The sequence below is a fragment of the Balearica regulorum genome, chromosome Z (genome assembly GCF_011004875.1).
Source record: "Balearica regulorum gibbericeps isolate bBalReg1 chromosome Z, bBalReg1.pri, whole genome shotgun sequence".
Taxonomy (NCBI): domain Eukaryota; kingdom Metazoa; phylum Chordata; class Aves; order Gruiformes; family Gruidae; genus Balearica; species Balearica regulorum.
In genome coordinates this window covers 6,922,506-7,210,863 of record NC_046220.1, presented here as the reverse complement: position 1 = coordinate 7,210,863, position 288,358 = coordinate 6,922,506, and the positions used below count along the sequence as shown (strand labels likewise).

The 288,358-nt window shown below is 38.6% G+C and overlaps 2 protein-coding genes across 6 annotated transcripts; one reads left to right on the top strand and one right to left on the bottom strand.

Moving 5' to 3' along the window:
• Nucleotides 1-67,624: 67,624 nt before the first annotated feature.
• Nucleotides 67,625-90,457, bottom strand: TMEM167A (transmembrane protein 167A). The gene is made up of 4 exons (XM_075741130.1): nucleotides 90,313-90,457; nucleotides 77,836-77,945; nucleotides 72,230-72,264; nucleotides 67,625-68,851 (listed from the first exon to the last, which is right to left on the bottom strand). The coding sequence occupies exons 1-4, from the start codon at nucleotides 90,313-90,315 to the stop codon at nucleotides 68,781-68,783; spliced, it is 219 nt and encodes a 72-aa protein (XP_075597245.1). The 5' UTR covers nucleotides 90,316-90,457; the 3' UTR covers nucleotides 67,625-68,780.
• XRCC4 (X-ray repair cross complementing 4) lies at nucleotides 89,874-278,544 on the top strand. Of its 5 annotated transcripts, none has more exons than XM_075741127.1 (8): nucleotides 89,874-89,894; nucleotides 108,601-108,750; nucleotides 116,208-116,395; nucleotides 172,458-172,624; nucleotides 178,575-178,727; nucleotides 179,362-179,465; nucleotides 212,478-212,622; nucleotides 277,731-278,544. In XM_075741127.1, the coding sequence occupies exons 2-8, from the start codon at nucleotides 108,612-108,614 to the stop codon at nucleotides 277,837-277,839; spliced, it is 1,005 nt and encodes a 334-aa protein (XP_075597242.1). In that variant the 5' UTR covers nucleotides 89,874-89,894; nucleotides 108,601-108,611; the 3' UTR covers nucleotides 277,840-278,544. The 5 variants fall into 5 exon arrangements, with proteins under 5 accessions (XP_075597242.1, XP_075597241.1, XP_075597243.1 ...); XM_075741126.1 differs by lacking the exon at nucleotides 89,874-89,894 and adding an exon at nucleotides 90,545-90,577; XM_075741128.1 differs by lacking the exon at nucleotides 89,874-89,894 and adding an exon at nucleotides 90,879-90,888.
• Nucleotides 278,545-288,358: the final 9,814 nt, after the last annotated feature.

Genomic DNA, 288,358 nt, shown 5'->3' with positions numbered 1-288,358 from the left:
AAAGACCCATTACATCAGTGAAATATAAACTATAATTTATAGCTTTATTGATGAGAAATGTATTAATTGGGGATTGGCTAGATGGGTTAAACAAAACAGCAAATATAACCAAGCTTTATTTTAGTTGGATTTAAGAAGAAAGATAATCTGGTATGTGAAGCTTATCAAAAAGTTTCTGTTTTGGAGTTATCTGAGGGGGAACATGTCCATTTAGATGTCTGCTGCTTTCTTGTTGAAATTGCTGTGCCAGACCTCCCAGCCTTCAGATGCAAGCACAATCCTCCCACTACACTGTTTGATTTTGGTCCCTTGGACCAAATGCCACCTTGGGTGGCAGTTCTGCAGTTCAAATCATCATGGTGTTATACGATGTAATAAATCTTCAGAATTCAGTGGAAGGCAGCTTTTTCATTTCCCCCTTTTGATTTACTTTTGTTGATGATTAAGCTTTTGTAAAGCTTTTTAAAATAGTCCATAAAATACTGAGACAGCACAATTCTTAGATGCATACCATGACTTATATTAAGAAATTAATAACTGGCAATAATTGCCATTTCACAGCATGACTTGAGACAGCATATTTTCCCCTGTATGTGATATAGGAAATAACTGTTGTACGGTCAGCATTACTGTGTAGTAATGTTGGATTTATTATGGAAACCATGGTTCATTAGGGAGCCTGATCACTTCTTTAACAGAAACACTTTGCCTTTGTACTGAGCTGATTTAAACTTACAAATGTGAGAAGCTCCACAGTGAAAGGAGAAACCTTGAGAGCAGAGCACAGACTACAAGAGAGCACTTGGGTTTATGAGTGGGACATAGGTCAGGAATAGTATAGTATTGTGTATGATACACACAGTTTTCCCTTAAGGCACGGTGGCAGCACAAACTGAAACCCTCCTAGAGAGAATACAGAAGAGTCTTTGAAAAGCTTGAATTGTTAAACATTTGTTACTAATAACCCAAATGACTTTACCAATTTTCATAAACATGACTTGTGATTATCCTCTTCTAGTCAGAATAGGACTTCATGATTTAATGCAAATTGGTAATGTCCCACAGGCACAGTTGGATTTTAAAGTGTGAGGATTGAGTTGCTTCTCAAAATGTCAATAGGTAAAATAAATCTGTCCAGGAAATTTATTAACAATTGCCACTTTCTCCCTCCTGCTATTTGTGAAAGGCAGTTCTGATGCTGAGTGTGGTAAGCACAGTGTGAGTATGTATGGTTCATGTGAATAGTTCCTTATTACCCTATCAGCATTATGTCAATAGAGAAGCTAGGAAAATCGATTTTCCTTTGGAACATTAGAACACAAGTGGAGGGAGTGTAGCAGGAGGAGATTTGCCACCAATTTCAGAGAGGTCAGTATTTCACCCTGGGTTTTTTTCAAGACTGAGTTCTGTTCTCAAACTCTGAAATAGATTCCTCTCCTCTTTAGTGTTTTCTTTTAGCACATTTTTATGTTCTGCTTTGATTGTTAAAGAAAGTCCACAAGGTGATATCTAAACTGGCTGGAAAGTATTCGCCAGTCTTATCTCAAAGGTGAATTTGTCTCAGCAGTATTAACATATCAAACAAGGCAAATGATAAAATTTCTGTTTGCTGAAGTGCGAATCATTGTGTATCAACCCTCTGTTCACTAAAAAGGTAGTGGGAAGATCCTGTTTCAGAATGTCATTACTACAGCCCCTATGATGCAAAATAACAGACACTGCTTAACTGGCAATTAATAGCTCATGAAATGATCTCGAAGATCTCCTTTAGACTAGGTAAGCCCTGCTGGCCAAACTGGACCTGTAGATTTACGAGGGCACTGGGAAATCAGAAGACTCGAGGCCACACTGAAAGAGTGGTGGAACCCATCAGTAAGGTGCCATTAGTCTACAGATGTAACCACTGCTTCGTGCTTCATCCCAACTTCTTTTCCTACCTGAAAGGTGCCTCTTGCTCCTTCTGAACATGTTTTTGGAGTTTAGTTCCTGATGTCCACCAATTCAAAACAAATTACCCACAGCTCTCCCCTTGTAGGAACCTCAGGAGCATCTTGCCTGAAGAGGTTGGGTTGTCTTTCAGTGTGCACATAAAATATCCCTTCAAGTGTCTGTTCAGACTATCCATCTATGTACAAAAACAATCCTAGTGGAGGAACACACATGAAATACATACACAAGAGTACATCTTCAGGATTCATTCTGACCAATTTAAACTGCGAGTTCTGGGCTTGCCTAGATCAGTGATGCATTTAATTGCAACTCACATCACATATCCAGTTGCCAGAGAATCCTGACAAAGATCAAGAGGACACCTCACAAACTGGCTGGTAAACGAAGGTCCTAGGATGATGAAGGATTTTTCAGACAGTACTAAGGTACCAGTGGCTAGGTTAGTTGTTCCAAATCTCTAAGGAAGGATTTGGTAGGGAAAGCTCAGAGTGGCAGACATAAGGAAAAAAAAACAACATCCATCTATCATTCACATTTCCTTAATGTCATCTGGCAACACTGATGTCAGTTAGAAGTGTATTAAGTAAAATATCATGCTTAGAATTCAGCAAAATAACGCTTACTCAAAGGTGTTTCAAATTAGACAATTATTTTTGTCTTTGTTGTATCCAATTAATTTTTTCCTAAAATATCTGCTGAAAGTGAGAAAAAATGAAGAAAATCTTGTACAGATAACCAGAAACTAGCACAAATATCTTGAAAAGCCATGATATGAACTGGGAATACTTTTTAATAAAATTACCTATTGAAAAATACAAAAGAAATGCATTAAAATTTATCTCCTGATGTAGCTGTATTTCAAGTCAGGATTTCTGATCTGAAGGAAAATAATCAGAAGGTATTTACATTTGTTTTTGTTATTCATATATTTATTTTTTCAGAAGAGGAATATATTACAAAATAAAACACATTCTCAATGCATTAATATCTTAGTTGTCCAAGATTTCTGAATACTCCCAGGGTTGGTTCAGATTACCAGTAGAGCAGCTTTCCCACCAGCTGGGTCACTTTGCAGGAGTCAATGCTGTATTTGTTGTTCATGAACTCTAAGGCCAGGCTTGCTGCAGAATTCACTTCTGGTTTTAAACCCCAGCAAAACATGCAGGTGGCTTTCTTTAGAGCCAAGCAAAACCAAGCAAGCACAGTGTGCCTTTCTGCTAAGTGGCAAGAGATGTTGCTTTCTTAATGACCGTGAGAGAGCTAAAGTATTTATTTAACTGGATGCCAACATTACATTACTGCTCAGGAGCTGGTTTTGCTTGCAGCTTGCTATCACAGGTAGGTGCTACATCTTGACACCCCTGGTGTCATGGTGGGCAGGGCTAGCTACAAGGAGCTGGAAGGAGAACACCAAAGGATTTGACTACAGCCTGGTGGTGCTGGCATTAGGCAGGAAGAAAAGGAAATACATCAGGTGCTAGTCCTTGCTTTCACACCTATTCTTTTGTTGGTAATAAAATTCATGCATTGGTATGGGCATTGAAGTTCGTAGAAATGGATGCAAGACTGTTGATCTGGACCAAATGATGTGCTAAGGGTCATAGAGAAAATCTGGGATGGACCAGGAATCTAAGCCTTGATTTTCAAAAGCCTAAGACAAAGTTTAATTGCCAGACACTTTTCTCCCCAAAGTTTCATTTCTATCCTAATATTAAAGTCATGTACTTTCCTCTGTTTGGCTATGATGGTTTCCTTGTCCATCAGACCACGTCTTGCTAAAGGGCAGGAAAAAGATTTCAACTTCATTTTATGCCCAGAAGTAATTCAGTCACAAAGGAATTCTTACTGGTATTCCCCTTGGCCCCAGAAACACTGCCCCGAGCATGCTGTACCATTCATGCCATGGGATGCAAAAGATACATGCTAATTTAAGCTACAGTCATGCATTTCCACTTTTGCTCATCAAATGGTAGCTCACTTCTTGCTTGTCTGTGAAATCTTACATGACTGGACCACCAATCGGATATTCATGTAACAGCACATCTTAATACAGAGTGTTGGAGGGAAGCCTGAACAGGGTCTTCAGGCTGGAAAGCAGATACCCGTATAAATGAGAGGAAAATAAATGAGTCACTGAGGCAAGCAGGTCCTGTGCTGGCACGATTCATGGCAGAGTGTTCTAGCATGGTGCACAGGGGGGGTTTCCCAAACCAAGGGAACCTCAGAGGAAGCCAAGAGAGCTGTCAGGAACCCACAGCTTGCACAACAGCAGCTGACGAGACTTTGGCGGGGCCAGGAGCAATTGCAGCCAGGACGCATGATACGGAGGATTCTCTATCCTCTCTCCGCCTGGCTGAACACAGTGACTTAAGGGATAGGGGACAAAGGTCCCCTTGCATAGTAGGTACGATGCTCTGCAAGTGGAACTGAACATTGTCAAGGACAATGGTTCATCTAGCTTGGAGGTGTCACCAAGATCAAACTGGCCTATGCCCTGCGTCAAAACTGTTTCCACAAAGAAAAAAAGACAGGTCATTGTCATAGGAAACTCCCTTCTGAAGGAAACAGAAGGCCCAACACACGGACCAGACCCACTTCTTAGGGAATTCTTCTGCCTCCTGGGGGCCCACGTTAAAGATGTGGAGACAAAGCTTCCTACCCTGGTATGGCCCTCAGATTACTATCCATTATTGATTTTTCAGGTAGGTAGCAATGAAGTTGCTCCAAAGGAGGGCCACAAAGATGATCAGAGGGCTAGAGCACCTCTCCTATGAGGACAGGCTGAGAGAGTTGGGATTGTTCAGTCTGGAGAAGAGAAGTCTCCAGGGACACCTAATTGTAGCCTTCCAGTACCTAAAGGGGCTACAGGAAAGATGGTGACGGACTGTTTATCAGGGGGTGTAGTGACAGGACAAGGGGTAATGGGTTTAAACTGAAAGAGGGTAGATTTAGATTAGATGTTAGGAAGAAATTCTTCCTTGTGAGAGTGGTGAGGCACTGGAACAGGTTGTCCGGAGAGGTTGTGGCAGCCCTATCCCTGGAATTTTTTAAGGCCAGGCTGGACGGGGCATTGGCCAGCCTGGTCTAATGGAGGGTGTCCCTGTCCATGGCAGGGGAGTTGGAACTAGATGGTCTTTGAGGTCCTTTTCAAGAAAAAACATTCTATGATTCTATGAAGTTGCAACAGGAAGTCCGATGGCAATCAAGAGAGACTTCAGGGCCTTTGGGACAACTGGTCAAGAGATCAGGAGCACAAGCAGTGTTGTCCTCTATCCCTCCCATTCCAGTGAATGATGAGAGGAGAAACAGGAAGAGCCAGCAGATCAATGACTGGCTCCAAGCCTGGTGTAAATGGCAGAATTTGGGGTTTTTTGATCATGGATCAGTCTACACAACACCAGATAGACAGGGTACACCTGTCTCAAAGGGAGAAAAGGATCTTTGTACAGGAGTTAGCAGGACTCATTGAAAGAGCTTTAAACTAGATTTGAAGGGGGAAAAAGATAAAACCAGGCTTGCTAGAGATAAGCCCAGGCGGTGAAACACCAATGTTTGAGGGACGATGTGCTAGTAAGGTCCTTCAGTCTGCCGTCTCAGTGAGGGTAGAGGATGGAGATCCATGTGGCAGCAAAGGCAAAGGGTTATTGATGTGTTAGAAACCACGGAAGCACCTGAGAATGGTCATGTAGGAATTAGGGCTTCTCCCCCCAAAAGGTAGTGGGATCAATAGCCCAACTGAAGTGCATCCACACCAATAAACACAGCATGGGCAACAAACAGGAGGAGCTGGAAGCCATTGTGCAGCAGGAAAACTATGATATAGTTGCCATCAAGGAAACATGATGGGATGACTCACACAACTGAAGTGCTGCAACAGATGACTGTAAACTCTTCAGAAGGGATAGGCAAGGAAAAAGAGGCAGTGGGGTAGTTCTGTATGTTAGGGGGTGTTTTGATTGTCTAGAGCTTAATGATGATGATAGGGTTGAGTGTTTATGGGTAGGAATCAGGTGGAAGGCCAACAAGGCAGATGTCATGGTGGGATGCTGTTATAGAGTACCCAACGATCGCTAGTCCTTTTTCTCAAGGAGAACTTCATCTTATCAGACATCTACTGGAAATACAGTACAGCAGAGAGAAAACAGTCCAGAAGGTTCCTGGAGTGTGTGGAAGATGACTTCCTGACACAGCTGGTGAGTGAGCCAATGAGGGAAGGTGTCCACTGGACCTATTGTTTCTGAACAGAGAAGGACTTGTGGGTGATGTGATGGTTGGAGGCCGCCTTGGGCATAGTGATTAGGAAATGATAGAGTTTTTGATTCTTGGAGAGGTTAGGCAGGAGGGCAGCAGAACTGCCACCTTGGACTTCGGGAGGGCAGACTTTGACCTATTTAGGAGGCTGGTTGGCAGAGTCCTTGGGAGGCAGCCCCTGAAGGGCAAAGGAGTCCAGGGAGGCTGGACATTCTTCAAGAAGCAAATCTTAAAGGAGCAGGGGCAGGCCATCCCCATGTGCCAAAAGACAAGCCAGCAAGGAAGAAGACCAGTCTGGCTGAACAGAGAGCTTCGGCTGGAACTCAGGAAAGAAAAGGGAGTTATGACCTTTGGAAGAAGGGGCAGGCTACTCATGTCGTGAGAATATGCAGGGAGAAAATTAGAAGAGTCAAAGCCCAGCTAGCACTTAATCTGGCTACTGCCATAAAAGACAATTAAAAAATGTTTCTATAAATGCATTAGCAACAAAAGGTGAAGGAGAATCTCCATCCCTTATTAAATGCGGGGGGAAAAAATAGTGACAAAGGCTGAGGAAAAGGCTGAGGTACTTAATGCCTTTTTTGCCTCAGTCTTTACTAGTAAGACTAGTTGTTTGGGTACGCAGCCCTCTGAGCTAGAAGACAGGGACAGGGAGCAGAATGAAGACTCCATAACACAAGAGGAAATGGTTAGTGACCTGCTACACCACTTAGACATGCACAAGTCTATGGGCCAGATGGCATGCAACCCCAAGGTACTGAGGGAACTGGCGGAAGTGCTCACCAAGCCACTTTCCATCATTTATCAGCAGTCCTGGCTACGTGGGGAGGTCTCAGTTGACTGGAGGTTAGCAAATGTGATGCCCATCTACAAGAAGGGCTGGAAGGAGGATCTGGGGAACTACAGGCCTGTCAGTCTGACCTCAGTGCTGGGGAAGGTTATGGAGCAGATCATCTTGAGTACCATCATGTGGCATGTGATCAGCATGGGTTTATGAAAGGCAGGTCCTGCTTAACTAACCTGATCTATGACAAGGTGACCCACTTAGTGCATGAGGGAAAGGCTGTGGATATTGTCTACGTGGACTTTAGGAAAGCCTGTGACACCATTTCCCACAGCATTGTCCTGGAGAAACTGACTACTCATGGCTTGGACAGGTGTACGCTCCACTGGGTGAAAAACTGGCTGGCTGGCTGGGCCCAGGAAGTTGTGGTGAATGGAGTTACATCCAGTTGGCAGCCGGTCACAAGTGGTGTTCCCCAGGGCTCCATACTGGGGCCAGTTCTCTTTGTTATCTTTATCAATGATCTGGATGACGGGATCGAATGCACCCTCTGTAAATTTGCAGATGACACCAAGTTGGGTGAGAGTGTTGATCTGCTTAAGGGCAGAAAGACTCTATAGATAGATCTGGACAGGCTCTATCCATGGCCAAAGGCCAACTGTATGAGGTTCAACAAGACTCAGTCCTGCACTTGGATCACAACAATCTCAGGCAATGCTATGAGCTTGGGAAAGAGTGGCTGGGAAGCTGCCTGGTGGAAAAGGATCTGGGGATGTTGGTCAACAGTTGGCTGAATATCAGCCAGCAGTGTGTCCAGGTGCAACAGCAATAAGCCAGTAGGCTCGTATCAGAAACAGTGTGGTCAGCAGGACCAGGGCAGTGATTGTCCCTCTGTGCTCGGCACTGGTGAGGCCGCATCTTGAGCGCTGTGTTCAGTTTTGGGCCCCTCACTGCAAGAAAGACGTTGAGGTGGTGGAGCATGTCCAGAGGAGGACAATGAAGCTCATGAAGGGTCTGGAGCACAAGTCTGATGAGGAGCAGCTGAAGGAACTGGGGTTGTTTAGCCTGGAGAAAAGGAGGCTGAGGGGAGACCTGATCGCTCTCTGCAACTACCTGAAAGGAGGTTGTAGCCACGTGGGGGTTGGTCTCCTCTCTCAAGAAACAGGTGATAGGACAGGAGGAAATGGCCTCAAGTTGCACCAGGGAAGGTTTAGATTGGGTATTAGGAAAAATTTCTTCACCAAAGGGGTTGTCAAGTGCTGTACGAGGCTGCCCAGGGAAGTGGTTGAGTCACCATCCCTGGAGGTATTCGAAAGGCCTGTAGATGTGGTGCTTAGGGACATGGTTTAGTGGTGGACTTAGCAGTGTAAGGTTAAGAGTTGGACTCAGTGATCTTAAAGGTCTTTCCAACCACAGTGATTCAAAGGAGCAGAATTATCTCCTTTACCTTGAGATGCAGGTGGAACAATGCATAGGCCTGAAGGGTGAATGGGAACATCTGGTTTTAATAGGTTAAAATGTTTTCTCCCAGTCTGTATATTTTCATTGTTGTTTGGCAGATGTGACCTCTCATACACAGTCTCTAATCCCAGTTCTGCTGCAGGGTTTCTTTAGGATGATGCAAGACTGTGAGAGACCTGAAAACTGGCCAGTTCCAGGCTCTCAGCCTTTGTCTGTTTCTTGGAAGCACAGCTCACTCATCAGGCATCACTGAATTTTGCCGGCAACTGTGGCTGTCTGGACCATATGTAAGATAAGCAGATTCACCTTTCAGTGGACTGGACTCTAGAGAAAAAGAACAGACAAATTTCTGGCAAATTGCCCTGTGCGGTTGTAAGCAAATGTAGTATTTCCTGTTCATGTTACAGTTCCAGGAGCTGGAACAGAATAAAATGACTGTTTTGCCATGGAGAGCACGTTTGAGCAAGGCAACCCAATAAAACACTGGCCGAAACCCATATTTTTTAAATCATAAAGCTATGGTTAAAGTACAGTTAATGCAGTATAACTCTAGCAGCTATACAGATGTTATCATACCCATCTAGTTTATTATGTGAAAACTGTAGTAAATCTGTCATGATTGCAAGAACACTAGATTCAAATTCTAGGTCTCATAGTAATAATGTGGTAAAACATGCTGAAGTGTAGTTTTATTTTGGCATCTACCAAATTTATTAGACTGACTATAGCTTGAGAACACTGCAATCCCTAGAAGAGTGTTATGATGATTGGGCACAATTTTTAATTAGGTATCCTAATTTTCAGAAAGTGTTCCAGTACCACTAGAGATGACGCTTACTGAATTAAAGGTAAAGTGTGAAAGAGCTGGACTCTGAGTTTGCTCTGACATGTCATGGTGTACACATAAATTTTATGTCTGTTGCATCTGCAGATTGACAGTGCATTGCAGAGGTTATAAAAAGTAAAGCAGTAACAAGAAATTAGGAAGGAATTATTTCTTCAGTAACACTGCCTCCAAGCATGCCTATCAGAAGGTGTGAAGTCTTTCTCTTGTGTAACTTGGACATGCTGTAATACCAAATCAGAAAAAAAGTTTCAAGTGAAAAAAATTGAGACAAATGAACTGACATATGTTTTCATTCATTGCTACTTTAATACCTTGGGTTCATTTGGGTTTTGTCCCCTATTGTCTTTTATGCAGGGAAGTAATCACAAAAATCTTGAATTGCTCTCCTTAAAATCTTGGCTATGACCCACTTTCTCCTGTGGGCCAGATGACACAGCATCTGTGACAAGTCCAAGAAATTAGCTGAGAAGTCACTGTGATGGAAGGAATAATGAATGAGTGGTGATAACTAAGGCAAAATGGTATGTAAGCGTACAGACATTACTACATGTCTTATTCTTTTAACCTCTGCTTCATAGGTTACTGGCAATATTTAATGCAGCAAGGAAAGTGTCTAAAACTGTATATGAAGATGTACATTTAAACTAATATGAATGATAATACGTACATAAGCACTCACAATCATCACCTGGTGTCTGCTCAAGGGTCCATGAGCACATTTGTAGGTACTGTTCAAGTGCTCACATTTGAAACTGGCAGTAAAGTCAATAAATGTGTGTCTGCAACAGAGGCTAAATAAAATAACCAAAACCATTTTAACCTAAATCTTTGGTAGATTGTAGTAATAGCCTGCAGTCATGGGACAGCAACTAAAGTGAGTAGTGGATTTCTTATTGAACTCTGTGTCATAATATTCACTTTATACCTTGCAATTATCCTTTGGAGATTACAAAGACAGAAAGGGGCTGTAGGGATTAACTACTGAGGCTTTCTAAGCCTGTGAGAAAATCAGCTTGTTGGGAATGTCACAAGGTGTCTTTTGTGAGAGGTCCTGGAGATGAGCTAATTAGTGGTGGAGAGGGGGAGAGAGCCTGGCTCAGTGCAGCTCGGATCTTCCCTGCTCATGCCTCCTCTCCTCCGAGGCTGCTGCTTACATCTTTGCTCCTCAAGAAGACGGTGAATCTTTTGTCTGGTTCCTACCATTCCTTGGAGGTTGCTCTTTGGCATTATCTTGGCAGCGTCAGTGCTTCCTCACTGCAGCTTATTTTTAGCGGTGGAATATCTATGTACAATTTACATTCAGGGTGACTTCAGACTCTACCTTTGTCTTTCTGTACATCAGAATATGTTGTGCACTGATGAATGAGGGCTCTTTTCTACTTCTTAGAAAGGAACACCCAGGGAAAATCTCCTTCAGTGCTCCTTCCTCCCATATGCCTCTCTATCACTTTCCCTTTGCCAGATGCACAAGGTTGACAGGAACAGGTTTGCATTGCTGATTGCATCCCTCCCATAGCAAAGAATGGACTGTAAAGCCCAGACAGGGTCTTTATTCCCTGGCTGCAAATATTCTGATGCATTCTCTCAGTAATATGTTGTAGCAAACTCTTTTTGCCTACTAAATTAAGATTGAGATGGAAGGCTGAGGTGTTGGCTGCAGATGTTTTGACTGCAGCCTGTAAAAACAAGGCTATTGCCTGTAAGACAGTAAACTGTATTCTTTCAAATGTGTGTTCTAGTATTTATCATAAGAAAAGGGCCTTTCTTTCCATAAAATTGTGTTTTCTTTTTCTCTAACATAGTTCAGGGCCAACAGCAAAGTGAAATGATAACTTTCAGAAAGTGAAATTAGCAGCAAATTGAGTGGGGAAAAATGCTTTTTTGATGCTTCAGGGATTTAAGGAGAAGATAACAGCATGCATTAAGGTCCTGTGTCTGTTTGTCTGTCTGGTTCATGGTGATGCATATGTGCTGATCTCTGTTAGTGACTCAGATTTGTTCTACTGTCTCTTGTGAAATATGTCCATGTAAAAAAAGTAGGTGGTCTCTCATGCAAATGTAGTACGTTTGCAGTCTAAAATTGACACGTTCTTCCTTAAGGAATAAGGAATTATCAAGGATAATCTGCATCTGGAATTATTTTTCCTTCTGTGGCTTTTAATAGACTTGTGTAAATGCACACTGACTTGAAAAAAAATTGTAGATTCCTGTGTCAACTTAACTTTCCAGAAGAGGATGAATCTAGGTATGGGTCTGGGGAGAAGTTAGGGAGCATAACTTTCAGGCCTCAAAAGGAGCAGTGGTACAGCTGAACGTCACCAAGTGTTTGAACAACTTAAAAGAAATAAGAAACATAATAAAGATTCCTTCTTTAAATACATCAGGATCAGTATGACCAAGACAGCTAGGGAGTTAGTAGGACCAATATTTTATAGAGCCAATAGAAGTTCAAGAGGTGTGGTGAGATGCAAAAGAAAGAGAGGGGACTTCCATACAAAACCCCTCTTTATAGAGGATTAATTAAAAGATCTATTTCAGATACAAAGTACTGGTAGAAAGGATGCAGTATGAATAGGTAAAAAGATGTTCATGCAAGATGTCTGAGTTTTAACGTAGCTCAAGGATTGAACTGTTTGAGCTGTTAGAGCCAAAGAACTGAGTTCAGGGAACTGAAAGGTGGCTAATGTAACCCTAGTTTTTAAAAGGATTTTAGGGGATGTCCAAACCAGGAAGCCTGATGTCTTTATTTGCTCAGTAAAGAATGGAATTAATGAGCATGGGATAAATCTGGCATTGAGGAAGATTTGACATGTTTTTTCGTAATAGGAAAGAATGGAGCACAAATCCACTAGAGTTCACAAACATTTCAACAAAGGAGATCAATCTGCTTGGCCAGCAACATTTGGTAACCTCACATGACAGGCTTTTAAAGAAAGAATAGCAGAAAACATATAGTATCCTACTCCAGAACACTCTTCCAGCAACCTGTGGTTCAGAGACTTCCTGAAGCAGCTGTGGTGTCTATATTCTATAGCTTTTGCTATTTTTTTCTTCCAGGAATATATTGCTTTCTTGTCTCCATGTAAACCTTCAGCCCATGCTGTCTTGTGGTTAGGAGTTCCTAGCTTGTCTGCACTTTTTGTAAGGACCCATCTCCTTTTGATTTGTTGAACCTGAGAGCCACCTAGTTTCATTTGATGCCCTCTCACGTCGTACTCAAAAAGACAACTATTTCACTTCAGGCATGATAAAATGGATGTCAGTCACTTTCCTGTTGCCTTATGTTGTTTTCTTCCAGTTTCAAGAATTGTCATGTTTAGTTATTTCTCATGCCAACATTTAACTGACCTTGTTGTTCTCTGTAATTCTTCCCGTTCTGCTATTAGTGAAGACAGACGACAAGAAGTACTTGAAGGTTTAAACTTGAAATTACCATGGATTTATACAGTGTCAGAATAAGGTTTTATTTTTTGTCCAGTATTCTTTCCATCTAATTTTGAATGCTCTGCTTTTTGTTTGCTGCTGGGTGTAGAACTGATATTTTCAGAGGTATCTCACCCAAAGATGCCTTTCCAGGACAATAGCAATCAACTCAAAGATTATCACTGTACAAATGAAAATAATGTGTATCACATTTATCTGCAATGATATTCGCCTGCCATTTATCACTTAGTATTTCAATATTGAGGTCTTCCTGGGTGTCATCACAACTGGATGTGATCTCCACTATTCTCAATAGAACTGTCAACAATTCTGCAGGCTGGGCTCTAAAACAGTGATTAGATGGATCTGATTGTCAGAAGCCAGGTGGTATTATTTTGGTTCTTAGCTGTTTGTGCATCTAAGCATTGCTGACTTGATGACTGTAAAAATGCGTGTTGTTAGAGGTCCACAGATGTGATTTTGAAATGTGAACAAGTGCGTACTGTCCACATGCAGCTTCATCACTCCTCTTGTGTTAAATACTGAAGAGGGCTGGAGTATCGCTGAAGAGACTGCATAAAAAAATATGCAGATCCATTTGTTATAGCACTTCTACAGAAGATTTGGTATAATTAGTTCTAAGATTTGCTTTTCTAATGGTCATGGACGACATATCTTTCAACAATGAAGTAAAAAATAGTAAATTTCTAGAAGTTACAGCTTAGCTAATAAAGGATGCAGGCAACGGGTCAGTGCAAAGATCTAACACATAATTCCAAGTTCTTTCTTTCAGGTCTCCGGCACTGATGCACTGCATTAAATTATCTAGATTAAAATGAGTTTCAAAGAGGCAAACCTTGAGCATACTGTGGCATATCTAATTAAGTTTTTGCTGACATTTTCTAGAGGAAAAACTAAAATCAGCCATACAATTAGATTATCTCTGGGCCAAGTTCATGATTCTATTAGTAAGACGGTGATGACATTTTCATCACAGGACTCTAGCAGCTCAGTCATAGTTTTAAAGATGAGATGAAATCTAGCATTTGGGGTCTTATTGCAGTAAAAGAGATTAAGTTCTTTGTAACCACTTAAAAAGATATTAGAGAGGTCACTACTCTGAACTACTCTGCTTCCACATTCCCCCAGTTGACATTAACTTTCATACTATGAATTTCAGACTGATCAAAAACCTCTGAATTTTTAAATGTTCAATGACTTTAAATACATCTGCCTAGAATCAGCTCTTGGTTGCTGAAATAAAAACTGTATAACTTACTGGATTTATTATTAAAGTAGCCTGTGTAAATGCTTATCAAAAGGACACCCCTTGGTGGTCTCAGTACAACTATAAGAGCCAAGAAATGCTCAAAGTGAAACTAATTATCTGTTGGCCAAGTTCTTTTTCTGAGGGAAGAGGGAAAAAGCTGAATGCTGTGATCTAAAAACTTGTTTTGGGCACAGCAATTTATATTGCTGACATATTTTTAACATGGATATTTCAGTCCTTGATGTGCATGTTTCCATTAATGGGAATTGTATAGATGGATCCAAGGTAATATTTTAATAGCTAGGTGAAACAGTAACAGAATTAACCACACAACTGTATAGTTATTTGTTTTGTTTCCAAGGATCTGGGCACTGAGAAAGTTTAATTTCAGACTTAAGTAAGTTGTAGCTCCAGATTCCCTGTGTGAGATTCCACTATGAAAAAGCTACCCTATATAGGTTTTTATACATAAATAATTTTTTAGCATAAATTTAGGGTTTTTTAAAATAGTTGTAGTACTCCATGATGAGAAAAGGACAGCACGGACATGCTGTGTTAAAGGTGAGCTGTGAATCTTACTACTATGCTATCATGTTAGAGCAGGAGACTTGAGGAAGAAGATGGTACCTCTGATGAGATGCCAACTGACAGTACAAGCAAGTTCAGTACTGTATCATTCATATTCCATAATATTCGTATATAAGATGGAGGATGCTTTCAGCACTTTACCCCATCAGTTTGTCATTATGAAGCATACACCAAGGCCAGCATTTATACCATGTACCTTTGGATACTAGACAGATAGTATCAAGTCTTCCTGAATTCTGATTTCTTCATGGAAGATTTGAAGCAGAAAAAACTTAAGCAACAGTGTGGTCTTTGAACAGAGTCAAATTTTGCTTTAATCACTCTTAAGCAAAGAATAAAGACCAACATTCCAAGATGTAGCTGGTCTCCAACACACCATTAAAATTGCCAAATAAGTTTGGCTGTTTCTGGAATTGGTGTTTTTAAATAATTTCCTAACATTTTTTTTTCCTAATGTCAGTGTGACTTTTAATTTGAAGGATTTAGCTTCTTGTTGCCTGTTGCCTTCCAGTCCCAAGCTGGAGAACCTGTCTTCAACTGCTAAGTGAAAGCCAGTACTGAGACCTCCAAGCTATCTTTAACAGCATACTTCTGCATGTCTGATGTATTCTGTCAAGAACTCATTTACATGGGTGGAACAATACCTTTGTTAAACCACATTTGGCAAAACGTGTTTCCAAGCTAATGTTTTTTCTGTAGGCATGCCAAGGTACCTCAGGCTAGTTTGAAGACTGTTGCATTGTGCTTCACATGTGCTGCGTTGTGCTTCATATGTACTACTACATTTTGTTCTATAGACATAGCCAGCGTCTGTTTAAAACTAACATATGCAACTCCTCTCTTCAAATACAAAGAGCTTTCTCCAAGGAAAACTGAACTTCTTGCGGGGGGGTTGTTTGTTTGTTTCTGATTCATTGGCAACTGGAACATAGATGTGAGGAGCAGTTCAAACTTTGCAGCTCCTCCTGTTCAACAGTCTCTTTCAGCAGTTTAGACAAAAAAGGAGCAAGAGAAAGTTTCAAGGTACTGCCCTATATGTTCATTAACTGAAAGTTGTACCATCAAATGTTTTTAATAGTGGCTTGTATCGTCACTTTAAATTAAAATCAAGCCACATTAAAGTATAAAAGTTGTCCTTTGAAAACTAATGCAGATACAAATTTTGTATTCCACTTCTGCATGCAGTTTACCCAGAGTGCCTTTCAGGTATGTCTGATGTATTGTCATTCAGTGAAAAATTCTAGCTCGTAGGTAGCATATTAGAGAACAAAACAAGTTAGTGTGACATTATCAGTAAATATATAATTATTTTTCAAATTTCTTCCTCTTTCTTTAACTTCTGACCTTTGGGCGGAAAATTTCTCAATTTTAGCACTACAAATATGTTAATTATGAACATGAATCCTATGAAAGAGAGAAAAGAGCATGAATCTTTAGATGTTTTACTCTAAACTTGGCAAAAGAAAGTTGTATATTCATTCAGTATAGATTTTTTTTTTCTTTAATAAAAGAAGAGCCTTGTTGCTTATTTACATTTGCTTGGTTTAATTTCCATAATCCCTAGCTAGATTCTGACCTTTTTGGTGTGGTAGCTCAGTTTCATCACTGAGCACAGCATATAATGGGTCATATTCCTTCTCAGTTACACCCATGCAATGCCAAGCACATGAGGTCAGTAGGATTGTAGGGGTGTAACTGAGAACTTGTTTTGACCCATCATCACATTCTCTTCGGACAACAGATAGAGGCATAAATGGGTGATATATAGATGGCATACCAGCAAGTCAAAGAAATGTTTGATCACATTATAACTATGCTGGCCTCTATGTGCTTTACAGCTTCAGATCATTTGATGACTTTTGACAGATGGCTTGCTAAGAAATATTTCTGCTTTTCATGCATTTCCAAACTGGCTCTTTTATTTTTATTAATAATTAGTAGTTTATCTTTCTATTGTAATTCCTTGGAGCTGTAGATTGCAGATGGTTACTACAGAAGCAATTAGGACATGACCAATTAAACAGATTCATCAGGTTCTAGAGTCCCTTGTGTGTACACAGCAGAGCTTCCCTTTCCTTTAAGATGCTGGTGTGATAGCAACGTCTTTAGACATAGTTCTCTTAAGATGTGATTTATTTGGTAGTCATCTTCTTTAAGTAGAAATACAGAGTAAGAATACCTGGATTCTTCTTTATTTTCTTTGAGCTATAGAATATGTTACCCCAGAAGGCACTAATGCAGCACAGGCACAGTACAGGTGTAAACAGGATGTATATGATGCCTTTGGTCTTTTTATCTAAATATGGCATTCAGATTTGCTTTATCTTTCCTGGAAGTAGATGTTTTTATGATGTAGCTGAAAGCAAATGAGATTCATGAGGATTAGCTTATCATACAGCAGCAACTTTCCAGCACAAGAAGTCTGTGTGGGAACTACATTGTTTATGGCCACTATGCTTTACAGTCATCCTGCTATCTGTAACACAGTCAGAGGCTCTCACTGTTTCTACATGCATGTACGTCCTTCATCTCACAGATTTGTAGTGCTGTGAGCAGAGCAAAGGAGTTCAAACGCACTAAACCCAGCTTGTTGTAAGGAAGTTCAGCACTCCCATCTGTTTTCTTCCACCATGAGTCATCAGATACAGGAATCGACCTTTGGCTTATTCCTAACATAGAGGGCATAGCTTCACTCCTGGCCTTGTCCAGCCATCTCCTCTTCCAGGCAGAGGTCAGCACTTTCCCAGACTGCTCCCCAGGATGTGAGCTAAGTCTGAGAAAGTCAGGATCACCAGCATGCTAGAATGCCCTGAGGCCGTAGTAGACTTCTAGGGAACAGGCAACTCACTGTAGTGACGTAGTCCGTGTTTCGCCAGAAAAAATGAAGCCTGAAAACTCCCTTTGCACCATTTTGCACTTTCATTGTCACCCCAGACCACTGTGCTCTGCTGATGACTTGTCAGTCCAAGTGTGAAGACATGAGATATAAAAATGATTTTGAGACTACTCAACTTGAAATGAAATCATGAAATTAGTATGATTGCCTTCCAAGTCTCTTTCCTTTGTTTTATGCTTCAGATATTGTTTTATGTGAATGAAGAGAAAAAAATAATAGACTGGGGGAGAGGAGGAGACATATTTGATTTTGTTCTGAGCAAATTTATGTTCAAAATCAGTGACACTTCCTCCAAGCAAACTCCTCCACTGTCAAATCTGGCATACATAAGTTTTTCTATGCTGCCAGGGTCCTGACATTTTATCCTGCAAGTAGCCCAGCTACTGGGTTCCTCTCTCCCCCCATCACCAAAAGAGCTCACAGATTTGTTTTGGGATGTTTACATCTGAAAATTTCTCCAGGAAGTTAAGCTACTAATTCAGTTTTTCCTCAGCCAGAGGGGTCCCTCTTTTTGGCATCTGTTGGCTGTGCTAGTGCGTCATCACTCCATGACAGAAAATCATGCAGGACCCTACACTTGCCCTTGTTGAATCTCATTATGTTCCTCTCCATCCTGTCCAGGTCTCGCTGAATGGCAGTACAGCCTTCTAGTGTATCGACCTCTCCTCCCAGTTCTGAATTGTCAGCAAACTTGCTGAGGGTACACTCTGTACCCTCATCCAGGTCATTGATGAATATATTGAACAAGACTGGATCCAGTACTGACCCTTGGGGCACACCACTAGATACAGGCCTCCTACTTGACTCTGTGCTGCTTATCACAACTCTCTGGGCTCTGCCATTCAGCCAGTTCTCAACCCACCTCACTGTCCACTCATCATAAGCCACACTTCTTAAACTTACCTATTAGGATGCTATGGGACACAGTGTCAAAAGCCTTGCTGAAGTTGAGGTAGACAACATCAACTGCTCTCCCTTCATCCACCCAGTCAGTCATGCCACCATAGAAGGCTATCAGATTGGTCAGGCATGATTTCCCCTGGTTGAATCCATGTTGACCACTCCTGAGAATCTTCTTTTCCTCCACATGCTTAGAGATACCTCGAGAATGAGCTGAGCAAGACCGGTGTTTCCCCTGGCATTCTCTGGATATGTGGCTATGCAACCTGATGGTTGGCACGCTCTTGGAAGAACGTTCTTGGTTCTTATCCTACTCCATCTGTGTTCTCTGTAATCTAAAGATTAAAGGTCTTTTTAAGAAGCTGAGGAATGAAGGACTAAAGGCTGTCAGTCTCAAATAAGGCGTTGAGCCCCAGTCTACTTGCTGTCTAAGCTTTCTCACGTGAAGTTTAGATGCTAGTTTCTGTTGTGCTTTATAAAATAAATGAAAGGTTATGAATGTCCTAATCCGTTGGGTAAGTCTTATTTAGGTCCCTTCAAAGCCTTCAGATTGTGGTCTTTTTCTGCATAGCCTTTACAGGTATGAACTAGACTCAGGGTCGCTCGGAGAGCTGCATGCAAGAATTCTCTTGCCTAGGAAGACAATGGCGAGAGATCAGGTAACATGACCACAGCCAGGGTTAGGCAGCAGGCAAGAAGGAATGGATTGCTATTTTTTATTTGCATGCTTTATTTTCAGCTAGGATATGCCAAATTAGGATTTAAATTCATAAGTATGTTGAAATGCATGGGAAGAGATCCTGTACTTTCCACCTGTGACTCTGGGGTTTTTTACCATATAGTGTGCATGTAGTATTGTTAGTAGAAGTTATTTAGTGGAAACAGCAAGGATTCTAAAGACAGTTTTGGGCTTTGGTGAAGGATGAAATGCACTAGTGTTGCAAATTCTACAAACAGTTTCTTTGACCAAAGTTTTGGTTAATGTCCTCTTGTGTACTCATGTTCATTACTTCAATGGGAGTCATAGATTACATAATGAAGAGTGGAATTTACTCTGAGTCACTAAAACAGTTTAAAAGATAATATTTTTACAATTAGTCTTTTAAAACTTCTCTGTGAGTTTGTTTGTACTGTGGATCATTCCATCCCAGAAACCCTTCACCTGAAGTGATTAGTTCAATAGAACAAGGGAGTTAGCTTGCAATCTGGGAAGATATTTCACATTGAATCAGGATGAAAAGTTGACCTAAAAGCTTTACCAGGATTCCTCCTAAAAGATATTTTTACATGTAGGTTGTTGTAAAGTGATAGTATTTTAAAAAAAAAAAAAAAGGTGGGAGGAAGGAAGTATATTGTTGATTACACTTACCCAAGGAATTTAATGTTGAAATCAAGACAGACTGAACCAGGGTGATGCAACGTGATGCTTTGTTATGATGTGATTGTAATTAATTTCTTAGACCAAGTTTAAAATAAGTTTTTAATCTTGTTGTTATGGGAAAACAAAACAAAACACCCCAAACAAAACCAAGCAAACCAACAAAGAAGGACTTAGCTGGTGGGAGATGCCTCCTTGCAGTCTTGAACTAGTTGCTCTTGTTAAACTAGTGAGTCTTAAATGCCAGGAAGTGCTTTTGCTGCTTTACTGCATCTGTTTTGATCCCCCTCCATGACTACAGTCATTTGGATAAATCTGTGTTTATAGAAAGAGATTTCTGAGCATCCAATATATACCACAGTCTCTCTCATGAAGGGACTCAACACAAGGATAATTTTAAAAGAGCAAAGGAAAAGAACTCTATTCTGGTAATTTTATTTCAGAATATAAAGCAAATAGAGTGAAATCTGTGTAGAAGACTGCCAGCTTAATAAGTTCCTGCAACTCTGATCTGTGAGGTTGGAAGTGAAAATTAAATTGTGGTTTTTTGTCTTTATAATATTTCAGTGCTGTTTATAAATTATTGGTGAATTTGCAAGTAAATGGGGGAAAAGAAGGTGAAGAATTCCTATTTGTGCAACTTGGAAACTTAGCTTGATTCCCGAACATCAAGCTGTTTTGCTCAACTTCATTTATTATTTCTAAACAGTACGGGAAGTTCTGTAAGCAAATCAATCTTATGGTTAAACATAACTTTAAAAGAATGCTTCTAATTTCAGTGGATTTGTGCACCGGTAGTCAATAGAGACGAGTGCATGAATCCTAGCATGGTAAAAGCATTTTCAGCAGCCTATTGATAATACAAAAGAAACAGTACAATTTGCCTTGCTTTGTCTCCTGCTATCCTTGAGGATCAGAAAATGAGAGAAAATGTATATTTTGGCACATTCCTAAGATACCTCATTTTATAGTACCTAGACAATCTACAACAGTGTTTGATAACTATTGAGTTTGCTGAAATAATACCTCATGACAGAGATGTAAGCCTGACCTCATACCAGGCTCAGGTTTGTTTCATGAGACGTTCATTCACCTGTATTTACCCACAAGAATCATTTTCTATAAAAATGTAAACTGTATCTGGACTTTTTTCTTTAATTCTATCTGGTTAAAAAAAGTTACCTCAGATGAAAAAAATAGTAATGACAATTTTGGCTGGTTCCATATTTAAGACTTTTGCAAACAGGATTGATGGAAAATAGAATGAATTTCGTCTCAAATTGGGCAGCTTATGCAGATTTTTTTTGTTATTGTAGATTATTGTAGTTGTAAGGGATGAAAATCCTTGGGAAGGAAAAGAGAGAAAGAAAGAAAATAAACTTACCCAAACACTGTACTGTCATAAGGGATCTCTCTGATCACATTTGTTTCAGAGCCATACATGTATACAATACTTTCTGAGCTTAACCTTTTGCTTTCTTTTGTCCAGATGCAGCTGGGCTAGAGTAGGCATAGTGACTTAAAAGACATTAAAAACTGTTGATTAAGTTGACAGTGCATTTAGAAAGTAATTCTTCCCCATGAAGCAACTTGAGGCACCTTTTGGAATAAATCTACTATATTTTTTCTAGTATTTTCTTGATTTTATAGTAGATTTAAATATTTTTGTATTGGTGGCTCAAAAATTCATAGGATATACATTTTCTATAAAACTGTAGGTGTTCAGAACAGAGTATAGAACCTTTTGTGTTTCCTCTCTGCTAAATTGTCCAGCATTATCTCAGAGATTCAACATCTCTAGTGTTGTTAGTAGCGCAGAGCCTGACTTCTAAATTGTATGCAATTGCCACATCACCTGCAGTGAGTCAGTAGTTCCTTGAGATTTATGGTGCTCAGTAATCCAAGACATTTAAGACCATGGGAGTTTTGTATTTTAATTAATCTTTGATCACTGTTCCTTCCAATGAGAATAAATTGAGATGGAATAAGTGACTTGTATTTTGCTTGCTTCTAAAAATTTGTTTCTGTTCAGAGAACTGTTCTGATGGGTTCTCATTGAGACTACACAGAAGAACAGAATCTAAAGCAGTAACTCAGAAGTAATTCTTTTATATGATTCTGGGAAACTTCTTGAAACAATTACAAATAAACATATTTGTAATCTGTGGAATACTCCAGACATCAATAGAATTTCACTGATCCAGAAGTTACTTCTTGGAAAGCAATGGCTTGTCTTTAATTTATTATGTGTAGCTCTTACATTATCTAATTGTCTAGCCTTGATTTCTTTTGCTTGCTCTTATTTCCATGTTACCAAAGGAGCTCAACTTTTATGTGAACTACTGTTTGATCCTTTCTGAAAATTGGGCTGTTGTGTTATTCACAGTACATTACTTATAATCTCAGGGGAAAACTGTCATTTGGACTTTGATTTTTGCCTAAAACTGAGAGCTCTGATTTTACACATAGCTTGAACATGTGTTTACATTTGGAGTTAATGGGAAAGTTATTTCCTTGGTTGGGATCAAAGCATGTAGTACCTTCTTAGATCGAGTCCTTATAAAGGTAGGGAGTCAGATGCTGCAAAATGCAAAAGATTAAAATGGCTAGTAGTGTTTTTCCACTTCTTATGGCTCTGTCTGTTGTAAGTCTTTATGTCAGGGATACTTGGGTAATATGGTATATTTACCATAGCATATAGGAAGGTAGCAGTAAGGGCCTTTTGCTTGACAAGCCTTTCTCATAGCAAATCGCCACGATGTATTAGACTTGCCAAGAGGCAGGCATGATTGCAGGGATTTTAAGTTGAGCCTACAGACCTTGATAATACAAAGGACACGTGATAACATCTCTTCCATTAGCAGCTATTATGATAGCTTTTTTCTGCTCTCTGTGGTATAAATAGAGTCTTAATACAATAATCCCATTCCATTTCTCCGCTACTGTGGTGCATCCCGTTGCACATGTTGTCAGAGATAAGAAGGAAAGAGACTGGGGAGGTGGGGCTATTTTTTTCCCCTTATACTGTTTTTTAAAAATTATGCTATTGTCTTTCTTATATTTTTGTAAGAGAATGACAGAGCTTCAGTTAATCTAAGAAAGGCACCATTTGGCCTTGAGAGTTCACTGACAGCTTTCATTCAAGTGAACAGCAGAGGATGTAGCATAAAAGGCAGAGGACACCAGCCTTACATGCTGTCTAAGAAAATTATTTTCAGAAAATCAACATGTTTTCTGGAAAACTGAGCTGCAGCACATTGAGGAGAGTGCAGATGGCATTTCTGCTTGGCTTTTACAACGGGCTCAGATCTTGGTAATTCTGTGACTTGTGTTTTATTTCCAACATACAGAATCTTGCTCTAAAAGTAAAAAGCAAAATACACAGTTAGCATTGAAGGTGAGACTAGCTGCATCACCTATAAGGGTGTCTGTATTTTCACTGTTTTCAGTTCGCTGTTGCTTTAAACTCTGCTCAACATTAATCATTTGAACTTCAATTTTCCAGGTGAGATGTATGCCTCAGGCTAACTGTAATTATGAGGAAAATACCTGTTTTTTTCAGAAAACAAGAATGAACAAAAGCACGTTATTTTGTTCCTGTTAGAAGGAATTCTGGCAACTTTTCTCTGAGTAGTTTCAGCAACTTGAGTGCTGGCAGCAAAAGCTCCTTTTATGATGGATGTTCTTTTGAAAAACTTCGTTAATTATAAGCATTTTAAAGAGATTATTACTAGAACTCTGGAAATGGTGAAGATATTTGTCCATGATGAGCGTGTCAAAGCCCAGAATTTGGTAGGACTTCCATTACAGTTTCACCTGTAATCTTCTACATGGTCAGATTTGGTTGAACACTAGGCGCAGTAAAGGAGACTATCTATCTCCTGTGCTTCCTTGATGTAGTCCAACTGTATGCTTGACATGGATATGGATGTGAAAGTGCAAAAGAGTGTTGATAAGGACCCCAGGGAGGAGGGGACAGAGATGGAAATCGGGCAGAGGATGAAATGGTGAATGGGAAGTAGAAGTTGGAAGTTAGTGGGTGAGAATGGATTAGATGATGAGGAGTGGAAAAGGTGACAGAACCTTGAACTGCACGAGAAGAAGACTGCGACCCACTGTGATATGGAAGAAGAGGAACATAGGTGATAAGGATCAGCATATGGAAAGAGCAGGGCATCGCTGAATAAGAAGTCAAACCACTGAGCACAGAGATGTAGAAGATGACAGTAAATGAGGGTCACTTGTGATGAGTTCAGGTCAGGAAGAGAAAAAGGAAAGAGACTTGTGCTAAATTGAGAGTTGCCAGACAAAATGGAAATAAGGAACAGCTACATTGGGAAAGAGAGCATCGAAAGTGTGCAGGGACACTGCCAACGGTGAAAAATGGCCATGAGGAAGAGAGTGGAGAGGCAGAGGACGAACTGGAGGGAAGAGAGCAGAAGAGACCATGGGCGGGTAGGAAGCTGTGTGCTGCATGGAGTGCGCTCTCCTCCGGAACTGGGAGCAGACCTGGGGTGCACCTCTCCTCTCCCTTAGCAAGCCTTTGTAAAATCTCCTGTTTCTGTCTGCATGGCTGCTGACAACACACTGGTGGTTTGCCTGCTTCTGCCAGTTCTGTTCTTCCCTTAAGTGGCAAGGCAGAATGTTAAGTGATTCAAAAGTTCTTAATGTGATGACTTACACCACATGGAGATATGATGTCATATTTTAAGCTTGCTTTTTTCCCCCAGATCTGAACCATATCAGAAGTGCTTCTTGAGAAGTGGAGAAAGACTGCTGTTATTAATTATGATACTATCTTTAATCAGAGGCACAGACTACTTTAAACTTTACCTTTCCTGATTTTTAGCACATGATTTGCTAATCTTATTTTACTGCAGGTCTGTGCAATGTGTTTGTGCAATATGCAGGTGATTTGATACTACCCAGGCTCTGGTTGTGAAATACCCTTTAACAAATTTTATGTAATAATACTAGAATGCCTTCCTAATCATTTTAGGAAGGAAAACATTGGAAAGTCTCTAATACAACAGGCAAAAGGGTGGGGAGCTGGTGATTTCAGTGAGGTCCTAGCAGAAGCTGGCATGGTGGCAATATGCAATCACATACTGGTTATGGATGAAATCTAATCCACTTAAACTAGAATTTAAAATAAATAATAGGGGAGAAGAGAGGAAAGGAATAATGGTGGAAAGAGGCTTGTATAAACAACTTCCTTTATAACCAATTTGTATTATTACATTTCTGCCGAACAACAGATATAGTCCAGGTTTTTCTGAATACAGAAACCAGACGGTTTTTAAAGCAAAACATTAATCGCACTTATTTACTTCTACAGTGACAGTGCACATTTAAACAATGCATCTTTGTTTTCTTTTTTCAAAGATTTATTGAAGTAGACAACTGTTAGTGACTCTCAGGAGCCATTCAGGGAGTCAGATTCAGAGTCCAAACTTGGTGAGGAAACCAGAGGTCTGTTCTTATAGTCCCCTGAAAACAGGGAATGATCCCACAGGGGCATCGCTGGTGAGGTAAGGAAAGGTAGGGGCAATTCAAGACATAAGTAGATAAGTGGGTGTTGTTTTGGGAGTTCTTTCTGAAATTAAACATGCTTATTTGGTTTGTGACCCACCACAAGATTATTTCATAGTATCTTTAAATGGTTTTGAAATCTTTTATATCTGGTTAATTATCTATTAGGTAGCACAGATGCCCATTATATGCATTGTACTACTGCTAAGACTTTCTTAGTTGTTTGCTTTGTTTTTTTCTTGGTTTTGGGGTGGTTTTTTGTTTGTTTTTTGTTTTTAATTTTGGAGAAAAAGGTTATTACACTCATTCTTGCCATCAAGAACATTTAATAGTTTGATTTAATCCTTTATGTCTAGACCAGAAATCCTGTCATCTGACAGTCTATCATCTCAAATTCTTGCCTGTGCTTTGAGGACCCAACACTGGCAACAGCTGTGAAGGAATGAGAGGACTGAGAGTGAGGTAGGAGGAAGCATAAATAATCTTTTCAAGTTGGGAAATTACAAGCAAAGTTTACCCAGGCACATGGGACTAGTCATTCAACAATTCAGCTGTTGCTGAGAATTACCCATCTTTTTCTGACATCTGTCTTTAGGGATAGACAATTTCCTCTGCCCTTTCTCCCTGCCTTTCCCCTGCTGTTTTGGATGTGGAAGGAATGGGTGTTGTGCTTCCTTTATGTACCTTGGTTTGCTGAGCACCACATGAAGGATCTAGGTATGATTAATTTTTCAGGCCAGATAGATATGGACAGCTTTGGTGACATGGGTCCTATTAAATTCCCAGAGATACTGCTGCAGTTCTATCATCAGCTTGAGAAATATGCAGGGGGAGGAGTAGGTAAAGTGGCAGGACTAGATTCATCTCCATGGCAAAACGCTGATATTTTCTGCTTGTGCATGTGCGGTTTTGTCAATTTGTATTTGAATAGCCTACAAAGGCTACTTCATATTTATGAAGAAAAAAAGTCACAATACGAATTAAACTGGGAAGAGTTTTGCTGAGTGATTGAGTGATTGTGCTGTTTTCTTTGTTATTCTGCTTGAAAATCTTGTTCCTAGGTTGTGGAACCTGCAGTAAGGCAAATAATGTTACTGAAAATTTACTATTTAAAATAAGCATGGTGGGTGGCAAAAGCTAGATGTTAAAACCTGACCGGGAAACTGTAAGCATTTGTTGTGCAAATGGATTTGGCTTTAATTGAGCAAGCATAAGTTTGGCTCTACCAAGTAATTTGCAGAATGAGATGTCTTTACGGAACAGTAAATTCCACTTTTCTTTCAGCGTTACTTTTCTAGGAAAGATGCTTTTATTCTATAGCACGAGTTCTGCCGAGCACCTCCCATGAAGCTAAGAACTGACTAAAGTAAAATGCATAATGACTATGTGTCAGATAAGACAGTGATGAACTGTGTTTCTTCAAAGAGTGAGAAGGAAACTTGCTTTCCTTCCGTTGACATCAGAAGCAAATCCATAGCCCACAGGGCATTTAAAAGTACATTTTCTATTTTCAAAGGAGGATATTACTGCTAATACAATAATTGCCTCTGGCTAGTTTCCTTTGAATTCCTTTCTAATTTTTTTGTTAGACAAGTTAATTATTTCATCATTTAAATCATAAAGTGGTAGCAATCTGCTCCATAACACGTGAAGCTTTTACTGTAACATATTAATGTATAAATGTGCAAAACGTTTATATCTTTCTTGTCTGGTAAAAATAGTCCACTCTGTTGGCTAAAGTTCTGCATCAGATAAATGGCTTGTTTAGAAATCGCACAGGTCTGATTGTCTGATGCAAGATTATGGTTTTACATATTCTTTAAAAACAAACAAACAAACAAACAAACAAACCAAACTTAAGTTGTATTTTGGATGCCCATTTACATTAGTACAAAGTACACACAAAATGCTAATAAGAACACCAGTGTCCCTAAGCCAACTTTGCATCATCAAAATACTGCAAAAAATCACAGCAATGTATTGTAAAAGAGACCTTATTCAGGGTAACTTTGGTACTCAACATGGGTCCTAATGTACATTACCTGAAAATCATAAAGAAAAATGCTTAGCCTTCAGACAATTTTCTGTAAAAAACAAAAACAAAACCAAAAAAACCCAAAACACTGAAAGCAAAGTGAAGAACGAAGTATTTAAAATATGTTAAATGTTAATTTTCTCCTTTTTTTAAAAAAAAATGGAAATACAATAAAATAATTGTATTTGAAGCATTATTCAGCATAATTGCTGTTGCCTAAAGAAAGGACTTCAGCTACATTCTCTTTTCATACAGAAGAGTATTTGAAGTCTAGTGTTGATGATGAATTTTATAGCTTTGATATTCTTGCAAGCCATGGTGAAATGAGTGATAGAGCCTAGTGCTAAAACTGTAACCCTAGAAATATTTGGCTTTATTTTTCCTTTAATCACATGCAGGGAGGGCTTACTTTCAATCCCTTCCATGTTAGTCCTAGTAAACTTTTAGAGTTTCCTGTTCTGATACTGTGAATTGTTTGGACTTAGGCCTGGGTAATATTTATCTGGTTTAGAGATTTTTTTTGGTGGTTATTAAATGTTACGGCATGGGTCCTATTGCACGTATTTAATTTGAAGAGGTTTCCTTTGTCTCAGGAGCCTGCTAGTGGAAAGTTTAGTCACTCTGACAGTAATCAGGAATTGTATCATCAAATTACATTGTTAATGTTTATGGTCCCTATTTTTCATTCATGAGAATGCTGGCTTAATCACAATCGAGTGGTACCAAATAACTTTCCAGGTTTTATTTTGGTTTGATGGCTTGGCATGCAGTACACTTAAAGTCAAAAGATCCGGAGAGGGTTTTCAATGGTTTACTATCAGAACAAAGTTTCAGTATTTTACCTGGAAAGGAAGAGGGTTGTATTCTGACCCTCTTCTAGGGACTATGCAATTATGCATTGTGCTTTGCTGTATTTCAATTAAACAGACATAGTTCTGTGTGTAACAGCCCAGGTGCCAAACTTACATCTGTGTTGCTCGCATAACACTGCATCCTGCTAGCTCTTTATTTTTCAGGTATTTTTCATCTGATTATATAGATTGATATAGATGTATAGAAGAATGGTGTGAAATACTGCTGCTTTCACTATATTAGCTGATATATACCTCTTGTGAGGTAGGAGTTTGAACCTCGATCGCTGATACCCTGGGAAAAATGCCCAACTGGAAACAGCACACCAGTGATCTTTGGGGAAAACTGATCTTTTTGGTGTTAGGTGAGCTCAGGGGCAACTGCCAGAGAGCACCCAGTCTGAAGCTGCTCATTAGGTTAGACATAAAAGATTCTCTGAATGCTCAGCCCTCAAAAGCTTGGGGTACTCCTGCTGCAGCACAAGACATTTTAGGTGACTGGGAAGGTTTACTAAGCAAAAAGTAATTGTCTGTGGGGTTGGTCATGGATTCTGAGGATTCAGTTTGGATCCTAAAATCCTCCTAACAAAGGCTCTTAGTAGGTTTGGCCATAAATATTTGCACAGTGTTGTAGGTGTCTGGCCATGGACGTGCTGAGTTTGCCAGCTCTTTGACTGAAATGCCAAAGTAGAAAGCCCACAGAATTGTTCCTCTAAGACACTGAGGTTTGTTCTCTTTGTAGGTTGAATGAGGTTAGGAGAGCTGAAATACGCTGCTTGTGTCAGGGTTAGTTAGAAGGCAAGGAGTTACGACTCAGATGCTGTCTGAGCAATGGTCTCCTGGGGCTGTATCTTGTACAGTGACAATAGCCACAGTTGTGAGCTGTGCTTCATGTGATGGTTTAGCCTGTTCATCTTTCCTGTTCTGTTTCCCTGAGTGTACATATTCATGCCAAATGTTGGGCAACACACCCATAGCAGTTCATGCAGGTAAAATGGATAAAGAGTGTGTAATCTGTTGGTGCACAATCTTGATTCAGGTACAGTCATGGGATCAGCAGTGCAGATTTATTAATTCACTCAACCTAATTTATTCTGCTGGATATTTTTACAGTTGCTTGTGGGATTTAGTCTTGATTGTTTCTTAATCTCTGAACAGCAAGTTTTACAACTAATTGTTCTGTGGTTATTCATATAACCAGTGTGTGTGGAGAATTAAAATGATCTCAAATCCATATCCAATTCTTTCCCTTGATATGTATGAATGTCTTTCTTAAGTCAATAGGAGTGATCCATGCCTAATACAGTTGTGGAAGTCATTGTCAAAGATTAAGATAGACGCCAAAAGTATAAATGGTTTTAAAAGGATTAGATAAATTTGTAAAGGCTAAGTCTTTTGGTGACTGTTACTACATGGCATGCTCCAAGTGTTGCTTCCAGTTCAGTGAGACTCAGAAGTGCTGGTGGGTAGGAGCTGTGGAGATGGGCTGTGTGATGCTCCTCCAGGTTCAAATCTCCACCCTGGCCATGGCCATGTGTTGAGTTTGGTCTCCTTTGATCTTTGACCAGGCTCAGCATGGCTGCTCTTACATTTTGATCCTATCTATGTTGTTTTGTCTCAGGATTTGGATTTTTTTCCCCCTCTGTTACATTAGTTAAGTCTATTGTCAGATAGCTAGCTTGGGGGGAGGAGGGGGAATAGATTCTGGCAGTCCTATTGACTAGAAGAACGTTACTTTCCAGATGGCTCTACGCACTGCTTATTGATTTATACCTTACTTCCCATTATATCAATTTTGTAAGCCTTATTTGCATTTATTATTTTATAGACACATGTTTAAGAGGAAGAATCCGTTTTTTCATATGTATCCTTTTGATTCTTTATACGGTCACAATTATTCCCTTCTTCAGTCAGTAATGAACACACAGTAAATCAGAAATTTATTTAAAGATTTTATAATCCCTCTGATTAGTTTGGCACAATCTTGCAATTGAAGATTGTGCCTGTGCTGGATGGAATGGTGTAAATGATAATTTCATAGTGCAATTATTTTTGTCATGGTCCTAAAGGTAGCACAATCATCTAAGTGCCTGATGCCAAAATGAATTATTTGCATGAGAGACTTCAGGATGACTATTTGCAGAGGGATGAAAGGCAATGGTGAATGAAGGCACCTCCTATTACACAAATATCGACAGAATTACCCAATGTCTTGTAGGACTGAACTACATTTTGTTGATCAGTCTGACTTGCAAGATTCCTGTCTTAGGGATTTAAACTTGTTTTGAGTTTGCCAAGGGGAACATATCACAGGAGAACATGTGAGTCAGCATCTCAGCTGCTAAGGCCAGAGTGCTAATGGACCCAACAGTGAAATTCCTGCAAAACATTTTCATTTTAAAATGTGTGAAAAGAACAGAACATTTATTCGTGTATGTTAAAAAAGGAAAAGAAGAAGGGTGAGAGGTTTCTTGGTTTGTTGTTTTGTTCTGGGGTTTGTGTTTGGTTTTTTTTTTTGTTTTGTTCTGGTTTTTTTCCCAAAAATTGCATGACAGTACAATTAGTTTAGGAAATGGTAATAATGCTTATTCAAAAAAGCCTCTGTGGAGATTTAGTGCAGACAGGGCATGCAGGAAACCTGTAGGCTGAAGAGGACTGCTCCGTATATGTCTTTACAGTGTGTTTTATACATGGAAGTGACACAGTGCAATGCTGCTTTTTCATGCTTCATGTGAAAAGAAAAATGGAACAAAATAGTAGAAAATGCTGTTGCTGATCTAATGAGTTTCAAAATGCAGAATAATTCTGCTAAGCTTAGAACATCCTCTGGCAAGTCAGAGCTCTCATGCTGTCATCAGTAGGAGGGCTGCTAAAAATTAAAAGGATTAGGCAAAGCTAGCTGGTCCTCACCAGTGGGGCATGTGATACCTTCTCCTGCTCTATTGTTCAGGGTGAGGAGGCATAGCTGGGGCTGGGGGAAGAGATGTGCAGCAGAAGACTGTGATAAAAATTGAGGAGATTGCTGGTGGTCTCTAGGACTTTCTTTGAACTGTGCTTAACCCTGGGGTCAGTGGGTCAATTATTACGCCCTGGTGCTGAATGGCAGATGAGCGGAATCGTGAGCGGGTGGTGGGGAAGGATAGACGTGGCACATTTGGGAAAATTTTTTCCAAGGCTTGTTTAGAGTGCATAAGGCAGTGCGAAGTGAAGAGCCGGTTTACCAGAAGCCACCTCGTCAAGCAGCGCAGCAGGACCTTTCCTTAAGCAGGGTAAATTGGCTCACGTGGAGATCGATGTCATTCAGCTGGATCGCTTCCAGTTCTAGTTGGGGCAGAGCTCGAGCGCTGCCTTATCTTGTAAATGCATGTCAATAGGGACCCACAAAGTAATTGGGAAACTGGAGACAGGTTTTTGGTCTGTGCCAAAAAAATGATGAGGAATCAGTTTACTAAGCTTTAGGATACATACATGCTGGCGGCTTAGGCTTCTCCAACCTCCCTTCTGACTTGCAGCAATTTGGGAGCCTGATCAGCTGAAGTGCATGTGCAGTTACAGACAGCCGTGCCTATCCCTGTCAGACGTCAGGCGTCCCGGCACAGTGTATTGATTCGTTGGAGCACACTGATTACTAACTTACACGGCTTTTCACTGGCCGCTTACAGTGAAGGAAGCCTCCTGGTAGCCACCCCCAGAGAGGGATTAGGAACACAGTGTCCTTAGTTTACCTTTATTTTTGCTAACGTACAAAGGCACAGTAAGAAGTGATGGAATGCTGCGGTGCTGTGTAGTGATGTCATACCGCTTGAGAGCAGCTGGAGCGCAACCAGCAAGCTCAGGTTCCTGCCCAGGTCACCCGCTCTGCTGGAGCTGTCTGGAGGTCAGCATTCCCATCCGCATGATATCCATCTGCTGATAAAAGGCTACTGCAGACGAGATATGGATTTACAGTGTATCCGTGACTACAAGCAGACACCCTAACAGCTACTGATGGGCTTACCCCCATGAATCTCTCTAATCCCTTTTAAAACTGCTCATGCTCTTGGTCTCCATGACACCCTGTGGCAGTCAGTACCACAAATAAAACGCACTGTATAACAAAACCAGAACAAACAAAAAATCACAAAAAAATCTTGCCTTTAGTTTGTTGTGGGGGTTTTGTTTGTTTGTTTTGGTTGGTTGTTTTTTTTGTTTTGTTTTTCTGGAAAGCTTTGTGTCCTGACAAATTTACTACGTGCCCTCTATTTCTTATGACTTCATAGATTTATGACATGCCCCTCATCAACCACTTATTTCCCAGGAAATGTATAGCAAAAATTTATAGCAATTTGATATAACTTAATCATCATTAAATTAGTATCAATTGCTGGATTAGCAATTCACATTGATAATTTTTAGTTTCAAAGAAAGCTTTTTGCATTGTAATTGTTTCTGCAAGCTCTCCATGTAGTTGTCAAGTTAAGTAATTTCTTAAGGACTGACACTTTTAAAGAATCAGTTTTGAGTTCTTCTAGAATTCATTCTGTACCTTATAAATATTTTATCTTAATTCCAGTTTCTGCTTCCCCTGGAAGTTTAACAAAAAAAGAGTAAGACATGCCAAGTAACATTACAAAGTTAGTACTAAAAATGCTGGATGTTCATTGTAGTAAATGATGAAAGGAAAACACCTTTTTGGTTTTATTTCACTTTGCAATACTTTGAAGATACTGCTTTTCTGAAAATAAATGAGACTCGATTAATTAGTATAATTCTAGGTCATGGAAAGGTGAGAATATCTACCTTGTGATCGCATTTCATTTCAAAAGTGGAGAGGATTCAAAGGCCGAGGAGAGGCAGAGGCTGGCCAGAAGTCCCAGCCAGGTGTTCTTGTTCATGCTGGTTCTTAGCTGCAGAGGCTCTTTCTTATACAATAGCCTGTGCTTAGGTAAAGCAAAGCAGGGTGGCAGCTGAGAAACTTGGAGTTTTACGTCATGGCACCTTAGTTTCAGACTTACAGGCATATGTGCCACAGGGGCAGATGTCTGAAAAACAAGTGTAATTCTTGTTTAGCAAAAAGGAGGAGATAAGAGATTCACTTTTTTCCCATGCACGAGGAGGGGGGGGAAGTGAAAAATATTCTACTATTTTTCCCATAATCTTAATTAAAAAAATAAAAATTGCACACAAACTTGGAAAACCAGTGTTTGCTGTCTTTGTTTAAAAGTGCCCGATGAAAACCATTTTGGCATGCTCAAAGAGTAAAATTCCTCAACTCTACGTAGGTAGATACAAGGAGAACCTGAGGTCAGTACACCAGCAGCAAAACTGCTGTAAAAGGGGCTTCATCACTGCCTGAATCAGTTCAGCCACTTAATGAGTGACTCTATACTAATAGATACAGAAGATAATTCTTTTATAATTCAAGGGGAAACGGGCTTTGTCTAATGAAGAAAACAAGAAATGCCATCATTTGGCATTGAAACTTTATGCATTTTCCTTGGGTTCCAAAGAATATTTCTTCCTGTCATTCCCTTTGACAATTTTTCCTTGGGCTGATGTTTCATAATTACATCACCTGGAGAGAAAAACAGACTCATAAGCCTTTTTTCTTCCTGGTTTTTTTTTGTTTGGTTGGTTTGTTTTGTTTTTTAGAAAGGACATCCTTTAAGGGATCATCTAATGAATATAGATTATATTTTTAAGAAAAAGTGGCATAAAGTGTTTTAAAAGTAAAGTAAACACAAGAAACCATAGATTGTTATCTTCCTAATATATACATTTGAACACTTACTGTGCTGTTTAGGAGAAGAAAAATTTAAATTTTCTGTAATTAGTAAGGCAGGTGGTGAATTGGGAGCTCAAGAAAGCTGCCCTCTGTTTGCCCTGTTCAGGTTTGTTCTGGTTTCAGTTTGGTTAAATATACTGTCATTCCTGCTGTGCATGAAAACAACCCACTTCAGTAGCTTGGGACCTCTCCCATGCCATTCCCTGAGCTGTTCCAGAAGATTTAAGAGCAGACCCAGAGTGGTTGTGTTGTACACTCATGGGTCTTCCATGTTAGCGGGGTGGGGTTGGACCCTTTAACTTCACAGTGTTGCGGATGAAGGTGTTTGACATAGTTATGATTTAGTCAATTCAGAATTTATTAATGGTATGAGGTAGGTCAGAGGTTAAATTTTAGCAGCGCTTAATGATTGACCAATTTACAGTAATTCAGTAAAATATATTATGATCTAAACAGTGACAATTACAGATTTGAAGATGACAAGATTCACATTAACTTACTATAAGGTGTCTTAAATCAAAGCATATACATACATATATATATATACACATAAACATAAAACATAAGACAAACAGATACAAACAGACAAACAGAAATCTTTGGGTCAGTGATATATGCCACCTACACTCGTAAAGGCAAATGTATGTATTTGAAGACGTATATAAGTGGAGAGGTGGATGAAGGAAGCTAGCTTATAGCTAAAGTTTCCCTCTTTGAGTTCAGAGTCAATTCTCCCAACGCATCGGCATTACTCAGCGGGCGATAGTTCAGCCTGGAGAAGGCTGATGATTCTCACGAAGTTTGTGTCTGAGAGGTGTCTCAGCTCAGGGGAGGTGGTGGTGGTACTGGTCCCAGGCCGCTGCGGTCCAGGAGAGCTCCAAAAGGTCTCACGTAGAATCGCTGTTCATAGGGTCTGAGATAATTGGCTTTTGTCAGGTACTTTTCCACTTCGTCCCAGTTCAGCTGATGAAATATTCTGGTACTTTGCACCGGCTGTGCAGAGTCAGAACCTTTCCGGTACCCCCCCGTTTTGGGCCGTGGCTCAGGCACAGGTGCAGCAGGTTGTCAGGAGGTGATCGATTATCACTGTTGTTCCCAAGTAATGAGGGAACAAGAACGTTAAGGTTCAAGCACAGATGTGCCAGGCCGTTACCCTTCCCGTTATGAGGAAGCCAGAACAGGCACATCAAAGGGGTGCCTCAATGCTCTGGTCTGCTGCTCAGGTATGCGGCCCGGAAAAGGGGGGGAGAGATTGCGCCAAGAGTGGCTCAAGAGAAGGGGGAGTAGCACCACCACACCTAGTGACTGCCACGCTGTGCAGTGTGTAGCAAACAGGTACCATGCTCTTTGGATTTTTGTGGCCTGCTCTATTCTCTCTATTTCCATGAAACAACGTGACTAGTGATGCTAATGTTCAAATGTAGGGGCACTTTTGGATTTTCTTTTTGGAGCATCTCAGGGGGAAAGCGTTGAACTGGAAGTCTGAGAAAGACCTGGATATGCATATCTGACCTGAAAAGGTGGTGTTTGAATTAACATTAAGGACATCAGCAAAAGAGTGATAGAAAACACACATGAGACTTCATGCCTGGATCTCACCACTACCTCCAAGAAATGAGCTCAAGCTGTGAATTTGATATGGATCCATATTTCAACCCCTTAATAGTCTAGAGGTCTTTAGCTCTAGGGATTTGATTTGGGCTGTGTGAAAGACAGAAGTCAACTGAAAAATTTTAAGTCTGGGATAAAGTTTAAATCTAAACAGTCCCAGAGCTGAATAGAGTTTGAATTTGTAGTTATGGTTGGAGCCATTGTTCACCTATAAATATAAATTCACTCATAATACGACACAAGAAAGTAAGATATAGATGAGAAAGAAGCTGCTGTTAAATGAGAAACAGATTTGTTGCTCTAATGAAATTAAAAGAATAGGGGTGCAAGCCAGCAAATGTATTGTATTGTATTGTGAGAAAAAAATGTTTAATTTCCCATTTGTGATAACACTGAGAAACTAAATAGGGCCACGGTATGAATGTTCCTTCATGCAGCACTTATTGCTGAGAGCTGGCAACATATGAAACCTTCCTACTCTAGGCTGCTTGCCTAAAACCTCCTACCCCTGCCTTCCCTCTGACTTGACACCGCAATAGACCTTTTGAAGACTGTTAGATATGCCTTAAAAAAAGAAAGTCTTCAAGAAAATTGCCAGGATTTTTGTACTTATATGTATTTAAGATGCCAGCCACGTATGTGGACATTTTGCAATAAAAAGCATGTATCCATTTTGGCAGTGGGTGCCTTGTAGTATTAGGTCCTGAAAGCCAGATGTAGAAATCTTTGTTCTAAATATAAATATTGTTGGACTTGTAAATCAGTAATATTTAAGTAGTAGAGAGATACTTAGCCTACATGGAGAAGATAATGTATTTTCAAGCCATAAAAGAGAATGAAGGGTGATCTTTACCCCATTTTCTTTCTTCTATTCTCCTCGTCCCTCCCTCCACATAATTTATCCCCCCCCCCCCCTTTTTTTTCTTTCTTCTTTTTTACCACTGATTATGAACTACTGGATTTGGTGCTTAAACTGTGCAGGGTTAAAAGTATAGCTTTCCTCATATTTCTGAACTTTCTTCCATAAAAAGCTTAGGAAGATGATCTCTAATTTCACTTCCTCAGCATGAAAAGTAAAACATCTGGTTGTCTTAGTTTCCCACCCCAGCAGCTGACTTTCAAGAGAGCAAATAAGCAATGACATGCTTAAGATTAAAAAACAAAAATCTGCTATGTACATGTTGGCATGGGAGAACAGCAGTGTGATGGAGAAAAGCATACAAGTTTCTATAGCACTCATAATTACAGAGCATAGATAACAGCCTGCAGTTAACACTTTAATATGTCCTGGCCCCTGCTCTATTTTTTCTGGCCATTGTCAATGGAAAGTTGATGGTAACAGCTGGTTGGGGATTCCCCTGAAATGAATATAACCAGCTGCTGCGTGCTGGTTCTTGCTTCCCCCTTCCTCACATACATGTACTTTGAACACGTGTCTGGGGCAAGAGCAGGTTCTGCAGCGGGGATGGTTATGACAAGCAGAGGAATCAGGAGGGGCTTTCAGCAGGACCTAGGTTAGAGCACTCTGGAAATAACTCTTTCAGTGTCAGCTTGCTTCGATACTGTCCATAGTGGCCTCAAGAATAGCAAAGCTGGGGAAGGAGACTCTGTGTGCTTCCATTCCTAATCATCAGGTAATGCCTGGACCCAGTAGAGGATATGACTTTGAATTCAGCCCCTTCATCTGTTCCACTTACTTGCACCTTGAAATTGAGCATTTTCCTTTTTATATTAATTTTCCAGGTTCCCTTCAATGGCCAATATTATTATGATGACAGCTATATGGGGATATTCTGCTTACTTCAACTTTATTTATTCCTAATAGTGGTCAGGCAGGACAACCCGTTCTTCATCTGTGTGCAATACCTTGAAGACAGAAGTTAAGGGCAGTGGTGGAAGAGACGTACAACTGTCTTCCAGATTTTGTGCAATGGCTGTAATTTTAAAAACAATGAACTGGGATCCTCTCAGTAATCTCTTGCAATATATTCCTCATCGACAAATGTCTTCAAATATACTTATGGTGAGATTCTACCATAGCTGGTTCTCCACAGAAAGCCTGGCTGCTTCAGGACCTCACATTGTGCTTCTGTATGGAAGTCAATTTCCTGGAGAGGGCCAAAGAATTCATAGGATCAAAGGCTGATCATTCAGGCTGGAAGGGACCTCTGGGCCAACCTCCTGCCCAAAGCAGGGCCAGCTCTGAGGTCAGACCAGCTTGCTCAGGGGTTTTTTCCAGACAGGTTTTGAAAACTCCCAAGGCTGGAGATGGCATGGATGTTTCAGGCAGCCTGTTCCAATGCTTGACTGCCTTCACAGGGAAGATTTTTCTTCCTATTTCAGGCTGAACCTCTCCTGTTTGAATCTGAGTCTGTTGTCTCTCATGCAGCTAGCACTGTGAAGAAGCCAGATGACTCTTCTGGATAACTTCCTTATAGGTGTTGAGGAGTTGCTTTTTAGTTCCATGGAAGTTGTCCCTTCCCCAGGCTGAACAACCCCAGCTCCTTCAGTCTCAGCAAGTGCTGCAGCCACTGACCATCTTGGTGGCCATTCACTGGATTTATTCCAGCTGATCAGTGTCTTGTGCTGGGGGAGCCAAAACTACGTGGAGTATTCTAAGTAAAAGACATCCAACTGCTCTCTCCTTGTCCACAAAGCCAGTAATTTTGCTGCAGGCAGCCAGTCAATCAGGCTGGTCTGGCATGATTTGCTCACGGTAAGTCCATGCTGGCTGCTCCAAATGTCCACCTTCTCCTTCCTGTGACCAGAAATGTGCTCTGAGAAGACTTGCACTGTGGTTTACCCATGGACCAAAGGCTGACCATCTTATAGCTTCCCAGATAGTCCTTCTGGTCTCCTTTGAAGAAGGGTGCAAGTGTTCCCATTCTCCACTCAAGAGGATCCTCTCTCAATTTCCACGAGCATTCAAATAAGATAGAGAGTGGCCTTACAAGGGCATTCATGTACATGAACATGACTGTTATTACCCACCCTTTCTCTAGTTTTCCCCTTCATTGCTAATGTGGTAACACAGGAATTAATAAAGGGGAGGGGTTGGTCTTTCTGTTCCACAATACAGTCAGAACAGCACGCATTTATCCTTCATGAAACTCTTTATTTCAAGAGTGTCGAGTGACACTAGGAATAAATTTGTCTACCCTGCTCTGGCTTATTTCCTTATCTTCCTTATATGTGTGATAATTCAGTCGCTCTGGCATTCTACAGGCTCTATGAAATGCCAAGCAAATAATTTATTCATTGTTTTGCTCTTCCTCCTTTCCTACAAGATTGGATTCTTAATTATTAAAATGTAACTTCAAGGTCTGTCTGCTTTTGCATGGATTTCTGCAGGTTCTTACTACTATGGCTGACAGTGTTAGCAGTGACAATAAGATTATCGCTAACGATCTGGTAGCCTTATCATTGCACATCTTCCTGGATTTGCTGATACATATCAGATACCACCTTTGTTCTGCATAATTAACCTAGAATGTAGCCAAAATCTGCTTTAATATTGGATCTTTTCTGTTTATCTGTGTATATTTCCTTGGTTTTGATCAAAACCACAAGTTACCATCTGTCTGAAAGGGAAACAGCAATTAGCTATGCTAATTACTAGTTGAACTAGAAAGTTTTGTTTTTCTTATCATCCCACCATTTGCAATGTACAGAGCGGGTATGGTGACATAAATATTGTCTCTCTTCAGTAAAATACAAATGCTTGATTTATGCAGTCATGCAACGGAATCAATACAATGCTGATACTATAATAAATTTGCAGACTAATTCATGTTTAATGAAAAAGGGATGAGCATATGAAGAATTTTGGGTGACTTGAAGCGAGGACTTACAACATGTTTGATACACTCCAGTACCCGCTGTTAAGCGTGTTCTTACCTTGAAATAGCATATACTTCATATGAAGTACTTTACTCTGCACTAAAAGTTGGTTTACTGTAGGATGGGAAGATATATTCAGCCCTTAGCTGGCATGCTGAAAAATGGACTAACCGTCTTCTTTGTCCATATTCCCACGTGTGCCATGCAAGGAATGTCCAGGTATAACAGAGGAACCTCTGCTACACCATCTCTCATCTGTGCTACATTTGTCGTTACGTGAAAAGCAACTACATACTTTCTCAATGACCTGTACCTTCTATTAGCAGAATGAGAAATAACAGCTTAGATCCTATGAGAGAGCACTGAGAGAGCACACTGACAGCTCTGACAGTTTGTGCTGCCATGGAAATAAAATGGATGCACGTTTCTGAAGGCAGCAAATTCCTAAGGTAAACAAAGTAGCTGTTGACCGAACACAAAGGACATACTAGTTACAGCTGAGTACGTGAGATGAAGTGTGACTCTTCTCACATCACAGACCATAATGTAAGCTTACCCAGAGTGGCAAATGTTTGATTCAGATTTTAATTAATTTTTTTTGTCGTTGCTGTGTACCTCTAGCTTTCTGATTCAGAGTGCAAACTCAGGCTAAGCACCGAAACATGTAAAAAAGGCTGCTTTCTGAATATTTTTTGCAAAACCAGAAGTTAAAAACTCTGGGTTTATTATATTCTGACAGGCTAAAAACCTTTAAATATGTGAATGTTTTTGCTAAGTTTACCTAGGCAACAAAACTTTCAGTACCGAAGACCTAGGCCAGCCTTTCACTCTTCTTGTGATTTGCCCTTCTCTAATGATAATGTGAGCAGACAGACTAGGATAAAACAGGTTTAAATCCTCTTAAGCTGTAAAAGTAAAGGAACACAAGGATGTCTGGGCTGGTTTCTTCGTCAGAGGCAGAAGGTACACACCCAACATACAGCAAACATCTGGACTGCATCAAACTATCCGGGTGGAGAGGGCAAATGTCTTTGCTGAAGTCTTTCATGAAAGATTAAATGTCTGCCTGCTTTTTCAAATATAGTCATACTAAGGTGGCTTAATTTCGTATTTGCAATTAGTCTGAAAACTTAAGTTACTCATTTTTAGGCATGGCTATAAACCACAGGTTTCATTTGGCAACAACAGACAGGTTTCAATATTTTATATTTATTTTGAAGCAGAATAAATTCTAAACTTGTTGAAAATCCTGTTGCAGAAAAGCAAGTCTCTGCAACAGTCACAAACGTGCAACCATCATGAATGTTTTACAGGTGGAAAAAATGCAGGTAGAAAGAAATTGAGTGCTTTGATTTCCATAAATAAGCGGGGTTTGACCATCTCTCTCCTGCCCTCAAAATTACACTTTTTCACATTTCTGCTCAATGCTGGTCTCTGCTGTGATGTGCTTTCACCTGGTGTGGTCTTAGTTGGAGCCATTTGGGTCAGGAGGTAGTTGTGCAGGAGAAGAGTACAGCAACCCCTGAGGGTGCAAGGTGTGCAAGGGGGGGAGCAATGTCCTGAGACGTATCCTTGGCTGCTCACTTCCCATCTGCGCCAAGGACATTTCAAGGGCACAGCCTGGCCGTCCCTACAGATGAAACATCTAACACAGTACGGCTTTCTACTGATGGTGAACAGCATCACCAAAGTGAGCCGAGACAAAAGAAATGATCCTCCCAAGGTTAGTCTCATGAGATCTGATTTTTATTTTTTCTGACCTAAAGATGCCTGTTTCTGTTCCCTGTGTACTGGAGGATGGTCTCCCTAATTTTCTCAAATAAATTTAATGCTTACTTTAATATCTCTACAGGACTGCCTGCCGCTGCATGGACATAAATACTGACTATCAAACAAAACGAGTTTTTCCCAGCTGCGAGGAGGCATTGCTGGCTCCTTCAGGAGTACCTAGAAACAAGAGAGTAAGAGACCAGCCTGGCCATGCTTCCTGCGTGACCTTGGGTTGAGATGCTTAATCTCGAAGAGTTTCCGTTCCCGCCCCTGCTCCCCCAGTGAAACAGGGATAATAATAGCTGCCCGTATCATTGGGGTGGTGTGAGGATTAATAAGCTAATGCCTGCTAGGCTGTCTGGCACCCTGCTGACAGGGGCTGCCTGAGTGCCGTGACAGAGCGCAGGAGTGCGGGAGCTCGCAGAGCAAGAGTTGTTCACTCTCTGGTGTTGATTAGGGGGAAAAAACCAACCCTGAGTGTAGGGGAGGGAAGGCAACAGCCGTAAAAGCTGAAGCAACTGCAGAAGCCCACCTGCAGGACTGCGTCCAGCTTGGGGTCCCCAGCACAAGACAGACATGGAGCTGTTGGAGAGAGTCCAGAGGAGGCCACGAAGCTGATCAGAGGGCTGGAGCACCTCTCCTATGAGGACAGGCTGAGAGAGTTGGGGTTGTTCAGCCTGGAGAAGAGAAGGCTCCAGGGAGAACTTAGAGCAGCCTTCCAGTACCTGAAGGGGCCTACAGGAAAGCTGGAGAGGGACTGTTTACAAGGGTAGGGAGTGACAGGACAAGAGGGAATGGGTTTAAACGAGGATAGATTTTGATTAGATCTTAGGAAGAAATCCTTCCCTGTGAGGGTGCTGAGGCCCTGGCACAGGTTGCCCAGAGAAGCTGTGGCTGCCCCTGGCTCCCTGGCAGTGTTCAAGGCCAGGTTGGATGGGGCTTTGGGCAACCTGGGCTAGTGGAGGGTGTCCCTGCCCATGGCAGGGGGGGTTGGAACTAGATGATCTTTAAGGTTCTGTCCAACCAAAATAATTCTATGATTCTACAAAATAACTTGTTTGCCTATGGTGTTAGTTTCACCAACTGCATGTGTGCATATGCTGTACAAGTTTGTGTTATAAATTTCATCCTATACCCATGAGGAGACCTAGGTGTCTTCTGCATGCCAGCATGACATCTCACATGAGACTTGAGCAATTCAAGGCAGTTCATCCATGGCAGTGCAGGAAGAGAGATGGACCAGCAGCAGACAAGGAAACCAGAACCATGTGCTTAAAAAAGTTTTGCTTGTGTGTGCCCACCTAGTAATAAAGGATGGCATAGATGGGTTTTGTGGATGCTGAGAAGGTATCAGCATAAGCTTAGGTCAGGCCAGACTTGAATTAGAGGTTGTGATTCCTAGAGGCACACTCATGTGCTTCTCTTTAATTCTTTTGATTATTAAATTGTTTTGATTTGAGGGGTTTTTTCCTTCTTCTTTCCTCCCTGGTAACTGATCCTAAAGGGAAAACAACCTTTCCACCAAGAACTTAATCTATTAGCTATCAGTGACACAGAATAACAGTTTATGTTTTATAAGAAACTATTTATATTAAAAATCTCATACGTCAGAGTATTTGTGGGAATTTCTGCTTTTGCAGAAGATTTGCATAGCGCAATTCACAGAGTTACTGAAATGTTATTGTATCTGTGTGAGCATGGTCAGGACCTGATGTGAAATTTCTTGTGATCTAAATCAGGACCACTCAAATGTCAATCTAATGAGGATCCAGATGTGAGTAATTTATTTTTTTTCCTTATGCCTCACCATAGCCTAAGGATGAGACACTTCCCGCACTTCTGCGATTGCTGCTATTTGGAGGAGCAGCTGCAATGTGTGATTGCAGTGCCCAGCTGGAAAGGCACAGTGCCAGGCTGGCCTGGCAGAGCTGGTACACTGCTTGCAGCTGAGCAGAAGGCTTGTACAGGTGACACAAAGAGCAGAGTAGTCCAGTGATGTGCCTTACTTCATGCTTGATGGACCTCTTATTCATGGCTCTGATCAGTGGATGAAGCATCATTTGAATGTGGAAGGAGACACCTGTTATCATATAGGAACGCTGGTGATGTGTTACATCAGGGAGACTTTTGCAGGTACTACACTTATTCTGGAGGGAAATAAACACCTCTCTCCTTTGCTACAGTTCAGATTAAAGTAGAAATGATGGTAGAATAACAGTAGCACTTAGCAGATGGACTAGTGTCAGACATGAGGGTTTTGCAAATCCTTATGCTATTAGTTTCTCATTAATAGCTCTTTAAAGTGCTATTTTTCTGCTCCTTTAAAATGTTTTCTGTAAGCTGTTCAGTAGGATGGTGTCCTACTGCTTTTACTGGGCTTAGTAAAACACAGCCTGACTCAGCTGGGACTTAAGGTTTTTTACTGCAGTGCAATAAAAAAAAGAAAGGAGAGACAAGTCTAAGCACTTAGCTTTAATGACAAATCACAATTAGTACATTTAATCTCTTTCTAGCACCTATAAAGCCTTCGGTCAGAGGCTGACAAATTTCATGGGAGCACTCGATTTCACTATTCACATGCTTTTGAACAGCAATATCTTTATAAGTATGTCTTATAGCAAGGCAGGAGTGGGCTATGTCCATCCTGTTGCTACAAAACCCCTTTGTGACTGTATATGATAAGAGTATCTATAGTTCAGCTACAAATTCTATTTAGCAAACAAACTCATTTTGTTTTGGAAAGAAGGCAGAACGAGCCTGTGCCTACCTGATTTCATGTAGCCCTACTGAATCTCAGGTAAGTCCCCCATTTTTCATGCCTGAGACATTATAACACAGCAGAGATCTTTCAAGATAACAGGTATTTGTGCACATATTTGACCAACAGGATACATGTCTTCGTGGCATGTACCAACATCAAGTATATGTGTTCATTTTTTGCAACTTTCTTCATCTGCTTTACAGACCTGTGATCCAGACTTTGGGGGATATTGGTAAAGTGTTTCTATCACTAAGAAAGGAGCCATATGCATTTCAGCATTGCTCTATTTTTTTTCTAGAGACTTCATAGTCCAAACTCATCAACATTTGGGTTCCTTCCTGTGTAAGATGTGATGAGAAGTGATTAATTTTTATACCTGATTCTTGATTTACTCAAATCAAGATTTTATAAGAATTATTTCTGAAAATCTTTTGTTTTGCTGAAGCAGTGCGGGAATTTAAATATATTGTACAGGCTAAAGAGCAGCATTTTCCCTGTTGTGGGGGAAGGTGTGACTAAGCTATAATTTATTCACTGGGAACCACTACACCATCCTTTCAGATGAAAATATGCTGAGGAAGGTCAATCCTAATTCATGATACACACTACAGGTGTATGTGAAACAAGAGTAGCAAAAAAAGTCTTCTGCCTATTCACAGAATCACAAATTCACAGATTGGTAGGGGTTGGAAGGGACCTCTGAAGATCACCTAGTCCAACCCCCCTGCTAGAGCAGGATCACCCAGAGCAGGTTGCACAGGATTGCATCCAGGCAGGTTTTGAATATCTCTAGAGGAGACTCCACAACTTGCTGGGGCAGCCTGTTCCAGTGCTTGGTCACCCTCACAGTGAATAAGTTTTTCCTCATACACAGATGGAACTTGCTGTGTTCCAGCTTGTGTGATTTCCCCTTGTTCTGTTGCTGGGTGCCATTGAAAAGAGTCTGGTCCCTTTCTCTGGACATCCACCCTTTAGATAGTTGTAAGTGTTGATCAGGTCCCGTCTCAGTCTTCTCTTCTCCAGGCTAAACAGACCCAGCTCTCTCAGCCTTTCCTCATACCAGAGATGTTCCAGTCCCCTCGTCATCTTTGTGGCCACCGCTGAACTCTTTCCAGTAGTTCCCTGTCTGTCTTGAACGGAGGAGCCCAGAACTGGACACAGAACTCCAGATGTGGCCTCACCAGGGCAAAGTAGAGGGGGAGGATAACATCCCTCGACCTGCTGGCCATGCTCTTCTGAATGCACCCCAGGGTAGATACCATTGGCCTTCTTGGCCACGAAGGCCTATTGCTGGCTCATGGAGAGCTTGTTGTCCACCAGGAGTCCCAGGTCCTTCTCTGCAGCGCTGCTTCCCAGCAGGTCAGCCCCTAACCTGTACTGGTGCCTGGGGCTGTTCTTCTCTAGGTGCAGGACCCTACACTTGTCCTTACTGAGTTTCATTTGGTTCCTCTTTGCTCAACTCTCTGGTCTGTCAAGATGTTGCTGAGTGGCAGCACAGCCTTCTGGTGTGAGAAGGCTACTGATAAAACCTTATCTGTATGTTTATTTAGGGTCTTGACATGATCACCATCACAACATGCAAAAGACACTGGTTTTCTGGCAGGAAAAATCCTGCACTCTCATCCATTTCTATGGGAGGTGAGGTGACACATTCTTCGGGGGGACACAGCCCAAAATGCACAAGGGGGTGCTGGAAGCCCAGGCTAGCAGTAAGGCTGATCTTTGCAAGAGTAAGAAAGAAAGGAGGAGAGTCATGGCTGGAGAGGAGAGATGGCACCTCTGGTGTGACATGAGGGGAGCTTGCAACAACCTTTTTTTTTAATAAAGGAGCTCTGAATGCATGCTCCTTGCTGCTCACACAGGGCTCATGCATAACAGTGAGACCAGTCATCCCTGGTTTGCTGCTCTTGTAAGCCATGCTAGACATGGGGAGGCAGAAGAGAGGAAAACACAATTTATTCAGCCAGAAGCAGGGACTGGAGGTCTTCTGGGGCTTGTGGCTTCCCCCCCACCACAGCTGCCAGCTGCCCAGGGGCACCTGTTGGGACACTGTGGGGAAAGGAGTCACGAAGCCAACTGTCAAGAGCTTTTGGGGATGAGGGGCTGATCCACAGCACAGTGGCTTGCTTGTAATGCTCACATCTTTTGCCCCATTGGTAAGTCCAGCTCCTCCAAATTACTGGGGCTTGGCTGGAGGCATGAGTCTCCCACAACCTGATCCGTGTGAGAGTGGCCGGGTGTTGCAGACCGCTGGCTGGAGGGGTGCCAGATCCTGCTATGCCTTCACGGGGTGCTCTGGGAGAGGGACCCGCTGACCCTGGGTCAGGCACAGCTGCCCCAACCCCACTGAGGGCTGAGTTTGCAGCCGCAACTTCAACCCTCCTGTAAATCCTCCCTTGGCCACTGTAGCCGCCTTTGGCAGCATTACAGCTCTCAAATCCCTCTCACCATTCTCTAACAACCATGATGAGGTGCCGAAACATGGAAGCTGAAATCCCTGCATTATTGTTCTCCAGCGAAGCAGACTTGCAAGGGAACATGTCTTGAAAACATCTGGCGCTGGGTTGGGAATTAGGACCAGATATGGCTTTACAATGACCAGATTATTGCATATTACACCACTGCCAGCAACAGGGAAGTCCTTGTTTTAATTTCTCTAAAAACAAAACAAAAAGAATTTTTTTTCTTAGCAAATGTATGCCTTTGTCTGAAGACTGTATCTTATCTTGGATAAATTGAGGAAAGAATCAATTTTCTGTGATAAGTCTGAAGTAAAAATAAATAATTATTTCTTATGTCCTGCAGAAATTACATGGTTATGAATGTCAGTGTAACAGCTAACATTTCCAGTTCACTCTCCTCCCAGTGCCATGCCTGTTTGCATATCAACAGCTGAGAATGGGAGAGATGACACATACTGGTTTTCTGTATTCTGCTTAGTAAGAGAGTGTCTAATGAGAATAAATACTCTAATGAATATCAGTATCAATGCTTCCTGTAAGAAGAAAAAATACTGATCCATCTTCACTGTATTACAACTTTTCAAAATAGATAAATAAAAAATCCATGGAATACTGGTGTCTTTTCCCTAAAGAAAGGTGGACATTACTTTTTTTTTTCAATAAAGTCAGTGACACAGTGACACACTCTTGAGTGTTGGGGAATTTGTGAGGGGGATCAATTTTATTTTGCAGACAATATCAGTCTTGCTCTGTAGGAAAACAGTATTGTCTTTACTGTTCAGAATTGATGTCCTTTAGGTGCTGGGAACTTCTTCATGCCAAGATCTCATCTGGTCTTGGTAAAGATTCACTTTCTTCTGACTCTGAACAAGAAGTTTGCCTTGGAATAGAGGATCTGGCTCTTATCCTGGAAGATATTCTATCTCTGCCTTGTGATTAGCTCATTTACCTCAAACTTTCCCATTTCTTCCATCTCCTTCCTTGACAGCCTCACTTGTCCAGTGAACCTTTCCCACTAACAGCTCTTCCCAGAATCACAGTGCTAAGGGAGGTATGGTATTGGGAAACAGAGGCAAGTTGCCAAGGTAGCCTCTTGTCATGCAAACACGTGTGTTGGGTGTTACCAGAACTGGAAAGTACTTGGTATTGAGGAGTCCAAGAGTGACATGAAGATCTGGAAAGAATTGTCTCCCATTTTAGTAGCCATTTGGACTTGTAAGAAATTAAAGATCATATTCTCTGTGAATTAAAGTAGCAAACACTACTAGATTTGTCCAGAAGCCTGTAGAAGATACCAGTGTGTGGCTAATGATCTGTAGAGGTAATGCCTGTTCATGCCATGAAGGTTAATGGAGACAGTGGAGTGCTATATAGCCATGTTGAGCCCAGTTATATGCATAAATAGGAAAAGCTTAGCCCTTATAGTAGAAGAGCCAGTCCATTGCTGCACATTTTTGCTCAATTTTAGTGAATTTGCTCCAATTATGCTACTGTCCCATGTATTCTCGGATTACCTAGTCCAAAATTCACCAACAGAATTCACAGAAAATAAAATTCCCATTTCTCACTCACAGTAATGTTTGTGCCAGAAAACGTTTGCATGCTGACTGAATCAGAACAAAATACCTTTTGTATTATCTCATTGATCATAATTAACTCACAGCAGGCATATCCGTACCAAAGATAGTCAGCTGTTGGAAATCCATGTGGGCAGTTGAAAGGGAGGAAGAAATGTCATAGAAAATTCCAAATAATACATACCTTTGAAAAACTGAAACATTGGCAGATATGACACATATTCGGTGAAACTCTGACTCTTTCCATGAAAATGCCTATCCTTCTCTCATCCAGTATTTTACATTTTAGAAGTAAAGTGAACTTCAGGTTCACTTTAGGTAGGTGGTGTGAACTTCCTACCAGCTTAAAAGGGACTGTTAATGTTTGAACGTTCAAAATAGTTTCTGATCAGGCTCAGGTAAGATGGTAGAAGAAAAGGGGTGTCGTGGAGGATGAACTGTGGATGAGAAAGAAGTTTGATTTGTTTGTCTTGACTAATGTTGACCATCTACAAATAAGGGCACCTCCCACTGGAGATGCCACAGAGCAGAATCTGGGTTTTGGATTGTGATGCTGGAATGATTCTTCACAATCCATGAATGTAACTTCAAAATCATGGGAGTTTTACTGAGGAACCAAAAAAAGCAATTTGTCTTCTCACACAACTAGGATCAGAGCTGCTCTAGCAAATCAGCAAGAGTAGTCCCGCTAGCTCACCCATTTGTGAGTCTACTGTATTATAGTAGTATACAGTATACTTGTATACAGTAGTATACAAGAAATTGTACAGTATATTTTGATATGGAGTCAGGGATTTTCCAAACCCACAACATAAATGTGACTGGGCCTACTTTCTATAAAATTTCTGTTGGAGTCTTCTAATTCCATTACAATCCTTTGAAAAATCCCACTGAAGACAAAAAGTTTATTTTTAACTTTCTAAAACATAATTTGAAGACATTTTCTAGTACTATACTGTATTCCAATATATCACACAATCAAGATAAAGAAGCAATAATGCAATTTCAGCCTTATCTCTATATTTCTTGTCCAGCATTAACATACTAAGGAAGAAAAAGAAGACAAAGGAAGAATGACAAACAAAAAACCAAACAACTCAAGAAGCTGTTGTTATATATTATCTAAAACAGCAAGAAAAGATGAAATAAAGTTTCTGTTTAGGGACTGATTTTTAGAAATTACCATTTAGATATTACATATTGTACAAAATATTAAGAACCTCCCAGTTTAAATATTTCACGCATATTTTGGCTCACATGACAGAACTTTTTTGGCAAAGTTTCCAATGGTTGAAATGGGCAAAATGGTCATCTTTGCTCTGGTTCTTTACGCCAAGAAAGCATTTGAAGACCCAAGAGAACATGAGGGACTTGTTTTTGGGAAATAATTTTCCTAAACACAGGAGGCTTTGACCTCTGATGTGTGGTATAAAGTATAGCCCAGCTTGAAGAGAAGTTGATAAACTTTTCTAGTTTTTAATCCTTTTTCTTTCTGTGGGAAGTATTTAAAAGACCAGAAGATTTCTAGGTCTCTTAGATGCTATCTATTGGATGTCTCTTGTTTTAGGCTTAAATTTCCTCAGGCTACTTTGAGATAAAGTAGATGTAGATCTGTTAACATTTTGCAGTGTCTTTTGTCAGAAGTGCCTAGAAATGAAATCCTGAAGCCACAGGAGCTTTTGTTATCCAAACTTCAATGCACATGTTGTTTAGATGAAAAACTGTCATGCTGCAAGTTTCCCATTTAATTTATGTAGAGTCTTCATTCAACCAGCTGGATTTCTTTTGCTGAATGTTATAATACTCACTAAGGGGAGAGCTGGAGCCAAGAACAGGAAAAATAGCTGGCCCAAAAGAGCAAGTTATCTAGACTGACAAAAGGAAAACATAAATACCTTCTATTGCTGGGTGAGAATCCAGTTAGAGCTGCTTGGGATAGCCTAAATATGCCATGAAAATCACTGCCAAAATGTATCCTTTTTTACTCTTGTGCGTCCCGTGCATGGTAATGTTCACTATAAGTGAAGGTTTGGTATCTTTTAGGAGCTCAGGAGTAAGGCAAGGACTGGTGGTGTGGATGTACTTCCTATGTGGAGCACGGAAGATCTGGAGAGAATTGATCTCTGACCTGTATCTTGAAACTTGCAGGTGAGGTTTATGAGTAGTTCATGTAATGCCTCCCAGCACGCCTTTTATTGCAGATGCATTTGGACCTTCTGAAATCTTTTGCAGGCATCACTAGCCTTAACTGAGGTAAATCATTGTATTTTATCTTCTACCTGGCTCTTCCAGCACAAGGCTCCTAGGAACTGCGCTGTTAATCTCATCACTTGTGGCTGCGGATGCTCGTGTTACTCCATCTCGCAGGCAGGTCCTGACCTACGGCTGTACTATGCCTTTTGCCTTGTGCCCACGGGGGTTTTATCAGTAGCCTCTTATGACAGGTCCTGTGAGAGAGTTTTTGACAGTCCAAATAAAATCTCAGCTAAATCTCCTTTAGGACTTTTTCTGGAAACTAGAAAAGCAATTTCCCCTTTAAAGAAGGCATTATGGTTTGCTGTTATGTTATGTTTGGAATATTGGAATGTTATGTTTTAAATTCTTTTTAAATTTGTTCATAGTAATAAGGTAAATCATGGCAGTATGATTTAATTTTAGCTATTTTAAGAAATCTAAATTTGATTCACATTTTTAAGTGAAAAAGTCATGCAATTACCTATGCTAGTATGAGTTCATGGGTGTCTGAATTAATGGAGCAAATCATCATATGATACCAATTTTTACCCTTGACAGTTTTACTTAAAAGTATATATTAGATACAGCCCAGGGAAAGGCTAGATCTTGACTCATATCTAATATGAGCTCTTCTCAACCCCATCTCATGATAGCAGCCCAGTTGACAAAATGGGCATAATAATAATGCATATTGCTGAGATGCCCTTCTCTGATGAGATGGTAAAAAAATGTTATCTATAACGTGGAAAACATTCAACAAGGAGTTCGGTGCTAACTGTTTCCACTAACACCTTATCATTAATTAATAACTGCTTAATACATGACTGAGAAAGCTGTGTCCTTGCTGAGAAAGCCAAGAACTTCTGTCTTAGCTCATGCCATTAACATTTGACATTAGACTGTAGTAATTTAGGCCAACCAATTTAAAAAGTATATGCATAAATTTTTCAAAATATTTTTTTCCAGCTCACATCATCTACAAATGTATTAAAAATTAATTTCTTCACTGACTCACAGGATTATTGTGCACATACTAAATGCCTGTATTGAAAGAAAACTGTGGAAATGGTGATTAAAGTTTAGTACCTGGCTCTGCTTCCAAATTGTCTTTTAGATAGAGGGGTCATCTGTTTTCTTCAGCAGGCAAATAATATGCTTCATAATAAATAGCCTAAGAAATTCATAAGGCAGCTTCAGACTATAGATACCTTTGTTTACATTTGATTCATTACCCTGTACAGTTTTACCGCTTTATTTTTGAAGCACCTTGGGGAATAGCCTAACAAGATGGATAGGTAGAGGCAGCAAGAAAGTAAAGATAGCTTGCAATTTTAGTAAGTGCATGGCAAAAAGCACAATCCATCTTCTGTGATTTTAAAGCTGAAGGGGCTGACGAATGAGACATGTTGAATAAATACGAGTGAGTTCGTGTAACTATCCTACCAGTTAAGAACAACAGTGAAGTTGAGCATATGAATAAAGGTTCATCCACACCATAAATGGATTTGCAGTGTTGGTACGTGAGACTGATACCTTTGTCATCTGGCATTATCATTGGCATGAACTTACATTCTTTTGGGAAAACTCCTCCCCAAAATAAATCTGAAAGGTATCTCTGGATATACCTCTGGGCATACATTGTAATGACAGCATTACACAATGTTCCACTTTGACTTGGATGGTTCTAAAAACAACCCCTCAGATTCTCCCCAGCCAGCAGTTCATTGATGGACCCACCCAGAAGCTTCATATCCTGAAGGCTGTTGTAGTGATTTACTCTACAGAATGTTCTTCCCTGCATATCATGTGAGATAGGATTTACAGTAGGAAAAGAATCAACAAAATAACCTACTATTATAAAAAATGGCCAGGGAAATACTGGTAATAGAACAGTCTTAAATTCTAGGGTTGGGGATTATCTGCAGGTTTGTTATGCCAGGGTTTTCTTTCCAGTCTTTGCTGTGTGGATGTTCATAAGCCATTACAACATCAACCTTATCTTGTGCAAGTCCAGCTTTAAAAATAGGAAAAAAAAAAAAAAAAAAAAAAGGAATGCTGGAATTTTCTTGAAATACAGTGTGATCCCAATCTTACTGCACCTCCTTGCATCAGGAATGCCTCTGCTAGGTTTATGGTACAATAGATATGAAATCAGAATCAAACCTATGATTTCACACCAAAAATATTGATATGTTTAGATTTAACATAATGTGTCAGAAAACCAGGTATGAGCTTTGGTTGTCCTATGCCAAAATCCCATCAAGGTAAATCTGAAAGATTTTATGATGCACATATTGCTTAGATGTGAAACTTCAGTGCTGTTTCCTTGCACAACTTTTACTGAACGGTAGCTTTCATTTCAGGAGTTCAACTTCTAGGGTAGCTGGAATTTCCTGCCAGTTTTGTGTTGCAGGGAGGAAGGGGGCTGTTAGGCACTCTTAGGTGGGGAGTCTTTTATGTCAGCAGTACTTATGGGAGGGAGTCAGCACCATAAATCAGTGCAGCTTTATTTGTGCTCAAATACAGAATTGCTGTTCAAGAAAACCTGGCGTTTTAGCTGTCATTTTCATTCCTCTTGTTTTCCTTCTGAAACGCAGGTCTGTAGATTGTAGCTGGGGTGAAAAGTCTGACCTTGATTTTCCAGCAGTCCCCAGACTTCAGGTGCTAACATTTATGAAAAATTACTTTCAAATGTGTAACAGGTTTCTGGGAGTTCTTCATATAGTTATAGTTTTGAAAGACTTTTTAGGCTGTATTATGTACCAAGATACAGCACATGATGCTGTGCCTCCCTGCTGCTGCTGTCCTTCTGCTTGGGACTTGGACCTTGTTTCTCATCACGTGCTCGATGGTTATCAAGGCACTCTGCCTTGATTAATCAAAGTGAAAATAAGGTTTAATAGCAGTGGGCTTATTTTTCCTGACTGTCAGCTCACTGACACATAAGTGACCTTTCCACTGAAATTTTCTTTCCCATTTGTAACACTGAGTCTGTGAGGCTTCTCCATGCTTATCCACTCTCCATGCTAGCTTGTTGGGTATCTTGACTTCTCTTTCTCTTCGGCCGTTCAAAATGTTTTAGATTATTCTGTTATAAAGAAGTATTTTTTAATCTTTATTCTTCCCCCCCCCCCCCAACCTGGTGTGTTGCTCTACTTTGGAACAAAATCCGCTTCAGAAATTCAACTTTTTCCGTGGGGAAGAGGAAGAAGTCTAGCTCCTGTCACCTCTGGTCATAAACGGTGTTTCATCAGAACCCGTCCTGGCTTCAGACACTTTTTGTGGTTTCCATTGACTAAATGTCCATGTCTTGTCCTGGCCACAGTGACTCTATCTCTTCTGGCCTTTGCTCTGTGAAGGCACAGGTCCTGTGTCATACTCATCAGTCCAGTGCAGATAACTTTGATAGCCCAGGATTGTAAAGTGGCAGTAGTTGTCTCTGATTGGCAATTAATTGCTCTCCTTACATTTAATCCATGATGACCTCTACTGCTGAAGACCTTCATAATGTCTACTGCAGGTTATATTGATCTATCTTTTCTAGCTGGTCTTAGGTAGTTAGCAGTTTCTAAAATATCAAATCAAATGAATTTGCAAAAATGGCAGTAATCTTTAAACATTTTTTTTTCTTTTTTTAAGAAGAAGAAGAAGAAAGAAACCAAGCAGAAGGGATTAAAAACACCAAAGAAGCTCAGATTTTAAAACTAACTCAGGGTTTGCTTCATAAGGAGCAAACAAGTAAAAGTCTGCTGCATATGGGGCAACACATGCTACTGATGATAGCTCCTGTAGGACTACATCACTGGATCTGTATAGCTATAGTAAGTGTTTTGTAGCTGGTCCATACTCAACAGAAAAAAGCAAACATTTATCAGTACCACAGGGCTATGGTAGTGGTCAGAGAAAAGTTTGCAAGTGGTCGTCTTGGTCCAAAATTTTGGCTAACCAGCCACCGTAGTATCTACTAGATTCTTTTTTCAAATGATCCACAGTGTGCATACAGATTGGAATTTTCACAAGTGCTGTGGCACATGGAAATGTGACTGTGATGCTAATGACTCTCTTCACAAAATTATCATAATGCTGAGAAATAAACCCTGAATTTGTGTTGCTGAACACAATGCTGATGCAACTTAAACTACAAAAGCAATATGTTTCGCTATATCTTCCACAGCTGGAAAAAATTCCTTTCACGACCAGTCAGCGGGAGACATGCAGCATTAGTACACTTGTGAGAGGTATTTCCCTATACCATGGACTGATCACTGAGAAAGAGGGCAACAAGGCTTTAGAGTCCTCTCTTTGGAGCTTGTTCCCTGGATCCAGAAGAGAAGCCTGGAGCAGAAATCTAATTACATTCCTTCTGCAGCAAGAATTACGTGTTTGACCAGGTAGTCTATGTTTTTTTAGAGAACAAGCACTAATGATGAGGCTTCAAAGTCTTATCTCTACCTTCCTCAATGACAAGTGCAGTTGGCCTTATTCTAGTATCCTAGACAACCAGGTAGGTGACTAATCCATATAAGCAACATTATTCAAGTTTATTGGCAGCATTGACATTTCTGGTGGCAATGTGTCAAAATATTTCCTACATATATCACTTAAGAAAGAGTTATGCCAGTTTTATACTGCTGAGAAATCCTAATGACGGGTTGAGTCCTGCTCCTCATGGGGTCCATGGCAGTTTGGTGAAGAGTGCTGGTTTATATGGTTCGTAATCTACAATGACATTTAATTCAAAGAGCAATTTCTGTATAGTTTCAACCAATGAAGACCTAATGGTTTAACAACTCTGTAGTCTGGAAATCTGTATGCACTCTTATTACTGAAATTGTTTGTTTTAATGCCCAGATCACCAGATAGAAGTCCATTATAAGTAAATGTGATATGACAAAAGACATTCCTTGACATAATTTTTTCATTTTATCTTGCAACAGCGATTTGGCATAGCTACCATCCGGTCCTGACAAAATTAAAATCTAACCATGAGGCTGGGCATCATTCAAATAGCCTTATCACAGTCACATTGTTCTTTTGCCATATTGTTAACAGATGTTTTAATTTAAATATGTGAGTATTTAGGCGTCTCTACAGCATCTCTAAAACGATAATTCATATCCTTCTCTGCATGCATTTCTCTGGGAGACAGCTGGGGACTTGACTTTTGAGCTCTTCATGAGAATAGATCAGTAAGGTTACACTGTAGTTTGCGTGTCCTTCATTATTGCAGTGCAAGTGATGAAAGCTTCTAGTAACAAAAGGACATTTGGTAAACAAAGGCCGTCTGACTTTTGTATGAAGAGCAGATCTGCCTTTTTGTCCTGGTAGTTATGCACAATGTGGTAGCCAACTTGCTATTTGCAAAGAGCCTAGGGCTGGAGAACCAAAGAAAGTCATGCACTTTCTCAAGATGATGTTTAAAAGCACAGCGCAGCAGAAATGAGATTTTTTTTGGCCAGGACAGTGGCCTTTCCTTTTAAGTTTTGCTGTCTTACCTGATCATTGCTGCTGTACAGCAGCAGGGATTTCTTCTGTCCCATGTACGGGTGAAGAAGGGGTCACGGTTCACAAATTCACTCACAGTAAAGCTGGTCATTTTAGCCAGATGAGTGTTATTCTGTCATCTGCTAACTACCGCAGACCCTGATTAGAGACAAGCAGTCATGTATTTGTTCTCCTACTTGATTGAATTTTGACAATTAGCCATAACATTTGTGCAGGTTGGCAGGAAATTTTTCTGGTTTGATTTATTCCCTATCCTCTCCCCAATCACAATCAAGTCTCTTTTTTAGTGGAAAATTCCTCTTTCATCTCCATTTTCATGCTTGCCTAGAAAAATGTATTCTTTTTCAACCAGATGAAATAGGCAAGAGAAATATTCTCCCATTTCTAGTCTCTTTAATTTTCTTACAGTTAAGAAGGTGAAAAAACAAAGATCTACTTCTGCAGAATTCACTGGTGTTACATTTAATTAATCCCAGCATTTCAGTCACCTGAGCCTTTAGAAATGTAAAGAGCCTGAGGAAGGAAATATTTTAATTTACTGTTTGTGTCATTTGTAATTATGGCATTTTGTTTCCCTTGTGGCCTCACAGTTTTCCTTGACTGTCTCTTGCAGGTTGCTTGTGGAAAGGAGCCCACCAAGGAGGAAACAAAAGAGGAAGAAACAATGGTCAATGAAAATGAAGTCCTGAGGAAACAAAACCAGTATTCTTTCTTCAGTGTTACAGCTAGAAAGGCAACAACATTGAACATCTACCTTGTACACTTCAATAGCTGTTGGTTTTCCCTCAAAAAGAGAGGAAAATACTGGGCAAATAACCTGGCAGGTGTGACAATTTCAGGTGAGATGCTATTTCTATTAGCAGAAATAGTGTTATATGAGTTATCCAGCAGGAATAAATTGGTGATAATCTAACATTTGAGGACCATCAAGTGTTGCACATCATGACAACAAAACTGGGAGAGAAGAGAAGCTTTCAAGTATAAACATGATGGAGCATTACTATCACAAAATAGAGAATTTTTATCACTCAATAGCAGAAATGGGACTAAGTCAATTCAGGAGGTTATATTTGCACCTTTCACATGAATGATGTTGGAACAATTTCATATCAGTTGAATAGGGGACCCAAGATATGACTTAAAACCATTTGAGTCCTGTTTGGATCTGGATATTTCAGATACCAACAATTGTTAGATTAATTCTCAGCAGAAGTGAATCTAATTTATATACTCGCTAATGGAAAACCAGAAACACAGAGGAAAACCAAGGGACCAGGCTGTTTTAATTCTACATGTGTGTGTTTTATGATTACATGCTTCTTCCCCTCAGTAAATGTAAACTTTTTCTCTAGTGTAGGATGTTTATGCCTTCCCGTAGTACACATGCTCTCGCTTGCCAGAGCATGTTGCTGAACTACTTCCACTAGAACTGTTGTAAATCCCAAGGACAGCTAAGATTAGTTAGCACTTTTGGAAGAGGGATAGTATCCAGTTTGACATACTTTTATTGTCATTTTCTGTGAGTATCATCTGGTAACACCATACACATTTGTGAACTGTAAATTTTGTAGACATTAATGTTGTATGAGAAACATCATTCTTTATGTTTATATTGAATGGAAAAGTTTTCTTTTCCCTCCAAAACAAGCATATTTTATTTTGAAATAGGGAGTATTAATGCCTTTACCAAGATAAAAAGTGTCAATAAGGGTCTTGTTTCTAAGAAGAAAGCTTTCCAAGAGAATAAAACAACAGTCTGTTGGAAAAGAAGGTTTTGGAAGTAAAGCTGATTGAGGCATCTCCTTGTTCCAGGTGGGCATGCAATAGAGAAATAACGTCTTGGAAGGTGGAAATGGCCAACCTCTGCAGCAGCAGCATAACAGAATAGCATAGTACCTGACAATTATAAGATAAAGTGATAAAATGTCTTCCTAAAGGTATCCAACTTTGAGTTATTATTGTTTAAATGACTAAGGTATGGAGTACAATCTAAGTCAGCTAGTACTTGGCTAGAAGACCTCTGAGTAGATCCCGCTCCTTCAGCAAATCTACCTTTCTTTCTGTATAACTACAATTTTGTGAACATTCTTCACATCACTCAGTGCTAAGTAATGGTCTATCAATAACCTTGGCTCTCCTAGAATTGGAGCTGGATAAGGTGTTCCTTTCCTGTCCTGAGCTGCTAGCTCTTTTTTTTGTGTGTGTGCTTAATGCTGAATGTTACTCACTGTAAAACTAATGGATGTTCTGACATGGTGGAATGAGAAAAGGTCTATGCCCTCCTCTAAAAAAGGTCTAAAGCTCTATTAATGGGTAGCTGAATTGCTCCACATACCTGCAGGCATGAGAGTACATAGATGAAGAGGATGCTGGGGGCTTCTAGTACAATAACTTTCCAGGTTCCCTGGTTCCTGCTCCAGGGTGAGACTAGCAGGTGCTGACAATAAATTAGAGCAGCATAAGGGCTTCTGTCTGCTGGCTAAATAAGTGCACCTAGTGCTGGTTTGCATCAGGAGTGCTCTCTGTTTGGATCACATCCTTGTCACCCTCTCTGCTGGAGGTACTCCCTGACCCTATCGGGCAGATAACGGGAGAAAGGGATGACCCAGGAATTTGGGGGGACTTCTTTTTCTTTTTGGCACCACTCTGTCTCCTCTGTGCCATCAGATTGATGAAAAGACAATGCATCAAGTGTAGAGAAACTGAGGAGTTTGCAACAAAAGAGTAGGCCGGGTCTTGTGTTTAACTGTATGAATTCAGTGCTGGAAGAGATCTCAGGAGATCATTGCAAATGACCTCTTAAATTAAAGCAAGATAATGTATAATGTGGTGCACTGTTTTTTTGCTGACTCCTAAAAGCTTCATGTGAAGGTGCCTCAATATTTTCACCGTGGAATTGCTTAACAGGATACCCATCTGTTGAAAACTCAACTGATTTGCTTTGATGCTCTCTAATTGTCTCTGTGCCATTTTCCCCATCAACAGAATGGTATGCTATAACCAGGAGTACTTCTAGACTGAATTATTCTATCTTCAAAATGCTTGGGAGTGCATGTTAAAAAAATATAATCCAGAATCTGTTTAAATATCATATTAGGAGGAAAGACAATAGAAATCGTTCAGTCACTTCCAAGGACCGAATGCTGCAATGCAGCTTCTAGAACTGGATTTAGAGGGATAAAAAGAAAGTCCAAACATGATTGCCACTAAGCTTTGGAGCTTGCTATTGTATATCTTTGCCAGTTTAATACTGTCTAAGCAGATTCCATTTAACCTTGTCCAATTCCTGAGCCTCAGGTGGCCTCACCAGTACTGGCAGACCAAATGATGTTCTGCTACCTGGCTCAGGCATGCGGCGTTGACACAGGAATTTTCTCAGAGGTGCTGAGTCTCTTTCAGTGTTAGGGGTGAAACTGTTCCAGGAGTGAATTTGGATTAAATAGGGGTGGGACCTTGCTGCTTTCACTGAGGAGCCTGAAAGATGTATAGTGAATATGTTATGGGCTAAGAGAAGATAGATAGCTTGATGCTCACTGCAGCTATTTTCCTTCTGTGCTGGGTGGCATTACGTTACCCCATCCCATTTTTCCTCATGTGGTCACTAACGCTGCTTTCCACCATTGATTTTGGTTTTTTTAAAGTATTACTTAACTCCAGGTATAGCTATAAACAATGGGAGTTGTGCTTTAAACATATGAAATATTATGCAGTGCTGAAAGTATTCTGAAATGCTGTCTCCCAGGTCACACAAACTGGCTGTTAAAAAAAAGCGCCTGCTACGGATATAAAATCTCTCTGCTAGTAATCCAGAGTTTACTGTCCTGGGTATGGCAGGGCTTAGGTGAAAGGCATATGTCTAAACGTAAACAAGCAATTGGGAAGGCTTGGGATGTGGGGTTTGGGACATAACATCCCCTGACCGCTGAAGTCAGCCCAACGTGGCTCTTCTGTGGTTTGGAGAACGGGGTAGTGAGCTCTGGTTGGAGAAGTCTATCTGTGCTGATCACTTTTATTCAAAAATGTTGTTGGCGTGCTGACTGACTGCTTTGAGTGTTTACCCAGAAAAGAGACATGGGTTCTTCATTTTCCTCAGCCTTGGGTGCTCACCTCCTCTCCGGGGACTGCTCCCACCCTTTGGCCATGCAGAGCCTGTGTGGAGGCACCTTGCAGTGCTTCCCTGAAGCTGGGTAAGTCCAAGGTAAACCACGAAATGCTTTGGATGACTGAAGCAGCACAAAAGGGTGATCTAGTCCATGTCACTTGTTTTTTCCTGCTTGCTCTCATATCTTCTCCTCACATAGATTTTCACTGGGTATTTTGGTTTTCTCTATCGGGCTCCTTCTCTCTGCTCTGTGAATGCTACACATGGTTCGCACTGTTCATCTTGAATTGATAGGGTGGTTTTGAAATGAGTTTGTCGGTTCCTAATTGAGCACAGACTTTCTCCAGGGAAAAATGCTAAAGTTAGGGAGGTCTGGAGAATAACCAAAGAACTAGCTAGGTCAACGTTTGCAAGACATGGGCCATGGTAGACATGAGCACCGTATGGTCATATATTGCTTATGATGGTGCTAAAGTGGGTCTTAAAAGGCCCTTTGTTTTCCTACTTGCCCATCTGGAGTCTGAACCCTGAGACTGATAAAGGTGGTGTTTTTGGGCTTGTTAAGACACAATCTGCTGGGTCAGCAAGGAGTTGATAAAAGACTCCCCAAGAACAGTGAATTATTTGGTAATGGAAGTGAAGATGACCAAGATTCCATTCCTGTGCTCAGGTCATGGCACTGGAGCACTTGTCTGTGTATTATATTGTACTTTATTATGACAAGGAGTGATGAAGGCTGTTTGTGTATGCACAATTCAGAGCTCCTCACCAAGGCATACTAAATAAATATAATAAATTTGTCATAGGGAGTACTTTTGTGGTTTGTGACCTGTTTTACCTTTAAAACATATTTTCCAACTGTGAGATGAATAGTCTGAATGAGTTTAGGGAATAGCCTATAGTGATTCTTGTGGGCACATATTGAATCATTGCATCAAGTTTGCAAGCCAGCAAGATCATCACCTCAAATGTGCAAAAGGGGAAATCAGGGAAAAGCATGAAGTGCCTTGCTCTCCATGGTTGTAGTGTGTTGTGCTAGGAAGAGGCTGCACTAATGTGTCAGTCTCAAAATCTAACAGATAAAAACAGGAGTGGAAAAGAGATGATAAATGGGAAGAAACAAAGACGGGAGCTTAACCAGTTGAGTCTTCCTCCCTTTTTAATTAGACTCTGTACTGAGAGAGGAGGCACTCTTCCTTGGCAGAGCTGGACTGAGCAGCTCAGGTGTGGCTGGGTAACTATCTGTGTTAAGGTTCCCCCAAGGTTTTGGGGCTTACCAGCTGAGTTGTTCTTTTTTTGGGTGGGAAAAATTTAGACACAAGACTGGAGCTTCCAGTGCCAAAAAGACACAGAAGAAGACTTCAGCATGTGCCTTAAGTTTTCTTACAGATATTGTTGCACTGTAATCAACCCCATTCTGCACAGCCTGGTTAACAAAGCTTTTATGGGTCAGGTATGCACACTTTGGCGCAGCTACATAGTACCTTGTACCAAAAAAATGTGAAGTGTTCTGGTCTCATGTCTTCTGCAAACAAACTGTGACAGGTGCTGTCAAGTCGTGATGAGCTGGTGAAGTGGCTTTCTGTAGGTGTGATTTCAAAAGTAGTTATTTATGAATGGATTTGAAATGAAGAATAGGATGCTGTCTTATAGATCAAAGTTATCCACTTTACATGGATAAAGGCCGTGCAAACACAAGAGAAAAGAGTTGTTTAGGAGAAGTTTGCTTTCAAACCTGGTGTTACTGGGTTTGGTACTGGACAAAGTAAGGAGGAAAAGCCTGTGTGTCAGTGGGGAAGGAAAGAGCTTAAATGGCTGTAAAAGCAAAAGTGAAAATCTGGACAGGAGGGATATGAAGAAGTTGGTGGTGTCGTCAAACCAACAGATCAGGTTATGAATGACCTGAAGCAGCTAGATTTCAAAGGAATTGTTCTTCCTTGTGAGGAGAAGAGGAGGAGACAATTCTTATTATTTCCAGAAGTCACCATGAATCCAGAGATGAAAATCTTTTCAATGCCTCTGGTCTCTTAAGGAGGGGTATCATTAAACTATCAGACTGATGTCAAAACTTGTTTCTTGGCAGGCAGATGCACACTCTGTGCAGGGAAGCGGTATGGGGAAGAATACGCTATTGCATGCTCATAAACTCCTCTTGAATGAGGAACTCAGTTCAAGCCCTCTAGCCCCAGGCACGTTGCTAGTGATGATGATAATTTTAAGTGCCATCTTCGGTATCAGGTTTTTATGTCCGTAGTAAATAACAAACAATTCAAATGTCAAGAACGGTTAATTATTAGGAAGGGATTTTTTTTCTCTCTCCTGAAGTTTTACCAGTCTGTGAGAAACAGTCATGAGAATTTGGAGTTAACATTTGTTCCAAACAGACGAAGACCAGTGTGTTCCCTTGGCTTCCTTTATTAGCTGAAAAGGGTGGGGGAAGGAAAATAATCATGTAGCTTAATAGGAAATCAAAATTGGTTTGTGAATGTGTGTCTGGTCTGGCTTATTCATGACTGTGATACAGATGTAAAATATGCTGGTGGTGCTACATAGTCAAAAAAGCAGCTTGCCAACACTGTTAAATTACTATTTATTTCCTTTTAATTCCACTGGGTGTGACATTTATATCCAAATACATCTATCATTTTTTTGGACTTTTCATTAGCCCTACTACAGCCCTGAAAGGTTATTTAAGTTTTCACATGTGGGAATGACCAGCTGTGAAGACTTTAGAATTGAAAAGGGTACTTTTCTATTTTGACCTGACTTGACTTTGCTTTAAAACAAGAAGTCTTTTGTGTTTCAAAACAAATCTTTTTGCAGAATAAATGAAACCATATATAATTTTACCCTTTTAAAGCTTCTTGTCTTCCTTTAGGGGAAAATACAGCATTTTATTCACTGAGTTTGCCAACAGTAAATGCTGTCATGTGGTATAAGTGCTGTGATAGGCTCCTCTGACTAGTTTATGTATGATGTCAACAGATGATGCAGAGGATGTCAAGGAGTGTGGTGCAGCATGTTTGGATGACATGCACTTACATCATGTTGAAAAAAAAGATCAGTGGCATGCCATAGAGTTTGAATCAGGCCTAAGCAAATTGGTGAATTGGCCTACAACTAACCGGTCCACACAAATACGGCAATTTACTGAAATGATGTCACAGCTGGATACACTTATGGTTGTGCTGGAGATAAATGCTGACTACTTCCCACTCACTTTTAGCTGAGCTGGAGGGAAAACCTCTTTTCTGGCGGTACAGCTTCCAAAGAGCCCCTTCAAGTAACGGAAATGATGTGATGTGATGAGACGCGCTTGTAGAAAGTTTTGGATTTGACTGAGGAGCCCGTTAAGTAATTATCTTCTCTATTGACATACCAGGAGCTGGCAGGAGTGCCTGTGTCACTGGAAATGTTTATACCCAGATCTTTTGAGAAAATGTTGGCGTTTCACTCCCACGCCAGCAGCAATTGTGTGAGTTAGTAACATATTCCTTTTGGAAGGTCTTTCTGATTTAGATTAACGAAGCATTTGACAAACTTCCTATAGCTACTGGTTCTTGTGCAGTAGGAAGTGACGGGTGAGCTGCAGTGCCAAAGGCTATTTTATTTCTGAAGTCTCTGAAGCCTGAGCGAAGACTCAGCCCGACTGACATTTCATCAGAGAAGCTTGGGCTGCAGCTGTCAAAGAGCCAAACAGAAGGTTGCACCGTGAAGTGAGAGGTTACTTATTGAGAACTACCTGTGGTCTATTAGCCAGTGAACAGGTTGTAAAATTGGGCAAAAGTTGTCTGGAGACACATTATATCTTGTCAGAGGTTGATTGACTGAAAAAAGTAATGTGCCTTTGGGCACACAAGCCCTTCAGGTTTGAAACAGTTGACAAACTGAAAGGTGAGTATAGGTTAGTCCTTTGTGTGAGATTTGTCATATTGGACCTGAACAAGATCCTCCCTGTCCAAAAGCATGTGGTTTTTCCCAAGCGTCAGCAGGTCTTGCAGAATGACTATATTTCTCCATGCATTTTGCCTTGCTTATGACCACAGGGCATCATGAAAAAAGGTATTATTAATGAAATACAAGAACTGTAGTCAAGCAAACAATTCAGGTCACATGTTCAAAACCTTTTTTTTTCAATCTGTAGATGTACCTTCCATATCCATCATGCAGATTACATGAGCTAAAGAAAACTACTTTTCCAGCTAGCCAAGTGTCATCAAATACATGTGGAACCTATACGAGCCGTGTAATGTATGTTGAAAGCATTCATCAACTGTGCCTGGAATGACTAACAATGCTTAAGTAAAACAAGAGAAAAGGCAGGAAAAAAACCAGGCTGGAAAACCTTGCTTAACTGGGAACGTTTTGACTAGATAATGTAAAGTTGCTGCATGAGTATGAGATGCAGGTTTAGATCACACTTTCCTGGCTTCTGGTGGTTTTTACCAAAGTTAGCATTTCAAACTATTAGGAAGATGGTGGTTTTCTTTTCTTTTTGCTTTCTTTTCTCCAGAGAGTAGTTATGGCATGAAAGGGAGAAGGGGGGAAGGAATGAGTGGATCAGGGTGAGCCTTTCTAAGCATTAGATGGTGGGCTCTCCCATTCATGTCAATAGGGTAGAACTGGAGACATTGTGTCTCTGTCACCCTCACCAATTTACTGGGGAGACACTGGGGTGAAAAGGGTGGCTTTAACTGCAAGCAGTAATCAGAGATGCAGGAATGTTTTCAGCAGTGGAAAAAGACCAGCCGTAATACTGAAAGTGACAGTAATCCTCACTGTATTTCTAATTGTCCATTGCAAAATGGTACGTTTAATGCTTTGGCTTTGCTTTGCTTCTAGGGATTGTAGAGAATGGCTGCAGGTTGCTTTATCTGTGAATAATGTGTTGTCTTCATAGGCAACATGAATTGTTTCAGCTGGTGAACAAACTGAAAGAATAAAAGCCTCAGAGCACTAAGAGAATAATTGTTTCCTCTAACACATTGCAACTTCACCCCTTGCTGACAGTGTATTTGCACTGCTCACTGACTGCGGTTCATGAGCTAGAAAAGGCATTCATCAAACAATAACATTGCTTCAAGAACATGAAATCTTCAAGTCATCCTTGGACTCTACTTTTTGTTTCCTCCTCCACTAGCTATGTCTGCCCATTTGCTTATCAGTCTCTCCAGAACATCAGACCTTTACAGTGATCCCATCTCTTACTCATGCTTTACGCATTTCCCAACATGGCTCTTACTGCTGTTCAATTCAGTCTTCCTAAATCCCTGCTTTCAATCTGAGGTCATTTAGAATGCAGAAGTGGATGAAAGTTAAAATACCATTAATCCATAGCAAGTACATGCAAGGGTATAAAATATTCTGTGTAATCAAAGAACATCATCATGTTTCAGCTTTTATTGCATTCATTTATTATTAGTTGCATGGTTAAGCAGTAAATTATTTGGATTTGCATACAACAAACAGATTGCCACGTTTTTGTTCCAAGATTGCAAATTTGTGCCCATTTGAGCAAATTTTTGAAGTAACAGCAATACAGCTGTGGCAGCACACAGCTCAGTTTAGTCGGTGCCTGGGAAGGGAAGGGCTTGCAGTTGACTCCTGCTCTTGCCTGCAATTCTGTCCATCTGTGAGACGGCTCAGGTATGTCTCTCTGAATTGCAATCACAAACACAAAATGCTGCAAAGTGCGCGTCTTCGTCATGAGCCAAACACAAGGTGTAGAGTCCATACCTGTTCCTTCTGCACGTGCAGCTCTTAGAAGGAAGAACACCTGGTATTTTTCAAGTTGCATAATCTTGGCCCAAGGTAAGCTGTTACTGGAAAATGCGGTTCTATAATCCTGCATTCTCGTTGTTCTCTCATCAGTAGGGAAAAACAGATGGGATCCCTCCTCTGATCTGCAGTTAAAACCACAGCCTACGCCACCCTCACCTTTCATGCAATGTGTGCAACCAGTACACATGGGGGAAACTTACCAGATGTTAGTGCCACCATCCACGACACTGTTTAGTTAAAAGGATGATGTCCCAACATGGAAGTACTTTTCTCTAGCAGAAGGCACAACTATAGCGTAAGTCATATTAAATCTCTATTCCATGCACTCCCTGTGCACCTTCCAGCACCTTTACATAGGACAAGGTGTACAGACTTGCTGTGGTCATAAGCTCCTGTATTTTAGCCAGAAATTCCTGCTGCTGTCTCCTCAGCCACCTCTGATAGCCATTATCTACTCTGTCAACTTACACCAAATTGTACAACTGTGTATCTGCCATTTTAGGCTACTTTAGCACATAAATCCTTTGGTAGAAAGCATTTCACTTCCCTACTCAGTCTAGGACTCAGAGCAGACTGAGAGCAAGAAAAGACTCTTTTTGCTGACACGTCTTCTGATAGAGATCTACTGGTACTTATTTAAAATGACACAGTTCAGGCTGAGAGTTTATCAAGTGTGCCCAAAGTTATACTCTCCCCTTCCTTCTGACAGCATTGATACCTCACTCAAATGTCAAGATGCTCTTGATTTCTCATGTCTCTTTTGCATGACAAAACGAACATGGAAAACCAGTATTTTCTTCCTATCTTAGTAAAAGAGATGAGGTATCAATCTCTTCAAAGCCAAAATTTTGAAAAAAAAAAGAACTCGTCCTGAGGCAAACACCTGCCTAAAGCAGTCATTTCAAAACAACCGAAGTTTGTCACAATTTAAAGATCCTGTTTCCAGATATTTTTACTAGAGGCAAGTCTTGAGCAGCCCTACCATAGATGACACTTATCTCTGCCCATGATAATTTCTAACGCTTGCATACAACCTTGTGTTGCTGAACTCATGTATTTCCAGCAGCTGCTGAGAAATGTGTTACTTTGCAGCTAAAGTAACACTGCTGAGCAATCATGCAGCTACTAAGCCATGAATATTCTGTAAACAAAGTGGAAAATAAAAAGAAATCCCAAACTAGGATGTATCCATCAACAACCTGCATTTACGACAAAATGAAGAACTGCTGTATAAGAAATAATTTTAAAGTTTCAACAACAAATGACCAACAGGCAGAGGCCTGTTTGTCTGAACTTCTTCAATGATAAAATACTGTGAATAGGAAAAGCTTTTGCTCTACAATTCTTTCAAGTTGGTATTTTTGCATTCTGATAACCAAAAAATTTCTTTGGTTGTTTCACTGGTACTCCTAGTCACAGCTAAACGTAAGAGGTTATTAAGAATTAATCTGATAACTAGAACAGCTCTGGATGAATTGGAAATGTGTGACTATCATGCAAACACCATTATTTATAATAAAGTCCTATAAATATTAAAAACTACAACATAATTGCTTAATGTTAAAAGTTATCAGATAAGTCTTTGCATATTTCGAACATGTATACACCCGACAGTCAAAAAACCAAGACTCCTTAGGAATTTCCCTCCCCCCAGTCTAGGAATGGCACCTTTGAAATCCAGAAATGAGTTGCTTTGATGCTATGTTTGGAGCAGTATCCATACTTAAAAGTTACAGATTTTGCCTCTCCCCGAATCTCCTACATGGTTTAAGGCTTGTAAGTGTGCACAGTATGGTCATCATCATACAGCTTCATACTCCTCTGAACCTGCCTGGTTTACAGCCAGGAGTATTTATCCGGCCTAAATTGGAGAAATCTACTTCTCCTGGCTCCAGATCAGAAAAGATGTTGGATAAGTACTTCTGATGGTGATTTAGATATGCAGGTATATGCGAGATAATACAAAGGTAATAACTAATAACCACTTTCTTTCTAAATGCAGAGTAATTTGGATCTACAAAACAAGTTTTTCAAACAAGAATGACAACAGTTATGCACCTTTCAGTGTGTTTTATTGCCAGCTTAGCTCATTCTCATCACACACCTTTTCAGAACAACAAATACTGCTAACAGACAACTCTCTCAAATGCTGTCAATATGAAGTCATAGAGTTGTCTGATGTAAACACATCTGTCAGGCACTATTAAAATAAGTTGCTAGATTAATGAAAGTTTGCAAAATTACAGAATAAATGCTAATGGCAAGTATTGATAAAGGTAATCTAATGTTTATTAATAGTGACTGTAATATAATTTAGTTGTTTTCTTTAAGAATATTGGGACATGCAAATCCTTATCTGCAGACTCCTAAGAAGGTAACTAACTGTTCACTGAGCTGATTTAGCAACCTCCTATTACATGCAACAACAGCAGCGAGTCTTTAGAATCTTTTTGTCACAATATTGAAAAAAGTTGGGAAATTATTTACCTGAGACCTAGATCTCTAAAAACAATATATATGATATTTTACACAGAGTAGTCCAGGTTCTCAAATCACACATCTGTGCCTTCTCAGCAGCTAGTCAGACATCACTACAATTATGGTCCCTGCCTTAACTCATATCTTCTTAACAATAAAAATATTGATTGATTGAGGAATTGCAAGTTTACAAAATGAAAGATGAATGTAACTTAGGCCAAAAGTCTTATTTTTGGTATGTGAGTATAGCTATCATAAAATGACAGGAATTGTTCAGACAGTAAGAACCGAAAATACTTTTGTAAACATATCTTAGAGTCACAACATTCTTTATTCTTGTAAGAGTGGTTTTATTGCTATTGTTAGACTTATAATTTTTAAGTTTCATTAAATAGGTCTATCAAACAAAAAATTAAAAGCCTTTTCAACTGCATGGTGTAAAAAAAAAGCTCCCCTTAAACTGAGATACATGACAGACACCCTTTCAAGAGTTACCTCAGGAGTGTCAGTACTGACTTGACATTAGTAAGTACATATCTGGAGTTAGTTACATGATGAACACTAATACTGTACATGACGGTCTGTTTGCAGGAAGGGGGGTGTCCACTAAGAGACAGGCTATCCAATGGGTGAGGGGAGACTTGATAACATTCTTCCATCTTTTTCTGCCAGAAGTTCTTCCATGCTCTGCTGCTTGGTGGTAGGGTGTAGGGGACACTCTCCGGTTGCTACTGTACAAACAGAATGCTGAAGGCCATCACGACACAGCACACAGCCACATAGGGGCTCTTCCGTTCACCTGAGGGGAGGGGAAAAAACCCAAACCAAACAAAAATGCAGGCATGACTAAACAGATCTAGGCTTCTCCTAGCCTAACATGGTAATTATCCCATTTCACATACAAATTAACATTCAACATTTCTAGCTGGAGAAGTGCTATTACAACTACAGTTGTGTACTAAGGAAGAACGTGCATGGGAGTGGGAAAATTAAGATGTAGGATGGGATATATTGCTACAGAAAAACAGTGTTGAAGCTCTTTGCTTTAAGCAAAGGTCAATGCAAGGACTTCTATCTTACTAAAAACCATCTTTTCTGAGATGCAGTTTCCAGGAAAACATTTAAATATCTATATATATATCTATCTCACTGCTATCTCTTAGAGCCAAAGAGAGTCAGGAGGCTGGCATCACAAAGCTGATCAAGACACTGCATCTTTTACTGGCTTTGTTCCCAGTTCTGCCTAAGGGCTATTGCTGCTCAAAAGCTGTTCCGTGTCAGCTGAGGTGTACCTCGATGCTGTCTGGCCATGACAGCTGCTATGTGCATCTTCTATGCATGGTATCATGTAGGAGCCAGCTAACTGGCTGGGGAGCTCACAGTGGCCCAGATGTGGCCAGATGCCTCTCCTTTTTCTTTACTAGAGAGACACAACATTGTGAGCATGTGGAGAGGGTCTGGTCCACAGATTTTCAGGTTAGTGATAAAAATGGTCAACAGATTACAGAAGTTGCATAGACATGTCTATTTATCTTTCAAATTAGTGTTACAGTTTTCCAGGGCAGATCATGGATGAAAGTTAAGTTTACTCTGTTAACAGACTTATATTTGGTAGAAAAGACAACTGAGAAAGATCAATTCCTACCCATTTGGTGCAGAACAAAGTGTTACAGAGGTCTCTTGTTTACCAAATAAACTATGAAAAAAAATTAATCTTAGGTAGAGAACTGTAACATAATCAGAGGAATATTTGTAATGTTAATCAGCCTGCTACCTATTAACATGGACACTTCCTCCATTTAATTAGCCAGTGTTTTTACCCGTCTACTTAAGAATTACTCTTCATGAATCCACTGACTTCTCTCTGAAGAGCAGAGAGTCCCCTTCACTGTATGATACTTCCACTCTACAAAACATTGTGTTAAGACAGCAATGACTCGAAGATTCCTGTTTTTAAGCATTCACCAGCATAAAGACAGAGCTGGAGCTCTTTGCTTTAAACAACGTTCAATTTCCTTTTGCTGTGCATGGTCTTTTGTCTTACCAAAAATCATCTTTTCTGAGATACAGTTTTCAGAGAAACATTAAAGAAAAAAACCTGCCAACTCTCTCAAGTCTAGCATTAAGGTGTAATCCTCAGAGGAAAAAAAAAAAAAAAGTCTCTTTTACCAGCAGGACCTTCAAATACAGGAGGAACAAACTTTTCATAGCAAAAGAAAAAAAAAATACTTGTAGTGACACCTCCCATAAGCAGGAGTGCCTGCTACAGTGACATTACAAGATGTTGCCATGATATGGCATATATTTAATTAAACTTCAAATAACTGAATGAATTAATGTCTGCAGTTTCACATCTGTTTAAAATAAATTTTTGAGGAAGTCCACCTCCTACAATTTAGAGTATTACAATTTTCATATGGGTTACACTTTCCTGCTCTTAATTTTCTTAAAAGAGAAATCACCATGTGGCAGGATTAAACATTATTTTGCACAGCTTTGTAAATATGTAACCACTTGCTGGTTATTAAAATCTTATGCACATGTGAAAAGGTTGTTTAAACATACAGGGCAAGTTAAATGTAAAGGAAGCCAGCAGGCATTTTCATTTCTAAAAGCTTACACCTTCTACATGCCTTTTGTGATTAACACAAACAAAATGATAGGAATCATCTTCAAACCCGATTTCCCATACTGAGGATATGGTATTGTTATGTAAGGAAACATGCAGGAGGAATGTTAACATGCTACCTCATCATTTGTCAGTCTAAAAGAAAATAAAATTGGACCACTCTAGATGTAAGTTGAAAAGAAATTAGTGCTTTAGATTAAAAACATAAAAAGAAGCAACTGAGTATGGTGCACAAGAGTGCATGCAGTGCCTTTGCAAATGCAAACATGTTAATGTCACTACATGATGGGGAAACAAGGCTATATTCCAGATGAACTGCAGGTCTTAACTTTATCAAGTTGACAGGGAACTCATGAAACCTCTTGTGTACTCTTAAATAATTTATTAAACTGTTTGCTGTGCATAGCTAACAGAAAAAAAAATATGCTTGCACTTAATTGACTAAAAAGAAGATGGTAAGGTAAGGTGTTCTCGTCAACACTGAACAAACCTTAACGCAGCTGAATTTTTACATTTGTTTTTCCTGGTATAGCTCACAATTCATTTCTGACAGCTGCCACCTTGCCAGTATCGTTCAATTACAATACTAAAATTGGTTCTGCTATGTCTATTATCTAAAGAGGACACTATCTGCAATCATTTCAACAATGTCTTCACAGAAAACTGGTTTTTGCATCAATGCTTTTTGACATACTGAAAAATGTATGTCATGTCCCTTTCAAAGCCTGAGAATGCAGAAAAGGGAACCATATATTTTTCCTTTAGGTTCAATGAGAAGTAGGAAGATCTGGAATTACAAGTTCAATGTTTCTACTCTGCATTAACAATACAATTTGAAGAATACTGTTTTGAGGATGGATATGTAATTTTTAAAAAATTTTTGATATACCTTAATGCTAAAACTGAACTTCTGTTGCATATTCCCATTTCCTTCTCAAAATAAATTCAGAATAAGGATTGAAATAAATATAAATATCAATGTTATGGGAAAATGTCTAAAATCAGATAAAGCTTATCAGCCTGCATAGAAATGCCACTTAACACCAACAGCTTTGTGTAATTCAAAAGTGCACAGAAGCTAAATAAAGAAAGAAGAGGACAAAAACATTTGTGATTCAAGAGAACCTTACTGCATCATGTAATATTACAAACCAGGTTGTTTTATTACTATAAGGTAAATATCTGGCTTTTGTCTGTAGTCCACTACAATTTCAAACAGACAGCAGTTTATACAGAATCATTGATTTCTTTGTATGTTAATAAATATGTCCCTGGTTATTTCATGTAGTAAGAAGTACAAAAGATTTCTGCAAACATAAGACCACATATATGAATTAACATTAGAAAATGCAGGCTTCTGTGATGCCACGTAAGATAGTCGTACCCCATCCCCTCCCTTCTTCACTACATTTCATGGAGGTAAAACCTGATTTTTTTAAGATGATGTATTAATATGAGTTTCATTGCTGCATAGAAACATTATCCTAATAAATAATGCATACTCTAGAAAAAGCACTGGTCTTGAAGATTTCAAAGAAAAAAAATTACCAATCCTGGCGCATTTCCAGAATATTCCCAATAGTCTGTAAAGACAAAATAAATTAATTAGGCTCTTGGTTTAATAAAATAATTTAAGTCAACTGATTTTCTTTCTTTTATGCTAAAACAATCTAAATAAACAAAGTAGTTTGTCAATTTCACACTATTCTCAACATCAGAAAGTATCAGATACCTGCACAAAGTACAGGCTACGAACGAAACAAGCGGCAAAGTTCTTTCTAAGTCTAACAACATTTTTTGCATGAATGAAAGAAAAAGATGCATTTACTCACTCGTGTTCCAAATCAAATGTCTTCAAGACAATTCTACATTTACATTAAAGTACCCTAGACAGAAAATTATGTAAAGAAAAAAAACAGAGCTAGGAAAATGCTGCTGTGGGAAATACCAACAAGCTTCCGTATTACTGCATATAAGAAAATTTTTATGCTAAGATTTTGAAGCAAGTTTTCCTGCAGGTATGAGAAATGATAAACCAGAGAACTTTAAATTTAATGCTTTGTAGTATCTCTTTTGTATTTCCCCTAGCGACAGTAGATAAAAATGTTTTTTCTAGCAGAGCACACTCATAGGTTTAATCTGATATAGAATACTTGCATTGATATAAATAACAAAACAATTCTTCAGGTTTGTCTTTACTCTTTTACCAAGATTTGCCTTGCTCATGTGACTCTAATGCTGCTTGCCCACGATGTTAATTCTCACAAGTGAAATAACAAAGCAGAAAAACAGGATTCAACTATTGAGAGCACATCCAAATGGATGCACAAGCATGCACGCCACATATTTATAATTTCTCTGTGTAACGAAAAAGACCCACGCTGACTACTCAAGAGGAACAGGAGCAGGGACTGCTTTAGAATCTGAGGAGGAAGAGGGGAAGAATACTAAAGCAACCTGAACTAGAACCTAGTTTTCAGCCTTTCAAACGTTGGTCAAAACTGTGTTGAAAGCTTGTCTACAGGAAGGTTTCCTTCATAGTATGACTGGCTGCAATGCAGTAAAAACATCTGGATTCAACTATATTGTCTATTTATAGATTTATGGAATTAAAAAACCCCAATTATTTTTCCTCCTTCTCCTGGTACGTTTATCAGCAGTAACTTCAGCCTACATTATTTGTGGGGCTCTATCTACTACCTGCTGTGATGGCATTTCTCCAAGTGCTTTCCCACAGTGCTCTGAACCCACAATGGTTTGATTATCTGCCTTTCCCCTTTCTTGGGCTCTGGCAATTGTCTATTTTTTTCCTGCTTAAATGCAGACAGGTAGTTTTGGGCCACTTGCTCCGGCATACTTTAGCAGTCAACATATCCTGCAGTTTTAAAAAAAAGAATTTCCATGCTACTTCATATTTTATGGTCCTAGTTTACTTCAGCATCTCTCCCTCTTTCCATTTAGCAGCCTCCCCTTTATTTCTGAAACAAAGGTCTGGTGTTGGGCTGGTAAGAACCAAGTATTCAAAAAGGCAGCAAATGACTGAGGTTTTCAAAGTTAAAGTGAAATGATTTTGACTGATGTACCTCTTTGCTGACAAATTTATTGTGAACAGCATTCTAGCATTTTCGTTTTTAGAAAACAGGGTTTTTAATTGTACTTTAGATCATTTTACCTCAAGCCAGAAGTATTTCTGTATAGTCAAACCTCATTTTTCTGCTTTTATATAGCTCCACAGGCAGAAGTAATAATCCCTGCACATAGACCATCATACTTTTCCAGGCTAAGAGGTCACACAGGAAAATAACCTGAAGACATCAATGCGCTTTTTGAAGATGCATGCAGGTAAAAAGGCGTGATGTGTAAATCTTACAGAGTAAAACAGACAGCTCCATAGTACTGTGTGGATGGTGCGTAAGACTCTGAAAACTGTTGTTACTCTGTAAAATTAAGATTTACAGATTGCATGCTGCAAAACCAACACAAAAACTTCCACAGCCCAGCATTTCATGTTGCCATTGCTGAAAAAACTGTCCAGGAACTCAGAGAAACAAAACCTTACTGTCTTTTTCATATGCATATTTGAAGAATCTTATCGGGGAAAAAGAACATTAACTCCTTTAGGTAGTCTATAAATCTGTTGGATTTGCCTCACAATCTCAGCAAGGGTATTTCTTTGCTTTCTCAGGGTTTTTTGACCATGTGAAACAATGCAAAGTTATAACTGAAGTTTTGCACAGTGTTCCTAGCCCTAGAAAACCCCCTTCTTAGTGAAAACATGAATTTTCCTTTCTGATGTGGGAGGTACAAAACAGTTGGAATACAGCTTTCATCAGCTACCCTTACTGCAGTTAACGATTTATGAACTTAAAAGTCACCACTGACATGAGGACTGAGAATCCTTCCAACAGATGACAACAGTACCTTTTTAAGAGGCTTCTGCTGGTGTTGGAACAGCTCAAGTACATCTGTTTGTCCACACAGTTTGCTGCTGAGCAAAAGCAAACTGAAATCTGGACCTTCTAAACAAGTATAATAATCACAGCCTCTGGATGAACTGGGGAGCTCACAATGGAAGAAAAGCCTGTGCAGGCCTTCTGCTCTCCTGAATTTTTCCATCACTGTTCATCTCAGGTCCGCAACATGCACTCTTCAAGTTAAAACCTGTTTGATTATTACAGAAACGATGCTGCCTTGAATGAAACTGCTCCAAAATAATTCCTCCTCAAGCAACTACTCAAAGTAATTGCACTGCTCCTTATTCTCCCCTTCATGTTCATCTTCATCCTTGTTTTGATGCAGGTGAAACGTGTCAGACTGGCTTGCATACCTGCTCTTTTCTGGCAACCACAAGTCAAATGTGCACGAGCTGCTGCATATTCCTGGCTTTCAGTGTTAATGTTAAAAGCACCGATCATGAAAGCAGTGTTGGTTATCTGGAGAAAAAAATTGCAAAGAAATGGAACCCAGTAAGACGACAAAGGGTTAGCGGGGCTTTAGATTTTGGCTGCTAGACTGGGAAAGCTGCAAAACGCAGCTGCCATATGTTTACCAGGACAACCCCACTGCCACTGCAGGAGGGAGTGTGAGAGATACTCCACTGCAATCCTTATGGCAAGTCAAAGGAAATCTCTGCTGCGTATAAGCTAACACATCTTTCTGGTTAGCAGGAAGGAGAGAATTATATTGTGGTACGCATTGTCCGCTAGTTAGCATGAAACAGTAAATCTCCACTTGCTTTCCCAACCTTAAACGCTATTGCTCAGGACAAAGCACATGGAAACACTCAACACACGTCAGGGAAAATGAAGGTTTAAAATTCTGTTTGGCTTGGTAGGAAAAGACCCATTTTGGCAGAAGTCAACGGGATGAAATACAGTGTTATGAGGACGGGTGACATCACTTTGCAACACAGTCTCTCAACCAACAGAAACATGTTTCTTTACTTACTATCAACAGATTTAAATCTTCACCAAAGTTACCACTCACTTAGTCAGAAATACAGTGAATAACTATCAACATTTCTCCTGTCACTTTAATATTTTATTGCTACTTTTTTATGCTATTAAATTGGAGCAGGAATAATGAGGTAAGATCATCTCTGTGGTAAAATGAAATATCACTAGAATTTATTTTATCCAGTATGTCTAGACATTTCCATTTGAGCATGGAATATGTTAGTGAAGAGGGACAGGGGTTTAACAGCATATGAGCTCCATGTAAACATTCACCATTCAGGAAACAAATTTCATTGCTTCCAGGCTAACGTTTTATTCTCCAGTACAAAGTAGTCTACATACGTATAACAAAAATAAAATAGTATGTCCAACATCTATATAAATACAAACCTACAGATCAAACGTCCAACTCCTCCACTGTGTCAGCACCCTTTGAAAACATTTTATGAAGAGAGTTCTATTGTACTCCAGACAGATTTGCCTCAAGAATAAACAGAGTAGCTCCAGATTAAAGGAAATACTCCTTGCCAAGAACAGCACTAAAATTTTTAATCAGTAAAATAAATATTCCTACTTCTAACTGTGTATACCTCATTGACTATTGTGTTATCTTCCACTAGCAGACACCCAATTCCCCCCGCAACCCCCTTCATGAAGTCATCCTTTCTTCCATCCTTTCTTTCCATCTTTACTTTTATCAAAAGAAATCTCTCATGTCAGTGGCAACCTCACAGCCCTGTATGAAAGGACACAAGCTGCTTTGGGCAACCTGGTCTAGTGGAGGGTGTCCCTGCCCATGGCAGGGGGGTTGGAACTAGATGGGCTTTAAGGTCCCTTCCAACCCAAACCATTCTGTGATTCTATAGTTTTCATGTTAGAACTCCAAATTGAAAAAAACCTAGCATACTCTGGGTATCTTACATTGCTGAAGGAAAACTTGTGTGATAAAATGGCAATTCCAGAGGTTAATTACAACAAAGGTTTTCAGAAGACAGACACTTAAGGTTCTTGGTGGCGGGAGTCTACTTAAAACTTGACACTTTTTCTCAAAATTAAATGCAGAATTGATAGAAAACACTTAGGGGAAAAGCATTTTCTTAAACAGCAAATGATCTAATGGAAAAAGTGGACAAGTGAAAAACCCAGTGCCCAAAACCCTGTCGGTTTTTTCCAGCTATAACATTACCAGCTAGAATTACCTCCAACTTCTATAAATATTATCTCCTTTGTATTAACCTTAGGTGACTGTATTACTGAAATACTACAGACAACCTCAGTGGTTTCTAAATCAAAATTGCCAAATCATTACTTTAAAGCCACAGCATTTAAATCACAGTTCTGCATGCTGCTGATTGCACCCAACATCCAGTCACAAAGAAAACTGGTAAGCCAAAAGTTGTTGGGTATTGTAAGTGAAAGTGGATCTGTGGCTGCCCCCATTGCCCACCACCCCAAAAGCTGTGCTGCTGAGCAGGGTCAGAGAACTGTTTTGGAACAGCACATTGCAGGAGAACGAGAAACACAAAGGAGAAAAGCATTGGTCACCTAGGAACATGTGCTTTAGGAATAAAAGTGAGATGAAGTCATAGTGACCAAAGGACCAAAAAAAAAAAAAAAAAGGGTTAGGTTTTGTAGAAGCTTTCAAAAACTTTGCTACAAATTCCAACAAAAAAAAATATTTTAAGAGACTGCAGATAAGGGTAGTGTGGGTCATTTTAAAAAAAGTTTGAAATTTTTTTAGTTACAGACAATTGCTGAAGCTGTGTTTCAAACCCGTACTTTAAAAACACCTATTTTGAAAACAAACACACAGATTCTGCTGTTAATGTTTTATCCAGCCTTAATAATAATAAAAAAAAAATTACAGAAATAGCTGCATATAGGAAAATGTTTTCTTTCTGTCACTCATGTCTGTATCTTCAATAAAGATCTAATGAGAAAACTGCAAGTCTAGAAAAATAAAGCAGTATTAGCTACCATTGTTAATTAATAAATTCTTAGTATAAAATTGCAAGTATGTGCTTGCAAATATCTTATTGCCTTCTATTGTAAGGTATAAAATGAAGATTTTTATCTTTAAAGAAGAAATTTTTTAAAATAGGATTTATATTATCACACATCATTAGAAGATACTAAGAGTAAAATGTTGCAGCTAAAACCAAACAGCATGTGTATTTTTAAAATGATTAGAATACATACCCAGTTTTATTTTTGTCCAGTAAGCTGGGAGCCAAGGATCTGATATAGGCACAGGTACATATGAGCAGCAAGATTACAGTCAGAAGACTCTGAAAGTTGAAGATGGCTGACTATGGAAGAAAATCAGAAAAGAAAAATTACATCTCTGCAGTAAAAAGTTCCCTCACTGCGTAAGCTGGAGAAAACAGGTGATCTCCTAGACAATACCCATTAAAAATGAAAATGAAACCTAGAATGCCAGTGAATCAGAAACTCTTTTAACAGCCTGTTGTACACAATGGTGGAAGAATGGAGTTTTTCTTTCCCAATCCGTCCCAAGAAGTGTAAACAAACAGCAGGCAAAATGGTAACCTTACAGTTTTGCTCCCAGGCACCTGTCCCAAAGCCAGTCTGTCGAAACCCATTAGCAGCAGGCTAAGAGTTACAGAAAACAGATGTTCCCTCTCAGCCAAGAATACGTGTAACTGTAGTTTGCATCAATAGAATATGGTGGTGGTGAAGGTGGACGTGAAGAGTATTTGACAAGTAAACCTGTGGCAGCCAAGACAGAGAATAACAAGAAATAGGTAGGAGGACTGTTAATATACAGCTTTATGAAGACTACATCCAAAATTCAACAGAAATGGTATTTGTATGTATTGTATTTTTTTTTATTGTATATTTGTAGAAATACATACAATTAAACCAATCTGAACTATGAAAAGATAACGAATTAATTTTATTTTCAAATCATCTTTTGATTTTATATTTAAAACACCTTTACTGTAAATACATTTTTAGAAGTGCTAATTATATGGAAAATGCTGGAAAAATGGAGGAATTGCCTTAGGATGGAGAAGTAAAGTTCTATTGTATGACAGCAAAACTAATTGCCTACTGGCAGTAAGAAGAAACAATTCCTGAGAAAATGTTACTTTTCTCTGGCTATTTGCTAAAGTTTAAAATATTAGTAATATGCAGTAAGTGCATCTCAAATATTTTTTTTAACTAAAGCCTGAGTCTCGTGTGACCAACATGTTCTTTAATCATCAACTTATAAGCAATTATCACTGCTTATGTGAAGCAGTCTTTTTCTGAAGTATAAACATTATACATGAGAAGGTACTCATGTAAGGACTGCTGTAACTCCATAACCAGGTACAAAATCTGGAAGAAAGATGACTGATGCTGATTTCCAGCAAAAGTTACATCACCATTCCAATAAATGATACACTAGCAACATTTTTTTTTTCCCCAATAGGTTCAGTGGAATTTTTGTAGCAATATTTGCCTACTAGTCCTTGTGATTTGTAGCTTCCAATAATTTGTCCCAAATCTGAGACTTAGATTCTTCTTACAATGTGAAAATAATCCAGCTGCACAAAGCATGGAGCTAGTTTTATTGTTTCAATGTTTTTTTTAACTCAGCATCTTTCAGCTGACCTTTTGGTCAATGTAACAGCACCCGATAGCAGACAAGGCAATTGCTTATTTCAAACAGCAAATGAGCTACCCTCATTTGCAAATCCCATTTAGTTTGAACTTCAAAAAAATAGCAAAGCAAATACAATAAATTCACTCTTACTTCTGGAGTTCTGATGAAGTTGTGTCTAAATATCTCATATTTTTTCAACCCAGAAGGCTGAGTAGTAGTATTTAAATAAATTTAAATACTTAGCATTTATGAAAGGATAGTACATTGCAGTTTCCTTCTTCAAGCAGAACTTGGTAGGATTTAAAAGCACATCAGAGCTCCAATTTCCATAGCCTGAGGAACATCTCTGTTGATCTATGTGCACTTTCTTCCTATGTCGCAAAATTCTAATGTTTTGAAGCTCTGATAATCAAATTTCTTTAAATAGTTAAGGAGAATTATAAATCAAAATCACAGTATTTCAATTCAGTATTGCACTAACAGCAAATTAAGAGAGAAAAATAAGAAGCCGCTAGTAGGAGCAAAGCCATCGGAACATCCACAACTCTGCTGGTAGTGAAATCTAAAACATTGTAACAAAAACCAAACTTTGCTTATGTAGAAGTCTCCACGAATCACATGAAGCAACACTGGAACATGCACACAACTGCCAGCCTGAATGCACGATTAGACAGGGCTAGACACACAAACCAATTTAAATGTCCAAGGTAATGGGGTACAACAGGGCACCTGTGGGGGGGAGCCACCCCTTAAGAAGGAAGGGCATAGAAAGGCTCAAAGAGCAAGTGAGAGATTGCCAAGGACATGCCCTCAAAGGCAGCCTTAGCCACTGGAGTGGGTGTGCTACTCTTCCCTTTACTCCTGCCTGAAGCAGGAGCCCTCTCACATCAGCCGTCTTTCTGCAGAAGCATAATTCCCAAGCTAGTTCCCTCATTCCTCCTGCCCTTTCTATGACAGTACCCTGAGAGACAAAAATGGGACAGGATGAAAATGTGATTATTGGGATGCAGAGAGAGGGTAGGCAGTGGGGAAGGGTAAAGAGTAAATGGCAACTACACACAGCAGCGGACATGCAGGAAGGTTTCTATAAGTGAGAACAGGGAGAGGGGACATTACACGAGCGGAGTGGTGATCCAACACCCAAAGCCAGCCGTCGGGTACTCAAGGTGAGGCCACCTGCTGTTCTCCTGAGCAACAGCACTTGCTACATCATGTTTAGTTTTTTAGTTTGGCTAGCTGAGTCATCACTTCTGTTCTACTGTGTCATAAATAATGGACAGATTATTCACAAAGGACAAAACACTTATCAGTAGACTCTTGCCTTTGTACTAGGCACAAGTTTTGCCAAGTTCAGAAACCAGGAAACTCAATTCCCCCTGAGAGACACCCCTTACGACCTACGAGAGGCCATGTCTCCTGGCTCCTGCGGGTCTAGGAACGCGACGGGGCCGGATTCAGGAGTGGCTGCCTCTCAGTAAAGCCAGATACTCGCTATCAACTGATTAATTCGATCAGTCCTCCGGGAGAGACAGCTGCTCTCGACATCTCACAGCGCAGTGCCTGCCCAGCTTGGTTCCCATGAATTCCTGCAAGCTTTCTCCTGCAGCTGCTTCCCAAGGAGGCTGGTGGTATCGGGTGCTTCAACATACGAAAATGGCAGAAGGGCACATTTGCTTCCTCTTTACATTTCCAGGGACTGTAAATGTATAGTCATGAAATGTGCTATTAGTCAATCAACAGGAGCAGTATATAATTGTTCTTTGTTGGGCTCTTTACGTGTTTCTCCAGATATGCAGCACTGGGCATCACTGAAATTACAGACACCATTCCACTGAAAATCCTCTGAATTACACATTTTTCTATACAGTCATTTTAAAAGGACAGCCATGCCTATTTTAAAATTTGTTTACAATTTTAAACTGGAAATGAAAATTTATTTCTGAATTGGATGGCTTCACATTTCACATCTGAAGTAATTCTTATGGTCCAGCTGAATTCACAGAAAAGGGCGATTTACATCCAGCTGCTTGAACTGATGTCATTAAAAGCTGCTGTAAGAGTCATGCATTACTTGAAATACTTTTTAAAAATGCTGCATTCACATACCATGCTATTTGGAAAATGCTGTAATCTAGGTGGGTTGCAGTTCGTTTGGTTAAGCCGAGTTCCTCTGATCCAAAAGTAATTAATTGCGATTTTTCAAACATTTTGACTGGCTTAATGTAGATCCTGTGAGCCTTGTTCCCATTATAAAGAAATTTCAGCACTTGGAGCAACTGATCCTATCTTTCAGACACAATGTCCACATGTTGGTGAAAAGACAACCAACTTCCTGAGACTCAGACTGCAAATGCAGAAAAGAATCAACGCTGATATTTTATTCTAGTTTTAGATGGTACAAGCTGTGGCTTTAATTATACATGCTGAAATTTTCTACATCTCCATTTGGCACATTTCTGACACGGTGGAAACATCTTAGTAGTTACACTCTGTGTTACTTAGATAATTACACCTCCCCCCCCTCCTTCTCCTGTGTGCTGTCTCCAGGTAGCTGTGGAGAACTATCACATCGCCAGCAGCACTAAGGAGGCATTGTATTCAGCAGAACTTGCAAGAGCAAGTTTTCTCCCTAAGTCTTTAGAAATTTAGGACCATGAATTTTTGCTTTGAGAGCTACATGCCCAAAGGCTCTTTTAAATCCTTCCCAAAATTAGACCTTAAAAAAATGCCTCAATATTATTTCCCTGATCATATCATATCTTAGTAAAAATAATTCCACATAATACACCACAGAAATAAAGAATGAATACTCTTTAAATTTTTCTTGTGTCCAGATTAGCAGTGGTGGCATGAAATACTCCTGTGAGTATATGGTAGTCAGAAGACAAACTTTATAGCTAGAGACATTTGAATGTACTCCCGACTGAGTCCTCATCTGAACAGCACAGCTGTCAGCACAGAAGATACCAGGGCAAGACAGGAAGTTTTAAGGAGAGAAACGGTCTCCAGTTGCCCCTGGCAGATGCCATCAGTGACTCTGCTACAATACAGGAGAAGGAGTAGTGTGACAGCTCCTTTACTCTTTTTGGAGTAAAAATAAATCTATGGAATAGTACGTGGTAATTTAAGTGTTTAATATATTTTAGTAAGTGTTGATTTAGAGTGAAAAATTTCCTCTGTGGCTGAGAAAGGGAGCCCTGATAGGCCATAACACTTGCACAGCCCCCTTGATTACAGACAATGTTGTCACTCCTGCAATTTAGTCAGCATTAAATTTACTACACCTGGGGAGAAGGAAAAAAAAAAAAGGCAGCTCAGACTTCTGGTTGTCAACAACTGTTGTACTTTACAAGAGTATTTAATTCAATGTGCTGAAAGGAAGGGCACACTCAGATGAAGGCCTAAATTTTTAGTGATCACTGGGAATGTGTATTCAGCCTTGGCAGACATAGCCATAATAGATGCACTGATCCTAATTTTTTTCTACAGTGAAAATAACAGTCATAGCCAAGTCATCATATGGTATCTATCTCTGCACTTCCTATTTGCTCCACCCCTACTACATTCTCCGATTCAGATACTGTTTTGTTCTGTGTGTTTGCAGACCACACCACAGAATTATGAAACACCCTTGGGTAGCACTATAATAAAAAATAGTAAATTACATGACAAGTTTTGATACAACTATATATGCCATGGAAGGACCCACTGAATTTCCCCTTGCCTTATATACTTTTATTTAAAATAAACCACCTGATGTCACAGTTGTAGGGGGAAAAAAAACATGCAGGAGGAGAACATAAACCCCATACTGTTGTCCCCCTGGGTTGGTAGAAAGCCTAAACCAAAAGCTCTCCCAGTCTATCTCAACAGACCTAACACTGAAACCAAAGCTTAATCTTCCCTAGACTTTCACTATTTACAAAATGATTACTCCATCTCTGTTTGTAGTGTGACCATGATTTCATCTGTGCGTGCCATAAAAAGAGAGGCCATCGTAGTGCCAGCAAGTTATAACTTTGCCCTCCCAATTACTATTATAATAATCAATTTATGTGGGCAAGCACAGATAAATTATTGGAATATTCTAAAGAAATTATAACTGCATTTGTGTAATACGCTGCAGAATATAGTCTTTCTAGAATAGTTTTATTTTCTTTTTTTCCTCATCAATATAAAATTGATGGATGATTATGTTCTCTGGAACCAAAGAAACAAATGCTGACATCCGATCATTTAGCTGCCTTTCTCATATTAAAAATGTGAGCCAGAGCTTACACTGTAGTTAAACTGTGGTTAAGCAAGAGCTGATAAAAATGTAAAAGCCTGTACTAAAATAGTAATGTAGGCTTCAAAGCCCATAACAGAAAAGTGAAATCAATCTATATGAAATTTTAATGAAGAGGTCCTTAAAAAGCTGAAAGAGAAAATTCTTACTATCTAAGGTTTCCATTAGGTATTGCAATTCTTATTTCCACAGTCTAAATCTCTTCGCAAATAATTTGTTTTCACACTGCTGCCAAATGTAATCTCATAAAAATGAATGGAAAATAAGTATTTGTAAAATAGGCATACTAATTAGAACTATAAGAAAATACAAAGTTTGCAAGTAAGTTTGAAGTGATTATTAGCAAAACTACACTGAAAAACTAAGCAAGAGGTGTTTAGTCAAAACTGGTTTGTGCTTAATAACTATCCAAATACTGTCCAGTTATCAGATAATGTTTGCTCCAGTGTAAATAGGGGTTTTTCACTTTTAAGTTTACTGCACATTCACCCCAGTATTTAGTTTCCAAGGAATTTAAGTACAATATTTAATGCTCATTCACATTTCTGTCTAAAATATTCAAAGTTTTGTCTGAAATACGTACTTTCGCACTCAGAAAATTTATGTTAAGGCTTGATTAGAATAATAGAGAATCTTTCCCCTAGACATTTGTTGAAGTATGTTGTCTAATTAAAATGACAAGTACAGCAGATAGTAACTAACACATCTGCTTTTCAGTCAACTGAAGACTAATACAGCTGCTTAAAACATAACCAATCTCTTTAAACAATTAGACAATGAATTCACAGATGGAAACAGTTGTCCTCTCCTACAGAAGCTCTCTTGAATTTAACGTGCTCAGTTATCCACAGACCAACACTGAAATGATACCTCAAGGTGACAATGTTGAAGTTCGATGCTCACTTGTATTCCTTCTTCTTTGCCCCAAAACCTGGACAATAGTTTCAAAACTGAACTTTTGGTGCAAGCAGTTAGCAGATGCAGCATTTCACCATAAAATCTTACAATAAAAAAAAAAGGTGAAAGTTACAATATTAAGCTTTTTTATTAGGGTTACTGTAACACATAGGTGTATATATCCATATATTTACTCAAACATAGACTTATGTTAACTATGGTAGTAAAAACTTAAGTTATCTTTTCCTGCATATATTATTTGCAGATTATATAGTTTGCAATTTTACAGAGATTTTTTTTCCTCACTTTCTTCTTCCATTAGATATCAAGTTCTATAATCTTCTCTTTAGGATGCTGTATGTTCTGCAGAGTAACAGGGAACTTAATGGTACTTTCTGGAACTACAAACAAAGTAGGTGATATTCAGTCACTGCCACAGAGCTCTCTAAAAGGATATACATCTTGATTTGTAGCTCTTTCGCCTCTCCTGCCCTAAAAATCTGTACATTAGAGATTTCTTGGGTGTAGTCAAACAGAAGGAGAAGAACTACCTATGTAAGAAAAAGACATCTTCTCCCATAATAAGTTCTGGCTTTTCTTGCTGTTCATCGAAGAAGCATGGCTACTTATAAACTTGTAACATTCTTGTGTTTTTGATAACTGAACAGCACAGTTTCTTTCAAATTAGCTAACTCTCCCTTCTGAAGCTGCACACCACACTGCTTAGTTTGTTTACTTCAAAATTACTACACAATCTTAAGAAACACTAAAAACAGTTTGTGTGAATGGAAGAGGTAAGAGTCATTCTAACATGCCAGTACATTTTGAATCAGATGACATCCTTACTCTAATAAAAGTAGGGTGCAAAAAGCATGAGTTTGTAACAGAAGGTGCTACAAGAATTTCAAGACAGATATGGAAGAAAGTCAAAGTTCTCAAAAAAGGATGATACTGAAATATTTTTGCTTTGTCGTAATGAATATTTTGACATTTGAGATACACCTAATGTTATATCTGCTGGTGTCTGATAAATTTAAGAAAACAATGTTACAGCGAAAGTTCTCCTATCATACCAAACTCACAAGCAAGAATCAAAAAATAATTAGAGATTGGGTCCACAGCACAAAAGGAAAAAAACACATGCCTTCTATGTCTCTGAATGTCTCGTACCCCTACAGAAAGCCTGAGCAATTCAAAGCTGAACTGCATTCCTGAACATCCTTACAAAAAGTGTTAAGAAGTTCCTACACACAGCAAAGGGATAGTGTGCTCTTTCTGTTCTAAAGGCTGAACAATAAGCTTATCTTTTAATTTACCTAAGAATTAAAAAAAAACAAAAACCAAACCCATGTATACCATTTATAAACTTTTTTTCCCATTAACAGTATAACTTTCTCTTTAAAACATGAAAAATAAATACTTCTCTATCAGGAAAAGACATAGTTACTCAAGAAATAATGAAAAGCTCTGCTAAGTCTCTGATGTCCCATAGTGCTGGGGTCTCCTGGCAGAGTTCAGATGCATGGTTTGGAACCTTAGCATCTATAAGACAGGTAACATTTTTAGCAAGATGCTAGCTGTTTCCACCTTCTTTCCTTGGTCACAAAAGTTGAAAATGAAAACTTTTGGTGATTTTGAACATCAAGCTCTGTGCATTAGCAGAAAAATTTATTCAACACTGTAGCTATTACAGTGGGTGTGCATGGTGTCTAATGCGGCAGCTAATGAAAACTTTAACTGTGACATTGACTGTTTTATGATAACTTCCCTTTTTGTTCAACTTAGACTTTGGACCATGAATGGAAAAACTACAATGTATAATCACAGCTTATTATTAATTTCAAATGGCCTGCATAAAAATGTGATCCCCACTTCTCATACTATTACTGAATAAAATTAAGATGTTTAGTAGTAGACAGAATGACAAAGATGTTTAGTAAGAAATGCTCAGCACGGAAATGGTTTCTCACAACTGGTGTCATTCCTGGATCGTTCAGGCATGTGGTAAAATTTGTAAGTAGACTGATTGCATCCTACACTTCCCAAATCCAGATCAAGAGATGCAATGGCAGAAGAAATAGCTTCCTCTGTTCTATAATCACAGAAGGAAATTATTGATGATGTATTTTCACATCTTCTTGGACCCTGACACAGAAGTATCTATACTGAACAGTTCAAGACTTAACTCACAACATGCCTACTCCACAGTAGCGTTACTATTAAACAAGTGCAGTTACAGATGGTATGAGATATACTAAGCACCGACACTAGCGTAGTAAACAACATACTTCACTGTCCCTACCTACCCACGCTGCGTCTCGTGTTTCTCCTTTCCTAACCTTTTAAATTTTCTGACAAGCTTGTTATTCTGACAGGAGGACAGGTACATGGAGAGCCGATCCTTCTTGCTTTCTCCTCAATTAGCAGTGTTTGCTCCTACTGGTTGGGGCATGCCAGAGCTGCCATGGGGGTCAACACGTACCCAGTGCAGGGATGTGAGTCAATTGTTACGTGATTGGTGGCAAAGGAGATCCTAGCATCTTACTGCATTACAGCTTTGGTGTAGGACTAAAATCCTCAGATTCCCAGCAAAATCAGATTAGCTGGGTAACAAAGGCTTTATCACATGAAAAATTTGTTACTGCAGCTATAACTCCCTGAAATTCTAATTGCTTCTTATTCAAAAAATGCAATGCCTAATGGTGTTATAATACTGACATGCAAGAAGTTGCATATCATTATTCCAAAATAAATTCACAACACAAAACCATGGATATTTCTATATAGCAATGACACCTTAGGACTGTAAGATGAACTAGGACATCTTTTAATCCTATCTACCTTTAGGCCATGATAAAAACAAAGTTATTAGCAAATCTGAATCAGGGTTGATTCCTTCCTGTAACTTTGAATAAGCCAAACATAAAACTTTGAAGACTCCTGAAAGTTCTTTTACAGAACAGTGTCTCCAATTCTGGTATGTTTATATCAGACAGCTTGGTTTGGATCAATATTTACTAATGAATATTTTTACAATTGGTTATATGAGCAATTCCCCTTCCTTCTATAAACACCATTCTAAGATAGCAACAAAGATTGTGACAGCAACATTTGTCCTCATGGAAAGTACCCAAATCAGTTTTTTGGCAGTAATGGGGGGCTCGAGGTCAGTCCAAAACCAGAGGATGAAGGGAAAGAAGCCATCTTTGTTAAGTTTTCTGCAATTCTTTTTTTTCTTCACCACCAAATTGCCATTACAGACACAAACATATCTACCAAAATGTTTTTGCTGCAACTGCACATTTTTGCTACAAAGTGAAGACTACCCTTCAGCAGGTGAGAGGCTCATCATTAATTTAATGATACTTTAGCCTTCCTCCCTCTTTCCACCCAACACATCACATGTGTGTGGCAAATTTTTCAACCCTACTAAGAAAAGTTTTCTTGAGTTTTCAGATACACTATTTCAAAAGTTGACAGGATAAACTGACACAATAATTTGTGAAAGTCAGTAAACAATACATATTATGCTTCTAAATAAATTAAGCAGCTGTGTCATTATATTGCATCTCTTCTGTTTCCAGTAACTTTTTAATCCACTGAGCAGCTTCTACCTACTTTCAAAGCTGGTTTAAGGTAAAGTAGTATTTTTTCAACCCACTGGCAGTGAACAGGAAAAAAAATAAACATAAGTTGTGCTTTCACATAAAAGAAAAGACAGGTAGAAGCCAGCTTATATATGTTCTGTTTGGCAGCAGCTGGCTGTTCAGCCAGCACAAGTTTTGACTTGTTTAATAAGGATGTAGCACGGAAGCCTGGGGGACAACGGGATGTAAAGTTCCAAGCGATAAAGTCCTTTGGAAATTATGCTTCAAAAATTATGTTATTCACAGAACTACTCATTTGCCACAGTTGCAGCTCATTGTCTTTGGAAAAAGAGAACAAACTGGAGATGTAGCTCCACTCTATTCCATTCGACAATATACAGACAGCAGCTGCTTCCTATCTCACAGTCAAGCGTGAGCTCAAAAGAAAGTGTCATTAACTACAGCTCATGATTGCTAATCCCACAAGGCAACAACTTTTTTTGCTAAGGAGCCATGACACCAGAGGTAGCATCACAGACAATCCAAAGTCCTGGATACGCCATGAGGGTTATTGTTTTCCTTGAGGAGATTCAAACACCAGAGGACTGAGGAATCTTATTTTCACCTCCTTTGACATAAAATCACAAGAAAAATCTCATTTAAAGATTCTACCTTAGTTCAGGTTCTTTGAAGCACACAGAGCAACCTCTTACAAGCAACATAGACAAGCAGAGAAGAAATTCTCACAAGATCCCATACAAGTGCCATAATCTTTCTGCTAGATATAAAAATTAGTGTTTAAGTGCTAAACTGAGCAATGTCTGACTGATCATCAAGGTTCTTTTTTTCTACAATCTCCAATCCTTTTAAGTACTATGAAGAACAGCAAAGTGATGTTGTACTTCTATAACATCTGCCTTTCCAAGACATTGATTTGAGGTGAAAAATTCACTCTTCTCTTTCTTGTTTTCTGTTTGCGCATTTTAGATCTTCTGAGATAATTTATGCCTCTTATAATGAAAACCCTTTGTTCACTGCTTGAAGTCATAGATTAGAACAGGTTCATCTGAAAGATCTGCCAAGGAATGCTTGGGTGAGCAACTTCCAGCAATTTCCTGCTGGTGACAAGATCTGGAGCCTAGGAACTTTTTTTGAACCGAACCATAAGAAAGTTCAAGAGATATTAATCTTTTAATAAATATGTTGGAAGTACAGAGAAATTCAGCGGAAGTTGTACAGCATACAGAACTGGTGATGGATAACCTGTCAAGGTTGGGTTAGATGAGGCTTTGTGCAACCTGATCTAGCGAAAGATGTCCCTGGCCGTGGCAGGGGGTTGGAACCAGATGATCTTTGAGGTCCCTTTCAAACTGTTCTGTGAGTCTAGGAAAAACTTTGAAAATGCTTATTTTAAAATAAATGCGTTGAACTAAAAGTTATGTACAAAGCATTATTCGTACAGGGAAATATTTTCTTCTCTTAGCTATTTGTTTTTCCTTTTAATTTTAAAATCATGTATCTGCACAGCTCATACAAAGATCTTCGCTTTAGCTGAGAAAGATTATTTCATGTCACAGCTCAACTCTAACCCACATACAAATTTTTCATTTATATTCTCTGTACATAGAAAGAAAAGAAGGCAGAAATGATAGAAAACATAAATGGCAATGCTAATAAGCCTCTAGGTCAACTCTATATACACCATTCATACTTTTCATTAGCAAACGGACCGAGGCCTCTGATGCTATTGCTGAAAAACGAGATGACCAGTCAACATCAGGATCCAGCTTACTGCTCAGGAAGCAGACGTCAAACAACGCACCCATTAAATCAGAAGAGACAGAAATACTATCCGACAGCCAATGCACCGCAGGTCTGAGCAAGGACTGCTGCCCCACGGAAAACCCGGGCTAGGCCTGTACAAACGGACGACGTGTCACGCTCGGGGCGCGAAAGGGGCCAAGGGGGCGCAGACGTGCCCGGTTTGCGTTATTGCTAGGCCAAGTGCTACACAAGGCTTCACGGTGGAACTGGGACGGCTCCGTCCCCGTGGGCTCGCTGCCTCGCGGCGGGGCGAGGGCCTCGGCCTCTGACGGGAGTTCAAAGGCTCAGATGGAATCTGAGGGGGCTCTGGGGAGCCACCAGGCCCAAGAAGCGTCGCTCGGCCGAGACGCGGCTGGCCGGCTGACGCGGAAGCCGGCAGTGCCGGCGGGAGGGGGCCGGGGCCGGGGCCGATCCCGCGGCGACCCCGGAGCGGAGGAGGCGCCCCCCGCCCGCCGCCCTTCGCTTACCATGGCGACCCGCTCGCGGCCACATCACACTTCCGGCGGCGGGGGCGGGGCGGAAGCACGCCCACGGGGCGCCCGCTTCAGGGGCATGGGCGGAGTCACTGCCGGGATTGGCAGCTGGCGATGCGAGGGGTCGCGATTGGCAGGAGCCGACGGAGGGAGGCGGGACGGAAGGGAGAGCGCGATGGTCATTGGCTGTCGCGTGACCTCCGGGAGCGCGGCCTTTTCGGGCAGGTGGAAGCGGCGGGCGGTGGCGCGGGAGGAGGAGGTAGGTCGGGGCGCCCCGCCCCCTCTGCCGTGAGGGGACCAGCCGCCGGTGGGGCTGGGGCGAGCGAGCGAGAGAGAGAGGGGCCGTCAGCTGTCACCGGTGCCCCGGTGCTATGGGGCCGTAGCGAGCGAGCGGCTCTCAGCTACCCCCGGTGCTGCGGGGCTGGGGCGAGCGGGCCCGTCCTGTTAGCTGACCCGGTATCAGCCGTAGGCCTCTCGGACCGGGCGGTGGGGCCCGGCCCCGCTCCCCCGGGCACGTAACGGCCACGGTGTCGCAGGTGCCACCCTCAGGGCAGCGCCTGTTCGCGAAAGGTGTTTTTTTTTGTTGTTGGTTTTGGTTTTTGTGTTTTGGGTTTTGGTTTTTTTTTTTTTTTTTTTTTTCATTTATGCTGTGGGTTTCCGGTGATGTGTGGGCTGCTGTGTCCCGCGCCTCCCGCCCGGCCCTGGCCGCGGTGTGCCTGCGGGGCAGGGACCGGGCCGGGTGTCTGAGGGGGAGGCTGGGGGCTGGGGGTGCCGCTGGGCACGGCCCGGGGCCGCGGCCCTGTCCGGCCGGTGCTCTGCCCCCTGGTCCCGCCGGGCGCTGAGCCACTTGCTAGTGAAACGTAAAGAACATAAATAGCGCCTTAAGGAGGCTGGTTTTGAATAAGTTACTTCTTACTCTAAAGACAAGGTCCTGTTCGTCCTTAGGGGAAGGCTTCCAAACTGGCTTCCCTTTGGGAGGGAATTGAGGAGAGGGAGTAGAGTGAGCAGAGCTTGTTCCTTCTGCTCCAGTCTGGTGTCCTGTATTTTTGCTTTCTTCCCTTATTCTCTCCTTGTAGAAGTTTTCATCATATTTCCTTTTCTGTAATTGCACTTAACACATCAAGTCAAGTTGAAAATGCTTGGGGAAAGGTAGTATATTTCCTTGTCATGACCACAGTATGTTCTCCTGTAACTAAAGACACAAAATTACTAAAGGAGCTGAATGTTCTACATGGCTGGCAGCTTACGCTCACATGTAAGAGAAGCCTCTGGAGCTAAAATCCATGGTGACTCTTGCATTTGGCAGCTGATTTTGACAGTGCCTGCTTTACCATGAAGCCGTACGAAAGGGACAGGCCTTCATTTTGGCTTTCCGTGAAAAAGGTGTGGCATTTATTTTTTAAACCAGGAGATTTTTTTATTTTTTTTTAAGGAATTACCTTTGATCCTGTGAGGCACTTCAGTAGAGCGAAGACTACATGAGTTCTGACCAGTTCTGTGGAAGAATGTCAGAGTCATTATTTTGTATTTACAGTAAGATGCCTAGGTGTTGCTGTCATGACAACCTCTGTTCTGAAGTTCTATGAACTATTTGTTTCACCTTTTATAACTACACTTCATCTTACAGAACTTGAAAAGCATTAACCCTTTCAAAGGTAATGGCTTTGTTTTGAGGTCTCTGTCATTCTGTATCTTTCAGTACTGAGGGCAAATTGGTTTTGCTTCTCTGTTGAGTGCGGGACAGGTTTTGCTTTTTCCCTTGGTAAGAGGAAACATTTTTTTCATCCTGCCAGAAGTTGGGATAATGTTTGACATACCTCCAGAAGTTGCTGCAATGTAACGAGAGTGAACATATATAAAAACCATGTTTGTATAGTAGAATCAAGGCAGTATTATACTAAAACAAAGTACTTTAAGTCAACTGAAACAAACATACATGATCCAATTATAATGATGTTACTGTTGTCTAAAGACCACCCTCATTTGCAGTAGTAACTTTAGTAACTACAATTTGGAGTTGTCTGTGAAATTGTAGTTTCAGATCTACAATCACCACAATTACTTGAATGTTTTTCGACATAAGTAGATGTAGAATTTAAGATGGGTTTTCTTGTATAACTGTTTTTTCTGTCCTGTGAATTTCAGACATTATATTGATTTTAGAATTGTTCTTATTTTTCTTGGAATTGTGTAAGTCTAGTAACTATGAACGTTCATTAATTTGCATATCTATCCATTGATAGATGGGCAATCAGCAAGATGCACGGTCATTTTGTCATAACATGTTCATTCTTCTTACTCCTATTTTGTTAGTGAAAATTGATCATCACATCAATTTATTTTATTCATGTGTTGAGGTTTTGGATGAAAAGTGAAATTCAACTAAAATGCAGAAAGACAGTTTTTAGTTTTTAGTACAACCTTATTATCTGTATAACCTGATGTTAAAGTGTGTGATTGATGTCACATTAAGGTAGATTTTTAAAGTTAAAGAAATTATAGCTATACCAAGGAACAGCTCAACCCCTAATGGTTACTGTGACCCTAGATGTTAGAGGAAATAATACTTTTGAACTTGTTTATGTGTGTCTGAGATTGAAAAAGAAAACTGGTTTGGTTTTCCTTTTTGGTTTCACTTTTGGTTTCTCATTGTGGATTAGTTACTGAAATTGAAAAATAATTTCTTTAACTGCAGAGGAGACTGCAACTGTCAGTTCTTGGTCATGCTGTAGTCAAGCCTGCTTCCAGGTGGTCAACTAACTTACTCTAGTTCAGTAGTTTTGTTTGCAAACATGGTCTATGTTATAATTTTTATATACTGCTATCTACTTTGATAGTTTCTGGTAAGCTTACGTATAAAATTGTAAATTTTTGCAAAAATGCTTTTTATTTAGCAGTTTAATTTTCAAGTGAAGTTTCCAACAGTCTCAACTATTTGAAAAAGAATTTTCTTTGATTACATGCTGTATTAAAATGCTTTCAGCTGCCTATTTTCCTTTTTGTGGGAAAAATGCCATTTGATCATTAACGATCTTGTGGGAGCCTTAGTGGCATCATTTAAAAGATAGTGTACCTAGCATGACAATGTCTTTTGGGATGCAGCCATGGTACGTAGTGTATTGATTAAAATGTAAGATTTCAGATGCTGGTACTCCAGTTTCCCTTGTGTTTTTTTCTCCTAACTAATATATTGTCATGGAAAACCCAACTGCGAGTGGCTGAGATAGCTCAGTTGATAGTGTTTACAGGACCTGGCTGGATATGCATTCTTGTCTATTGAAATGTCAAAATAAATCAGAAGTTTAAACAAATACATTGATCTATATAGCATTATTGAAATAGGTAAATAAAACCATATAATGAATACTGGTTTTCTGTGTTGGTGTTTTTTTGGTTTTTTTTTTGTTGTTTTGGTTTTGTTTGTTTTTTTAAAGGAGGGTTAATGGTATTGGCTGCGCTTCATAGTACATACATATTAAGAAATGTTAAAGTAGTGTGATTTGCCAGTGAAGAGATTGCCTACTGTTCAGTTGAGTGTTTAAGCAGTAGAGCATGCCAGGGAATTTGTGTGTGTAATGAAAGGCAAAAAAGTGCCTTCAGAGATTAAGCTTCTAGGTTGTTTTCAAATGCAGGAAGAATGACAACAAAACAATGTCAACCTGCATGTGGGAGGCTAGGTATTTCTCTTCTTTCATATCTCTTAGCTTTCATAAGAAGTAGAAGGATTGTAGGAGATAGTTTAAAATATCACAGGCGGATGACTGACGTGACAGGTACATCTGTATAAACAAGTTTTTATGCATAACAAATGTACATGTGTATATATGAGGTGAAAAAAAATTTGCAAATAAGATATATTTGCAGGGTTTTTTTCTGAGATATGCTAGTTTGAATGATTGGCAAAAGCTGATAATGCTGGGGTTTTTTTGCTTTTACGTCATATCCACTTCTGTTGTTCCTAGTATCTTCAACTACAAGCATGAATGCATAAAAACTTATTTGCATAGTTGCTACAGCTACAAATTCATTTAGCTCTCCCACTGGAATAAGGAGGCGGAGGAACATGAGGGATATGCTTTATTCAGGCAAACATGTAGTGAGTAGGTAGTGTTCTGTATGCTGGCAATAACATTAGAACGTGGCATTTTGTTTGCTAATACTGTTTTGTAAAAAAGGTATCCATACTTAGGTATGACTTCTCTTTCAGTTTCCTGCCTCTCTCTGTTACCTAGCAAAAATGCACGCTGTGTTCACTGTAGTAGGAGGAACCACAGTAGCTGTAAAATGCTTGGAGGTTGCAGTTATTCTGAGCAAGAATGAATATTCAGTCTTCACATCAGATGTGCTTGGGAGGAGTGGATTAAACTAGTGTTGTAACCATACATTTTATAGAAACTTACTGTGTCGGCTGATGTGTGATAAGGAGTGTTCATATAACGAAGAGATTTCCTATACCTTAAAATTTCTGCTTTTTATGGCAGGTTTCATTCATGTGAATTGCAGTCCTCTATCAGTATAGTAAAACTGTGAATTGTGTAGGCTGTTCTATAGGAGTTGACTAGAGTCTTGAAAGACTTTGAGGAATATGCCAGCTATTATGGTATACTAATGTGAGATAAACTGATAATGAGTTTGTAGCCTGGGATGACTTTATTTGTTGGATCAGATGGTGGAGGCTATGTCGTCCACATTGTAGAGAGAAAGCACTTGCCTTTTACTTTGGATGCTCAACATTTCTGACTGCTGTTTTATAGAGTGCTTAGAATGTTTTGCTATATGAAGCTGTGGCATTACAGACACTTAAGGATTTATTTTGACATCAATAGTGAAATGACTAGAATAGCAGTATCTTGGATCTACACGATGATTCTAATGTATCTGTTAGTGAAGTACTGAAGAACTAAACCTAACGAGTTAGATTTTAAACACTGTTATGGTATACAAAGGTACGTAAAGGATTTTCAAAATTGCCTCAACATTTAAATCCATTGATTTCAAGTGTTTATCTGGACTAAACCCAGTACATCGAAATCATTACTTACAACTCACAAAACAAAGCTTTTCCATTAAGTATTATTTAAAAAAAAAAAAAGTCATATACAACTGATGGGCTGATGCCAGGGCTACTGCACAACTTATCAAGGCACTCCAGCACCCAAAACAACAACCAACCCCCACCTCAAAAAAACCCCAAACCAAACAATGGTGTCATGGCATTGGTGTGGAAATAGTTGGGCTCTGCACAACACAGGTGATCTTACCTCCTGACACACTCGATCCCAGTGCCTTGTCTTGCCAGCAGGTTTGCAAGAATGCTTGATAGCTTACAGTGGTCTGTTTTGACCAATAAACTCCCATTTCAGTATGGATGAGATAATTTAAAATGGTTTACTATACTGCATGTTGGCTTTACTATATTGCATGCTACATGCTTATGTTTCTGCAGTGAACCTTAAAAGGTCACTTTCTGTTTTGTCTCAATGCCTATTTCTGATGTCCTTGTTATCTTTCAATGCCACTTGAAGATGAGAAATTTTAATCCTTACCTCTTGTCGCCTAGGGCTTAGCAGTAGGTGGAGAATGTTTTTAAGTGGTTATGTTAGAGCTCTGGAGCCCAGGATGAAAAAGTATCCTTGAAGAGTAGGTGCAATTGCCAGGAGTTTGGGGTGAGATTTTCAAGATCTCAAACCATTGTTTATGTCCTCAAGATTAATAGGATGCAGCTGTGATTTCTTCACTGTTATATTTGGGGAAAAAAGTATGTAGTGCTTGCTCTTATTGTGGGGAAAATGTAAAAAAATATGCATATCCATTTAAGTTATGGTCTGGACTAACTTTACTACATAACAAAGAATCCCATTTAGAAAGCTATTGTGAAATACCATTAAGCAGGTCATGAAATGAAAATTTTTGCAACGAGAGTAGGGTTTGCTCTACTTCCATCCCTGGTTCCTCTTCTCATTTGAGCTGTGTCCTTTTCCTGGGTTAGGAACAGTGTCCTTCACCTCCTACCAACTGTAATCGCAATGTCTTTGTGGATATTAGTCTTCCCCACCTCCTTTGTCTCTACATGTGAGATGAAAAAAAGGAAAGATGGCAAAATGTTCCTGTGAATTGGAAGATTACTAGTAGAGCCTAGTATCAGATAATGTAATAATAATGCTGTCCAAGATACGTTAAGATATAAAAGACTGACTGTATTATGTATGGTACCATGTTGACACAAGCTAAGGTGAAATTTAGAAGGCAATTGCTAAACAAATTATTGTTGTTTGCTAATCTAAAACAGTCAAATCGATTAATATAAAGAATATATCTTACAGGAAATATTCCAAGTTGAAAAAAAATTCATTATGCATGTGCCTAAGCAACAGCTTCTTGTGTTACTGTCTTCTGAGGCACACTAGTAATTTCACAAAAAATTATTTGATTAAATAATCCAAATTTCCAAAGTTTTGAAAATTATTGGAATATTTCTGCATCTGCTTTGTGGGCTTCTAGGTGAGTTTTGTGGGAAGGAGTGACCTCCAACTGAGCAGACAGATACAGCAGGGATTGTAAAATAAATGGTAAAAGGGGGAGACTGATCTTATGTGATTTTAAGAGCGCAGAGACTGAGAACTTTTGTGTTCTTGATCTAGACATCAGCCAAATTGCTTGCTATCTTGGGATGGAAAAATTAATGCAATTAGAGGAAGAGTGAGGCTATATATCTTATCACAGGCTGCATTTGTCTTTAAAAATGATTCAAATGATTATGAAAGGGATTGTTTGTTTACAGGTCTACAAAAGGATCTTAGAGGCCACCCTTTTCAGCACAGTAGCTGGACAGGAAAGAGGGAGCATGGGGCTTTCCAAATGCCGTCAGCTGTGTCAAGCTTATGGTGGAAATTTCACAAAAACCGGAGGAGAGATTCATGTTGACTGAGCCAATGAGGGAAGCTTAGACAGTAGTGGAGGCAGCAAACTGTATTGCATGGGCTTGTATTAAACTTCTCCAGCTGTGAAACTTAACATTAATTTACAGCACACAGTGGCCATAGGCATAACAGAGATTGGGCAGAAGTATTAATTTCAGTGAAAGGTAGGCATTGCTATCATAGAGGATAATTATTTTTCAAGGTAAGAGGCAAGGAACTAGCTGGAGCATTCTTGTGCGTGTCTTGGTAATAAACCTACTTGACTTACCTTTCGTAATGTCCTGAAGGCAATTTTAGAGAGAAGTGGTTTTTCTTTACTTTGCCTTGGTCAGGGAAGTATATAGATGAAAACTCTGCTTTGTATTTTATGATCTTTCTTTAATGTCATCTATTCCAGGGATTTATTAATCTTGACCATCCTAAAAATAGATTTTTTTCCTCTTCTTTAAATAATAAGACAGAAGAGGAATTTATTTGGTATATACTCTTTAATTCAAGGTTGATGTTGTGATTTTGGTAGGTACTTGATGATGCAAAAAAATTAGTATACTTGTAACATTGAAAGGGATGAAAATGCAGTAGGAGTACAGTATCTAAAACTGAAAGTTTCTTGGAGCTGTGAAGAATTGACTCTTTGACACAAAGGGCTCTGTTTTGTGGTTGTGGGTTTTTTATGCTCATGTACCTACGTTAATTCAGCTTAATTATATTTGTTCATCATTTCATTTTTAGATAGTGATGTACAGTAGTGGTTCTGTTTAGCTTCTGCAGTTGGGAACCAGAAAGCCCAGAAACATGAAGGGCAACCGCAACCCAACATGCAGTGAAGCCTAAGCTTAACTGAGACTTATAGTAAAAATATGTTCCCCCTTTTGTTGTCTCAGTTCCTCCCCCCCACCGCTAAATTTTTTTACCTCAGCATTCCATTAGAACTGATTTAACTTATCTGGGAAAGCAGTGACTTACAGTTTTAAAACAACACTTCTGAGACCTTGACACTTGATGCTCCACATATTTGCCTTGTAATAATTTACGCTTTAAGATCTCAAAACTGTGTCTAACTGGTGCAGTATCAAAGCACTTTTGTGCTATATTTTCCTAATGAGTACCTAATTGCCCTCTCAGTTCAAGTCCCAATGGCATTATTGCACTGGTATGCCCCTGCTGTGTCCTCATATTAGTCTGCAAATTTCTTTTCACTCCAGTGCAAGCCAGCATTCTTTAGTAGTTGTGAGGGAAACGTAATATTGAAAAGATGGCTTCCTTAAGTAGACCCCCTGCTCAGCATCAAGTGTCTTGGATAAGGGTTTAATTTTTGAGGGGGGGTGGGGGTGTTGGGGTTTTTTTTGTCTAGCCAGTAGTAAGAAAAAAAAAAAATCATTGTATGAAAGAGTTGGGAAAACTACTTAGAAAAGCAGTGAGCTGATATGCCTTGAAAAGCTTTATATTTTTATGTATAGAACTTAAGATGTAAAAAGTGCAAGTGACTCTCCTGAAGCTCTGTTTGCCCTCTTTCCTTTCTAAATGTGGTTTGTAGACATCCTGCTGACTGCGCACAAGCTGAATAGATCTGTAAGTGATTGCTTAGGGTCTAGTCAGTGGCCACTGAATTTGCTATCTGTTCAGTGGAGCTGTGTCCTTATGTAATGATTTTTTAATTATTTTTTTTTTTTTTTAAACAGAGCTGCTTGTTTGCTCAGAGCTTGGTGAGGTTGTGGGACTTGTACACTGGGCCTCCTCCTTGCTAAAATGCTGGCATGTCAGTCATTCTTGGCAACGAACTGGTGCTTCTCTCCTCTTTTGGGTTATACAATGTGCATTATTGCAAACCTAAGCTAAACCGGTGCCTTGCTTTTCTGTGGGTTTCTTACCTCTCTTGAAGGTGGTATACCTGAAATGTTGAACCTCATGGCTTGGCATTCAAGGTGGATTAAAGAATCAGAGCTTAAGCTGTGCCCACCTGTGGAAACAGTTGAAATCCATGTTCAATATGGATGGGTGTCCCTTTGCTTTACCTTCAAACTCATTGCTCAGCCTAATCTTTAAAAAAATTCATTTTCAATGCAAAGTGATAAACATGGCTGAATAAAGAGCTGCACAATTGAAATTTAAATGCACTGAAAATGAATATCCCAGTTCATTGGAAATGTCGTGTGAATTATTTTTCTGTGAGGGCTACATGAAACTAAATGAATTACAAGTTTAAATTCATACATTAAAATAGTGTAAGCTCTTTGTTTTCAGAGAGATCAATTGTTGCGTTTTCCAGTAGAAAAATAGCAAATGGAAAGAAAAACATAATAAAACTTTTGTTAAGTGAAGACAGGGCAATGCAGGAATTTTCTTCAAAGAAAATGCCTTAGGAAACTGTTTAGCAAGATAAAGCAATTTGGAGTCAAAGCCTATTTTTTATTATTAATTTGACAGGGACGTGAAATTAAAATAATCCATCTCTTTGAAAAGTCTTGGATGTAGAGGTGGGAGGAGAGGAGGATTTGTAAGCCTTCATAGTTATACCTGCTCTTGTCCCACCGAAGTGGCTACATTTGGTGAAACATGTTTTTCCAGGTTACTGGCCTCCATTTTTCAAAGCTCTCCAGAAATCTTACATATAGAATTACATTCATCCATCCATATCTAGCTGACACCGATTTCTTTGTTTCATTTATCCTTGTTTCAGATTTGTTACTCTTGCCTATGGAGCTATTGTGGATTCAATAATACTGAATTTATTTGACTTCAAATAAAAAAAAAAGGCAGACTGTTTAGTGGAATCCATTGCTTAGTGATGTTAAGTCAAATGTTTACAGAAACATGTCAAACTGAGTGGGATTATAATAGATCTATATGGGGACTAAAGAACAGAAAACAAAGGAAATCTGTAGGACAGATTTGTTTTGTGTTGAATATCCTGATAATACTTAATTCTAAAGGCGGCAGTATGTTGGAAAACAGATGATACCCTAACCGGACTACTATGTTATCCAAATATACATCAAAAAGACATATGTATCTGAGTATTTTTGGATGGGTGAAGGGTGGTTAAAACATGCTGCCTTTTTTTTTTTTTTTTTAAATTCCTCAACTTTCTCAAACTCTCATGGATAACACAAAGTTACTGAAGACTGCAGAGATGCTTTTGGAAATGTGGTTAAGATACTAGAAATTCCTTAATCTTGGTTCTTACTGTTTGTATGTGGCAGGCTCAAAAGTTGCATCTGGCAGAACTGATATATATTTATTTTCTTTTTTGTGTTTTTTATTTGCAAAACATGTAATTGTTTTAGCACTGTCTTTTCGGAGAGATTATGTGGAAATTGTTACTTATCTTTAGATTGATTGAGGGAGTTTTTTTGTTTGTGGGGTTTTTTGGGGGGGGGTGTAGGGGTTTTTTGGTGGGATTTTTTTTTTTTTTTTTGAGAAAGTGAATTATCTTTCTATTAAATAGTCTAAGGTTGCAGTATTCAAGGGAAGGCAAAACAGGTGTGGCTCCATGCCACCAGTGGCTTTGGTAAAGCCAGGCTGACCTACTGCCAAAGTAGAGTTATAAAATATTTGTTGGGGCTTGCACCTCCCAGAGGCAACAAAAGTAGTGAGTCTGGGTCTGTTAGGTGTGCCTGCTGATTTTGTATCCCAGATCTACCCATTTGAAGCTGGTCTGGTGGTCGTCTTTGATCCTTGCTCAGTTCTATACACACTTTTTACTAACTTCAGTACTAAAATTAACTTTTTCATCAGGAAATATTTCAGTTGTATGAAATTTTTTATGTATTTATAACATTCAGTTAGTGTATCCTGATTTATCTAGGAAAACCTTAGTATTTTTCTGATACGGATTTTGGAAAGTAGGGATTTGACGGTGTGCATACACTGAACTGTCAGTGTTGGGAAGAATTTGTAGAAAAGGGTAAAAAAGAAGGTTAGTCCCTTTTGGAAACCTATCCAGATACTCCCTTACTTGCTAGTATATACTAGTATAATTGCCCACTTCGGTGTTTATTTTAATATATGAAGGCTTTTTTTTTTTTTTTAGCCTTGTTATAGCTTAAACTGCATCCTAATATAGATACTTATAAGTAAGCTTGGCAAGCCTGGATGCCTGGAGTTGGTAGTGGGTTAGGTCTGAGACTTCAAGAGGATGAAAGACACCAGGGTGGGCTTTGCCTCCAGGCTACAATTAAGATCAAAGCTTGTTAGTAAGATTCCTACTATAAAGGTTGTTGACTGTCTGCTTCCTTCTGTTTCTCCTCATTTTTCAGCTGGTGACTGTAGTAAATAAGTCTGACAAGAGTTGTTCCTTATCGTAGATTCCAGATCTTTTGTGGCAAATCTTGCATATCCTGTTGGCCTATGGAGTCTGACAAGCTCAAGACACCGCTTTTTTTTTTTTTTTTTTTTTTTTTTTACAATTGTACAAAAAGTATGTGCGTGTTTCCAATCCTTTTGTGGCTGCCACAAAGCAGTGGGAAGCAAGCAGTGCAAATGTTAGCCATGTGAGTCTTGCTTCTGCAGTTGGGTCTATGAGGACCAAATACTGGTTGCAGCTGTCTGGAAGTCGATCTCTTGATCAAATATTGTCATGCAGGACTGAAATTTTAAAATGGGCTATTCACCCGTCTGCACAAAGTTACCAAGTCAGTCAGTCACTTCCTTATATCCAGTGCCAATTTTTGATTTATTTTCTTTATCTGCAAGACAAAGTTGCATTATTGACAAAATTGTGATCCTTGTGCTTTTAATATTGAACAAAGTTTAAAAAAAAAGAACAACTAGGTACAATTGTGGTTGCATGTAATGTAAAAATGAGTTAGCCCCCTAAATTTCATTAGGAAACAAAGCTCTTTCAAAATTTTTATTATGTTTGGGCTTCAGATGTATCTTGAAGTTACAGCTGAATCTTTCTTAAGTGTCAAACAAATATTGTGGCCGAGGGAATGAGAGGCTTATTGTGAGATGCAGTAGGAAGCATACTGTATTGTTCTGTTAGTGTTTCTTGGCTCAGTCGTGTTCTTCCAAAAAGGCAAGAAAAAAGAGGAAGTCCTTATTAGGATGATGGTAGTTCTTAGATTAACTGAGTCATAGTTGAAGTTTTTGTCAAGTATTTTAATGTTCTTCCTCCTGAAGTATTGGAGTTAATGGAATTTTAAATTAACATGAGAGAATATCAATTTGTATGAAATATATCTCTAGAAATATTCATAAATATAGATGTTATCTTATTTCCGTCTGTTAAAAAATGTGGTAATAGCTAGTTTTAATCTTTAAAAGCAATCTGAGTTTTTTTTGAATGCTTTACATCTCCAATAATTTACTTCTAAGTACATATAGCATCTCCTGAATAATACCTGTTCGCTGATTATAGGTTAACCATTTACTTTCTTCTGATTATTAGATTCTGATTTGCAGTGTATGTTGTGGTAAAGCCAAAGACAGAAGGGGTCACATTATAGACTTTAATAGCAGTGTGCTGGTCTTCTATTCTGAGCTCATTGTAGATAGCTCCCTATTTTTCTCAACAAGAAAGCACTTAAGTTAATTGCTCCATTAAAAAGACATAGTAGCTCTTTCTGATTCGTAAGTAGCCTTCCATGCATAGCTGCTCAAGTTTGGAACACCTGCAGCCGGAACAATTTAAAAAAAAAAAAAAAAGCCATTAGTCTGCATGGAAAAAAACAAAGTGCTGAAGTTCAAACTATTATCAATGATGCTGTGTTGGAGCAGCCTAAAAGATTTGGCTTTTGGTCTATGCCTAGTGCTATCCAAAACAACATATAAAATTCTTTGTAAACCAATTTTAAAAGTGTCTTGTTTATTCAGAAGCAACTGTGTACACTGTTTGTTTAGAGACTAGACTCCAGTCAATTGCACACCAGCCAACAGCTGATTTCTCCTTAGAAAGAAACATTGCCTAATATAGATCATAGAAGCCAAAGACCAAAGGGACAAAGTGCTAAAGATAAACAGCTCAATCCTCAACTGTTCGAAGACCTCAATAAAGCCTCTGATTTACAAATTTGGGGTGGGACTCAACTGTTCCCACCTGCAAGCTTGTCTCAGATCCTTGGCTCTAACACGGTGAGGTGCTGATTTGTGCTGTGACCTCCTGTGCCCTTAAGGAGAAAAACACTGGCTTTCTTATGGCCCTAATCAATCAGTTTCTCTGCAGCTTTTCTTTATCATAATTAAGGGGGGAAGAAAGTACTGACTGCTCTCATTTTATTGAGACAGTGAATGGAAAGGGCCTACAGAGACAGTGTTGCTGAATATTGAATGGCACTTGAAGGTACTTCTCTGATCTAATAAACTCAGAGATGCTTTTCAGACTGCAATAGTGAGGGTTTGATTTCAGTAATTTAGTTTGTTGGATAGCAATAAAAATAGTCTGGTTTTGTGCAATGATTTTTTTTTTATAAGATTCAGCAGCAGCTGGACTGCTAAATAATGAGAGTGCCAAAATTCAGATGGCTGTTTTAACCATTTTGAGCATTACTACAATCCTTACCTGTGTCCCAACTTTTCCACCCAAAGATGTGAATATGAAACTAACTCTTAAATCTTCAACTCTCCCTCATCCTTTCTATTTCTGACTGTTTTTCATGAAATTGTGACTTAGTGGAGATGAGGATGTAAAAATCTTAAGTAAAATCTTAAAAAGCAGTATGAGCAAGCTTGTGTGACCAGTTCTGTGGAAGTTCAGGTCCCAGGTTGATGCGTATTTTTCAGACCCCTTTGTCAGTACATCTGCAGTTCTTTTGTTCTAGCTGTCTGGCCCAGAGTACTCAAAAGAGCTGTGACTCTTTATGCTTCAGTTGTAGGTGTACCATTAATGGATTATTTGAGACAATAGCCACAACGGAGAAATAGTTTGACATTCAGTTAGAAATTTACTAATAAAATTTCTAGTATAAAGGTATGAATGTATATAGTGTAGTATGAATGTATAAAGGTAGATTCTTAAACAAGAATATGCAGGACGGTTGGCTGAAATTTGCATGTGTGGTAGTTATGACAGTGAATTAATCTGTTGAATAATTGGTCTTTTAAAGCATTATTTAGATAGTAGATTGAAAAATACATAATTTTTTAACTTTTAGAATCTACATTTAGGGTTTGAGAGATAATGATGGCAACAGTAACAATGGGAAACTTAACTTGTTGCAGCCTTGATACTACAGTACCTCTCTAATTTGTGTATATATGATATCTTCTGTGGAAATGACTAAAGAAGAGAAGATTCAGTCAAAGTTCTTGGAGCTGTGTTGTCAGTCATCTGCATTTTTGGAGAGAACACTCATTGGTAGTCAAACTGAAATATTTATAAGGAGGGGTGGGTTTTTTTTGAGTGTTAATTTGGGGAAGGGGAGCTGGCGAATCTGCTTTGGCAAATCTGCTCTTCGTGTGCCCCTCAGACTTTGGCAGTACATTACATTTCCCCCACCAACAAAAGCCCTGGGGCAGAAAATCCGGTAGGAACATGGTCACCTTTTACAACACAAGTACTTGATCTGTGAAGAGTCACATATGCTTGGCATGTTGAAAGCTGGCAGGGTGATGAGAAAATATAGTAAGCAGGCAGGTAACTTGAGATATGTTAGTTATAAGGAGGGTGGTTTAGTTTACTTCAGTTCTTGAAGTATAGAGCAATGTATTTTTTAAAGATCTTGAATGAAGTTACTTGTTAATCCTGTGAATATACAGCTAATGTCTAGTATTTAAGTAGGATGTCGAACTTACTCCCTCTGAAATTCTTATTTTGGAGATATACTGGTGTACGTATGTTTTTAAGTTTTGCGTTTAGAGTGGATGAAATGCATGCACTCACTTTGTGGTAAATGCATAAGCAACATGCTCTGATTTAGTTTCTGTATTTTTTTCTTTCATTAGTGGTAATAGCCAGTTGCTAAATAGTTAGGTAACTCCTTTGCTATTATTTGCTGTATTCATGCATTAACTGTGTATGATTTATCTGTTAACTCAACACTACACTAAACTCTGGAAGACTTGTGTTGTTGGGAGAATTTTGGAAAGGGGGATTTGTGGATTTTGTTTTTATATATATATAAAAATTATTTTTTTTACAAACAGCTTTTAAAAAAGCAGTGAGGTACGATATTTTTGTTTGCAGTGATTATTGTATATGCTCTGTAGGTCAGACTAATTTTCCTGAAGAAGGTTTGTTCCTCTTGAAGAGAACGAAATAATAGTCATTATATACAGCATAGAATCCTTAAGCTTTTGCTGATGGGTTGCAACCCTTGAGTGCTTAGAGATCGCAAGCAAGGCTGAGCTCTGCTTTGTTGAGGCAGTTTCTAAACATGTGGTAATAGCTAGAACTCCTCTCAAAAGGTCAGTGAGCACAATGGACAAGAAAAAAGCTGGGAGAAAAAATATTTTCGTTTTATGCTCCTAGTCAAATTGTGTGTTCAAAGATGCACAATAAAGTGTGGAAAAGCTTGACCAACTCTATTTTGGATTTTATTATTTTTCTGCATTGTATCTCATCAGCATGTTTGTTTTTGTTGACGTAGTGTTTTCCTACAGATATACAACTCGTATGGATGCTTTCTCAGTTCTGCTAACAGGCTCATCCCTTATGCTGGCAATTGACCTCTTAAGAACAATGTCTAAACAGAATCTCCATTTTTAGCTGTTCCACGTTTCCACATCACTCAAATGAAACACTAATGTGTGAAGATGGATGCATAGAAAGCACAGGATTATGATATCATATGATTTTCATCTCGGGTCTTAGAGGCTTGGTTAGTGCATCTTTAAATAAATAAATTTCCTTTGCTGTGTGACTCTTGACATCACTTTTTCTGACTGAGGGCTGATACTTCATTCTCTTTATCTTCATATAAATAGAAAATCCAACTCTCTTGCTTTGCTTTCTGTTATAAACAGTCTACATCAAAAAGAAAGCCTCTGGTGCAGGTGGTTTTCACTGAATGCTGCTATGCTTTATGATAAGAATCAAATGCAACAAGCAAAAACTCCCTTTTGAACTATATATATGCATCAGTACCTTGTATGCTGTCTCTCTGGGTTGTGTGCAGCTGTTTTACAATCTTTAAGTAAAAAAGACTAATACAAGTATTTTTAAAAACATTGTTTTTCAGAGAGGGACTTCTGTGAAAATATTTCATAAAAGAGTCTATTTTTCCAGAACAAGCAAGAAGCAAAAGGGAATCTGGCAGGCAAAGAATACATGCCTGTGTGCTTAATCATACTACACACATTACTGGTGCTTCCTGTCCTGTGCTCTTTATTGACCCGTGTCCAGGCAGTTGGTACACTACAAATCTTTTAAATGGCTTTAGTTCTATAACCACTAATTACAAAGGCATTGTTCCAGACCTCCATGCCCCAAATATTTAATTTTCTGCTCTTGCTCACAGGTGCACAGATGTACCGTAGATTTTCAGAAATGGACAATTGATTGATGATGGAAATAGAAGATATTTTTTTGGACTCTAGTTTTTCAGTATTGCTTTTCAGTAACTTTTTAGTTGCTGGTGCATTTTCTGTGAATAGAAATCTGGGGTATGACATCTGTAATTGTATAAGCAGTGGTGGTTCATGGATGTGAATAGTAAAGTCATTCCTCTTACTGTTGTTGGTGAGAATCTGTGATGCTTAGCTGTATTTGCATAATTTATCTCTTTCTACTCCTATGATAGCTTTTGAATCCTAAACTCTTTGGAAAAATATTGTAAACGGGGAAATGTTATGGTGCTTGTGTGTACTTAAAGCTTAAGCTGGAAAAATAAATGTAGCATTTTGAGTATTTGGTGATGAAAATGTAATGGGTAGTCAGGAATGCTGGAAGTACCTAATGATGTGTTTTAGCCAAAGTTCAGCCTGGAATTAGTAGCAGGCACTTTGTGATGTACCTTTTATTGTTTAGAAATGCTATTTATTAGTTCTAGGTGATCTGTATTGTGGTTTAATTAGCTATCAGAAGTAGTTAATGTGTTGTTTCATTAACCTTATTGATATATATAATGAATTATTGACAATGCAGCTTTTGTCTAGCTGTTAATGCAGCTTTATGGTTGAAAAACAAGTCTTTATTCATAAGCAGCAAAATATATAAATATATGTGCACTTGTCTGGACAAGGGAAAGGCTTTTTCAAATGTTGTTTCAACTTTGCAGAGTTGAGCAAAGGTCGGACACAGTGCAGTCACCTGCAGTTAAAATTGTTCCTCCTAACCTGAAAATGCCAATTTTTTGGGAGGGCAATGGTAGTTAAATCTGTGTGTAGATTTGGCTGACAATGTCCATAAGCAAAGAAAGAACTTCCCTCTACTACTGCGTGAGTCCTCACGGGCCTGAACTGAGGCCGATCGTGATTTCTTTTTGCTACACCTTAGATGGAAAACGTGATAGAGCTTTTAATACCTCACCCATCTAAGCATCGTCGTACTCAGTGCATGTAGTTGAAATGCCTCAGTTGTGTTTTTCCTGCTTTTATCAATATGTGCTATTTTTCAGTGTGTGAGTAAACATTTAGCCCTCTTTCATTCATGTCCTTCTTAAAAAAAAAAAAAAAAAAAAAAAAAAAGCCCGAAACAACTGAGCACCCAAACATAAACTCTTCAGGTACTGGACAACATGAAACTTTCTCAATTAAAATACCATATGCCAATGTTAACTTCAGAATTGGCTGTTTGTTCATTATTCTGTGGAGTAACTTGCTGAACGCAGTTTTAAAGTTCTTGAGTACCCTGATGATTCATTATTATCAGATTAGACTATGCATAAATATATGGGATTCTTTAGAAGGTCTTATGTCAAGTACAGATTGCCAAGTTGCTTTTATACTGAGCAAAAAATTAACAATAACATCATAAATTTTGTTCTCTACAGCATCCAGTTTTTTTTAAATAATTTCTTTGGTTGCTGGCATCCACCTCAACCTCTGCTTTGCAGTGAAGTTTACTTAGTAGCATGTTTTCACATCATATGGCAGTCTTGTAGATAAATACTGATTATTTTGAATTATATTGCATGTACTGTATGTTGGGTGATTAGTGGACAGTAAGTTAAAAATATAGGTATGGGGAAGTGCTTGTGTATTGTAATTTTCGTGTTCTCCAGCTTCCTGACACGTAGTTTCTTAATTTGGGACTGTTCAAATATATTTGATTCTTGGCACTGTTCTTTAAACCTTACTTATCATAATCCAGTTTTCTGTTTGGAAATATCATCAGTTCTCTGAAAAACTGAATTTGTGGAAGAAAGTAAAATAAAATGTAAGTGTGCTTACATTTGTATTTTTTTTTCAAAGCTGTAAGATGTAAAACTGCTAAGCACCTCTGGAAAATAATTATAACAAGATTATCTTACTTTCCAAACAGGTGTCTGGAAAATGGAGAAGACTTTGAACAGAATTCATCCAGTTTCTGATCCAGAAGCAACATATTTTCTACAAGTATCATGGGAGAAAGATTTAGGCACTGGCTTTGGTATAATGCTTAGTGATGGTCAATGTGCATGGACTGGGACAGGTAATAATGGAAAGAAAAAATGTTTTAAATTATTACTTTTCTTTATTTTTAAACACTTTCTAAACTGTGACCCACAACTTGCATCAAAAAGTTTTTATGAGCATTACCTCTCAGTGATGGAGGAGGCAGGATTCATGATCTTCTGGGACTCAGAGATCTTTCAAATTTGGAAAGATCGTGTCAAACCTAATACTAATTCTATTAGTGTGTGGATATGCAATGTTTTGTTCTTTCTCTAGAGTAAAATTTCTTGCAGTGATATTGGGATACCACTTATGTATCTTCTCCAGATCAATGAACAAACGTGTCACGCAAGTTCCATTTGCAAATTATAGTTCAGGAAGCATTTAATTGCAGATGTTTTTTAAATGATTTGATAAAATCTTAATAATTAAAGATAGCTGTATTTGGTACTCGTGAATTTTTGAGAAGAAGGGACAAGAAAATATTTTTTTCTTGGGCTTGAGTTATCTGAAGGAAAAACAAAAAAGCCTGTGGGACTTTTTTCCCCTCACTCAGAAACCTGAATAAGAGGACAGGTCTCTTAAGCATGAATGAGAGGAGTATTCATATTTTAGCAAAGGAGGGAAAGATTTGTGTGGTCCTTTAGAAATATGTCAAATACTTGATCAAAAGCCCTTCTCTCGGTGGCAAAAATATTTCAAAGGGAGGAAAGAATGATATCTTTTAAAGAGTATTGTAGGCAGAAATGTTTTCCTGACAGTTTTTCTGAATTATAAGAATAGATGTCCATGTAGTTCCTTCCTTCCTTCTTCCTGCCCAGTGGATGTTGTTTCTCCCCAGTTCCTATGTAAGCTAAGCTTTCAAACAGCTTTATATATATATGTACACACACACAAACTATATATATGTGTGTGTGTATATAGTTCTTGTCTATAAAAAGAAGTTTAGTTGTTTATTAACCTTCTTTTGAATATAATTTTTACCTTTTTTTCTTTCAAACCTAGGAAAAAAGACTAACATAAAATATGTCTACAAATGTATTAAGTCTGCTCTTCCATATTTCTTTTAACATTTCAAACACACTATTGATTAGGAGTTCCTGCACAAGACACATACATATTCCAATGCTGCTTCCCTGTAGTCTGGTATGAAAGGTTTTCCTTTCTTGATTTGACAGCAGGCTAGTCAAACGATACATTTTCAAAATAATAATAAAAAAAAAAGTTAACATTGATAAATTCTTAACTAATTGAGCATACTATTTTTTTCCTGTTTAAAAGCTTTTCTTATGTAACTTTTAAAATACTAAGCTTAAAATTCACAAAAGGCTGATTCTTTAAATCTGTTGTTTTTCGAAGTAAAACCTATGTTACTATAACTGGAAGAGTATAGAAAAAAATATGTAAACACAGTTCTCATTTTGTTAACTTCCTGCATCTGGCAGAATGGCTGGATGATCCTTTCCCAAAACAGAGGACCAGTGAAAGCAAGACGACCTCACTCTATTAAAAGGAAAGAAAGGAACCCACAACAGTTTAGCATGAGCACTGGGTACTCATCCAAAGGAGAGAGCTTCTATTTCTTGTGCAAGAGTCCAACCCATTTCTAAAGAATCCCTTATTGAATTTGTAGTCCTTTGAACAATTTCATTAGGAGTTGTAGTTCTTGTGCATGAGGATTTTCTACTGCACAGATCTGTTTTCGTACACTCAACATTGGTTTTGATCACTTTTTCTAAGTTAGTACGTCATGTCTGAGACTGCTTAGATTCTAAATTCAAAACCTGGGAGGAGAGAAAGCAGTGGTCAGAAAATTCTTGCTTAGGGAAATCCCTTTTGGGTTTCTCATGCTGTGGATTATTTTGCTTGGCAAGACTTACCAGGAAGTGAATGAGAGTTGCTGATGGAGTTGTCTTTTATGGTTTCTGTATATTCAATGTGATGATGAAAAGTGTTGGGAGTCTTACTTAAGGAGGAAAAAAAGTCAAATGTTGGGGGGGGAGGAGAAGCACACAAGTATGCAATATGATCTAATGTATTCATTTGGTACTGGATTAAAGAACTACAGATATATGGATTTGTACATATCATGTTTCTCTAAAGATTGATCAGTTCTGCTAGTTTTAAAAGATAAAGGAACATGCAGCATGTACGGACACCACAGCAGAAAAAACCATAGTGCACTATTACAGTATATTAGTATCTTTGGGTTTTTAGCTTTCTTATTTTCATTTAAAGTTTATCTAATTTTCCTGGTTGTGAAATCACTGTTCTAGACAAACACTTATTTTTGCAAGTATTTCTGACTTACTTTTTCTACCTCTCTTTGTCCCATACTGCAAGGGCTTCCACACTTCTGTCTGTACTGTGTTGGGGGACATTGAGGGGATTGCTGACATACCGGTGGCCTTTTCTCTCTTGACTGTGTCTAGTGTCCTGTACAAGAAATAAACTAACTAATGAAGAAATGATTGGTGGCTCTAGCTTATAATAAAATAGAAATGCTTTGATGGTAAATTTCTTGCCTTTCCCACTCAGTTCTTGCTGTTTGTAGTGTATTGTTACTTCTGCAAGATGAGTGTTGACAAGTGTTGTAGCCTCAATTCTTCACTGTCTGGTAGGCTCAGATTTTTTCCTGACAGTAGTTCCACTTGTGTCATTTTTTTATACGAACATTAAAAGTGCCGCTTGCAGTTTTAAAAAAACCAAGATGCATCTGGCAATTGTTAAAGTCTTAAGCCTTTTTGATAACATCTGTTTCATGCTTAAAGTTTTAAAAATCTTGGAAAATACTTTTACTACTTCATCTAAGATACTTAGATGTGTTCAGTTAGGTTGGGGCTGAGAGTTGAACACTTGGCTTACAGTGAGGTAGGGAAGAACTGATAGCATGTGCAATGGCTAGTGTAAGTTTACAGCCTCCAGCTTTGCAGCACTCTTTGTAACAGTACCAAGTCCTGTTCTGAAATTTAAGACTGACTGTTCTGTCAGTCTTAATGCACGAGGATTAATGCACAACTGACTTTGACTTAGCAGTTGCTTGCAGTGCTGCATGCTGGCTTTGCTCTTGTTCATGTCCCTGTATGCCAGCTGCCAATGTCTGGTGCACAGGGCAGGAGGCAGTGATGCAGCATTGCAGCTAAATAGTGTGGCTTTGCACTCTAAGTCCTCTTTGTAGGACAAGTACTAGCTGGCTCTGTGCGTGGCCCTCTGTCTTGGCCCCTCTTTGTGTGTTACGAAAGGGTTTTACATATGAGAAGAAAGATGGTTGTGATTCCATGCAGTGAAAAAAGGATTCTGTTATGCCTTCATCCATTTTTTTTTCTCTTTCTCTCTCTCCGTCCTGTGTTCCCTTTCATAAAGATTTTTTTAAAACCCAACTTAGTGAAGAGGGCTGCTGCTTACTTTTGCTCTATTTAAATTTTTCTTGTTGGGTTGTAGGAATAAATTTGAAGAGTGTAACATGTTCTTCAGATTATGATACTAAAATATAAATGTTTTGAATTTTTTATTAGGTGTCCCATAGTATTTCAGTGCCCTAAAGCTCATGAGTATTAGGCTGCATACAAAAGCATGTATGTACAATTGTCTATTACATCTGCTGTAATAGACAGCAGAACACCATTTCCATTTTGGGAGATGTGTTTTTATGAACAACACACATCTTGAGTTTACAAATCTGTAGGGACATACAGTTGTAATATGCCACACTTCTCCCTGGCTTTTTTTTTTTTTTAATTCCAATCCCTTCCATTTTTATTTTCATTCTCTGCAATATAGATAATGCAGCTTAAAATTTAAGCACAGAAGCATCTTCTCCATTCTAGAAATACTGGTTATGAAGTTACTTTTATTTTTTGTTTATTCTAATGCATACTCCACAGCACTCCTATATTCTTTTTAATGTATAATGACATTTTTGCAGTTTCTGACATCAGCTGAATGTTTGTGTTGTTGCAGATCTGGTAAAATGCTATGTATCATGCCTTGCTCTTTTACTTTATGTTAAGCTAGTATGAGCGTGACAGGTTTCCTCTTGTACCTTTAAAAGAAGCCTCTTCTCTTTAGCAGAGAATACTCAGTTTTAAGCATTGTCTCTTAAGAAAAATATGTGGAACTTTGTGACAGACTTCAGACCGCCATGGGCCTGGCATTTCACATCTTAGTGTGACAGACACTGACTTGCTTATGTATATTGAGCTTAGTTATATTTTTTTTTCCTCTTATCATAACTCCAAAGCAGTCCAGTTCCCTTGCATCCCTTTGCTTTCTGCTTTTGAAGGACCTAACACATTTGAATCTGCCTAGAAAAAAATGCCTTGCGGTAGGGGATAACTAATGTGACTCTGACCCATGAGTTTATCCTTTTACCTGAGTGTTTCTGCAGGCTCAGTTTTGCCACAGAAGGGGATGGTTTATCCTTGTGTTAACTGTTTGTTTCCTTCCAGTGGTGACCTTAGCATACTCTCTCTTGTTACCTGCATCTCCTTTTTCACCTAGCTGTTCTCCTGTGTCTTATAAAGAGAGTAGTAGAGTGGGGTGTTAGTGACTTACCTGCCTTAGCAGATTTTGCAGACATATGGTAATTAGTTAAGGTAATTAGCAAGGTAGTATTTCTGTTTTCTGTGCACAAACAGTTGATGTAGTTGTGAACAGATGACCTGATTATTGTGATCTGTCATGAAAAAAAAAAAAAAAGAGGCACAAAACCCCCAACAAAAACCCCAAATCCCCTGTCATCTGAGTCTAAGATCAGTAAATTCTATGTGTTTTCAATATTTTGAGATGTGTAGAGAGGAAAACTACAAAAGCTAGTACTTATGAACAAGGAAGATCTGGTTGGGTAAGTCAAAGCTGGGGGCAGCCTTTGCCTGCAGTGACTATTCAGTTGGTGGAGTTCAGGGTCATGAGAGGAGGGAACAGAGTTAAAAGCAGGATAGCAACCCTACTGATGAAATTACTAGCTCACTGAATGAGAGGAGGACAGTGAATGTTTATTTTAGCTTTAGCTAGTAAGACTTTCAACACTGTGTCCTCTACCATCCTCATAGATAAACTGGGAGATTATGGACTAGGTGAATGAACAGATGAACAGTAACATGTATTGAGCTCAGCTGGTTCAACCAAATTTCAAAGGGTTGTGATCAGTGGCATGAAGTCTAGGCTGGAGGCCATTTACTAGTGGCCCTGTACCATGGATGTTGGTACTGATGTACAAGACCTGGTGGAGAAGAAGTTGTATATGGGCCAGCAATGTGGCCTGCTGGCAAAGAAGGCCAACAGCCTCCTGGGCTGCATTAGGAAGAGTATTGCAAGCGGGTCAGTGTAGGTGATCGTGCCCCTCTGCTCAGCCCTGGTGAGACCCATAATGCGGTGTCCAGTTGTGGGCTCTCCAGTATGAGAATGACATGAACTTATGGAATTGAGTCCAGTGACAGTCCATGCAGGTGGCTGAAGGACTTGAGCATCTGTCATGCTAGGAGAAGCTGAGAGAGCTGGGACTGTGCAGTCTGGAGGAGAGAAGGCTCAGAGAGATTTTATCAATGTGTATTAATACATACCTGATGCGAGAGAGTAAAGAAGATCCACCCAGGCTCTTTTCAGTGACATCCAGTGAAAGGACAAGATGCAATGGGCACAAACTGAAATACAAGGAATTCCATTTAAACACAGGAAAAAACTTTTTTACCATAGAGGTGACCAAGCACCAGAACAAATGGCCCAGAGAGGATGGGGAGCCTCAGTCCCTGGAGATATTCAAGACATGTTCCTGAGCAACCTTTGTAGTTGACCTTTCTTTGGTCAGTGGAGTTGGACTAGACAATGTCCAGAGGTCCCTTCCAACCTCAACCACTCTAAGTCTTTGAAAATAAGCTGAAATTACTGAAAGTACAGAATTTAAGTGTGTGAGGATATAACTATTCATAGTAAATAATTATACATTTACCGATTTGCTGTATTCTTATATGATGGATTGATTTGATAAGTACGCCTTCGTTGCACTATGAGGTTAGTTACTGTGTCAAGAAGAAGATTGGAGAAAAATGAGGAAATTTGAACAGGCTCATGTTTGATTGAACCTGTTCTATTTCTATCAGTATGACTTCAATACATGTGCAGTCTTACATCTCAATACGAAACTAATTTCAAAGGCATTTGTGTAGACAAATATAGTTATTAATAGGGGTTTTAAATAGGATACTTTAAGTCACCTGCAGTTCTGTGAAGGATGTATTTTGGGGATTTTTGTTAGGTTTTTTGAGTTGTGTTTTGATGTGAGTACTTTTATGGGTTTTTTTGTTTTGGTTTTGTTTTGTACGTTGGGGTTTTTTTTTCAGGCTGTCACAAACTAATGTCCTCTTGTGTATCTTGCTCTCAAATGCTGGGCAAATGCTAGCAAGGTCTAAAAGCAAGCAGAGGTAAATGTCAATCTAGAGCAGTCTTCCACAGAAGATTGGCTAGAAGAAAAAGAAATACTTCTGTTAATCAAGTGAACAATCTAAAATACTGTGTTGATAGGCTACATATTAAAGCCTGTATTATATTAGACACATCCTATCTTTAATTTAGAGTCTTTGCTTATATTTATCTGTGCAAGAAACTCTACACTTCTCATTGAGATCGTTATTCTGATTAACATTTGACTTCTAAAAGTACTGAGAAAAAGATGTGTAGAATAACATAAAAAGGAAGGAAAATAACCAGGGCCCAGGTAGTAAAATAAAGAGCTGTTTCTTGCTATTCCTAGTGAAAGACGATGAGTCTTGATAAGCTGCCATTTCAGTTTGAGGGTTAACCAAAAGAAGATTTAGAAAGAAATAAATGATCAGCTGCAGACAGGAAAGGTTCTTAACGACAGTACATCCTTATTGGCCTGTTCTGTACTGTATTGACCCATTCTTCACCTTCAAATGAATGGAATAAAATTTTCTCCATAGACCTGATGTAATGCAAACTGGAGACACACCCCCATGTAGTGGTCCTTGAATGTGAATGGTAAAACATGGATTCTCAAGTCTCTAGGTATAGATTCATTTGTAAATTGACAATTTATTTTATTTTAAGGTTGTAAGTTACGAACTTGGAAAACTGGATCAAGAATGTGCGAGGAGACAGTTGCATCTGTTGTCTTACAGGTTTAGATTACACACTTTCAAAGACAACTGGGAGGGCACAATAAGCCATAGTTAAAACATTCCACTCTTTGTTGTAAGGGTAGTGTTATTCAGAATAACTTTAGGCAAGTAGAATTGTGGACTAGTAGAAATAAGCCATTTCCAGACAGGAAAAAATAGACAGGACTTAAATCTTATGAAAAACATAGTATTCTTCTACATTTCCTTTAGCGTGTGGCACACTGATACGTGTCAAGGAAAGAATAGTCTAATATTTGCCTGTCTCTTCAGGTGTGTGTGTCTGTATATACATATAAATATATATATACATGTTCAGACACGTATGAGTATTTATTTCTCACGTGTTTCTTTCTGATAGTGTCTGAAGCTGAAATTTCTAGGGAGGCAGCTGACATGGAAATGAATAGAGAAAAGTATGTCGAAGAACTGAAGAAAGCATTGATAGCTGGAGAAGAATCAGCTGGCAAATATAACTTTGCTATTTCAAGAGATGAAGAAAATATGGAGTGTCACTTCTCCTATGAAAGAAATCTGAATGATGGCTCCGTAAGTATAGTTAAATGTTTACATTTGACTGTTAAACTATGCAAAGGATCGTCTTGGTACATTTCTGTATTTTATTAGGTTCTTTAAAATCCAATAGACTTGTGATGCTGTTGTGGTTTAAACCCACCTGGCAGCTCAGCCTCCCACAGCTGCTCATTCACTCCTCCCTGGTGGATGGGGGAGAGAATTGGAAGAGTGAAAGTGAGAAAACCCATGGGTTGAGGTAAAGACAGTTTAACAGGTAAAGCAAAAGCTGTGCACACAAGTGAAACAAACCAAGGAATTCATTCCCCACTGCCCATGGGCAGGCAGGTGTTCAGCCATCTCCGGGAAAGCAGGGCTACATCATGTGTAATGGTGACTTGGGGAAACAAACACCATCACTCCAAATGTTCCCCCCATTCCTTCCTCTTCCCCGAGACCTTTATATGCTGAGCATGACATCACATGGTGTGGAATATCCCTGTGGTCAGTGGGGTCAGCTGTCCCGGCTGTGTCCCCTCCCAACTCCTTGTGCACCCCCAGCCCACTCGCTGGTGGGGTGGTGTGAGGAGCAGAAAAGGCCCTGGCTCTGTGTGAGCACTGCTCAGCAGGGAATGGAAACATCCCGGTGTTATCAACACTGTTGTCAGCAGAAATCCAAAACACTGCCCCGTACTAGCTACTGTGAAGAAAGTTAACTATCTCAGCTGAAAACAGCACAGATACATATTTCAGATTGAATGAATATCGTGAACGCTGCCACAAGCCAAACTAGAACCATGTTGTTACCTGTCAAAATCTGATATCAATAGAACTATTTATGTGTTACTTTCTTAAATGCTACTGAAGAAGACTATTACTTCTCTATTTAAGTTTTTGATTAGTGTAGTGGTAGGACCAGGGCTAACGACCTTAAGCTGAAGGAGGGTAGATTTAGATTAGATGTTAGAAATAAATTCTCTATAAGGGTGCTGAGGCCCTGGCAGAGGGTGCCCAGAGAAGCTGTGGCTGCCCCTGGCTCCCTGGCAGTGTTCAAGGCCAGGTTGGATGGGGCTTTGGGCAACCTGGGCTAGTGGAGGGTGTCCCTGCCCATGGCAGGGGGGGGTTGGAACTAGATGGGCTTTGAGGTCCCTTCCAACCCAACCATGGTGCTATGATTTATGTTATATTCTTTTTGAGCAGGGTATGCCTACATGTTGCAGCTGCAGTTTGGTATTAAGCTGATACATTTCATAAACTGTAACTTTTTTTTTAATTCCTAACTTTGGGAAGTATGCTTCCTTTTTTAATTCCAGCCCGCCCCCCACATTTCTTCATTGCTTGTTTCTTCTTTCTTCTCTCTCTGTACTCACCTAAATAAGGAAAAATATTAAAATATAAGCAAGATTGTTTTCAAATGCTAAAACATACTTTTAAAATGAGCTTTTCTATTACTTTAAATATTTTGGAAGCTAACACTGAAATTGTTTCCTACTTGGAAATGCATTAAGTCACAACTTGCTATGTGGTTCCATGTTGGTTTCTTGGCTGCAAAGGAAAGGGTCCTCTTAAAGCAGGAAAGAAACCAGTATAATCTGTACCTGTAGATGCTTTTGGCTATTTGAGTTTGTGATTTGGTGTTAAAGCTTTCCTGGGGAAGAAACTAATTTAAGGTAATCATCCTTGCTTCTACTCTTTTTTCCTTCTTTTTTTCTTTTTTCCCCCCTCTAAAAATTAATGATCCACCTTTCCCAAGGTCTGTCACAACTTCAGTTTTGCTAGGATAGCAGTTGGGCTGACTGACCACTTAGTGACATTAGTGAAATAATTTGGATTTAAAAAGCACTGATTTAAAATTGCTCTGATCCACAATTGCACTGATCCACTTCAGGACACAGTCCTGCAATCAGTTTCACTGGCATTATTGAGGAGGAAAAAATTGTGGGGATAGAATGGAGGCAAGATTGCAGATAGAGAACAGATAGAGAAGAGTAGGAATGTCTTTGGCCAGATTTGATTTTTTTTTTTTTTTTTGTCCCAGGGAAAGAGTTGTGTCCAGAAGCAAAGTGTCTAGGTATTGTCCTACTTGCTTTGTTTTAAAAGATTTCTATTTCAGACCATTGGTACATGCTTTGCCTCTCATTTGGTTAATTTTGGCAGGCATTACCTTTTAGGAAACTGATGAAGGTGTCTGACTTGTAACAAAAAACCAAACCAAAACAAAGAAACTAACTTCTCTGGGATGTATCAGTTGGAAGTAGAGAGTGGAAATACTTTTTTCCTCTAAATTGGAAATAGGCAAAGAACATAGTGTAGGTATTGGTCACATTATGTGTATATTTCATGTATATGTATCTCTTAGGCGAGATGAGGAAAAATTCACTTTAAAGGGGGAAGGGCATTTATATTACCTAATCAGTAGCAGCTCGCTCACGTGCTTATAATCAGAATCTTGGCTTCATTTTAGTAAGCAAAGAGAGATTCAGTGGAATGAAGTTCAGCTTCTTAAGAGTACTTAATTACAGGCCTTTTTCCTTGTGTAATGTAGGAAATTTCAGCACAGTTTGGCTGAGGGGCCAAAAGGTAGGTGATGGAAGACTTCCAATCTGCATTATCAATATTTCTGTGTATTTACCTAAGGCCTTATGGGCTCTATGCTCCCTTCTTGACGCTTCCTGTGACAACACAGGACTGAGTGCTGTTCACTAAGGGTCCAGGTCAAACGTACTATATTGCAGCAGGATTACATGGTTAGGACCAAATTTTACTTAGAAAATAAGAGCAGTAATTTTAAGAATCCTGTTTTTCTTGTCTGTGTCACACATAATATATTCTAAATACCAGACAGATGAAATACTATTTTTTTTATTAAGAGAAAATATCTTCTCATATATGGGCCCGCCTAACATAGGTTTCCATCAATTAAGACTTATGAGAAATTTAATTCGTGTGAAAACATCTTTATGTCAATTTGGGAAAATAAAAATCTGGCCAAAGAAACTGAGAATAAAAAGTGTCCTGATTGCTATGCATTCTTTTAGCTTTGGGTGTCAAAAGAGTAATTTTAGAAAAAATGTCATTTCTTGGTGAAAATACACCTTTTTTTCCTCCTGTACTAAACGAATGCCTAGAAATTAAATTGCTGAAGGCTTTGTCTGAATTACAAATAGCTTTCAGGTGTATAATAGAGTATGTTTCAAACATCTTGCACATTCTCTGCGAAAGTATTCATCATGTATATCTTTCACCATCAGATTAGGAAATTAATCTTCCTGGGCTCTGTACATTCAGAGGGCTGAGATTCAGCTAAATGTACTTTTACTGCAGAGGAAGCCTAGAGAAACAACTCTGCAACTTAAATGTGACTTAAATTCAGTGTTTATCTCTTATCACTACTTATTTTTCTTACTGGGTATTTGTCTCTACTCTCTTGTTCAGTTGTTATGAATATTTTCTCCTTCTCTTTTCATATTTCAGCAACTGTATATATACACAAATTACAACCTTCCTAGTATTGGGAAGAACATTGCAGGGCTAAGGGGAGTGGGACGATGATGGTGATATGTATGTGGCGAGAGGGGAGCTTTTGGTGAAACTGTACTGCATTTCTTTTGTTAGATGTGCTACCTGCAGTCAAACTGAGACATATAGTTAGTGTCCGTGTTTTTGTTTAAAAATGTGGTCATAAAGTAAAAGGAACAATCATTTCCAATTTTGACAGTAATGCACTGAATACTACTAAAAAGTTCCCTACTTCTCCTCTTCTACCTAATTATGTTATTAATCACCACTGTGAGAAAAGTCCATTAAATTATCAGGAATAATTAGAAGTTTACTATTCTTAAACCAATGTTTTTATCATTTTATACATAACAAAAGGAGATATTACACAAAAGTGTGCATGAAGATGTGGTTGGTTGTGTTTGAGTAATGAATGTTTTGCTTAGTCTTAAATAACGCGGTTAACAATTTTTAGTTAAAAAACCCCCAAACTTCTGAAATGCATTGTTATACTTTGTGAGCTATAAAATGCATATCAATTCACGCAGCTATCTATTGTTGCAAATCTTTTTTGGCCAATGACTACACAACTACCTAAGAATAAATTTTGTACTCTTGGAAAATCAATATGCATTTTGTTAGAGGTATATGCATGCTTGTACACACAAACTTGATTATTTTAATTCATTTTAATGAAACCAACCTACAACATGATGTTGATCATCAACAATCACCTACGCCCATCTCAGCCAGTAATTTCCAGTGCAGTGCTCTGCCATAGTTCTCCATCCAGTTTGGATAAACCACTAATTCCTATCAGAAATGAAAAGCAGGATTTTTTTTACAAAATATTTTGCCTTGTTTCTTCTGAATACATCATAGATTGAGTTATCATTTGTAAGCAAGGTGCCAGGACATATCTTTATGTTACAGTCTGTATACATATTTGTTATACAGTCTGTAAATAGTTGCTAGCTGAAAAGACTGAGGTTTAGGTACATGATGGGTAAACCCCAACTGGAATGAGCATGTTAAAAGCATCTTAAAGAATTCACAGTGTTAAATTCTTGTGGCTTGTAAGACAAGTTGCTTTATATTGTCTTCTTGTTAAGAAAAATAATTTTTTTGGTAGATATCATAGTTTAAATGAATAATCTCAAATAACATTCTTGATGCATTTATAATTCACAGTAGTTAATAATAGTATGGTGTTTACTAATTTTTGTTACTTTAATTCACAAAAAAATTGTGTCTGAGAAGGCAGAAAAATCCTATAACTCATTTTTTTATATATCACATCCATGTGGGAGAAGTATACTGCTACATGTGTACAGGTACACCATCTCAGTGTATCTGTTGATCCTTGTTTCTTGCAAATATCTGCACATGTGAAACACATTCTGTACATGATTAGCATGTTTTGTATGTAGACAAGAAGCTTAGTAGACAGATTTAATTTGTCATAAATAACAAAAGCTTTCATATGGTAGTGCATCAGAGGTTAGTGTTTAAAATTTTAAGCCTTAAAAAGCAGTGTTTACAGTGTTACAGATCAGTAATTTAATCATTATTGACTGATGTGAAGTAAAGTTAGCTATGTCACCAGTGTCATTTGATTTCTCTATGAGCATAATTTTCGGCTTGGTAATACTGATGTTGGAATACTGTATCTGTATATATATATATAATGTAATTTATAGACATGTAATGTCTATAGTCTGAAATACTCTGTTTTCAATAGTCTGTCCTTCTGAGATTTTTTTGAATTGTGTGCTTGTATATTTGTTTTCCAGTCTTCTGGTAGAGAATATCTGTAGATGATTTTAGACTAGCAACTGGTAATAGTCACTTAATGATGATAAAGTGTGTAGATACTGAATTTTTGTTTCCATAACTGTACTGTACTGAACTGTGGTACTTGAAATAATTTTTACCTTCTTTGGAGCAGCTTGCTAAAGATCTGCTTCCCTAATATATAATTATGTGCCAAAACAGTATTGGGTGGTCTGTAGGAGTGCAAATAAAAATAATAGAGTGATGTTAAGCAAAGGAAAATGTAGGAATATTATTAAGAAATATTTTCTGACATTGAAATTTGTTTTACTGCTGAAGTGTTTGCCAGAGGAAGTGGTAGCAGCCCTATTGCGTCAGTCACTTAAAAACTGACTGGACAAAGGAAAGGAAAATGCACTGTGACTATCCTGCATTGGCAGTATAGTACATTAGATGACTTAATAGGTGTTCTCCATCCCAAAAACCTGTAAATCTCTGCTTGCCTGCCTAGAATACTGTATCTGTAAGCTTCATTGGTCTGTGATGCAATGAATGACATTTCTTTGCTAAGGAACTTGTATTTACAGACAGACACACGCAAGCTGAAGAGCAGTAGGGTGGAGGATGTAGTTTTTGCATGTTACTTCATGAAATCAGGTTTATCATCCCTCCTTAGGTGCCACAGGTTGGTGTTCAAAGTTTGTTATGTCTTTTGTAGTCTAGATGGAACATTTGACAGTGGTAAGACTGCCAGATGATTCTCCACTATAGCAATAGAAGTCGGCACTGGAAACATCTCCTCATTGAGGTAAGCTTACAAACAAGCCCTTGAAGTTTAGTTTGGTTTTCCTGTCCTAGCTGATAGGGAAGAATAATTATCCCTTATTTACTTATGGAAGTAAATACGTTTAGAGATTAAAAACTTATCTGTGGTTCCTCAAAATTACTTCCCCTTCTTTTGTACTGGCTCATTAAGGCTGGAATTATACTTGTTAGCCAGAGCTCTATTTTGAAGGCCAAGGAGACCTGCTACAACCTAGGGGAGTGTAAGGTGGCAGGCTGCATCCAAATGTGAAACCCCTTTGACAATTTTTTGTATAGCTTTTACCATCAGCATAAGTAAGGATCAGGGGAGTCATTTACAATGTCTGTGTAACAGTCATTCAGAAGCCTACAATTTACAGTCTAATTCACCTGTTGCCTAGTTGATGAACAGGTAGGTTCCTTCCGTGAACTGATGTCTACCACCAGAGCTAGATTCTTAAAAGTAAGTGCTTGCAACTACTCCAGCACTATTCTGTTAGGATGAAACCAAACGTCTATCTCCAAATCCTTTTAAAAGTGTTTATAATGTCTAATATATAATAATGATATATATGTAAGATTTATGTAATAAATGAGTCTACTTAGGTGCTTATGTTTGGGTTTGGGGTTTTTTTGAATGGATAGAAAACTTCCCCAAGTCACAAATATTTTGTATCTGATTTAGAGGACATAGCTACGTAATGTGTTTATTTTTCCGTGTCATAGTTGCATAGAATTTTAAAAGAATCAGAATAAGAATCATAATCTAACTTAAGGGAAATCCATAAGGATTTTAGTACTTTTTTACTTATCATTTTGAAACAGTGATCAAAAAAGATAAAATGCTGTCTGAGTTTTGTAAATACTTGTTCTAGCTGCATCTCAGCCTGATGTAGCTAAGTCTAAAAAATTACACCTTTAAAAATTCTGTGTTTTGTGATTTATCTTCCTTATGACAGGTGGCTTAGCCGTAGGATGTTCAGCGAACTGTTTTTTACAGTGGTGAGGGCAAAGCAGACCGTTAAGAGTCACATTAAAATAACAATGGTTTTGGTATACAGTGGGACTTGTATGTCAAGGCAGCTGCAGTGCGAAATGGGCCACACACACAGAGATCTCAGTAAGGGGCCATTGAGGCTGGGCCAGCTAAACGGCTGCCACCTAAACAAACACCATCACAGAGTCAGTGATTTAACGCTTGATCTAAGTAGGTGACCACTTGGAAGTAAATCTTTCCAAGTACTTTAGCGAGTCACTCCACATATAATAAATAATGGAAATCCGGCAAGATTTTTTTTTTTTTGTACTAGCAATGAAATTGATTAAATAGCCTTTGATAAACAATTATTTGAGTGCTAGCAGTCTTCTTTTTTACAGTAATGTGACAGGCTCTGTTCTTTTTCTTGCCTTTTGCATAAATTTGTAGATAGGGAGGATAGGAACTTAAGAAATTCCACCTTAGATACAGTACTGTTGCTAATTAATCTGATGGAAAATATGCTATTATTTGTCCCTTCCATTTCCTGTGGCTGCTTTTTCATGGTCAGTTCTGTGAGTTCATTATGAGTTTACTACAAGTTAAATAGTTGGAGAAATTCATGCTAACCAAAACTTTTCACAGCATACGGAACTAGTGAAGTAGAACTGTTAGAGCTCTCTATGCTATCCATACTGTCTTGGTTCAAGGTTTGAGTAGTTACTTTGCTCCAAACCACCGAGGATATGTTGTTTGCATAACAAAGGTCACTGAGAGTTCAGATTGTTTCCCAGGCAATTTGACTAACTGCTCAACTGAAAAGACAGAAGGATAAAATGATTATTTTTTAGGTCAGTTAAAGGCATTGACTCTTCTGTATCATTTATATCTATGTACTTCAGAATTTAAGAACGTACACTTGAGTGAGCTTCTCAGAAGCTGGGTTTAGATATAGCTTACTAATGTGCTTCGTATTATAAACACATAAAGTGTTATCTTTTGTGTAATCTCAGACTTCTATGTGCTACATGATTTTCCCCATCTCACCTGATATGTACTTCTATGAACTCTTCAGGTTTTGTAGGTACACTTTAGATGCAGTGGATCACCTCTGTAGCCTGGAAGTAAAAAAAGTGTTTTAAAAAAAAATCCCCCCCCTGCCCCCCCCCAATATGGGTACAACATTTGACAAAAGTCCTGGAGAATTAAGTTATGCAATTTACCTTGTTTAGCTATTTGATTGTAATGTTTTTCTTGGTTTGGAGAAGTGTTGGAGGATGTACATTTAAAATACCAGTTGTATATACCTTTAAAAATGAGAGATTGTTGAAAAAGGAAGACTCAAAGGCTGCAATGAATAAATACTACTCCATTTTCTCCCTACTTGTTAGGATTTGTGGATTTCACTGGAACTATCCAATTGCACCAAAATAGTAGTTTAACTGCATTAAGACCTATTGTAAATGACACTATTTTGTTATTTCATGAGTGCAATGACAGTCTAAATATATTAAAATAGCTGTAAAATGTTCTTAAAATAGCAAAATAACAGATACTGATTTGATTTATAAGAGAAAAATTTGTCAGTTGTCCTTTCTCCCTCCTGATATTGTATTGTCTCCCCTTTCTTCCTCTCAATTCCTTCAGATTTTCCCTTTTTGGCATACCTGCTGTGCATTTCAAACCTCTGTGTAGACATCAAGGCTTACTTTTACTTGTACAGCTGAGTCAAAATGCTTTCATTTTAGGAGGAAAATCTTTAAATCATGGTATATTGACAAGTCTTAGTTTCCCAAGAAAAATATAGAGGATGGTAGATGCTCTGGAAAAGAGATTACTATGTGTAGGTTTTAAAATTTCACAACAAGACTCTAGTCCCATATTCTCTGTAAGAATGAACAACAGTCAGAGCCTGAAGAACAGCAAGAATGTCCCCTATGTTTCTCTTTATAAATGCTTTTGCACCTCCAAAGGATGCATTTGCCTTTCGACTTGCAAAGGCACAGAAAGACCCTCAAGCTCAGGATAATAACATTTTGTTAAATTTTGCGTTCATTAAAACAGAACCTTTACCAGTGTAAAATACTGCATTGATATTTTTTAACCCCTAAAGCTTTGAATAAATGCTTCCAGTTAATTTCAATACATATACTAGTTCTGCTACCGTTATGTACTGAAATTGTCTTAAGATGTAAGAAAAGAAAAAATTTGGGGTGTCTAGTATTTTTAAAAGACTGCAAATACAGAAATATTTTTGTGTAATGTGACATAGAAATAAGGTAGCTGTACTGCTTGCAGTGAGGAAGATGTTATGCTTCCTCTTGTTTTGTTCCTTTAAGTTTCAGTGATATGAAATACATAATCTTGCTTGTTCACTTATCTTACGAAGTCACTGTATATTAGTAATTCTGACATAAAAAAAAAAAGTTTGCTCTGAACACTGAAAACAAGTTCCTAAAGACATTGTCTAATAAGCAAAGTCAACTATTTTCTGGTGGTACAGTAGTATTCTAATTTTACTACCTGTAAACTGTTGTGTCTCACCTTAGGATTTTACAGAATGCTAATTACTGTCTGTTAGATGTCAGAGAGCATATGGAATGAGTTTGTTTTTTATCACAGAGGACAAAGTCTAAGGCTCTTTGAGTTGAGATTTAAATTTTGAAGCCAAATTACATATATATTTGAAACTTTTGGCGAGTCAAATATTCATTTAGGTTTGTTCTAAAATATATCAGTACCTTTGGAAGGTAGGTTCTCTGTTTTTCAAATCTTGAATGTGGTTCTCTTACAGAAATGCATTTCCCAGAGAGGCAAATAAATCATACAAGTTCAAGAGTAAGTTTCTGGATAGTATCATTCTGTGAAAAAGCTCTGTTCTTCCACAGAAGATGATTTATCATCTTATCTTCTTTTTTTTTTTATTAATTCTTTTGAGATAGTCCTGCAAATAGTGTTTGACATTTAGTTTTTATTGGTTTGTTGGATATAAAATGTAAATGGTAGTAGTTTGGGGTTTTTTTGGGTTTTCAGAACACAAATCTTTGTCTTTCTGCATGTATTCTTCTCTGGCAAATCTACATTTGGGTTTGTTTTTTTTTTTAAGGCTTTGACTTACAGATTTCTGTTCTGTTATTAAAAGCACAGTGTCTTCTCAGTGCATATTGTCTTCACATTGTCTTGACAATGCATGTTTAATACCTGTAGGTTTTTAGTATAACACAAATATGTAAGCATATGCTAAATGGTGGTAACAGAACCTTGCCAATACTCCAATACTCTTAAAAGCGGCAGAGGTACCAAAAAGTGGAATTTGGCAAATTACTGTCTTCCTTCAGCTGCTTTTTACATTTTTATACTAGTTCTCTGTGCACTTAGCTGATTGCTATATGACTTACAAAGCAGTAGGAGATAGATTTTTATGACTTCACATGGAACTTGTTACCTTGCAGTTGTGTTTTGTAGCTATTCAATTTGAACTAGAATTAAGAATTTGTTATTCTATGTATAGCTAGTCCATCCCAGAAACATTATATGGATGGATTTTTCTATTTATTTGGAATAAGCCTGACCATACTCTTTTGCTCTAGCATGAATCTATACTCTTCTCTGAACTGAAATCACTCTCAAGGAAAAAAAAAATGTTTATGCACTAGGCAGTGTAGCTTTTAGAGACTTACTAAGTTGAGCTACAGTGCAAATAAAAGCTCGAGTCTAGATGAGAGGCCTGTGCCTGAGGTAACGCGGTGAACTTGGAAGTCTGAAGATATATAGAAAAATTGTGAGCTTATCCAGCCTTTACAAGAATACTGTTTAAGCTAAACAAAAGTCCTGTTGAACAACCATGCATATTATGAATACATGTTTTCTTTAAAATAATCCAGAGACATCTGATAATTATATTTTTAGGGGGGTTTTTTGGCTAACAATTGAAAATAGAAAAATTTACTATGATCTTTTATTTTCCTGGGCTTACAAAGGAGTTGAAACAATGTAGTCTTGCTACCTGTTTTGAGAACCTGATTTTCTAAATCAGCCTTTCACCACTTCTAGGTTTTGGTTTTGTCAGTGTTACTGAGATTGTATGCTGAAATACATTAAGCAATATATTTTTAATCTCATTAAGAAGTAACGAGATGTTGTTAGGGACGTAGGTCAAAACTGAGAATGTTACACAAGAATGTAAATACTAGTGAATAGCAAACGGAAAGATGGTTAAATGGATATTTTTAATATAGACATGTGTAATTATAATCAAAGATGAAAATTTTGTCCTCTGTCAATGGAAATTATTGGACCCACTGAAATGGTAGCTTGCTTCATGTTGTCTGTTAAACAATGAAGATGTCTGTAAAGTCGGTCATCTCGGTTATCTGTTACTCTACAAACATCCCTCTGCCCCCAAACTGTAGGGGCACTGAATTAATAATATTGTGTATTAATAGAATTATTTAGGTTGGGAAGGACCTTTTAAGATGAAGTCCACCCGTTAACCTAGCACTGCCAAGTCCACCACTAACCCGTGTCCCTAAGCACCACATCTACACGTCTTTTCAATACCTCCAGGGATGGTGACTCAGCAGCCTGGGCAGCCTGTTCCAGTTCTTGACAACCCCTTTGGTGAAGAACTTTTTCCTAGTACCCAATCTAAACCTCCCCTGGTGCAACTTGAGACCATTTCCTCTTGTCCTATTGCTTGTTACTTGGGAGAAGAACCCAACGTCCAGTATGGCTACAACCTCCTTTCAGGCAGTTGTAGAGAGTGATCAGGTCTCCCCTCAGCCTCCTTTTCTCCAGGCTAAACACCCCCAATTCCTTCAGCTGCTCCTTGTAAGACACGTGCTCCAGACCTTTCACCAGCTTCATTACCCTTCTCTGGACACGCTCCAGCACCTCAATGTGTTTCTTGTAGTGAGGGGCCCAGAACTGAACACAGTGCTTGAGGTGCGGCCTCCTCAGTGCCCAGTACAGAGGCACAATCACTGCCCTGGTCCTGCTGGCCACGCTATTCCTGATACGAGCCAGGATGCTGTTGGCCTTCTCGGCCACATTGGCACACTGCTGTTGTAATGACAGTTGTCCACAAGGTGACAACAGTTTACTAGGAGGCAGTCCTGAAGTTTAGTGCTTATTGTGAAGCAACTGTCCATCTCTGGATCTTGTATTAATCTTCTGGATCTTGCTCCCAATAAGATAGCATGACTATCTCCTCTGTGATTCACTTCCACTGAGACTTTACCTATGCTGTTACACTGAGCATGCCAGAATGACATCTGTGAATGAAGGCAGAGAAGAACGAACCATCTCTCTGGTCACTCCCATCCGTACTTCTTCTGGTGTGGAGATGTCCAAAAAACAGCTGTTGTATTTCCAAAAATGGCTCTCATGGTATGTCAGGAAAAAAAAGAAAAAAAAAATTACTTAGACACATTTGTGGATTTTTCAGGATTACTTATGAAGAAAATTTGTGTACTTTTGAGATCTGTGTTTGTGATCTGTCAGTATTTTTTATTTTTAAAGAACCATATTAAAATATTTAGTATTTATTCGTATACACACTAATTGATATACAACAAACCAATTATGTTTCTGAGAGACTCAGCTGAAGCTTTTGTTAGCTGGTATGGCGTGCAAAACATGTTTTCATTGGCTGTAAAATAATGTGAATTTTTTCTTGTTCAAGGGATTAGAGGAATACTCAGCCTTCTGGTACACTTGTGTGTTAGCTTGAAGAATCAGTAAACTATGTAACTAAAATGTTCTGCTTTCAGGAGTCCTTGCAGGCTATGATTGAATTATTCAAGGTGTTTGGGAAAAGGATATTTTAATGAGACCGTGATTTGGAGAAGTGGTAATAGAAGTATTGTGCTAACCATTGGAAGGGGGTATGTTATGCATGTTAGCTACGTGACATACTTACAGTTTGAAATTCCTTATTTCAGTGATATAATCCAGGGATAAAACCAGCATGATTGCAAAAAGAACAACATTTCTCTGGAAAAGCAAGTTTATGTACCAGTCCTTTATCTTAAGAGAAGATGAGTAAAAGAAACAAACCAACCAAAGGTGTTCCACAGTCACCTCCCAAATTGCTTGAGTAGTAATGAAAGGTTTGTTTCTCTGATATTTCTTTGCAAGCATACAATAAATCTTGTAACTGCTTTAGTAATTTCCATGGATTTTAATAGTTTATCCTAAAATATATCACTTTATATTTTGTTGTTAGGAAATGAATGTTCATATCCACCTTTAATAACATCTAACAATACAAAAATGTACATAAAACCAGACAGTGCTCTAACAGCTTAATGACTGAGAGCACCAAAGAGTGCAAATTATTCAAGGTAAAGACATTCTTAATTTGCGATAAAAATAATTCCCCCAGATTGTGTATGGGACAGGAAGGTGGACAGGACTTGTCTGTTAACTCTGAGGCAGGCTACACCTTGATTTTTGAATGTCAAAACAGATTCAGGGGGCGTTAGGAATAGATGAATACACTGGTTTTGAGAGCGAGAACAGTGAGGTGAACACTTGGGCTCAACAGCTTTCAAAAGACCTTCATACATGTCACTATGAAAATCCTGATGAAGGCCTGACTGTATATATTGCAAATATGTTTGGTTTACTATGCTAATTTAATTTTCCTTTTTGCCTGTGATTGAGAATTTTTGAATCCATTTTTCTAAAGCATCTATTTATTTTGTGGCTAGAATGCCAGGAAGGTGTTAAGTTACACTGTTTTTACCTCAGGGTAAGACTAAGACCATTCACTGTGACTAAGAATCTTGATTTGTGGAAAAAAAATGGGGTAAATACTACTGTTATTTTCCTGCTATTATATTCTTTGATCTGCATAATAGATCTCTGTAGAGTCCATGGCACAAACAAAAAGTGGACACTGTCCCACCCGAAAACCCAAACACAAGAAGAAAGATGACAGATACACATCCTTGATGTCTGAATTTCTCATGAGGAAAATAAACCTACTTCTCTGGTGGAGGAAAGAAATTGCAAGAGGTTGCTACCTTTAATAGTGAAACTAGACTGTGAAGGTCCAGGGAGAGGTTTGAGCTGATGATGTTGCCTGGTTCACAGACCTTAGTAGCAGGCATGAGGCTGATACCTATATTAGCCTAGAGAATAAATGGCAACATCTGGAGGAGGCAGCATCTCTGTACTTTAGCTATGCTGAGCTTGAGCAGACAATGAGGTGTTCAGGAGGAGGGCTGAAGGGGGTATGAGATCTTGGAATAGAAATGGGACTAAGCATCATCAGCTTAGAAAGGAGAGGTGAATTGGAGTGTAAATAACTTCATCAAGATTTAATGTACAATAAAATCAAGAGACCAAGCTAAACAGGAAGCAAGTATTTTAAAGCTGTCCTTGTGAGCTAGCAGTTTAAAATAAATGCTTGATCAGAAATGGGGGGGGGGGGGGGGGGGAAGCCTAAATTATTAAAGTTTTAACTTCTGGTGGACAAGCTGATATCTAAAATAGAGACTGTAACATTTTTTTATCTTTATTACTGACATTTTAAAGACATGGAGTTGGGAGGTAGTGTGTTCCCAGGTTTTACCCATCCTAATGTAGCTGTGTGGTTTATCTCAAGTTTGTCAAACAGTACTTATATAACTTGAATGCAGTGGTTTCTTTCTGGTGCGCTGCCAGAGCTGCATGTGTTCATCAAATGTTGTTTAGTCATTGCAGCATATTTATGCCATCTGGAAATGCATGTGCTTCCCTTCCTGAACAATGGTCTTTAATCAAGACCACTATTATGGAAAGGCTAGAAAGAGCAGTATACATAATCAGTAGGATACCAAAATTAGAATTACACATGCATTTTTCCTAATCCTATCATGTTACACTTAGGGTAACAAGCTTCCAGAGGGTACCACATCCCTGGAACTTGTACCTTTATCCATGGTCTCTCTTCTGTGTATATTATTCAGAGTCCAAATCATTTAAAGAGCTTCAGAGTAATAATAACAAATCAAGAGTCATCATGGAGAATTGCAAGCCTGTAGGAATTGCTTGCTATCTTTTATTTGTTAGGAAACTCCATTTTTCCAGGTCTATTTAAACAGAAACATTCACATAAGAATTTCACATCTGTTGTACTCCTTTCTTTGCATTACAAAACCATGAGCTTTTTGTTCCACACATTTTTGGAACAATTTCTTGATTATGTTAAAGCTCCACTACCTTTTTGCAGTTGGTACTAAAAGAATATGTAGAGAATGCAAATACGTTTGAGATGGTGTTAATTCACTTGGTAAGAGCCAGATACTGAAGTGTGCTGGGTAGCCTTCTGAAAACGTGTGCGTTCACAGATGATATTCAAGAAGCAGGACCATATATAAGCTGATCCAGAGTTTGTTGAATGACAAAGTTACTCGTTTATCTTTTTCGCTTACAATGCTTAGTGTGTTTCTGTTAATTTCTAGAATTTTTTTAATACCAAATAAAGACATTTTGTTTTAACAGTACCTCTAACATGTACAAGTTGATCTTTTGCTGTTTTGTTTCCCCCTCCCATGGAAATCAGTAGTGTGTGTGAAACTACTCTTTTCAGGTTTTCTGGTAGTGCTATAGTGCTTGATAAAGCTGCGCTAGTTAATCCCAGTATTCCTAGAGCTGACTGAGAGAACTGCCCTGAATCTTTCTTCCTTCTTAAAAACAATCTTTTTAGAACCCGATTTTTTAATTTTTTAATTTTTTCAATCTCTATTTGCAGTTTTAAGGCTTTGGACTGGTTGAAATCTAACTGTCTAATTGTGGATTGATTCAGACACATATTCAGGTTTTATCTTACTGCTCTTTCAGGAGTCTTAAAGTTTCTTTGTTGAAACAGAAGCTTGCAACTGACTCAGTGACAGGTCTGTCTGCCTGTCAGGGAGCTTCTGGACCTTCATAGATAGGCTTACGATGTCACGGTAACACCATGTTTAAGTGAGCGGAACTAATTCAGAGGTTGATGGAAGATACTTGTGCTGTATGGTTCCTGTTAAATTTACCACAGCTGACATACTTGTTTTCAGTTCATCTCTGAACTTTATGAAAATATGGGTTCTGTCAAGTGTTTATCAGTTATCTGTCAGTCTGGGATTTTAGTTAATTAGTTTTTAGTTCTCTCCTCCTTTGACAGAAGGAAACAGTTGTATTTCATGGCATATGAGTGACTCAACTTGGTAACTTCTGCATGTAGTGCTCAGTGACAATTTGACATTGTGCATCGCCAGTCTTGGTCCTGGCCTCTGTGCTGTCTTTTTCAAAAGCAGTGGACTGTCCTTTCTCCCTGTGCAGGGAGGCAAGGGCAAATTTCATCATCTGGCAGAGTTTCCCGACAATGGATATGTCAGTCCTTGGAACATATGCTTCAAATTTGATTGCATTTCGTCAGCATAAGATGAGGCTTGAATCCACAATTCCATCCTTAATATTTTTCTGGATACATTTTTTCCCCAGGGTGATAGCTTTTTTTCCCCAGGAGTGGTTTCTGAACTATGACAAGAAGGAGCTTACCCTACAAGTTCAAGTGTGGGACTTGAAGTGTAACTGCTATAGACCATTCCATTGGAGTGGTACTACCTAAAATGTAACTCCAACCAAACAAGAAAGAATACAAAAGAAATTGTAACAAAATACAAAATGAGTAGTTTGTGTACTTAAGCATGGGAAATGACGTGATTCAACAAATAGCAGCTACTTTAATTAAAAAAGTCTTTAGATGTCAGGTCACGTGCTTTAGGAAAATAACACATAGAGTCTACAACATATAAGCATTTTCCTTTCAGGTGCAACTTTAACTTAATCTGGACCATGACTTTGGAAAGAAATATATTTCCATGTGGTAAAGAATTTATTAATATTTGTTAAAAAAATCATGTGGGTTTCTCCATAACTAAGGCATAAAACTGTTAATGCTTCAGTAGTCTGGTGGGTGACAGACAACCTCTGTGCTTTATTATTTTCAATACCTTTAAAGGTATTGAATGGTGAGTAAGAGAAAGTTGTCTTTATCATACGCACTTTTTGAGAGCTAGTATGGTACAACTTACTGGTATGTGAGAGAAAGCCCAGATATACAAGGCTATGTTGAGCATTCTGTAGACTTAGTACAGGATAGTAGCCATATGCATTGATTTTGAGAAGGAAATACATACTTTGCTCTAAGGAACAACTGAGGAAAAAAATATGTAAGATTCTGAAAATATTTTTTAAGTGTTGAGATATGTTGTGGGAAACAGTTTTATTGAATGGACAAGTAGTACTGATGTAGTACTAAGGCTCTGAGTGTAAGTTTTCTATTTCATTAATATGCATGAATCGTTATCCTTTATTACTGATGTAAATTATAAAATTTCAGTCATATCACTCTGAAATGAAATAAAATGTCTTCCTTCTTAAGACAGACAATTTATGATTCATTGGAGTAATTTTGGCTTAGTTGCATGTTAGTAGTCCTTTGGATTTAGTATGATTGCTTGCATAAATTTTTAAAAGTTTCAACAAATTGTAGAAATAAGGTAAAGACTATAGAAGTGTTTTTTTCTGTTTTTTCAAATGCAGAAGAATAAATTTATAGGGGAAAGCTAACATTTATACGGTGGACCTCTGTAACGGATGCTTGAATCCTTAATAGATGTTGTTTAATTGTTGCTTTCAAAATACTGTGCAACACAAGATGGAGACCCACGTTCTTGTATTTATTATTAAAGCTTTTTAGTAGTGCTCAAAAACAGCTTATAGCTGACAAGTAACATAAATTGACTGTTGTCAACACCTAAGCTATAGACATTTGCTAGTTTAGAAATTAATCCTGTCTCCTACATTAACACAACTAACATTAGTTGAAATGGTCTGGCATTTCTACAGAAGCTCCACTGGAAGCTTGTACAATTTGTAATTAGTTTTGAAAAGCTATATTTGACCTCTAAGGCAACTTATGTGGCCTTTTTTGAAGGAGCTTACCTTTTAAGAAGTGAATGTGTGTTTTTACTTTATAAAACAAGACAGTTGGAAGTGTTACTTTAGTAAGGCCGAAGTAAACCTGATTTGATAAAGAGATACTCATCTTAGCTGTGGTATAAATGTCATCTTTAAAAATATTGAGCAGATTCCAATTTTTTTAATTTATCTGCTGGTCATCTGGTGGATGATATATTGTCTGGATTCCAGAATATTTCTTACAGCACAAAGTATAATCTCACCTGGACAGAAAAGTAAGTCTTAAAAAACAATACTGATAAGATTTTTTACTTTGAAGCATTGCAAGCTCTTCATATATCAAGCATTTTCATAAACGTTTGTTATAAGAGATTGTAAGGGAACACTTGAGGCACTTGTCTCTATACGAAAATCACAAGTATATGATGTTTTTAGAAAAAATTGTGAGAGGCATTGGCTAAGTCTCTATTGCTTTCCAGGGGGAAGCAGGTAGATTAAAAAAAAAGTTATCGGTTTGGGGTTTTTTTTGTGTGTGATATTATGTACCTCTTGAGTGATGAGTATCTGCAATATATGCTGTTGCAGCCTTCTTGCTTGGATTAGATTTCCGAAGCAAATTCTAGTACTTTACTTTTTCTTTGACTAAACCATGCGCAAAACCTTGTGCAACTATCCCAAATGCAAATGTTTCTAAGAGAATGTATGTTTTAAAAAGTTACCTTGGATAATCAATTTTTTCATCTAATTTATTATCCCTCTGTGTAACTGGACAGCTTAAATTATCAGTGGAAGGGTATATAAATGAAGAAACAGTGAACACTTGATGATAATATTACAATGCACACCTTCTATTCTAAGTTTCCCCTCTTTCTTTTCCTGCAAGAAAGCTTACCCCCTGCCTCAGTGGTACACTGTAGTACCTGCATATGTTAAAATTTAAGTATGCATTTTGTGTAACAGACAAAAGCATAGTTTAAGCAAAATGGTCTCTTCAGCAGATACAGCAGGCAAGTTCTTTGTTGATCAACTCAGTATGCTTTAGCAGGGGCCAGCTGTAGGGTAAGAGGGATTCTCCACATGATCTTCCATTCAGCACAATCCTTAAAGTAAGGACAGGAGAGGACTGTCATCCAGCTAGTCCTCTCCACATCACTAAAATTATTTTTTTTTTAATGCATGTGGTGGCCTTTCTCCTCTTCCCCACTTCCTTATAACCTTATTTTAAAATAGAGAAGATAAAGGGGTCAGTAAAAAGTGAAGTTGTAACTAAGACACAGTTGAGCCTATGTAGGTTTTTTGCAACAATTGAGAATTTACCCAGTGCTGTCTGTAATGAATGAACTCTTGGTTTCCACTGAAGTTGGGCATTTAAGTTGGGAGATCATTCTGTTACAGATCCCAGCTGCTCTCTTTGGTGAAGAAAAGTAAGTATTCATAGCCATGGCCTAAGGAGAGTTGTTTAAGAGATAGGATCTGGTTTCCTTCAGTGTTTGTTTTCAAGGATTATCTTTTGGTCAGAGTAGATGCACAGCTGTTTCACAGGTCCTAAATTTTCCATTCATTATCAACTTGACACCTATGGAAGATAGGCGAGATCTTGAGTTTCCATCAGTTCTTTCCCATGGGCATGGAAACTAATTTTAGAACACGTGGTAGATAAACAATTGAACTGATTATTTCAGAGCATTTTAAGTGACATGCCAGTATTCTCTTCTTTTAGTTCATGTGATATTGTAATTGATAAAGGTGGCAACAGTTGCAGGCAATGCCATACCAAGACACAAGATAGTTTTACAGTAGTGCTATTACTTGTAGGCACTTCAGTTTGGACACTTTTGTCTGCAAATAAAATATCTTTTAGCTCAAAGTTCCCCTAGGAATAACGCTAAAAACCTGCTGATTTTTTTCTGAATGGATTTCTCTTAGTCCCCAACATGGTGACTCTTAAAACTGATCTAGCTGCATGTTGTCCTTCTCCTCTTCAGGGAGATTTTGTGAACATAGACTCTCTGAAAAATCTCAGTCTGTATTTTTTTTATTTGTTTGCTTATTCCAGACTTTACATGGGAAAGTGCACGTAAGTGAGAGTGAGTGATGTGCAGTAGTTAAGTTAGCCATAGAACAGATAGCCAAGAAAAAAAACCTGGAACTTTTAACTTATTTGTCAAACACAATTACATCTGAGTTTGGATTTCAGAAATACTATTTATTGTTCAGTCCATTAGTTGGATCCTGTTGAAACAAACAATCAAACTCAGCTGAAGTAGCAGCTTTTCAGCTGCAGCTTTTAAATTTTGATCACTTCAGCTATGTCGTGTCCTCGTCAGTTGAAAATTGTCTCAGTTCAAAACTAATGCAACTCAAAAGTTTCATATGTTGAAAGGGGAAGTGCAAGATATCAAGGGAGGATTGGTTCTCGTATTTGTACTAAGCCTTAAAACTGGCCACTAGGTCAGCCAATTTATGTCTCAATAGCTTTGGACTTACACAGCAATCATTCTTTACTATGTCTTCACAATGACTCAGCCCAGGCAGATTTCCATACCCTTTTCCACCCCACTCCCCTGGATTAGTCATATGCAATTTAGCAGCATTGGAGAAGCAATTTCTTGGCTCTACCTGCAGGTAGTTTCAAATATCAAAAGGCAAAAGGTCTTCACTCACATACAGCTTTTAACTTGGGGACTTCATTCTGAACAGAAGAGAAAGCCAGTCTATTTCCTTTAAAGTCACTTTGATCACTTTAAAATCACTTTAAAATCACTGTGGTAAAATTAGTGTCTGGATTTAGTAAAGAAAATTGTAATTACATTTTTGCAGTAACTGCTGTTAGCACGAAAATCAGCTCAGGAAAAAGTAGCTCAAAACTGGTTGTATCTTTCGTGGTCTGTTCATAATTTTCATCTCTTCTGCATTGTTTTCACTTTCTAGTTTTCTGTTTCCTTGCTTTTTGTGTTCCTTTCTTGAAGTTTATTTCTTAGAATAGCCATAAAATTATCAAGCTCATAACCAAACCAACTGAAATACCACGTTACACATTAGAATTACATGAAGACATTATAAACAAAGAAATTCCATGGCTTCCCCTCAGTATCAGTGTTTAAGCTGCTGACATGGTATCCATGTGTGGCAGCATGCTTGGCTGCTGCATGGGAGTTTGAGTTTAGAGCTAACCTCCTGTCTGTCTTCCCATCACTGTAGAAGTTATACAAATCTTCTCCTTCTTTACATGGCTGCCATTACATTAGGTATTAAAATTAAAGCAAGGAGGTTGAATTAATAATTCTGCATGAAGGAAGGTGTGGGGGTTTTATAACAAAACATATACCTTTGAGTTCTTTTCTTTAGCTGAGTGCTTTGTTGGATTTCCTGTATACAGATATACGGGTTGATGGATCCTTGATTGATTCACTTGAATCATGCTGCATTGCTTTCAGGAAAGGTAGTAATGACCATTGAGGTGGTTGAATAAAGTACATAGATCTATATCAACAAGCGTTAGAACATTTAGATGGTCAAAAGTCTCATTGTTTCTTACTTAAGAAAGCATATTTAAATGCACATTTCCTGATTAAGCAGGACTTTTAAAAATACAGAATAGGTGGGGAAAAAAGTGAATTTACAAAAAAATCAGAATAAGACTAATACAAGGGAAGGATCTGCAATTGGTAGAATTAAGAGCAGAAATGCTTTTTTACAATTTTCTGTTAATTGTACTAGGCTTCTTGTTAGGTTTATTGTATTTCTGTGACTGAATAGAGATGAAAAAAATGTTACCATCGCTTCAGAACAGGCCAAGATGTTCCATTAGTATTTCTCTTCTGAATCTGAAAAGTAAAAATATTTGTGTGTCACAAAGACAATCCATTAGTTACTAAGGAAGATATTACATAGATGAGCACATTTAAATTATCATCCTCCTCAAATAATTTGTGTCCAAGAGAGCAAAAAGAATTGGCTGAACTGATTTCTGGCTTGCTTAAGTAAGATTTTAATGCTAAATCCTTGGGAAGTTATGGAAGACTTGAAAATGTGCTACTGTTCTGTCAGCATACAATGGGTATCCTGTCCCACTTGTCCATGTTGAAATCTGAAGCTGCCTATGCTGTAGTCAGTCTGGAATTAAAGTAATAGACAAGTCTGCTAAAATGCTAAGGGATTACAGAATGAAAATGTAAATGTTGCTGGTAAATTTCCTTTATAAAAAAAAAAAAAAACCAAACCAAAACCTGCATCTCAGAATGCCTTAGGAGAGGGTCAAGTTTTACATTCCTATAGTTAGTTATTTATAAAGAAAAGAAAGTCAAGATCACTTAGACTGACCTAAAAGTGAAGAAAGAATTGTTAAGGAAATCTATGGATGAAGGATTTTGCAGTAGACTTTTCTGAGGTAACATATCTGAGTTTCCTGTATTTTACATGAAAGCTGATTTTAATGATTTCCCACAAAATATCTGAGGATTTGAGACTCAATGAAACAAGTAATAGCTATGGTTCTTACTTTACATCAAATACCATACATCAAGTACCATACATCAAGTCTAAAATAAGTATTGTACGTAGTTAATTTCTAAAATCACTACTATGGATAGGAAGTCTCCAGGTATGAGCATTGTAGAAGCATTTGTAAAACAAAGGATGCAGCAATGAGGACTGGGAGACTATGCTAGAAGTAGCAGCTCTGAAAAAGATTTTTGGATCTCAGGGGGCAAAGAGCTTAAAAAGATCTACCAGACTGATCCTATGGTACAAAGATCAATCTTTTTCATAGTTGTATAAATACAAGTAGGGAGTTGGATGTTTTATTATATGGAGTGCTTAAGACTTAAGCTAGCATATTGTGTTTTGTTTTGTTGCTTCCATGTTTTTCAGGATAATTCTAAAAACATTTTATGTATGGCAAAAAACCACAACGGCCTTTTCTATAAAGTGTGGTGACAGCAAAGAACTATGGGTGGAAGCTGAATCTAGGTAAGTTTACCTACAGCAAGTAATAGGGGAACAGTTAGTTTATCTCTGTTAAGACTTGACATGATCCCTTCTTGAAGACATGGTTCTGAAAAATACTTTCACACAAAACAAATTTCTAGGTTGTGAATGAGTAATATTTTATCGGCCTGTCAGCTGCAGGGCCATTTATTTCTCCCTTGAAATTTTGTTTTCCCTTGAAACCTGAAGACGTACGTACAGGTTGTATTCATGACGTATCACCACTGCGTTTTAATGTGTTCAGAGAATAAAATGTCACTGAATTTCCATGATATTTTTTCACATCTTGTATTCTTTGTCTTTATCCTACCTTGCTTTGAGACCTAGGAGGATCTAAGTGGCATGCAAATTTTGCATTTCATTCCCCCTTTTCATTGTCTGTTTCTTTCAGCTTAAAGCATTTGTAGTAATTTAGGGGTCCCCCCCCAACATTCTTTAAAAGTCATAGCTTTGTGAATTGTTCTTTCTTTTTTATTTTCTTAACCACCTAAAACCTGCAGCCTTTTGATGAATTAGATAAGGCAAAATAAAATGAAGAAATAAAAACTGTATCAGAAACCAAACATTTTAAATGTGCTGGGAAGTGCTATGGCTCTTCATTCATATATCTGTTTTAAGGCTTATTGTTTGCATAGTGAAGATATGTGGTATGACTTAGACTGACATGGAGAACAAATAGGAGTGTGTAAGTGCATTCCGTGAATGGTGGAAATGGCAGCAGGTTATCATGAGGAAACTAGGCAGTTTCTTGATGTTAGAATGAAAGCAAGTTGAATGATGTGATCTCGTTAAGAAAAAAAACCAAAACACCTGAGCAGCTCCAGAATTTAGCAGAAAAAGATGCTCAATATATGAGCAATATTTTAAAGCTTCTTTAGAGCAGTCCTGTTGGAAGTGACTGGGGGGAGTTGGGGCTGGTAGCTTTTTGCTTTTTTTTCCTGTGTTTGAGAACATCTTAGAGTGATTTGAGCGAAGAACAAAACTTAGAAATTGGAAGTGGAATTGATGTTTTCTGTCGCAGTACTTGTATTTTGTGGATGTGTTTTGACACTTGGAAAAGCAAATCACTATTTTCTCCCAATAAACTTTTGGTGGTGGCAGTACTATTAATGAATATGTGCATTTAAAGTAGTTGTGTGGTTGTAGCTACAATGGTTTAGACTACAGATGATTTAAGCCTTAGGAAAAAAAACAGTCTTTTGCTCGGTAAGTTTTGTGTAGTTGGGAACCCTGCAGCATAGCGTTTCAGGTACAGAGTTCTTTCTCTCTGAAGATAGTTTGTGTATTTTTTCCTAAATGCATTGGCTCGAACAATAAACGATAGTATTTGTATACATTTTCGGCTTTTACAATCACCTTTAAAAATATAAGCAAAAAGCTGGGGTTTTTGTCATGAAATTTAATGGCAGAGGGGACTGCACTGTCAAAATGTTATGTGGTTTTTTTTTTTTAATTGTTTCATTTCCAGTGTATTAGCAGGAATTGCTGTCTAAATCTATGTATCATTATGATTTGCATCTGTAAATTATCATCCATAACACAGATCATGCTATTCATTGCATTGCTAGAATAGCAATGAATTTCACGCCATTGCTCAGATTATTTTTAAGTGAATGTGTGCAAGTACCTTGTTCTGTGTGCTAAAGGAAGAATACACGCATTTAAAAATATATTTACAATTTAATGTCTTAAAGAACTTAAAGGATAATATTTTAGTATATTTTTCATGAAAACTCTGAGATTAAAATGGTATATTTTATTAAGAAAAAGAAATTCAGTAATTTAATTATGCATTCTGGGCAATCCCTTGATGAAATGGGATTGTGGTGGGAATGCAGTTGTGAAACCTTTGAGTTAGTCTCTTTTCAACATACTCAATCTGCCATGCTTCAAAACTTGGATGGGAACATAATGATGTACTGACATTAAATATGGGAAAGCAGGTATTAAATAATATTGACATCAGCGTAAGTTGCATAAGAAAATTTCAAAAGACCAACTGTGATGTTCTCTAGTGTTCAGGTAGCTCCATTGGAATGAATCTAAGATTTATGGAAAACTACAATAGCTAATGTCAGTTGCAGTTTGCTTGGCCTTAAAGTATTTTACATGGGAAATTGCATGCTGCATTTATTTCATATGCAGAACAAGAATGGGTGATGTTTGATCAATTTCATTTTACAATTATATTTTAAATTTATGGAGTATTTTTATTGCCCAGTAAGAGATTTTTTTTTAAAAAAAACAAACAACCACTTAGGTTATACTACATCCAGCAAGAAATCATATTTTGCTTCATATAGTGTGTGTGTTTGTGGTTTATTTAAAAAATAAATTACTTTTCTAGGCTATCTCATTTATATACTGAAATTTTTTTTAAAATTGTGTAAAATGCCTTTTTTTTTTTTTGAAGTGGATTGTATTTGTGTGCAAGTAAGAGATGCAAGTGAGAAAAGGAGGACATAAAGCAGGTTACTTACTGTTGAGCTACATACATTAGTGAGATAAACTGACATTAGGTCATCAGCTTCCCTCTGGGGATGACAGAGACAGGGACTGGGTTAAGCTGGGCAGTACATCTCTTCATTAAGGCAGAGCAGCTGTAGTTTGACATTTTCGTGCTCTAAAACTGGGATTGGCTAAAGTTCATTTTGGATTCTTTTGGGTTTTGTGCATTCAGAGTCCTGCATCCTCTTTGGCCTGAAATCATCAGTGCACGTACAGTATAAAGCTGAGAAAAAAGTGCCTTTAACAAATGTAGTCTCCATGTAATGTTTAAAACAAACAGGCTGTGTATTACTATGGCAACCAGACAATAAACAAGTGAAAAAATACAATCTCTCTTAAATTCACAATATGCGAGCAGTTAGTTCGTTTAACGAGATTATCTTCTACAGAGTATGATCACTGGTTTGTAGCAGCACTAAATATTTGTATAAGATGTCTGATATTTGCTAATCTGTCTTTTATTCATACGAGTTTATATTTCTGTAAACATAAGAAAGATTGTGTGAAGATGTGAGATGATTGCATAATTAAAGTAAAAAAGAGCATGAGGATGGCTCTGATGATCTTAGAAACTTAACAGAAAACATTGTCTTGTGGGGTTTTTTTATTATTTTATTTTTTCCCCTCCAGAATTTGCTTCAAGTTTGTAACAAACAAAAGAAGTTAAGCTAGGTCTTTAGTTTCTGCATATGTACCTTACAAATGCTTGTGGCAGCTGATGCAAAGGCTGAGCTGGCAGGCAGGGAGGTGAGCGCCTGGTCCAAGTCAGGGTGGTTCCTCTTGGTTACTCACCCACTGGACAATAGCAGTGGAAAAGCTTGCAGCACTGCTCTCTTCACCAAGTTCTGAGTTATGAAGGACTTCTGTTTAGCTCTGGTTACGGGCCATTGAATACTGAATGACTGCTCTTTCCATGCTTTTATTGTATATTTTTTTAAGTTGTTTTTTGAAACGCCTTTTAAAACTTGCATTGGTAGGTTGAAGTAATTGTAATGTTCTAATGTGGACTGCTTTGGAAATACTCTATGCTAATCTTTCAGAAGGATTTCTTTGGTATTTATAACTTTCCTAGCAAATCTTTACAGTGTCCAGATGCTGCATTCATCTGTCTTTTCATGGCTATATCCAGGCTATACCTATTAACTCGAATTAATCTAGTTCCTACTGATCTGGGTAATGAAGAGGAAAACCTTGTATGGTGTTTGGGTCATATCTGCAGCAGCTATATTATTTATAAAGAAAAACACAGCAACGCCTATGACAGCCATGTACTGTAGGTGGTCAGATGCTGGTGTTTCTCAATAAAGTGATAGCCAGCTGTGGAGTGTGCCTTGTTGCCTCTTGAGCCTTTCACTGTAAACATGCAGTTATTTTAGGAGTATCTGGACACTGAGTAATCATGGGAGTCAAGATTACTTTATACCTAGGCTATTTTCTGCTTCCTGATTTGTGGCACAGGAGAAGATGCACAATCTTTTGATCTGCAGGAAAGCAGCTGCTTTCAGTTTTAATGATATCTCGGGATCTGTATTCTTAATGCATTTTGTAAATTTTAATCCAGATAGTACTTGCTTTAAGGCCTTTGCCTCTAGCTCTGTTGCAGGCTAGCAATCTTACTGAATAAAAGTTTCAGTCTTTCATTGTTACTAAGGGTCATACAAACTTACATTTTATTTCTCAGCTTGACTGAAGAACCATAGAGAGACTTCTGTGCTCTGAGCCTCAGTGGGACTGAAATGTAGTATATCTCCTTCTCAAAACTGACTGCTGTAAATAAAAGATGCAATATAAGGCAATTGCTAGTTCTGAATGAATAATAGAAGTGTCATGTATTTACATCAATTTTAAAACAAAACACCATATTAAAAGCACAATTTTTGTAAGGATAAACATCAAAGTGATGGTTGTATGTAGCTTGATATGAGAAATACACATCCTCTGATATTATGCAGGTTAAGATTGTCTCAGAGCAGTTTCAGGGTAATGCTCATTGAAGATTTGTGCATGCCTGAACTACTCTGATAACTTAGCTCAGTGAAGGTGACTGGGCAGTGCTTTCTGTGAAGCACTATAATGTTTAGGGGCAAACTCATGGTTCCTTGTTCCCAGTATTGCAGCTGATGGAGCACAATATGAATTACCTTTCAGTGCATCTTGGAGAAATCTTCTGTCTCCTGTAGGCGTGTGATGGGATGGTGAGAAAGCTTTGATGGATTAGTGGCCCTTGAGTGGAGTGATCTGATAACCTCTTTGTGGAAAATGATCTTACTAGCATATGAGCTATTCTCAGTCATCCTTTGACATATACCCTTGGCAGGAGGGACACTCCAACTTGAAAGTCTCTTACATTTGAGTTGAGGATTTTTTTTTTTTTTTTACATGTACCCAGAAATTCAGGTCAGCAATTGTTTTCTTGTCTCTGCACGATGGAGTTATAATCTCAGTAGCTGTAAGCAAATGGGAAGATCAGCATTGCAGAATAAAGTAACAAATGCGTGCTGATTAATTAGGACTCTGGATCTAAATAGGCCAAACTTCTGCCACAATCTTACTGGCAGAAGATAATTTCTGAGAAGAGTGTTTCTGCCTTGTCAGGGAGGAGTGACCTACTGGGAGTGGCAGAAAAACCTGAGGACAAAGTCTCAGCTGCATCATAAAAGTTCCACTGATAATCCAGTGATTCACTGGTGCTGCCTGATGCCTTGAGTCACCACACTGGGCGGCGTAGCATCCAGTGACATGAGCTAGCTCCATAAAAGAGTATAAATTAGTTAATGGTTACCAAAGAGAAAGTTATTAATAACTCCTGCTTTTCACTCAGTCCTACTAAATACAAAGAATAATGCAAGATGAGCAGTAATATTAAAGAAAAATAATTTACCTTTTTTTACTGATGTTATTTACAAATTGGATTAAAGCTGCTGTCTGCTACCCTTTTGTGATGCTTCCCAGGAAACTGAAGTGCAAAGTCAATTAATAGACTTAGGACTAGCTTTCTGATGTTGGTAATTGAATTATTGTACATGGAAAATAAATTCAAGCTATTATAAGGAGTATGGGGACAAGTTTATTAGGGTTGCATAGTATTCTTGGAAAATTGTTATAGAATTAAATGCTACAGAGAAGAAGGAAACCTGTAAAAACCAGTAATAATCATAGGGCTTAGCTAGACGTTCCTGTGTGTCCTAATATCCAAATATAAAGTATTTAATTGTGCTTTTTTTTTCCTCCTGTGGAGTTTGTGTGCATTTCTGTGACTTCTAGACCCCTTTTTTTAGATCATGTTTTAAAGAAAAAGAATTATTGGTATGCCAAACATCCAACCTTAAAGAATAATGCACAGGATTTGAAGGGGAGGCACGTACATTTTTACTGATTTTTTTTTTTTTTCTGTTTGTTTAGAGTCCAGCTCTCACAGTTGGCTAGGTCAGTAAGAATTTTATCTTTTATTTAAGTTTTGAGAGTCCCAATCATGAAAGTTATGGAAAAAGCTTTAAACCACAAATTTTAAAAGCTAAAAAATGAAGTTAACATTTATTTCAGAAACTTCTCGTTTTAAACTGGTATTATGATTTGGGGATCATGAAGATTCTGTCTTAGGATTTTTTTGATGGCATATTAATTTTGAAGTTTAATGAGAAAAGAGCAAACAGTATTTTATCCTTTCAGTGCCACTGCTAACTCCTTCCTTCATGTCTCTTTCTGAATTACAATGATTGGAATGTTTAAGTGAGAAAACACAAATCCCAAATAAAGGAGAAAGGTGGAAAATTGAAGACATGTTTGAGTCCAAGCTGAGGAGAATGTGAGTAAAGGCAGAAGTGCTCCTTAGTGCTGCTGAAGAGTGAGAGCTCTTGTGTGATTTGATTCCTTCTCAGAGACATCTAAGAACCTCTAATCCAAATTTGTGGTGTTAGAGAGAAATTTGAATGCATGTAGATCTTGGGCCATCTTTTCACAGAAGATATTTGTTCAGATAACTTTAAATAATCATGATTTCTATAACTCTGGAAATATAAGTGGTGTAGGTCACTGATGTCTCAGTCAGCTGTAAACTGCGAGAAGTCTGTTCGGTTTCAGGTTGGCATGAAATAATTCTCATGTGTTGTCACTTCTTTAATTCAAATGTTAGAACAGAACAAAGGGAAGTGGAGAACAACGTTTGGGTTTGAATTCAATTCTATTTCTAAGTTTATTTTTTTAAACAGTGATATGGCAGGAATTTTTAAGTAATTTGAGCTAACCCCCCCCTACTTTCAATTTAGAAAATACTCATCTGTACTGATAAAAAAACTTGAAAAAATTGTGGGATGGAAACAGTTTACAGCAAAAGCAGTACTTCAATTAAGTTATGGAGGAAGGGAGAAAAATAATGAAACAGTGGAAAGAAAAAGTGAAAGACAAACTTCTAGATTTGTGTCTCATAGTTCACAGTTAAAGTCGTTTGTGGCAAATAAGGCCATGCTTGCAGAAAGGTATCCTGTGTTTTCTAATGCTTTGTGAGGTCTAAGAAACAGTTGAAAGATTATAGCTTTCCTGGAGTTTTAACTGTCACAAGATAATTATGCTCATTGGAATTGTATTGGAATTCATCCTTTGCTGCGATGACAGCGTGTGTGGGGGGTATTTCATGTTTTCTTTTTGGTGAAGACAGAGTTGGCAGCTTAGAATAAGGAAGGAAAAGGTTTTGGAATAGGCGCTATGATGCTGAAACTGAAGTATTTCAACAGCCAGACAAAATGCATTTGTAATACTCTGACATTTATTTCTGCTCAGTCATCTTTCCAGTTAACACCCTAATAGCTGAAACAGCATGTAACAGAACACTGTAATAACCAATAATGTGTGATCAGATACTGTTATGATCAGAAATTCAGAAAAGATAAGCCAAAACAGTGAAAAGCTAAAATTTCCACAGGCTAAGTATGAACCCATAGATAGTAGTAATACTTTTCAAAGCATTGACTGATACAGATACTGAAAGGTATTGGAATAGTAAAAGAAAACTAAAGTTAGTGTGTGATATTTTTTAAATTTGCATTTTGACTTCTCTTTGCATAGGATGTGCTGTAATAAAATTTCCAGTGTTCATCTTTTTAAAAAAGTTCCTTATACTACTAATTTCTCTGACCTTTTAATAAAATACAGGCAGCTGCATTGTTTTCCATTTGTTACTTCAGTCACTGTCTTATTCTTTTGTTGGATAATATGTAAGTGAAAAGGAAAGACACTAATTTTTTTTTAAATATTTTTTTGTTTCAAAAGAATGTGTCATATTACAGTCTAGCAAGAATAAAAAGCCTAAGCTGGAGTGGTAAACTACATTGACACAATTAGAGATCATGTGGCCTCTTAAGTATTGTATAACCTTCGTTAAAATTCAGTTTAACTCAAGGGTCTCAAATCAAAATACAAAACTTTGAAAGTAATTTTTCTGTCTGTGATACACACAGTCAGGGGACAAGAGAAAGGCAAAAGGATAAAATACTTTTGTAAGTACAGTGGATGCATTTGATTTTAATTAAAAGTAATGTCTGTGTAAACATGTTAAAAATACCCTGATCTAGTATCACCTTGCATTTTATTGATTTACCTTGAGTACAGTGTAGAAGCAGGCATCTTGGCTGTTTGTTCATGTTTCCTATTAATGGAAAGCAATAATAAAAGTAAAATGATAAAATTATACAGGTAGTATATCCTATATTTAAAAGATGCTGTCCGACTACATGAAAGATTAAAAAGACAGTCCACAGTACTGTGCATATTTGCTGATACTAGACTTTAAGAGGTCTATGAATTGCAGTAGTGGCTGAATAATATTCCTTTATTTTCTGTCCATGGTAACTATGATATATTAGTCCAAAATATTCACTGTCTCTGGAGAACATAAAACTTTCTTTTCTAACATTTTGCTGTATGCAATTAAAACAAACAGTTTTATTTTCTGTAAGCCCTTATGAAATAGTCATTATGAATCAAACATTGAGAGTTTCACTCTCAAGCATGAAAGTCACCGAACACAATGTATATTTTGGTACATATTGAACATTTTCTCTAAGTCCCGATAAATAAATCCAGGAAATGTCTGTCCCTTGAGTGCTACCTTCATTAAATCCACAGCAGCTGTTGTTGTTGAACTTGCACCCAAACATATAATGGAGTCCTTGACATCAAAAACTCTTCCATGACTGGCATATTATTGTAAGTCATTGTAAACATGCATTTGTTCTGCAATGGGGCTGATTCTATTACAACTACAAACTGGTTGATGTTATGGAAAATGGAACTCTAAACCCATATGCTCTGGAATATGATTAATATTAAACAAACTTGCATTAGGCTTTTGGTGGGTTTTTTTGTTGGTTTTGGGTTGGGGGTTTTTTGCCTGTGGATTGAGTATTCTACAAGATGACAGAGTGGCAGAGAAGCTTGTTGTAATAATGTAAGCATTTCACAGAAGTTATGTGATACCTTCCCTGAAATGATGGTGATGCCATGACTTAAAATATGAATGCTACAAAATTATAATCCTCTTACATTCTTACAAGCTATATAGGGCCAAAATAGCATTAGTAGGCTTCTTATTTGGACAGGCAATATCTAGGAAACTGCTATGTACTCCACAAAGTTATATTGGTGGTAAGATATAAATAGGCGCCAGACTTTGGACCGGAAGAACTCCACAGGTCCCTGCCACCAATATTGTTCAACAATAGTCAAAATTATTTCTCCATTTTATCTACCGACGCCATGAAATAAGTAGCTTCTGACACAAATTGTTAATGGCTGATGTTTCTTTGTGTCTGCCTTAAAGCAGTAATTCAGCTGGCAGAAACATTAGCAGTCACAAATCTAGTTCAAGGCACAACATCAAAGTCTGGATCAAAGCTTCCTGAAAGTTATGTGTTGTTTATTCATATGGTTTCTGATTTTGAACTTAATTTAAAGCCTTCTTATGATAAGATCAATAAAGTTGCAGTAAGCTATTATGAAGTGCAAGGAAGCTTCAGGGAGGAGAAGGAGGAAGTTCAGCACAAGGTTGAATTAAGTTGTACAAAAACATAGGTTATATTGCATGAGTATAAGGGATGAAATTGCCCCTAGTTTTGTATATCATCACTTTTCACTACTTGACTGACTGACTTTAAAGTCATACTTCATTATTTTCTTCTGAAGACATACATTTCTGGATAAATATATTCCTGATTTGATAGGATGGTTAATTAGTTTCTTTTTAAATATTCAGATTTAAGCGTTTCATTGGAAGAAAATTTAAAATTCATTTCCTCTTTATAAGTGCATCTTGTATGATGCAGTCACATTTTCCTCAACTGTCTTAGATGGGTGAAATTATATAAAGTAAGAATGGACTTAATAAGCTTTCTTTATTGCATACAGAAATTACAGTGGCAGTAAGGAATTCTGCGTTAATGCAATCGTGTGATGCAAAACCTTTTTCTTTTGGAGTCTTTTGCAGTTGACCTGACCAAAGACAGATCCTTCTTCATCTCCTAGTATAACACTGTAGTACACAGTACTAACCATAGTAATACTTACTGATCCAGAGGATGACAACAGTCTCAGGATATTCTCAGTTATCAAAGCAGGGGGCATAGGCTGAGCTTGTTCAGTACTATCAAATCACATTTCAGGGGACCTGAATTGTTATTGCCTACCTGCATCACAGACTGCTCATATATCTCCTCTAGGAAATCCCTCACAACAGTGTGGGTGTGACATGATGCTAGAGTCAAAGTTCTGGTTCACATCAGTGGGAGATTTTGCTGGATCCTGGGAGGTGTCAACCCGAACACTTCCCTACTCAAAATGTCCTGAAGTAAATAGTTTCTGTTACTAAACCCGAGAAGGAAAAAAAAAAAAAACAAAACCCAAAAAAACAACTGAGAAGCCCGTGTTTAAGCTTGCAAAAAATTCTGTTCTTCATCTCTGGCTGTAAGTAGGGAAGTGGATATGCCTAATAATCAAGTCGTGAGTTTGTAACTGTGAGGTTCACCATGCTTATTTGCCACAGCAGCTGCTGTCTTTTGTTAAGTAACAGGAATACTGGGCTTCTCTTGAGCAATGCATTGCATTTTGGCATCCACTCCTTTGCGTCTGCTACAGGGGTAATGGCCGTGGACTGCAGAGACTGCTGGCTCCTGGACAGTGTGAAGAAATGCAAGGGATGAGGAGGAGCTTGCTCTTAAAGTATGAGCTTTGAAGGAATGGGAGGCTTGTTCCTTCTGTGAAAAACTAGCTTCCTGTGTCTGAGGAGTGCTTACCTGTGAACACTTGTTAGAATCTGTCTAGAATCTGACTTCACAACATATATTGTACACAGGCAGGCACCTTATCTGTTCAGAACAGCATGAAAGACTGGTGAGATTCCACATTTCAACCATCCAGACATTGTTGAATCCAAGAGTCCTTTCCAAAATCACATGTTAAATAATATGAATCCAATTTAAGAAAAAAAAATAATTAAAGGTATCAAATTTTCCTTTGAACTGAGAAGTGTTTTCTTTTTCAGTAAAATTACAACTGTAGAGGTCAAATACTTATGCTAGAAGTGCAGGGTGATGTGCAGCATGCTCTGAAGATCTAATTTCAGCAGCCTAGTTTTAGCCAAAATCCCATGCCTGCTGCCTGGTTCTGGATCCACAGTATCTGGCTGAAAGAAATAGTAGATAGAAGGGCTTAAGCTGCCTGAACTGGGCCCAGATTTTCTCCCAAATCTATCAAGTATTTGCCCTTTCTGTATGCCTGTGGCTTAGTTTTTCACAGCTCCGTGGAGCTGGACCTTAGTCCTTATGATACAGGCTTTTTCAGGCTGGGAGGAATTGTTTCATCAACTTCTATAACACTGCAACTTTCTAAGTTATGTGTCAGAGAGTGACTGCTTTTTGGACAAGTCTGCCATTACAGTTAAGCATTTGATTTGTGTTATTGTTTGATTTATTTATGGCTTATTTAAATATAATATTTAAATATTGCCCCTAATTTATCAAGGAGAAAAGTGAGAGGAGTCATCCTGTTTGGATTTTACTTTTCAGTTACTATTTTTTGACTTGCAAACCAGTGAAAAGGAAACATGTATATAAGACTTATATTACTATAAAAGAAGAGAAAGGAAATAATCATGGTATGATAGAAAACTTACCTTATTTAAATAAATAAATCGATCCTTAGCTACAATTAACAAACTTAAGTAGAAGAGCACTAACTATAGTGACCTCTTGCACAACAGGATCCTCCCAGTGGGTTTTGAAATACAATATTTGTTTTCATAGTAGCTATGATTTCTTCTAGTTTTGATGTGAATTATCTTGCAGTTCTTCTGCAAAGAGCTGTCTTTTTCTCTTGGGAGGCATATGACAAAAATGTTTTGTTCTCTATTGATGAGAGCTGCTTCATAATGTAGGGGAAAGAGAAAAATGTCCCTAAAAGCAGCTTTGCAATTACACAATTTTAGGTGCAATTCTATGATTTTCATAGAATACTACCCTAAAGTATTAGCCTGTGAAATTTACCTTCATATAAGATATCAGTTAATTCCTCAAGCTGTACTTAGATGAAAACAGCAGCTTTATTTCCTGTCTTGGAGATAGTCGTTATCCTCTGTAATCTTTATAACTACAGAAGCTTTATTCAGTTGGTAGTGTGGCTTCTTTCTTGGAAATGGCTGTGTGATTCTTGTTCAGACATGGCACAGAGACTCATAGCTGTGATCTTTTGGGGTAACTACCTCGAACTTCAGGTTTAAGAAGGAGAAATTGTGGATGCAGTGAGTTGTAACTACTTAATTCTGTACACAGTAGATGATTCTGTACACATGGATGTTCATTCTAGAGACAGCATGTACTCAGATTTATCTTTATAGCAGTCATTCTCCTTTGTGGATGGTATGATTTAAAGTTGAATATGGGTCTAGATATTAGACACAGATAGAAGCAAGTGCACACTGAGGTGATAGAACCTTGAAAATGCCAGAGATGGAGTGTTTTTCTACCATAAGTATGAGATAATTTTCTGTTATGAAGTTATACCTTAAAAATTTCTTTTTTTTTTTTTAGAAAGGTTTGGAAAAGTTTTCTAAATCACATAGTGCAATTTAGGATCTTTTTGCAAGTTTAAGGTTGTTTCTCCACCCCCTTCAGAAATGCTGGTGATAGCCTCATTTGCTGTCTGGAGCAATATGCAATTCACTGTCCTTTCTCTTGGCCTCTTATGAAGTCTTCCAAATATAAGTGCTCAGATCTTTAGGTGCAGTCTTGCTGATAAGTGTGAAAACTTGGAGAAGCAATGTTCATTTTGCACTTTGGTGCAATTTCAGGTAGCCTTTCTAGCACCTTTTCTCTGTTTGCACTTGTTTTGCAAGTAATTAATTTGTAGTTCTTGATGCAGACATTTGGTATTTTGGACTAGTCCACTTACTGTCTCTGTAGAACCTGAGCTTGCTGGAAGTTAGAATTGGCAGATGGTACATGGAGAATTATATTTGTTTTTGAAGTTATACTTGTGGATTGTGAAGACTAAGTATTTCCGATTTATTTTTGAAGACTAAACAATGAAACTTACTTCATTTGCTGTGGAAGAGTACTTAGCAGGTTGATTTCAGCACACAAAGGCTCTTCATGATTATCAGGATTTTTTGCCTTCTTGGAAATTTTGTCTCCAGTTAGCATGGTGCCATTTTCACTTTGATTTCCAACATATTTGAATCATTATACTTCAGTAGATAAAAAAAAAAATATAGAAAGAATAAACATGCAGCATTTGCAAGTCTCAGTATGCTCTGACATAAATTTAACATTATAACAGAAATGTGGATAGCAGTTACCTATGTTCTTTTACTCCTTGATATTTTTATCAGGTAACATTTACTTTAATTACCACTATCACTTTCAGCTGTCTTAAAGTAAGGGAAACAAAATTATTTAGCAATGTTGAGCATCCCCACTTAAGTTTTATTTATTTTAATGATTGTTTAAATCTTGGTGTGCCAAAAAAATCTAGCAAGCTGAGGTTGGTCTGAGTGGTATTGGCTATCGAATACAGGATGCTAGTCTTGCAAAACATGAAATAATATTCCTCGCTTTGCAAGTCAGGAGCAGGATATGAATATCCATCCCCACCACCACCTTTTTTTTTTTTTTTTTTTTTATTGAGTTCTACTTTGGGATTTAGCAGTGAAGAGCCGTTCCAACTGCTGTGTTGCTGCTTTGGTTCATTTCTCACTTGTGTTTGTGTGGGCTGGTATAGTCACTTTATGCTATTTGGTTCACAGTCTGGGCTATTTCACGCTACTAGTCATTCCAGTTCAGCTACGTAGAGCTTGAAAGCACTACTTCCTTAAGCTTACAGCTCAGAATAAATAATCACATTTTATGTGTTTAAACTAGCTGTCTCAGAATGTGATATGGCTTCTTTTCAAAAGTTTCTTTAGGTATATCCATGTGCTTTGTGTGCACAAGACTGGGTTTGCTTAAAGGAGAAGTTTCATGGGACTTACATGTATATACCTAAGAAAACTGTTGTATTATTCTAATGGGAAGCAATTTTAGTGATCAGTTTGGTAGTTTCAGAAATAGTGGTGGATTTTTTTCTTTGTTATTTCCTCAGCTAGGAATAGATTTAGATTTTATTTGGGACCAAAAGTTTTTGCAGATCTTTATCTGACCACGCAGTGAATCAGACTGCTGGAAACCTCAGTGAAGTTACATTTGGCAATGTGGAGATTAACTACTTGCCCAAGGAGAGTCCAGACCATGTAAGTATTTGCTTTATCCTAGTCAAAAAACAACCTACATGAACGTTTAATTCAGGACATTCCATTGTCTCACTGAGCAATGTTCCTTTGACAGTAGAATACTTATATAAAATAAAAATTATAAAATTAGGTTTTTTACTACTCTGTGTGCAGGCCTCTAGGTTGGGCACTTGTCTATGTAGGGTGGTCTTTGAGTCAATTATTCCATCACAGCTTCCTGGGCAGGACACAGATCACCAAATCACCAAAACCAGAACCCTACCTTAAAAAAATGGTTGAATTCTCAGTAGTACTGTGTCTTTTCACAAACACATTGTCTCCCTAGATTTTGTTTTATCCATAATAGCATACTGAATTTTAGTGCTGATAACTGATGGTTAACATGTGATATTAGGAGACATTTTGAGCTTTAAGGGGAGACATTTTGAGCTTTAAGGGGAGACATTTTGAGCTTTAAGGCAAAAATTGCCTCTCCATCTTTGGCTATTGCTTGCATTTGCTGGTGTGGGTATTCTTTTCCAGTTTGTTGTTAACTGAAATATATGTGTTTATTGAGTTTTGCCTTGTTTGCCAACTCACTGTATGCGCTGGTTTTTTGTTGTTTGCTTTGTTGATCATGCTACAGAGCACTGGCCCAAATGCAATTTCTTTAAGATACTCCACTGGTAGTATTTACTATTCTGGAATAAGATAATGTGAAAGTTTAAAACAAAAAAGCCCCAAACAATCCCCCCCCCAAACCATACCCAAATAATACCCACCAATTTCTGATTCATAAGAAGGTTTTAGTTTTTCTACTGTTGTAGACTCGGGGATGTCAGAAAATCAATGGAATCTCCTTTTTGTGCTGTTTTGCTGGCATGTAAAAATAAAGAAAATAAAATATAGAAATATATTTGAGAAACACTATTTCCCTCTACTAAAGTTGTGCTGAAGGTGAAATGAAATTCTTTGTTTCTTTCCCACATTGAGCCATTTCTGCAAAAAGTAGAGCGTACTGCTGTTGGCCTCTGCAATGTCTGACAAGCAGCTGGGGCTGTCCAGAGGGAGTCTGTCCATGCCTCCGGGTTTGAAGGCGTAGAGCTTGTGCTTTCTAATTCACTGTAATATAAAGGAGCCTTCATTCTTTTCCCTGGGTCCCTGAAAATTTTTACTTCTGTTGTGCAAAGAATGTGATGTGACTGTGACCTGTGGATCCCGGTGATGAGGCTTCCTGCTGCTTTACCTGAGCTGTATCAGTCCAGGTACAAAATTCATTCACCATATCTTTTGCTGCAAGTATAATGAAGGAATCTATTTCACTGACTCATCTGAAAAATAGAAAAAACTTTCCCAAGTTTCCAAGCGCACAGAACTTGTGCATGACTGATTCAGGAATTCAAATCCTAGTGAATTAAAATGCTGTAGTTTCAACAGGCTGTACATTAACATGTTGTAAAACACTGTCCCTTGAAGTAGCCAGTCATGCTCTATAGAATTCTAATTGTGAGAAAGAAATGCCTTCCTTCTTCCAGGATTGTCTTGGCTTCAGAAAACATTCATTCACTAAATACTTCCTAATGACAACTTTTGAAAATAGTATTATGTGGAAAAAAGTAAATGTTTTGTTTGTGTTGCTAGCAACCACTTTAGTCTAACATTTTTATCTGTTAACCATATTTCTTTTGTGGATGAGAATTTATAGGATTTCAGGGAAAATATTTTCTAATTGAATCTAATCCAATTTTTGATCTCGGAAAAAGCTTCCTTTATGAAAAGACACGTATTACAATTGCATCTATTTTAAGCATTAGGTTGTTTGTATATAAGGGATTTTTTTTGTCTTTTACGTGTGTGTGTGTATATATATATATAAAAAAAATAGATTCCATGGAATTGAATTTTCAGGAAAACATTCATTTTTATTTGATCTTTATTGGAATTTAACATGAGTTACTTGAATGCAAAACTTCTGATGCCTTTTATTATGATAATAATCCATATGGAAAAATTCCCTGCTAGAGTTGAGGTTGTAGTGCCAATGAATGGATCTGACATATCAACTTAGTAATTACCTTCTATTGGTCAGTGTATGAAATGACATTTGATCAGTCAGAAATGACTGTGATTAGTTAGTACTCTGAAATGACCTTTACCTATGGAGTAAAAATGTCATATTTTAATTATTCTTACATGGTAGAATATATAACATGATATATTTAGCGGCAGTCCTTAGTCTTAAATTCTCCTCTCTCATAACGAGTCTGGGTAGTGCCAGATTTGAGAAGGAAAACCTTAATTTTATACCCAGAGCATAAACAAGACATAAACAAGATTGTAGTAAATTCCCTTTTGTTCTGACTGGAGAGAAACCTCTGAGAAATAAACTATCCTTTTTTTCTGTGTATTAATTTGTTCCTTTGTGGCACCCAGTAGCAAAGCAATATATGTAGTAAGAAGAGTTGAAAACTAGCATCCTGAAGTGAGGTGTAGTGATGCTGTAGAATCATAGAATCATTTAAGTTGGAAGAGACCTTTAAGACCATCAAGTCCACCCGTTAACCTAGCACTGCCAAGCCCACCACTAACCCATGTCCCTAAGCACCACATCTACACGTCTTTTCAATACCTCCAGGGATGGTGACTCAGCCACTTCCCTGGGCAGCCTGTTCCAGTGCTTGACAACCCCTTTGGTGAAGAACTTTTTCCTAATACCCAATCTAAACCTCCCCTGGTGCAACTTGAGGCCATTTCCTCTTGTCCTATTGCTTGTTACTTGGGAGAAGAACCCAACGTCCAGTATGGCTACAACCTCCTTTCAGGCAGTTGTAGAGAGTGATCAGGTCTCCCCTCAGCCTCCTTTTCTCCAGGCTAAACAACCCCAGTTCCTTCAGCTGCTTCTCATCAGACTTGTGCTCCAGACCCTTCACCAGCTTCCTTGCCCTTCTTTGGATGTGCTCCAGCACCTCAATGTCTGTAGGTCCTCCTTGAAAGCCAAAAACATACTGTGAGCTGCTACTTAGCTTGGACAATGTGAAATATACAATATTTTGCCAAGTTGTTCCTATACGTAAGTATTAGGTGCTGAACTGCTACTGGCTTAGAGCAGCTAGAGAATGACTTTTAATAATGGTGTCTTAATTCCTTAACTTCCCAAGTCATCTGCAGCTGCTGTTTCATTATATCCCTCTGTTTAGATGTGTATACCCAAAGGAAATTGAGTAGAAGGCTGGGAATTTTGTGCTGGGAGTTGTAGTTCTGAATAGAGTCATAGAATAGTTCCTGCAGATGTTTTGAGTAAAATGACTTAAAGGATGATACGTGTCCTGTCTGTTTAGGGTTAAAGATGTGGTGCTGCTCCTAATAAACCTGTAAATGGTTCAAGCTTGAACTGTCTTCCTTGCTATATAAATTCATGCTAGATTTGGGTTTGCTTTGTGGGTCCTTGTTAGGATAGTACCATCTGGCACTGTGGTAACACTTTACTATTGTTGGAGGGAGCATTCTTGTGACAAAAGAAGGGAAAAAAGCACCCCCACCCTCCAACAAAATGAGAGTCTCTGTTAACTGTAAAAATTTATGTCCTACTATTACGAGAGCATTTTAGGTCTGTATAGCCTAGAACAATTTTTGGTTGTCAAATTTCTGCACCTCTGACAGTGTTTTGCAAGGAAATACAGGCAAATACTTACTGTTTTTTTTAAATAGTCCTTTGATTATTTTTAAAATTTTTTTTATGCCTGCATAAAATAAAGAAGTGTTTATTTGAGGAGGCCTAGAATAGCTTCTGTGTGTAGGATCTCGCTCTGTGCCTATTGTGGAGTAATTTAATCCTTAAAAGGGGTGGGGGAAGTCTCTTGCTGGTGATGAAATTGAACAGTAAGAAAAGGGACATAAGCATAGACAGATGTAACTCGGTTCAGTTTATTTCACATGCATTGCATTCCTGAATCTGAGGTGGTGCTTCTTACTTTCTATGTGAAAGTAGGAGTTTGGCTTTTTTTGTTTGTTTCTTTTTAGATTCTTGGATGGAAAGAAATATGCTATTCATATCTTGATAATTTACGGAAGTGTTTTTGTCCTATGTATTTAACACGGCTTGGAATTTTGGCTTTACTGGGTATTTGTCATATTCAGTACCTATATCTTGTCACACATTGAGTATTTCCATGTTCGTGTGTGGGACGCAGTGTAGGCTCCTAGCTCAAATAGGTGAGTTGAGTACTGTAGAGGAAAATCTTCAACCTCTTCCTTTCTTGAATGGTATAAAAGAACTCCATTCAATGAAGTTTTTAATAAGTAGTCAGATGTTTGGATCTTAAAGGTTTTAGCAAGTAACTGTCAACGTCCTGAAAGGACATTGTAAACAAAGGGTAAAGAACCATGCTGAAAGCAGTCAATGGTTGTTCTAAATGAATCCTGTGTTATTACTCACACTGGAAAATAGTTTGTAGTACTTAGTTGGGAACACTTTTATATTTTGCCTTGGTCTAGGCATTATCTCATGCTTATTCACGTGGTTATACATTTACTTTCCAAGCAAAAAACTCATATGCAATCATTGAGCTGTTAACTGTCAGAGTACAGCGTATTCAGGGGGAGTCAGTCTTAAATTACTGCAAAATGTTGGCATGTTAGTTCCAAGGGTGTATTCAAGAAGCACTTTGTAGTTTCCATTACTTCCCAAACCTAAAGGTCAGTGTTTGAAGAGAAGTAGCTCCCAAGACAAGTTGTCTTCATATCTGACAGTTATTACTCCAGACATTTCAGTTATGTTTTATTAAAGTTTTTAAAGAAAGTTGCAGTCTGGGTTTCACATGCAGGAATGTGATCAGCTGACAGGTAGTTTTAAAATACTCCCACTATGCAGCAGCTAACACATAATGTGGTGATATTTTTTTTTAATCTTGCAAGTATTAATCATTCATATTTTGTTACCTTGGAACTTTTGCTGACAGTGATATCACAAGCACTCCTGCAAGCCTTGTTTTGGAGATTTTTGTTAAAAGTACATTTATCTGGATCTACCTTTCATAACATTAGTAGAAACTTTTCTGATGGTTATTTAAGGGGTTGCATGAGTTGTGGGGTTTTTTTCAGTGTTACATGTTCATGCTGCATATACTTTGTTATTAACTGTTCAGAAAAATTGCCTCACACTCCTACTTTAAAGATTCCTTAAATGAGCTTTGTTCTGGAATAATTTTCGAGTTGGCAACCTGAACATAAATGCAGAATATTTGACAAAAAATGCCAACAGATTAAATTTAAAAATCCTTCACAGGCATCCTTTCAGATTTTTGAGAGACTCAAGCCTCAAACACAATTAAGTTGCTATGTGATAGCATTGTGTGTCAGTTAATTTATGGTAATGGCCATGTTCTGTTCTTAGCCTGTAGGAAGATTCTAATTTAAGCTATGTTATTAGGCTTTCCCTCTGAAATCTAAATTAACGTAGTTGTGAAATGTATTTAAGCCCTGAGACCTGAATCCAGATGTTATATCTACAGTCTATTGTATTACTGCCGTGCTGTAAGTTACATGAAAAACAAGAAAACAAGCTTACCTCTCCCAGTAAAGCTTATTTCCTAATTCATTTAGGGTAGTTTTTAAAATCATAAAATATGCAAGTGCTTTACCCTGCTTTCTATGGAAACAAAGCCTATGTGATCATGCTGCATGCCTCTGCTGACTGCCAGTCTCTTACCTCCTCCCCCTTTCCCCCAATAACTCTTGAAACTACTGGCCAATTTCAAACAGATTTGACAGGAGTAGAGGTCTGAAAGATATCAGGTTGCTGCTAGTTTCATGGAAATAGGTGGCTGGATGGAGAAGAGAGACCCTATTCATATATCTGCTTTGGGAAAAAACTGTGGAATGAGATCAACTGTATTATTAGACACTAGCAAATCCTCATGGGAAATAGAAGTTATGAATGCCCTAAATAAAGGAAAAGCTTTGACTGGATTTCTCACCTTCTTAGACATTAGAGGATCCAGCACAAGAGTCATAACCGTAGGAAACCAGGCTTCAGTAGTTCCATTGCTCACAGACCTGCTTGCTACTCAGTGAGGTAGGAAAGTATCTGATTATTCCTGAAGCCATTGAATTAATGAGGAAAAAGATGAAAAAAAAAATCTTTTAAGGATGTCCTGCTTCAGTTGTCTTTGTAAACTCACTTCAGACACAGACTGGTAGCAGAGAACTGAATGGACAGTATTGCCTGAGGTATAGAAGGGAATGATAAAAGAGGAGAAGCATAAAAGAAGATAAAGCACTGGGATGTATGCATAAAATGCAAACCTGCCAGTTTTTGCATGGTGAAGCACTAATTTAATCCCAAATTCAATAAACTGCTTGAATTGTTTGTTCTTCACATAATCATGACTGTGTTATCACTATTTGTGGAACTGTAATGTAAAGTTGCCCATTCCATATTTATTATTCTAATAAGTTACTAGTGCGCCTGATATTTCTGAAACTTTGCCTTTGGCTTTTTTACTCAATTGCTCAGATTTTTTTTTTTTAGTGAAGTGAAACATTGCATCTGATTATCATTGTGAAAATATTGGAAGAAATACCTAATATTACAGGTTCTGAGTATTACCGCTGCAGTGCGTTTTAGTATTCAGTGTACTTCTAATTTTAAGGGATTCAGTTGCAAGAAAATCGAGGCGAAAATTAGTAGCAGCTTTCTGTAGCTTAGCACCCTGAGATATGAACATTGCTTTAGTGCAAATGCTCTGTAACTTTACTCAGTTCATGCCTTTTTGAAATGTATCTCATTTTTTACAAAGATGAGATTTGGTTCTTGTTGATATATATGGGTTTAAGGTTGGAGAAGGAAGTATTCCCATGAGCAGCATGAGCAAGTTTGGGAAATGAGTATAGAACACTTTAAAGTAGTGAATCATAGCTGGGATAGATCTTGACCAGACCATGTCACAGCTGTCAAAATTCAGTAGCTAAAGACCATTTCAGCATGGGTGGGATTAAACTTCACAGAAGTAGCTGATTGTATAGATATGTGAAATGCGACGTTTCTGAGGAGCATGATTAAACAAGGAAGTTTTCTATAGGCTTTGAAGAAACACACAGACACACATAGATATATATATAATGCCATTCATGAAAGAAATCAATTAGTGTCTTGCTCAGTATGTGTCTTCCTGGCACCCACACAACTACTCTTACCTATCTATATGGCTCACTTTTTTCTTTTTTTCTTTTTTATTATTTTTTTAAAGGGGGTATTTAAGCCGTATTTGATGTGCTGACTATTTTCATCTACCCTTTTTTATTCCAAAAATATATGAAGAATCAGGCCTCCTGAAATATATATAATCCTGATATCCTGTTGATTCTTACAGGGTAAATGTGACAGAGCGAAAGAAAGAAATGAAATGTGCAAATAAACAGTCTTGATGATCAACAAATGTCTCGTAAGTTCTATACCTATTTTCTGTGTATTTGCATGGTCTACTTAGTTATGGTATACATTCAGAATTGTGTGTATAGTTTTGGTCATCCACAGTCAAGAAATGCAAATTGAAATTGGGAAGAAGCTTGTATGACATGAGGAATCAAGAACCTAACATATATGTAGCCAAAGCTACAACATTGATCTTTAGTTCAACAGAACTAATAGTGACAGAGAAAAATAGTATCTATAAATAAACCGTATATATATATAGTATAAACCGTGTATATATATATATAGTATCTATAAATGAACACTAGAGAAGAATGCTGTAAGCTAAGGAACAGCGTATGTCCAAGAGCAAATGGATACTAATTAGGCATGTGTGTGTTTAGGACACAAATCAGGAAAAAAAGCCTCAAACAGCTTTCCAGCTAGACTAGTGAGATTAAGAAACTCTTTTAAAAACTTTGATTCTTTTATGAGAGGGTTTATGTGACACTGTTTCCTGTGATTGCAAAGAGTTGGCCTTAGTGATGTCTCAGGAAAATAATGTTCAGATTTTGGTACAATATCTAAGTCTTCAAAGAAGTCCTCATCCTCTTTCCCCTGAACAGGTGTGGTGGGCTGACCCTGGCTGAGGGCCAGGTGCCCACCAGAGCCGCTCTATCACTGCCCTCCTTCTTTAGACAGGGGAGAAAAGGTATAACAGAAAGCTTGTGGGTCGAGATAAGGACAGGGAGAGATCACTCACTAATTATCATCACGAGCAAAATAGACCGAACTTAGAGAGGGAATTCATCTTATTTATTACTAAGGAAAACAGAGTAGGGGAATGAGAAATAAAATCAAATCTTAAAACACCTCCCCCCACCCCTCCCATCTTCCCGGGCTCAACTTCACTCCCAGCTTCAACCTCCGCCCCCCCCAGCGGCACAGGGGGACGGGGAGTGGGGGTTACGGTCAGTTCATCACACGGTGTTTCTGCCGCTTCTTCATCCTCAGGGGGAGGACTCATTGTTCCCCTGCTCCAGCGTGGGGTCCCTCTCATGGGAGACAGTCCTTCATGACCTTCTCCAACGTGAGTCTCCTCCATGGGGTGCAGACCTTCACGAATTGCTCCAGCGTGGGTCCCCCACGGGGTCACAAGTCCTGCCAGCAAACCTGCTCCAGCGTGGGCTCCTCTCTCCACGGGGCCACAGGTCCTGCCAGGAGCCTGCTCCAGCGTGGGCTTCACACGGGGTCACAGCCTCCTTCAGGTGCCTCCACCTGCTCTGGCGTGGGGTCCTCCACGGGCTGCAGGTGGAATCTCTACACCCCCTCATCCTCCCTCCATGGGCTGCAGGGGGACAGCCTGCTTCACCATGGTCTTCACCACGGGCTGCAGGGGAATCTCTGCTCCAGCGCCTGGAGCACCTCCTCCCCTCCTTCTGCACTGACCTGGGTGTCTGCAGATGTTCTTACATCTTCTCACTCCTCTCTCTGGCTGCAAAAGCTCTCTCTAACTGTTTTTTTCTCTTTCTTAACTATGTTATCACAGAGGTGCTGATTGGCTTGGCCTTGGCCAGCGGTGGGTCCGTCTTGGAGCCGGCTGGCATTGGCTCTGTCAGACACAGGGGAAGCTTCGAGCAGCTTCTCACAGAAGCCACCCCTGTAGCCCCCCTGCTACCAAAACCTTGCCACACAAAACCAACACAACAGAGCAGTGGGATTTTATGTTGAAAGCTTTTTGCTGGAGTAATTTCAAATATGGAGAGTCAAACTGCAGTGCTTCCAAGGACCTTAATTAATTTCAAGGAAATCCAAGTAAGAATAAGAAATTTAGACTGAGCAGAGCTAGCTTTTCACGTTACTGTTTTCTCCACCTCAACAACCCATCCAAGTCCATTGGACCAGATGCACTGCATCAAAGGGTGCTTAGAGAGCTGGCTTTTATGAGACTGCTCCCTATCAAATTTGAAAGCTCGCGGAGATTGAGAGAGGTCTTGAACAAATGGAGAATAGCAAACCTTCAACCAGTCTTCAGAAAATGCTGGATTGATGCTCAGAGAATCTACAGGTTGGTCGGGCTCACTTTGATTTCTGGGAAAGTCATGGAGCAAGTCCTCTCAGAGCATATTTCTGTGCACATGAAAGAGAAGGTGGTGATTGCTAGCTGTCGGTGTGGATTTACCAAATGTAAGTCATGCTGGACCATGCAGACTCTGTTTGCCTCCACCATGCCTTCTGTGATAAAATGACTGGATTTGTGCCTAAAGGGAGAGCAGAGGATGCTGTTTGTCTGGACTGTGCTAGGCTTTCAGCATTGAGTCCCACAATATTATGTCCAGGTTGAGCCGTTATGGTTTGGATGGGTGGAGAATGAGATGGATAGAAACCTGCTTGGATGATGGGACTTAGAGGACAGTGGTTAGTGGGTCATATGGGCCTGAAGGAAGGTAACAAGTGGAAAGCAACAGTGGTCTCTCCTGAGACTTGTCTTGTTTTGTATCTTTAACAGTAACTTGGGAGGAGGTGATGGGGTAGACATCCATTGAGTTTCCAGTTGACACCAAACTGGAGTCACCAGTGAATGCCCTCAAGGGCATGGCTGCCACCCAGAGAAACCATACTGGGGGAGTGGGCTGACAGGAGCCATATGAAAGTCATGATACAAGTGGAAAGTCCTGACCAGGGCCAGGAGAGCCCCTGCAAGTGGATAGGCCAGGGACGGTGGGTGTGGGGAGCAGCTCTGAAGGTAAGGCCCTGGGTCCTGGTGGGCAGTGAGCTGAGTCCAAGCTGTGGCAGCAATGGAGGCCAACAGTGTCACAGGACGTCTTGACAGGAGTACAATTAGCAGAGCGTGTGAAGGGGCTAGCACTCTTTATTTGGCATTGGTCAGTTTGATACAGTGTCTAGTTTTGGGTTCCCAGCACAAGGAGGACACTGATCAGCTCCAATGAAGGGCTGTCAAGGTGGTCAGGGACTGGAGCACTTGCGCTGTGAGGAGAAGCTGTGGGACCAGGGCGGCTTTAGCCTGGGAAAGAGTTAGCTTTAGGTGTGGCCGCCCAGTACCTCCAAGGAAGTTGTTGAGAAGACAGAGCCAGCCAGACTTGTGGAGTCTCCTTCTCTGGAGAAATTCAAAACCCACCTGGACTCAATCCTGTGCAACATACTCTAGGTGATCCTGCTTTAGCAGGGGAGCTGGCCTAGGTGGTCTTCAGAAGTCCCTTCCAGCCTCTACCATTCTGGGAATTTGCAGTGGTGCATGTTAGGAGGATGAGGAACGGCAGACATAAATCAAAACCACAGTTTCTAATAGGATATAGTGGAAAAAAAATTCACTATTAGGCCAGTCAGGTGTCGGGACAGGTTGTCCAGAGAGGTTGTGCTGTCTCACTGCTTGGAGGTTTCCAGGACCCAACTGGATAGAGCCCTGAGCAACCTGGTCTGACTAATGAGTTGATCCTACTTTGGGCAGGATGTTGAATTAGACACCTCCAGAGGTCCGCCCCAGTAAGTGACTCTATGAAGAGCTTCCAGGATAGGAATCTGCTTCCAATCTGGCCCACACTGCAGTGTACAGTTTAATGAAGGATGGATGGAATAACTTGTAAGTGGCAGAGCCTTCTTCAACGTTATTGCCACCTCTTTCCCCAGGATCCAGATACTCCATCAAAAGGGAAACCTGAGACTCCTTGTGCAGTGTGCCTTGGTCCTTCTTAATCGGTGGCTTCTGCAGCAAACCTGGCAGAGCAGTGTTCCAGGGACTATTGTGGTTGCCTCTGCACCAATAAATTAAAATTTCCTGGGAATGCTCCCAGGCGCAGAGGCCAGCTGGTGGGGAACAGTCAATGTCCATGCTATTAAACTCTCTCAGCCTCCAGAAGCGGGTGGCTACATGCAAACTGCCCCTTGGGAGTGGTCCCTGGGATGCTCCAGCTCCTGTGATGTGCCTGCAGAATGTTTGATGAGGTGGTCACTGGCATGAGCGAAAGACACACTGGCCATTCTAGTGCTTAGATGTGTATAATACTAGTGCATTCTAGCACCTGGCGATGTTCCCAATTTCTGTTTAGTTTACTGTACAGATGTAGCCTCCCTGCACTGCAGTCATTAAGGGGGCCACAGTGCCATGAGTATGTGGGTTTGAGGGTGTGAGAAACAGTGAAGCACTCTCCAAAATATTTGGGAACCCCTGCCATACAAAATAGTGAAACCAGATGGAATTTCATCAGTTGATGTGGAGCTAATATGATGGCAATTTATGTGGAAGGTTTCTGCAGCATGGAGTAAAAACCTGAGAAAAATAGCAATCACTTATGTCAGCTGTTTTGCTCTAGAATGGATGTAATGCCTTTGTCAAGAAGGAAGATACTTTTTTTGAGGATGAAGTAATACTTTTCTCATAACATTTCTGGAGGGAAAGGCAAGAGTGGAGAAAGGCAGAATTTTTATCTTAAACTTGATTTTTGTAATTGGTGATCATATTTTTATACTGACTGATGTAACCAGCAAGATTTCTTGGCTTCCATGGTGCTTTGTAATTTTTCTAGCTTCCTAGAGTTTGCTGTTACAAAAGCAACTTCTGCTTTCACATTGTCATCACTGTATTGTGCAAGTCTAGTGTACTCATTTTATTACCACACCCAGGGATGTCATGGTTACTGTTGAATGATTTCCCTGGAGATAATAGTGGCACAGCTTTAAAAAATCAAGACCACTCACTGATTGACTTAAGAAATAAAAATGGTATAATGCTTTCCAGATTCAAGCTTGTAACAATACTTTCTTTGTATAGGCAACCAAGTGTCAGCATCATTCATTTGTAGGTCATATTCTTTAACCCTGTACATGAATTTTCATTAACATTTCCTCTTTAAAATTCATAGGTACTTTCATAGTGAAAACTTATTTTTATCAAAGTATTGATTCTATCTTAGTTCAGAATCTCTGTGTATGTGGAGTAGAAGAGGTGGCTGATATTTAACCAGCAGTAGCAAGGCTGAGTCTGGAAATCACAGCCTGTCTGTCTGGAAAGAATTCCAGCTCTCAGCTGAGAAAAGGAAGTTGCTGTCTCTTACACTGCCTATTCTAATGCAAGCATGTAAGGGACATCTTACTTCTGAATTAATGTAACGTTCAGTGTTGTCCTGTGTGTTATGGCTAATCTCTAACTCTGAGGTAAAGAATTTACTTTCAGTACCAGCCATAGGCAAGGTCGTCAGCAGGTGACTTTCAGGATAATTTAGCTGATAGTTTTTAATATCTTGTCCTAGCAAGATTTTCTAGGTATAGATTTGTGCAAGTGTTGAAAAATAAGTGAGTAAAGCATTTTTTTGGTTTGGCTCTTGAGATTATTAAGATGGCTTTTTCAGTATTGAAAACATATGGTTTCAGCCTGTGGGATTTTTATTAACAAAAACCCCCCTGATTGCTGCTCAATCCTCCTTAGTTCCCAAAGACCCAGTTGAACTGGCATTAATAGGTAGTATGAAAAGACCAAGCTCTAGTAAGACTGAGCTCTATCATAGAAATATCCCTCCCAGCGTAGGAAAGGCACTGAGAGATGCTCAGGACAGGGCAGTGACAAAAGGATCTGTTGTTACATGGGTCTGCAGGGCTTTTCTGCTTCAACGCAGGGGTCACATCTGCTATTACAAACTGCAGGTCTTGATAAAGACAGAGGGGGACTACACAGCTGCTCCATGCTGGTGGGCTGCTGTGGAATTTTCTTCCCCCTTCAAATTCTTCATTAATATTTCCCTGGTGAAAGGACATTTGCTTAGACAATACCTTGCGGGAGGCAGCATCTGTCTGCAACGATGTAGATGTTGCTAACTGTGCTAACCCAGCTGATTGCTAACACAGTTTGAAATACTATGATTAGAAGCAGTGTGCAAGGATCTCGTGAGTCCTGCCCTGAAGGTGGCAGGAAAAGTGAAAGATGGGTGAGGTGAATTAGAGATGATTCTGTTAAAGGTTGTTGACTCATTACAATTAAAACTCCGTAAATTCGTTCACACGCTATGAATATTTTCAGTTCAAAATCAGACCTAAGTATCTGTAAACATACTTTCTGTAAAAATTATTTGTTAAATGATTTTCAAAATAGAGAAGGAACAAGCAAAATGTTATAGGTTAGGATTTTAGTATATAATACAAATAGAAGAGAGAGAGAGCCACTACATAACTGCTTGTCAGGACAAGAAAAGACAAAGTCTGTCTTAATTTATTAATGTTTTTTCTAGTTTGTGGAAGTATGGAATTCCTTCAATATATTTTGGATAACAAATGTCATTAGAAAGGATTGTCAGGATACTTAAGTAATACAGAGAGGAGTCATGGCCAGCAATGCAGATGCAATGAGAGTTTCCAGCATGATTTTTTTTTTTCCCTTATAAAAATGGGGGGGGGGGGGGGTTGCTTATGGTATGTCATAATGAAAAATTGTTGTTGCCAATTAGGTCACTGTTAGTCTCTAGCTTCAGGTTCTGCCTCAGAAGAAAGAGCATGCAGGTATTGCTGTGTAAATGGCTTCTCCTTTCAGTGCATAATCTTTGATACTTATTGCCTTAGATATGATAACTGTCATTTCTAGTGGAATGTAGTAATGCAGAGATTATATAGCGTGTGTATATATATATATGTTTAAAAGCAAAATTAAAATCGACCGTCCCTATAATTTTCTTGTAGTTTTAGAATTTTCGATGAAAAAAATATGTTGGCTCATATTTTAACAACTTTTTTCCCTGTGTGAAGCATCTTCCTGTAAACATCAGTAACAAGAAGAAAAATTACTTGAGAAGTTTTTCAGTTTACTTCTGGAATATTTTCTATCTTATGGTTGAGATCACTTCTTTCTTCATCTGTAGAAGACAAACAGTGGGCAGGGTGAGAGGTGATAGGAAAATGACAGTATTATCATAAGCTTCTAATTCTTGTTTTTTCTTTCTAAGCTTAAAATACCAGTCTAACATCTAAGTGCTGAGTATTATTTCTGCATAAGGGAGTACAATGGTTCTGTATTCATCTCCATTTGTCCATCTTTAGAAAACAACAGCAACAAAAAAAATCCCAATAAACAATAAAACAGATTTTGAAGGGGAGCACTATACCAGTCACAGTTAGTCTGTTGTCCACTGGGACCTCTAGCAGATCTGCTCATTCTCTGTATATATGAATTGTTTAGTGCTTTGCTGTTGTGCATAATGTTTTCTTGAATGATCTGAAAGAGGAAGTAGGAAGCACATTAATTACATCTGCAGATGATATGAAGCTAGAGACATACAGCAGCTGGAAGAATGACAAGAAATATAAATTGATCTAGAGAGCAGCAATGTGCAGGAATTTATGAAATGAGGCTTACCTTGGAGATGTGATCCAAATAATGGATATTACATGTTATATATAAAATTAGCCTAGTGAAGTGTTAATGTTGAGCTTTCAGTCATGCAGTAAGCAAGATCTATTTATCTTGATATCCCACTCAGTTAACTGTTTCTTACAGTATCCTGATCTTTAACCACTTCTAATGAATCTTCCTAGAATTGTTTCCAGTTTCACTGCTGCGGTTTTGATGAGGAAGGACAAATAACTGGACTATTTCTTGGTTTAGTTGCAAGCAAAAACTCATGCCTCCTTTTTTATGATTCCGCCCCCCCCATTCAATTTTAATAGAATTCTTTCTTAATCAGTGCTGCAAAGTACATGTCTGTCCCAAATTCAGAATCCTTGGATCTAAAATTGTGCTATTTTGTGCATCTGCTCCTTTACCATTTTGCTTTCCAATTTGGGATGCCAGCAGGACTCCAGAGCAAAACTGCCCTGAGATTTAATTTTCTTTTTGTTGTTTTACAAATGGCTGATGCTTTGCCTCGATGCTTTGGAAATGAAACCGATCTGGCTGCCTTCATGGCTTATCAGTCTCTCAGCACTAGGCTCTTTGCAGGGGCAAATGCCAATCAGTTGTAATTTGCTCAGATAACAATGTTACTATTGTTAGTGCTAACATTTCTGTTTGTTAAATAGGCAGTGTAATAGCTTGTGGTAACAAATAATTTTATGTTGAAGAAACAGCCTAAGAAGGCTTTTTTGGTACACTTTGTACAACATTTTGTGTGAAGGAGGCAAAACAAAATCTCATATCCAATGTCATGTTACTTTTGGCTCAATTAGGGCTGTATCTAAAGGTCGCGTGGTTTTCTGCATTGAGGTGCTGGAGATAGCGGCAGTGTAACCCGGATAATTCAATCCTAGAACTATCTTAAGATTAGATGATGGCGGGGGGGAAGATGCAGAAGAATACTTGTTTTGCAGAAGCTTTGTGATTTGTTTTCTGTTGATATGCGAGCACCTACCTAATGAATTTCAGCCTCCTGATGATGGGCTTGCTTTGTGTGTGGGCATCCTAGAAATAGTCCACAGATCACAGTGTACAAGACACAGAAAGCAGTACCGTGAAGTTTCATGTAAGAAAGTACGTCATAGTCTAATGCTTTGTATGAAGACTGAATTAAAGACTAAATTAAAGACTAATTGTACCTGTGTTGGACTTTGAAATGAACACCTAAAGAGATGGCCAACCAAATTCATTGTGTCCCTGTAGCAGTGTGGCAAATCTGTCCAGCACCTCCTCTCTCTCTGTTGGCTCACACCTCAGCAGTGTCTCAGCAGACTGGCATGTGTTTCTTGCTCTGCTCTTTGCAGCGTGACCTCTCCCCTCTCCGTTTTGAGAATTCATCGAAAAAGGTAGTATGCCCAAAAGCCTGGTTTGTTTTCTGTAGATGTATCAGCTTTTGTAAAACAAAGGACATTGTTTTTTCTTACAGATTCTCACAAACCCTTTCATGGCAGAGGTCCATGAAGATGAGGATGTATTTTGCAGTTTCAAAACTCCACATTGCACTAGCAGTATCAGTTTATGTAATATGTTTAAATAAGAGGGTGAATTGGTGTTCGTTTATAATTACAGTTGCTTTTGAAATATCTGCTGTGTGTTTGGCATGATTTTGATTGTAAGTGGAACCAGGCTTTCAGCTGAAATCTGTTGTTATTCACTTTAACCTGTTTTAGAATTATTCGTATTTTATTCTTTTTTACTGAGTAACCTGTAATTTGGACAATGCTTATTTGTCTTGATTAAACATATTTTCCTATACCTTAACTCGGTCATATTAAAAGCATAACACAAAAAGATGTATTCTTCTTGCTATTTTCTCCACACTATAAGTAGAAGATTGTGTAGCTATTTATCTGTGCTACTGTGCTTCTCTATCTTTGCTGCTAGCATTCAAGTGTGACATGAATTCTTTATCCGTATAGTATGGTAGTGGCTTGCAAGTGATGAAAAACAGTTTCCTTTACGCAAATGTCCATCTTTGTTAATGCTGTCAAACGGCAAGTGTGATATCCAGGGAATACACGTCACTCTGTGAGTTACTGATAATGTAATCTAATTTCCAAAAATAAATTAAATGCATCTTTTCATCTATAGCCATCAGATCTATGTAAGCTAAAGGAAAACAACGTGTTAGAGACAGTACATGTGAATTTGGAAGAAAGATGAGTGGCCAGTTTTAAATTAAACCTTTCGGTTTGCTGTATTATCTGATAAATTAACCTTACTGATGAAACTTGTGATGGTATCATGTGTTGTTGTAGAGACTTCCACAGATAATGTATCTAAGTTGAAGGACTGTTACTTGTTTCAAACAATGCCTCTAAAATCTTTATGAGCAATTTTTACAAGGCCTTTTTCAGTTAAACCTTATGTATAGTAGTAGCAAACTTCGCTTTTTAAAAAGTGTTAACAAATGCTACAGGTTTTTTTCACAAATGCCTTGTATTTAGTTATTTTCCATGCCCTCTCAAAATTGACTAGAGTGAGGAGAAAAAGGAATGAAATGGCATTTCTCATTTTAATAGGTGAGGTGCCACAACACAGACTGAATTCTTCCATAGCATGTACCATTTAAACTTATTTTATTTTTTTTTAAGATGTTATTGCCGTGTATTCAAGTTGAAAAGATGAATAATAGTTCTATTCATAGGGAAAATGCCACAACAGTTATGCCAATCCTTTTAATAATTACAAGATCTGAGAGAGGACCCCTTCTCCTTCCATGTACCCCTCACCAACTCAATATTTCTGCAGGCATTTCCAATCAAAGCCAAGTCATTTTAATGCCTCTTTCCTGAGAGATCTGCGTCTGCTATGGTTTAAGCTGGCCAAAGTCTGCATTGTGTCATCCAACCCACTCTGCTTTTCTCTGGATCTGCTGCCTCAACTATTTTTTTTTTGTCAAGCCAGGCAAATGGTGGTGCTTCTAAACGTGGAGAGGCTTGGAAAAAAGCCCCCTATGGCTTCTGTAGGCTCTATAAGCTGTGGAAATATACCTTAAGGTAGTTCAGATTCCCCATCATCTACCCACTCCAGAGTACCAAAATTAGGTGCTTCATTTCTGGTTTGCCTCTCTTAAGATAATACATGCGACCCTTTTCAAGCAGCCTTAATAGCTGTCTTCAGTTGCCTCAGACTGTCATGTTGAATATTTTGTGTCTCCATCCAGCTTTGCATGATTATAGTTCAGCTGATACTGCTTTGTGTGTGTGGCTGAGCTATTCCTCCCTTAACATAATAGAAACAACAGATTTCTGTTGTTTCTGCCAGACCAGGCGGAACAAATCTGTTCAGACCTCTTGTATATCCTGTATAACATCCTCATTGCTGATGAAATACAACTATTCATTATAGATCCTATCCTTTAATCTCATTGAATTATTGAGGCTACCTATTTAATTGGAGGACTCCTTTTATTGTTATGAACTTGCTTTTTAAGCCCTGAAGGGGAAAGCTTGCAGAGTAGTTTTCATCCATCAGGTGTATGCAAGCATTACAGAGAGGCATTTGTAGTGCTACTTCAAATCAAAACTAATTACTGATAAAGCAAATGAACATTAATGCTTATGTGGTTTTATTGCTTCTGTGAGGACCAGAATCGGGCAGATGGCAAAAACATGTTAGCAATATCATTAGGTTTTCAGTTCCTGTGGTTCTGTTGCATCAAAAATGCCTTTTATATAAAACCTGTAGTTGCACCTTTATACTACTGATCTCCTCTGATCTGTACAGGAGCAGGTTGTTGCTATATGACATTACACTTGCTATGTGGCCTCTCTTTTCCTGCCTGTTAGAAAGTATGTTGGTGCTTATGTCCTGTGCCTATTGAGGTGACCATTAAGACATATTAGCTGCATAAATAATTGGTGTGTAGATTATTCCACATACTCCACAGTTACTCTTGTGACAAATTTATTATATCACTTTGCACTGGAGGACTGTACGGTATTTCTTATACTTATTAAGTGTGTATTCAAGTTTATTGGAGTGAGGTTTTGTGATCTTTCTAGTAAAGGTGAAGTAACTCTTTCTTTCCTTGTGTCCCAGTTTAGACTTGGGTCTCTGAAGCTGCAGAAAGTTTCAAGTCCGGCGGAGGTGGTTAAAGAGCTGATTGGTTACTCTCTGGACTGCCTGGGAAGACTGCAGGCGAAAAATGAGTATCTGCAAAATGAAAACGAAAGGCTCTTCAATGACTGGAGGGACGCGGAGAAGCGGTAAGTTTAAAAGTGCACCCACAGGTGATACTTCAGAAATTCACAAATATGTACACTGTTAGTGCAGGCTTTACTGATGAGCACTTTTGAAGTCTCATACAGAAAGAAGAACACAGATTTTTCTTTTCTTGACAAGTGTTTTGAGCCCACTTACACAGCCCATGTAGTTGTGGATCTCCTTCCTATGTTGAAGATACAACTGGTATTATAAATTTTGAGATTAAAGCTGGTTTTAGCTTTATGAAGTAGGGAAGCAAACATTACCTCTTTTTTGTAGAATCCTCTCCACTTTCTTCGGGTGTTTAAATTATTTACGTTTTTGAGGGGGAAATAAGTTGCCATTGCTTTAAACTGTTTGCCTTGTCAAAGCAGACGGAATTGGAAAATGACTGTGATGTTGTAGGAAAAAGTACTGTTATTTTGTGAGAGATTTTTGTAATTGCCATTGCATTTATGATCTGAATTGTCTGCCTCTACACTCTGTGGTGAAGTAATCTATGCTTATTTCAGTTAGCAGAAAACACTTAACACATACAAGTCAGCGATTTATCTTGTTCTCCCGCTTTATCTGAAAGAACACATTTAGAAAGATTGATGAAAGAATATAGCTAATTGGCGTTAATTTACCTTGAAAAAAAAAGCTAACTTTTGGGAGGAGTTAGTTTTGTTTCCCTCTCATTAAAATGAGTAACAGTTTCTCCTGACAATCTCCCTGACAAGCATATGGCCTTCCTAAGTAGTGTTTTACTGCTTAACAGTTTATTGAACAATAGCGTATTGTATAACCAGTATGCTGTACTGCATTACACGCTAATGTGTAATAGGCATTAGTGCTTGTATCAATTTCCATGGTGGTGCGGCACTTTTAAAGGGTAGCCGCAAAGAAAAAAAAAAAATCACAGTGGCTTGACAGCTTTTGCTCTCGGAAGCAGTGTATTCAGGCTTCAAAAGCTAGTAGTTTTCTTTAGTAGGTTTATATTTTTAATAGCTCAGATGTGATTTTTCAAAATAAATACTGAAAGTCGTATGGTCACCAAACTTTGGCCATGTCCACTAAATGGGGAATAAAAATAATTTTCATCCAAATAGTATTGGGTGGGATTTTTTGGTTTGGGGTTTGTTTTTGTTTTTTTTAATTCTTTTTGCCACAGCCTAGTCTGCCCCTCTGTCTCTCTTTGTTCTTCTGGCTCCAAATGCTGGACCTAGTGTTGTGAGTTTCTCAGAGCTGAACAAAAGCTTTGCCTGTCTTTGTTCAGTAGACAGGATTTCAGGCTTCACATTCTGTACCACTCGTGGTGTTGAGTGGTAAAACATCAAATATAAAGCACGTGATGTGGAGAATTGTGCTCCCTCTTCGCCTGGAGCGAAGGCACATCAGCTCCAGAGTTTCAGCCCCTGCAGTTCCCTTTGCTTAAAATCTCTCTCTTCAGAACCTCATTAGAATTAAGACATAGCATGAAGACTTCCAAGAGCTGTTTGTTCAGTTTAAGCATAGGGCACTGGATGGAATAATTCAATCATCCCATTTCCATTTCCATAGTCTAATTTTCTTGACCATCGTGAAGGTTTTTTGTGCTCAGCTCAGCAGGTTTGCCTTGTAGCTCTCTGGGTCTCTCGAGGTACAAACGTGTTCTGCTTCCATTTGGTCTGTAAAATGGCAAGCAAGTTTCATTCAGGAGTCTAAATTTGCCTCGTGAGCAATCTGTAGGCTGAATAGCAGCCCCGATCTGCTGCTGGTAATTGCCTCGATGTGCATGAGATAATCTACTGAGCTGTAAACAGCTTGCTGCTGGCTGCCCTCTGCCAGGTACAGAAGTGGATCCTGCCGCTTCCCTCTGCAGTTCAGGTTCTCGTAAAGGCGAAAGGCAGGACCAGGCCAAAAATCCCTTTGGAGAGAAATCCCCTGCATGATCAAATGGTTAAATTGCTTATGCACTCCAATCTAAGCTGTGCGGCATCTGAGGTGTTGAGAGTGTTTCTGGTTGAAGCTTCAACTCCTTTAATTTTCATCGTCTTGCTTATTGTGGTGACCTAAGTGTAGGATTTCACCTGGCTGAACGTTTCCCTGCTTATAGGAAATGACCCATACATGGGTGACATCACTATGAGAGTTATTGGCTAGTGAGACCCTTCAGCACTTGATCTCAAAACATAAAATAAAAATTACTAAGACACTATCTGGCAAGATCCAAATAGACAGGCTATGGAAATTTTCAAAAGGATTATGCTGAAAATGCTGCAGATAGGTGCCTGGGGGCGAGTGTGTGTGCGTGCATGCACACCTCAGGGATGCATGAGTTAAAATAGCAGAATAGCTATTGTTTTTATTTCATATAGATAATTAAGATGGCAAATGTAAAAGTAATAATAATCTGTAGCAAACTAATTCCTTAGCCAATAAAACACAAGGTAAATTTCTGATTTGGGTATGGTATGTATTTTGTATCAAACATCTAAAATTAGTATAGACAAGCCAAAATCAAAATAGCTGCAAATTTATGTTGTGGTCAGCTATAGTGACAGTATCTTTAAACCACTAACAGCTTATAAAAATGCAGGCTAGGTAGTTTGGTACTTGAAACTAAACTCTTCAGAATTAGCTCATCAAGATTCAATACCACTGCCAACGTTGGGGGAAGGGTGAATCTGAAATGTAATAGAGTGGTGCTGTAAGACCAGTAATTATTTTAAAGCACTGAGGACAAGGATAAATAGCAGAGATATTGCATTTTTTTTCTTTCTGGTACTGAGGTGTGGAAAAATGTATAAATGCCATTAAGTTACATAGTTCACATTAACCTCTGTGAAGTATGTGTGATTATTTTACGTTTAGGCGGCACTTAAGAAATGGACAGTTACTTTATTTTCTCAATTACTAATCGTAACCATTCCTAATAGCAGCTGCTTTCAGTAGTCTGTGCAAGGTTTTGATCAACTTGGGCGTGTCTGGCACATTAAAAGCATTGCATTTGCATAGCAGAGAGATCTAAGAATATAGAAATTGGAAAGCACGTGCAAATAAGACTTGCACCACTCTAGCCATTAACTTCCTGTATTTTCATTGTACTTGAAAGTTGTCTTTGACATGAGCAGCTTCTTTATTTGGCCTAGGGAGGTGGTGTTTTAGTGAGACAAATCACATACAGGCACAAGCATGTGATGAATTGCAATTAAAGTTCGTGTTTGTAACTGATGAGGTATTGGAATGAAACCCAGCCAGCTTTGCTTAGTGGTCACGTAATTCAGGTAATGCATGCCTGAGTGAATCCTAAAGGCTATGCAGAGTTACAGCCAGAGCCACCCCACACACACATACATTCTGCATAATTAATGCATCCCTCTTCCCAAGCAGCAGAGGACTGTTGCTTTTTACTATTCCGTCTTAAATGGCATATGATGATACTTAAATGGTGTATTTTTAAAGGCTCATAACTTGCAAATATAACATTAATGCAATGCTATTTTACACCGATTGAATGTTATGCCAAATCAATATTGAGATATGGATTACTTAACAGAAAAAAATCAAAAAGGTGTTCACATAAATGAAAACAATGATATAAGATTAACTGATGGCATACTACTAATTGATTTTGCCTACAGGGAGGAGTTAATATTCTAATCTATGCATATAGTCAGTATGTATATTTCGAGATGCCAATATTTTGCTCCAGAGGCTGAAGAAATTGGCTAGTCTTGCAATAGGTTCCTCTACTGTGCTTCTTTATGTCCAGGCAGCATCAACTATACTTCATTGAGGGGTTACAGTTATATGGATTTTCATCAGTGGATGTCTCTGCAAGATTCAAGGGCCTCACTGAAGTTATCTTATATGACACCTTTTTTGGCCAAGTCAGCAAAATATCTCAATGTAACTGTTTAAACCAACCTCAGCTGCTCTGACACAAGCCAGTCCATTGGCAAAGTAAAGACACAGTAGTAAGCACTTTCGTTAGTTAGTATTGTTTTGTTTGTGGGAGAGGGAACTTTTCTATAGAATATGATACAGACAGAATTACTGTATTTTACACAAAATCTTTGCTTTCCATGTTTATATATACAGGCGTAATGAGTTTCAAGCACGTAAATGGCAATTTACCCAAAAGTTGTATTTTTTTTAATCTTTTTTTTTTTTTTAATGGCTGAATTCTACTTAATAAGTGGAAGGCAATTGCTGCCCTTACCTTTCTCCTCCCATGAGCTGGTCAAGGCACTTCTGGTCCCTGTATTAGGGTTTATGATTCTTTGTGAATTGTCTATTTGTTCACCACTAAACAGTTAACTTTCCTTTTGTAGGTGGAAAGTCTCCTGGTAGTTGATTAGTACATATGATCTTTCATTTAGGAATTATTGAACTGATCTATATGGTAATGATGTTCTGCTATTTGCATTTAAATTAGATGAATTATTTATCAACTATCAAGCATATCCCTAAAGCATTGCACAGTAGACTTAATACTTCATGAGATTATATTCTATTGTCTTTCTTCTTACACCATATATGGTTTTGATTTATGAACAGAATAATCAGTATTTACATGGGAAGTCTGTTGAAATTTCTTACCTTATAAATTAATACTTTAAAAATCTGTTATGTATTTGGGTTTAATAACAAAGGAAGCCTTCTAAACTTTGTTGCCAACATTGCACAGGTTGGTGAAAAGAATATTGTTTAAGTTATGACTATTTGCTATAATACTGTAGTTACCATGATCAATAAGATCATCAAGATGCTTATTTGCTTGTTATGAACACAACTATTAAGATGTTTGTGGTTCAGCCCAAGGACTAAAAAGTTATGAAATACAAGAAATAAATATAGGATCACATTTACTGTAAGTCACTTCATTTATTGTGTGCATGTTTACTTATGTTCCAGTTTTGCTTTGCTTATGAGACAGGCTATGTCCATATTCTTGAATTTATATTTCCATTGTGCTTCATTTTATTGACATTGACCAACCTACAGGTGCACAGTAAAACTTTTAAAAACCTAAAGAATATTTTACTCCAGAGATATTAATTAAGAGCTTTTAAAACGTTCTTATATGTATTGTTAGTGTTTAGTTTTCTACCGAGTAATTATGATTGGTTCAGGGGAAAAAAAAAAAGAAAATCTGCCTAGTGGTGGCTGCAAGTGTACCAAGGTCTCAGCTCTGTATCCATGTAATTTGAAATGGAGTCTGCAGCACTGGAGTTATTAGCATTGTCTTTGTCTGAATGCCGATAAGGGATTACAGTTGCCATTAAATGTTGTTGCAGTGTCTTGTTGAGCTTTGCCAGGAACTGGTTTCGGTACCTTGCCAGCTCACCAGAACAAGACATGCAAGGCTTTTGATGGAGAATGGTTAGGCAGAGGTCTGTATCACCCACGTCTGCTCGAGGAGTCCTGACAAGGAAAGATCTGGAGCTGTCCTTGTTGCCCAAAGTATTTGGTGATCATCTCAGCCCATGTTGGCGTGGAGTTGCATATTGTTTGGGTTTTTTTGGTTTGTTTGGTTTGGGTTTTTTTTCTGTTCAAATGTATTTTCAGTCAGAGTGTGTGGTCCAGTTTTGGGACCTGTCAAGCTTAATCATATCTATTTGTAATCTCATTATGTGTGTCCTGCTAAGGTATGCCCACTACGGTGAATTCAGCATTGAAACTAAAGAACACTTGCCTATTTAAATTTTAGCTGTCTCAGATGCATGTGAGCAAGAACCTGTCAAAAAAAGCATAAAGAGAAAATTTTCCCTTGGAAACTTTTCTCTTTTGGTAGGAAAGTTCATTGCACTTTTCTGTGAAAAAAACCTTCTTGTGGCCTGTTTCAGACACAAGATGCTGGACTAGTCGTGTGTGGTTTGGTATGGGGATTCCTGTAATAGGAAGGCTCGCCTCATGACAGAGTTTTCTTCCAGGAAATACAGAATTTTAAAAAGAAATAGTGTAACACTTAATTTTACTTTGTAGGCTGGAAAAATGTGTGGAAGCTAAAGAAGAAATAGAGGCAGATCTTTATAACCGATTTATTTTGGTGCTGAATGAAAAGAAGGCAAAGATAAGAAACTTACAGAAGTTGTTGCATGAAGCTAAAGAATCTGCAACAGATGCCAAATGTACAAGGTATTTCTTAATTTTCCTGAGTTACTTGGTATCATACCTGATGCATAGTTTAGTTTAATTTCCATTTCTTTGGCTCTAACAGTGAGTTTAGTTAGAGTTCATCCTGACTAAGTGCTTGGTTAGCCAAAACAATACTGTTAGTCATGAAAGCAGAGGATTCTTTGTGGTCACTACAAATAGCAGCATATTGCCCTGTTCTGTAGCCAAGAACTAAATATTCAATGAATCTGTCCACTTCTTTTTTTTGTGTTAGATTGCGGTTGATTTTCCAATCAGAGTATGCCTCTGCCATTTCCATAAGTGGTACTTTCATTTGCATTCTCCCTGAATTGTTTGATTCCTTTTGTCCTTTGGGAAACAAAAATATCTAAATCTAAATGTTTTAATGTACTTTTTCATTTCAAAAATATCCAGAGAAGATGAATCATTCTAATGTTACAACACACCTTAATTTCTTTGCTGTTTTTATCCTGCTTTTTTGTATCTATATATGCATATGCTAAGCTGTTCAACATGGGGACTTTATGTTGACATGTATCAGCTTGTATTGCCTAATAAGTATAAATTCTTTGCAGGAACAATAGATAGCAAAGATGGGCTCTTTTATTTTCCTTTTTTTTTTTTTTTTTCCTAGGGATAGCATAGCTACCACTCAGATGGCTACAGGGAGAGAAAATGACTATGATGGCAGTACTGATGAGGAAAGTGAAAATTTAACACAAGCTTCATTACCATCAGGTAAGACAGAATGTATTGTCTCTGGGGAATATCACGGACAGGCCAATCACTTTATGTGAATAAACCTTAATGAAGATAAAATACTACCTGTCAAATTGCTCTGTGTCAAGCCAACCTGCAAGCCTTAAAAATATCTCTCTTGAAGCAGAGTGTAATACTGGCATTTTCAAATTAGAGAGAGGAAGTTTAAAAGCATGTTGTATGAGTGAAGGTACTGTCATTTCTTGCAAAATGACAAATTACATACTTTGCAGAACTAATGACAGTCTAACAGTATCTGAACCATCAACAATTCCATTTTAAATTCTAGGAATCATGATGTGTATGCAATGATTGCTAAAATGTACATCCTGACAGTTTCAATAGGGTTTAAAAAGGGGAAAGAGAGTAAGTTTAACAGCTATAAAAAGAGCTGTGTGCATAAATGGAATAAAAATGTATTTATAGCAGAATTCATTTTGTTAGTGAATTTTTGGCCTTGTGAATGTGCTCATGAAACTTAATTTGACTAATTTTTCCAGGACTAGAGACTTGTAAAATGTATGGGATACAACAATTGCCCATTCTACAATACATGATATTTAACTGTGAATCATAAGAAATTTTGGTATGTTTTGGCAACCTACTAGGAATATGCAGGACAACTGCTATCAGAGTTTTAAAACTGCATTGATACTTGCCATGTAGTTTTATATATACATATATATATATATATATATGAACTTCCTGTCACGTCTGCAAAATTTGCTATGGGTTCTCTCACTGGAGCTTTCTGTTTCCACTATAGGTAAGGGTAATCCAGACAACTTGTTACAACCGTTTACTGTGCATATTGGGAACCAGAAGTGTTCAAGACCCTGATACCAGTGGTATTCAGCTTTGTAACTCATATGAGCCTGTTTGAGGACTTTCTGATTTAATATAAAGTAGGCAGAGCTTCAGACAAATGGAGAAAATTGCAATCATGGAAAAGAAATAATTTTCTATTGTACTATGCTCTTCAGTTCAGAAATCTTTGCTTTCAAGTGGCATTTGGTCAGTTTAGATAATGTAGGGAGAAATACTTTACATTTAGTTAAAAGACAAGGAAAAGTGGAAAGTGTGGATTCTTTTGATAGATTCAGTAGGACTTAACTAGGTCAGTGAGAGTTTTGAGATAGACACATGTATTTAAAAATTAAACAACCCCCTACCATCCTACTCAGGCAATCATGAGGGACCAGACTGATCAGTGTTATAGGAAAAAAATAGCAACTGTATTTTTATTTAAGTTGTAAACAAAAATGTGCTTTCTGTTGCTATTGAGGGATACAATACTCAGGATTTTGATCATGACTAGAGAGTTCTTTCAGCTGCAAAATTTGCAAATAATAGGAAGCCTATAAACTTAATTCTTTAGGTGTAACACATCAAGTTTTTCAAGGTAATTGCATTCTTGAACCTGCACAATGAGTATCACTTAGGTTAGTTGATACTCCTCCTGTGCACACAGCTTTCTCTTTCCATGAACAATAGAAAAGCACAGGTAGGAGCTGAGTGTCTTAGTGTGATCTCAGATTTTCATATGCAATAAGAGGCAGACTGTGTCTCTGTGAAGAAGACAGTGATTCCGGGGTGAGTGACAGGAGCAGCTAACGAAGCTCATAGCTACATCAAGTGTCAAGGACTGTAAGGCATGAAAAATAATATAGATAATCATTGGATTTTTTCTGTTTATCTGAGTTTTCCTATCTCTTAGTCCACCATTTCATTTCTTTTCCTTTTGGATTTGGAATGTCATTGTGTGCGTTGCAGGAGTCAAGAGAAATTAGAAGATCTTTGAGAATGTTTTAGTAGATATAGGCAAAAGCCACAATCAAGAGAGAAGATCATAATTTAAAAACTACTTCGAAGGAAAGTGAAGGCAGGTGTGTATGTGCACACATATACACACAGCAAGTGTGCGTTTGTATATGTGCATGTCCAAAGTTTAAAAAGTGGGAAGCTGATGTCGTAAATGAAAAACAGGAAATGCAGGAGATGGCTAAAGAAAGCCACACGATATAAAAACAGAGAATCTCAGACCAGGAGGTACAAGGCCAACAACCAGTCTTCAAGTCAGTTGAGAACACCTATGCAGCTGTTATTGGCCTATGGTGCAATGATAAAAAATTCACTGGTAATCGAAAAAGCAGCTGTGTTCAGTAAGTGCTTTTGTTTTGTATTTAGAGGGGAAAACTAGTTGTAGTTACATCATAACATACTTCTGTTCTAGCAGCTAAGGGGACGTGAAACAGTAGCTGTGAACTCTAGACATTAAAATTAGCCAGTCAGGATATATTGAACTGCAGAGTTTAAAACGCTAGGTAAGGATTTTTCTTAGCCACCAATATTACATTTTTTTCTGAAAAAAAAGGTGCTAATATTTACCAAAAGAAAAAGTGAATGGAATGGCATATTCAATTATGGGTGTATCACTCTAGTGTTGATCTGATGCAGATATTGGAACAAGACTCAATCAAGAAAAATACTAAGAAATAGAGTAAGGATGGTTAATTACAATCTTTGTAAAGGTACAGAAACTGCAGGTTGAAAACTAGGTACTCACATCTTCTGTGGTGAGATTACCAGCTGGCTGATGAAGGTAAAATTAGTAAAGTAATAGACTGACTTTGATAAGATATCATGCTGCAGCACACTTTATTCAAGAAATTAGAACATGGAAATTAACATAACACATGATAAATATATTCTTAAATGAGGTAATATGTCTATCTCAAAATATAAATGGAAAGTTATCAGTCCTGGTATCTGTGGAGTGTGAAATTGAAGATAATTTATATAAAACAATTTGCATTTTGTGATACACCAGCTATAAATAAAATTTATGCATTCTAACACCGTGTAATGCCATGATTTCCAGTCCTTTGCAGCTATGCTGCATGAGAAAACCAGCACCTCAAGCTTTGCTTTATCTAGCTCCTTCTGCCATAAAGCTGGGTACCTCCAGGGGTTGTATCAGCTAGCAAAGCCGAGAGCTACTTGGAGAACATGTACACTCTGCTGCATATGGCCCCTGTTCTGGGAGGGTGGCATTGTCCTGCCTGGCCTTGTAGGAACCATCTTGGGCTAGGCCATGGCAGTTCCGTAGGTCTCTGCTTGACCTCTGATCAGTTTGTAACTTCCCAGTGCTACCTTCCTCACCTGATCCACCACTGGTCTAATGTAAGGCTACTTTGGAAATTAAAGAAGATATAGACTGTTCTCTGAAGAAGCAATGATTTTAATCTAAAATAAAAAATAAAAAAATTAAAGAAGATGTTGAGTGTCAAAATAAGCAGATCTGCAAAGTTATGGTAAAAGGGACTGTGTGATTTTGAGTTTGAGATATGATTTGGCTCCTTGATGCAGTGCTATGTCTAGTTTGGACATCCATATTTGAAGAAAAATGTAAATGTTAGAAAATTGGGGAGAATAACGTTGTGATAATAATGGAAGGATTAGCAGATTATTTAAATGAAATGCTGAGAAGGATCTTAAACGATCATTGTTTCTATGTTCTAAAAGAAACTACATTGCAAAATGATCTCATTGTAGATGGTCTTTCCATCCAGCAGATATTGGTGTTTAATGACCTTGAATAACTGGAACTTAACATTACACAAAGGCAAAAGTGGGACATTATTCCTGACAAGATAATTAACTGTTGGAACAGTTTGGAGTGGGTTATGATGGGTTCTGTCCATCACTGCCAGTGTTGAAATCACAACGCTTTTTTAAACAAAAAGATCTTATTCATATAAGCATGAATTTAGAAGAAGTAGACAACCTGTATGTTATGTTGGGCATTGCAAATGGCTGTTACTGTGACAGCTTTTCCTTCTATAACAGTAGATGAATTGCAGAATAAAACCATTTCTTGTGTCTTCTACAAGAACGAGTTTATTCATGCATGAATAATTAGCAAGGCTATCAGATAAGTTTTCAACCTCTGCACAGGAGGCAGGTTACATTTATTTGTTCAGCTTAGGATAAATTTTATGTAGAGGACTTTTCCCTACAATAGGAGTTAAAGTGTAACCTAAAAGTTTACCTAAAACTTTAGGGGTTTTGGCACTTACAGTACCATTTGTAGATATGGTTTGTGGTTTGCTATTTGACAGCCATTTCTATTTCATACTTTAAAGCCAAAATCAACTGAAACATTGTAGTTTTTGTATCTAATCTACAAACTGATGTAGCTAATCTTTTGTATTGTAAAAGAACAAATTAAAATTGAATTAGTAGCTATTTTAGTGTAAAGCACTCAGGAAAACAACTGATGTATGTGAGAAGTACAACTTTTAGAAATAGTACAACTTGTATAGAAAGATGTACAGTATTATTTATAAAACAACTTTGCCCATCATGGGCATGGGAGAAATTTATTTGATGTATTGGTTAGGAATGTGAGATTGAAAAAGGCACACAATGCCTCCTTCCACTGCAGTTTAATAAATTCTTAAGCAGCACCTATATATGATGTGCCAGGTCCTTGTAAATGCCTGTGAGCATTTGTTTGAGAGCATTCCTGCTCTGAAAGGAGGACAGGAAGGAAATCCTCCTACTGTTAACCAGCTCTTCATGAATGTTTCTTGGGAGCAGGGGGAGGTTGCTTTCTGTTTGTTTTGTTATTTCTTTGCTCTGGGGTTGGTAAGATTCTAGCTGAGCAACCAAAACCAGATATAATTGTTGCTTTCACTACTGGTACTTCAACAAAGTTCCAGCAACTTTGCAGGCACCTCACACTTGAGACTACTGATGTGCTGTCTCTTTGTTTCACTCCTCCCTCACACGTTGCATCTAGTCTTGCACTTCAGCTCTTTAATCAAATATCTAATATTTTGTTTAGCTTGACTGGTGTCTGGCGTTTTTAGGGTTATCATTTTTGGTTAGGACCGCTAGGTCCAGTGACAGTAGAAAGAATGATACACACAGGTGAGAAGCACCTGGTGCAGGCTTGAAGATTACAGAGAGATATTGTTTGGAATAGGACTGTAGTTCTTTTCATATTCTGTTGCCAACAGAGGACCTGTTTAAAAAAAAAAAAAAAAAGACTGGAAACTGCCAGTCTGTATTTTTCTTAGCCCACAAGAGTGTCTTGGTGACTCAGCATGATGCCAACACACTGTTGCAAGAAGATTCTGTCATTTTAGAATGCAGAAATGCTTATTTTGATAAAGGACAAGCCAGAATGCAACCCAGCTGTTACTGATTCCTCTTTCTTCTGCTCAGTGCTAAATTTTACTGTTATTATTTACTCTAGCTATTGAGTCCTTTCTCCTAGGGGACCTAAAATGACAGTAAGATTATCAGAGTAAGAAAATATAATTTGATGTCATGATTAGCAATCGTGTCTTTGTCATACAAATGAAACCCTTTTATTAACTGTAAAATATTGTAGTGGTCCATATGTCAGGAAGCTTTTAAAACAGGAGTAAGGATTGGATAAACATTCACCCTTTCTGCTTCATTCCCAGGAGCTTGAAAGGTAGATGAAGCGAAACAGTTTCCTTTTTCACAGTGTTTGGAAGGTGACCAGAGAAGAAAAGGTTATTCCTCTTCCAGGAACATGATGAAACTGCAGGGAAGGATATTCTATACTGAAATCTCTAATAGATGGGAAGGATAATATAGCAGGCAGGAGATAAGAAATGGAAGAAATTATTTTACAATTTATTATTGTTCTTTTCAGTTATAATGTGTCGTGGTTTTACCCCAGCCAGCAGCTGAGCACCACGCAGCCGCTTGTTCACTCCCTCCCCATCGGGATGGGGGAGAGAACTGGAAAAATTAAAGTGAGAAAACTGATGGGTTGAGATAAAGACAGTTTAATAGGTAAAGCAAAAGCTGTGCACACAAGTGAAACAAACCAAGGAATTCATTCACCACTGCCCATGGCAGGCAGGTGTTCAGCCATCTCCAGGAAAGCAGGGCTCCGTCACGCGTAACGGTTACTTGGGGAGACAAACGCCATTGCTCCGAACGCCACCGCCCACCCCCCCTCTTCCCCCAACCTCCTTATAAACTGAGCATGACGTCATGCAGTATGGAATATCCCTTTGGTCAGTTTGGGTCACGTGTCCTGTCTGTGTCTCCTCCCAGCTTCTTGTCCACCCCCAGCCATCCTGCTGGCAGGGCGGTGCAAGAAGCAGAAAAGGCCTTGGCCCCGTGTAAACACTGCTCAACAACAGGTCCATAGAACAAAAACATCTCTATATTATCAACGCTGTCTCCAGCACAAATCCAAAACGTATCCCCACACTAGCTACTATGAAGAAAAATCAATCCTCTCAGCTGAAACCAGGACAAATGCTATGATATGTGGCTGCCTGTAGACAAAACAAGGTTACTGGGCACCAATTCAGTGTCAGCTTGCTTTCTCTCTATTTTATTTTCTCTTGCCCAGGAATTCTTTGGTTGTGTTTCACGCTGAAATCAGTGGAAGTTACTGCTCCTTGGGCTAAGCAGGCATCTCATGATCTGGCGAGTGGATTAAATGAAATTTTATGATCTGTGTTTCTTGCCACATGTATGGAAATATTCCATATTAAATGAATCCTCAACCTTTAAATGTTCGTACTTTTCAACATGTTTGATGATGAGGACAGATTCACAATTGGTTCTGATAAACTTGCTGTAATGCCCAGAATAAATAAGAGAAAGCACCTTGCCATTTTCAACTGTTTTACTACGCAAATGTTCTCATCCCCTTCATTCAAGTTCCTGCCTTGGGGATTACATGTTGTAACTTCAGGAGGCTATGGGCCTTTAAATTTAATTAATTCTCTTGTGTAGTCCAAACCACTGATGGCTTGATGCTGCTGGTTAATAAGCTTTGATCAAAGTTATTAAAAAAATGCCTATTATAACAGCACCTGACTGTGTTGTGCAGTCAAAGTTCCATCTGTGAAGGCTTCTTGTTTAAAGCCATTTTAAGGAGTTTTAGAACTTGGCCATTTTAATTGACTTAAGGCTTTTTTTTTTATTATTTTTTTGTCAAGCTGTAATTGGAAATGGTTCATCCCAAGGACTAATCTCATTTCCCTTTCCCTTAAAGCTGTAGATACCTTTTTTCTGAAACTTGATCGTGATCCTTTCCCCCCACCCCCACCCCCCCCATAACCTGATGGTATTATGCCTGAAAAACACTTCCGGTTGCCAAACTGCTTTACCTCTGTGTTGTACCAGGTGCTATGGTCAAAATACATTTACAGCACAAATATCAGTATGTTTGATGTCCCTTTAAAAATCCTGTTATGAATATTGCACTATAGAGGGATTAATAAGGTATTACTTTAAAATCTGACCATAAAAATTATCAAAACTGCTTCTACCTCTGCATACACCTAATTATTGTATGTGCTTAAGTATATAAAGTGATGTAGCTGAAGGTGGTTGCCTCTAAATGAGTCATTATTTATTCAGTGAAGTGATATAATAATGGTGATAAATTATAATGAATTTATGCTTTGGTAAGTGTTGAAGATTGCTAAATTTGGTGATTGATCAAAAAAGTAGAGTACCTAATGACCATACTGCAGGTTAAGTGCAACAGCATTGACTAATATAAAATTTAAAAAAACTTTCTTGGTGTATTATCCACATATTACTAAATGTTACATAAAAGGAACTTTATTTCCTTGGTGAGCTCTAAAAATTTTTTGAAGCATAATTAAAGCTATGCTTAAAACATCAAATTAACTGTCTGTATCAGATTTAAGTTATATTGAAAGACTCTGATTTTTAGATTCGTTTCCAGTCCAAGCTGGAATTCCAAGCTTAATGGACTTCCATAAATACTGGGTTGTTTTTTTCCCTCCATTTAAAAACAAAACTAATTTAAACAGTCAGCAATGTACAGTTCAAACAGAGGTGGAATTATTTAATATTTTTTCTTTGGGTTTCATATATTCATGCTAAGAGAAACAAATACCATAAAGCTCCAGTCATTAAAAAAAGAAAAAAAAATCAAAATCAAACCCATTAATGAAGCAGTACCTTTCCAGATTTTATCTTCTTCCATAAATAAACAGGTTTCCCCCCTAAAGAAGCAAACTATCTATATGTTTGTAACTGACTTGCTGGAGTTCCATTGTTCCTTCTACTTCTCCTCAAAATGTGCTGTAGTTTGCTACGGCTTGAGAGCCTGAAATATTAAGCAGCATTAGACAGAGATAACAAATCCTCATTTTATTTATGTGGAGTACCAATATGTTCCTGTGGGACACATTAAGGAACTGTAGAGTCTCCTTCCGTTCTTGCTCGTATTTCACACCAATTTGACATGTACCCAACAGGCTGTAATTAGAGCAGAGCTGGGCATAAATTCTGTGAGTCAAAGCGCTTTTGCACTGAGCATGCACATTCTGATATTTGTTTCCTTTGCAAAATCCTGTAACTTGACCATCTACAAAACAGCACCAATTCGGTGGGACCCTTTCTTTTTCTATCTTCATGAACTAAAGAAGACCTATTTCAACACCTGTTGGTTGAGAATGTAATTCATCAGTTGTGAAACTAAAGCATTAGTGGTGCTGGAGTGGTGTCACGAACAGCCCTGCTCTGTTTCATCCTCCTTCAATAAATAGTTAAAGAACAACTGCTTATCAGATAAATAGGAAACTTCTGCCGGTTGTCAATAACCTGCCTGGGGTAATTCCCATTCTAACACTTTTATTTGTTCTTATGCTTTTAAGTCACAGACTCTGTGTGTATTTGTTTAGTATCCAGCAAAATGGTCCTTCTGGGATCTGTTGTAATTAAACTAGCAATAAGTATTATTCTTATACCAAAATATGCTTTAATACATGTATTACAGACCATAGAAATTACCCAATGTAATGTACAGTGACAACATCTACACAAACCTGCCAGAGAAATGACTCTGTCACACAGTTTCATTATGAACTTCATGCCACATGCCTACTCTAAACAATTCTTTGAGGTGCAGGTCAAAATTGATTCACCAGGAGGTACAATCAGAGGTTTACTTTTCCTGGGTGTTATTTTGGAAAGGTAAAACTGAGCCAGACTCTTTTTTTTTTTTTTTTTTTTTTAAAGTATGTTTTACTTTATCATGAGTGTTATGGTTTAGACTGCTTTTAGTGTAAATAATAATCAGGTCTAATTTAATGGGATTTTTTTGTTTTGTGTTCGGTTCACACCATTTATTATGATAGTTTTCTTGTGCATGCTTACAAAGGTATTTACTTTTGGCATCTGAATGGTTTTATATAGATGCGTAATTCATCGAGGAAGAAAAGGCATCAAAAATATTTAAGTATACTTCATGTTATACTGAAAACAAATAAAACAATTCACATGCAAATAACACAGCGCATTTGTATTCCCTTCCCTCTTGGAAAGGAAGAAGAAGAGCTGATCTTGGGTTTAGCAGTATCAGCTCTTGGAGAAGTGTCCTTTCATCAAAGAGAAGTATTGGTTCTTCAGAAAAATGGTTCCTGCAGTGGTACTGATAGCAAGTTTCTATAATCCTGAGCATTAGGATAAAAGCCCTTATCTTCAGCTATTGAATGGGCTGTATATCAGTGGCAACCAACAAAGCCCGGATGCTGCAGATTCTTGCAGACCAGAGAGCCTTGTGTTCAGTGAGCAGCATGTTCAAGCTAAGTTAGCTGGCACTACTTGAAATTTATGGCTGATGCACATTTTATAACAGCTCTTCTCACTTTAAGATGAATGTTTTGTAGATTTGTCGTCTTAAACTTCATGTTTCATGTGTGTTTTGTCATGGCTGGTAGTGACTCAAGCAATCGAAAGCTGCCATTGCTATTCACCCACACTGGTTTTTTTTTGCACAGCAACAGGCTTCCACTTCTGAATTTTGAATGTTGCTTTCTCTTTGACAAAATGCTGGAAAGACATTGCTTTAATTAATAGAAACCCTAAATGATAGCTCTAATTGATACACAAATTCCACAGAAATCATTTGTCATGATGCCAGATTTCTTGGGAAGCAGGTTTTTTGTTGAGCATTGTACTGGGAAGCTGAGAAGTTCCTTTTCATCTTTAGGATGAAAGGCTGTCTTCCAGGACCCTTTTCCTCAATTTGCATAACACTACGTACATCGCACACACAAGTTTCATGTAGAATACTAGGCATTTGTAAAACTTAGAAGGGAAAAAATGGCTTTAAAGTAATTCAGAGACAATAGGCAAATGACATCTGTAATTATTACTCCAATTTTTATAGTGCGTTTTGCTATATTCTGATTGTTTTTAAAGATTAACCTGAGCTTGTTGATTTATGCTTCTTTACATACAACAGGCCAAATGATCTCATAAAGAAGCTATCAGTTACAAAGCCTGTGTTCAAGGAGATCAAATGTTCAGTTGCATACTCTGAAAGACAGCTTACTCACATGTGACCTGATGGAGAAGAGAGATTTTCCAAACTGGAGCTGTCAGCACCATCTTATTAGTTTTTGACTTACAGTATAAATTAAAGGGAACAAAGGATATAATGCCGAATCAAAAGTATTGTAAACTCTGTCTTCTGCTGGTTTTAATTGGGTGGAGATTAGAACCCAACATATCTGAAACAGAGAGATAACGTATTTCCTCATGTTTACAAATGCCTAATTTTCTTTACATAGTTGTTTATATGTCTGATGTCTTTTACTGTGGTATGACACATACCCTGTGACAACTGCTAACCCTCTGTAAAGAGCAAAATGGCAATTCACGAGGTTCAGAGCTTTATATATATATAGGAAGACAGGTGCAAAACCCACTCTCTAGTATTTTGCAGTTCTAAACCAGGATCATTTCTATGTAGTCAGATTAAATCTCTGAGAGGTCTGTGTTCAGATAAAGTGATGTTAAGGGTCTGTGCATCCTAAATATGACTTCCCTGTCTCAGAAGCTAAAGATCCAACTTTTCTTTTAAAAGAGTAGATTTAAATAAAAGCATGATCAGAGATGGATTAGTCTTTCTGCACTTTTAATCCCCAGTTCACAAGTCTTTACCTAGTGACAGCTTTTCTGATATTCCTCTGAGACAGTACAATAGGTGTGATCTTTATCACCTGGGACTAATCATCATACTGAAATCACCAGGCCTTCTTTTGTATTATCTGTTAATTTAAACCTAGTAACTCACCTTTTCAAGGAGGTATCCCTGTTGTCAAGCTGGTGACCTTTTCTTCCCTTGTAGCTTATAAAAATGTCATTTACAGCTCATTTCTAACTCATTACCAATTCTGTTAGCATGTAAAAAGACACACTATCACTCTTTTCATACAAACAACATTTGGATGCTCAGTGAGCAATGCTGAGTACCCATTGTTCTAGAAATTTGTGCATATATTTGGATATCTAAATATAAATTAAAATGGGTGGCCATGTTTAACTGTCTTTTTTTAAGGAATGTGGATTAAAATATAGGACTTCGCTCTTTGTGCAGATATCAATTGTGTCCAAAATTAGCAACATTAAAATGAAAAAGGTACATTAGCATATATTTATATGTACCAATATTTTGGAATATATTAAGAATATAATAAAAATTAAAAATTACCAGTTATTCCATAATAGTATTTCTTAGCCTCTCTTAACAAAATAACTGCCTCAATCATTTGAAAAACACAACTGAAACAAATTAGTTGGCAGTATTGATGTCCATGGCAGAAAATCAGTTTACTGTGCTGATTTCAAATGCCTCCCACTTTACTGCCAGGACATTCCTTTGTTTAGTTTGAGAGGACAGTTTATTTTTTTTATTTAGTAAAAATATTAAGCTTTCTTAGCACAAAAGTGTATAAGCACCTCATTGGCAACTGTGCTGGTAGCCAATAATCTCAAGTTCCAAGAATGACCAAAGAAACTTCCACGATTTCATTAATTAATCAGCCAATACCTTGGAAAGTTATTGTGTGCAATTAACCATCTAGTGGAGGGTGTCCCTGCCTGCAGCAGGGGGGTTGGAACTAGATGATCTTTAAGGTCCCTTCCAACCCAAACCATTCTGTGAGTCTATGATAATTCAAGCAAGACCAAAAATCTGAAACCTCTTATGCTCAAACTTCTGCAGAGCAGGCTGTTGTGTTCAGTTTTAGCCATCTTCAGAAAACAGTATGGACTGAGTGGGGAGAAGAGTAAATGTGAGTTGAGGAGAAGGAACTGCGTGGAAAAATGTAGAACATAGGAAAATAAGGAGACACTAAACTTAACATAAATCTGCATTTGACATCAGTGTTTTGTGTTGGTGTAACTTTTCTTCCTCAGATCTGAGGTCTGTAGACTACTTGAGAAAACTGCTGATACTGCACAAATCCATGTTGCATATGATTTTGACAGTAAAATACTGGGTTTTATTCACCACTACCACTGTTTTGCAAATCAGAGGAGCGTTTTGTGTAATTTTTAAACCTGCTACCACATTAATTTGTTTGCCTCATCCTCCTTTCACCATGCACCTTCTTTTGCCAACAGCCTTGTCATTTGCTAACCCATTTATGGCAGTAAATATTTTTTTCTTTTTTTTCTCTGTAAGGAACCTATTTGTTCCAAATGGAGAAATAAGTTCAGCTTGTAGGAGAATATCTCCCAGCTGTGCTTTGGCTGCGAAGATCAGCTCTGCTCCAGCAGCTGAGACTTTGGATCTTCCAGGTCTGTTTACCTGACTAAACTATTGTTTTTGCTTATACAGTGCTGTTCCTAGATTTCCATCTGCTGATCCTGCAAACTGGAACTGTCTCCAATTCAATAACACAAAAGCAGTGCTTTGTTTGGAATCAGCCGTACTGGCGAGCTGTTGTCTCAGTCAGGAAAAAAATAGCTCCTTATAGCCATGAGTTGAATTCTCACAAGGATACTCATTACTTAGGTTCCTGGGAGAGAAGGGTCAGGTCATGAGTATCTGATTGCCAGCAATTTCCTTAACCTTTCCTGGGAAACCTATGAGGCGGGCAATTGGAAGGCTTTGGAGTAGGAGTTGAGAAACACTGTGTGAAACAAAGGGGTTTGTAACCTCCAGGAGTTCTTGCATAAGGCTGATGTTGGCATTCCAGGCACTCTCAGCTGCTTAAGGTTATTTCAGTTTTGTTCTACTATTTCCATGATTGGTCAATGCAGCTCATTTGCTGAAGACATTGAAGGAACTTAAAAGATAACATGCAAAAACTTAAATGCAAAATAAAGCTGTAGTCTATTCCCTACTCGAAAGTAGTTTACCTGACCAAATATTAACTTATTTAGTTACACATAAAGCTTGGTCTGTTTCAGGAACAGTATCATTAACTATATGGTTCATGGATACAATTAGTATCTCTCATCACTCCTGCTGAAAGGGTCAAAACATTTTATATGCAATCTTTAAATTCAAACAAGATTTTCAGAACTCTGATGACAGTGAAAACTTCACTCCTCTGTCTTTTTTCTTGAAGAGGTGGAGAGAGAAAGCACATTATAAAAACTCTTAGTCACTTGCCCAAGTGCCTGGGGAAGCACAAGTTGCCCCATGGCCCAGGAGACATGGAAGGAATGAATATGTCTCACAGCAAAAAGGAGAAGACCTGGGACATGTCTCTGAGAAGTGAGTCACTGGCTTCTTGCAGTTGATCAGTGCATGCTAAGGGTAATGTAAATGAAGCAGGTAGCAAAATGTATGCCTTCGTATTTGAAACAGCATAGGTAGCATTATATGACAGAATCTAACCGCTAGATTGCGTGCAGTAACGAAGGAGTGTTGAAAGCGGAGAACCCCTCAGGCAACCTTGGAAAAATCTCATGGAATTGCTGTTTTTCTAAAGCAGTTGCATTTTGTGAACCACTGGATGTCCTTTGATAATTAAGATACTTTGTTCTTGGCTTCCCATGACTCCTGTTTGCTAAATGTGAAAGGTTTGCAGCATTTTTTGTTGGGGTTTCCAGAAATACTATATTGATATTGGAAAGAAAAAATTGGATGTACAATATCAACAGGATACTTGGTAGTAAATAATTTTCTTGGCCAATTTGTTTTTAAAAAATCCCTCAAAATCCACAGAACAGAATTGTGTGTAGATCTCCAATGCTTATGATTTTTACCTGACTGTTTTTCTTGGCATGTAATTGCAACACAGCATATAACAGTTCATTTTATGTTTAGTCCTAGCGCTAAACAAAGCTTAGTGAGAAGGGCTTTTGTTTGACAAAAATCACCTGCCTCTTCGTTTGCTGTGAAATATCACTTATATTAATTGCATGGAATCAGCTTTCATCTGTTTCCAAAGATGAATTCTCATCCACAGGTTATTGAAACACTGCTCCTTGGTTCAAATCAGCATTAAGAGCATTCAGTTCATTACTTGTTCCTTGGCGAAGGTCTGTCACTTACTCAGTTTGCTGTAACTGAGACGGATTGTAGACTGCCTGAAGACTCAGTTCCCTGATTTCCTCACTTGACAACAGCAAATCTGAGTCACAATTCCCAGTGCTCTCTTGTTTTAAACTGTGTAGCAAGGTGTGCTTAGTAAACCTCCCTACAAAACACTGCTGCTTGTTTGTGTGGCTGCTCCATGAGAAATGAGCCTTTATGCAGGAGATTAAAAACATGTTTATGCTTGTCCTCCAGTTGAAGCTGCTTGTAAATTATATCTGATTTGATTTCAGTTCTGTTCAGCAAAAAGGTCAGCTCAAATATTGCCACTTACCTTGATTCTAAAAAGAAAATTGTCACTGGCATAGCTTAGCCCTAGTCCTTAAAGGAAATTTATGCTGTTAGGCGAGTTATTGTGGGGATACAGCACCCAACTTAACCATCGACTTTAGGACTCTGGTTGAAGTATTAGAGCCAGATGCTCAGGTAACTGGGTGGTGATTTATTACTGACTTATATCAGTTAAGACTCATCTCGCATGCATTAGAGTAGCACATAAGAGCGAAGTGGTGGATTTTCAGGGATATTGCTGAAGTGGCCAGTTTTGCTTACTGCAAAGCAATGCAAGTACGCAGCCATGGCAGTGGAAGGAGATGTAACCCATGCCTCACAAGCAGAGGAGGAACAGCACTGAAGAGTATCTTCCATACAAGCAAGTCAAAAGATTTGGGATAAATAGAGGAGAAAGGAGAAAGAAAGTATTAATGGTCAATTTTTGAGAAAATGACACAGGAACAGACGTGACTTTACTGCTGATCTAATTGAATGCCTTTGGCTCTTGATTTAATGGCAGGAGAAGGGTGATGGTAAGTTGGGCAAACTTCTGCTTAGCTTTTTGGTAATTCTGGCTGTTGAAATACAATCACTTTAGATGAATATAGCTACAGTTGCTTTTATATTGGCCTGTTTGGTAGCTAAGGCTTCGAACCTGTGTAGAACGCTGAACTGACAGTGTCACCGAGCAGCTCCACTTCTGACGTTGAATTATAGAGAAGATGAGAAACTTGCGAATTTTTTGATAGATGTAAAATGCAGGTGGACCATTAGATTAAGTGAATTTTCAATCACTACACTGTGCTGTCATTAATTTTCATATGATATGCCCTATTTTTATTTTACTTTGTTGGTTTTTATGTCCCCTAATGCTTAAAACCATATCATTAAGCAGTGACATTTGGAAGTGTATTCTGCCAAGTGTTCGTAAGCTCTGAGAATATTAACGAATCACTAAACAAGCACAAGTTGCCATCAAGATACAGTAGAAAATTAAATACACACCCTCTCCAGGTGCTCAGGAGGGATAACCTCTTGTGCACTTAGCTTTTGCAGATGAAGCTTCTCGTATGAGCATTTTATCTTTTAGTCAAAGTGGGGAACAGCGCTGTTTTCTTTCTGGAATTTCTAGTTTATATTTCCAAGAAACAGTTGACACTTATACCTTTTAGGAAGATGTAAAAAATGCTTCTGGCCACCAAGGACTTGATAAAGATTTTTGGCACTTGTGACATGAAGACATCTGTCTTTTCCCTGTGATGGGGGTGGGTGATAAATGATGGAAATGTGATCTTCGATTTCCCACCTGCCTGCATCTAAACTGATTTTTTTTGAGAAAGAAATGAAAGGTGTTGCACAGCTAACTGTTACACTGAGCAGCTGACCTCAATTATTGCAGGCTGATGACACTGACTACATCAGACCAAGGGTAAAATCAGATCTCTATCAGGAGTCCTATCATGTCAGGAGTCTCTTGCCTGTGAAACCAGGCAGGGATTAGAAGATTCTCACTGGAGAATTTTTAAGGGCTATGAGTGCTTTCAAGCTATCCTTAAGATATTTGGACCATGAGATTGATGTCAGTCATTTCACAAAGCATCAGCAAGGTCAAAACTGTGATTGGCCTTCCATTTATGTGCTTATGAATTATATTACTTTCAAGGCTATTGAACTGCTTGCTGATGGTTTATTCTTTACTTGGTTACAGCACTTGGTTCAGGAACTGCCTAATGAAAAAAAAAACAACTTCTTTCTAGGCCTGTGAACATCAAAAGCTGTTTAAATGTCTGAGAACTTCCTAATTAGCTTTGTAGCATAATTAAATTCTGATAATCTAGAAAAATAATAGGCAGAAAAATCATATGTTACTTTGGGAACAAGCATCATTCCCACTGCATCCTGAGAGAAAGAGTCTTGTCCACCTCATGCTGGACCTTTGGTGAGGTAGTCATTAAGCTGTGGAGAGCTAAGGAAAGAAGCTGATTTATTGCTTCCCTGCTTATCCCGCAAGACAGGATAACTAAGGAGAGAAGAAATACAGTCATCCCATTGTAGGTAGTATATCATCCCTCTGCGTATGCCTTGCCTTTGGCTGATGTTTGTGGGGGCTGATGTTTGAAGTTACTTTTATGTGCAGAGAAAGGCCAACTCTGCGAATGTTCCTCTGTTCTTTGAAGTGGCATAGTCATTGAACAGCTGTACTGAGCATCCAGATAAGCAGGCATTTTCAGGACATGTTTATATTTTATGGCTAAAATACATGACTGTAAATAGTTTTCTAAAGCTACAGCCCTCATAGGGTCATATGTCTGGCCTACTGAGGAGAACATGCCTGAACAATGCAAAGTTGCCTTATCATAACTTGCTGGTAAATTCCCCCTGGGCAGGAGACTGTCAGCAAGTCTCTGTTCTGCTGGGAGGAAAGGAGCAGGCACAGGGAGGCGGCACCGTCCTGGGGAGATGTGCCTTAGCACAGAACCCATGCTTCCCATCTTCTAATGGGAGACAAGGTAATAAATTTGTAGTACAGAGTAGGGATTTTGCAGCTATTTTATGAGCTTGAAGATACGAACCATGCCGCTCTTACTCTGCGCTGCTTCATCCTTCTGCAGCAAAGAGCAGTAGGAGTAAAGGACAGATCAAGTTGTGTTTTCGTTTCATTTCATTTACAAAATGGGTTGCAGGAAGAAGTGGCACTGCCTTTTGGTCAGTGTAAGCTATTTCCCACCTCATCCTCTTCTCTTTATTGTGGCTTTCTAAAATACTGTAGTACTTGAGAGAAGTGAAATCACATTTGTTAACAGCAGCCACTAGATTCAAGTGAGTCTTGACTCTCATCTTGGTGGCAGTGTATTAACCCTGTCCTGTGCTAAATATCGGTGTCCTGGGGTAGGAAACTAGAAGGCCAAACAAAACCCAAACCTTTCCTTTCAGCAGCCTGGTGTCTCAGAGTTGAACTGCCTGTGTTTCCTGATTACTCAGGCTGGATCTGTGTTGCTGCTGTTGCTATTCAGAAATACACTGACACTTTAATTCGCAGCCGCATCTCAGAATAAATCGTCCCCTTGTTGATCTGAGGAACTTTAAAATTCCTGTCTGGGAGAAAGCATGCTTTGAACCATGAGTTTGTGCGGAGATTTATGGTAGGAAGGATTCCAAATGCAGTTTCTGGTAAAGAGGGGGTGGCTTTATTTTCCTTAGATAACAAGATCAACACAGTTCTTGTTATTAGTAAAAATAGTTTTAGAGAAAATAACAGGTATTTTTGTAGCAAAGGCTACTGAAAATAAATCAGGAAGGTGCATAGCATTTCCCTTTTTATGCCACCGAAACAAGAGGCTCTGAAATGGGTGCCTTGATATGTGACCATGCAGGCTAACAGCAACCCAGGGACCAGCTAGCTGCATGGGCTGGGAGCCCATTGCAGCATCCGGGAACATCCTCCTCAAACTGGTCTGGCCATGCAACTCCGTTTGACTTTTCCAAGGTTAGGAAGGATTTATTGTATCAAATGGAATTTCATATTCTGGGACAGGTGTGCCAGAATAGCCGTGGTGATGCTTTTTTCCTTGCTAATTGAGAGCTTGTGCAGAAAGAAAAGAGGAACTGACTGTAAGCTCTTTTGTATAATTTAAAAACAAAAAAACAAAAAACCAAAATTACTATGTACAGCTTTTACTAGAGAAAAAGTGGTCAAGAAGGATTCCAGGTGTTTCTCAGGTAGTGATACTATTCAGCTGCCTTTTCAGGAAATGGAATTTGAAATGGCTGTGTTCATGCACAGCATGCAATTAGTCTTTTGCTTTGTTTTGTGTATTTCACCAGCAAGCTATCCCAGAATAATACTCTGAATTCTCAATTGGTGTAATTCATTATAGTTCCATTAACTTCCAGAGAGGCTACTCTGGTTTATTCTGGCTCTCTTTCGGGCCAAAGTGTTCAATTCTGAATATGTAATAAAAGTGTTAGTCATCTTAACAGCCGTTATTCACATTAGTATTTTGTGCCCAGTCCTGGATGTTTTAATGTGTTTTTTGTTGATCAACAAAGAGGGCATTGTGTACAACAGGGTATACATGGGCAAAGATTAGATGTATCTTTCTCTGCTTTTGAACTTTATTCTGACATTTTTACTCTTCTGCATAGTATTCAAGTAGTCTAATCAGAGCTGGTCTTCCTGGGAGGCATGCTGCCAAAATAACAGTCAGTACCAGTGACCATGGGACTGAGAGCAGTACTGTGAAGAATTCCCTGCTTAAACTTCAGCAGACAAGGCAACAAAACATTTTTTTAAATGTCTGATTTGAACTCGGTGTGATTATAATTACTTTTTTTTTTAAGTCAGCTATACCAGTATACTAATGAATAATCCATTCCAATAAAAGAAAATTACAGGTTCTCAAACATCTTTTTAGACAAGTAGTATGATGGTTAGAAACAATATTAGTTAAAGGCAAAAATTCTAGCGTTAAATAATATCAACATTATTATTTCTAAGTATCTAGCTGTCAAATATAGTGCTATTTAGGATAGCTGAAGTTTTTGTAAGATGTAGCCTGTAATACGAGAAAATACGATACCAAGATTCTCTGTTGTGCATCTCTTTTTTTTTTTTTTCTTGGAGTCAAAAATCAAATGACACAATATTTTTTGCTTGTAGAACCTTGTTACCTCTTTTTGTCATCCCACACATCAGACATTTAACCTAGTGACTTTATTCTGATTTTACTGTTAGTGGACTTAATTCTCTAAGTCTTTGTAGCCTGCAACACTTTTTTTTCTCTTGGTTCTTCAGAAAATGTCATTATAAAATCATGCACGCTTTCTAACATCTTCAGCAAATTTTGCTGGAAATAACCCATTCACATTCTTTCTTTGAAGACATCACACTTTTATAGTATTTCATCACTTGAATTTAGTATGTGGTTTATATCACAGTGATCATCCCTTCATATTCTCCCTGCTGCAAGGTGCCAAAGGAAAAACTCTTTTCAGTCTAAACTAGTCTGTTAATTTGTCTGCTAGTTCTAGTATAGTAATTTTTTTTCCTTTAATTTTAAGCAGTGTATATGTCATTTATTCCTGTTTCTTTAAAAGTGTGGGAGCAGTTTTTGGCACCATTGGTTAAGCAAAAGTTTTTAATCTGCCATTGCTATTTGCTGAATTCACTTTTGGATGCCATCGCAGTTTTCTTGTAAGATCAATGTTGCCCTGCTGCCTTTGTCCCACCTCTTTTATTTCACATATTATCAAAGTTACTTTTCTTGCAGACAGAATAGAATAGATGAAATAATTAATATCCATGCATTTCTTTGCACTTACATTGAATTGCACTCATATTTGTGTTTTTTCCCTGTGTAAAGGAGGGTTTTTTTGGTCCCTATCCTTCACTGACCTTCTGGAGTGCTATTCTGAGAAAAACTCGGTGCCTGTAGCTTAGGCTTGAGCTGTGTTGTGTTGGGGAAAGGAGTGTGTATTTACACCCTGTGTATTTAAATCCCACTTTCTCCGAGCTTTCTTTAGTTACAGGGAGACTGTATTACTTTTTATAAAGAAACCACCTTACCATTTCAGCGATTGTTGTTTTGGAGGAATGTCAGGAATTGTTTAAATCTCCACAGGGCCTTAATAATTTAAATGAATTTTTGGTGGTAAAGGTGCATGAGAATTTCCCAGTGTAATGAAATTACAAAATACATTAGATAAAGAAAAGTATTTTCTTCTTCCACATAGATATTTTTGAGCTTGCATAAAATATTAAGCAACCATACATTATCCCTGTATACAGATACCCCTTTTTTTCACAATCGCAGCATGTTGATGGAGGGGTAGAGGAATTGCATGAAGCTTTGCCAGTCCAAGCTGTGTTCTGTTGTTAAGTAATTTCTCAGGCTGCTGCACACTGCAAAGACTAGTCTGAATATCAGAAAAGCTTAGTAGTAAGATTCTTTATCAGAAGAAAATGGTATGTTTCCTAGGCTTGAACATGCATTGGTTTGTGTTATCAAGTGGTTTTGGTGATTTAGATAATCAAAAACCTGTCTTTCCCATTTTAATAAGGAATTTACATGGTGCCTCTTGGTCCTGGTGACTCGTAGGGACATTGGCTGGGGAAGGATACATGGAACATTAGCACAGCTCAGGGTGTGATCCTGTTTTTTCTCACTGAGGAGTGGAGTTTTTGCCATATGGAAAGACTATCCCAGAGTTAGAGGATCCCAGGGAAACAAAGCCAGTTCTGTATAACGAGTCTGGCTGTGACTGTTACCATCACACCACACAATTACTTCATCTTGCATCCTGGCGGAGCATCTCTATTGTCTGATCAACTTGGGGCCAGGCTATTTGCTATAGTCTTTTGCCATTCATTTTCACCGTTAGCCATTAAAATTTCCCCGAATATCTTCCAGCTTGTCAATAACAATGTGTTTCATAGATGGTTTCATGATGTAGGTTAAAGCTTCTGAAGTTGAGCTCCTTTCTAACTACATCTTCAGCTGTGGTCTGTTAGTGGTGACCTTTGCACACATGTACAGCCCAGCCAGATCAGGAGAACCCTGCAGATGTCCAGGGACCTGGATGAAGAAAAACAGCCCAGGTCAGAATGTAAACACAGGTCTTGAATCCAATCGTAAGTTTTAAGATCGATTCACAATGAATAATAAATGATGAATAAAAGTTAAAATTGTGCTATGTACGTGTCTTATGGACTGCAAGTGTTTAAAAACATCTAAATAGAAGTTTTTATAGATTAAACCAACCTCTTGATTCTGATTGAGACCTGCTAATTGGTAATTTTTTGTTCATCATATATTAATGTCTTGTACGTGATCAGATTTCATGTTCATTGCTCAGTAAATGTTATAATAAATATTAATGTGTTGCTGCTCTCAAAGTACTTATTGAGATCTTTAAATTTCTTTAAATATATTTTCAGAACCTCTTAGAGAAACCAAAATTACCTGTAGCATTTTCCACAGCAAAATTATCCTGTGATGTTGATTGAAATCGTGCCAGTGGATCTGCCATAAAAATGTTAATGTCACGTCTGACTGAGACACATGCACCTTCTATGTTCATCATTTCTGAATCCATTATAAAGACCTTAATAGCAGCTGTATATAAAGACATGCCATAATGACATCTTAAATGCTGTCTTTAAATTCACAGCATGAAAAGCCTTTTAGAAACACTGTATAAAAAAAGCACGTTGCTAGTGGCAATTTGTGGGTAATATGCATGCTATGTCTTCTATTTAGTGGAGGTTTTATATTAATTTCAGTAGCAATAAATGGGTCAAGAAAGCTAATGGTGTAAATAGAACTGTTATCATGGTGAATGGCATTTGAGACCTTCGGTCAGCTTGCTTTCACAGCAAACAAGAAAATGTATGCCAGAGTTTGGAAGTGTATCAGCTTTAATTATACAAATTACACAAAATTAAAAAAATATACAATAGAAATATAAGATCTAAAGCATATTAATTTTGGAAAAAGGGTATTTACATACAAAAAGCCCAATAAAAATATTCAAAAAATCCTCTAGCAAGGTTTTTCTGGAAGGCCACGAGCTTCTTATGAAACAATCTTTCAGAAGGAAGGAGTTTGGACTCTGTTATAGTTCTGCCAGGGACTGCCATAGTCACCTTCTGGGCAATGACCTCCTTTAACAGTCACCACAACATTCTCAGTTTGTCTCAAATTTTACTAAAGGCAGAAAGAGGAAAGGGGAATAGATGGGAATGAAGACAGTACTAAATATTATGGACTTCACCCAAAATTTTTGGTAACCATCACTGAAGCCCAGAGGATGCTGGAGCAAAGCATGGGCTCTTGAGGATGACTTGCAGAGATACGTCTAACTTCCCAGTTTTTCACTTCAGTATTCAAGACATTGAATACTTTGGGTAGTGTTTTACTCTTTATAAGGTTTATTTTAAATAGAAATGAGAACCCAACAAAACCCCAAAGTTTTGATCCATGAGTGTCTAAATTTATTTTCTTAATTACATGGTTTAAAATATCACCATGACCTTTGATCCTGTCAGTAGTACTGTTTGATTGTATTAATTAGGCTTTATTCTTTCAACTGTTTTCTATCAACATTGATTGGAAGATTATAATAACACTTTACAATCTTTCAGATGCTGAAGAATCATGTTGGCCATCAGTGGGGCTCACTGGGCTGTTAGATCCCTATCTTGTTCGTGACGGAGCCTTGCTTGACAAAACTGGCCCTTTCCTCAATTCCTACCCACCCCAAGACTTGCCGTTTCCTCCACAGAGGAATAGCCTCCCTGCCCTCTCCATCCTCCAGAGTATTGGTGTCTACAGGATACAGGGCACAAAATTGGTATCTACAGGAATAATAATACCTCTTAGCTGCTTTTACCTTTACTGAGGTGCCTCTGTCCTTTAGACCTGGCTTGTGTGATCCTTTTCCTTCCTCAGTGTCAAGATCTTTTATAAAGTCAAGTAAGCATCACTCATGGTTTACACTCAAGGAATCAAAGTGTGGATATTCATCAAGGTCAGTGGTAGGATCAGGAACAGATCCTATGTACCCCTGAATGCAGTGCAGGACCCTGTGTGTTGAATAACTTTGATCCTTAGAAAATTATTTCTAGGATGGGATGCCAGAAGACTGTGTGGTTGGGGAAAAAAATGTTTAAGCTTAACTTCTAATTATAGGTTCCAGGAGATTTTATCCATGCTTATGTACCCAAGTCTTACTCAAACATTGGCAAGTAACAAATATTCCCTGGGAGCATGAAAAAATTAAATCATTTCACACTAACTACAAAACAGCCACTAGTAATGGTAACTCTTAGTTACTACAGCCATATATAGAATTAAAATTGGGGAACTAGAGGTAAAAAGCATGTTAGTAACTCTCTGAGTAAGCAGCCAGCCTTGACTGCTTCCAGTGCTATTGTTAGTGATGCAGAACCACTGTATAAGCTGCAGGAGATGGTCCATTTCCTTTTTACTCATTTAATGCTTTCTCAACATTTTTCCTTGGATGATGAAATTGTGAATGATTAGGCTCTATCCAATCATTAATTATGTATGTTCACATGTAAGGACAGTTTTATTGTAGCTGTCTTGTGTTCCAAGGTTAAAATTCTCTATTTTTATTAAGGGGCATAGTGCTTGTATCACTAACTTTTAAAGTAAATTATTCTAAAGCTTTAAATCTGTCTTTTTATCTCTCAAAGAAAACATAGGACCACATATTGATGTTGCTATATAAATAAGTAGCAAAATAGTTTGATCTGAATGTAGTATTTGTTTAACATTATTGTACTTCCTTATTAATATATAGTGAAATGCAGGCAGGTGAAGTTCCTGTTTAAATAGATTTTTGTTTTAGATTTTTCCACTTGAAACATTTGCTCAAACTAAAGTAGAAATATCTATACCCAAAAAAATGGAATTTATAATGTAACTGAAAAAAATCTTAAGGCAGCTTAGAAGATACTACACATTAAAGTAACTGGTAGAGGTTAGTAATTTTTCCACCATAAAATGCCATCATTATGAAAACATACATGTTCCAGAGTTATTGCAGCCTATGGCTTCCCTTGAGTTGTATTGATTTCCTCAAATATTGTTTAATGGGGAAAGAAATCATTCTCATGGCATAACAGTGTAAGCTCCAGCTAATTCGAAGCACTATGGTGCAACTTACCAGGGCACTGGGTAGGTTATGGCCCGAGTGCCATTCACTCTTGTTTTTTAAGACTACCTTCAGCACTCTGTGGCCTCATGATCCCTGCAGGGTTCTTGGTGAATAAAATATGTGTGTCAAGATGATGATCTTCTAAACCAGCTAGCTTTTATGTACGTGTCCAGGAGACAGACTAGATAATCTAAAGACTATTCAAGCAGAAGGGCAACACAGTGCTTCATCCAAAGAAATGGAAAATAAATAAAAATAGTCAAAAGGCTTTATTGTTTACGGACCTTTTCAGTCACTGTTATATATTTCACCATCCAAGAAATACTAATTTTGAGGGAAGAAGTTAGCACAGGAGTAGCTATAGTTCTTAGAAATGCATGCCTGAGGGGGTTGAGACTTAGCATTAATTCAAAAGCCCCATTTTAAAGTGCTCATAAATCACTACACTACTTTATCCTCTAAATAGCACTATGGGTGACCATTTTACATACAGGTTAACAAAATAATGTCTTACTGATTTGAAATTGGTAAGTAATGTAATTACCATTTTTCAAACTCCTCTTTAGGACTGGCTTTCAAATGTCAGGCTCCACATCCATACAGCCATGGGTTAGGCATAAAAATAAGTATTGTCCAACATGTGGGGTAACCTTAGAGGTGATACTTGGAAGCCCACCACTGTCAGTGCCAGGGGCTGCATCAGCTATGCGGGCTTAGCAACATAAGCTGTAGACACCAGAAAAATTTACTAGACCAAAAATGATGCCAGTTGGAATTCCAGGCACGGGGTGTATGTTTTACGTGCCTGGTGAGAAATTACTTTGGGGTCCACTATCTCACATTGAATCAAAAGATCACAGCCCAGAAATTTTTACCAAAGCTTTTCTTAGCTTCATGTTTTTAATTCTTCCATCTGTCTATTTTGTTGTTTTGTTTATTTGACCTGCATGCTGTTTAATGTCTCCTGGGGACACTGTTCAGAAGCCTCCTACCTCCACCCTGGGTGGTACAGATGATCCAAATAGGACATCAAGGGAGTCCAGAGAATGACTCCAGCAAACAGTCACACCCAGGACGGTGAGCTCATCTAAACCTTTTCAGACGACAACTTTTTAAATGCTCTTGTCTGAACTTGGGTGTGCTAGCCAACGGCGCATCCAACCATGGTACACAAAAATTGGATTCATCAGGCAGCATGAATACAGAGATTGAAAAAGATTCAAGTGCCAGAGATGGAAAAGGATTTCTAAAACTGCACGTAATAAATCTGGACTTTCAGTGGATCATTGAAAAGCTGGAGCACGCCGTTGCTGAGCAGCCTAACTCGTCACCAAATAGCCTTTGGCTAGTCAACAACCACCACGGCATCTGAATCACCAACATTGCCGTTGCTTCTGTCAAGCACCCATAAAAAAAAAAAGCAGGAAAAGCAACTTAATTGTCAGTAGGTTTCAGACATCAAATTTACTATCTCATAGCTTTCACTGCTTCATAATGGAGCCTCTACCTGATCCTTCATCAAGAAAGATGTGAGCACATTATAAAGCTTTGTTTGTTGTCCTGTAGGGCAGGTACTAATCTGTAGGAGCTAGAGACACTACAAATATATACAGCTGTATACTGTAAGGATTTTCAAGATTACTGGGTTACTGATAAATCATAACCTTTGAAAATGTTTATAACCAGTGACTTTCTTAGAATTATAGCATTACTGAAGTATTTTTAGGAACAGACATTATTATGGATTATTGAAAATTAACATCTCATCTGATGAAGTACATATGGTTCATTGAAATAACCCATAACAAAGTATTTGTAAAAGAGAGATTTCAATTAGAGATCATGGTTTTGATGATTAGAATTAATGTACTCCTTCAAAGTCTCTGCAGATATTTGTAAAAACACATTCTTTTTTTCCCCTCTGATATCTTGATATATGCAAAGAAACATTTTCATGCTACCTGACCAAACTTATTATATGCTTGTCAAATTTACCCTGATTTTTTTTTGTCATCTGGTTTCAAGACAATATGAACTGGTAACAGATGAGCACCTGAATTGTCTCCAATAAATAAGCATTGAGAAAGAAACTGTATGTCAACCAGATTTTTATTATAACTTGATAATTTCCCTGCAGGTTTGAAATAAGTTTTTTTTACTTATAGAAAAGAATCGAATTGAAAAAGCTTTTTAGAAAGGGAGATATCAGGAGAAGAATAGGCTTTGCAAATAGAAAAGTCCACGTGTTAAGACTTAGGACACTTTGTCAGTCGTAATACAGTCTAGCAGGGTGAAATGTAAACTTCCTTACTAAACTGGATACAATTTATAGATTTTGTATAGCTGGATCTAAACTTTTTGCTGGAGTTGTTTTAAAATGTGTCTTCATAAACAATTCCCATGGAGATATTCTTTGTAAAAATAAACGTTAATAACCAACTGACAGAGAATTTACAGAACTGCAGTCTCAACTGCCTTTACACACCAGGGGATTACAGTACAGTAAACCCAATTTTATACAAAGAACGAAATATAAAGTAGAAGAGAACAAAGGGAATGGAGAATGGTTCTCACTGTTTTCAAAAATTAAAGTAGTGATATACTCCTGTTCCTCTCACTGAAGCATATGCATGAACTGTAAATACCGATGTTTAATTTTTGGATCTCCGAGTGATCTAAATGGATCTATTTCTTACAAAAAATGCCTGATTGTAGCCAGAATGTGTATAGCAGAGAACTTTAGTGTAGGTAGATGTGGTGTTTCCTAAATTGCCTGTCAAGAATGACTTAATCCTACTTTGCAGGAATTGCCTACATCAGTGAGACACATTCATTTCCATACCCATTCATTTAGGAGAGTCTCTGCTGAGAATGTCAAAGAGATGCTAATTATTATCAGCTATGTGATCCCTTAGGAATTAGGCTGAGATTGAGAAACCACATAATTACTAGAGTTACACCATACTCAAGGATTAGCGTGATGAGTTCTGCTCCTTTTTTTTGTTTTTTTTTTTTTTTCTTTCTTTCGTGGCTTGGGGAGCGGCTGTCACAGGCAGTCCTGGTGCTCATTGAGTGACCATTTTGTGACCACTTTGTCCCCTTTCAGTCTGGTTCGTCTGCTACCAACACTGTACAAGGGTAGAAGCAGGAGAGGCAGTAATAGTATGCGCAGCCTGGTTGTTTCCCCACAGAAACTAGCCTAAAGAAAATGTCAAGATCTTTGAGCAAGGAACTGATTTTATTTTAAATCACCTTCTTTGTTAAAGAGAGACAGGAGAACTTGCAAGTTCAGTTGAGTAACTCTATGGAGTAACACGTGCTATCTAGAGTTAAGCAGACTTCAACCAGGAATTCTGTTAACAGAGGGGCTCTGAAAAGAATTTAGGGGGCCTATGCCAGCAGTAATATCTGAAAATCTGAACAAATTTCCTAAATCCTTGTGACTCTGAAGAAAAAGGAATCGGGTAAATTTTTCTTCAGAACAGAAATTAGAATTGGCAGACTTTTATGCAGCTGTAGATAAAATTTCCAGGACAGGAGATTAAATAAAGGGCAGTCCTCTTCTTGAGGATGAAGTGCCTGTGTCCTTTGCAAATCTTTCCTGTTCCATTCCAATCCAAAAATAAATAAAGGGTTTTGGTTGGGTTTTTTTTGCTTTTTCTTTTCCTAGCTGCAAACTCTTTACTGTGATCAAATCCAGTTTACAATGCTAAATACATTTTATTTGGTGGTACATGCCAGAAATTTGAATGTTCCTGGAACAAATTTAACATTGATGATTGGTTGTAAATTATCATCTTATTTCCTGATAATTCAATAACATAAATCTGATAGCAGTAGAGTGTTCAAATATGTTTTCCTTTGCAGTGCTTCCTTTTCTGGAGTGACTGATTAACCTAGAATCAATCTTATGTATTATAAGCAGTGGGACTAATCCCATGGGGTCTGTGGCTGTAGGGTGATATTTGCAAAGGACACATCCCATTCTAATGTAATTTAGCATGCTGAGGAATGCAAACATTGAGAGAGAAAAAAGTATTTTATCAAGGGAAACAAATGATCAGCATTTAAGATACAAAATGTGATAGACTTGAGGCTAGTCATCAATAGGATAGAAATATAAGCAAATAAGAACACTGATGTAGTCTTTCAACTATAAATAGCAACATCCAGGTTCTGCTTTCACCCCTATTGCATTAAAAGTCAGCAACAGAACATTTGCAAAATGCTATTAGAGTATGTGGTGTTAATCTGGACCTACACAGGACAATTTAGCTAAACAAGTGTAGCGGCTCTGCCAGATGTTTTGGATGATAGGAATGAATTAAACGGAAATATTCATTTGGGAATGCTTTGTTCCATCTTAAATACATGCTAACGAGATGAAGAGAAGTGAAGTTATGTCTGTGACTGTGTCTTCTGTACGTAAAATCTCATGAACTACTACTTTTTTCCTTGCTTACAGTACACTTTTCAGGAATTAAGATGTTAAGAGTATGCTTTCTACCCGTGTGAAGTTAGGTCATTGTAGGCAAACAGCTCAAATTTGGAATGCTTCTACTCAATTTTTGCCTGCTTTGCTCCCTGTATATTTTTTTTATGGCAAAGCTAAGCTTTTAGTACTGGTTTTAGTCCTTTATTGAGAATAAAGCTTGTACTCAGAGGACCTGGATTCTGTATTCTCGTATGAGTACAGCACTGTTGTTAATAATTAGACAAGTTCAAGCTGTAGAATTTTCATTACAGGTGATGATATACTAAGAGTGAAGGTGGGTAGGGGTTTCTTCAGATTGAAAAGTGAATACGATAGATAGGAAAGTGCGTTTTTTTAAACAATTGACTTCTGTATATGAAAATAGAGTAATGCAAAAGTATGTGAGATAATAATATTTTTAAAATACAATGGGAATGCCTATCTTCAACCAGCCTACACAAATTAATTTTAAAACACCTGTAGTTTTCAGGGATCATGGTGCCACGTTAGTACACTAAACAATTCCAGGATCCAACCTTGATGCTGGCAGCTGATCCAAGTTGTCTGCCCCCTTTCATTGCTAGCACGTTCCCTGCGATGATTTTGCTCTATACCAGCTCAACCAGGCAGTTCCCCCAGCAGAGTCTGGCTAGCCAGAGACTGCTCCCAGCAGAGAGCTTGGAAGAGGCAGTGCTGTTCTGCATGGATGGAAGGTGGGGTGTATCAAAGGTCGTGAGAATGGGTTCTGGCATTTTTCTGCATTAGAGTAAAGGCATCTTCTGTTTCCAGGCCCCCGTTATGGGACTGTATTGATTTAATTTCATCCTGACTCTTCCAAACCAGTGAAAGTTACTTCTAGTTTTCAGTTTAAATTGTTTTCTAGACTGTTCTTTCTTATTTGAAAACTCCCTCTACCCACCAAACAATATCACTCTTCAAAACAAATAACAAAAATGTACAAGAGTTTTTACTTAAAGTCTTTAATCTTCTTAACACAAATATTCTTTTAGTACTTGAACTATGATTCCTTGTCTTGCTCTCCTGGCAATCTTGTTTCTTACAGCTGTTCTCCTGTAGAATGTATGTTATATATTTGGAACACTTCCTTTTCTTGATCAACATTTATTTTAGGTGGTTTAATTCACTGGCTTTCATCAAACAATACTCTTATCTGTATGTAAACTGGTACTATTCTTCTTAAAGGTATAACAATAATCCATGTTGTATTACATAATATCAAAGTAATACATTTAATTTCATGAGAAGTCAAAGAACTTTACTTCCACAAAATGGTGATGAAATCTAGACAGAAAAGTTTTTCAGATTGAAAAATGAGGTTTATGTTCAAGATTGTCTCTCATTTTTCCAAATGATTTTGTGTCGAGCAATGAATGATATTTTGTTGATGCTTTCTTTGGCTTTTAGTCAAGTACTGTAAATGAATTCATTAATGGGAATTATTTTTGGGCAGCAGTAGTTGGCGTGTGTTTAAAGTCTTACAGTGATGCATGATACTTCAAGCTTGAAGTGTATGCCATCTTTTCATTAGTAATTCTAACCTAAGAGGTAGTTTGGTTTAAAAGGAAGAAATAAACAAAACAAAAAAACTCTGAAGCCTATGGTAATCAACCATTACCTATGAGCCAGTCTACTAGTTTTCGTAAGAATGCATTCCAGGCTGTCTGTGAATGAGAAGCAGCCTTCTTGGTATTATTAAAAGAAACATTCTCACAATAGAAAGTGTCAACTTTATTGCAGAGGTTTATTTGAATCATTTATGTCAATGGTTTTTATTCTGCCTGGTTTTAATGGGTCATAAGAGCAAAATTTGGTTTAATGGGAAAGATTAGATTGAGATGTTTAGTAGAAAACTGAGACCCTTTCCCAGCCTGAAGTTAGCACAAATGGACTATGCTGCAAAAACGAACACTTCTCCTCCTTTTTTCTCACTTGAGCACTGCTGGGACTGTGATAGAAGACAAGCAGAATTTGTGTCTAAAGAGTAAACAATGCAGAGCATGAGAGCCATGAGCACCGTTGCATATTATAAAAGCAAAAGCACAGAGACATTATTTAACATCAGCATTATATAGGTTTCGTATATGCAGCTAACCTCTGGATCTGCTTTTTAGCAAAAGCAGAGTGTGCGAGGCGAATAGCAACAAGGAAGGATAAAAGCTATGTTCGTAAAATTATTCAAGTAGGTTCTTGACAGTAAACTATTTTATGTGTATTAATTAAGAAGGCACCAACTATAGGAAGTGATGTTGGAATATATAAAATAGTATTAGTGTAAATGTTAGATATCCTACCCTGAAGTGCTGCCAACAAATAGTAACTAACAATCTTGAATGTATTTTCAACATTTAGCACTGGAAAAGTATGCATAGCTAGTTAAAGTTTAGTAAGGAGAATTGGGCTGTAATTTAACCCTTTTCAGCATTTATTACAGGCAACGTATCTTGTCTGTACAGGACTTTGAAACTTGTTAATTAGCTCATGCCTCGGAATTATGTCAGCTAATAGCTGTTGTCATCCTACAAAGATCCGTAAGTCTGTAATGGAGTACAGTGCAGGCTGGTAAAATCTAAAAGTTTCTGATATTTAAGCATCTATTTACATGTTTAATTTAGCAGTGTTCTTGGTAAGAGAAACTTTTTTTTGAGCAACAGTGAAAATGTTACTTGTAGATTGCATATTTTCTCCCTATTTCGTTTTCAGTAGAGGTGGATAACAACTGTGAAAGGAATGAAGAAATAGGACCCATTATTTACTTTCAGTGAAAACCTTTGGTATTGAATCTCAAATTATCGTGTCTTTCATCCACGTGAAGATTAAACCTTCCTAAAACACACAGAAAGTAATAATCGGGGAAGTTACCATAATAGCATCAGCCTCAGTCACCACATTATTATTTAATATATTTCGGTTGAATTGTGTGCTATTCTGGATATCATTATCTTGAAAATTCAAAGTAATTAAAGATTTTATTTTTAAAGCAGGCATATCAAATCAAAGCGTGCTACAGGATGTTGATAGCTGGAATAAAAACATCTGCATACCTTCCGAGTGCATTAATAGCAAGGGAAAGGAGGGTTTAGGTTTAGGTTAAGGAAGGATCCAATTGTCTTGACATTTGAGCTTCAAGTAGGTAACTTTAAAAGCAGAGAGGGGATTGTTTTTTAAGTGTTGATACTATATCTTTTATGAATTTACATGATAATATAAATGTAAGCCAGGTATGAAATCGTAGTTTATGCAGTAATAATGGAAATTACAATTGTAGGTAAATGCTGGACAGAGCCTTCCTTACTTATCTTCAGGAGTCAGCAGAAACCTAGACGGTTTACCCAGGTTCATGTTGTGAGGTGTTAGGAATTCTCCCTGTTTTCCTTTCAGACTGCAGCTACTCTATGTCACTTTGAGAGGTTTAGTCTGAACCAGGGCCACCTGCTCCACAGGTAGAGCAGTAAGCTGGTGCCATTGCTTTTTATACACGGGTTTGCTCCAGATGGATGATTTCTTGGCTCGCTGAACAGACATCAGGCTGTCCATCAGACTTTCTGCCTGTTGTCTTCAGGGGATCTCCAGCAGAACCTGTAGGGATTTATCACCTGGAGATCTCTGGCAGCAGAATGACTAGTAGATTACAAAGTACACTGCTTGATCACAGCAATAAGCTTCTCTCAAGGGTTTTCCTAATGAATATTGAAAATTATTTAATTCTTTTTGCTCTGGGTGTGTATCTCTGTCCATACTGCAGACCAAGAGTCTGAACAAAGCCATGCAGTAAGTCGAACACTCAAGCTCCTTTCCCTGTGCCACATGCACATCTTCCTCAATTATTCTGTAGGGGACAAAGACTAACTTCAGGTACATGAAACTGGGCTCTAGAGTCTACAAGGAGGAATGAGGAGACTATCAGTATATTTCTGGTTTATAACTCCCCATCTTTCTCTCCCCTGACTAGAAAGAGATGTCGAAGGAAGCTTATCTTTCTAGTTTAAATTTGGTCTTCTTGAATTTCCCTTTATGTCATATGTTTGTTTTGACACCAACCGCTGTCAAATCTGAGCCCATCTTAGCAGTATAGAGATTTTAATAAAAATAAACAAAGATATTTTAAGAATTCTCTTGTAATACTTCAAGTTCTTTTCAACTGTAGTCTTTTTCCTTTTGGCAGCACCAGAACAAAGGGATTCCCTTCTGGGTAGCCCAGATGTCATTGATACTGCTCCAAGAAGAAAGCGAAGACAAAGGACAGCAAAGCCTGATGGGACAGGAGCTAAGATGGCTACTTATGAGACAGAACTGCCAGCCAAAGAAAAGTAAGCAGTTTTCAAATGTATTGAAATGTTTTTTTATATCTACAGATGTTGGAGTGTTTGTGGTTTGTGGTTTTTTGTGTTTTCTTGTGCAGTTTCATATTTTAGATCGAGTACTGTTGTGTTGCATTCTGTATAGTAATTTACGGAATTTTCCCCAACTTTGAATAGATGTGAATAATTAAATTGTCAGGCCCAATGTCATATTGATTTTAATACACTTTTAAAGTGACAATTGTAAAATTCTTTTCTTTAATTGACTTATTGTGGTGGGGTGACCCAGACTGGAGGCCAGGTGCCCCCAAAGCCACTCTGTCACTGCCCTCCTCAGCTGGGCAGGGGGGAGAAAATATCACGAGAGGCTGGTGGGTCGAGATAAGGGCAGGGAGAGATCACTCGCCAGTTACCGTCACGGGAAAAACAGACTGAACTTCAAGAAAAATTCATCTCATTTATGACCGAGCAAATCAGAGCAGAGCAATGAGAAACACAGCCAAAGCTTAAACCCCATCCCCCAGCCCTCCCTCCTGCCCGGCCCAACTTCACTCCCCATTTCTCTCCCTCCTCCCCCCCAGCGGCACAGGGGGACGGGCAATGGGGGTTGGGGTCAGTTCCTCACACGCTGTCTCTGCCGCTCCTTCCTCCTCAGGGGGAGGACTCCTCACACTCGGCCCCAGCTCCAGCCTGGGGGCCCTCCTCTCCCACGGGAGACAGTCCTCCACCACCTGCTCCAGCGGGAGGCCTTCCCATGGGCTGCAGTTCATCACCAACTGCTCCAGCGTGGGGCCCTCCCACGGGCTGCAGTCCTTCAGGAACAGACTGCTCCAGCGTGGGTCCCCCACGGGGTCACAAGTCCTGCCAGCAAACCTGCTCTGGCGTGGGCTCCTCTCTCCACGGGGCCACAGGGCCTGCCAGGAGCCTGCTCCAGAGTGGGCTTCCCACGGGGTCACAGCCTCCTTCAGGTGTCTCCACCTGCTCCGGCCTGGGGTCCTCCATGGGCTGCAGGGGGATCTCTGCTGCACCATGGACCTCCTTGGGCTGCCGGGGGACAGCCTGCCTCACCATGGTCTTCTCCAGGGGCTGCAGGGGGATCTCTGCTCCACCATGGACCTCCATGGGCTGCAGGAGGACAGCCTGCCTCACTGTGGTCTTCTCCAGGGGCTGCAGGAGAATCTCTGCTCCAGCACCTGGAGCACCTCCTCCCCTCCTTGTGCATGACCTGGGTGTCTGCAGGGTTGTTCCTCTCACATCTTCTCACTCCTCTCTCCAGCTGCAAAAAGCTCCTGCCATTTTTTTTTTAATCTTCTGAACTCTGTTGCCCCAGAGGCACTACCACCATCGCTGATGGGCTTGGCCTTGGCCAGCAGTGGGTCCATCTTGGAGCCAGCTGGCATTGGCTCTGTCGGACATGGGGGAAGCTTCAAGCAGCTTCTCGCAGAAGCCACCCCTGTAGCCCCCCTGCTACCAAAACCTTGCCATGCAAACCCAGTGCACTTAGATAACCTTGAGTAAACAGATTGAAGCCTACTAAAACAATGTTCTGTAGGTTACCAGATAGCCCTGCTGGCAAAGAAGGATGCGTTTACAGTAAGTGTCAAACTCCCATAGACAGCTTCAGCTGAGGTGTGCAACAGAAATTAGTAGCATTATGAGTGTCTTTTTTCACTGTGAGGGTGGTCAAACACAGGAATAGATTACCCAGACAGGTTCTGGAATCTCCATCTGTGGAAATATTAAAAACCTAACTGGCATGATCCTGGACAGCCTGCTGTGGTTGAGGAGGGAGGTTGGGCTGGTCAATCTCCAGAGATCCTTTCCAACCTCACTATCCTGTGATTCTATCTTTTTGCTTAGTTTTTACAATTACCTCAGAGCTACAAAATGATTGGTGATATCTTCTTCAAAAACTGATCTTTTTTTTTTAAGATCTACGGTAAGTTAGTTTTGAAAATATTTATTTTCCATTTTTATCTATAATATCCAATGCATAATAAACTGTTTAAACAGACATGGACACAAGTAGACTACAAAGATGTTTCCCAAGATTAGCAAAGATTTCTGTTTAAATCAGCAAGAGAATTATGTTATTTTGACATAGAAGGTTGTGGCTTGATGCCAGCTAGGAATGTTTAAACTTATAGTCCTCTTTTATTAGTAAAAAAAGTACATATTTCTTTAGAACAGTCTAGAAAAATGTCAACTTCTGCTCTTCTGTTCTTTTAGAGTCTGGTTTCTTACAATGAACAATACCCTTTCCCCGTTGTATGTAGTCAGTTTGATTTTGACAATCTGGCTGTGTTTGCCTGAAATACAATTTCACTATTTTTAGTATTGATTGTGGAAGGAAAACCTACAGAGGCAAATGATTGCAAAGGAGAATATAGAGGCCTTGGGCTGAGTGATCTTCAGTGTATGAGTATCTGAGTCTTGTGTGTAGGGGAAGGACTAATAAGATATTGATATATTGATTTCATTCTTTTAAGTAAGGCAAATTTTAGAAAAAAACAGAGCAACATTACGTTTTTCATACTGTGCAATTCATTTCTAATGTGCTTACAGAGTCAAGTCAGAGCTGAATGTAAAGAGTGGCTTTTCTTCTTGGCTGTAACATAATTAGTCATATTTTAAGGCTTACCATATGGAACATCCATTCCTTCAGTCTCTACCCTGTTTTTTCTTTTTGCATTAAGTATGTATGAATTGAATTGTAAACAACAGCTTTGCACTACATGTCAAACATTGCTTGGTGTGTGACATGCCTTCCAGTACTGTGAAGGTGAATCTGACAATGAAAGATCCACCTTTCTCTATGGTCCCATGGTGACTACAGAAATGAAATGTGGCATTGGTCAATACTGGAATATGTTTTTTAATCTTTAGCTAAAAAAGCAGTGGCACTGCTAACTTTTTGATTAGATCAGAAGATATTTGATCTCCCCTGGAACATTGCAAAAGCTGAACTGTAATAATTTTCATTTTGCTGATAATTTTTCTCAGTGTCCCTGCTTAGTTCTTGGGTTTTGAACTTCATCTTTTTTGCCAGCTGCTAATCAAGGTTTCAGTCAGTTTGCTTGGCTAATAATTTTCACTTCTCTTGAGCCAAAAGTAGGGAGTTGTAGAATTAGTATCATAATACAGTTCACAAATATAGATGTTTCTTTTTAAGAAGACTCTTTGGGAATTTGTACTGATGGAAGGCTAGGTTGTACATGGTGCAAAAGGCTTTATGTTAAGCTGATGGTATGTTGGGGTCCTGCCCAAAATGTTTTCCAGTATTGTGTCTCTTAGCAAAAAATTACTAATCCAAGCAAACCACCCCAGCCTGCTGGGGCAGCGGGGAGGCAGAGAGGAAGTTAACCTCTAAATTCCTTCACCTTTGGAAATGCTCCATCACAAATATGGAAGATGTACAGTCTTTGAAACCATGTTATGCTTTTCTGTTTGGCAGGAGGATCAAATGACAGATTGTGATCACATTCACAAATGCACGAATGAATCCTTATTTCTGAGCTCTCCTGCACAGACCTGCAAAAAGATTTGATTCTTTACTCATAATGTAAATACTTTAAGGTACTATCACATAGAATTGTATCTCACAGTTCTTGCTTTAACAAACTAAAGCTTATTTAGAATTATTTCCCATTTGCAAGTTTTGCTGACATCATCAGTGCTTGTTTCATGTTTGCCAAGCAATGAAAGGGCAGTTACAAACCAAACATCAAGACCATAATGCTGTCTTTGTATTGTTGCATCGTAAGTCAATTGATACAAGATCCTACATCAGAAGAAAAAATACCTCTTTGCTGAAGGAGACCATCCAAGTTTTTCTTTTCTTCTTTGGTTTTCAGATTATTTTTTGAAAATACAGTGTTTTTCGGCACAGTCATTGCTATCACATAATAGGAATTATATCTTAAATTTTATATATTTCTCCTAAGATTTTAAAGTATCTTACGAAGGTACCGTTTGTGCTTAAAGTTAGGAGCATCTAAAGTAAATACTGAGTCATGAAAAATGAAAGGATTGTATGTCCACAAATATTTTAGATTTATGGATGCTGAGGCTAGTTATGTAGCAATCCTCTAGTCCTTTGGAATGAAAATATATTCTTAGATATGACCAAGAATACTGAGAAGAATGCAAATAAAAATGTGTTTAACATAGAAATTAGAGCAAAAGGAGTACTGCCTTTCTTATGCTTTGTGTTGGTGCAGTGGTAGGGAAAGTGAGTTGAATTGTTTTTATCTATATAGATCTCTAGTATTACTATGACAATTTATTCAAGGATTAAATCATTATGTTTAATGAAACTTGGAAACGTGCTTGGGTAATAGTAAGCTTAGTGAAAGTAGTATAGACATGAGATCAGCAAAGAACTGAGCTAGGATTTGTGGAACAAGGTTTGCTGAATGAACTGTTTAATTATTTGCTGAGATAAAGATTTTCTTTAGGATAAAGTAGAAATTCCAAATAATTAGTTGGTCAGTGAACTGCCAAGATTTAGGTTTATCCAGCTCTCTAGCAAGTTGGTTTTCAAATCTGAGATATGCAATGAAAGAAAATGCTTCTTTAGGCAGAAAGATGTTACTTATAGTTGATAACAGTCAAACTATGGCTTGCAATTTACATAGTTTTAAGATGTGACAAAGGACAGTTCAAAACATGATTGAGTCAGGAAGTAAAATTATTCTGATTCCAGTAAACTGTGATGGTATTGGTGAGGCTTTAACTGTAACTTAATATCTGGCAATTTCCTAAGGTGCAAAGCGAAGATAATATGTAAGTCAAGTTAAGATGCAAATTCTACTTTTCACAATTTGCATTTCATACTTGGAGGAGAAAAATTAATAAGAGAAATCCCAATCCACGGTTAGAAATTATGCTTATTGATGCATTACCCAAATCTCTCAGGGGACTGCATATGAATAACACTATCAGCTATGTAGAATATGCATTCAATATAGAAGCTTAAGTGTATGCCCTGTCAGCCTGAATCCCATAAATAATTGGAAGTTTCTGTAATAATTTCACTTTAAAAGTATCAGAACCTCTTTGAGAGAAGATATACCTACTGAAGATGATAATTTCTTTTATACAATTTTATAAATTAAGCATAGTCATTGAATACAATCTGTAGTCACAGAGTACAGTGGAACCCAACCAGTGCTGGAGTCTCTATAACTAAAACAAAAGTAAATGAGGCAAAAGCTTCTTTTTCTAGTACAGCTTACAACTATTGCTTTGTTTCCACAAGTAAAAATCTATTTTTCTGCTTTGTTTTCTCAAAATTGTTTTTATTTAAAGAGGTAAGAAAAGAAAAACCTTTTTTCTGTCTGTTATTTCTTACTAATAAAAGGATCTAGTTTTATGGTCCTCTTTCACACATGGATTTTCTAGGAGAAAGGCTGTACTAGATAAGACTCAAAATTTCTTTAAGTTATTCTGCATGTTTCAAAATGTAATCCACTCCAGCTGGTGTATAGTGTTTATAATTTATTTGCTATTGAATGTGTACATACTGTTGAGGATATGTACAATTACAGAAGTGATTTGGGGGAAAGCATCTTAAATACAGGAGAAACCCTATTATGGATGCAAATATGCTGGATTCTCCTGAGAATAACAGTAAAGACAACCAAAAAATGTTATTACAGAGGTAATGCTTCATAATTCTGAGAAGCAAGTGTTAAGAAATACTTTTAATTCAATTGACTGAAAAATAACAGGTATTATTTGCTCACCTTTTTTATAAAGAAATACGTGTTTACACCAAGCACTGTGACTCTGTCTTATTAGTTATTCTGCGTGTCAAAAATTTCAGTTTCATATGCATAAGTCTAGTTTTGTACATTTGATGTAGCTGTTACGGTCTTCTTTTTTTTTTTTTTTAAATTGAAATTTGACTTTGGGTGGCTTGATATTTCTTGCTTGATTGATAAAACTGAGTGACTGTCAGAATCAGGCCTGCCTTTAAACTGAAGGAAAGGAATGCTTTCACTTAACTTCAGTATGTTTGGTTTTGCTGAAATACTGAGATGCGGTCATAGCCCCACTGAATTTGATAGGATCTTTGCCACCAGTAATTCAATTTTTTTCTTTTTTACATATGAATGCTGCCTTTTCAGAGAGCTCAAAGTGTTCAACATATATCTAGGAGTCTTCAGAAACATCCATAGGAAGTAAAAAAACATATTCAGGTTGCTGACTGGGTATTTGGAAGTGCTAGGAGTTGCCAGGGGGTGTTTTGTGCCACCTGCATTGCCATCATCTGCTCTGTCAGAAGAGACCAAAGAGAGAATGCCATTTGTACTCTAATACAATTGTTACGGTCCTCATGCTCAGCGTTTGTTCTTGACTTAAGGGTCTGATTAAAGTTAGTCATGCGTGTAATTGTGGGTAGAATCAGCTGCATAGTTTTTGCTTGTTAATGATCACTGTGGGTTTCTTTAATTTCATACTCTCATCTCTTTCTGTACCTTCAAAAGGTTTTTACAGTTTTCATAGGTATATATAATTTATTTGAAAAGAAAGCTTGTGGCGTTATATTCCAATACTGTGATAAGCTGGACTTGTCTTTCTTTTGATAACCTTCCACCCCTTTAAAAGCACTCAGAGCCTGTGGTGTGGCAGGAATCCCTTGGGGATCATCTCTCTGCATTTGTTTAATTTATTGCTTGCGGTTCACATTTTTAAAGTCCTAATGCAAGGTTTATTTAAAATGTGGTTTGCCACCACCAGTGATTCAGGTAGCAAAAACATAGATTTGTTCTGGAATTTGGCATTCTCAGAGGGTTGCACATAGACATCAATATTACTGTCTCACACAATAAGCAATTCTTTCTCGTAAAGAAAAAAAATGTATTTGAGAGTTCATTTTGATGTGTCCCTTTTTTATTCATTAAGTGTATTTATTTAAAACAATTGGAGAGGACGTGCAGAACCTCACATGGTGTGGCAAAGCGCTACAATCACTGGTATATTTGTGAGCCAATGTAGTGTCCGTGTTCAGGGGTGATAAGCTCATTCCTGCCGTAATAAATTTATGGAATGCAATGTTTAGAAAGTTTTTGATAACTCAGGCTGAAATGTAAACAGGTTAAGAAATCTCTTGGAAGTAGACAGATTCATTTGAGACTCTAATTTGAGAATCAAACCAGAAATTTTTAAATAGCTGAATTAAGTCCTTTTTGTGTTTCATTCATGCTCAGCACTTTCTTACAATTTGGATGGTTTCTTTCTTTCCCTTTTTGCCATGACATTGGCAGCAGCAGTCGGTCACCAGTCATACCAGACAGACTGTTTTGACTTACCTGTGCAAATATTAAAAATTGTACTGTGACTTTCTGTGGCCTGGTGGGAGCTTTGGTAAGTGATACTCGTCATCTGAACAGTCACCTGGGAATATTTAAGCTTACCTATGGTTGGAGTAGAAAGAAGAGCTGTGTTTAATATCTCTGTTATGTGACTTGTGGCTGTACAAAAATGGGATGTTGTCAAAGGAAAAAAGGGATGGAAGCCTTTGATTACAATGCATAGCAATTTTTGCAAGAAAAAATTTGCAAAAAATCTAGAGTAATTCCATATTCAACTGGAATGAATAAGGCAGAAATAAATACAACACGGTACAGTTGCTTTTCTCTTGGTGGCACCCTGGCTTTCTGTGCAGCAAGTGTTTTAACTGAGCGATAGATAATTGGTCTTCCACTGTCCACGTGGGATGGGATGATTTATTTCCATGGGAAGTGCAAGGAATTGGTATCTGCAATCACCACTTCTCCTGAATCCCCAGGGAAAGATGGGAAAATATGAAGGCTGAAAGCCCGGGGCAGGGAAAAATGAACATTATCTGCTGACCTCCAAGGTTGCAATTTCTCCTGAGCAAAGTCACTCAGCTCTCTAGTTTGTAGCACATCTCACCAATTTTTGTCACTAGTAATAGCCTAATAATTGACTGCTGATGGAGAAGTTATTACTCAGTAAGACTGACAGGACTCTACCCTGTGTTTTCTCAGGGCATGTTCTTTAGAGCAGGATTTTATTGCTGTGACAAATCTGGTGAGATATATGTCTCAAATGATTAATCTATAATGTATTTCAGTGAAACTAGTAGCTGTGAGACTATATGAGCGTAGCTTAAAAAGATGGAAACAATACCTTCTTCCATTACCTTTCTGGTAAATTTTTGGTGGTTTTTTTCCCTTGCCTTTCTAACAAAGTTTTTTTATGGGAATTATGTTTGAACTAAATTTTGCATTTTAAGCCTCTCTTAGGTAGGTTGTGGGTTGGTACAGTTTAATTTATCGCACTATGGATTAGTTTTGTTAAATACTGTAATCCTGGCTGGGGTATTTTAATGTGGGAGGCAAAAGAATTGCTCCTCAGGAGAAAATTACAGTAAGAACGAGGAAAAATTGTGTGTGGTTTAGCTAACCAGCAGTGCTGAAATATTTGTTGGCTTTTGATGTAGACCAAGCTACAATATTTTGAGTCTTTTAGAGGAAAGGTTGGGAAGTAAGAAAAGGAGATTGCATTAAAAACAACAAAGAAGGCAATACTTAAAATTCCTCATACATCTTTGTGATTAGTGTACGGCAGCAAATGTGCACTCTCTTTATAAACACTTCTGGAAAGGGCTCTTGATGATGGCATCAATTAAACCTCCATTTCCTAAAACAACTGTTCAGGCAGAATTATTTTCACATTATTTTTAATAGAAAGAAGCAGGTAATGTAGATGCCTAAGATTTTGATTATATGCAGTGGCAGGAGATTAAGACTAGACTGATGGAAAGCCTAAGTAACCATGTTTGCCAGGTTGGTCCTGATGTCAAAGGCAGACAACATGGAAGAAAATGAGATGAAAGCTTGGCTATATTTATAAGATAAAGCTGCCTCAAATATGTGTTTTTATTGTTCACTAGACTGATCATGAAGTATGTCTGCTTTACTGGATTAAATTAGAGTATTCCATATAGCACAACTGTCTGTGAAGACCAGTAATCCCTTAACTCATTATGGACCCCAGGAAACTTTCTGGAGAAAATCCCATACACAAAAATACACTAAAACTCAGGATTTGGGTAATGAGTTCACAAACACTTGCAAATGCTCCTACTCCATTGAGGAGATTGCTCAGCTTCTTCTGCTCAGTTCAGTGGACTTTTCAAAAGTCAAATTTACTGCATGAAGCTATTAATATTTTTATTTGTCCTTTTTCTGTACTTAACTTTTTACCAATGAATCATTTCTACCTCCCTCTACCTACCCCCCTACCCCCCCAGAAAATGCCCAGCTCAGCAAAGCAGGGCTAAAAAGCTACCATTTAGAATTATCGACACTTTTCAATTTCTTTATGCTAAAATAAGGGGTTAATCCTCTACATAAAACCCACAGAATGAAATCCATGGAACTTACTTTTCCAGTAGTCACTTTGCTCTTCAGTGAAGGCTGTTTCTAGATTGCTTATTTGTTTTCACCTCCTTAATTTCACTGATTACTGTTGACTGTGAAGTCCTGCGTCCAGCCAGTAAGAAATATTATAACAGACTTAAGTGACCTGCTAGTATTTATTATATACCTCCTGTATATAATGTGTATTATGGAGTACATTCAGTAATGTTTTCTGTGGCTTTCTCTCCATCTCCTTTTATGTCTTTTATTAGATGTACTGTTTCATAGTTGCCAAGGATGCTGTTGAAACTGAGTAAGATACCAGGACATTTTCTGTTCCAGAATGCTTGAAATCTAGTGCAAAAAGTTAGAAAACCAAGGGGAAAAGGACTCTGAGTAACCAGACATGCTGAGTTTTTTTTAGTCCTGTACTTTCTGCCTCGCAAAGCAGGTTGATCTTTCAAAAGGAGTTGGAGAAGGAGCAAGAAAAGGTCTAGAGGACGTACAGAAAAGGGTGAGGGATGACACTGGGCACATTGTTGAGCAGAGAGATGAGAAGGAAGGTGGTGAGGGGAACTGATTTGTGCATTTGTTTTCCTATTTATCACATATATGTGTTTCCTTAAAGCAGTACATTAAGCACTTGAAGTCCATGACATTGGATTTTCAATAGTATTTAGAACATCCCCAAATCTGGTCTTTATGGATAAATATTCATAAATTTATACACTGTGACTAATACATACTGTATGAGCAAATGCACTTTCATGGTCGGTTGAGAGGACTCATCTGGTTCTGTCAACTTATATCATGCATGACATTAATCAGCATCCTTTTTGATGAGTTCTGCCATCTGTGGGAGGGTATATAGGACATTCTGATGCACCAGTCTAAAAACTTGTAGAAAAGAGAAAGAATTGGACAAATTTCACATTATGTCTCTCTCAAAATAATTTAACTACCCTTTCAATCTCCTTGAACATAAATAAAAACAAAGGCATATTTGAAGCTGCAAGAGGTACAGAATTAGATTAATAGAATCCTTGTTTATACAGAATACTGCTGGAAGATTTCCTCGATTACTTACTAACACTTTAAAAAATCCCTTACTTTCTTCAGCTGTCAAACCATTCATAACATTTTTCATGTAGCTACCGCAATTCAAGTTTGTACGTACAAATAGTAATTTGAAAATTAATTATATGCTTGTATTTCAGATTTTTAACTGTATAGCAACTATTATAAGTGGACTTGGTATAAAACTGAAGAAAAATCATCAGTATTAAAAACGATCAGCAAAAGAGTCAATGTTATAATGCACGTTAAATAGCAGAAGTGGTATAATATAAAAGACTTTTCAAAATGGTCTTGATTCAAAAGACATCAAGTACTAAGGTGAATTCAAATCTGACAATAGTCTAGCCATTAACATCTATATTTCATCCTGTATATTTGGAATGAACACAGTAATAATGACTAAAACCGAGGAAAAGGGCCAAATGTGCATATAAACACTACTAGTTGATGAAGGTAAGTTTCATTCTAGGTTTCATTCTAGAAATAGATGAGATTTCTAATGTGCTTCTTTAAAAGCTGATTAATTATTTGAGTATAGAAATAAATATTTTGTATACCACTTCTACCTGTTATATAGATATCAGAAAGAGAATTTGACATAAAAGAAAGAGATCCATCTGTTAAATTAAAAAATGGTACCTCTAGCCTTGTGTTTCTCTAGAAAAGGTAGAATAAAGAAGGTATTTAACTTGCAAAAATAATTTGTGAGAATTTGTGAGAAGGTTGTTGAAAAAGACGGTAATTGTAGAAAAAGGTTGAAAGAAATTTCAGTTAAGTTTTAGAACATCTGTTTCACAGCGAGTACTTCATTGAATTTAGCAAAGGTTTGGAAAAAAGATGGATCTTTTTTCCTGTACTGAGAAGTTAACGGCATACTATTTAAAATTATCAGGTTCTCAGTTATTTGGCCACAGGAGGAAAACTATTATCAACACTTAATTCACACTGCGATCTGCCCCGCTCCACTCCACTCCTTTAGAATATTTTCACTGGGGTTATTTTTTGCTCAGAGAGGAATATGGTACATTATTCACCACTTCAATGTTCCAGTGCAGCTCACTAAACCTTGAAGTTGCACAAGTGTTAAACTGAAGTACAGTGATAATAAATCATGTCATTTAGTTTCTAGTGGTGATGTGAACCATCCAGTCTATTATTGCTTTTGTCTCTCCGGAGTTGCTCCCTGGATAACTATAAAACTACCTGAACAAAATTCTACTTTTATTAAAGTATCCTGAAAAATTATATATTTTTGTAAAGAAACTCCTTAAGCCTTTAGGCTAAAATACACCACTAAATAATAAAACATTTCTACAAATAGTATACCTACTGGATTTGCTGTTGATCACAACTACAGAATTATTTTTCTGCTTAGGTGCTGTATCAGTGTCAAGCTCCACTGAAACATCAGGTTAAGAAAGAATCCCTTGGTATGTAAATACTCCCCCTTAGTTATATATCTGTGTAGCTACAGCATTGCCTGAAGATGTTAATTGAGAAAAAAAAATCAGATTGTAGCCAGTTGTGTTGACAAAGTCCAAAGTGATAAGAATCTGAACAGCTATTTCAGTTAAAGTAAAAACAGAATTGAAAACACAAACAGATGATCTCCAAATAAAAATGAAATATCATCAGTATATGTTGAGTTCTCTGTTGACTCTTTAAAGGATTCAAAATACTTTGTGAGCTCCAGATCAAAGTGTTAAAAAGAGCCAAAAGCATCAATTTTTTTCAATGTTACTCGGAGCGATCCCAGAGCTAGTATAAGCAAAACTTCCAAAACAGTATCCCCCATCCAGTGATAATAGTGTGGGAGAGAAGCAAGGGAAAGAAGAGGAGGCAGAGCAAAACAATCTTACTACTGCAGTGTATATCAAGTTTGTGCAACTTAACCGTCAAGGTATGTGTTGCACTTCCCACAGCTGGGAGCACCAGTGGTTGGTTGGGCCAACGAGCCGACGAGAGGCAATGTCCTGTTTGCCCCTTTGCAAGCAAGTGATGGATGATGAGTCTAAACACAGATAGTACTTACTGATCTGGCTGCCCATGGGTCCAGGTGTACTGCCACTAGCCAAAGAGCATGACCACAGCTCTCACAATATGCCTAGTTGTACCACATCGGTTTTGTCTGGTTAGCAGCTTTGGTTGGGTGGTAGCTGAGAGCATGGTAGTGGGGAGGTAATGGACATGGTTGTTTTGCAATAGGAGGGTGAGGAAATTAGCAACATTTATTTATATAGCAGGAGACTTTTAGAAAAATTATGTCAAGGCACTGAAATAAATGGGGATGGGATTGTAAGAGCTGGAGGGCTTGTGGTGACATGGGATTTAGTGTTAGAGGGACAGAGTGTTGCCCAACTGAGTCTTTATTCATTCCTTTGTGTAAGACCTCTCAGTCTTTTATTTGTCTTCCTACTTCCTCCTATCCAGTGTAACACTTGAGAGGCATACAATGATGGCCTTCTGCATGCCTGATATGCATCTATACCTTTTCTGCTCTAAATAATACCAAATCAACCATCACATCTTACGACAGAAGTATGAATGCCTGTTAGACTGTTTATTCAGTATGACTTTGTGGAGGATGTTCCCAGAGACCACAATCCTAAGTTCACAGTGTCTCTAATGAAATGATTTGCAAGGTTGAGATGTTTCTGATGCTGTTATAACATTTTCTTAGGCTAGATTTACAAAAAAGTCAATGTTTCATGTTACCCTTAGACAGTGTTAGCCAGACACGCCTCTCTTTCATGGTTTCTTGCATACCGCTCCCAGTTCTGCACTGACTCCTGATGTGTTCTCCTTTTGCCAAGCTAAAAAGATACAACTTATTTCTTCATTAGTTCTAACTTTTCTGTTGCTGAGGTCCCTTTGCAAAACCGGCTCATAGGTAGGTAGTCATATTGAATATGATATGTGTTATTGGCCTGTATATCTTCTGATGTTAGCATTTGACTGAGCAGAATTTTTACAGCTAACAAGCTAAAGAAGACTGCAAAATGATCTGCCTTTTTAGAGCACTGATAGTGCTTTTCAAATGCCTTGAAAGTCAGCCCAGCTTTCAAATCTCCTTTCAGAACAAAGTTGAGCCACACTGAGTGCTTGAGAAGAATTTCCTGAATCTAAGCTGGCTCTTCATGGTTTTGTTTCACATCTTCACTTTTTTACTAGACATTCCTGTCTTGAGTAATATTTAAGCATAGTATTTAGTTTTAAAGCATTCATCTGGTATTTATTTAAGTGCTGTTACCCTAGCATTAACAAGTTGAGTCTCAGTTAGGACTTCCAAATCATTAGCATTAAAATTTCTGTCACACCTAAAATTGCTGTCCTTAGCAGGGCACAGACATTCCAAATGTAATTGAGTTCTCTGCTTTTAAATATATTCCTTGGCTGAGTCATGTTGACAAGTGCTTTTCATTTTGAAAACTTTCCAGTTGTTTAGACTTAGTCAATTTAACATGGAATTCAGAAAATGAACCAAAGTGGAGCCTAATGCTGTCTGCATAAAGGTGCACCTGTGTGTAGGTTAACTTGCCATCTCCTAACGTATCCAAATATTATTCTTCCATTGTATGTTCTTACAAAAGTATGTTGTCTCCTGTAACACAGTCTCTATTGTCTGCCAGAGCAAAATGTGACTGCCTTAATATATATGAAGAAACAAGGAAGAGAAGTCAGATTGTTTTTCTGAGCACTTTCACCTAAACATTTAGATATACAAGACAGAAACACAAGTATAAGATCCACAGCTGCAAGTTTTTTCTTGAGGCAGCTCATAACTTTGTCAGTAGCATCTCAGAATAGCTTTTGGAATCCAGTCTACTCCATTTATGTTGTCTAATTCAGGCAATTACCTTACCTTGGTTTTAGGTCTGGACCAAGATAAGATAGATCCTGTCTGATAGACGTATCAGCCTAAATTTCTTATAGCATTAATTGACAAAAGTAGGTACCTTGGAAGAACTGTGAAGATTAATCTCATTCATCTAGCTTAGGTTCAGCACAGTCTCTATTAATTGCTGCTTAGTCCCTCAGGGAACGGTAGGGAACCAATAGGAAAGGTTAGGTTCTTCCACATCAATATTTGAAAGCTGCTGGATTTGGACCATCTCCCGGAAAATAGATGTAGTTAAGTCTCTCAAGCTGTGTAGAGTCTAACATCCCAAGTCTCACTAGGCAAGTACTCTCATCGAGACTTTGGAGAAAAAGGGGTCACAATGTGTTGTGATGTGAAGCTTAAGATTAATTTCATTTGACTTCACCCAAGTTTCTGACGTTCTCTAGGAGATTCTGTTGATAGTCCTGTAGTTTTCCTGCTAATTCTAGATTGTATCAGAGCTCAGTGCAAGGGTACTGCAGGACACACATGTGTAGCTAATGGTAAGTTCCCAAGGAACTTTTAGGCTCTCTAGGGAGCAGTTTAATCATTTTAGATGCTTGTGAAGTTGAGCGTTCCTAGAATCCGTGTAGACCAAATATCTGGTTTAGTTGTTTAAGTGGGCTCTTTTGGTAGACCAAGCTCATCCAGAGATTTCAAACATTTTATAAATTAATTTATATGTTATTTATTCAAATGTATTGAATCATGTTGGTAGTGCAGAAACACATTTGAACTAAAACCTTCTGAAAGAATATTCAAGATGACTTATAAGCTTTGATGATAAGCCTTGGAAGCCTGGTAGTCTTCATACTTAGACTCTGTAGAATAGAAGAAATTAAATAAGGTCAGCATAGTGACAGGACGTAATCAGGGTACTCAGTGTTTAATAAATTCTTACAGACATTATTAACATACTAATTCTTCAGTAGTGTTATCATGGATCTATTGGCAGAGAAGAATTTGCAATCCTTTAGAGAAGAAGGTGGGTGGTTGTTTCTTGTGTTTTGTTTTGGTTTTTTTTTTTCAAAAGATCATTTTATGCTACGAAAAATTAATTTTTAGTTAGCCAGGGAAGGAATCTGTGCTGCAGGACAGGATATTACTGGGATATAATTGACAAATTAAAGTTTTATTATAAATGCGTGAGCAAGACATCTCCCCAGACTTCTGTTTTTAATTCTCAGAAGCAGGAAAACTTAAATTTATACTGTTTCATTCTCCTTCCTTATTTCATATTATTTTTGAATACTTGGTACTACTTTTATTTTGTCATTCTTTTTCATCTTTCAACAAAACGAATTTTCCTGCCAGTAACTAAGCTGTCAGACAAATTGTAATAAAATTTATATTAACTTGAAACGGAACTAAAGGAGTAATCCACATTAAGGTATACAGTAGCGATTCCATATTCAATCTGTATATGAAGCTTACATGAGAACTCATAGATAATACCAACTCTGAAGCTGCTGTTTTTATTATAACACTTCTTGACTTCAGAATAATTTTGGTCTAGATGTTAGTGTACACAAATTAAATGAAATGGTACAGGGCTTCACCACGAAGGAAGTATTCAAGAAAATAATATTACACGTTGACAATGTATACCTGTTTAATTAGATAAATAGGACAATCTCTTAGATAAATGATGACTGACAGATCATAAAGCTCTCCAGTGTTTAATTATAAATGAACTGACATTACAGGAATGGCACAGATGTGTGACAAGGGCATAAGCAGCAGGCTTCAATTTTAATTAAAAAGCACTTCTGAAGAAAACATAATTAGACATAAGCAGTGCATGGCTATGGAAGGAGAACAGAAAAATTCTTGATCTGTTTAGAGACTGCATTAAGCAAACTGCTAGGAGGCTAAAGGTATAGAGCCTGATGGTTTCCTACTCCTTTCCCAAAGCTCAAGTTGTGTCTTGTTGCTGGCTGGACCTGACCATTTCTCCACACCCACTGGCTTCTCTCATACCTTCCACTTTAGAGAGATGGCTGTCAATGTTCTACCACAATAGGCTTTGCCTATTGGGAGGTTTCAAACGTCAAAAGTTACGACGAAATTTGAATGGTATCCATCTTGTGCAACTTTATTTTTTTCTCACGCGGTAAAGACAGTAGAAAATTTAGTCCAGCCTCCTCCTTCCAGGAAAATTCCTTCTTGCTGCTGCCTATTTCAGGCAGGTGACTAGCCTGTATAAACTATAGACTATCCTACAGAGTCCTTTGGTATCTTTTCACTGCAGGCAGGTTGCTGAGCTTTCTCTGGTTGAAGATGACAGACAGATGAGGTCTCAGCTGAGCTATGGCTTATTTATCTTCCTGGTTACCAGATCAACTCATGATCGGATGATTTAAGGCGGTAGTGGCACTGTAGAGAAATAATCCGGTCCATCTGTGACGTAGGCCAATCAAATTCTCCATTCGTCCAATAGAGGAAGCATTTTCTGTGCATGACAAATAACTAGAATGTACAATATGTTTGTCCTGTGCTAGAGTAGTTGGCTTAGAGTGTACAATTTTCATTGCATCCCTTGCCTCTCATACCTAGAATCCAAAGCTAGATATATTTCACTCTTTGTACACTTTGCATGCATTACACACTTCCCGAAACTGGTTATAGTGGGGCAGACATTTTCCTTTCTTCTCATTGTATAGATCTCAATAAGAAGAGAGTACCGCTTCTTCACCTGTGAATAGGTGATCCCTTGCAGGCATAAGACCTCCTGGAGCCTTTATGAATACATGGGACAAGATACCTCGTGGTTCTCCCGAGGGCCACGCAGCACTGTGTTAATTGTGTCACAAGTCAGTGCCCGGTAGGATCCCTTGTCTAATCAGGTCAGGCAAGCATTTCTCTCTCGGTGGTACATTGTTGCATACATCTGAGTAGCTTCCTGCGATTACTGTAGGCTCAAGCCTAGTTCAGAGGAAATAAGTGTATTCTGTGCATTTCAGACATAATCTGTTGGTTGTTGTCATTGGCCAGCAACTGATTATTAGCCAAATTAGTATGGATTTTAGTAAAAAAAGACTCAGTCTTAAATAAAGTGCATGTTGCCTGGATTCAAAAATCAGGAAAAAATACTTCATGAACTGAAAAAAACAGGTATTTGCTAGAAAAAAAATTCTGCTAGAATTGTTTTGAATTCTGAGTTAAATTTATTTTTAAACTGTGAACCCCATCACCGGAATATTTATGTGTTTTTTTTTCGTTTCTAACCTATTAATTAACAGTACACACTTTGAAATAGACACTTTTTCTTGCTTTTCTATTTTAATGTTCCTTATCTTCTTCCTCATACCTCTAGCTGGCTGAGTACACCCACTGCTTTTCCCTGAAGCTAATGCAAGAATTTAAAATTCAAATTACTGACAGACGTGGATTGCAGTTCAAACAAGGCATCTAAATGTTCTCAAACATCTTGCTGAGTTATGCATTCAGAGGGCATTAGGTCAATGAAATCTATCATGTATTATTTTTACTTATAGTCTCTTTCCTATCAATGGAGCTGTCTTTTACATAATCTCTGAAGCCCGGTCTGACAATTGCTGTAGTGTTTCAGGTGTTTTATATACTTACCTCTGAAATAAAAAGAACAGAGTAATAAATATTGCATGCATGGCATGTAGTCCCTAGACTTATTAAGCAACACAGAAGGCTAACTGTTTACAGTTTACAGCTCTCTCTTTACATTCACAAAACACAAATATTTTCTCTTTGAATGCATTGGAAATATCTTAGACTAATTTTATTGCACCATGAATTCTAGTACGCTATACAACTATTCATGATACTAAATGATGCAAACCTGTTATACAATGATATGGTGCCTTTGTAGCCCTAACTAGAAAGTGACTGAGGATTTCTTATGCATACATTTGCTGTTCTAGTAATGAAAAAATTACATGCAGCTCATTATCTGAAAAAAATAGATATTTAACAATACTAAACATAAGAGAACGAGCCTATAGAAAGGGGATGTCTTGGTTTAGGAAAAAAATATTTCTAGCAAACACATGATCAATATAGTGTGATTAAGTGGATGAGTATAGATACTTATCAATTCTGACATAAATATTTTTCCTTTGATGTCTTCTCATGTTGTCTCATCAATTGTAAAAATCATTTGGACCCACTTTTAGGCTGTGAGTGGCTTGTTTATACACACATCAGTCAGGTGCATACTGAGCTACGGCAGTGTGCTTACCTCCCGGAATACTTTCATAGGGCCTCTGGTTTCATCTTATTTTAATCACACTGAGTCACTGTGTGTATGCCTTTCTAAGGTTTTTAGTCAGAAGGAAGATGAGCATAAAAATATGAATTCTGGAGGACTGAATCCTCTGTTATTTAAGAATGCAGCTTTTGTGTTGGGCGCTCCCATAACTACATGGAAATGGAGTAAACTACCAGGTTTTGACTTTTGTGGATTGAAATTTCAATTCTTATTATACATTTCACAGGAATTATTTTCATAGGTGATTTTGCTCTGAGAGAAAATATGTAACCAAATTGTAAGATCGCAGTTCTTAGACATCCTGCAGGGCTTTGGTGAAGAAAGATCTCTTTTAGGTCTAAGCAAAATTTCATCTGTATTTCTTTTACATAGCATGAAGTGTTTTGTTTGAGAAACAAAAATGCATTTTGTTCTCCAACGTGAAGGAATAATGATGGGAAATATAATTACTGATCTCTCTTCCTGAAGTCACACAAACCGTTAGGACTTTCATCAAAAGATAACTTCATAAAGAGGCAGTCTGCAAAAGCTTAAAGTCAGCCCAAAAGTCAGCAGCAACAGCCTAATTTCATCCTGATTTGGAATTTAGCCTATGACAACCATTCAAGCAGATGAAACAAGAGAAGATAGGAAGCCAGAGCATCCTGTGGCTCCCTGAAAGACTGCAAGAATCCAGGGACGGTGAGAGACGAGAACAGTAGTAGGTCTTGTGTACAGTCATGTAGCAGAGGTCCATTATGTCTCTGGAGATTGCTCTTCTGAGAAAACCCCACCTTCTCAGGAAGCCACTGTTGATTTGGAAGAGAATACGTCTCCTTTCTAAGGGAAAAGTTTTTATAACAGAATGTTAAAGCGTAGGCTGTGTGCTTGGTGTAAATGGGAACAGTTTAAGCAACATCAAGAACAGGATGCTAGAATGTGATACTTCAAGCTGGTGCGTGATGGAGAAATCAGCACCCATGTGATGTCGCACTGAAACCACCAGTTGGAGCCACACTGGGCATAAATGTTTGCATTGCCACTTTAGGTTAGTGAAAGCATAGTAATACAGGAAATGCTCAAAACTGCTGATAACAGGCAGAGAATACTTGCAATGCAGCTGTGGGGGAGTACTAAATTCTCAAATATAGATTATCTTTTAATTTGTACTTGCTGGTAATTACCATTAAAAAAAAGAGCACTGTGAGCAATGTATTAATCTATTGTTTTTAGAGGACTCAGATGAGGATCTTAATTACCTAAAATTGCACTATGTTTATCTATGGAGAAAAAAGCTTTCATCTTCATTCCCTCAGGTCCCTGTGCCTTCCTAGGGAGAATGGTCACCTACTGAATTGACCAGAATAATTGCATAGTAGGAGGAGAAGCAGTTTATCACTAATCTGTTTCAGGCTTGCCAGAGGTGATCGCTCATTTTGAGCTGTAGCTGCTGCAGCTCAGAGGGGTGGTGAATGAAAACGGGCAGCTGAAATTATTTGACGTAAAAACTGCTTGCCAGAAGCTGCATTCCTAAGAGTGAGGTTTGGGAGAGCACAAGTACTGTTTAGGCATCTAGCTCCCCTTAATTATCAGTGGAAGGAAGATGTCTAATCCATGACTGGTGAGTTTAAAAACCTCTTCCTCCACCTTTCTAAGAAAGTGTCAGAATAGGAAGTTTGAATTTCAGCAGTGAGTATAATGATGTCAGGGCAGCTGTGGAGCAATCATCATTCTTCAGAAAAAGGCCACTCTGAGCTCTCAGTGTGGAACATTTCCCATCCCCAGACACACATTTTATCCCCTTTCTCTCTCTGGCTTTTGCAAGTGGAGGGCTTAGTCACCCTGGTATTAACAGTTCTTGTATTCTCTGCCTTGCTATAAGCTTGATTACGCAGACAAATTGTTGCAAAATAACTGTTCATTTAATAAGTGAATTTAAAGAGCAATGGAGTTGCACAAGTCCCTGAATGACACTCTTACTCCACAGCTACGCCTTTTTGTGCTCCAGCTTTCCCCTGCTCCAGGAGACAAAGCTGGACCCAGGGAGGTGGTGGTCTTACAGCACAGGAGTCTCCTCCCAAGGAACTGTCCTCCCATTGCTCTTCATATGTGTTTCAAAAATGGAAAAGTCCAGACTGTTTCAACACCTTTGAAAAATGTTGTTTTATCAAATAGATGTCCTGCTCTATAACCTTGCTGATAGTGTTAATTTCTGGGAGGTACTTCAGTATGATCAGCTTTTAAAAAAAGTCTCTGGAGCTGAGAAACCTGAGCATTTCACTTGTTTGGAGCCAAATGAACTAAAGTAATCTGATTTAAAATTTGTTTTAGTTCAGCGCCTGGGTAACATTGGTAAAGTTATCTGTTTTGTGCGTACACTGGTATTACGTTTGGCATTCAGCTATCTGATCTGTATTTTTTTTAATATTTCTGCAGCTTAACCCACAAGATTGCAGCACCAGCTAAGAGTAAGTAATGTTACAGGGCAGGATTTGTAGTGCTGCTTGATCTGTACACAGCACAGCTGGAGAAATAATGCGAAAAATATTTAAAATTATTATGGAAAACATGAAGAGTTCTTATGAGAACTGCAGGCTTCTGAAGCACAAGAAACTGTACCATATGTGAGCCTGGCAGAGAGTGGTTTTGGGGGGAATATAGTCCTTGGAGGAACTAGTCCTGACAGTTTATCAAAGGCACAAAGCAAGACAAACTGGGAAGAGTAAATAGACCAACAGCTGCCTTTGTCAGGACAGGTTTGGGATACAAAACCTTGTGTTGGCACTTCCCACTATAGCTGCAGCGCGTGTTCCTGCCCCATCGCTGCTAGTTAAGTGCTTTAGTGCCTGATTACTCCTCTTTCATCTCGCTGCCTCTGTTCAGTTGGGGTAAAAGGTGGGGAACGAGGGGGGCATAAAGTAACAAGAGTTCGACCCAGAGCTGATGCTGTTGTGCTGCAAGCTTTTTCATAAATTGCCCATTTTCTATGTGTTTGTTTCAGTAAGATGCCAGAATTCTGGTCAGGTCCAGTGAAGCGTGAGCTTCGTTAGCCCCTTAAGACTGGCTTTTTTAGTGGTATCTGGATTCCTATGGATGCAGGCAGATGTTTGCTGGGATACTTGTATGTGCCTTGGCTTGCAAACTCCCAGGGGAACCATTTGCTGTGTTCAGTCAGCATCTAAGAAAAGAAATAAACCTATAACATCTGCAGTACAGTAAACATCTTGAATAAAAAATTTTGGTACAAAGTATCGTTGTGGTTTTTCTTCACTCCTGTAGGCCTCATCTTGGACAGAAATAACCATAAAGTCTTACGTGCTCTGAGAAATGTGCTTGTGGTTGTTTTCAGCCAGTACACATGCATTCTTTAATGGTATCCGTTATTAGAAATAGGCTCTGTTTTCAATGTTGAGAAAGCCTTAAAAAGGCAGAATAGAGCAAATTTAGAGGAAAAAAAATCAGCATACATTATATATTATTTACAGATCATCTGGAACATCTTTGTTCTCTCCAGCAGGAGAAATTTTCTTCCAAGATAATTTTGCTGTTTTAAGAATTCTTTTATGCCATAAAAACCTTGAAAAGCTGGTTGTTCCCGTAATTTGTAGGCAAATTATAAAACTTTCTGCTCTGAATAGAAAAAGGACTTGATACTGTTATGCTTTCATGGCTTTGGTAGGGCACACTTGTGTAGGTGGATTGCATGAGAGGGATGGAGGGAGCAAAGCACAAAAGGAGGCGGCGCATTTCCATCTTTTCTTCTTCCAGGTTTTAGAGCTGAAGACAAAAATCTAATATACTGAGGTCTGCAGGGCAGTAAGAAACCATTTTTTGTTTACTTAATCAGGTACTAGCTGCAAGAGGACCACTGGAAATGTAGTTCATGCCAAACTGCTTTGCTTTGAGAGCAGGGAATGCAAGTTCCCAAAACCTGTAATCTAAGTTTTCCATGTGGAAAGATGTTTTGGTTTAGCTTTTTTATTCTATTGGCTTGAATATTAAAGCTAATTCTAATTAGAAAGTCAGATTTCCAAATGCAGTAAATTTACTATAACTAGAAATTTCAGCTTTGGAGGAAGAAGCAACCAAGTAATAACAGCCTCAGAACGCCAGTGAGCCGAGCGGTGCTCTGTAATCCTGTTCCTGTTTACTAACCATATAAGCTGACTTTAGGAGCTGCCTGCTGCTCGCTTTCTTCTCTAAAGTGCAGTAGTGAGCTATAAAACCAATCCATTGAAAGCCCTTAAGGTCTAGTGGGCAATAACTGGAACAAAAGGTACAGTTTTCTTTCAGCACAACCAACACAACATTTCTTTGATTAGACAGCTGAAAGTCCAAGTAAATAAAGGAAGAAGATCATCACTTGCTCTTACTTTGGGAGCAATTAATAGTCCTTTGATAGCACACTATTTCCTTTTTTCCGGCTTTTGCATTGCCCTTCCTTTCCTTTTGCTGGTTAAGCACTCTCAATAGAGCTTCATCTACAGTTGGGGGCTGTAGAAATCCTTATGTTTTTTGTCTTTTGCAGGTGATTAGTTGGGGGGAGAGGGGGTTGCCTCTTTGGGAAACAAAGGTTACCTTTCCAAAAAGAGAACAGTAAAAGGTTTTCTCACATTACTTTTTACTCTCCTCTGTAACTAACACAGGCTAAAACATCTTGTGTATTCTGGATGGAAAATTTAGTAATTTCATTTTGTCCTATTGCACATTTATTTTTATCTACTTCAGATTTGACTGTTAGAAAGTTCCTGTGTCTCTTACTGGATTAAGAAAAAAGCAGGTGGGGGAGAGGGAAGAGAAAGTTAAAACTGCATATGTTTCTGAAACCATAAAATATTCTGGAAAATATTTTTTTTCTTTCCTAACCAATGATTTTTTTTTTTTCTTAAAACCATGCTCTATACCATACATCAAAGAATTTTGTAACAGGTGCCATAAAATTAGATATACTGTTGTTCCACTTATTACTGATGATGAGACTACTTTAGCAACAAAATCAATGCTTAGCAATCATGCATAATTAAATTTGTAAGTTTCACTGTGCAGCTGTGCATTTGTTTACAGTCTTCCCTTACTGCCACATTTAGATAGCCTTTCCAGGGCTTCTTTTTTCCTTGAAACTCTTTGTGGGAGTTTTTTTTCAGTGTTTCAAATAATTCTGGAACTGACAAGTTGAAGTCTTTGTCCCTAGAAAAGATTTATTTGCATACAGTTTAAATTGACTGGTTTGATTTAGTCCTAGCATAAGAGCTATCTTCTTCTCATGGTAACAGTGTAGAATTTAAAGCTTTTAATTTATTTGTTTTCTTCACCATTTTTTTAGACAGATAGCTGTCAATCTGTAATTTCATTTTGCATATATTTGTAATGTGTAAAGTCTTCATTTTATACATGCCCTCAAGACAAAAGCCATGGTGCAGCCATACACAAAACCCTTTCCAGGTTTGTGTATATGTTTTAACAACGTTGGAAGTGGTGGCTCAAAACAGCTTGTTGATTGGTAAGAAGGAATTGCAAGTAAACAAAGTTTTGCAGAAGCAAATTAAACTAGGATGTGTTCCTGCCAAAATCCAGAAATTATTCACAGCAGACAAGCCCTTGGGCTGCAACAGGGCATTTTGTAATAGTGCTCCATTTCTCTAGTCTTGTTCTTGTGAATATCTGAATTTCTGATCTTTTTTTAATGCCTTTGAGCTGTGCTCCATGGGTAGAATATTGTTTCCCCACCCTTCTGCAGTTCTTACCTTACGTGGAAACATTAAGTCACAGAAGCAATCTTATTTTTAAATCAATGAAGATTCATGTTGGAATTACAAGGCTTTACATCCAACACTTAACATGATCTGTTGAAATCCATATAAGGATCCAGCTGATGATTCTTGCAGCATTGTAGAATGTTTGTTAGGTGTGAGGTTATAGGTCTGGTGTATTCTCGCCCAGGCTGAAATGTAATCCATGTCTGGTTCAAAGGCTATGGCCAGGTTTGCAGGTGCTTCCTGCCCACTGTTCTTGCATGTGGATGGCCAAGGAGTCTTTTAAAGAGGTCCATGTCATGTGAGAGCATCCACATGGTTGCTCTGTCTTTGCTCTATTATCCTCTTTCTATTTCTACGGCTTTGTGTGTTTATGGCAAAGAGTTTTTAATGTTCCATGAATTTATTGCCATCAGATGACTAATGTTACAGCACTGCTGAGACCAGATCACCCACTTTGAGGGTAAGACAGAAGGTGGCTCTCAATTCCCCCTGTGCCAGCATGACAGATCTTTGAGTCATGGTCTGACTCATCTTTCACCCCCTCAGAAACCCCTGGCCTACAGCACAGGAGATACAGAATTCCTCATTTGTTTCGTTTTTTTGTTTTCTTAATTACTTATCAGACATAAAGTTACTGATCCCATAAAAATAATAATTATAAACAGATTTGTTTCTTCCCTTACTCTGTACAGGTCCCTTTCGCTACCACCCTTACCTTATGTCAGCACTTAAAAACAACATTGAGTGTTTCTGTTCAGAGAGGTTAGACACAGTGACTCCCAGTCTGTCTACTTCTGTAACTATGAGAGAACACAAGCCTTTGCTGATAGCCTTTATCAACTTCTAAAAGCCTTCGCAAGCAGCTTGCTGGGTTTTTTTCATTTGAGTTTTGGTGCTGCGCTTTTTTTTTTTTTTTTGGTGTGTGTGCATTGGGTTTGCTGTTTCCTGGATTAAGTTTTAGCCAGCAGCTTTTAACCAAAGCTCTGTTTTCCAAATGCTGTATTTCATCAACTTACTGCAGTGACACTGATTTTATCTAGTGTTTTTATTATTTCTTCTGTGAAACAAGGCTCAATTCTTGTCCTAATTCCTGACAGGTAACATCTGATCCCTTTAGGGAAAGAAATGGTTCTCTTAATCAAGTAGAAGGAACATTTTTTAACTGCTACCACAAAAACTGGGTCTTTAAAAGGATTGAATTCTTTAGGGAAATGCTGTGGCTGAAGGCTTATATTTGAGTACCTGATGATATTAGGTTACTGCTAGACGTTATAAATACCATTTGTTTCACTGTCCTAAAGTGCTGTGCCAGCAGTGATTGAATTTCAGTTTTGGTGAGAAAAATGACTGGTTTTGGGGGTTTTGGTGTTTTTTTGGTTTTTTGTTTTTGTTTTTTTTTTTTAAGTCAGTATTTATGAAATAGCTTGCCTGCAAAGGAGCTGTGTGGAAGGGAAGACAGAATTGTGTATCACGAGTCACATCTCAGTCCTGAAGCTCCTGATAGGGCTGAGAGCTAGCATGCTTTCCTTTCTGCTCTCAACACCAATGTTAACCCAATTTTCAGAATCTGGACAGCTGAGACACTGCACCCTGTACCCATGCATCTCTCCCACTTTTCCATGTTGCAGCTTTAGCTTGCAGAGATCATTGCTGAAAACTAATTAACTGCAAATTTTTAAAACTCAAAACATTAGCAAGGAAACCAAAGAGTTTTGATAAGGATTTAGTTGTATATGTTAATAAGGACCTGGAGGTGCTATTTAATTCGTATTTCTGAATTTGGACAACCTTTGATTGTGCCGTTGTGATACTGTTTTGATACTGTTCAGGAAACACATGTATTTTAAAGACTATTTTTGTGTTCATCTGTTTCAGAATTTTGTGATACAAATATAGTACCCTGAGAAACAACATATCTTAGCAGACATGCACTGACAAGCCATATGCTTACCCTGAGGTATTCTTTTTCTTTATGGTGGTATCAGTAAAGTCTCCATGAAATCTCTGTAGAGGTTCTTAGTGCTCTTCCCTTAATTTCTAGCTGGGTCATTCCTCAGAGCCACATTCCATATTCAAAATTTAAGAAGAATGTGCTTTCCTAGTCCATAAAAAGGGTAAAATACACCCAAAATTATTTTTGTTTGTTTATTTTCTTTTTGTATCAAAATAATAAGACTGGGAAGTAAGAGCAAGTGATATCTTTGTGGCTAAAGCCAGTACCATTCAATTCACGTTGTCAGAAAGTCTGCAATGAGGTTAAGAGAGCAACACACAAAAGCTGAAAAAGAGTGATTTTTTTTTCTGACCTATATTTTTTTATGCCACATTTCACATACTTCCCAAGATATGCAGAGCTGTATTTTGGATTAGGGAGGGGGAATTGGATAATAAAATCCAAATGAAACAGGATAAAATTTACATATCAAGAAATCAGCGGGACTTGGTGAGACCAATCTAAGAATACAAAAAAACCCAATAAAACTTCTACTAATCTGGTGGATTTGTTAGATGATAGGCTCTTTGCAGATTCATTGTATAATTAATAATTAATAAGACTGTCTATAACATTTAAGTTACAGCATGCATCCAAACTACAAAATACACTTGCATATATAATCAATATAGCTGACCTCTAAATATTTTGTTTCTTTGGACTGTTTTGACAAAATAAAATTAACCTAAAGAAGAAATGATGGAAAGTGTAGATTAAAATTAAATTATATTCAGGATTAAATTTCTTCTGCAAACTAGTCTGACACATTCAGTCCTACACTGTCCGCTGCTGAGGTTGCCAAGTGTGTGAAACAGCAGTTGCAATGGTGACCATGTCAAACAGGTACCACCACATTTGTCTGGAGTTGGGGTGACCAGGTCTTTTGGGGAACACTACAAAGAATCTTTTACTTGTATCCAGCTGAGAAGAATTAGGTATTGCAATTGCAAACGTGATTTTTTTTTTTGGGTGGAAATTAAGTTCTTGGTTATTACTGTTTATTACATGTTTCAGTAGACAACAAATCTTCATATCAATGGTTTCCTACTCTGTTCATGCTAGGAAGTGACTCTGCATAGCTCTAGCTCTTCCACTTGTCAGGTATAATATTATATGCATCAACATTAGGGAATGTATTTTCATCAATGTTAGGAACCGTATCAGCTGCTGTACTTCTGGTTTTGTCATCAGTGATGCCAAGTTTTATTAGTTGAAAATTCTGCAAATGTAGATTACTTCTCAGTAGGAGTAGTATAGCAATGATGATTCATGATCATATTTTGTATTTGTACATCAGATGAAAAGTGGTATGGAGTGCCTTATGTGAAATGCAAGTGCTAGCAATATTCAGATCAGTTTGCATAGGTCATTTGATTTTTAGAGTTACTATGTTGGTAACACAGGACATTTTGATTTAGGGAGAAAAAAGGAAAAAAAAAAAAAGCCAAATCTCTTTTATTTGTACTTTCTTATTTGATCTGATGCTTTAATTTACGTATGTCAGTGAAGTTGAGGAGTATGTTAATTTGTATCAGCTGAATCCTGTGACCTGAATCTTCCAAATAAACTTAAAAAAATCCCAGCTAGAACAATGAAGCAAGGAGATAATACATTTTCCAGGCCATTTTAACTTTATTTCTAACAGTTCCAGTGCTAGTCATGGCAAATGGAGACAGAAGTTCTTCACAATATAATACACCTGGTACCCAATTAATTTTGTGCTGCCAGGCTCATTAACACAGTAATATAGCCATTTGTTTCCTCTCTTTTTCTGCTGGACTATTTTATTTCTTTGATCATTGCCCTACAAAGCATTATTAATATTTCATTTCTTCACTCTGTAAGTCCCTTGGAAAAAAAAAAAAAAGAGTCCATATCTGCGCTTTAGCTTGGCTACTTAGTGGTATCTTTCAGTGAAACAGCTCACATACACAGAGCATTTCAGGGCAGCGCACAGATTTTGTGGATTATCCCCATCTTTAATGAAAAGGGAAAATGCAACTTAAATTCCAAGACTAGAGTAGGACGAGTTTTTGGAAGCTTTGCATAAGCTAGTACAGTAAAGCAAAGCTAGTGAAGCTAGTAAAATGTGACCGATAACAGAAATTTTTCTGGTTTGTCATAAGAGTTCAAATACAATGAAACAGGAGATGTTATGTATTAAAAGGGATTAAATTGGGAATAAAGCAATCCAGATACTCTGTCATCTTCATTGTCTTAAGGTGATGTCATGTACTGTCTGCAGATGTCTTTGAGCATCATTTTCATCCATCCAGGACTAAAATGAATATGTCAATAGGTACAATAGGACTGCTCATATCCAAGGGCATAAAAATCTTATTTAATAAGAAATTGACAGGGTTTTTTTCTTCTTTAGTTTCTATTACTGTTGTGCTTTAAATCTGCATTTTTTGCAGAGTAGAAATTTTCAACCATGCTTTCTAGGGTCATTAAGCTTGTATTTAGTAGGGGTACCTTTGGGATTGGAATGAGTGACAGCTCATAAAATTCGGAGGCATTGGAGACCTCTGTATATGATTGACATGAAAAGCATTGAATTGCTTGATTTTAACAGTGTTTGTAGAGGCATAAGGCTATGCATTTTTTAAGCTGTCTTTTCTGTACTCTGTGTAAAAGACTCATGTGTTTTGTTTTTGTTTTGCAGCAGAATAAAAGGGATATAGATTGTAGCATATTTCCAGAGGGGGGGGTGGGGGGGTGGTGGAGAAAGAAAGGAAAAAAAAAAAGAAAGAAAAGAAACTCCCTTGTGGAAGGTGCTTTTCTCATTATTCTGAAGTGGATAGTTATTTCATTATCTGAGTGCTATAACTTCTTTTTCCTCTTGTAATTTACTTGCTTGTTTTTCCTACAAGCTATTAAGCATAGAGAAACTTTGTTCACCTACTATCCTCTGTAGGATACAGTGACTCATTTGGTTAAACATGTATTTTACACAATGTGAGTACTTAACTCACTTGTTTGGCGTGGGTGTAACACGTGCTTGGATGGTGCGTAGGTAGCTTTTGCACTCTGAGTGGCACAATGTTGGTTTATCAGACGGAAGAAAGACGATGTTTGTATGGGAAGCTCTCAGCTGCTTCTTAGCACCCACCATACCCATGGACCACACATTCCTCCTCCATCACTTCCAGCAAACCGGTGAGGTGGTTCTTTGTTCTAGTCTTGTCTCCATTTAAAATGTGTTTCCACTCTGCCATTAGTTTCTCAAATAGCACAGGCAATGCTGAATGTAATGGAAGATGGGGTGCTAATATATATCTCTGCGGTGAAGAATCATGGCCATCTACTTTAAAACTTCACTATATGTAAACAAACCCATATTTTATAAAGTTTGTTGTCCTCTGAAATGTCAACAGAAGCAATTCTCATAACAGAGTATCATGACAGAGATCTTCTGAACCTTCTGAAACCTTCTGAAAACCTGTTCCTACCAGGTGGGAGTTGAGAGGATTTTTATTGGTTTTGTGGTGTTGTTGGTTAAACTGGCTTCATTGTAGGTGCTAAGCATTTGAAAACAAAACCCGCATGTTTTCTCACCTAGCCATCTGAAATCTATGCTGCAAGAGACCTCAAAGCTGGTTGTTCATTAAGTCTAGTATAAGTCTGTGAGAATATCCCCTGTTATTCTATAGTTATTTATATGGGTAAACATGGTGGCTTCAAAAGTGTAGTGTTGATTTAAAAGAAGAGTATAATAGAGGTTGAATAAGTAGCAGACCTGTATTAAAGAGTGTGTGAATGGTAGACTTAGTGGGAAAACAATAGGCATTTGTATTTTACTCTTAAACATGCAGAGCTGAGATTTCTGAAGCAGGCTGATGTATTTTGAACTAACATTTAATTTGCCTCTCTAAGTTCATAAAATCCATCTCTACTGCTAGGGAAGACTCCACAAAACCAACGTAAATATCAGACTGTTTTTGTATTCACTGTGCAGCACCCTCTAAACTCCCTGTCTACATTCTTCAGTCTAAACTGGTCTCCTGGGATACTCTTTTCTTCAATGGTCTCCTCAGACTTCAATGGGATACCTCGGTGTAGTAAGTGTTACACCTGGGAGTACGCATTTGCAAGATTCAGTCTTGAATTAAGATGCGTACGGAGAGGTATAGGCTGCAACACAGGAAACAGAAGGATGAAAGAAATTATAATGTCCTTTTGAAATTGTATTTTGTCATCTTAACTCAGTTTACATTTATGAATGTTAAATAGTAATATAAGGGATGAATTTCCTTATGTACAGGAAAGGCTAGTTTGGAGTTTGCTGGTTTTTTACTTTATATAATGCAGAAAATTATGCCTTTTGGAATTTGAATCCTGTGTTTTATGACCTATCCTACAGAGTCACTTTACAGAAATATACCGTCTTAACTCAGTGTAGAATTCTCAATTGTTAGTATTCTTGAAATAAAAATCTGCAGTGTTACCTTAATATTAATACTACTTTCCCAATAATTGTAAACAAATTTGGAAATATCTTCTTACTGGTTTTCTACTTATCAGAAAACAAAATATAAGAAAATGTATAATTCCTTTATGCTAGAAAATCTCACTTTTATGTAGTTGTTATGCAGTAACAGATAGTGCTGCAATAAATTTGTGAGGGAAGACAGAGTATAGCGGAGATAATATGACCTTCTGTAACTACCACATAGTCATCTTCCTCCTCAGTAAACTCTTTCCATACTGACCACAAAAGTGTTGCAACTAAAGCCACTCTATGTACTATGAAAACTAAACAAGTGAAAACAACTACACAGAGCCAAAGACGGGAGAAGAATTAAAGTCTCAGTGAAGTCTTCAGAGAACAGATGAATTAATCTCAGAAGCTCTTATGTGTTACAGTTCAGACAAATTAGACACTGGACTTCATTGTGAGATGGAGAACTTTTAGGTGTAAACAAAGCAAAACTTCAAACCACAGTGAACTTAATGCCTGAGGACAAAAATGGTGAGAAAAGAAGCCCAATGTCATTGCCAAGTAAGAGAAGAGTATCGTACCACTGCAGAACTATAAAAAAGAGCCCATTTGGAAAAAAGACTTAGAATTTTTTAGTCTGACTTCATGTAAATCCACTGACGGTTTGTAAATCAACAGGAAAATTATGGCAATGCTGCAAAGAGCTTTTGTCAGAGTGGGATGCACAGTTGAGGTGGGGCAATTACATGTCCATGGCAAACTATTTATCATCAGCCTTTCTCTATTCCATGCAATTTCCCATTCTCACAATCGGGCATGTTAATATCACTATGGTCAAGTATGGAAAACTCAACTCTTTATTGCATCCCAATAAACTCTTGCTTCATAAAAAGGCTGTCAATTCAAGGCATTCATCTTTCAAATCTGTACTACTTCATTTTCTTTCAAGTATGGCCAAAGGTAAAAGTGATTTAGCCCTACCTGAATGTTTACCTAGAATGGTTACGTCGCAAAAATTGTTGGTTTTTTTTTTTTTTTTTTCTTTGTAGTTATGTCACTTAGCTGAAAAAAACAAAATTGTTGGAGGGAAGTTTGCAAGTTGCTTCATATACCAAAAGCCATATTGCTTTGAAATTTTGAAATCACTGTCAAGTACAAAGACAAGCAAACAATTTTGCACAGAATTTACTTGATTTATACAATCTGGTTTATATGCAAAGATGAAAATCTATCTGTTCATCAAATGAGACCATAAAAAATAGCATTTTCAAAATTCTTATTGATGGCTAGATATAATTACACTCTACTATCTATTATTTCCATTTGTCTGTAGAGTGATGAGGAGAAATTTAAAGCATCTTTTGAATAATGATGGATAAGTCATACTGAAGGGTAAGTTTTTTGGTTGCAGTGCAGGTTACTACATATAAATGTCTTGGCTTTTTGCAGTTGTGTTAAATATTTCTGCAACTCTTTTGTTACTTGCAGAGTTAGCATGCATAAATGTTGCTATGTCTAATCATTGCATTATACATTACTTTGGCCTAAATCAGAGAAAATAATGTTCTACATCATGTAAGCCAACTATTTTTAAAGTTGCTTTTCCCCACCGCCCACTCCTGTATATACAGTTTATTGAAGAGAATGGTGGAAGGACACCAATGTAAGATATATCAATGACTTGATTCAAGATGAAATTAAGATGTTAGTCCTTCCTATTTGTGTGAAAATTACTCACCCATGCAAGCCATAACATTAATGAAATACAAGACTGTGACTAATAGTGTCACTCTAATTTACTGTGCTTCTCTTTGTCCCTACTCTCTGATTTTATACTCTGTCAAGCAAAAGAGCCAGCCATAGTGGTCTTGTTCTGCAATGACTGTGCTTTGCTGTGGCACCTAATACAGTGTCAGAGACGATACTCTTCTATATGGTCATGGTTCAAATCTAACTCAACCAACCACGTGCATATATCAAAACCTGTGCTATTTTCTTCGTGAAGAAATTTTCTCCTTCATTGCTTTCTGACTGCAATAGCTTATCATTTTGACATCTTCTAACGAAGATACTGATACAATCACAGCTGGTATAAAGCATATACAGTTCAAAAGAGACAAAAATAATCAAGTAAAAATGTATTAAAATGTCCTATTGGGATTTTTTTTCAGAGTGATACCTACATGGTAATATCTTTGCTCTCTGTAACCTGATTGTTTTTGTGAACATGTTTTTCTGAGGGAAAAATATTATACCTGCTTGAATTATAAAATAATCAATCGATGAAGTTGTTTTGCAGTCTTACCATCAATATCTTTTATTTGACATACACTTAAAAAATCATTTGGCACTGGCTACCAAATCTTGGTAGGTTGCTTCTCTCTTACCCTGGGCAGTGTTTGTACTGCCTTGCTTGGTTTGGAAGCATCTAGTGGACTGGCACAACTAGCATAGTTGCATGTCTCCCATACTGAAGTGTAACCAAAAAGTCTTTTGTGATACAAAAGACAGAAATCAGATAGTTTAGAGGCACAGCCATGAGTATAAATGGGTTTTGTTTGGTTTTTTTTTTAATGTAACTTGTGGAGGCTTTGTTTGCAAAGATGGCAACACAGGATAGTTACATTACTATACTGGAACTGCTTTAGGAGAGATCAATATGTGAACACTGTTCCCACTACAACTGCAAGGAAAATTCCTGTCATTAATAATAAAAAAAAATTGATTTATGTGATGGCAGTGGTTTCAAACAATAGCTTTCAGGCAACCCTGTAGGAATAAAATGTTGCAGTGTTTGATGAGAAAGTCCAGTATTGATTCAGGCTGATAAAATATTTTTCTTCATCTTTTGAGAAGTCTTACTACATACATACTATGAATAAAAGTTTGGCATTTCTAACATGTTGGGAGTCCCAATAGATGCAATTCTTTTTTGTTACAGAAACTCTATTCTGTCTCTGTTTCGTTTGCTCTTTGACAATGTATGTGAACAGAGAACTGCACACAGAAGTAGAGAAGTGTAATTCTGTTTTTCTGAGGCTCAGGCTACTGAATAGGTATCATTGTATCCACGTCTCTTGAGAAAAAAAACACTGCAAAAACTTCTTGGAGCGGTTTTTTTGGTGTGCAGCCTCCTACTGACAGCTGCAGAGAGAAATGTCTTCTGGCCTTTTTATCCCTTCCTCTTGCTGTGTGCTTTTCCTATCAACTACCCCATAAATATTTTCCTGTAACTGGCACAGATGATGTGCCTGATGCGCCTTGCTCAGGACCCCATCAGAAATGAGACACATAATTTTAATCTGCACTAAGAAGCGGTGACTTTAAGGCAGCTGGAGGCTAGGTCTGAATACCAATCATCTTCCTTAATTTGAGAACTTCACAGTCCCTCTTGTTCTGTGATTTCAGTCATATGCCTGACATTTCACGACTGATTCATATGTATTCATGCTAGTGCCAAAATTTGTCCTTTGTCATCAATAGTCTGTATTAGTATTTATCCCTAATCCACGTTATAGGTTGCCTTCATATCCAGAAAGTCTCCCTTGCAAAGACATCTCTGTTCTGCACATCTCTGGGCTTGTCTCATGATATGACATATCACTGACATGCTAAAGCGCTTCAGATTTCCAGATTTAGCTTAAGATTTCTGCGAGACTTTTGTCTGTCATTTCACAAGGATAGATGAAATTCACTATGGTAAACATTAACATTGAACAAAATGTTACTTCTCAGACCAGGACAAATCTTCTTTCTTGCCAAATTTATCCTGATTGATAGACACTTCCTTCATAAGGAGGGAAGACAGGCATGTATATTCCGTGTTCATGTTTGTGCTGCTGCTTTCCCATTTAAGATATTTGTTTGGGATACTTCACAATAAAACTAAAATACTGTTTGCTTGTTCTAAGTAGGCTGAGGAGGATAGTGGTATAAGAAATTATAATTTCCCACTTTAAGAAAAAAAAAGTGTGTAAGAGGTGCTGACATCAGGGTTGTCTGGAATTGTGATTACATGAATTACTGCATTTGGGATTTGAAAACAGAATTAAGTTAGCAAAGAAGACCCTAACTGTACTGGCATTGCTAAACTATATAATCTGACTCACAGAGACTGATGAAAAAAAATCTCTTTTGTCTGTGACAGCAAATATTAGCAGAAAAATCACAGATAATTTTTTACAGTACATCTGTCGCATTGCAAGATAATATTGGTTTCATCCTAGGGATCTTAAAAGCTATACTTTGGTTCTTGCAGGGAGCAGTACTATAACTTTTTTTTTTTAAGGGAAAGCATAAACTTGCTTGTGGGTGGATGTTTAAGTGTTATACAATATGGCTTTAAACTTTTCCTGCAATTAAAGCCTAATCCAAAACACTGAAGCACATTATCAATTTTATGCTTAACTGGAGCATTTTTTCAACAGGTCTATTCATCTACTTAAAATTAAGCACATGCTTAAGTGCATTGTTGAATCAGCGCCAGAGTTGTTATGATGAAGCAAAAAACCCACAGAAAAAGGTCTAACAGATAATATTCATATTTCTTGGATTAAAATGTTCATTTCAAGAAGAGGAAGAGCTTAAATATCAGTTAGCTTCAGGCACAGGTGAAAGAGGCAGCTGCTTAGGACATCGCATTAAAAGCTACGGATTGCTTGCTTTTCCTAAGACAGAGGAGATGAGATTGATTATTCCAGCAGAGTTTGCGGCTTGACTGGGTGATTCCCTGCAGATCCTACTGAACTGAGAGGCCAAGCTACCAGGAGCAGCAGCTACCACTGTGGATGATGGAGCTGCCTGAGACAAAGAGGTCTTTGGTTCCTGATGGCTCTGTCCTGAGGGTGCTTAGCAGCCCTGGGTAAACTGAGGAAGGAACGGAAAAAAAAAGCAAGAGAACTTACTCACAGCTGCTGCCCACTTCCAGCCCCACACCCAATCTCCCCACAGACTGTCTTTTTCTCTTTCTTAAGAGAAAACTAAAACCTAAAATTTCCATTTAAATCTTCTCCCTGAATATTTTTGCTTGCACATTAAGTTTTGCAGATGCTGCTAATAATCCCCAATGTCTGGACTCGGTGCTGTTTCATTATCGTTTTTACTGTTATGTGGGTTAGAATTGCTGCTCTTATGTCTTGTTTGGTGTTGCATGCAGGTAATGACATCGCTAGCAGTGAGAGCCCTGTCATGTTGCCTAGGCACCTCCATCAGATAGATTGGTCGTGTGAGATGTGCTGCTGCAGAGCCGAGATCAAGTGTCTGGTTAAGGAGGAGAGCTGTGTGGTCTGGGCCATCCCGTTGAGCCATCAGGCTCATGTCCATGGTTGCTACAGCTCCTACGAACTTCAGAGGGTGCCTTGGGCTGGAGGTGAAACTTGCTTTTGCTGTAAACTATTTAGCTAAGCTTTTGATGGCGACAATATGTAGAGGAAAACATAGATCAGTGAGCAATATTGATAGGACTTGAGTGCTACCAGGTACAACCCTGAGCAAACACTGGTTTAGGAGGAGCTGGGATGCCCATGTGAAACCTGGAGGTAATGTTGAAAATTGAGCGTTTTAATAGAAAGACAGTCTGGGAAAGGATGACCATAAGGGAATAGTTAGCTGCATTTCTCTTTTTCCTTCAGGTTGCATGGTATCTTCCCTTTTTGTCCTTGAACTGAGCAAAGCATCTACACAGAATACCAGCATTCCCATAGGAATCTTTTAGCTTTAAAGCTAAGTAGGTGTTAAAGTGCTTTGTAACATCAAGGAGGGGGAAGAGGCCTTTGTGTTGTAAACAGTAAAGCTGCTATGGAAACTATGGTGACTTGCAGAAAAATGGAATGGAGGGGAGGAGAGAAAATACAAACAACTTCTTTCTTAATATTTAAATCATAACTGTGATTAGTGACCTTACTTCCTGTATTTGTTTAAATAACATGGAATGCAAATATAATTGTTTTGAAACTGCCAGAATATTCCTGTGTTATGTTGCATGCCTTGTCCGTGAGGTAAAGATGCTTATATGTACAATTATCTACTGAAAACAGTTGACCTCATGCTCATGTATCCTAAGCTATTTTGCAGATTGCTACAGTTCTCATACAGGGCAATGTATGTTGTCTAATGATTTGTTAACTTTTCACTTCTTGGCCCATGTTTAGCTGTAAAACCACAGTCTTGTTAATTACAAAGAATCTGTGCCTGTGTTTTCTTTACTTTGCCTTGTGGGGGGAAAAATTAAATGTTAGGGAGGGGAGTTTGGTTTTTCTTTTCTTTTCTTTTTTTATTTTTTTTTTTTCTTTTCATATAAAATGTTAGTGACCTGTGGCAATTTCCAAACTATTTCAGTATGTTCTCTGATGTTTAAATTGAACTTTACATCATTTGTTATAGTGACACCTGCTGCCCTTGTAATGGTTAAGTGTATGTGAGTACATAGAACCCACTTTTCAAAAATTTATAACTCCACTGTAAAAATTTTATTCTGTGCTGAAACTTGGCATACAGGCTTTTTGACTAGGAACAAATTATTCTTTAAAAAATGTGGTGGGGAGGAGTTGGTCATATAAGAGCTTACTGTGCAGTAAAAGCAAACTGATTTTACTGCCATATTCATCTGTTTATGCCTCTGTAACTTGGAATAAGAGCAGAATGAAATAGAGCATTTGTTCACTTTTTATGTCTTTAAATCTCAATTCAAGCTTCTGCTCAGGTCACTGATGTAAATGGATCTGATTTTCTTTTCCTAGTTCTTCTGAGTATTTCTCTCTCTGACAGCTGCCCACCAGACAATTTGATTTAAGATTGCTCAGCCATTTTCAAGCAAGGAACCCAGCTGGTTTTCAGCCAGAGAACAGGCACTCCTGGACAAAATCTTGGAAAATTCTTTTAAGTTTGTCCAAGTTTCTAGGTCTTTTAAACCTGCTGCTTGTTGGAACAGCAACAGGTGCTTTTCCTTCATGTTAGAGTTGACTTTTTTGATAAATATTTCCCGCAGTACAGCAAGTAGAAGGTAGACATTACCTGGAAAGGTAATCATTACTGATAGGTACATTTATTTTGTGTAGCATTATCACTTTTTTTAAAAATGACTGTTTGCTGAGGATGCTATAATCACCACAAACATCTCATTTACAGAAATCCCTTGCAAACCAACGGTGGTAGTCCTTATCGTCTTCGTAGTTCTCTCATATTATGAATAGCCGTATAAATAAAAATTAATTGTGCTTTTTCTTTTGTGTAATCATGAGAATACAGGAAATTTTTTCTCCAAAGCTGCATTGTCATAGTTTATATACTTTGTGCCAGGAAGCAAAATCTGAAGCAATTTTAACACACTAAAATGCATGGAGGGTAATATTCAACTAAAAGCATTGCAGCAATGTGTAGAAAACAAAGCAAGTTGAACTTGTATGATCAAGTTCACAGAGTGAAAATACAACAAAGTATACGGTACTCCTGAAGTAAACGATCTGTATCTGGTAAAGTATGCCCTTTTCCTTTATATTTTGTTGATTCACCCTAAGCTTCCCTTGCTTCTCTGCAGACTGTCCTGAATTCATAATGATGTTACATGAATTATATGAGCACTCTGTAACTGCAAGGGGATGCCTTTGCAACTCGATGAGCTGCATTTTGTCATGCAGCTGAGGAAACTGGTGTTAACAATTACAAATAATAATAATACTGATAGAGATATTGCAAATCCTCATATACTCCAGCCTGAGTATTAGGAGGTGAGATGTGCTTGAGTCGAGAACTGAAGTGGATTGAGGATCACCTGCAGGTTAACTGCAAAGGTCTGCTCCAGTGAGTGGAGCCCGAGAAACCGGTTCTGTGGCTGCATCTTCGGGACTGTAAGTGACCGTGAAGATTTCCAGAGGGCAAAGATTATCTTAAACCTGTTTCTCATCATTGAACGTGACTGACGTACTATTAATGTACAGCTTCATCTTCATGGTAATTCAGTAACTAGCAGCAGCACCAGCTTTGGTGACTGTTTATCCAGAGTCTAGACATTTTATATGAGTTTAGGGCTCACTTCTGTGTTTTATAAGGGAGGGAAACACACTTTTTTTGGTCTTGTGGTAGCATGACGGGTGCGTTGGCTGTGTGCTGTTCTGCCTAAACAATCTCCAAAATAAGCAATCTGCTGGCGGTTTATCTGAAACTATGGTTTAGCAAATATGTCACAGGTGTATCAGCCTCTACCTGTGGAAAGGAATAGTGGGAACGCATGTTTCGGTCAGGAACTCAGCATCACCACATATAGTTCAACAAGTATAAGCTGTCATACAAAAACATTAGATAGAATGGCTTTCTTATAGTCTTCAAGAAGACTAAGTGCTGGTTTTCCTTCTTTAGTCTGAACTTGGAGAGGGACATTAGTCTAGAAAAAGAGGGAATATGATAAAATGCCTCATAACTGACCCATAGTAAGTAGGTTTGTTGGAAAAAAATACAGGTGGAAGTGAAGATAAGCCATCCACCACTTGAAGAAAATTTGTCACAGAGCTTTCTGAGTCAAAAGTTGGTAGACTCAAAAAAACCCCTGAGCCAAACGGTAGGCTGATCCTGGAGGGTGCTGACTGTGCAAATCCCAACCAAACAAAATATATAAACACAAATTTAACCCTCAAATCTCTGAATAATTCCATTGACTTCTATAGTAAGTGATTTATTGGACCAGGACCAAGTATGCAGCATTTTGGAAGGGCAAACCGTGCCAGCCTATTTAATGCCCGCTTTAACAAATTATCTGGGTCAGTTTCCTTCCTTTGTCTCCCCAGTGCTCATTGGCCCCTTGGGCATGTGCTTTGTACTAAAAACCCACAGGCTATGAACTGTGAGTCCCTGAGGGCACTGTGAGGCACCAGCTGCCATGGTGGGAGTGGATGCTGCACAATATCATCTGCAGTAACGACAGTTTGCAGTCTTCTCAATTACTTGCGGTTTAGAGGTGCTAAGGTGTACAGAAATACTTTGCATTTCTTTGTGGAACAGAGCATTTGAAATAATACACATTAAACTCAAATATATGAAATGCTAGGTAGCAAAAGTACAAGGTGGTTGGGGTGTTTTGTGGTTTGTTGGGGTTTTTTTGAATAATTAATACCTAAGCTGCCGAAACTTACCAAACATCATTCTATTCAGTACTGAACAATTCCCTGCACCAGACGTTGCTAGGCAGTCAATAATTCAGTAAGACAGTGTTTATACAGTGAAAATCAGTGTAAAATACATATGCAAAATTGCAAACTGGACTAAGTTTCTGTTTACATTAAATACATAAACAACAGAGTGGTTTAAACTATATTTTGTGTGTATAACACGTACAATGTGTGCCCCAGCTCTTATGTGTACATAGCCTACACATAAATATTTCCCATTAATGTATTCAGTTAGTAATGCTTTTTAGGAAATCAAGTGCCCATGACCAAGAGCTATGCTTAAAGTGTGTTGATGTGAAGTTTATGTGACAATGGTAATGGAGCGTGTTTCCCATTACAGATAAGGATACTTAATATTTATATAGTGCTTTCCATTCTAAAAGCATTTTAGAAACATTAATTAGTGCAAGCCTATCAAGGGAAAAATAATCTGAGACACAGATTCCTATGAGTGAGAGAAACCTTGGAAAGCAGTAATGCCAAAAGAGACTTAAAAGTAGTAGCTGACAGCAAATTATGCATGAATTTAGAATACTGATTTGACAGCAATAAAGACCAATTCAATTTTAGTCTAATAAGCAGAGGTCTCCTGTCACTAGGGATGTTGAAGTCTTGTTAGCAGAAAGATATTGACAGCTGGAGAGATGGAGAGAAGAACAGCATACACAGGAAAGGTATTTGGAGCCTGGATTTATAAGGAACGGCTTTAGGTTAAATACCTACAGGCTGGCTAAAGGACAACAAAGGAAACATTTGATAACGCTTGAAGGATATCAACACGAAGCAGAGAATCTAATATGAGAAATGGGATTAAGAGAGATGGCTTGAAATGAAAAAGAGCTTTTGGACAATATATTAAGAAATTGTCAATTATATTTACTGGCTTGCAAAATAACATTTCCAGAGAAAAATGAAGCAGCATCTCTTGCTTCATATAAAACTGTGCTGCAAAACTACTAGTAATGAGGAAGAGTTCTTCTGTACAGGAAATAAATTAGTTTGACAAACTCCACAAAGCTTGTTTCTCTTCACAGTCCTTTGTAAGGAATTACAGGTAAATAAAGACCCCTCATCTAATACTATATTCTGGAAAACCAATGTAAATAGAGAAACTAATTAGCTTGTGCATGCAAGAAAGTCAGTACAGCTCTAGATTTTTATACAGAGATAGATGAAAGCCTTGAAGTCTCTGGCAAATTTCTCTTTTAGTTGTCAGGGCATCATGACTCCTTGCCACACACCTTGTTTTCTTAGAAATGATTTATACAGATAAAAGGTGTGTTTGTTCTCCTGTGGTGTTACCTCATTTTCCCTTTCTGTGCTTCTTGCCATCACACTTTAATGTTTTGAGATCAGATGAGCTGAACATAGTATAAGTTGATATTTCATTAAGAGTATCAAGGTCACCAGTTCAAATTATATTTATTTTGCTGAGTGGTGTCTCCGTCCACATTAAGGGGTAGTTTTGTGCTGAAAGAACCAAACTCTGCATTATTTTCAGTACATAGTTCATATGCAGAAAGTATGGATATTTGAGAAGTCCTGGCAGTCCGGCGAAGTTCCCACTGACTGGAAAAGGGGAAACATAACCCCCATTTTTAAGAAGGGTAGAAAGGAAGACCCAGGGAACTACTGGCTGGTCAGTCTCACCTCCGTGCCTGGTAAGATTATGGAGCAGACCCTCCTGGAGACCATGCTCAGCCATGTGGAAAATAAGGAGGTGACTGGTGACACCCAACATGGTTTCACGAGGGGCGAATCGTGCCTGACAAACTTGGTGGCCTTCTATGATGGGGTTACAGTGTTGGCAGACAAGGGAAGGGCAACTGACATCATCTACTTGGACTTGTGCAAGGCATTTGACACTGTCCCACATGACATCCTTGTCTCTAAATTGGAGAGACATGGATTCAATGGATGGACCACTCAGTGGATAAGGAATTGGCTGGATGGTTGCACTCAAAGAGTTGTGGTCAACAGCTCAATGTCCCAAGTGGAGAACAGTGACGAGTGGTGTTCCTCAGGGGTCGGTACTGGGACCGGCACTGTTTAACATCTTTGTCGGTGACATGGACAATGGGATCGAGTGCACCCTCAGCAAGTTTGCCGACAACACCAAGCTGTGTGGTGCAGTCGACATGCTGGAGGGAAGGGATGCCATCCAGAGGGACCTGGACAGGCTGGAGAGGTGGGCCCGTGCAAACCACGTGAAGTTCAACAAGGCCAAGGGCAAGGTCCTGCACGTGGGTTGGGGCAATCCCAAGCACAACTACAGGCTGGGCAAGGAATGGATTGAAAGCAGCCCTGAGGAGAAGGACTTGGGGTTGTTGATTGATGAGAAGCTCAACATCAGCCAGCAGTGTGCGCTTGCAGCCCAGAAAGCCAACTGTGTCCTGGGCTGCATCAAAAGCAGCGTGACCAGCAGGTCGAGGGAGGGGATCCTGCCCCTCTACTCCACTCTGGTGAGACCCCACCTGCAGTACTGCGTCCAGCTCTGGGGTCCCCAGGACAAGAGAGACATGGAGCTGTTAGAGAAAGTCCAGAGGCCATGAAGCTGATCGGAGGGCTGGAGCACCTCTCCTATGATGACAGGCTGAGAGAGTTGGGGTTGTTCAGCCTGGAGAACAGAAGGTTCCAGGGAGACCTTAGAGCAGCCTTCCAGTACCTGAAGGGGCCTACAGGAAAGATGGAGAGGGACTGTTTATCAGGGAGTGTAGTGACAAGGGGTAATGGGTTTAAGCTGAAGGAGGGTCAATTTAGATTAGATGTTAGAATGAAATTCTTCCTTGTGAGAGTGGTGAGGCCCTGGCACAAGTTGCCCAGAGAGGTTGTGGCTGCCCCTGGCTCCCTGGCAGTGTTCAAGGCCAGGTTGGATGAGGCTTTGGGCAAGGTGGTCTAGTTGAGGGTGTCCCTGCCCATGGCAGGGGAGTTGGAACTAGATGATCTTTAAGGTCCTTTCCAGCCCAAACCATTCTATGAGTCTATGATTCTATATGTCCCTCCTCTACTGTCTGATCCTGCAGTTCTCAAGTGATGCTAAAATATTTGGTCTGTCGTAAGGAGAGGATACAGTTTTCCAAAGCACTGAAAACACTGGAGAACCTAAATCTTATGGTTTAGGCACTTGGGAGCAAAGCTCTGGTAGCTTTTACTGAGTCTGAAAGCATAGATAGATCACATAGGTAGAGTGATCCTGCAAGCATAATGCATGAACAGGTTTATAAACCTATTTAAGACAGGCAGTAGGAAAGAACATATCTGACTCTCTGTGCTGCTTCTCCTTCCATCAGGGGCAGGCGGGAGTAGGGCTGTTCAACTACTTGAATTATAGTAAAGAGAATAATCCTGTCTCTTAGCAATACTATTCTGTGTGCTGCTGCTATGGGATTTATTCAGTTTCAACCCTAGCAGTTCATGGGACATATGCATCTGTTGTACGATCAGTACAACTGAGTGTATTTTGTAAAGTCTGATTATACCTTTTAGTTTGAGCATTTTGTTGAATTTATTCTTGAGGTTTTTAGCCACATCTTCTGTGCAGCCAGATTTCCAGCTCTTATGGACTGTATTTACACCTCTTTGTAATACTCAGTGCCCTTTTGAGGTTTCTGTATGCCACTCTCCTGCACCACACACTAACAGTGGTCAGCCAGCTGAAGCCCCAGATCTTTACTTTCAGGGGTGCAACAGTTAAATCCATTGTGTTCCTTATTTGTCTAGACTGAGTAGAAGTGCATTCTCTGCATTTGGGGAAGTTTCACCTCTTTGAATCTTACTGCAGGTTCCTGCTACCAGGAGCATTGCTTTCAGTAGGATTATGATAGCCAAGTTAAAACTAGTGGAATGAGATTCCATCCAAAGTCCTTTCTTTTTTCTTAAATGTAGAAGATTCTAGTGTGCACAATTACAGAAAAAAACTTGATGCCTCTGAGTTCTCGGGCAGCTTGAAGCAAGTGCTTTCAGAGAAGGCTAAGAAGTTTGAGACCTGTTAGTGTAAGTGACCCCACTGACAACACTAAGGAAGAATAAACATAGAAAAGAAGAAAAAGAGCAAAATGTTTTATCTGTCCACTACAGAAAAAAAAGAAAAAAACCCACAAAACCACCTACAAAACCCAGCCATGCTGCTGCTAAGATATACTCTGTTCTGGTCTACTTCGAAACAGGTCTTTTTTCACACCTTCCCCCCAGTTACATGCTAGGGACATTGTGTTAGGGACATTGCTCAGTGAGGTGCTTGAAGGCAAAGACTTGTCAGAATTCACGGGGATGTTGTTTTGCAATTATGGTCTGCTGTTGCCTAAATTTCTCCTGGAGATTTAACTTCAATGGAATGCCACCAAAGATTCTTTCCTTTCTGAAGCTCCTTCTATGAAAGCTGTGGCTGGTGGCAGAAAAAAATTCTGTAAATTCATCCATTTAAACCTCACTCATGCCTACATGAGCCCAAGTTTGTGCCTTGTCTGCTTCCGGTGATTTTAACAATGCATCAACAGGATGTAGAGTGGAAAATACTAATGAAAACCAAGTACTGTCTGCATTGCTGCATATGCATTATGCTATATGAATCCCCTTAGCTGATTTATTACCTTCACATTTTGCTCTGTAGGTTAAATTAAGTCCTTATCTCCTGAATTAGTTGTTTTCTTTCAGCTTAAAATGTTAGACAGTTTAATATGACAGAAAAGGAAGAGAATAACAATAATAATGATAAAAGAATATACAAAACAAGTGATGCACAGCACAGTTGCTCACCACCCGCAGACCACTGATGCCCAGCTAGTTCCTGAGCCACGATCTAAGCCCCTGGCCAGCTTTGCCCAAGTTATATGCTGAGCATGATATCATATGGTATAGAATAGCCCTTTGGTCACTTGGAGTCAGCTGTCCTGGCTCTTTGTGCACACCCAGCCTACTTGCTGGCCAGGTGGTTTTAGAAGCCGAAAAGTCCTTGACTTGGTGTAAACATTGCCTAGCAACAACCAAAACATCAGTGTGTTATCAACATTATTCTCATCCTAAATCCAAAACAGAGCACTAACCAGCTGCTAGGAGGAAAATTAACTCTATCCCTGCTGAAACCAGGACAGTAGGTTTGACGTAACTTTTTTACATGAATTTTTTTGCACTGGTTTGATAATCCTTAACAGACTCTGTAACAGTTTTCATTCACTTAATTGTGAAATCCATTGCAAATATTTTTTCGTTATCTAGAAAAGTTATGCTGTGTGGTTTATTTCCAAAGTTTAAGGCTTCAGGGACAAAAGTTAAATTTTCAAAACTTTTCCTACTTTTTTCTAATACTCTTAAGAAAATGCTTTGTCTTATTACTTGGCTAATTTCCTTGAAATGTTGAATTGTGGAATGAGGTTTTGCTTAAACAGCTCCAGACCATGCAAGTATTGTGTTAATGTGGATGATTTTAGGAGGAGTAAACTGTGTTCCAGTAAAAATACGGCAATAAAATTTGCAACCTACGATTCTTCTTTGATCATTTAGATTCTTTGGGATTTGATTCCCAGCATTGCAAATTGGGTCAGTAATTGATAGTTCATTGTACTACCATATAATTCATGTTTTTTGCAAAACCACAGCAGAGGCATGACTGCCTCCTGGCTAGGGTGAAAGGACCGATTAGGCAACAGGAACTTTGGATCACTGAACTGCTTCTTCATGCTGGGCTCTCACACTCTTGGCAGAGTCCAAAGTCAGAGGAGTTTGTAATCCTGGCTCAGCTGTTTGTGCACCAACAGTAAGGGACTATGCTGTAGGAGACAGTATCATAGGGGAGGACAGTAGAAAATGAGGTATGTGGACCAGAACCAGAAGGAATAGGGAAGGAGGTTTGTTCATTGACAGGAATCCTTATAAAATCAGTCAATCAGCTGTTTCATGCGAAGTGCTGAAAAATTAATGCTACTGCAGGCTGACAGCATTGGATTTTAACTGCATATGGGAGCATGGATGGAAAGGAGGCAAAACTGCTTAGTCCTTGGACCTGCGGTAAAGGCAGGCACGTTTCTGAAGGCATTTCCTGCCTGTTGCTGCCTGCTGTGTTTGTAGTCATCCTCGCGCTGTACGGAGGATGTGTACCGGGAGGGGAAAACAGAAGTGTGAATAGGAGATCCTGATTATTCACTGAAATGCTTCTATAAAAAAGTCAAGCCAACACGATACCCTTACGGAAAATTAACGCCAACTAATCCAACTGAGTTTAAAATGTGATCTGTCTTTATTTCAATGATAATCCCCTTAATCAAAAGCCTTCATTTCTTACAACGTCATCAGTACAATGAGACACTGTTTACTAGTCTAAGGAAATAGTTCTGTCTTTAGAATCAGTTTTTTGTGTAGGAAATCTGCCACAGTCGCATTAAAGTATTATTCCATAGAGCTGTAAACCAAGAAATAGTTTATGGTTCAAATCAAATCTGGTAAATCCCAACCTGGAATTACTCACCATTAGCTGTGTTCGTGAATGTCATTTTCCAAAATCAGTTTTGTCATTTTGGATTATTTTCTGTGCATTATGTGTCACAAGTGTTTATCTTGACAGAAACCAAGATACACTCCTCTCTGTTCTAAAATTAACTGTTTGAGTTGAAAAATAGCATGTAAGGATGAAATGCTATGATAAACATATGCAAAGTTATTTTTACATGTCCTTTGTTGAGGTAACTGTAGTTCTGGTGGAAATTTCCATTAAACTTAAAGCCATGGCTAGGCAGATCAGAGGACTTGCTCCAATTAATATTCATTAAATGCTCCTTTAACATACAAATATATAGAGAAAGGCATGTTTGATCATTTGGTTTTATTAGATTCTTTTAGCAAGTTTCCAGCAGCACAGAAATTCAAGCCTAGGTGATTAATGTACTGAAACAATTAGCTTTAGGTAAAAGACGATTGTCTCAGAAAAGGCTTTTTATTCACCGTGTAGTTACTGGTTTAATATTTACCTCTAGACTCTCCTTAGTGTATTCACCCAGAAATACGAGTTCAACTGTATGACAGAAACTGAAAAAGCTGAGAATAAAGACTGTCCTGTCACAGCAGCAAACAGGACGACTCATCTGCTCCCTACTCTGACAAGACTCTTCAAAAACAAACAAGATGGTGTTTAATATCTGTAATTTTTCTCTGGCAAACATATAAAATAAATATCTGTCTTTCCTTGATGTGTTAAGACAGTTTCTGCTATACAGTAATATATCTGGTATATTTTAAAGGCAAATATTAATGGCTTTGTTCTACGATGGGGAGGACACTTTTAGAAGCTTGGGTGCAAAGGAGAATATAATCTGCATTTCACTTTTTGAAAATACCAAATTAAAAGCTTTAAATGTTCATTTTACTAACAATTATTAGTTGCTGTTACATTCAGATGGATTTCAGACCCACTGAGAGACACACCTGAGTGGCACAAGAGATGAGAGGGGCTGACATCAGGTATTGGTAACAACTTCAGTGCTGCACTGAGCAAGATGCAAGTGCTTCATCAAATTAAATCCTGTGTGGGGTTTTTTGTCTATCCCCTGCAGACCAGATCATGTCTGGCCCAGGTGCAGTATGTTGCAATATTCATTAGTATTGGATGTAAGACTTATGCTGAACAGTGTCACATACCATTCTAGTTTGTAAGCCTTTTTTAATGTCTCTTCCCAAAAAATAGAGATTTAAATTTGTGGAAGACCTAACAACTTTCTGACAATCTATGTGGTTAATCTCTAAAGTAGTCATGTCTAAGAAAGACCAGAGTGCCACTGGTGACAGGAACACTGTACAATAAATTTCAGGAAGGGCAGTAAAGGTTGCTGACCATTTTTTCTGTCACAGATAGGAAAAATGCTGTATGTGGGCGAGTATAATTAGGTCATTGGTTTATGAACCCAAAGCCCTAGTTTCCCAACGTTTCTTAAAATTAACGTGGATATATATTTAATATATATCTTTGATTTGGCTGAAAAACATAGCTAGAAAATTCCCAACTGGCTATACATATAAATAGCTTCATAGACCTAGTTTATTCCAAGGAGGGTTAGCAAGAATATATCCTCATGAAATTTGCTCAATAACCTCCAACTTCAGATACCGTGAGATTGTCAGGCTTTAAAATACACCCTTAGTGCTACAGAGCTCCCTGAATGGTTGTCACGTAGGGGACAAGTTCAGGGGGTCTGTGGGCCACAGTTAGCTCCTTGGACTTCTTGAGGAGCTAGGACATTGCAAGATGCGATGACTGCGGGAGCCCTGAGGCTGCAAGGGTGGTTGAGGAGTTACTTGGCAAACTGACTTCAAGATGTGTTGGAAGAGTCTGTTTCCAAATCTCCTGTTTAAGGTTGTTTTATTTTTCCCTTGAATGGTAGGGTTGGAATCTGGCCTTGCAAAATAGTCATTAGTGCAGTGTGCATTACTTATCATTGTGGGGTTTTGCAATAATAACAGTCTTACCAGGACTCTTCTCTATATGATTTTTCCCAGTAGTCTTTTCAACAGACATCCTGACAAATCTTTGTGCTAGGGTTGCCATGCTCCTTGAGAGTGTGTTTATTCCCAGGATTGGGTTTTTGATTATTTTTTTTTTCCAGAAGATTCTCTTAATTTCCTATAGCACAAAGAAGCACTATTAACACATTAACTCAGCAAACCCTTTAGTGTTTCTGGGACTTGCTTCTCCATTAAGGGAGTTCACGTTTGGAAATGTTAGCAATACATCATCCATTGGAGGTTCTGCTACAGTGTGGTGTACATAACCTTTGAAAACTGTTCCTGCCACCAAAAGCTGCCTATGCTGTAGCTGGCCCAGACCCAGCTTCTCCTGATTTGGACCCAGACTGGGTTTATGCCAGCCAGCTACTGTGTTCCTTTTCCCGTCAGAGGCAGCACTTGGATTTTGCCATTTGGACTGCTGGACAATGAGGGTGGAAGCAATAAATGAAATTCATGGAGAGGCACAGTGGGAAAATAGGTGGTTTTGGCACTTGTTTGGGACAAGCTGCATATGCCACTGCAGCTTAGACACACACGTGCAATGTGACTATTCTAAACCTGTGCCAATAACAACTTGCTTTTACTGCATAGCATGACATCTGCTCACCTCTCTCCAGCAGCCACCTTCAGTCTGCCAGTGACAGTCTCTATAAATGTGATTTTCATCCAAACTTGTATTGCTTTGAGTGGTCCTCAGGAGACCCATACATTTCTCTCCTTCACCGGGTTTGTAACACTTCAATTTTTAATCTTCATACATACTAGCATTGAAGTAGGGACACGTGGGATATTGCTGGTGCAGGCAAAAAGAAACGGAGTCCACGGGGCAGCCAGGACCTGTTTTGGGTAAGGCAGAGCAGCATCCCGGTGGTGTCTGCTAGTGAGCCTTGGGGTGGAAGGCATCCCACAGGTCTCCTAAGGGGCTTGTGTGCCTCTGTGGCTGCTTTTAGTTTCTCCAGATTATGGGGTGGAGAGACAGGGGGAGCCCCAAAGGCCGTTCACGCAACAATGCAGTACTGCGCAGGATAATTTAACTCTTTCTTTCTTTCTTTCTTTCTTTCTTTCTTTCTTTCTTTCTTTCTTTCTTTCTTCCTTTCTTCCTTTCTTCCTTTCTTCCTTTCTTCCTTTCTTCCTTTCTTCCTTTCGTCCTTTCTTCCTTTCTTTCCGTTCTTTCCTTTCTTTCTTTCTTTTTTTTTTTTTTTTCCCCCCCTAAGGCATTTTAGCAGCACAGTAGTTCATCAGCTTCAAGCCTTGTGGAGCCCAGTCAGCTCCAGTGAGGCAGGACAGTATCTGTGAGGGAATTTGAATCACCTGGGCTTTTTGCTTTAAAGAGAAGTGTCTTTGGATTTATTATTCCCTTTATTGATTTAATTCTAGCTGTTCGCCTTATATTGATCTGGACTGCTCACCAGAGAGAGTTTCACTAGGGTTTTTGTCTTTTCAGCCAACAATTAAAAGAAAAAACCTTTGAATTAAGCATCATCTGTAAGAAGTGCTTTCTAGGAATGGCTGGTGTTATCACACCTTTGTTGCTTAATTTGTGATTGCTGGCATGTAGTAAACACACAGAAGTGCTGAGAATGAATGATTCAGTATGATAAAGTGGTAACCTTCCTCCCTGCCCCTGCCCCCAAGGCTTCATTCCTTTTTTGATCCAAACTTCAAAAGAATTGTCCTGAGTGTTCGTGTTATCCCATTTTTCATCCCACTCTGTAAAAGAGAGGTGGCTGGTTTTTTTCCCCTCTCATTTCTGAAAGCAGTAATACAGAAATATTACCTGAGGTATATGCTTTCATGATTTTCTGCTGTTTAAATGCTTGAGAAGAACTGAGTGGTTTTGATAAGCCTCCAGTCCAATTCCAAGCCTTCTGAATCTGCTTATTTTTGTAATGCTGGGAGCAGCTCTAGGATGCTTACAGAAAGTGAAATAACATCTTACTATACCAATTCTGTCTGGGAGCATGAGTGTTTCTTTCTGCCTTGGTTTAGCAGCAGCTTTAGTAATCAAATAAGATTTTTATTCTTTGTATCTTGTCTACCAACTCTTTCTTCTGTCTGTTGAGCACTTCCTGTTATGAAGAGAGATTCAGTTAAATGTGCCTGTCTGTTCATTGAACTGTTGTGCAGGGAAGAGCAGAAGCAGTTTAAGTCCAAAGAGCCTCCCTTTATGTAGGTATGGGCATCTTATCTGTGAGCAGCAAATGATACTATGCTCATCAGTTGCTTTTATATTTATTGCATGTTATCCCTTGTGCCTGGGGACAACTTTGTTTTAATTCAATCCCTAAACAGTCTCCTAGGCTGTAGGTTAACACATTGCTTTCTTTTTGTTCGAGATTCTTTTTTTGGCTAAGAGAGGAAAGTTGGATGTTTGTTGTTTTGCTTTGTTTTGTTTTGGATTTTTAAATGCAGCAATTGTCACTAGCCAAAGTCATTAATACTAGTTTTATCAAAGTCTCAGTTGTTCTTCATATACCATGCTGATTTATTTATAGGTTTGCCACACCTCCTCTTTGCTGGAGGCAAGCAGATGTAACATAGATAGTATAGATGGCACTTCAATGCTCCTAGATCCAGAACTGGGGTTTCCTCCTGCAGTCATTCCTGCCTAGGTTATGCATCTCTGCCAGATCTCTGTCACGTTATCTGTGTGGCCCGGTGCTGTATTCTCTTTCACAGAGTTTTAATGCACCTGGCTCCACAGTGAAAGAGAAAATCTTATTTCCCTCAGCACAGAATTAAAACACAAATGAAAGTGGAGTATTTTTTCCACTGAAGTTGACTTCATGCATTGTTATTTATTACTGTCTACTCACTGGCTGCTCTGCAAGCAGTTTAACTCCAGTTCAGGTTCACTATTGACTGACAGTTGTTGTTTCATGGAATATTTGAAACAAACAAGTATAGTAATCTGTCTTCTGTGAGAGATCTGCCTCCTGGTTCATCCAGGCATTGTTCAGGATGATTTTCACCATCACAGGGAGCTTCTGCTGAGGAGCTGAAGACTGAGTTGATGTACAGAGTTTAAGGAGCATCTGGATGATGCTCTTAGTCTTATAGTTTAAAGTATTCCTGTAAGGAGCAGGGAGTTGGACTCAATAATCGTTATGGGTCCCTCCCCACTTGACATATTCTAGGGTTCTGATTCTATAGAGCCAGTGGCACTTTCCTGTCGGTGCCGTGGGGCTAAGTCCACTGGGCATTAGAGAAAACACACATTAGGTCCCTTATTGTCAGCACCACTGTCCATGACGTACTTGACTTTCATACAGATAGGACATAGAATGCACCTTATTTTGGCAGTTCAATGTTTTTTATAATCACAAAACTTGTGTGACTTGGAAGTGTGTGTAGGGCATTAGCATCAGTGATAAATGGAAGTATTCACGCTAATGACTTATTATTATTTTATATTATTTCATTGTTTCCTCCACAATGGAACATGTCTCCAGACTAGAAAAACAGAAACAATTGACAAAATTTAGATGAACATGCTTCGTAGACCTCTGAAATGTCTTCCACCCCACCCCTCAAGGCCTCAAGATCCTTGTTATATTTTTTCACTGGTCATATCCAAGAGTGCAAGGCGTGTCCCTTCCTGAAGACATAACATGTAATTTTATCAGTGCTTTATATAGTGTTTCAGTGTTCTGCAGTTAAGCAGTCTGTTTCCTTGGTCTCATTGCATTCTCAACAGAAAACGGCATGCAGTCTTTTTCTTCTAGAATAGAGAAAGCATAAACTCTAAAGAATTACATTAAGCTTGAAACTTGACAGTTTGACAGTACCAAGCCCTCACTGTAATTGCTTTCATCGGTTCCCACCAGATTTAGAATGAGCTTTTATTACTGTTGCCTGAATATCTTCTTACAATTAGCAATACCAAGTATGAAAAGGTAGAATGGATTCCTTTTCTTGTGGTGGCTGGTGGAAAGCTCGTCAATAAATTATTGTAAAAGCTATATTGGTTATTAAACGCCCACACAGTTAAACAGCCTTCTCAGTTTGCTGCTTGTCTCCAAATATCTGTCTTGTATCATGATTTTTGCAGGGATCAATATAAATTATTTCATTATTTCATTAATGTTTCTTTAAAATGTTTTCACACTTAAAAAAATGTGAATAGAATTGATATGTCAGCACCTACTAATTTCTATATTGATTCTGTTGTGTGCTTTACATTGAGACAGACATTTACAATGAATGCTATGTATGTGACAGAACAATATGGAAGCCATTACATGCAAAACAAACACAGAAATATCGCCATCGAAACCTAACCAGTGAGTAGGATGTGCTTTGGGTTTGTTTCCTTGCTTCTGGTTTGTGTCAAAACCTAACAACACGGGGACAGTCTTGTTTGTTTTTTTGATCTGTCATTATTTTTAAAAAGATAAAAAGCAATAAGATGGCCATATACTTTGGACTGTTGTCTCGCTAGTGAGTCCAGACATGTCTGGGGACAAAAAGCAAATAGGTTGAAAATACAATCCACTGACCTCCTGCTATGTCTTGGGAGGCTGATGTTGGTGTGTTCTGTACAAAGAACCTATACAAAGCAAAATCAAGCCAGTGGGGAAACTCCCATCTTTTATGACCGGACCTATAATCTTCAACAGGCAAGAGCATATATGTACAATACAGTCAATTGTTATGCTACATATTGTTAGTAATAAAACTCTTGGGAAGATTCACTGGGGGATTAGGAGGGCTGCATGCCAGCAATGTCATGGAGGGAATTGCAGCTCACCCTGCACTGTGCTGGAACAAGTTAAAGCAGGAACTCATCACTCCTGAGATAAGTCCTGAGAGCTAAAGAGCTTTGTTAATTCCATGTGCGATAGTTTAAAAAGTGCCAATGACTTAGTCTAACTCTGGTCTGAAAGAAGCTGATTTTATTAAAAGGAAAGGTAAGGTAAGCTAAGCTTGAACTGAAAATCCAGGCTTCACACTGAATTCTGAAATTATTTTTTTTTTTCCCTAATGATACCAGAAATGCTTTTGTGTGCCAGATTTATTGGGAGGCTTTTCAAACAACCATTTTTATTTCTAAGAGTGTTTAAAAGAAAAAAAAAAAAAAGCTTTTTCAAAAGACTAGGTCTTTTAAATTGTTTGCATCCATTTGTACTATCTATCTGACCTGCTCCTTCTGATCACGAGAATTTATGCCAGGGCTGCGGCAGTTATGTGCTATGTTTCAGGTGGAAACTCCTCTCTGTCTTGCTCTTTCCCTTTCTCTCCCTCTCTCTTTTTCAAAGATACCTATTTGAGACAGAATCAAGATTCAAGTTGTTAAAACTGTCACAGTCGTACCTAACCGAAGACAGAGACTTTCCTGTGATGTTGGACTATAAACCTACTATAGATTCTTACTTTTTCTCTGGAAAGGAAAAAATGGAGACATCAGGCAAGGTGTACCTAAAAATGTGCGTTACTCTTTTCCTGTTTCCCAGTACTTTAGTGTGGATAAAACCAGATGCGTTTACCAATAAGTGGACCTGTTACCAATAAGCCAAGGCACAGATGTAATTGTATTTTCAGTGACTTATCTGTATATCACACTGGGTTGTTTCACACAGGCAGCTTTTGTTTCACGTGTACACCATAATTATTCTACTCTGATTGACATCCGCCTTCTCCTAATAAAGTCCCAATTGCCCACCTGCATGGTGGTCCCTTTTCTGTTAATGCATTTGTAAGATTAAAAAATCATTTAGAGCACTGTGCTGAAACTCACAAAAAGTCAAACTATCCAAATTTGTCAGTGGTGCAGCACCAGCACAATTATCAAGGCTCTCTGCAGATTAAAAGTTTGTGGTTTGAATGCTGGTTTGAACTAGAACAGCACAAGAAAACTTTGGTGGAGGTACCTCAGGTTTATACTAACATATCACAACTGAAGATAAAATCTGGCTTAGGCTGTGGAACTGAAACAGCTTTGTGAAGAAAATTATTGTACATTGGTATCTAATAAATTTTGTCGTGTTTTTCCCCCTTTTCATTGTATTCTATGTTTTCTGTTCTGTTTTTCCTATTCTTATATGTAACCTGTGGAGATCCTTTGGGATTTGGGGAATATTAGATGTTTACATGGGCTCGGGGGAGCAGGGCCATTTTGTGAAAGAGAAATGTCCTGAATGTTACTGAACACAGAAATTAACCCTGGCTCAGGAAGCCTGTGATCTGCAAATGGTTGGGCGCTGGAAAAGCACCTTGTACTCTTTGAAGAGCATCTGCTCTTGGCTGCTGTTAGAGAAGGGGTTCTGGGCAACATTGCATTGACCCAAGGACAGCTGTTCCCACACTGCAGAGATCTACTAAATGATCTTTCTCATTACCTGTTTTAGCTTGGCTGGCATGGCCTGTTTCTTCATTGCAGGAAGGCGCTGATTTCAGCACAATGCAGGTCACAGTGACCAAAATTACTGCATGTTTTTTAGTTATGCTGTGCGTGAAATAAAACTTGCAGGTGTCGATGCCTAGTGCCAAGACAGATGCTGAGCAGACTGGGAGTGTAAAGCATCAGGTGATCTCTCCAAGTATGGGTGGTGAACACGTGGGCACGGCAGTCCAAAGAAGCTTGGCTGTATGTCACCGGTATTGCACATTCTCGTGGTTGCATTTATGTGTCTAGTTAGTAGTCTTGATGGTCCTGATAATCCAGCCTCAGGTGCCTAAAGTCTATCCAAGACCCTGCTTTTAATTTCCTGATTGACTAAGTGTCTCTGAAAGCCTGGAGCCTGAGAAGAAACATCTGGTAGAGGGACTTGTGGTGCATGGGCTCCCTGAAACTGCACCTATTCTTATGGAAAGGTAGTAATCAGAAATTTCCATTTAAAATACAGGGTTTGTTTCTGTCTTTCAGCTTGCCATGCTCGTTAATTCGTGCCTTGTAACTCCTGTCCATTGGTTGTCTCGGTTCCTTTCTCAAAACCAAGATGGGTGGCCTGCTAATGCAGAGACAGGGCTTGACTGGTGGCTGTTCTGGGCTTCCCTCCCTTCCACCTTTGGGGACAGATCTGCAGCAATCCCAGCTCAGTCACGGCCAGCTGGGGTATGACTGCTGCTGGTTTAGCACCAGTTAAGTCTCCAACCTTCACTGCCATAAGGTTGGGGGAGGTCCGTGCGTGCATGAGTGAGCTGAGTCTGTCCCTTGATCCTGATATAATATGTATGCAAACTGTTCTGCCAGAAAAGGAAATGTCTGAAATTTAAGGGCTAAAGACTCTTTCTGTGAATTTGACCATTTACGGAAATAAAAAGTAGAGAGGCTCATTAGGAAGAAAAACCCACTTCATATAAGAATTTTTGTGAAAGAAACGCAAAGGGCCGGTCCCGTCCTTTTGGTTAGTTGGGGTTTTGTTGTTTTTGGAGGTAGTACAACCTTTCTTAAAAACCTTACAGTCTAGACTCTTTTGCAGCATTTACCCAAGTAATAACTTGGCTGTTTGGTCTATTGTTAAATGTTCCTGGTAAAGTACTTACTGCAGATATTGCTGCTTAGACAGACCCTGAGAGCTCGAATGGATGGAGACCACTTGGGGTTTTGGAGGAGAAAAAAATTACTTTTGAAGCCTGCTGTACAGGGTGCCTTACAGCTATTGCATCATGAGCTGCAGATGGTTCCTGCTTCATATAGTAATAGAAAGTGGCTTCTTTGCCGAATAGACATTTTGATGGATGGGCTTTCTAAAGGGAAGATGGTTAAAGCATGTTAACCACATGTTCAAAGTAAAAAAGAAGTATTACTAGTGAGTTAAGAAGTTCAGGAGTCAGAGTCAGGGTCTGAAGACATATACACATACATATACATATGCATTTGCTTTATGCACCCCAAACTAAGTAATAGGGTTGTCATTAGGTGGACAAAGTCAATGTCTGTTCTCTGCCCTGGGTGAGGAGATGTCTCAAGGATGGGTAAGGTATGATGAAAATGCAGAGGAGAAAAACTTCAATTTTAGCCAGAAAACACTGGCTGTTGCAGTGTGCAGCTCTGTTCTGTCTCAGCCAACTGTACCTATTTATACTTTTTCCCTTGTGTTTTCAAAGGGCTGGATGCTCTGTCCCCTATTCTTTTTTTTTCTTTTTTTTTTTTTTTCTTTTTTTTTTTTGTACTGCTGTTTGAACATGTTTCAGCTCTCACAGGTGTCACTGTAGGAAGGCATTTGATCTTAAATATCACAGGTTTGATCTTATTTTAGAAAAGTATGAATGAATTCAGATCTGCGGCTGGGGAGGCAGCAGGAGAAACATAGGAAAAGTTGAACGGGAGTTAAGAGACAGCAGAAAAGAAAGCACAATTTTCAGTACTGAAACAATTTTATGTTCAATAGAGACCTATTAGATACTTATTAGAGGAGGGGAAAAAAGCTTGTTAGACTTTATCTGCTCTACCTTAACTTGCAAATTGAAACCTGCTCCCAGTTTATTCAATTCACAGCTCCCAGATTTATTAAGAACTCACTGCTGCTCTAAGTGCCTTTTGTTGTTGGAAAATACATACATAAATCATATCCATATACTGTACTGATCCAAAGTGGTTTTCTGCAATAAGCCGATTAAAGTGAACGATCCAAAACCTGCTGAGCAGATCTGTGGCTAATAGGTAATCTGGGCAGTAATATGTTTCTGCTGGTGCCCAGGTGTACATGTACAAATTGTTCAGCAGGGAGAAAGAATTTGCTGAATTCAGTCATAGGAGTTTTTAAAAGATAACTTTTAAGATTACGTCTGTGGATTCTCCTACATCCTTCTGAAAAGAGGATGTTTTTAGCCATACCTAGTAATTTAGTAAAGGTATCAGAGTTTAGTCTACTATTAAGAGGGAACTTTTAATCGTATGAATGCTGGACTAATCTGTTTTTCTTCAAGTATACTTTAAATTTTATTAATTTGTGAAGTTTGTGTTTTATTCTGTAGCAGTCAAGGCAAAGAGTGGACCCCAGAGAGTTGCAAGGTGAGGCCATGGTTAAGGAGGCTTTGTAAGCATGTGCTTAACTTTAAGCAAGTGCTTAGCTCCTGTTGAAGTCATTAGGATTTAAACAGCCACTCAGAGCCTCAGTACTGGAAAGGAGTGGAAAAGATGTGGAACATCTGAAGCGCAATCTAGGTTTTAGGATTGCTGGATTTTCCTCCAGTTAAATGTTCTTATTTTTGTGATTTGATTCAATGTGGTTTTGCAGTTGTAGCTGCCATCTCCAGGCTTCAGATTTTCTGATGGAAAACCTGTCCCTCCACACTCCACCGCAACAGCTATCTTGACCCCTTCTGTCCTCGGGGATGGCAGATGGAGGAGCACGAGGACGTATGTTTCCTACACAAGAAATTGGTTCAGGGATTTTTATTTGCCCCCTTAGATCACTGGCTACTGTTTATGATCATCCTGAGGGGATAAGAAAGGGTTAGGAAGAGAAAGCAGCTCCAGGGTTTGACAGCCTGGAAAAGGGTTATGACACAATTTAGCCGGCGCTGGTGTTGTATAAATGTATATGTGATAAATAGCGCTTAGCGACTATGAGAAATGGCTTCTAGCATTTGCCAATAAATTTGCAATGTACTGGATTTATGAAAGACCTTGACAAAATTCCTAAACAAGCTAAGTTTTCCTTTACTGTATACTCTTGTAGTTATGATTAAGAGATTTGTGTTTTTTTCCCAGTGAAGGCAGCGGTGCTAGTATGTTCCTCAAAGTGAATGTGGTCTAGTTTATTTAAGCAAGAAGGAGTTTAAGTGGAAATGAGCCACAGAAATGTGTGCCACTTGTCTAAAACAAACATGTTTTAGGCTTTTCCTTATAAGTGACATCTATTATTACATTTTTAAGTAGATTTTTGTTAGTAAGCATCTGCAAGTACATTTAATCAGATGAAAAGATCCGAGACTATATTTATATTACTAAACCAGAATTTCTTTTTAAATGAGGACCTGCACCTATGCCAACTGAAGTTAATTGGGAGTTTGCAACTGAATGGATACAAGTCCCTAAAAAAGTACTGTCAGCATTGTTCATTTACATGACGTGTTGTCTGTGCAGCCATTTTAGACATTACATATGGTTGTCTGAGGATCTTCAGACCATCTGTTTTGTAGTATTAAATAAGTAGAGTGGATGATTAATAATGTTGAGAACTGATCTAGACCAGTCATTGAAAGTTATGCCAATATTAAAAGTTATATCAGTAAGAGATATATGAGCATCTTCTCAGTGTAGCAGATTTGTTCGCAAGTTTGTTCTTGCTGCAATCACTATATCAATTTCTGTGATGTTTAAGGGATTTCCAGTTCACTTTTTCCTTCTGAAGGATTCCAGGGATATATAAAGAAAAAACTTGTATAAGCATAAATCAAAATTATCCCTCATTTGATAGTTTCTAGTTCCAGAGAACAAAGAGTGGTGCTTGCAAGAACTTAACAAAGAGTTTAGCAATTGTCCTGTTTTTTGAAGTTTTGCTTTAGGTTTTGTTTATTGCGGGAATTCCAGGCTTATCTTACTGCACAGTGGTTGCGATGAATGCAAGTGCTGTTGCAGATTGGCTTTCAGCCAGAGGTGGAAGCTTATTAAGGAACATTAATTCTCTGGCTGAACATTAAATTTGTTGTTGCTGCATTGAAAATATTTTTCATTAACTGTATAATTGAACAAGCTTGTTATTACTATTATTATCTGCCTGCTGACCTTAACTGGGACTAGACTTTTTGCTTAATACACTGAGTGCAGGAGAATGCCACACATGGAAGGTTCTCCAAGAGGGATGGAGACAATATCCCTTAAGCTAGAAATCATTCTTTTCAGCTATTTCTTGAGTAATTTTCTCTAGCCTCTGTGAATTTGTGTTGGAGCCAGGTACAGCTTGTGCTCTGATGATCTCTGACACCACCGCTCTCTTCAGATGACTGAAATTGGCAGAAAAATTTTCAGTTTCTTCACTAACACAACTTTGGGAAAAGTCCATCAACTGTAATTTCAGATCATGAAGGTGATTGTATCCAGCAAGTTCTTCGTGACTTGCTGGGGTTTACATTTTGCAAGATCAATTAGAAATATATGGGTTTGTTTTCATATTATTTCTAGGAATAAATACCAGAGTAGACTATATCTGGAATTTGATTACTCATAATACTGCCAAAACCTAAACCAAATTATTGAATTTCATTTTCCATTTTAAATTGAATTAAAAACAAAAATGGCTTTATAATTTACCTTATAGTCATTGTAGCATTTCTGTAAAAGGGGATATGATTGTATCTTTAATCACATGTAGTTTCAATTTAGTTTACTTACATTCATAATATTCGACTTTAAAGAAGTTTGTCTGCACATTGTGTTCTTGATGCATTCATGTAAGAGGCTTTTTCTCCTCCTCCATTACATCGTTTCTTTTTCTTTTCATGGTTGAACTTTGCTCTTTTTGGCCAGTAGCCATAGGCAGCCAGTATGATGTCTCCCAAGAGCTCACACCACAGGGCATCGGTTGTTCAAGGCCAAGGTTTTATGTATAGCCATGAGCTTCACTCAAAGCTCCTTTCATAATCCTTCCTTAATAACAATGGCTGATGAGTACCTTTCTTCAGAGGACTTTGTGTGAAGATGATGTCTATACAGCCAAGACAGCAGATTGCTGATAAATCAAAGAATCCAAGTTTTTATTTCAGGGTGGACTAAAAGTACCATCTCTGGAGCACAAATGTTGCTGAGCTTTTGCCCCGTCAGTCGCAATGTGAGCATTCGTTAGTGTTTGAGGTGCCTCACCTTTGTTCCTATGTTAATACTGTAATGGCTACCGATTCCCTGTTTATGAGCTGCTGCTGCCACCTATTTTTATGATACCAAAGGAAGTATATATCAGATTATATCCTCTGTTAATGTCTACTCATGGTATTAAGCCTTCATTTTTTTCAGATTAATGACAAAAATGAACCATTAAATGAAGATAAGGAAAGATATACACACTGAGAAATTCAGCCTTTTCCTAAAACACTGCTACACGTCTTCTAGGAGAGCTGAAATGTCCTCTCTTAATAAAGTGCCAGCTTTTGAATGGAACTGGCTATTGTAATTACTAAAAATTGAGGAAAATAATGCAATGGTCCGAGGACACAAGTATGCCTCCTAGATTACTAAAGTTTCTTGGGAAACTTTTATAGCTATATTAATTTACAAGGGTATTTCTCTTTTCAAATCCCATGAGAGTTGCTCGAGAACAAAAACTTGAGTAAAATCATAACCACAGCATGCTGGGCTGGCTATACAAGCATAGCTAAGTGTGACAACCTTTCACCCTTCCAGTAGAAGTACCTCAAGATGAGCAGTTGTGCTGATGTTGCAGCCTCTGACCTGATTTTTCCTTCAGCACAGCTACAACTTTTTTGATCTTTTTGCCACTAGGAAGCACTTTTTAATTGTCATTTGTAGCAGTCGCAGAGGAGGTTATTTTCTGCTTCATACTGCTTCACAGACATTATCTCGTGGAACTGGCCGTCTGTTGGAGCAGGAACGGTGTTGTGCAGATCTTCTCCGGGGTCTGTGTGAAATCAGGAATAATTCATCACAAGAAACTAATGGGAATGGTCCATCTGTCCTACTGCAAAGGAAGGTGTTGCATTTTCTCCCGAGCTATGCAAAGCCATCACCCTGCATGGCCTTGAGTTTCTGTGCCATGTTGTTAAGTATTAAAGTGTTGCATGTCTTCTGTTTTTTCTTATGGCTCTTCCTCAGCTGTGGAAAGAAATATCAAGTAATGTAACCACTTTCTTCCAAATCTTGGGCCAGAATCTCAGCTGGTGTAAGTCAGCAGAGCTCCACTGACATTATTAGTGCTCCAGTGATTCACACCAGCTGTGGATCTGGTCTTCTGTCTCAATTTATGAAGGGCTTGAACTAAATGTCAGGAAATATGAAATGATCTCTTATAGTCAGCAGTTCTCCAGATGTGTTAATGGAGTTTAAGTTTACCAAAAGGCAAGACTTCAAAAAGTGATCCAACCGAAGAATAAACTTTCGAGAAGAATGCCTTACTTACAGGCTTTTTGGCAAGAGAGGACTGTACAACTCACTGCAATTTAAAGAAATTAACTCAGTTATGCATCAGGATATGGTAATACAGCTTCAGCGAGAGTCCAAATTTCAAAATAATTTCACAGCACAAAGCAAGTTGTTGGCATTCAGTGAATAATTGCCATGCAAATAGGAATCATCAAGTCTTAAAACCAAAATTAAGTTGCTTATGAACTTCATGTAAAGAACCTAATGCTTCCACTTTTCAAGTGTAGTTGGGTTTATTCACAGGCGTGGTATTACAGCTTTTGGAGATTAAATGAGGACCATGTTGTTAAAAGAACACAGAAGCTTAATCGTTCTAGCTGTGTAATGTTAAAACTCAACAGTGGCTTATAGATGTGATCTCATGTGTAGTGTTGAAAACAATTATTTTAGCCAATGAGGATAAAGTAGTTGTTGACATAGCTTAAGCACTGTCAGGCTTACTTTTCAAAATTAGAAAATGCTGTAATAGGTGAAACCCCAAAGTCAACAAATGTGGGGTCTCAGAAGTCATTTAATCTTATATGCTTAGTCTTATATTCCTATAATGGCACATGAGCATATGCTCTAAAAAAAACCTTCCAGTACCTGAAATAGCCTGTGGGGTTCAGGTTCTTCAGAGAGTACAGAGTTCTTCACAGTCTAATTTATTTGCTGATGAGACCTTTCAGAATTAATTAAAGTGATCAGTGTGTGGCTCCACACTGTGTGATTTGCGTATGATCTCACTGGAGGCTTAATGCCTTAGAACTAGAAAGGTAAAAGAACACACCTTCAATAAACAAACTTGAGCATGACACTGTGTTGGGGTATGCTACCTATATGGAAAACCAAAACAAAACAGGGTACAAATAAGTTGATTGCTAGCAATCAGAACAGCATGGATCCTGCTGACCAGACATCTTTGGCTAAGGGTCTGACTCTGGCAGGTTTGTTTCACAGTTAGTCCAAGTGACTTTTGACGAGACACACATCTGTCTGGATGTCACTGTGTACCAAAAGGAAAAAAAATAAAAATGCTTGGACACAATTTATTCAGACCTGAAGGAAAGCGTTTTGGAAGAGTTCACAGAGAAACCTAGTTAGACTTCCAGAGAAAGTAATTATCATAATCTGAATATGCCGGTACTTTGCATTTAAAGTGGTTTGCAGAACTGGAGTGATGGACAGAGTGATGAGGAAACCCTTCTGAATACTGGAGAGCTCTTAAGAAGTGACAGCATCCCAGACTCAGCATTTACTGGGCTTTTGCTGATTCCCCAGGAGCATGGGGGGCTCCACCTCAAAATGAAAATTATTCCCCAGGTCCAGGGCAGGAAACATTGTAGTGAGAGCTCTGAACCTCCAAGGGCTTGACAGACTTGAAGTGTGAGAGGCTATGAATCACACAGTGGCTGGGGTCTTAGGAAGCTCATTGAATTTTGAAGATTGCAGTGTTTTATAAAAGCTTTTATTCCCTAGAGATTTCTAGGTAGAAGTTCTGGAAAACTTGGTTCTGAATCTCTTGAAACCAAATTTGAAAAGAAAAAAAAAATTGCTAAATTTCACTGACTCTGTTGGTTCTACAATGTGGAGCAGTTGAAGGCAAATGCTTGAATTAGTCTGAAAATTAAGATTGCTTTTGCATGCCTCATTGCACTAAGCCCTCATATGGCAGCATTTGAGAGTAACACTTTCCATCATTTCTGTCTCATTCTTCCCATCCTGGTGGCTGATGTGTTGGCCTTGGTAATATATGAATTTTTCACCTTCTGTCAGGATTACACCAGTGGAATATACCTGGGCATGAAGCCATCAACCCTTATGAAACTCCAGCCAGTCCAAAATCCTACAATACAAGCACATCAGGTCTGCTCCCTGCTTCCTACACCGATTCCCTACAGCATACTGAGCCAAGATTAAGAGATCACGTCTTATTTGCAAAGCAGCTAATGATATTGACCTGAAATAGCTTGTCACCAAAACCACCCATATCTGCAATTGATAATTCTCCTCCTAAAGCTTGCAAAATAAAGTTGTCTGTGCAGGATTCAGAGATTTTTTGTGGATTCAGCCTATACATATAAGATTAATTCCTGTAGGGATCAGAAGCTCTTGCAAATGCCACTGCTTTTGGAAACACAGGATACCTTCTTTGCCTTCCCAGGCATAAATACAGAGCTCTCTTCCAGAATGGTGTCTCGGAGAGAGAGGAGGAACAGTGAACATGGCTTTTAGCAAATGCCAGGAGCTCATGCAACCAAGAGACATTTAAATGATCTACATTGATGAGGACAGTCAAAGGAGTTCTGAAAGGATAATTGATGCAGAGTAGCATGTTACTCAATGTAATGGATGTCTGATTCAGGTGTGAAGTTTTCAGGTAGGACTCTGTGGTGTCCAGCTCTCTGAGGGCAAACCCACACCTTGGCATACTCGTATTAGTCAATGGCGAGTCCTTCTGTTTGCATACATCTGTAGCAAATGTAAACATAACATACGTACAGGGGAAGGCCAGGAATTTGACAGTTCCTGAGTACCTGGATTCATGTATTATGGAAGGATTTTCTTCATTTGCCTTTGTTTTATTCTGCTCTACTCTTTGGAGAAAGGCTTACACCTTCAGGGCATGGACCTTTGAGACAACTCAGTCTGATTCTTCATATCCCTCCGTGTCAAACTGATGGACAACAGACACATGCTTAGCACCAGGGAAAAAATAAAGAGCAGTTAACAGAACATTATCCTGTGCAGCAGTGGAAGAGCAGATTCTTTGTGTGTTTTCTGCTTTTGTTCTGCCCTCCCCAGCTCTCCACGTGGAAATTGTGGGTGAAATGGTGGGCTGGGTTTGGCTGGTACAGAGTTAATTTTCATCATAGTAGCTAGTACGGGGCTCTGGTTTGGATCTGTGCTGGACACAGTTGGTAACACCGGGATGTTTCCGTTCCTGCTGAGCAGTGCTCACACAGAGCCAAGGCCTTTTCTGCTCCTCACACCACCCCACCAGCGAGTGGGCTGGGGGTGCACAAGGAGTTGGGAGGGGACACAGCCGGGACAGCTGACCCCAATGACCACAGGGATATTCCACACCATGTGATGTCATGCTCGGCATTTAAAGGACTAGGGGAAGAGGAAGGAAGGAAGAAGATGTTCAGAGTGATGGCGTTTGTCTCCCCAAGTCACCGTTACACGTGATGGAGCCCTGCTGTCCTGGAGATGGCTGAACACCTGCCTGCCATGGGCAGTGAGGAATGAATTCCTTGCCTTGCTTTGCTTGTGCATGTGGCTCTTGCTTTACCTATTAAACTCTCTTTATCTCAACCCACGAGTTTTCCCACTTTCACTCTTCTGATCTTCTGCCTCATCCCGCTGCGGGGAGTGAGTGAGCAGCTGCGTGGTTCTTAGCTGCTGGCTGGGGCAAAACCACAACAAATGGTCATTCTCAGTGTCCTAAAAACTGTAACAAAATAGCTGAAGCCTTGACATTTATAAGCTGAATTTCATCAGTTTGTTTTTCCATTGCCATCTCAGCAAGTAATTAGGTCTTACAAAAAGCACTTTTCTCTTACATGTAACCTTAACAAAAAGCTCAAAATACACTATTAAACGCTTACCTTGGCGGTGTATATGTTGGAATTGTTTATATCTAAATTCGTTTCAAATCTCTTTGTTTTATATTTCCAGACTTGATCTGGCCTCACAGAAGACGTCAGGCAAGCAGTCCCTGGATGTGATGTCTCTCGAAACATTGGAAAACACTTGTGAGCCGGAGGACCTCTTTGATGACATCTAGCTATGTGTTGGCTGAGAAACTGAGAGACTGGCATTTCTAATAGAGATACGCTGTAAAACTAAAAGGCTTTGTTATAGCTGAAATCTTTACTCTGAGGCGGTATTCGATGACATATTGCTCTAATCCTCTTGCACTTCACTCGTCCCCATTGTTCACTACGCAGTTGTAGACCCTCAGCTTGCTAAGCTTGATTTGTGACAGCCTTGAAATCAGTTTAACCTCTGTGTAGAACTTTTATCATCTGTGTGTGGGGAAGGAGAGCACCATCACAGCATTTTTGCATCCTAACAGTCTCTGGCTGATGATTGTATCCAGGATCAACTGGTTTCCAGATGTGCGCAGAGAATAAGTCAGGCGTAAAGAAGATTAAGGCTAACACTATACTTACCCTAGATACTGCACCTTTCTTGAGAAGCTCAGCTAAGATGTGGTCTAGCTTTAACTGAGATATAGCTTCCTAAACTGTGAGTTTAGAATTATATCTTCTGATGTGAGGCATCCGAAGAATTGTCCTTTCGCTTTTTACTTAAAGGTTCTCTGCAGCATTATGCATTAGAAGGTATTCTTGCTTTTGGGAGCTTATAAAATAAATATTGACTCTATTTTAACCTTCTGTAGAAACCTATAGCCTTTAAAATTGTGATTTTTAATACCGCGTCATTTTTCTTAAGGTGATTTATAAAAAAATAAAATGCATTCTAAAAATACATCAATTTTGGTTTTATTTGCGTAGACAGTCTATGAGTAAAGGGACTAGTTAGAAAAGTGTGTTAATGCATGAACTTTTCCTGCCCAGAGCTCATGCATTCATTTAGATTTAAAGCTTTAGCAAAGAAAAAGTTAGCTACATATATGTACCTTCAGTGGTCAAAATCAAGTGTACAGAACTAAGCAAGCACATCAAGTTTCTGCTTTGTGATTTTAAGAGCCCGAATCAAGTCTTGTTTGAGGCAGAGGGAGACAGTTCTGTCTCAGAAAGGATGTGATCCAACAAGGGTTTTAAACATGTGAATAATCTCATTGAAGTCAGCAGGACCATGGAACATAGTCCTGCGTCTGTGCTCCATGGCTTGCAATGGCCCTTGGAAGCTACTTGGTATTTTTGAAATGGCAACTTATTTAGGCCCTGATTTTGCCAAAATTCAATCCTATGTTTAACTAAAAGCATCCATGACAGTATTTGCAGGATCCTCATTTAAAAACCTACATGAGGATCTGGGAATATTATATTTAAGCATTCCTTTCTGAAAAACATGGTCACAGCACTTAAAATTCACAAAGGGCTTTGGGACAATGTTATAAATCACACAGTAAAAACATGAATGGCCAACATATTTTGCTTGCTACAAAGGCTTTGTGCCTGAGAAATGACAGGACCACAAAAGACCTATTCATACACCCATTAATAGACATTGACTGATTTAAAATCTTCCAGGGCTGATCTGACAATGCTTTCAGCAAAAGCTTGTATATAGTTTCAGTTTTAATGTGAAAATGTTCCATGACTTAACCCAACACACAAGAGCTTGGTTTAATTGTGCCTGCAGCAGAAAATGAAGGTAAATGGAGCTGAACATCCTGCAAAACTCTGCTTGCAAGAAACTCTTGGTTTTTAATAGTAAAATGTTGCTATATAAATAGGAAATGTTACACGCAGTTGGCAGAAGGAATAAAATCTGTCAAAATGTTTATTCTTTTCTCTTTTTTTGAGGTTTATAGAATCAAGCCTGGAGTTGAGCAGAAAATTACGTGATGGTGGATACATACCTTAGACTGTGTGAGCACAGGTGTGTCATCTAGTTAGGGTAGCCATAGTATGGAGCCAGTTTCCAGTCAGCTCAGACTGTATACACAGGGACACCTCCTCTCCCCTTGAAGCCTTCTTACAATGTGTCAGCCTCCACAACCCTGTGAGAATGTTAGCAAAATGCTCCTTTCTGGAGATTTATGTGAGAAACTATTGCTTTTCTGCCAGTACGGTTCCATTTTGCAGTTGAGTTTGAAGAGGAAAGACCCACCAATATGAGCACAAATTATCAGTGAGAGCAGAGGTAGTATTGCAAAGCTGCAGAAAATCAGTGAAACTTCTTTATGATGCATATTTGTCCACAAGAAGTAGCGAAATTCACTTTATCCTCAAACTCATTCATCTTAATGTATTGAAATACACCCGATGGCCTTCATTGACCAAGCCAAGTAAAATCTGTTTCAAACTAACCTGTGATGTTTGGGAAGGGAACTCAGTAATAACGCCTCATAACTTTTTTTCTTTTTTAAGCCCACTAAATTAATAATACTCAGTGCTGCTTGGTTAAGCCTCCGAGAAAAGCTGGGATCTTTGCTGTTGCTCCGTACCAACGGAGTTCCTGCTGCAGGGGCTTTCCAAAGCTTGCAGAGCCAAAGGGTTCCCTTGTGAGTCAACAGACAGTGCTCCTATTCATATATGAAATATAACACTCGCCTATTTCACAATGGCATAACATGTCCTAGTTTATGTTCATGCTGTGATCCACCATAATCCCTGGAATCTTCCATGCAGAGTTACTGGGTAGTCACTTGTTTTTCCTTCTCTGTTTGGGCAGCTGACTAACTGGCATTTAACCGTATTGACTTGCATCCCATTTTTGTAGCTGATTTCTCTAGTTTGTCAAGATGATTCTGAATGCTCATTCTTCCTCAATTTGGTATGATAGGTGAATGTAGTAAGTTCATTTTCCAGTTGCTAACATCCAGCCCATTAATGAAAACACTGAACAGTTCTGGACTTAAGCCTCTCTCCATTCATCCTTCTATTTAGTAGAGCTACTAAACTTAGACTTTCTCTGTAAGCATAGTTTTCTAACTCACCTTTGGAAGACCATGTTTTCCAAGCACGCCTATAAAACTGTCACATGAAACAACCTGACATAAGATGTCAGTCAATTGCTTCTCCCCTGTCCAAAATATTTTAGTGGTGACAGAAGACCAAATAGAGAAACATGCCCACAAATGGTTTTTCAAGACAGGAAATTAACCAAAGTTAGGAAACGTGGATCGAATTTCAAAGGCCATCCTTAATTAATACTTCTGTTTGATAGTATTCTGCAAATGATTTCCCAGGTAAATTTTTTCTTCAGTTTAAACTGTACTTTTGGGGAAGATAAAACTTGTAGTTGTTTTACAGGAGGAAAACCATGCTATCTTTCATTAAAAGTTTAGACTCATCCAGATTTTTACTTTTAATGTAACTGCTTAAACAGAATGTATGTTTTTATGCATGGCAATTTGTCATTTGAGGTCTGGGTTGATCCAGAAAATCCTTTAGTTGAAAAAGATTTACAGTATTTTTTTCAAGAGAGAAAAAAATTGTTCTGAACCAAAAAAACCCCACCAGCTTCTCTTGAGGAAGTGCTGTATAAAGTATTGCCTTTGGGATGAAAATATTATTTTGATTTTGAGGTAATGCTTTTGGCAATATATATCACTATTTTAACTACCTTCTCACTATTATTCCCAAAAGTAGACACTTATGGGTATATACATGTATATTAGATATATTGTTCTTCCTTGCTTTGTACCTATAACATATAAATGATAAACATGATTCTGTGGAAATGTTTAGTATAGTCTAGCTCTTTGACAACTTCTGCAGCTTGATCTAGCAGCCTGGAGGTACATGAGGAAAGAAAAAGCCTTTACTCATGGGAATTCAGATGTTGCTAAATGTTTAAGGTAAAGCTGCTTTTTTCTGGCTTGCCATCTGCTTTGTGGGAAAAATAAAATGTGGAAACAGTGAAGTAAGAATGGTAGGAAAACAAGGCAATAAAAGCATGTCCAGACTGCTTAGAGACTGAAGGTAATATATTTGAACATCTTCTGAGCAATACTAATGTAGAAAAATGCATCAGGAGCTGGTTGTCCTACTGAAAGAGAAGCAGCTAGGAGAAGGTTTCCATCTTCTGGAAACCCTCTTCTGTTCCCTCTTGTCTCCAATACTGCATCAATCCTCTTATCAGGGTTAGTACCACTTTTCTGCTAAATTTTTTTCTGGTCTCATTTTATTCTTACTCCCTTCGCAAAGTCCAAGGGCTCATAAAGTCTTTCTCCTAAACTTCCTTTTGGCGATCTGTCATACTCTGTCTCATTTCTTTCCATATAATGTTGGTCAACATCTGAATTTTCATCCTTCTCTGGCCATTAAATGATTTCCCTGCTATTAAAATTACACTCCAAAATCTATTTCATTCATAAAATCTATCAGTACTAATTTACTAGTCTTAGGAAAGTGAAACACTGTATATTTTTAAAACCGACACTACTGAAAGGGAAGATATCAGGCTGAAGGAAGATTACTTCTGAAGGTCCTTAGGGATGAGTCTTGGGACCAATCTCATTCTGCATTTTCATCAGTGGTGTAGACTCAAAAAGTAGGAACCCCAATGAAACCTGCTGATGATGTGTATCTGGGATGCCTTATGAAAAATAGCAGTTTCTTTTTTGAAGTAAAAGCAGCCACCACCTTTAAACAACGCATGAGTAAGACACGTGGGATTAGAAGTTTCTGATGGGTGTTGTGTCACGGAGATTTGTATGCCCGTATGGAGAGGGAAAAAACAGTAAAGTACTGAAAAAACAAGGGTATGGCTGGGAAAAGCTGTGGGAGTGCAGCTGAGAAAGAGAGAGGGAGCATGTGACAGATGGCAAGAGAGAAAGAGAAAGTGAGAGCATTTTGGGCCTAAGTATTTGCTGGAAAAGGGGATGAGGACTGAGCAGAGCCACTTGACCCTGTTCAATTCATTCTGTTTGGGAAACAAGATTGCCGCAGATGCCTGGCATTGTCTGATCTTTAATTGCCTGCTAATCCCACTGGTCAGAGGGCATAACAATAACTAGAAATTGCCGGGGTTTTTTGCCAGAATTCTCAGGTCTGGTTATACCAGCCTTAATATCATTAAGGTGAGTTGTTTGTTAATGCCCTAGAGAAAAAGGATGACCCTATTATTTTCAGGTTACTTCTTGGGAAGGAAGGATAGCTCTGTTTTGGTTTTTTTATGGCTCTATTTGTCTATATTGCAGAAGTATTTAACTGAAGAAGATTTTACCATCGTACCCACAACATCCCAGAGTCACAGGACAGTTGAGAGTGGAAGGGCACTCTGAAGATCATCTAGTCCAACGCTCAGAGAAGGGTCAACCATAGCAAGTTGCTCACGCTGTGCCCAGTCCGTTGTTATCTAGTAAGCAGAGAATAAATTTTATCTGCGTCTTCCAAAAAGCTTTAATATAAATAGCAGTCCTGAATGTAAATCACTCTGTCTGCTGGGATTTTATGAAGATTTCTGCACTCACCTGGCAGCACCACTAATGAGTGCTGCAGTCCCATACTACTGCAAATGTCTCTCTGTCTTCAATGCTTATATGTACCCCAGGTGCTGTAAAGGTTTTCTTCTGAGTCTTAGCTTTATGCCTCTGTTGAGACTTAAACCAGGAGGTCTTTGCTGGAATAGTCTTCACAATTAGGAAACAAATGCATTAAACCATTTTAATATTTAGGCTGAAAACTGCTGTCCTTATTATCCTCTGTTTGTGAAGGTCCTCTCCCACACAGAGCTGTTGTTTGTTTCAGAGAGACTGAGAGGAAGATCTGATGGGAAAATTTAGGTCCAGAGGTATACATCCACTCTAGTACTTTCTGAAGGACATGAAGGTACTTATGTATTTATATAATGACTATTGTTATAGTATTCGTCATGTAACAGTCATCACCACAGCATGAAGTACCTATGCTGCTCTGAGTAAATTAAATAATATCACATTGTCCTTCTTTTCCTGCTTAATTAAACATCACTTGGAAGTCCTGCCTCTCATTTCTAGTGCATGGTTCTGATTCACATCAGTTAAGCGTGACCCCTGGATTTAATCAAATCATCTACCCCTATTTTATCATGTAGCCCATTAGCTTTTGGTTTTATTTCTGGGTTGTTACAAGATCAACTTTGATTTCCAAGGTAATTGAAAGATGATTTTAAAAATCAACTTTAATTTTTACCAAAAGCCCTAGTTCTAAGCAGAAAAGGCTGGAGATGGTTGCACACCATCCTCCAGACTCACCTCCAGACTGCTGTAGCCATGTAAAACATGAAAAGGTAGTAAAATACATTTACAGGACTATTCACCAGCCCAGTATGGACAGTTGATTCCAGAGGGAGATTTAAATCACTGCCCAGAACCACTTAAATTTAACACTATTCTCATTGTCAAATGAAAAAGAAAGAAAACCAAGGCACAGCTTTGCTAGCACTTCCTCAGTGCTTGGCTGCTACTAATGCTTTGAAGCCTGAAGGGAAAACCTGTGTCATAAATGATAAAAACTGGTGGTGGAAAAGCCCTACCCTATTAAGTTTTGCCCTTATTAAGTTTGCCCTTTTTGCCAAACTTGTGGGGAAAAACTGCAGGATTGTGCCGACTGGAGGCACTGGTCAGAGAGGTGAGACATGGGTGGAGCATGGGAAGGGAGAGAGCACAGTTCCTCCCAGGGTGCTGGAGCTGCTCAGCCACCCCATGCTGGAGTCCTCCTGACCAAGTTGGCTTTGTCTCCCGCGGTGAGCTGAGGAATGTTGAGTGCAACCGATCAGCCTAATGTAGTATCCCAAGTGGTGGGAAGCTGCTGCACGTGAAGGATGTGAGTGGAAAACTCTGTGGACTGGATTAAAATATATGGATTGAGACATTCAGCCAAGAGAGTCACCCTGGCTCCTTTGGCAGCAAGGAAAGTTGGGTATCTTCATCTTACCTACCTTGGGATGGGATGAGGTGACACCCCTCTCTTTCTTTGTGAGTATTGAGGAAACGTCGATGGCAAACATTGAAGCTTGTAGCCACTTGAAGCTGGGTAGATGACCAAGGGTGGCCAGGTAGCCATCATTGTTGTGGCTTCTGCAGTCCCAAGAGCAATGCAGTGGTTCAGAGTACCTGGCATACAGGTTTATCAGACCCTTTTGAGGTGTAGGCAAAAGAAGTCACGGTGCACAAAGATGTGTCTGAATGTGGTACCTTGTGTTTCACCTGGGCACAGCTGCCGTCTGGACCCCAAGGCCTGCCCATGCATCACTTGGGGACAGGCACGTTCTCCTGCTGCCTTCACTGGTGCTTGTTCCTTCTGTATCGTGCAGATATCAAGCAAAGTCACCTCAAAGAGGAAGCTGGCTTTTAGATTTTTATTTACAATGACACTGGAAGAGCTTTTATGCCACAAAGAATGAAGGATACAGAGAAGCAAAGAAATATGTATATTAAATAGTCATTAAAAAAAATATATAAAATACTGTGATCAAGCACAAATCCATCTGCTATGACATATTAATTTGTTTGGGATTCTTGATATTTTAGATAAATTCAGAGACCTGTTTTATGAGTTCCCAACATCATCCATGCGATTTTTTTTTATTTTTTTTTTTTCCTTTTGACTTCTTACTGTATTAGGAAAGGAAGTACTGGCAATACTCTCCGGTACCATTTCCACATAGTGAGCACATCGTTAATTTTCCTTCATATGGAGGGAAGAAGTTAATCTTTATTCTTTCCGGTAACCTGCTGGAGAGGCTGCTGGCAGCCCTGGAGTGCACCCTGATCTAAATACCATTTGCTCCATCCCTCCTGGCCTCTGTCTTGCAGCCACATCCAGAAAACCCTACAACCTGTACTGAGCCCAAAGGGCATTTATGAGTATGTTCAAACCAAAATGCTGCCAGGAGGTAGACTTCTCAGCGCCAAGCACAACTGCTCTAGCATTTGGGCTTCAGCAAGGCAGAGTCCCATTAAATGTGTCACGGTCCAGCTTTCTCCACTGCACTCGGAGGCATCGTGCAGAGCATCCCATGGAGCTGCTGGCACGCGTGAGGCAGATGGGGCTGGCACGCAGGTAGCGCAAACTTCTTCTGCGAGGGGAGTGGTCAGAGCAGAAAGGATCCTGCATTCGTATGAGCTGCTGTAAGTTTACTTTGGAAAATCAAAACCTCGTTAGACATTGTCTGCAGGGAACTTTTACCAGACGTGTTGAAGTAAAGTTCACTCCACCCTCTTTTCAGCAGCTGTGGTGCAAGCCAAGTGCAAATGTTATATTAGGTGTGGATGTAGCAGCGCAGCAGCACAACCAGTCCTCAGGAATGGATGTGTAAAGCTGAGGGCTCAGATGCCTGACATGCATAGTAGAACCCTGATATTAAATAACCGATACACAAAACTGAAGCAAATAATGTCTGCCACATCTATTCTTCTCCTGTGATGATCTCTCTACAAGCGCTGGTTAATTATTCTCTAGAGTTGATGCAAGAGGCAGGCAGAAACCGTCACGTAATACAGGTGACTGAGGATGAGTGAGCCGTTCACCCCCAGTCGTCCACCAAGTTGTTCACATGAGTGTGAAGAAACCTCAGCAATGCGGAGCACCAGTCTTCTGTCCGGATCAGACCATTTACACCTCATTTACCCAGGAGATTGCAGTATAGTGATTTTAAACCAGGGAAAAGTAAAAGTTAAAATGAACGATGCTATGAATTTTTCTTGTAAGTTAGAGGCACGTGTTCCCACACATCATTTTTTCAGCAAGACAGCCTGCCATAGGTGAACTTTCATCCATGTTCCAGGCTTGCCTTGCTAACTACATTTCTTCCGAAGGCTGTGGCAGGTCTGTGGGAAAAGAATAGCTGAGAGCCCATTTCTGAGCAGCTTCTCGTCCTCCCCTCGTTGACCACGCAGCATGGTGTCGGCGTGGCTGATAAAGAGAAAAGCCTGTGTCCTGCTTCTTATGTCTGCGGGTATTTTAGTTTTATGACTCCATCCTTCCCACAACAGAGCCAAAAACAAAGAGATGGGAAATGAAATCAGCTGTCTAGAAGCTGTACTAATAAATATCTATAAAAATAAGATTGGATTCCCAAGAACAAAAGAGCAATTGAGACATTTAACCTAAATATCCATAATAAACTAATCAGAGCTGATTTATGGTGAGACATATTTTATGCTGCAAAGGCATAGAGGAAGTGAAATAATTTCTGCCTCACACTTGGCCTTTTGCAGCCTGTCTCATTCTTCCTCGTGCAAGCTTTGGGAAGATGTGACAAACCTCCTCATGACAAATCCCAGGAATGTTGTGTCTTCCCCTTTGACTTCAGCTGAGCTGAGCAGCCAAACTGGATGTTGATTTATTGCAACTGCTCGATAATAAGCTGCAGTAAGCCCAGAAAAAGCTGTTGTTTTGCAATTTTTTAATCTCTATTTTGCTTTCAGTTTTGTACAGAGGAACAAGCTAGCAGTTTTCTAGTTTTGCAGCCTTCATTCTCCAACAGAACTGCTGTGAGGACCTTTCCTCTTGCTATCACCAGTTTCAAGGGATGGTTCATCTGCCCTCAGGTCAGCTTTTTGCATCTTTTAGCAGGTGCATTTTCTTAGTTAAACTTAATCAGAGGCATGTGTGGGCACATGATTGGGATTCAGGCCACCAGAGGAGGTAGAATCAGTCAAAGGAAAGATTCAAGCAGTACTAGAGATGTTTCTTTTTTAATGGAGTGGTTCACTCAGATCCAAGATGGAGACTTGGGTACCATTCCTCACTGCTTAGGGCTGTTCCCTCTCACAAAGTTCATGGAGAAACTTGCTTTCATGACACCAGGGCATAAGTGACCTGTCAGTAAGAGTCACAATAGAAGTAATGTTGTGTGGAATTCCTGCTAAAGAGCAAGGGTCCACACCATGAAACCTGCAGTCTTGCTCAGTGCAAGATTCCTGCAGAGGGGACATCTCTGAAGTTAAAGTCCCCAAATTAGGCAGCCAAGAGCAAAGTTTTATGCATGAAAACCACTGGCAGTTCTCAAAACAATGGGATGTGGGAGGGTGACCCTGTCTGGTTTCATCACTCCAGTTCAAGACCATAAAATGAGAAATGAAACTTAGCTAGCACAAGAAGATACACAAGCCAAAGAAATGAAAGATGCAGTCTCTGATTTCACAAAAGATATACGTAGGTTTCACAATAACTTCTTCGTATACTTTCCCTTCCCCTCAGCACATAAATGATTTTGAGAGAAATAAAAAAACCAAAAAACCCAAAAAAAAGGCTAAAGTGGAGGCAGGCACATTCTGGCCAGTTTTTACTGTTTAATAGCGATTTCTGTTTCCCGTCTCAGGGGAAAATGTTCAAACTGATGTTCACATCTCAGTCAGGCTGGTCTGAGGCTCTTTGTTCTCTCAAGCTTGTGATTGTAACACACTCGCCCTCCCTCTCACCGAGGCTGCGTTGCCAAATAGAAGTTACTCCACACCCAGCCCTGTGATTACAATTTGAGTAGAAAACTGTCACAAAATAAAATCCCTTTGAGGGCCTCGAAAATGTCTCAATAAATTCTAGTGGCAGTAGTGCTTTTTCTTTATTTGCCTGGTTAGATTGTTACTTTCGCCCTTTTGTAATAAATTGTTTTCCACTATAGCATGTAATTACTTGACAGAGTTTTGCTAAGGGGTTCTGCGAATCAAGTCCTCACCT

What these genes read in the sequence shown, in the direction of transcription:
- TMEM167A (XM_075741130.1), bottom strand. An exon ending in CTGGACAAAAATAAAACTGG is followed by an intron (nt 72,265 to 77,835) that starts GTATGTATTCTA and finishes TTGTCTTTACAG; the next exon opens with ACTATTGGGAATATTCTGGA. An exon ending in CTGGAAATGCGCCAGGATTG is followed by an intron (nt 68,852 to 72,229) that starts GTAATTTTTTTT and finishes CCCTCCCCTCAG; the next exon opens with GTGAACGGAAGAGCCCCTAT.
- XRCC4 (XM_075741127.1), top strand. Translation starts at nt 108,612, where the DNA reads ATGGAGAAGACTTTGAACAGAATTCATCCAGTTTCTGATCCAGAAGCA. An exon ending in GAAATCTGAATGATGGCTCC is followed by an intron (nt 116,396 to 172,457) that starts GTAAGTATAGTT and finishes CTTGTGTCCCAG; the next exon opens with TTTAGACTTGGGTCTCTGAA. An exon ending in TGGAGGGACGCGGAGAAGCG is followed by an intron (nt 172,625 to 178,574) that starts GTAAGTTTAAAA and finishes TTTACTTTGTAG; the next exon opens with GCTGGAAAAATGTGTGGAAG.